At 57.3% G+C, this 236,044-nt stretch overlaps 37 protein-coding genes and 2 non-coding genes across 39 annotated transcripts; 17 read left to right on the top strand and 22 right to left on the bottom strand.

Annotated features, from left to right (window-relative positions):
- Positions 1–1,638: 1,638 nt before the first annotated feature.
- BESB_028850 (uncharacterized protein) lies at positions 1,639–2,109 on the top strand (the record flags this gene model as incomplete). Its single annotated transcript, XM_029361559.1, has 1 exon — positions 1,639–2,109. The coding sequence occupies one exon, from the start codon at positions 1,639–1,641 to the stop codon at positions 2,107–2,109; it is 471 nt and encodes a 156-aa protein (XP_029215459.1).
- A 2,375-nt stretch (positions 2,110–4,484) lies between these two features.
- On the top strand, positions 4,485–13,130 carry BESB_028840 (putative werner helicase interacting protein 1; the record flags this gene model as incomplete). The annotated part of the gene is made up of 13 exons (XM_029361558.1): positions 4,485–6,254; positions 6,660–6,731; positions 6,925–7,125; positions 7,583–7,666; positions 8,117–8,190; positions 8,707–8,817; positions 9,273–9,310; positions 9,636–9,672; positions 10,215–10,408; positions 10,819–10,899; positions 11,224–11,324; positions 11,623–11,773; positions 12,877–13,130. The coding sequence occupies 13 exons, from the start codon at positions 4,485–4,487 to the stop codon at positions 13,128–13,130; spliced, it is 3,168 nt and encodes a 1,055-aa protein (XP_029215458.1).
- A 1,739-nt stretch (positions 13,131–14,869) lies between these two features.
- On the bottom strand, positions 14,870–17,385 carry BESB_028830 (microneme protein MIC13; the record flags this gene model as incomplete). Its single annotated transcript, XM_029361557.1, has 4 exons — positions 14,870–15,567; positions 16,150–16,228; positions 16,606–17,075; positions 17,247–17,385. The coding sequence occupies 4 exons, from the start codon at positions 17,383–17,385 to the stop codon at positions 14,870–14,872; spliced, it is 1,386 nt and encodes a 461-aa protein (XP_029215457.1).
- A 2,638-nt stretch (positions 17,386–20,023) lies between these two features.
- On the bottom strand, positions 20,024–21,726 carry BESB_028820 (putative histamine-releasing factor; the record flags this gene model as incomplete). Its single annotated transcript, XM_029361556.1, has 3 exons — positions 20,024–20,378; positions 20,686–20,752; positions 21,633–21,726. The coding sequence occupies 3 exons, from the start codon at positions 21,724–21,726 to the stop codon at positions 20,024–20,026; spliced, it is 516 nt and encodes a 171-aa protein (XP_029215456.1).
- Positions 21,727–22,895: 1,169 nt separating this feature from the next.
- On the top strand, positions 22,896–24,353 carry BESB_028810 (putative seryl-tRNA synthetase, cytoplasmic; the record flags this gene model as incomplete). Its single annotated transcript, XM_029361555.1, has 1 exon — positions 22,896–24,353. The coding sequence occupies one exon, from the start codon at positions 22,896–22,898 to the stop codon at positions 24,351–24,353; it is 1,458 nt and encodes a 485-aa protein (XP_029215455.1).
- A 1,184-nt stretch (positions 24,354–25,537) lies between these two features.
- On the top strand, positions 25,538–25,610 carry BESB_029530. Its single transcript has one exon. It is a non-coding gene; the product is annotated as a tRNA-Val (tRNA).
- Positions 25,611–27,781: 2,171 nt separating this feature from the next.
- BESB_028800 (uncharacterized protein) lies at positions 27,782–28,834 on the top strand (the record flags this gene model as incomplete). The annotated part of the gene is made up of 1 exon (XM_029361554.1): positions 27,782–28,834. The coding sequence occupies one exon, from the start codon at positions 27,782–27,784 to the stop codon at positions 28,832–28,834; it is 1,053 nt and encodes a 350-aa protein (XP_029215454.1).
- A 1,798-nt stretch (positions 28,835–30,632) lies between these two features.
- On the bottom strand, positions 30,633–30,705 carry BESB_029510. The gene has a single exon. It is a non-coding gene; the product is annotated as a tRNA-Thr (tRNA).
- Positions 30,706–32,418: 1,713 nt separating this feature from the next.
- BESB_028790 (uncharacterized protein) lies at positions 32,419–42,586 on the top strand (the record flags this gene model as incomplete). The annotated part of the gene is made up of 13 exons (XM_029361553.1): positions 32,419–32,500; positions 33,221–34,022; positions 34,436–34,544; positions 34,725–34,976; positions 35,551–35,874; positions 36,201–36,687; positions 37,513–37,877; positions 38,528–38,635; positions 38,998–39,145; positions 39,425–39,636; positions 39,873–40,157; positions 40,807–40,934; positions 41,347–42,586. The coding sequence occupies 13 exons, from the start codon at positions 32,419–32,421 to the stop codon at positions 42,584–42,586; spliced, it is 4,542 nt and encodes a 1,513-aa protein (XP_029215453.1).
- A 2,056-nt stretch (positions 42,587–44,642) lies between these two features.
- BESB_028780 (AP2 domain transcription factor AP2XII-9) lies at positions 44,643–51,244 on the bottom strand (the record flags this gene model as incomplete). The annotated part of the gene is made up of 2 exons (XM_029361552.1): positions 44,643–49,563; positions 49,803–51,244. 2 exons carry the CDS (start codon positions 51,242–51,244, stop codon positions 44,643–44,645), a joined length of 6,363 nt encoding a protein of 2,120 aa, XP_029215452.1.
- A 3,279-nt stretch (positions 51,245–54,523) lies between these two features.
- BESB_028770 (MORN repeat-containing protein) lies at positions 54,524–56,375 on the top strand (the record flags this gene model as incomplete). Its single annotated transcript, XM_029361551.1, has 3 exons — positions 54,524–54,797; positions 55,459–55,592; positions 56,124–56,375. The coding sequence occupies 3 exons, from the start codon at positions 54,524–54,526 to the stop codon at positions 56,373–56,375; spliced, it is 660 nt and encodes a 219-aa protein (XP_029215451.1).
- Positions 56,376–57,564: 1,189 nt separating this feature from the next.
- On the bottom strand, positions 57,565–60,670 carry BESB_028760 (putative subunit of proteaseome activator complex; the record flags this gene model as incomplete). Its single annotated transcript, XM_029361550.1, has 7 exons — positions 57,565–57,624; positions 57,857–57,955; positions 58,174–58,228; positions 58,407–58,567; positions 58,996–59,111; positions 59,513–59,639; positions 60,485–60,670. 7 exons carry the CDS (start codon positions 60,668–60,670, stop codon positions 57,565–57,567), a joined length of 804 nt encoding a protein of 267 aa, XP_029215450.1.
- Positions 60,671–63,810: 3,140 nt separating this feature from the next.
- On the bottom strand, positions 63,811–78,860 carry BESB_028750 (uncharacterized protein; the record flags this gene model as incomplete). The annotated part of the gene is made up of 15 exons (XM_029361549.1): positions 63,811–65,100; positions 65,525–65,713; positions 65,949–67,276; positions 67,893–68,574; positions 68,839–69,260; positions 70,040–70,426; positions 71,203–71,230; positions 72,292–72,498; positions 73,749–73,956; positions 74,559–74,632; positions 74,956–75,108; positions 75,323–75,679; positions 76,153–76,961; positions 77,165–77,676; positions 78,556–78,860. The coding sequence occupies 15 exons, from the start codon at positions 78,858–78,860 to the stop codon at positions 63,811–63,813; spliced, it is 6,951 nt and encodes a 2,316-aa protein (XP_029215449.1).
- A 1,669-nt stretch (positions 78,861–80,529) lies between these two features.
- BESB_028740 (uncharacterized protein) lies at positions 80,530–81,561 on the top strand (the record flags this gene model as incomplete). The annotated part of the gene is made up of 1 exon (XM_029361548.1): positions 80,530–81,561. One exon carries the CDS (start codon positions 80,530–80,532, stop codon positions 81,559–81,561), a length of 1,032 nt encoding a protein of 343 aa, XP_029215448.1.
- A 4,774-nt stretch (positions 81,562–86,335) lies between these two features.
- Positions 86,336–86,821, bottom strand: BESB_028730 (putative translation initiation factor eIF-5A; the record flags this gene model as incomplete). The annotated part of the gene is made up of 1 exon (XM_029361547.1): positions 86,336–86,821. The coding sequence occupies one exon, from the start codon at positions 86,819–86,821 to the stop codon at positions 86,336–86,338; it is 486 nt and encodes a 161-aa protein (XP_029215447.1).
- Positions 86,822–89,348: 2,527 nt separating this feature from the next.
- Positions 89,349–92,666, bottom strand: BESB_028720 (uncharacterized protein; the record flags this gene model as incomplete). The annotated part of the gene is made up of 6 exons (XM_029361546.1): positions 89,349–89,468; positions 89,907–90,082; positions 90,446–90,746; positions 91,035–91,178; positions 91,436–91,720; positions 92,388–92,666. The coding sequence occupies 6 exons, from the start codon at positions 92,664–92,666 to the stop codon at positions 89,349–89,351; spliced, it is 1,305 nt and encodes a 434-aa protein (XP_029215446.1).
- Positions 92,667–93,227: 561 nt separating this feature from the next.
- BESB_028710 (uncharacterized protein) lies at positions 93,228–94,037 on the bottom strand (the record flags this gene model as incomplete). The annotated part of the gene is made up of 1 exon (XM_029361545.1): positions 93,228–94,037. The coding sequence occupies one exon, from the start codon at positions 94,035–94,037 to the stop codon at positions 93,228–93,230; it is 810 nt and encodes a 269-aa protein (XP_029215445.1).
- Positions 94,038–96,507: 2,470 nt separating this feature from the next.
- Positions 96,508–99,465, top strand: BESB_028700 (uncharacterized protein; the record flags this gene model as incomplete). The annotated part of the gene is made up of 3 exons (XM_029361544.1): positions 96,508–97,375; positions 97,903–98,121; positions 99,134–99,465. The coding sequence occupies 3 exons, from the start codon at positions 96,508–96,510 to the stop codon at positions 99,463–99,465; spliced, it is 1,419 nt and encodes a 472-aa protein (XP_029215444.1).
- Positions 99,466–102,603: 3,138 nt separating this feature from the next.
- On the top strand, positions 102,604–112,226 carry BESB_028690 (serine/threonine protein phosphatase; the record flags this gene model as incomplete). The annotated part of the gene is made up of 17 exons (XM_029361543.1): positions 102,604–102,847; positions 103,333–103,471; positions 104,049–104,223; positions 104,785–104,928; positions 105,248–105,370; positions 106,017–106,096; positions 106,450–106,960; positions 107,243–107,347; positions 107,654–107,952; positions 108,427–108,604; positions 109,051–109,174; positions 109,507–109,645; positions 110,109–110,317; positions 110,807–110,904; positions 111,243–111,350; positions 111,475–111,626; positions 111,959–112,226. 17 exons carry the CDS (start codon positions 102,604–102,606, stop codon positions 112,224–112,226), a joined length of 3,096 nt encoding a protein of 1,031 aa, XP_029215443.1.
- A 2,653-nt stretch (positions 112,227–114,879) lies between these two features.
- On the bottom strand, positions 114,880–117,359 carry BESB_028680 (uncharacterized protein; the record flags this gene model as incomplete). Its single annotated transcript, XM_029361542.1, has 3 exons — positions 114,880–115,753; positions 116,290–116,404; positions 117,074–117,359. 3 exons carry the CDS (start codon positions 117,357–117,359, stop codon positions 114,880–114,882), a joined length of 1,275 nt encoding a protein of 424 aa, XP_029215442.1.
- Positions 117,360–118,726: 1,367 nt separating this feature from the next.
- Positions 118,727–120,685, top strand: BESB_028670 (uncharacterized protein; the record flags this gene model as incomplete). Its single annotated transcript, XM_029361541.1, has 6 exons — positions 118,727–118,810; positions 119,159–119,197; positions 119,571–119,690; positions 119,795–119,863; positions 120,305–120,422; positions 120,624–120,685. The coding sequence occupies 6 exons, from the start codon at positions 118,727–118,729 to the stop codon at positions 120,683–120,685; spliced, it is 492 nt and encodes a 163-aa protein (XP_029215441.1).
- A 1,088-nt stretch (positions 120,686–121,773) lies between these two features.
- BESB_028660 (histone H2Bb) lies at positions 121,774–122,124 on the top strand (the record flags this gene model as incomplete). Its single annotated transcript, XM_029361540.1, has 1 exon — positions 121,774–122,124. The coding sequence occupies one exon, from the start codon at positions 121,774–121,776 to the stop codon at positions 122,122–122,124; it is 351 nt and encodes a 116-aa protein (XP_029215440.1).
- A 1,613-nt stretch (positions 122,125–123,737) lies between these two features.
- BESB_028650 (tRNA synthetases class I family protein) lies at positions 123,738–127,273 on the bottom strand (the record flags this gene model as incomplete). Its single annotated transcript, XM_029361539.1, has 8 exons — positions 123,738–124,067; positions 124,269–124,484; positions 124,838–124,919; positions 125,113–125,270; positions 125,935–126,135; positions 126,446–126,639; positions 127,038–127,059; positions 127,154–127,273. The coding sequence occupies 8 exons, from the start codon at positions 127,271–127,273 to the stop codon at positions 123,738–123,740; spliced, it is 1,323 nt and encodes a 440-aa protein (XP_029215439.1).
- Positions 127,274–128,745: 1,472 nt separating this feature from the next.
- Positions 128,746–130,050, top strand: BESB_028640 (uncharacterized protein; the record flags this gene model as incomplete). Its single annotated transcript, XM_029361538.1, has 2 exons — positions 128,746–129,215; positions 129,825–130,050. The coding sequence occupies 2 exons, from the start codon at positions 128,746–128,748 to the stop codon at positions 130,048–130,050; spliced, it is 696 nt and encodes a 231-aa protein (XP_029215438.1).
- A 1,836-nt stretch (positions 130,051–131,886) lies between these two features.
- On the bottom strand, positions 131,887–141,253 carry BESB_028630 (uncharacterized protein; the record flags this gene model as incomplete). The annotated part of the gene is made up of 9 exons (XM_029361537.1): positions 131,887–131,948; positions 132,423–132,974; positions 133,333–133,405; positions 133,906–133,958; positions 134,319–134,388; positions 134,903–136,843; positions 137,789–138,167; positions 138,672–138,730; positions 139,331–141,253. 9 exons carry the CDS (start codon positions 141,251–141,253, stop codon positions 131,887–131,889), a joined length of 5,112 nt encoding a protein of 1,703 aa, XP_029215437.1.
- Positions 141,254–143,965: 2,712 nt separating this feature from the next.
- BESB_028620 (uncharacterized protein) lies at positions 143,966–144,394 on the top strand (the record flags this gene model as incomplete). Its single annotated transcript, XM_029361536.1, has 1 exon — positions 143,966–144,394. The coding sequence occupies one exon, from the start codon at positions 143,966–143,968 to the stop codon at positions 144,392–144,394; it is 429 nt and encodes a 142-aa protein (XP_029215436.1).
- A 2,266-nt stretch (positions 144,395–146,660) lies between these two features.
- On the bottom strand, positions 146,661–147,209 carry BESB_028610 (uncharacterized protein; the record flags this gene model as incomplete). The annotated part of the gene is made up of 1 exon (XM_029361535.1): positions 146,661–147,209. The coding sequence occupies one exon, from the start codon at positions 147,207–147,209 to the stop codon at positions 146,661–146,663; it is 549 nt and encodes a 182-aa protein (XP_029215435.1).
- A 2,467-nt stretch (positions 147,210–149,676) lies between these two features.
- On the bottom strand, positions 149,677–152,701 carry BESB_028600 (uncharacterized protein; the record flags this gene model as incomplete). Its single annotated transcript, XM_029361534.1, has 4 exons — positions 149,677–150,263; positions 150,535–150,854; positions 151,348–152,330; positions 152,672–152,701. 4 exons carry the CDS (start codon positions 152,699–152,701, stop codon positions 149,677–149,679), a joined length of 1,920 nt encoding a protein of 639 aa, XP_029215434.1.
- A 4,279-nt stretch (positions 152,702–156,980) lies between these two features.
- On the top strand, positions 156,981–159,854 carry BESB_028590 (enoyl-acyl carrier reductase ENR; the record flags this gene model as incomplete). The annotated part of the gene is made up of 6 exons (XM_029361533.1): positions 156,981–157,329; positions 157,899–158,128; positions 158,289–158,411; positions 158,625–158,787; positions 159,153–159,367; positions 159,693–159,854. The coding sequence occupies 6 exons, from the start codon at positions 156,981–156,983 to the stop codon at positions 159,852–159,854; spliced, it is 1,242 nt and encodes a 413-aa protein (XP_029215433.1).
- Positions 159,855–162,673: 2,819 nt separating this feature from the next.
- BESB_028580 (leucine rich repeat-containing protein) lies at positions 162,674–163,642 on the top strand (the record flags this gene model as incomplete). The annotated part of the gene is made up of 1 exon (XM_029361532.1): positions 162,674–163,642. One exon carries the CDS (start codon positions 162,674–162,676, stop codon positions 163,640–163,642), a length of 969 nt encoding a protein of 322 aa, XP_029215432.1.
- Positions 163,643–166,418: 2,776 nt separating this feature from the next.
- Positions 166,419–168,866, top strand: BESB_028570 (ribosomal protein l7/l12 c-terminal domain-containing protein; the record flags this gene model as incomplete). Its single annotated transcript, XM_029361531.1, has 6 exons — positions 166,419–166,706; positions 167,156–167,252; positions 167,602–167,695; positions 168,072–168,187; positions 168,476–168,640; positions 168,793–168,866. The coding sequence occupies 6 exons, from the start codon at positions 166,419–166,421 to the stop codon at positions 168,864–168,866; spliced, it is 834 nt and encodes a 277-aa protein (XP_029215431.1).
- Positions 168,867–170,841: 1,975 nt separating this feature from the next.
- On the bottom strand, positions 170,842–174,980 carry BESB_028560 (uncharacterized protein; the record flags this gene model as incomplete). Its single annotated transcript, XM_029361530.1, has 6 exons — positions 170,842–171,041; positions 171,409–171,459; positions 172,329–172,577; positions 173,008–173,286; positions 173,618–173,860; positions 174,293–174,980. The coding sequence occupies 6 exons, from the start codon at positions 174,978–174,980 to the stop codon at positions 170,842–170,844; spliced, it is 1,710 nt and encodes a 569-aa protein (XP_029215430.1).
- Positions 174,981–182,042: 7,062 nt separating this feature from the next.
- Positions 182,043–184,733, bottom strand: BESB_028550 (uncharacterized protein; the record flags this gene model as incomplete). Its single annotated transcript, XM_029361529.1, has 4 exons — positions 182,043–182,422; positions 182,761–183,039; positions 183,371–183,613; positions 184,046–184,733. 4 exons carry the CDS (start codon positions 184,731–184,733, stop codon positions 182,043–182,045), a joined length of 1,590 nt encoding a protein of 529 aa, XP_029215429.1.
- Positions 184,734–190,089: 5,356 nt separating this feature from the next.
- On the bottom strand, positions 190,090–194,458 carry BESB_028540 (uncharacterized protein; the record flags this gene model as incomplete). The annotated part of the gene is made up of 6 exons (XM_029361528.1): positions 190,090–190,341; positions 190,862–190,905; positions 191,675–192,013; positions 192,351–192,632; positions 192,956–193,198; positions 193,633–194,458. The coding sequence occupies 6 exons, from the start codon at positions 194,456–194,458 to the stop codon at positions 190,090–190,092; spliced, it is 1,986 nt and encodes a 661-aa protein (XP_029215428.1).
- Positions 194,459–199,580: 5,122 nt separating this feature from the next.
- BESB_028530 (uncharacterized protein) lies at positions 199,581–204,134 on the bottom strand (the record flags this gene model as incomplete). The annotated part of the gene is made up of 6 exons (XM_029361527.1): positions 199,581–199,832; positions 200,354–200,397; positions 201,161–201,442; positions 201,834–202,112; positions 202,443–202,685; positions 203,120–204,134. 6 exons carry the CDS (start codon positions 204,132–204,134, stop codon positions 199,581–199,583), a joined length of 2,115 nt encoding a protein of 704 aa, XP_029215427.1.
- Positions 204,135–213,431: 9,297 nt separating this feature from the next.
- On the bottom strand, positions 213,432–215,901 carry BESB_028520 (putative phosphate carrier; the record flags this gene model as incomplete). The annotated part of the gene is made up of 5 exons (XM_029361526.1): positions 213,432–213,479; positions 213,969–214,089; positions 214,460–214,550; positions 214,886–215,045; positions 215,317–215,901. 5 exons carry the CDS (start codon positions 215,899–215,901, stop codon positions 213,432–213,434), a joined length of 1,005 nt encoding a protein of 334 aa, XP_029215426.1.
- Positions 215,902–219,492: 3,591 nt separating this feature from the next.
- On the bottom strand, positions 219,493–225,740 carry BESB_028510 (ICE family protease (caspase) p20 domain-containing protein; the record flags this gene model as incomplete). Its single annotated transcript, XM_029361525.1, has 9 exons — positions 219,493–220,099; positions 220,388–220,544; positions 220,921–221,040; positions 221,293–221,433; positions 221,749–221,838; positions 222,085–222,196; positions 222,481–222,640; positions 223,276–223,317; positions 223,738–225,740. 9 exons carry the CDS (start codon positions 225,738–225,740, stop codon positions 219,493–219,495), a joined length of 3,432 nt encoding a protein of 1,143 aa, XP_029215425.1.
- A 2,633-nt stretch (positions 225,741–228,373) lies between these two features.
- BESB_028500 (uncharacterized protein) lies at positions 228,374–230,508 on the bottom strand (the record flags this gene model as incomplete). Its single annotated transcript, XM_029361524.1, has 4 exons — positions 228,374–228,406; positions 228,529–228,656; positions 229,004–229,687; positions 230,016–230,508. The coding sequence occupies 4 exons, from the start codon at positions 230,506–230,508 to the stop codon at positions 228,374–228,376; spliced, it is 1,338 nt and encodes a 445-aa protein (XP_029215424.1).
- Positions 230,509–232,829: 2,321 nt separating this feature from the next.
- On the bottom strand, positions 232,830–234,915 carry BESB_028490 (uncharacterized protein; the record flags this gene model as incomplete). Its single annotated transcript, XM_029361523.1, has 3 exons — positions 232,830–233,065; positions 233,240–233,986; positions 234,300–234,915. 3 exons carry the CDS (start codon positions 234,913–234,915, stop codon positions 232,830–232,832), a joined length of 1,599 nt encoding a protein of 532 aa, XP_029215423.1.
- Between the last annotated feature and the right edge of the window lie 1,129 nt (positions 234,916–236,044).

Genomic DNA, 236,044 nt, shown 5'->3' with positions numbered 1-236,044 from the left:
AGAGAGGAGGTAAGAAGACCGGCTCGCGAGAAGACGAAAAAGTAAAAAGAAGGACCTGAGCCGGTTTGTAGGGACTGCCTAATGTGTGCGGGGAGCGTAGTGAAGGCGAGATGAGGAAAAGCGAGGGAGAAGAAGAAGCAGAAAAGGCGAAAGGGGGACGACGCAAAGTCCAGTCTCCTCCCCCTTGCCGCCTCGGGCAGGGCGCCGCGCGGAGGAGATACCGATGAACGGGTCTGACGGATGAAGACTCCGTTCAAAGGCGTTTCGTCCTCCGTGCGATGCGACGGGCGAGCAAAGAAAAGGAATGCAAGCAGGCGAAGCGAAGGTGGCTCACTTGTGCAGGAACCGGAATACGCGAGGTCACGTGTCAGCGCTCAGGTTAGGGAGGCCGAAACGGGGGAAAGAAGCGGCAAACACGGCCGCCTGTAGTTCCACCCAAGCGCGAAGGGAGCCACAGGCCGAGCGAATGCTTCCCGAAAATTAGAGAAGAACAAGGAGGGCGTACGCACGCGTCGCTGAGCAAAACCTCCGGGTGTCGTACACTCGACGCGACCTGGGCGTCGAGTGTGTTGCAACATGCGCTTAAGAAAGACTTGAGGCGCCAGGGCAACGCTTCTGTTCCCCTTCGTCTCTGTCGCGCCAGAGTCTGTTTCTTCCCCGAAAAGAAGCCGTGAGCGTCAGCAAGGCGACAGAAGAGAGGCGTAGCGGATTTTGATGAATCGTGTCGCAGCGCGAAGTTACTAAGCAGGTGGCTCGCGTGTCTGTCACATGCGGCAAGGCCAAAAACAGGGGGAGGCGCGTCCTTCCTCAAAGGAGGATATCTTCTTCTATACACGCGAATTCGTCTCCTTTTCTCTGGCATTTCAGACGACTGTGAAAAGAATCAAATCCTCAACAGCTGCGCAGGACGCGAGGCGGGCAAGGTACGTATAAAGAGCCTCGAGTCTCCGCCGCCGCGGGTGCTGGGGGTGTCCTTCATCGAGCCAGGCCGTCGATTCCTTTCTCTCTCTTTGAAATCTGTGTCGTGCCTCAGCTCTTCAAGGTCATATTTCTTTCTCAGACGCGCAGATGGACTCCACAGCGCCTGATAAGCTTTCTCTGCCGAAGAAGGTCGCCCGCGAATTGAGGAGAGTTTGCTGGTGGGGACAGCTTGCGGGCAGGCTCTAGGCAGGGCACCGCGTGCGCCGGCGCGCGTGATACTTTATTCGCATTCCTTCTCTTTTCGTTTGTATTCTCCGCTCGTTTCAGGTTTTCCTTTGCATTCGGTGTTCATGAAAGGAAGGGGACGTTGACACCTTTCAGCTTGCAATCTGGTCATATCGGCGGCTCGCTCTCCCGGCGTCGAGACGCGGAGACAGGAAGAGGGTGGGTATCTTCAGCCGCAGCAGCGGGCTAGAACGATCGGGAGTTTCTCCGGCCGCCGCGCGAGTTTTTAATTGTGGCCTTCTGGTTTCTCTTATGACTTGAAGGAATCTCTTCTAACGCGTAATCTCCTCTTGCGGCACGGACAGCTTTCTTCTCGTCAGTTCTTGTCTGTGTGGTGGCGCGGGTCGTCGCGTCTTCCTGTCTCTTTCGCTCGTATTTCTGCGTCCTTCTCTGCGCTTTTCGCTGTCGGTTTCCTCCGATATTCTCTCAATCATGGCGCACGCACTGAGTGTCCGCTCGTGTGTTTTTCTCTCGACAGCTCTCCTCCTCGTCGCGGGCCTGTCGCCTGAGGAGGACCGCGCGGTGTACATACACCCGGCGCTCCAGGGCGCGCGAGGGGAAGATTCTCCGCGGACACCCCAAGAAAACGAAATGGAAGGGAAGCAAGTGGGTGAAGCTTCGCAGGGCTGTGAGGAAGGCGCCTTTGAGCGTGACCCGAACGTGCTGCTGTCGGGCGACGAAGCTTCGTCGTCCTTCTTCGAGAGCATGGTCGCGAGCTTCCTCTCTCTCTTGTGCGACATGTTCCCGCGCGGGCGAGGCGACAGCGGACTCGAAGAGAAGATGTACGACGCCGCCGCTGCGAAGGAGGAGATCGCGTGCGAGCGCCGCGCCAACGGCCTCTTCGGGAAGGCCGCCAGGTCTGGCTTGAGGAATAAATCCGAAGATGGCAACAAGAAAAACTGACCGCAACACCCGCGCGCGCAGGGTGCAGAGGCGAAGAAAAAAGAGGAAATACAGACTCACCAACCGGAATGAGACCTGGAGTGACGCCTTCCCTTTTCTGTCCGCGCGCGTCCTCATTTTTGTCTCCATCCGTCGCTCTGTCGCCTCGTGCGCACGTGGACTTCAGCCTGCCTCTGCGCTCGACGCTGTGCGCGAAGCGTCCCTCGCGTCGGATTTGCGAAGTTTTCAGAGAGTCGCATATCCCTCGCGTTGCAGTGTACGTCTACCTGAGGTTGGGCGGCTGTTTGGCGTGGGCGGAATGTGCAGTAAAGCCCCGCTGCACGCTGGACACCTTCGTCGCCTTCTTTCTGTGGGTGTCTTCTGCCTGTGTGCATTTTGATTTCGATAGGAAACGATGTCGCCGCTTCCTTCGTTGGCGCGGGATTCGAGTCGTCTGCTCGAATGTGTGTACTGCGCTGTGTCGCCTTAGCGTCTCCGCCTGCCTCAAATTTTTTTTGCGATCCCAGATTGTTTTCAGTGGGAAGCGAGAATGAAACCGCGGCCGATTCTTTCCGGCCGTGCGTCTTTCTTCCGGTCGTAATGCAAAGCTTTTTAGTGGATTATCTCTATTTCTGTGGCTCCTCATTCGAGGCGGAAACGCGCCTTCTCGGACGTTCGCCTCTCACGATTCGCCGTCGCCGTGCAGTGTATGTACACCACGGGCGCGTGCTTGCAGTCTTCTGCACTTCAGTCTCGACTCAAGATACAGAGGCAGCCACTTCGCACTCTCCCTCCGCAAGCACAAGATTTTTTAAGTCGCTTCTTTCACGCACTTCGGAGGTCTTGCGTATAGGTGCGGTTCACGGCCGCAAGTATGACTATTCATTCATCTCTCTTTATACGGGTTGAACAGTGCTTAGAATGGTTTCTTCAACGCGGCGCAGAGCGCGTTTGGCGATGTGATTTTTCGCATGTTACGAAAAAATATTTCAAGAAGCATGCATGTTAACGCTTCATTTAGAGATCCTTCCGCCGGAAAAAAGGATGAATGTCCGCTCGCGAGTTCACTGACGCGAGCTATCCCCGTAGGCGTGTTAAGAGTACGCAATGGAAAGAAAACTTTCACTCGAGCAGCAGCGGATGCAGCGGACCTGCTGGTTGGATGCTTTTTAAAGACACGCACACAAGCTGGCGAGCCAATTCTGAAGACCTATGGCGCTCTTTTGCGGGTCTTCCTGTATACGTATATATATCAATATATACATGAATATTTATATATATGCGTATGTGTATCCATGACAATGTAAGTAGATATATATACATGTATATATTGATATATGTGCACGTCGGATTATTGTTATTTTGACTCATTAGAGAAGGGCACGGGGCACATACGCGAAATACGGGGATACACATCGAACGGGAACTTCACTACACACGCGTGAGAGTCTGTATCGCAGCTACGCTTGCTGGAACGACTATCCGCTTCTGCATGCACGCGTTTGGGTAGCCTGCAGCATCGCCCACCGGGAAACGTCGCTTTCAAGCTCTTCAGGGCTCTTCTCAGCATCAAGCAGGAGCGTATAAACATACCAATGTTTAAAATATATAAACATATGTATGTAAGAACACATGGTACATCGCTCGGAGTGTGCTGCATGTACGCGCAAAAAAATCCGGCCTTTGGCGGGGCTAGTCTTCGTATGCGGCGCGTCCACTCTTTTGTTCACGGCGTTTTAATCGGTCTCTGTTTTTTCATCCTCTGAGGCTTTGTGTGCATCTATGTAAAGGGAAACAACGGGTCTGAATCACGACTGTGTCGGACTTCGCTGACAGCGACTGTGACGCGGTTTTTTCTTCCGGGCATGCGTGCGTGCAGATTGGCTCACTGAAAACGGGTGAGGAAGTCGACAAGCGCCTGGACAAAAGACTCGTCACGCACATTCGGCCAGTTTTATGTCGCATTTCTTGCCTTTAGTTCAGTTTTGAACTCCTTCTCTGAACGCGCAGGCCGAGACACTCCCCTAAACCGCGGGTGTGCAAGCTCGCGGCGGCAGCGGCGAAAAGCCACCGCGAGGACACCCTCAAAAAAGAAGAATTCACGCGGAAACGAGGATCGGCGAATTTCCTTCTTTTCGCGCGCCCTGGCGCCACCTGTCTCACGCTTAAGCGCTTCAAACGCCTTTTCAGCCCGCGCTTTCTTTCCTCTCTCGGCTAGCGTCGCAATCGCGCACACGGAGCCTCGACGCGAGGTGTACATACATCTGAATTCGGATTTTCATCGGCGGACTGGCGAAGGCGCGCGGACAGAAGCGCCGCATGAAGAGAGCAGGAGCCTTCGCTAGGGAGGACGCACAGGCCAGGAGAAGAAGGCGGCAGTGAAAAAAGAAAAGAGAATGGAGGAAAGTTGCGCGGAGGCGATTGTGATTGACTCTGACGAAGAGGGGGGCGACACCGCTGGGGAGAATGGAAAGGCTTCAGCCTGTTTACTAGGCGATGCGGCGGAGGAGACCGGGAGAGGCGGCAGCGCGGCGGTAGGCGGAGATCTCCTAGAGTTCGAAGAGGAGGAAAGACAAAGCGCGAACGCGAAAGGAGAGTGCAACGGAGATTTCGGGCTGGACGACGCGGATTTCGCACTCGTGGCAGACGATGCACCGCTCAAGTGGATCTCCGAGGAGAATAAAGACTCCGAGGCCCCGCTGTCATCGGCTTCTCGTCGATTTTACGTCTGGAAAGAAGATGAAAGACGCTTCGAAGAGATCCTCCATCCTACAGAGGAGCATGTGACGCTCGCGCGCCGCCGCCTGCAGCTCTTGACCGCTTCATCCGCCTCGTCTGGCGCTGCTGTCTCGCCCTCGCATGCGCCGCTCCAGCCCCAGTCTTCCCCTTCTTCGTCTCCCCTTTCTGCGGCGGACTCGGCGCCGAGTTCCCCGTTCGTCGTCGCCGTTCCGAGCGTCGGTGCGCGCGTCCGTGGCGTGCCTTCCTGGCTGTGTGTTCCCCCCGACGTACGCACGCGAGAGGCGCTCAACTCGCTGTGGACGATAGTTGTGCGCGACGCGCAAAACTCGCAGTCGCCCTCCGAGAGACACGCCGATCGCCCTCCTCCCGCGTCGTCGTCGTCGTCGTCTTCGTCTGCTTCTGAAGCCGCCACGCCTCCACCCAGTGCCTCGTCTCCCGCACCGCCTCCTTCTGCCGCGTCGCCCGCCCAGGCCGACCTGCATGCGCTTTATCCTTCGTGGCTGTTTCTGACTCGAGACTTCTCGCCTGCGCCCGAGCAGATTGCCGCCCTCTGGCGCCGCGTCCGCGCCGACGTCGCCTCCTTCGTGGCGCAGAAGCGGGATGCGAAGACGCAGCGCGAGCGAGCGCAGAGAAAGGGTAGTCGCCCCAGCGCCGTGTGCGCCGCGCGAGACGAGGCGGAAGACGAGCTGCTGCCGGCTGTGCTTCTCGAAGAGACGCGCGAGCGAGAGAGGCGAAACGGCGACCTGCCGGACCGCTCAGCGTCGGCGTCCCCTCCCTCGGGCGCTCCCCCCTCGGCTCTGCTGCAGCGACCAGTCAAGAGGGAAGCGGCCAAGCAGACCTCGTCGTCCTTCGTCGCGGAGCTGCTCCGGAAAGCGCGGCCTTCGCATCCGCCGCACGCGTCTGCAAAGGCGCCTCCCACCTCCCACTCGGCTCCATCGATCGTGTCTTCTGCTTTCTCACCGGCTTCTTCTGAGCCGGGAAACCTGGTCGGCGCTCAGGGCGCGTCCAAGAAAGCGCCGCCGCCCGCACTCTCTCTCTCGAGAAAGGCCCTCGGCGTGCACACAGCCGACGTGTTGGGCGATCGGCTGACCCGCCGCGGGCGCGAGGGCGACGGCGAGCAGGACGGGGTGGACGCGGCTGGTCACCCGAGGAAGAAGCAGACGCCTGACGGTCCGGTGAAGACCTTATTCGGCGCGGCCGCGGGCGCGCGGCTCGTACCGGAGGCGAGGCGCGGCGCGCGGCTTCCTCTCGCCTCCGCGAAGCACGTCGCGCCGGTGAGGACTCCGAGCTTTCCTTCCGGCGGAAAGCCGGTGGAGCGCCGCCCAGACGCGAAAGAAGAGAGAGACGGAGAGCCACACGCGCCAGGCGGGGCTGCGAAGCGCAGCAGGCACGCGTACACCCCTCTCGCGGAGCGACTCAGACCCGAGGTGAGTCAAGAGACGAAGGCCTCTCTTCTCTTCATCGGGGCCTCTGTTCAACGAGAAAGAGCTCTCTGCAGGCCGTCCCCCGTGGGAGAGAGGCAGAAGCAGTTCCAGTCCCAGCGCTTCTGAGAGGGAGGGCGTCAGGAAGGTGAGGCTGCCGGGCTGCCGCTTGCACGCTGGGCACTTGCCTGCAAGCACTGCCTCCGCCGCGGAGAGGGGAGGGCGTGAGGCGTCTGCAGGCTTCTCCTCTTTCGGCGCTGGAGCAAACGTTTTTCAGAAAAAAGGATGAGAGCGCCAACGGGAAAGCCGCCAGGCAAGGCATATCCGCGCAGCAGAACCGCGTTCGCTCGCTGGAAACCCTGAAACACAGCAACGCCGCCTCGCTGCACTTCGGTTTTCTTTCTTCTTCAGACGCTCGATGAGTTCGTCGGACAGCACGGAAGCATTCAGGGCGGTCGCGGCACGATTCGCGAGCTAATTGAGGTACGTGCGCATGAGCGCGGAGAAGGAAAAGACTGGGAGATGAGGCAGACGAATTTTGTTTTCCCTCCTTCTATGGGAATATAGGCGTCGCCTCTTCTTCGCTGCGCACACCTCGCGACTGCGCAGTCTGCAGGCGAGAGCTCCTCTGCCGTCTCATCCCTCCCGGTCTGCCCGTCTTTTTTTTTTTTTTCAGGCGGGACATCTGCCGTCGCTGATCCTCTGGGGCCCGCCAGGCTGCGGGAAGACGACCGTGGCGCTCCTGGCGGGGCGGTGTGCCGGGCGGAAGGCGCGCGCGTCGGCTGCGTCCGGCTCTTCGTCCTCGTCGTCTTCTGTGCCTCCGCCCGTCTTCAAGAAGATGTCTGCGGTTACCTGCGGGGTGAACGACGTGCGGCAGGTGAGAGGCAAACGGCCAGCGAAGCAGGAAGAGTCTTCGCGCCGCGAACTCGCGGAAGCGAGAAGGCTCAGCGCGCGCCAGATGAGGAGAAGCGGAGGCATCGAGTGCAGTTCAAGCGACGATGCCGCGTGCAGCAAGCAGGCGATCGCAGGAACTGCGCGAGCTCACGCGCGTCTTCCAGGGGCAAAGAGGGAGAGGCGCTACAGCGGGGCTGGAAGCGACAGAGGAGAAGAGAGTGTCGGATGACGAGAAGCCTCGAACCCTCCTGTGTCGGCTAAGCACCCCGCCTTGGCGGATCAGGTCGGCGCCGGGATGGGATCGCCGTGCGTCTTTCCTCTACCTACTTTGAGCGCGTTTGCGAGCTCTGTGCGCGACGCGCCTCCACGACTCGGGGGGGGAGAGGTTTGGCTTCTCGTGTTTCGAGGCGTGTGGGCGTCGGTTTCCTTGTCTTCTTCAGGTCGTCCGTGAAGCCTTGACGACTCGAGCGACGACGGCGCAGAAGACGATTCTCTTTCTCGACGAGATTCACCGCTTCAACAAGGTGAGAGTCCGCGGAAGCGCAGCATTAGGGTTCCGACGAGTGAGAGCGGAGACGAGGAGCGTGAGAACACGAAAATTCGAAAAATAAACTAAAAAAACGGAGTGGAAGCCGCGGCGAAGGACTGGCATGAGAGGTTAGTTAGAGAAATCGAAAGCGGATAGCAAACGCGGAGGAGAGCGAAAGTGAACAAAAGGAGGAATAAACAGGTGACAGGGCAGAATCTTCGCAGAGAGAAAGAGATGTGTAGATGGCGAGTCTGCGCAGAGAGAGATCGCGGAGAGAGATAAGAAGGTATACAGAGAGAGAGAGAGAAGGAGAGGCGGTTGAGACAGAGATTGCATCGTCTGCACGTCCATGGATTCGCTTCGCAGATGAGAGGAGGGCAGGATATTGGATGTCTGGAGGTCTCAAGGGAGGTACGTTTGCTTCGCTCTGTCTCCTTCCGTGCAGGCCCAGCAGGACGCTCTCTTGCCTCACGTCGAGAGTGGAACGATCATTCTCATCGGCGCGACAACCGAAAATCCGTGAGACTCGAAACAGAAGTCGATTAAGTGGAGGTGTCAGGGCGTGTCGCAAACAAGTCTTTGCTGTGGCAACAAGGAAACAAAGAACGAGAGAGTTCGAAGCAAAGCTGGTTCGATTCACGCGGTTGATTCGGCGTCTCCGCGCCTTCTACTGTCGCGAGTTCGCTCGTCTGCATATATATTTGCGTCAGCAGAGGTACTCCGCAAGCGCCTTTGAGAGACCAACAGAGAGAAACGAGGAGAGCAGCGCATGTAAAGAGATATGGACATGAATATAAGTATTTTTGTGTAGATATGAATACAACTATATGGATATCGATACGAAACTAAAAATGATATCGAGACCTAGATGTGTATAGTGTAGCTTTATGCTAATCTATAGATATAGATGTGGATATTTAATGAATAGGTAGGTGTAGATAGATAGGCATATATACGGGTGTATATGTGATTCAAAAGCCTCCCGTAGAATGTTTGGATAGGAAGGAAGCAGTTCTCTTTTTCTTCTTTTTTCAGGTCGTTTGAAGTGAACCGCGCGCTTCTTTCTCGTTGCCGTGTGTGCAAGCTCGAGCCTCTCTCTGAGGAAGACCTAAAAATTATTCTGCAGCGTGCGGCGAAAGAGGAGAGGTAACCGCCGCTGTTTTCTCAAAATTCGTATGCAAGGGGGTCTGAGCCACTATTTGTGAACTCTGTTGGTGTGATCCGAAGCACGCAGTGAGCTAACTCGATACAAGGAACTTGAGAAGCATGCAGAGATCCAGATAAACGACAAGACTGTGAGTCCTTCCTGGATCTGCACTCGCACACGCCATGCAGCGACTCAGACTCGATACACCAGCAAGCTGCTTGAGAGTGACAGACTCAACTCGAGGGCGGTATAGCGAGGCAGAGCCGAAGAGATAGACAGCGCGATGACCATACGTGTGCATATTTGTCAGGGAAGTGCATTCGATTCAAAATTCCGTCCTCTTCTTCCGTGGGATCCCTCATACGCATGGGCCTCTGCGTGTGTCCTGTTGGGGCAATTTTTTGTCGATTAATATTCGGTTTTTCTCTGATTTCTTCGCTGTCTTCCCCTCCAGGGTCGTCATCACCGACGACGCGGTCGCCGTCCTCTGCAGTGAGTCGTTTTTATCAAAGAAAAATAGAAAAAAAAGGAAGACACTCAGCCGGGGCGTGGATGCGGGCGGACTCTGTCGGGGGAGAGACGAAAAGGAGAAAACAGAATCCACGACGAGCGGTGGCGGAGGAGCGTCTTTCGGCAGCGACCGCCACACCGGCAGCGAGGGCGGGCTTGGAAGGCGAAGAAAACTGAAAGGTGGCGGGAGCGCCGCAACACGAACAGAACGAAGCAGGCGAGGGCGACAGATTCCGCAATTCAATTCAAACTTCTCGCGTTGTGATGAGGTTCTGTGAGTTTTTTTCCTGCATTCGCTTCCCTGTAGGACTGGCGGACGGAGATGCGCGCCGTGCACTGAACATGTGAGAAGCGACAATCGCCACTCAGCTGTCGATTCTGCAAAGATGAGGTGCTTCAAGATGTTTGTGTATTCATGCTCTGCATGTATCTGGCCTTGGCGAGTGATGGCTGTTGATCCAGAATACACATGCAACCGTATATATATATATATATATATATATATATATATATGTATTCATATATATATATATATATGTTATCCATATATATGTATAAATATTTATGTTATTCGTGTGTATATGTAAATATGTATATATATATATATTTATTATATATTTGCAGTTTTGGTGGAGCGCTGCTGTGTCTGCGCATGCATACATGTGTTTCCTTGTGTGTTTGCGTGCACATTCTCTGTCGCTTTATTTATGCCTTTCAACTCGCGCGTTTGTCTCGGCACGCTCCTGGAGTTGAGAAATGTGTTCCTCCAGAGATCGACCGCAGTAGGCATCCACAGAGGTAGATACCTCGTTACCATCTGCAGAGCCCCAGTGCGCGTTCTTTTTCGCATTCTTTTCTTGAGTGGTTTTGACCCGATTTCTCTCAGGCTGGAGAACGCCGTCCATCACCAGAGAGCCGCGACCGACGCGCTGACGCCTCCGGTCGCGTCTCCCTCTACAGGCCGCGCGTCTCCTCTCTCTGCGCAGCTTCCTGATACCCCCGTTGAGCAGGCTGAAGAGGCGCCGAGCGAGGCGGCGCGCAAGCAGCTCCTGATAGACGTGACTTCTTTAGAGAGTGCCGGTAAGGCGGAAGGAGAAGCCGGCGCATGGGATGCTTGCGTGGAGACGTTTGCATGTTCGCGAAGGCAACATCTTTCTTCTTCTCTAGAGAATGGGATAGAAAGCGGGGCTAGAAGGCAGTTTGCGAATGAGGTAGAAGCAGGAAATGCGGAGGACATGCTAGAGAGCCAAAAAGAGATGCACAGCCGAGAAGAAGAAGGCGCCGGTTGCTGCCCTCGAGTGCCTTTCTCATCGTGGAGAGAAAGAACTTGGCAAAGGGATTTGTGGTACCCAACGCGAGTTGAGAGGAGGACTGAGAAAAAGAAGGCAGTAGCGTAGCGGCGTGTGCGAGTGCAGGCGACGCGTCAGAGCCCTCTCCGGATTTTAGACTGTTCGAATGCTTGAATTTTCTCTGTTCTGTGTCGGTTTCAGCGACCAAGTCGCATCTTCTTTACGACAAAAACCGAGACACGTACTACGACCTCATTTCGGCGCTCCACAAGAGCGTTCGCGGTACGCATCTGACCTCTGCACTTTCCTCAAAGGGATCGCTGATCGCAGACATCCAGTTTCTTTGAACTTCAGCGTTGGGGTCCGGTCGGTCTCTCTTTCTTTCGTGAGGAAAGGCGGCCGCGGAAAAAGAGTCGAAACTGCAGTTTATCTAAATGCGCGGATCTCGAAGTGCATCTCGGGTCGCTTTTTCGGGTTCGTGGCGCGCTCTGAAAGCGTCGTTTCTTTTAGAATCGATACTCGCGACTCAAACTGTATAACTTAACTCGAATAAACAAAGACATTATAATTCGTAGAATACTGAAGATGCCTCTTTTTTCCTCACAGGAAGCGATGAACACGCGGCTGTGTACTACCTGACGCGGATGCTGGAGGCCGGCGAAGATCCTCTCAAAATCGCGAGGCGCATCGTTCGCATGGCTTCAGAGGTACGCAGAAAAGGGCGGTTGTTGCCTGGACGTAGTCTAATCCTAGCAGGCTCCAGCGACCTCGCGCACGTGTGTGTGCGTCGCAGGTTCAACTTGCGTAGGCACCGCTGGCCAAATATATGATTATATGTAGGGTAATATACAGCTATATATGTACACGTATATATGTATATATGTTGTTTCAGCCGATCGTATGGATATGTATATATACATACTCATGGCTATGTCGGTGCGTTCTGCGGGGAATCTCGCGATCCGCGCGTGTTTGTATCCGCAGATTTTTCTCATTTTTCTGCAGGACATCGGCTTGGCGAATCCCTCTGCGCTGCCGCTCTGCGTCTCCGCGTACCAAGCCTCGCACTTCACGGGGATGCCTGAGTGCTCAACCGCGCTCGCCATGGCGGTCATTTACCTCTGCAAATGCCCGAAATCCAACGCTGTCGACGTCGGTAAGCGCACTCCAACTGCCAAATACCTCCCTGCAAGCTGCCAGCTGCATCATGAACATATATATATATATATATATATATATCTGGGGCGTGAGCATATTTGACAGTATGCGTATATTTACATGTGTGTCTATATGTGTATACTTATATGCTTGTATGTATATATATATATATATATATATATGTGTGTATGCATGTATGTATGTATGCGAATATATGGAAATGCATGTATGTGTGTATGTATGTGCATGTGTGTGTATACGTATGTATATCTGATTGTATCTGTATACATGCGTGTGTACGGAGGCATGAACTTATATGCCCCGACAAATATATATATATATATATATATATATATATATATATATATGCAAGTATGTATATATATATATATATATATGTAAATATATATATATATGTAAACATGTGTAGGTATATATATATATATATATATATGTTTATGTCACGGGCAATGTTGAAGTGTCTTCACGTGAATCGAAATAGAGCGATATGACGCGTGAGTGCAAGTGCCCCGACACGTATGTATGTATGTATATAGATATAGATAGATAGATAGATATAGATAGATAGATATAGATAAATATAGATAGATATAGATAGATATAGATAGATATAGATAGATATAGATAGATATAGATAGATATAGATAGATATAGATAGATATAGATAGATATAGATAGATATAGATAGATATAGATAGATATAGATAGATATAGATAGATATAGATAGATATAGATAGATATAGATAGATATAGATAGATATAGATAGATATAGATAGATATAGATAGATATAGATAGATATAGATAGATATAGATAGATATAGATAGATATAGATAGATAGATAGATAGATAGATAGATAGATAGATAGATAGATAGATAGATAGATAGATAGATAGATAGATAGATAGATAGATAGATAGATAGTAGGCCGCGAGGAGCCGGCCGCAGCTGCAGGTCGGCATCCCGAGAAGTGTTAGATGAGACGAGGGGCAGGACGGCACGTGTGCTGCAGCGGCTTTATCGATTTCTCGACGCGTGCGGTCTGTTCCGCGTTTTTTTTTTTTTTTGCTGTTCTCAGCGTACGCGAACGCGAAGAAAATCATCCACGAACACCCCGACGCGGCAGTGCCTTTGCACATCCGTAACGCGCCGACGAGTCTCATGCGACAACTCGGGTACGCGACGGGGTACGTCTTCACCAACCAGCCGCTCGCGACCCCGCCTCATCTGCAGCCGCCAGAGTTCAGGGCGCAGACGTACCTCCCAGACGTCCTCCTTGGCACGAAGATCGTCCCAGACATCACGCCGCCGAGACAAAACAAAGGCGCGTAGCCATGTATTTATACATATATTCGTGTATATAAATGTGTACTTTTACATATATACATTTTTTTCATTTGTCTAATGCAGGGGTCACTGCCACGGGAAGCTGCGTTCGCGGTGCTCTCGGCGCGGCCTTGCATGCTCTGCGCCTGTGACAAACAAGGTATCTAGCGGTCTTCGTGCGTAAGGATATAAATATACGGGATATATATATATATATATGTATACATATATATATACATATATTCATGTATACCACCAGGTATAGTGAACACGCACATTGAATGCATAGGTGTAATGCAGGGCTGCGATACCGCCGAAGTCCCGCACATGTCCGCTGAGACCTTTGTCTCGATGCGCGGATACAGCGGACGTGGTTTTGTCTGTGACTCAGTGGAGGGTGAAGCCGCCCACGGGCTTCTTAGCACTTTTTACTCTGAATACTCTGAAGGCCTGGGCACCCATGCCTTCTTCACTTTCAAGTCACTTCTGTTATCGGTCGCACGAATAGCGAATGTCTTCGGAGCGAGGAAAACGGATACATATATGAATATTTATGGGACAGAGCGGAAATGCAGGTAGAGCGCACAGGCTGCGGGTACGTACGCATGTTTAACTGACTGATGTTCAATCGAGAAAACTAGGACGCCGGAATATTGGCTGGCACACCGCCGGCCGCAAGATGCGTGAGAAAGTGGAGCAGGCAGGGAGACAGTTGGGCGTTTGCGCATACCCAGGAAACAATCCCCACAGCGTGCGCGCTGGCAGCCACGCTCTTCGCTTTATGAGTTGGAGCGAAATTGTCATGTTGCCGCGCTGGGCACGTCCTTGGGCGCCCGCCGCGCGGGAGCGCATCCGCCTTCGATTAGAGACCTACAAATGGAAGCGTTTGATCCGGAGGCGTTCGAGTTCGCAAGTTACGAGACACGAACTGCATGGCTCGTTTCTCGAGTCCGCAGTCGGGACTAGGTGGGGGGGGGAGCGGGCAGGAGGGGGAGAGAGAGAGCAGGGGGATATGGAAACTCTACGCAGGTGCACTGTCACGATTGAGAAACGCACACATGCGTGTGTCAATTGAGCGTCCTGCCGTGGCCGTAGGATGCTTGCCAAAAGTCTGGGTGAAATCTATACTACATTAAAGGGTTCCGGGTACGGCAGATGCACTGCGCGCTGCCTTGTGCGCAGTCTGGAGGACTATCCCGACTTCCTCCCTCCCCCCGCTGCGCAGAGGAGGGACCAAAACTCCGGCGCTGAAGAAAAATAGGATACTGTTCGCGGGTCTCGAAACAGTGCAAATTGCTTGGCAGAGTGCTGCATTGTTGGGGGTGTGTGCTCGCTAGTCTCGGATCGCAATCGCGGGACGAAGAATCTCTCTCTCTCCCGCATTCTTCTTTGTCCTTCGCTGTGTCGCGTCTCCAGAGCGATGGGCGGCACGTCTCGCGTTCTCTGTTCTCTGCTGGACGCATCTCGCCTTCTCGGGCGCCTGTCTTGGAACGGAAAGCGCCTCCGCGAGCGCGGAAGAGCTCCGTCGACGAAGCGCGAATGCCTCGGCCTCGCTGGGTCAGTACGAGGGAGCCGTGTGCGAACTGGGAGACGCCGCGCGTCGCTGCGGGGAGAGCGAGGCTGGCGGCAGCGGCCGGACTCAAAAAGGCAAGAAGAAGGAGAAGAGGAGGAGGCTTTGCGCCGCGGCGGCGGGGCTCCGTGGCGCGGCGGCTGGATCTCGCCCGGGGTGTGTGCGGGGTGTAAAATTAAGCTTCAGACAACCTCGCCTGTGTGGCGCCACTGCAGAAGTCCACTTTGCGGGTTTTGGCGACGATCTCCAGCGCCTCCCACCGCGCGTGAACGACCTTGGTGGGGTCGATGCCACCTTCGCAGGTCATCAGTTGGCCGCAGTCATCCACGCAGATGCTCAGCAAGTCGCTGTCCATGCTGTTTTCGTACATGCATCGCCATATGGGTGCCGCAGTATCCGCGTAGACGCCGTAGTCCTTTCGGGCGACGACGGCCTCGTCGACGCAGAACTCGTCGATCTTCTGCGTCTTGCACAGCCAGCGGAACTCCCTGGCGCACTTGAGGTTCAGGAGTCCCTGGAGAGACGCCACGCTCGCCACGTCGGCGTCTGTCTGCCCGAGCTCATCCTTGCGCGGAATGTGGAACTGCGGCTCCGGCAGCCGCTTGTCTTGCGGCGGCGCCTCGCCCCCACCTCGCACCGCCGCCGCTTTCCGCGCGTCTTCCTTCAGAACGTCCTCTTTTTCCTTCTCCTGCTCTTCCCGCTCCTCCCTCATCACCACGTCCGCGTCGCTGATGCTCACGCACCGCGGCGGGTTGTGCAGCGTCGCGACGCACACCAGCGACTTCTCGCACGGCAGCTCGCTGCCAATCAGCGAGGCCGCCTCCGGAATCAGCGCGTAGTCCACGTTCTCGTCCAGATTCGCGCGATCCGGGCCTAAAAAACGAAACAAAACACTCGCTGCCACCGTGCGCACAGCCAGACGTCTACTCCGGCCCCTACGGAGATACATACGGATACATACACATATACATATATATACATACGCGCATACACACATACATACATGCATACGTGCATATGTATATATATATATATATATATATGAGACGACGGCTTTGCTCCTCCGCAGGCACACGTCTCGGAATTTTGACGCCGCCCGCGCGTCGCAGGTGCGACGGCCTCCCCCACCCACGTTCTCCACGGCATGCAGAGTCGGACATGCACAGTCGTCGCGCGGACCGCGTGGACGCGCCTTCGTGACCGTGGAATCTCTGCATGTGCCCTTCTTGCGGCGACACACGAAGACGGGCACGTCAGTCCCCCCCCCCCCCCCCTGGCGCACCCCACGGGCAGGTCGGGGGGCGAGGGGAGGCTGTGATGCTGTGCAGAAGAAACGTGGCTCAGAGCGCGATGCAGCAGCGTGTGCATCGGCGTCTGAGTCTAGCGAGTACACGAGGTCGTCTGGAGCTTCATTCGACGCGCGACTCGTTCTCCGGAGCTCCGTGCGCGGCTTACCTGTGCGCCCGCCAGGGCATGAATGCGACCGGCCGCAGTTGTCCACGCACTCGCTGTGAAGGCGGTACTCCAGCTTGTTCTGTGGACAAAAGCGCATTTAGCCGGTAATTTATACAACCATCCAAGATATGTTTATCTATCGCATTTTCGGTCTAATGTCCCACAAACCCTAAACCCGCGAGATGCACCCCGCGAGATGCACTCGCGCGTACTCCCCTCCACTCTACCCCCCCCCCCTTCCGCCCTACCAGCTCTACTACTGCGAGAGGCGGACTCGCTACATACATACATACATAAAGAGCCAGGCGTGTAGTACTCGTCGACTGCTCGCGTGCGCCGAGAGGGTTGCCCTGCCTTTTCAGGGCTCGAGTGTTGATTCTGCAGGCCCTGTAGGCGCATGTGTAAGCTGAGGGGAGGGAGGATGTTTTCTGTGTTTGCGATGCGCGGGCGTCCTACCGTGTCGTAGCAGCTCCATCGTTTGTCGCTGTCGTTGGCGGAGAGGACGCCGCGGCGCGCGACCCATCCCCCGTGGATGTTGTCGCAGTAGTTGTTGAGGAGTTGCTGTTGGGGACTGCAAAACTCAGACGCCTTGTTGAGGACTTCCAGGCCCAGTTCGGGCACCGTCGTGTGCACCGACGCCGCCGCATTCACGCTGCCTCTGCAGTTGAAGAGGACGCCGCAGTTGTCGGTACACTGCACGTCGCTCCTATCGGTGCCCAGGCGCCTGTCGTCGTAGCATCGCCACTCGAATTCAGTCTGCTCGGCCGTGCCCTTCCCCTTTCTCGCAACCGCGACGTCCGTGGCGCAGTACATGCCCTTGCCCTCAGAGCACAGCTTCGCGAACTTCTCCATGCAGATGCCGTCCAGGTAGCGCTGCAGCTCAGAGGAGGTCGACGGCGTCGGCTTGCCCGGGTCCATCGGCTCGCCTGCGAAAACCCAATGGCGCAAAACAAACCCGAAGAAGTTAATCCGACGCGCGCACGCCTCAAGGCGATGATGCGCGGCGGCGGATCGCACGCCGAGGGGACGGCTCAACGCGCGACCAGGCTGCGAAAGCCTAGTTGGAGGACGGGCGAGAAAAGGTCAACGCTTCTCACCTTCTTCCGCGTGTAGAAGTCCCGCGACCGCGACGGGAGCGACGGCGTCGTTCAGGCTGACGACGGCCGCGACGGCCGCGCACGCAGTGGCTGCGGCAGCAGCTCGGCGAGCCAACCTCATTTCAGCGACGCGGACCATTCAGATTCCGCGGAAAACGCGGCGCTTTGCAGAGAGGGAGAGGAAGGAATGCGCGAGAGACCGCGAGCGGCAGAGTGTTTGGATGCCGCAGTGCTCGACGGAGTTTCGCGACGGAGTGACACCAGCCAGGCGGGCGGCGGCGGGTGGGCGGGCGGCGGCGGGTGGGCGGGCGGCGGCGGGTGGGCGGGCGGCGGCGGGTGAGCGGGCACCGGCGCTTCCTAAAAAGCTGGAACGTGGCAAGAGAGGGCGGAAGCGCGTCCACAGATTCCGGATACAGGAAGGGCACGCTTCGCCGGAGATAAAGAAGCGGTGCTGCAGCCCCCGTCTGAAGCGAGTCAGGGCGCGGAGGTATCGTCGTATGTAGTTGCGTCGATGCAAAAATGCGCGGTGCGACTGGTTGCGCCGCAGCTAGCCTTTCAGCGGCGTACCCCTGTACCGCCGGAGACTCCCGCCTTGTCGAGACTCTCACGCGGAGAATGGGCAGGCTTTCACAAGAAAAACAGGCTGCACGAAAAACATACCTCGTCCCCCCGCATCTAACCTTTTTCAGTGGTGAGGGCGCGTCCGCAGCGAGAGTTTCCAGTCGCCCTGGGGGCAGCGGGGAGTGGAAACGCGTCCTCACCCTGTCCAGGCGTCGAGCACCTTCCCGTCCCGCGGCGGCGGCGACCCGCCAGGCCAGCGAAGCGGCTGAACCGAATCGAAGTGCTGGAAGGGGGGGGGAAGGAGGGACAGAGCGGGGGTTTTCGGCTAGTGGGCGGTGGACGGCGGAGGGGGGTGGGGACTGGGGGCGTCCTTCCTCCGCTCCGATATTGAGAAACACGAATCCGGGCGAACCCTGGGTCAAAATACCAGTCGCTGTGACATCTTGAGAATTCTCGTCTCGCGAAAGAATGGTGAGGGGTCTCCACACGCAAAGTGCCGTTGTAAGTTACGCCGCGCCGCGCGGGATGCTGTTGCCGCGGGCGGGGGGCAGGAGCGTCCCGTACGAGTCGTCGCGTCTGCTGTGTGAGACTCGACGCCGAAGGCAGGAAGGCCGTGGACAGAAACGCCTGTGCGGAGTCTTCGCCTTTCCACGAGACTTCTTGCCGCTCTGTTTTTGCAGTGAAAAATGAAGTGTGTGCTAGAGCGAACGACATCCAGTTAGAATGCAGGCGATCGCTTCTTCGTCGTACGAGTCTCGACGCAGCCGTGTGCTCGCGGGAGAGACACGCATATATATATGTATATATATATATGTATATATATATGTATATATACAGCAAAAAGCCACCACCAAGCAGCTGTCGTCTTGGCGAGCCGCAAGAGTCTTCTCTGAAACTGTGAACAACGAATCCAGCCGCACCCGAGTGTCAAGCCTTCGCCAACTGAGGTCCTCGAAATTATCTCCAGAGGGCACGGAACACGGAACAGAGACCCTTCAGCTCGCACCGAAACGGGAAGCAGAAACGTGGTGTGAGGAGGGATGGCGGGAAACGTAGGCGTGCCAGTCCCTCCACGAGGACTGCGAGGAATCAGCCACCAGCCTCGCGAGAGTTCGCTCTATGTGATGACATTGCTGCATCCGGCCTGCCTGCCGCATTAACGAGCCCGTATCGGCTAGTCTCCTCCGGTAGAACGCGGAGACGCACGTCCCCCCTACTCCTGAACAGACCCTAAAGTATGTGCTGGACTGGCGTTCGACTAGATGTCTAACTGTCTTTCCCCTCGCTAAGGCAGTCGCAGGCGCCTTTATCATTCGTGTGCCTTTCTAGACGCCACGTGCGACTCCTTCCTCCCTGCTGTACGCGTGCTCCTACCACGATCTCGAGGTCTGTCCTAAGCCCTGTGTCAACTAGACGAGCTCCGCAGCCCTTGTCCCAGAGTTTCCACGTCACTGCCTCTGAAGTCCTTAGTTGTGCTGTGCTAGCCGTTAACCGTCCAGCGCGTCAGAACGAGAGGGAGTCGCCTCCACCCAGGCGGCAGGAGGTCAACCTCGTGAACTCAGAGGGGAGTCGAATGGAACGATCAGATATTCTTGGCGTTTCGCGTGAGTCTTAACAACGGAGGGACGGAGTGCAGAGAGACAGATATTAGCATCACTGCTCAAGGGAAATCTCCCTTTCAAAAAACGAACAGACGGTTCAGATTTCATCCCCTGTGTGTCCTCGCCCTCTTCCAGCTCTGTCGGCTACGCCGCCGCACTAACTTACAGTAACACGAAGCAGCCACGGCGACCACACACGCCGGAACAAGAAAACGCTCTGAGTGTCTGCTCCACGCCTTCGCTGCCCGCCCGGGGCCTCGCGCGACCTTCAGCGGCTCCGGGTCGTGCACTGCGCCCCGTCGGCTGGGGTCTGGTGGCCCGGTGCGCAACCCCGGCGGGGGCAGTTGCACCCGCGAAACCCAGGTCTCAGGCACCGAAGGAGAGCTCTCGACAATCACTCCTGCGCCGCCCACACGGTCAAAGACGCCACCCCCTCCTCCTCCTCGCTTTTGGTGGCGCGCACGCTCGGGGGCGAAGCGAGGCGATTCCCCACCTACACCCTCTCTCCCTGAGCGTGCTGCGAAGGCGCGCGCGTGTGTGGCGTGATTCTTCACTACGTTGTGTCTGCTAGAGTCATGGGGTGATGACCAGGGATTTTCTACCCGCGCGAGGCGCTTAGTACTTCTCCTCCTTGAGACCGTCGCGGATGTAGATGAGGCGGGGAGCCTCCTCGCCGTCCTTGTAGTAGGCGAAGACGACGCCTGCCTCGCAGTCCGCGCTCTCGCCGAGGAAGAACTGGAAGTCGTCGAACTGACCGAGGATCTTCTTCACGAGGGCCTGGCCGCCGCTCATGAACTTGTCGACGCGATCCGGCTGCTTCGCCTCGAGGTGCGCCTTCACGCGCTGCATGTAGCCCTTGATGTAGGTACCGAACTCCTTCTTCGAGAATGGAGTCTCCTGAAGACGGAAGGCGTCGACGACGTCGATGACGGTCTCAGTCGCGCTGTCCACGCCGCCACCGTCTTCCTCGCTGGAAAAACAACGCACAAGCGAGATCGGGAGAGTTAGACTGAGTTCACCAAGAACTCTTGCCCTCGCAGACGGAGCCGAATGAAGAGAACGAGACGGCCAGCGCACGCACGCGCGGGACGGCTGAGACTCGAAGGCGGCGGCGGGACCGTGGGAAAGGATCAACAGGCGACTCAAAGTGTCAGAACGACTCAACCAGCCGACCGTCAACGAGTGTTTCCCGTTAAACCGAATGCAATTCATCTTACGACCGAGTCGCTCGCGCACAGCATGTCAAAGTAGTCCGGATCGTTTGAAAAGGTTCTCACCTGTTGTCAGCGATACCGTAGTCCTCCGCACCCTTCACGACGCGCTTGGTCTTGACCTCGAAGGCAACTGAAACGACACGCAGACAACAGCCTCAGGTAGCTCTTCACATGCGCCAAAAATACCCATTAACTTTTCAACCCCCGGCAAAAAAAGTTCCCGACTGTAGACCAAACTGGGATGGCGCTCAAACAAAGTCGACCTGCTCTACGCGGGCAACAGGGGCTGAACCCAGCCGGCTGAGCGGCGTCGCCCCGATGAATAGGAACGACAGCGTCGCGCCGGCACCCTCTTCCGCTCCCATGGCAGGAGGCCCATGCCGCGCCAAAGCGTGTTCAGATGCATCTGCGAAAGCCGCGAAAGGTGAATCTAACATCAGAGGGACGCGCGCGCGCCGCGAAGCTCCGCCGAGACAGACACAGCAGAGCAAAGGGAAACCAAACTGCCGCCGACGCGCCCGCCCGCTCCAAGCGAGCCGCACAATGCTTCGTCGCAGAGAAAAGTGCAAACACCACGCAGAGGGAGGAGAAAACATGCGAGGAAAGGCGGAAGGCAGAGTCCATCGGGAGGCGACGAAGGCGAAGAAGAAGCACCGTCCACTGCACGCCTGGGGGGCAAGGCAGATTCTCCCTCTCTGCGGATCGGTCAGCCGACCGCCGTCTTTTCAACTGGTTTGAGAGCCCTTCACGGGCAGCTGCCGGCGGGGTCGCCCGGTGAGATCCGCGTGGAATGGCAGAAAATAGAAACCGAGTCTCTGCACCGCGAGCGTCGCCCGCCCCCACGACCCGGCACAAGGCGTGCGGCGGCCGCCGTTCCAGCCGATCACAGGGTAGATGGGGAGTTCAGAGACCGAGTTTTTGTTGATTGCCAAGGTCAGGGGTTTTCTGAGGATCAAGAATCGCCTCGTCAGTGCCGAAAAAGCACCCGTCTTTCCCCTTCTTTTGCTCACCATCCATCAGAGAGGCGTCCTCCATGGGAGCCTCCTGATTGTACGAGTCCGAGCAGAGCTCGTCGCCAGTGAAAACATCCTTGAAGACCTTCATGTTGACAAACGAAGAGGGCGGGAGAGCGAGAAGAGAGTTCGCAGACGTGCGTCGGAAACAAAAACACAACAGAGACAAAAGAGACTAAGACGCCGGGCGACGACAAGAGCCGCGGCAGGGCGCCACCGGAGCGCCACAACCCCCGCCGCGCGCATGCGGACAGAGAGAGAGCGAGCCCTGGGCACGTCCCTGGTCTTTTCTCTCTCTCCGCCTCTCCCTCTCCCTGTCCTCCGGCGCCCTCCACTCAACTCGCCGCCGGGTGCGGGGCGAGGGAGTAGAAACACGGGAGGGGGGGGGGGCGGCTCCCTCCGTATGCGAGTGCGGAGCAGTTAGTCGATCAGAAATGTGCACCGAGCGAAGTTGCCCTTTCGCAAAAAAACGCAAACGCGTGTGCCTCTGGCATCGCGCCGGGGGGTGGTGTCTTTGCTAGAGGCGCGCCTGCGCGCGGCCTGCCGAAACTCGGATCGCCGCGCGAGAGATGGCGTTGCAAAAACACACGATTGGCGAAGCCTGATTAGTGCACAAACCGCGGACCGGATCAGGAAATCGAGGCGAAGCGCTGCGCGAGCCTGCCCTCTCGACACCCGCTCTAGGTAGCCGGCAAATACACGGGAAAAAAAAACCCGGGTGAGGCGGCCGCTCTCGCAGAGACATGGTGCGTAGGGGTTAAGCGACACACGAGGTCACGCACGGCTGAGAGAGTGAGGATGCGCAGCCGAGTAGGCTTCGCCGCGAGGAAAGGGCCGCTGACGAGAGGTTTCTGAGAGCGCAATCGTCCTGAGAAGACAGACAAAACGCGATAGAGGCCTAGGCATTCCACAAATCCCACGTCGTCGCACAACCGCCAGCAGCGCTCTGCGTCGTCCGCGCTGCGCTCGAGGGAGACGGCAGCACGCGAAAGAACTGGGGCTGGGCAGACTCCCGCATACGCTTTCACGGTCGATACATCTAATTCGCTGTCTGCGGTTCGCGTCCTCTTGTTTCTTCTTCGTTTTCGAACTTTTCTTTTTCGCGCGACCTCCCGCACTCGAGTCGCCGGGTGCGGTCTGTTTTTCCGTTTTTGGTTCGTTTTTTTTTTTCATTTGTCCCGCCTCTGCGCGCGTGGAGTGCAGCTGCGTGCTGCTCCGGTGAATTTTTCCGCGTTCTCGAGTTCGAGTTTTTTAGGCAAAATGGCGATTGACATCAACCTGCTGCGCGCCGAGAAAGGCGGCGACCCCGAGGTGGTGCGCGACAGCGAAGTCCGCCGCGGCCGCTCTCCGGCAGTTGTCAACGAGACGATTGAAGTCGACAAGAAGTGGCGGGAGAACTTGTTTCAGCTGGAGCAGCTCAAGAAGGAGTTGAACGCGCTCAACAAGGAGATTGGCCAGCGCAAGAAGAAGGACGCGAAGGATCCGTGTGAGGAGTTGCTCGCGAAGACGGCGGAGCTGAAGCAGCGGCTGCCGACCGTCGAGGCCGCTGCGTCTGAGGCGGAGCAGAGGCGCGAGAGTCTGCTGCACCGCATCGGCAACATCGTGCACAAGTCCGTGCCGGTCTCGAACGACGAAGCGAACAACGCAGTCGTGCGGACCTGGGGCTCTTTCGACCGGAGCGTCAAGATCGACGGCACCCCAGGCCGCATGCACCACCACCAGATCCTGGCTCGCCTCGGAGGCGTGGACTTCAGGAAGGGCGTGGAGGCCGCTGGCCACCGCGGCTACTTTTTGAAGGGCGCAGGCATGCTCCTGAACGTCGCCCTGGCGCAGTACGGCCTCGCCTTTCTGCTGCGGAAGGGCTACACCCCCATTCAGCCGCCCTTCTTTATGCGGAAGGAGGTCATGGCGCGCGCCGCGGAGCTCAAGGACTTCGAGGAGACGCTGTACCGAATCCCGCACACGGGCAGCAGCAGCGGTGCGGCGGCCGCCGCGGCTGGCGACAAGAAGAACGGCGCGGAGAAGAAGGGCGCGGAGAATGCCGACCGGGACGACTTGTTCCTCATCGCCACGTCTGAGCAGCCGCTCTGCAGCTTGCACATGGGCGAGACCATCGAGGAGAAGGAGCTGCCGATTCGCTACGCGGGCTACAGCTCGTGCTTCCGCAAGGAGGCTGGCGCCCACGGCAAGGACTGCTGGGGAATCTTCCGCGTCCACCAGTTCGAGAAAATCGAGCAATTTTGCATCACCACGCCGGAGGAGTCGTGGAAGATGCACGAGGAGATGATTGGCGCCGCCGAGGAGTTCTATCAGTCGCTGGAGCTGCCCTACCGCGTCGTGTCGATCGTCACTGGCGCTCTGAACGACGCGGCCGCCAAGAAATACGACTTGGAGGCCTGGTTCCCAGGCTACGCGGACTACCGCGAACTCGTCTCCTGCTCCAACTGCACAGATTACCAGGCGCGCGCGCTGGACATCCGTCTCGCCCACAAGGCAGGCACCGCGAAGGGCGCCGACAAGAACGAGAAGAGCCACGTCCACATGCTCAACGCCACGCTGGTCGCCACGCAGCGCTGCCTGTGCTGCGTGTTGGAGAACTACCAGACGCCGACCGGCGTCAAGGTGCCGCGCGTCCTCGTCCCCTACATGGGCGGCGCCGAGTTCCTTCCCTTCGTCGACGAAGCGGGCGAAGACCTCAAGAAGGAGAGCTCGCAGTAGACGGCGCCGGGAGCCTGCGAGCAGGCGGAGCCGACGGAAAACAGAGGCCTCATGTAGATTAGGCTCTCTTCTGGAACAGGCAGCGAAGCGCGGACGAACGAAGCGCAGGAACATCAACAAAGGGAAACACGGAGGAAATCGCTGCCGGTGGGGGAGAGGAGGAGAGGCGGAAGCGACGTCGGTTGACACGGGGACTCAGGACGGCAAAATCCATCGACCAGCTTCGGGGGGCGTTGGCAGTACAGGGCAGAGCGAGCGGCTGCTCATCGCGCATCAGACGCAGATGCGCAATGCGTTGTCTTACCCGACGAGGGAGAGGGTCGTGAGAGGAGAGTGGAGAGAGTGCCTGGCTCTGCGTTTTTGTTCCATGTACTCGGAGGTGTGCCTGAGTCTCGCGTTTCCCCCAGTTCCTAACCACACTTTTTGAATTCTGCCGATATCACCTGCCTCAGCGGACTGCCGAGACGGCGTCACGAGTTCAAAAGGCCAGATCCCCGCCCGATCTCCTACTCGTGAGCCGGCTACGAGACAGCCCTGCACCACACCTCTTGCGCAACTGCAGCACGGCCGCGGGCACTCGCCCTTGCCACACTTACATTCCCCCCGCGTCGCTTGCTCCTCTCAATGTTCGGAATTGCGAGGCAGCGACGGGTGGCGGCGCATGCTCCACACGAAAGTACCAGCAAGTAGACATCCGTCCTTATCCCAGTGATAGTCCGGCGTAAGGCCTGTCCACGCTCGATGACGCGACAGGAACGCGACGGAAATATCGGGTGCTGCAGAAACCAGGCTGGTGCCGCGGTGTACTTGCTCGCGCGGAGGCAGTAAAAGCTGCAGAACGGCGCATCTGGCATGCATGGTAGCCCACCCGCGTAGTCACACGTGTCTGTTCGTAGTCAAACAGTCGAGAACGGTCAGCGGGCTCTCCGTAAGCAGCGTCTGTCACGCCGAACAAACTCAGCTGCATCCCTAATTCGACTTTACACATTGATGTAAGGAGTGCGCAGATAGCATAACCTCAAAAGCGGCGAATTCCAACTGGGCACTGCCGTTATTGAACACTTCGATACCGTTGAGATACCTTGCCGTGTGTCAAAACAACAGCTTTCCATCTGAAACAGGCCTTTTCTCTACTGCGGACGGAAACAAGTTGACTGTGTCGTCCCGCAGCACCAGCTGCCGAGGCGGGCATGGTCTAGTGGCTATGACGTCTGCCTAACACGCAGAAGATCCCGAGTTCGATCCTCGGTGCCCGTATTCTTTCCTTTCCCCCTTTATCGTTTTGAGCAGCTTTACAGTATTGTGGCGGTGGCAGATGCCCCTTTCTCTCTATTCTCTTCTAGACATGCCTGTGGTGCTCGGCCACGACGAATTCCTGTCTTCCTTGAAGCGGGCGAGGCATGCGAGGCTAGGAAGCGGCGCATGCCTTCCCTACCATGCACGGACTGTCGCGTTACCGCCAGTGAAAAAGAGCCTATCGAGAACTTAAACGCAGATCCGATCCACTTTTTCCACTGTAAAAACTCCAGAAGGGAGGGACAAACACTCTCGGACGGGCGCGTTCGGTGCTCGTGTGTCGCCGGCATTCGCGCAGCAGTCGTGTGTGCCGGTTCAATAGAAGATAGGCAGCAGCCGCAAAAAGTGGCTGTTTTCGCCACTCGAACACATCTTTCCAACAGACATAAGACATCGTCTGCTGGCATATGAGCTGCATGTTCGACTGGGGCGGGATGCGTCGAGAGCGCGCAACGGCGCCCAGCGGGAGTTTGTAGAGGTTTCGTGACAAAATACTACGAAGGGCGCACGCCAAGCATTGTTTACGTGTCGTACGAGTTTGCCAAAGTGAAACTGATGTGCCCTCAAGCGAAGAGACAGCTAGAGTCTCGTGCAAGGAGCGCCAAGGAGAAGCTTGTCGCTCCTAAAAAGCCAAGCTTGTGTGCAGCGGTAGAAATCCGCCGTCATATTATATATTGTCTTTTAGCCGATGAAGCATATGCCAAGACTAACAGCAAGTTCTAGTTGTCAAGCTCTTGAGTATTCCCGTACATCCGTTTTCTGAATTTTTGCGTCAACAGGTCGAGCTCCTCACGCGCTTGGCGGGAGGATTGCCTATATACCCGCGGGCGGAGTGAGAAATCGGCTCGCTGTGAGGGAACACGCACCGATGCGTTGTTCTGCATAGTGCACCCCGAAGCATAGGCGAACAGTCGGCAGACAAAGGGATATTCGCTCTCGTCAGCTGTGTTTTCGCCGGCGATCCATATGTGCGAAGTGAAGCAGCCGCGTCCATCGGCGTCGGTCCGCAAACTGCGTCAATGCGACTCAAGAATCCAGAATGAAAACGATTTGTATCTCACCTCTTTGGCTATGAGGAGTAGCGGCGCCTGCTTAACAAGAGTCTGGTGTGTTTGTGAAGTGACGTGAGCCTCTGCGCTCTCCAACGACGCTGAGCCAGGAGTCAGACGTCGTCCTCAGAGACACGTTAGGGGCTTTTGTTGGTCGCTTCAGCGCCTGCGCGAGTGTCTCAATGTAACAAGCGACAGCAAGCAGGGATGTAAGTCCACTTTGACCAGTAGCTCTGAGGCTTGACCTAAATAGGCCTGAACACTTTTCTGTAGTTCGGTACCTTCACGTATGCGGCGCATGCGTTCCCATGCAAAAACGGGCCAGCTTCGTCGCGCAGTCTGGTGTTCACAGCTTCCACGTTTACTCCGCTTTTTCGGCTTTTCCTGTCCTCCTCCGCACAGAAGAGCCCTGTCTTGCCGAAGATTGAAGCGAGATCCTTGCTTGTTTGGCGGACGCCGGTGAATCCCAAGGCTGCATTCGCCATTCCGTGCCTGTGTCTGTTAAGGTCGGCCGCAAGTCGCGCGATTTTCGAATTTCGGGCACAAGGCAGAGTTCTCGTCAACAATTTTTTTCTTCGAATTGGCTTTGACGCCATAAAACTCTTTACGCGGCGACGCCCGTGTGTTTGCTTCAGCGGTTTTCCTTGTATTCCTTTGGGGATGGCTGTCGAGCTCGTGTTTAAGGGCTTTGGAGGTTCCGTCGAGCACTAGCCACCCGGTGAATCGCGTTTTACACGATGGAAACTCGCTGATTTTCAGCAGCGATAAGGCGTTTCTTGCGTCCTCCGGGGCTCGGTGCACCGGATTCTCTCTCTGCGTGGTTGTGAAGGTGAGAAAATGTGAGCTTCCGCGAAGCGACACCGTGAGATTTTTCCAGAGGCCTATGCGCACTGGATTCGACGCGTTCTTCTCTGTTGTATCTTCAGGGTTCTGGGGACTGGAGACGCCTTCTTGTTTTCCCTCCTTGTGTGGCAGTTGTTTCGTGCGTGCGTAGTGAGTGGGTTTTTCTCATTTTTTACTGCTCTCCGTCCTGCGTCGCCGATCGTTTTTGTCGGTGGACGTGCCGTAGTATCGCCCGCCAGAATGGCCTCGCGGGCAGCCTTTGCGCCACGAAAGGCCGAGGCTGAAGGTGCTCCCGCGCCTCCTCCTCCTTCGTTGCAGCCACCCCGAGATCCTCCTTCCTCTTCGCCTCCGCTGTGCGCGAGTTTTTCTGGGGGTGGCTTCGCGTCGCCCGCTGAGAGCTCCTTCCCGTCTTCCACAACTTCGCTGTCGAGCGTCGCGCCGCTGACGCTTGCTGCCGCGCCGGCGCCGGCCTCGTTAGGGGCTTCTTCCTCCTCTTCTTCCGCTTCTTTCGGCCTCTCCACGCGCTCGACGTTTCGCCAGCTTCTGGCACAAGTTGAGCAGCAGCTCGCGTCGTTGACAGAGCTGAGTTGCAGTGTACGTACACGCGGTTTCGGGACCGCCTCTTGTGCGCTTTCCCTCGAAGACGCCCAGGAGACATTCGAGACTCTGCGCAGCGACACATTTTCCTCCCTAGACCGCGCAGACCGGCTCCTCCGCCAACTGAGAGTCGCGTCGGCCGCGGTCACGTCCTCGCCGTCTTCGTCGGCGTCGTCAGTCTGCTCGCCCGCCCAGCTGCGGCACTTTTCGGACCTGCTTCTGTCGCTGAAAACAGAATCTCACTCCGCGTGCGACGCGATTTCCGTGGCGCTCGAGCGAGCTGCACTGCTGCATGGGCCCTCAGAGTCGTGTGGGCTGGCCGCCGCAGGCGCGCGGGAGAAAAAAAGCAAAGAGGAGGAGGCGGATGAAGAGGGTGAAGCGTCTGCGGCGGTGTTTTACGCGCGGGAGGCCGGCAGCTTGCGTGAGAGCAACCGCATGATTTCCTCGATTCTCCAAGCGGGGTCCAACGCCCTCTACGCCCTGAAGAAACAGCGCGGCGTCGTCGGAAGAATGCGAGGGAAAGTGAGCGAATTGAGCGCTCGAGACGTCACTGCGATTTCAGGACTCCTTGGAAAAATAGAGTGGCAAGGAAAGAAGCAGCGAATAATCCTCGCGCTCGTCTTCGCCGCCTGTGTCTGCCTCTCCCTCATGTGGGTCATGAGAGGCCACGTCTCCGCCGTCGAACCCGGCGAGTGAGGCGACTGACTTGTCGCCCGCACGCGAAAGCGCCCATAGAAAACCGAATCTGCTCTTTTGCGGATGAGCAGGGAGGAAATGGAGGGCGGGTTGAGCGAGCGCGTTCGCCTTGCTCACCTCACCCTCCTCTTGTCTGTCTTTTTTTCTTGATGTGACCTCCGCTTTGTCGTGCTGAGTTCCCCGCCTCTCTTTTGAAAGGCCCCTTTGGGCGTCCTCTTGTTTTGAAGCAAGTCAAAAGTCAACGTCTTCGATGTCCACGTGTGGTGGTTTACGTGTTGAACGCGCGGTTCGCCCCCTAAAGAAGAGCTGGGAAGCGGAAACTCTGAGGGAGGCGCAGAGTTTTGCGTTGCCCTGCGGTGAGCAAAGACAATACACCGAGCAAGCTGAGTAAGTCCACAGTTGCTGGAAAACACGCAGAGGACGCGAGTGAAAAAAGTAAAGCACACGACTAGGCGTTGCGTCGTCCACGATTTGCAAAACGAGTTAACGCGCAGCAGAGCCCGAACAGCCAGAGGGAACGGAGTCATCTTCAGTGTATATATATAGTCTTTGTATCAAGACGCTTTGAGGGATCCAGTTTACGGTAGCTCGCTGGAACCGGCGGCGCAGCCCGTCAACAACGGCTTGCATCCGTAAGATGCCGAGACTGACTTACTCGCGGACAGCCGAAAAAGTTCTCTAGAAACCGCAACTCGGCAACTACTCTGCCCCACCGGCCGTGAACTGGTGCACACGATGCCTCTCGGCTCGAGCAACACCGTTAGGGATGCGTCTTCCAGTTCATACTGCTTTAGATGTCTCTTTCCACGAACGCGAAGTCTCGATCGCCCGATAGACGACTAGGTTTGCCCGGAAGCTTCAGTTAGTATCTGATTGGTATGGCGCTCGCATATATCGGGGCTGTGGCAGACATGCTGTCATGGGTTTGAGGTGTACATACACCTCGGGCGGAGCACTGGTTTAATAAGTTTGTCGCCCGAAAATGAAGAAAAGAGTGTTCGGGAGAATCGCCAGTTCAGTTCTTAATTTGGATCTTCATGCACTCCACAAGCCATGCACTGTACATCACGTTTCAACAGAAGTTACTATGCGGATGTATTGAGTCGCGGAAAGCACGCCACAGGATGTTCACCATTGACAGACCGTGTCCGTATATCATATCTGTAGGCGCGTATTCTGTGTCGGATGCAGACACGGAAGGACTACTCACTCCCTTTGGTTCCGCCAAGATGAAAGTCTTTTGAGTTGCTACAGGCTACTTAGGCGCATATCCTGTAGCCGCTGTGAGAGATTCTAGAAATCGAAAAAATGAAATGTCCAGCCTGTCCTTCGCTTGTCATAGACGCTCTTGCGCAAAGTCATATATCAGGCGGCCTCTGAAACTTAACAGCCGTCTTTCGAGGCCCGTGGAAATCCGCCGCTTTCACTCGCCGTTAACACGGCATGTGAAGACGAGCAGCGAGCATTCTATATTGTTGAGAGAGTCAACACAAATGTGCAGCCTCTATCCAGTTGCGCAGGAAACCCACTATGTCCAGGCATATATTAGAGAGACAGCCGAAATTTACATACATGGCGCTCGCTATATAAACATATATGTTTATGTGTGTATCTACTTGCATGAGCTGTTTCCGGTTGGTGTCCTGATGAGGTAAGAAGCTACTGGCAACACGGCTCGTCCGCCGCGACCGGATCTAGAAGAAAATCTCGTTGTCGAAAGAAAATCAGGGACGAGCATATACGAAGAGGCACTGACCAGGGGCTGAAAGCCGGGGTCAAAAGAGCAGCGTAAAATGAGAGCCGCCTGTGGGAATCGAACCCACGACCTTTTGATTACGAATCAAATGCACTACCAACTATGCTAAGGCGGCGAAAACTAGTCGCGATTCACTACTCATTGTGCCTTTGCGCAACAATGACTCCTACTCAAAAAATCAGTCGATACTTTTTCTTTTGTTTTCCTCTGCTCAGATATGAATAACCTGCTTTCGAGAATGTCGCGCAAGGGACAATTCTCTCTATTCTCCCAGCTCTCCTGCCCTGAACACCACGTTGTGGCGTGGACGGAGATGACCGGGCGACGCTCGGCCGACGACTTCCAAAAGAAGAAAACTACCACAGCAATTTAAATGCAGATTTAGTCGCGATTAGGTCTATGAATCATGGAGCAGCGGAACGCATTTCCGCCCGTTTTTTCGCCGGTCCTTCCGTGTCTTGATCGGCCGTAGCGCCCGTAGAAACAAGAGAGGAGAATCTCCTGGTTCCTTCATTCGCTGACTTGAGATTCGCCAGACGGAGGCATCCACTCGTGCTGGAGCCTGCAGGAAAGGAGATCACGGAAGAGTCGCCTTTCGCTGCCGCTTGAGAGGCAAGCTACACTGGTGTGCTAGACCAGTACTCTGCATATCGCACGTCTTGCGCGCGTATTTACGCGTGCGCATGTACGCTGTAGCTGCAGCGAAAAAGAAGATGGAGAGCAAACGCGCCTTCTGAGGTTCGCTTCTCATCTTTTCCCCTTTCCCTAACCAGCAATGTGTCTTCAGGCAGGACGGAGATGAAGCGGACAGGTCGCGGCTTCTACCTTTCCTCTTCGCGCCCGACACCCGAGCGTAGCGCTGCCAGTTGAGAATTACGAGCTTTTGCTTTCCTTCTTCGTCTAGGTTTTCTTTCTTCAATACACACTTCGCTTTTCTGCTGCCTCGGCAGCGGGACACTCTCTCTGCCTGGTCTATTCTACAGTCTTCCCCGTATACGAACCCTTCTGAAGCTCTCGTATCGCCGTCGCGTCTTCTCTCCTGCCGTTTCCTCTCCGCGTGCTTCTCTCCGGTGTATGTACAGTTTGTACCTGGCCCCGGGCGCACATTTTCTCTTCACTGCTAGCGACGGTCTCCGTCTTCTCGTTCCTTCTCCGACCACCAATCTCCTCTGTGCCTGCAGGCCGTGCGCTTTTCCTTCAGTCTATCGCCTCTCCTCGAGCTCGCTCTGCGGTTTAGTCGTTCTCGCAGTCTGCAGCCCGTCTCTGCTTCTTCTCTCTGCGATTTCCTTTCGTGAAGTCACGGCAAATCAATAGAGAAACCAACAGAACGACCAGGGGACGGGCAGGAACGTAATCTGGAAAGGTGGATGGCAGAGAGGAAGGGCTCTTCGCGATACTTCTCCATTTTCTACGCTCTTCTGTCTCCTCTCGTTCCGCGGCGCTGACCTGCGACGGAGGGCTAGGACCCCTTCCTCTCGAGAGTCCTCTCCCCGTTATTGCTCTGCGCGAGAGGCAACAGAAGCGGAAAGCGAGCTTTTCTGTTTTTTTTTTTTGTTCGCCTTCCTCCTCCGGCGCCTCGCTCCGGACTGTCCGTCGTGCGTCTCGCTCCGGACTGTCCGTCGTGCGTCTCGCTCCGGACTGTCCGTCGTCTGTCTCCTCTTTTACCCTGACTGCCTTTGTCTTCACTTCGCATCAGCCTCCCTCGTGGGCGCAGGCGTTCTCGGTTTATTCTCTTGGCGCCTCGCGCCTCACACCATGCGCAGGCAGCGTGGAGAACTGCAGCAAAGGACGTGAAAACTCGTCGCCCAACTCGACGGCCGCGCAGAGGATGGCTGGGGATACGCCGCGCCGGCGCCGCGGCTCGAGGGGGCCGGAGGCGGAGGAGGCTCCGACGCAGGCCGTCGAAATAAGTCAGTCAACTGTAAAAACGTGGTCAGCCGGCCTCCGGGTCTTGTAAATAGTCAGTTTAGTCCCGCCACGTTTAAAGTGGCTGAGATTAGATTGTTTTGTAATAGCTAACTGCCCAAAAGTACACTGTCTTCTTCCAAAATATCCATATTTTTACGTACTTAAGTTTCTTCTCTATTCTAGATTCGTGAATTCCGTTACCACAAAAATATTTAGATAAGCCTCTTTTATTCGCGGCTGAAGTCGAGTCGCAGCTCTGCTCGCGTGTCGAGCTGTCCTCTCCCTGTAAACGTACATTCGCAAATACAAATATGTCACCCCTTGCTTTTTTGCGCGTTCTGCATGTGAGTGTCAGTTTTTTTCTGCCAGCCACCGTATGCGTATCTTTCAGCCTCGGTGCATGCGTGGCGGTTGATGGCGTCTTGTTCCCTTCTCAAGTCGCAGGGTACCGTGGAAACTTCTCTGCGCGCGGCTCTCCTGTCGCGTATCTCGAACTCTTCACAGCGGACTGTCTGCGTGTCCCTGTGCATGTCTCTCCCCTGCGTCTGCGGCGATGGACGCGTGGATGTGGATATTCTTGAATCCAACGCCGGCGTCCTGCCTGGATTGCGCCTCTCTCCCTTGTTCGCGAATCGCAGTCTCTCCAGATCTTCTCTCCTCTCGCTTTTTCTTCCATTCTCGCCTCTCTATTTTCTCTTTTTTCCTTTTTTCCGTGCCTTCAGGCGACCTGCTGCGCCACCTGAACCCGACGACGGTCGGTCTCGTCCTCCGCAGTCTGCCGGCGGGTGCGCGCGAAGTAAAAGCCTCGAACGCCGCACCGTCCGCCTCGGAAGGCGGCGCGCGAGCGCCTGCCCTCGACGCGGCAAACGCCGCTGCGCCGCCGGAGAGTCTGAAATCCGACGCCCTGAGCGTGGCGGTGTACGTACACCGCATGGTCGCGCCGGGCGACGAGGGGGGTAGCGCGCAGGTGGCGGACGCAGTGCAGGAGTTGGACTTTGTGTTGAAAGACCTCGACGACGCGATCAAGAAAACCGTGATGCTCTCTCGCGGGCGGAGTTCTGCGAGGCGCAGAGAACCTCTGGGCCTCGAGGGAGGGAGCGACAACGGGCGAGGCGCGCGGGCGTCGTCGTCTGCGACCCCTTCTGAAGATCTTCCTGCGCTCGCATCGCTTCTTTTTCTCCTCGGCAAAGAGGGCGCGAAGGACGGTCGGTGCCGCAGAGAGCCCGATCCGAGCGAGGAAAGGACAAGAAACGAAAACGGCGATGAAGAGGCAGAGCGAATGCTGCTGCAGGTCCTTCGCGACTCAGACGAAGAGAGCGAAGCAGGCGAAGGGCGCGGACAGGAAGCCCTGGCCGGAGGCGCTGTGGGAGTTTTTCCGCCGAACGAGGCGGACATCGACGGCGCGCTTCTCATCGAGAAGGCGAAGGAGGAAATCGATGCCCTCCACGCAGAGACAACGCACCTTCAAACAGAGATTGACGCGCTCTACAACGGGGTTGAAGACGAGATTCGCGTCGCCTCGAGGTGCGTAGCGCGATGCATGCACATATGAGCTGTTTTTTGAACGAATCACGATTAATGAATCAAATCAGCAAAAGCCTTTTGATTTACACAACAGGAAACGGGAAGACACCTACGCAGAGCCTCTCAACCCTCGGCATCACGGCCTGTCGCCTACGCCCTCGAAACGTTTCGGGGTTGATTCCTTGCGTGCATCTTCTTCTTTTCCGTCGTATTGGTTTTTCACGTCCGCCGCCTGCGTGATGGCTTTTTCTTTCCGTCTTTTCGTATACCGCGGTGCCTCGTTCTGCCTCCTTCCGCCCTGTGTCCTCGACTCCCCTCTTTATCCTGGGGCTGAGGCTGTGTCTTGTTCTATCGCTCTATCGCAGTTTCCTTCGGAATTCCGGATTTTTTTCCCTTTCTGTGTTTTGCTTCAGGCTCCTCTTTGTCGAGCAGGTGCTGCGGGCGGCGCTGCAGTTCCTCAGCGCCTTCACGCTTCTTCAAAAAGAGTCGGATGCGGCGACGAGGGCGAGTCGCGTGCAAAAGGTAGGGCATTCACCGCGGAAGCATCTCTCTGCAGTCCCCTTCGCTCCTTCTCCTTCGCGGCTTTCGATGTACTTGCGTTGCAAAACGTCTCGTCTGGTGCCGCTGTGTACACGGTATTTGTTCGCATTTTTCCTTATCTTTTCCTCTTTTTTCGGATTTTGTCCTTCTCGCTGACTGCAGCTTCTGTCTCTTCTACACGCCGAGCACGCGCCACCTTCGGAGACCGCGACCGCCGAGCTCCCTTGGGGCGCGCTGGAGGAGAAGGGCGAGACAAGGGCATCTCAGGCTGCGAAATCGGCAAAAGGCAAAAAGTCGACTCTCGCCCTCGCGGATTTGCGGACGCTGGCGCCCCTGGTCTCCCGTGTGCAGAAAGAGGCTGTCCATCTGCGAACAGCCGCGCGCCATCAGCTTCTTGAGGCTCTCGAGACCCTGGTACGATAGGCGCAGGCTGTCAAGCGTACAACTCGTTGCGAGCAGAAAGACTCAAAAACGCGTCTCTGCTTTTTTTTGTTTCACTGACGGCGCGGGAGTCTATCGAGCCTCGCTTCAGTCTCTGAACTACTTAGTTTGGTCGTTGTTGCGTCTCTTGTTCTCGCGTTCTTCTCGTGTCTCGGCGTGATTCACGTGGCGTGCGGACGCGCAGTTGACGCAGGAAGCAAACAAGCACCCGTCCGCCTGGTCAGTTTTTCTCCCTAAAGAATGCTCAGGCGCGCGTCCTGAGCGTCGCACTCCCTTTAGCGGCTTCGCAATTTGCGCGTTCCCTTTCCGCCGACCTTTCTCTCTCTTCTGTCGTTCTCCCTGCCATTCGTGTCGATTTCTTTTGAGCCTCCCCTTCTGGCTTCACACGCGCACCTGTTGCGTTTGGAGTCGTTTTCCTCTCACTTGCCTTCCAGGGTTCTGCGTTCGCTAGTCTTCGTGCCGCCGCGTTGCAGTGTCGCGTCCTCCTTGGCTCTTCCGCGTTTTTTCGACTTTTCTTTGGTTTGCGTGCGTGTGGTGTTGTTGCCAGTCTTCGCTGGGTCTCGCGTCTGCGCTGGACGTGTTCTGTCTGCTCGGGCAGCTTTGGGAGCAGGTCGAGGCGCTGCTCCGCAACCTGGTATCGGGTGTATGTACAGCGTTTCCCATCAAGCCTCTGCAGGCGGAGGCGAGCAAAGTCCCGCCGCCGGCGCCGGCCTCGGGGTCGTTTGCCTACTCCTCTTCGCTGGACGCGAGCGGAAAAAGCATTCCGCCGTGTCTGTCGCGAAATCGCTTCGAGAAAAAGCTGACTGAGGAAGTCGAGGCTTTCTTCGCGCGCCTCGAGGACCGGCTGAAGCGCGCCTCGCTTGCAGATCAGGTGAGCAGCTGCGGAGGAATTTTGCAGAAGGACAAGAGGTGCCGCTGGGAGAGCAGGAGGCCCAAGATGAGTGAGGCCGTTACAAAGAAAAGGCTGTTTCGCCGGGAAGTTGGCGTTGAAAATATAGAGCCGATAGTCTCAACATAGACGCAGAGATGTGAGGCCACCCTCGCTTTGCCTCGAACGCAACGCAGCCGCGCCGCGGTGCCTGCGCCTCCACTTCCCCGAATGGGAAGGGCGGCGGCGCGGACGCGGCGGCTAAGCGAGAATCCGCAGAGATGTCATGCACGTGTCTGCGCAGGGGTTTGTTTCTCTGTTTCTTTCAGGTGTTGGCAGTCGGCGCCGACCCGGTGACGCATTGCCCGTACACCGCGGTCCTTGCGTCCAGCGGCTTCCGCTCGACGCTGAGTGAAGAGGCCTGGCGGGCGTCGTCACTGCATCTCTCCGGCTTTCTGCGTCAACTCGCGGGATTTGCGTCGCCCTCAACGGCACTTCTTTCGCTCTTTGAGCGCGAGACTGCCGCCCGCGATTACAGGAGGCGACGCGCGCGGAGGCGAGCTGAAGAAGGCGCGCGGAGCGCAGAGGAAGAATCAGAGGGGGGGCTTTCCGCGGAGGGAAGCGGCGCGCCAGGCCGGCGAGAGAGCGAAGAGGACCCAGCCGAGAGAGAGAAGGAGATAAATATCTTCACAGATGCTCTCGCGCCTCCGCAGCTCGCCGTCGTGGACGCCACACCGCTGGTCACCTTCCTCATCCGCTCTTTCCTCCGCCGCATCGACGACGTCGCGCGCGCCGGCGCCCTTGCTAAGGCGCCAAGTAAGTGGAGGCGACGTAGAGGGCCTCGAAAAGTGGAGAGAAGGGCAGACTCAGCGTCTGAAGGAGGAGGAGCCGGCGCAGCGCGTGCGAGGGGGTTCAAAGAAATTTGAAAGGATCTGCAGCCGCGCGCATGCGCCCGCGAAGACATGCGTGTGTTTCACGCATGCGTACGTACCATTTCGAAAGCTTTGCATTCGGATTTTGAAGCTGCGCCTGATACGGAAGACCCCAGTTGGGGCGTGCACTCATGCTTCCCGCAGACAGGCATTCGCATGCATGCCTGCATGTCTGGACTCATATTTTTGTATAGATGTGTTGGCAGATGTCTGTATCTGCGTTGGAATGGCTTTGCAAAGCCCTGAGCTTCTCCGGAGATACTGAGACACGAGGAAAACGAATAGAAGCAAGGACGAAGGCTATATTGTATCTGCGTTTGTAGACATGTGCGTGAGTGCATATACGCTGATCGTCGTCTGTTGTATGTGAGCTCTGTCGTGCGTCTCGTTGGAATTTGCAGCGCTGCGATCGTTGTATGGGCGCGTTCCCCTGCCGCGTCTGTGCATAATTCGCGTATTTTCGTGAACTGTCATGCAGAATTTCGTGGATATACAAAGATATATAGTGCGCATTGGATGTAGAGAGCTTCTGGCTGGCAGGGAGACCGAGTGAGTCATCTAGCTCAAGCGGCTTTTGCTCCGCGGCGCCATGGCTGCTGCGGTCAGAGGCGGTTCGCAGCGGCGGTGTCGTTTCTGCCTGAAATTTTTTTCTCGTCTGGCACTCAGTTTCGCTTCTGTTTGATCTTTGTTTTGGTCTTCTCTCGCGCAGGTGAGACGCAGCGCGGCGTTCTGTTGGCTGCCACGTCTCCTTTGCGTCAGGTGTACGTACACCTGTTCGCGGCGCGCCTGGACGCTCTGCTGGCGTCTCTTTTTTCGCCAAAGTGTCTCTCTCAGCTTCGCTTGTTCTTGTGGCGCTCCTCTCTCCCCCTCGCCTCGTCGCTGCTTTTGCTACCGCTCGCGTCTTTCGCCTCTGAGGCCGCGGAGACGCGCCGCGACGGGCTGCGCGACCTCCTTCGCGCCCTGGACCCGATCGCCCACCTACCGTCCTCGCACGACATCCACGCCTTCATGGCGACGGCCTTTCAAGAATTGGAACGCGCTCGATCAAGCACAGATGCGGAGTTGCTTGAACAGGTCAGATCATCGGGGGCGCGCGGCCTTCCAGCGCCTGCGTGCTTTTTGAGACTCACTCTGACACCGCCGCCAGCGAAAACCGGGGGGAAGCAGAGCGGGGGTCGCGCGAGAAAAGTCGAGGCATGGAGGCCTCGAGGCCTCAGACCCTGCGTGAGGGAGGGAGGGCCGAAGAGAAAAGAGAGAAGACGACGGCAACAGAGCGCGGAGGACGGGTGGGCGGTAGGCGAGGAGAGTCAAGCGCTTTTCTCTGCTGTGGCGAGTTTGATTGCGACGCCTACTCCTGGGGCTGTGATATTTAGATAGTCTTTAAAAATACAACCAGTTTTGCTGGAATTTTTTATCTCATCAACGAATGCAGCCAAAGGGTGTATGAAGAATTTCCATTTCCTGTATTACGAGTTAAGTCTTGTTAAAAACTTTAACTGCCTGTGCCCGTGTGTGGTTCGTTACAACGCTGCAAGAACTGGATGGGCGAGGGCGCGGCGCGGCTACGGAAAGAGGAGCGGGAAAAGGCGGCCACCGATGAGGCAGAGACACTCGAGAGAAGGCTGTTGCGCGAGAAGATGTCGAAAAGACAAGTGCGAAGCACAGTCGGCGATGGAAAATGAGTCGCAAGCGCGCGGCGTGTGTGGAGTGACGTTTCTGTGCAGGTCTTGGATGTGTTCGAGGATGCGTTAGACGCATTCATTCTTCTATGCGGCTGTCAACTGGGCGACGGCGTCGAGACTGTCGACTTCGTTGATCCTTCCGGCGACCGTGTGAGTCTTTCGCGTCTGTTCCATCCTTCTGCTTTCTTTTGTTTGACGGTTTAACCCTAAACGTGCAGCTGCTGCGTTCTGTGATTCGTTCTCTTTTTTCGTTAGAGCTCACTTTTTGTGGGTCGTCTTGCCGCGCGTTTTCTCCTCTCCGTTTGCCTGTCTCCTCGCCTGCGTGCTGTCACTCCCCTGATTTGTTCTCTCGCTTTTTTTTCATTTTTTTCTCCTCTGTCGTCTGATCTACGTCGTCGTTCTTGCGCGCGTGCTGCTGCGCTTGCGCCCGCGGCCACGTCGTCCTCCTCCACTTCCTTCTCTGCTTGCGCGACGCTCTTTTGCTTTTTTTCTCCTTTTTTGCATTTTTCCAGCTCCTTCGGCGGCTCCCGCCCGCGTCACCGGCGCGCGTGCGCCTGTCGAAGGTCTTTGCGCTCTTCGTCGGGATCGAGGACGCGCTGCGCAGTTGTTTTGAAAGAAATCCGCACCTCCTCCTGCTGCTGCTCCGCGTCCCCTTCGCAGGTCAGCGCGAGCCCCGGCGCTTTCGTGGGTTCTTGCCTCGCTGCGCGTCATTTCCTCGCAAGAAACCGACTGCATACGTCGTGCGTCGCGGGCTGTATGTATGCTCGCGCGGAGCTCTCTGCGCTCCAGGAGAGAAGGCTCGCGTGTGGATCTGGCGGGGTGAGAGAAGGGGGGAGCTGCCCAGATGCACGTGCATGTGTGCGAGAGTCGCTTAGACTCACGCGACTCCCGCGGGTTTTCAGCTGCGCGCCTGCAGTGAGGACTTTCTTCTTCCTTCAGGCTGCCTCTCGGCGGTGCCGCCCCGTCGCGAACAAGTTCTCTACATCGCGAGTCAGTTTCTGTGCCTCGCGCAAAGGGTGCCCGAGTCGGGCGAAGGCCCCTGCGAAGAAGCCGAAGAGGAGGACGACTGGCTCTTGTGCGGAGTCTTCGAAAATGAGAAGCAGCTGCCACTCGCGCGCTGGTCGACTTTCAGAGACGCAGTCGCCTTCAAGGTGCGGAGGCGCGAAGTCCACACGCCCCCCTCGAGACAGGTGTTTACTTCAAGGCAGCTGCGTCCATGCGTGCGTGCTTCTCGCTCCACGCGACGGCTATGCCGAGGACGGCGATGGCTGTGAAGCTTGCAGTCAGCTGATTCTTTCGGCACCTGAATGTGTGCTCGCTCGTTCGCGCGCGGTGGATGCTTCTTGCTGTCACTTCACGGAAGCGCGCACTTTCGTTTTGCCTTCAGCGCCGCCTCGTCGCGCCACTCTTTGCCAGCATCGAGTCCGCGGCCGCGGGCGTGTGTCTGAGTCGGCTGAGTGAAGAGATCTCGCTGGCGCTTGCTGGCGGGGTTGCCGAAGGCAGTCGCGGCGCGCCGGAGCGCGACCCGCGCGGCGCGGAAGACGTTGAGCACCTCGCGCCGCTCTGCGAACTCGACAGGCTCCTTCGGCACGCGCAGCAGCAGTTCCTCTCTCTCCTGCCGCCGCCCGCGCTCGTGACCCCTCTCTCGAATCTCTGTCTCTCCATCTTAGAAGTAAGCGCGCGAGGTTGCAGAGATACGCGCGCTGTAAACCCTGGCGTCGTTAGTAGATCACCTCCGTCGTGGAGGGGCGCGAAGTCTGCAGGCTCGCGGCGGCAGATATGCGTCTGCGACGCCCTCAACACGCATGCCACCGTATGAATGTGCATATAATTGTATGTATTTGTGAGTGTAAAGAGACGAGACCTGTCGCGCTAACTCCACACACATACATATCTATATTTATATTTAAATATATGTATGTATTTATATAGTCTGCCGGGTATGGAAAGCGAAGCTCTTTAGCACTTCAGTACGCGACAGCCTTCACGGCGGAGGCAGCTGCAAGTGATTGGCGCCGCTGATTGGCGCACGAGTCCTCCGCAGTGCGCAACTTCGAGGCGCGATGTTCGCTTGCCTGGTTTCCGCAGCCGCGAGAGAAAGGCATCTGCGCGCCAAGCCGCCGCTGCAGAGGCGGGAATACCCGGATAATTATATTTGCCTGCGCACCTCTTCTCGCTAGTGTGAGATCTGTCTCTCTGTCTGTGTCTCCGTCTGGCTTTGTGTCTGTCTGAAGAGTGGTTTCCCCGGACGCGCGGCTGCGTCTCCGCCTCGTTTTTAACCAGTCTCTCTCTCGTGCTTGCGCGTGTGTTGCTTTTTTCAGACGCTGCTGGGCCATGCCTGCGCGTGCGACGTCAGCGAGGAGTCCGATCGCGCCTTCGTCGCGGCGGTCGTGGCGCGCGGCGAAGTCCTCCTCTCCGCCTTCTGGGCGAGCTTCCACAAGCACGTGCGGTAAGTGCACGCTAAAAAATCAGAAGAAACGTAAGCGTTTCCTACGAAACCACCGAGCTGAGTCCAGCACTTCCACGCGATGCAGCTGCGACTCCAAGCGCTTGCATGCATGCGTAGATATGTGTGTGCATGCATGCGTGGATACGTATATCTGCGCGGAGGTCTCGCTCCGTAGATGTGTCTGCGTGGCGCTGCATAGGCGTCCAGTTGGCGTCGGTAGGTGTGCGGCCGCGCACGCGTAGAAGCAGAGAAAAGGCTGTGTAGAATCGTTGTCCGCACGTTCCAAAGCGTGAAGATGTAGATGCCAAAGGCGCTCGTCTCTCGACTCGCTCTGAGGTTGAGAACGATTCTGTTGGCATCTTGGATGTCTCCAATGCCTGGCGTGGTGTGCGGCATTCTTGCGTTGCGGCAGGTCCGGCTCGGAGATGCTTCGCAACGTGCGACGTCTGCTCTTCGCGGACACGCCATTTCTGCTTCACGAGCTGCTTGAGGTTCTGACACAGAGCGGCGGCCTCTCAGCGTCCCCTGCCTCCTCTCCACTCGTCTCGACTTCGCTGCCGCCGCTCCTCGTCGCCTGTCACTTGCTCTGGCGCCTCGCGGCGCATCGGCGCGCGCCGGCGCTTCGCCCGCACGTCCTCCTAGGCCTCCCCGGCGCGTCGGGGCTCCGCGACCTCGCGCGGCTCCTCGCCCTCGCCCTGCGCGCCTTCCGGCCGGCCGAGGGCCCTCTCAAAGGAGACGGCGAACGCGCCGAGCAGGCCGCGGCGCGAGCGGCCGAGGAGGCGCGCCGCGCGCTGCGGAAGCGCCTCGCGGCCGCAGTGGCGCAGCTGGAGGGGCGGCCGCCGGCGGAGGGGGAAGTCGACGCAGAGACGCCCAGGGCGCCTGCAGGGCGAGGCGGGCGGCTCAGGGAGCGCAGAAGGCGAGATGACGCGCGCAGAGAGGAGGAGCTGCGGATCCTCCTGCGCGTCGCGCGGCTGCTGCACGACGCGCTTCAAACGGCGCGCGGAGGCAGAGCGGAGGCGGCGACGCCGATCCGCCGCGAAGACGCTCTCCCCAGTTCTCCAAGCGCCAATCACGCCGCGGCCGCAGCGCCGCCGAGACCTGCCCCTCCCCTCGATGCCGCCGGCAGCCTCCCCTGCGACGCGCAGCCTCTGCAACCGCCTCCGCAACTGCCTCTGCAGCCGCCGCAGCATCGTTTGGCTGGCGAGGCCTCCTGCCCGGCGGAGCGAGAGGCCCAGAGGCCGCTGGGCGGGGCGGAGACCTGCGAAGCTGCGCGGCTGAGTCTGTCGGGCGCGCGTGCGGCTGCTTCGCCCTTCGCGGCCGCTGCGGCATCGCCAACGCCCCCCTTTCCGGCGCAGACTCTCCCTCCTCAGGCGGCGGTCGCCGACGGCGCGATGGGAGGCGCCGTGGCGCTTTTTTTGAATCCAGAAACGCGAGAGAACGGCTGCGCAGACGCGGCGGAAAGCTGCAGCAGGGTCGCGCTCGCTGCGGAGCTGTGCGGCGGCGCGCGTCACGCAGGCGGAGGAGGGTTTGAACCGCGTGGTGGGGCGTGGAGGGCGCGAGAGGCAGGAAGAGAAGCAGACGCGGATCAGAGCGGAAGCCTCGCAGCTCGTCCAACGCTGCCTCCACCTCCGCCTCTGCCCCCGATGATATGAAGCGCGTGGAGAGAGCGCGAGAGAGAAGGAAAGTCCTGCACAGTGGAGAGGACTCTCTTGACCGATCTCGCTCGATTCTGGGAGGGGTGGGAATCGAGTTCTGCACTGGTGCAGGCTGCAGGCGAGGTCTGCAGCGGACTGAGTGGGAAGTGTAGTGCCACCAAAAGCTCAGAGAGGCGCACCAGGCAGCTGCGTTTTGCTCGCATTCTCGCGCCGCGGGTTGGTGCGGGGGTCAGCGCGAGAGAAAGAGCTTCAGCTTGTCTACGAAGACGAGGTCTGTTTGTGCGAGGCTGTCGCCTCCGGCGAGATTTGTTTGGTCGCACGGGTTTCGAAAAACATCAGAGAGCCACGCGAATCCGTTAGGGCATGTAGATAGGAACAGGCCACACGAGAGAAGACTCGCTTCGCTGAGGCGCGTATTGTAAGCCGGCGTACGCGAGAGAGACGACGGCGTGGGGAAGCGGCGGCCTTGACGGGGCCCGTAGCGTACGCGGAGGGCGAGAAGAGCCCCCATGTCCCCAAAGTCCCCACGGTGTCTCACAACCTTGTGGCACAGCCGCCTCGGCGTTACATTCACTACAACTGGATGGCTAGGTTCATAAGAACTAGTTTTCTGGGGTCTGAAAGGACTTCTGCGTCGCGTTGGCGAGCGGTTTTCTTCTTTCCACGCAGCGCAGAGTTGCACCAGGGACGCCAGACTGCTCTCGCGGGAGCCACGCCCCTTGTAGTAGGCACAGACAGGAAGGCTGAAAAGGAAACACGCAGCGACGATCAGCGCAGACTCAAAAGTCAAGCAGCCCCGACGGCACCCGGCCCACATGTCCAATCTGTACCAGAGGAAACCAATACATGTACGTATATCTATTTATGCATGTATAAGTATGCACGCGTGTATGCGCATGCAAATGTACGCAAGTGTTCCCGATATCGCCGACTTCTAGACACCGCGCCGGTGAGCCGCAACGCCTCTGCCGTCCTGCGTAGTCAGGCGGACTGCAGACGATTTGCGCTGGCGCGGTTGAGACAGAATTCCTCTGATCCTCGCGGGTATGCTCTTCGAGGAGGGCGAGGCGACACGCGAGCCAGCAAGGCGGTCTCCTGGCTCTGCTGCCAGCGTCAGAATCTGAGGAGGAAGCTGAGAGGGGGCAGTGCTTTTAGCAGGGGCGTTTTTGAGAGCTCTGTAGCGGCGCCAAGTCTCACTGAGAAGCGAGGGTTCGCGAAACGTGGACACCGCGAGTGCGGCCTCGACTCCGGCGAAGGTCGACAGACGCCTCGCCAACCAGGGCACGCACTTCAGGCGAAACAGGCAGTCTTTGCGGAGGTTTCGTAGTGCAAGTCAGAGTGTTTTGAGAGCTCGTCATCCATTACTCGTGTGTAGCGGACGCACTTTGAGCGTTCATGGTGCACCCTGCCGTGAGTGTGTCCTCCAGGAAGGGCGTTTTGAAAAAACCGCCGTAAATATCTGCGAGATGCGCAATGCACGCTATGCGCGGTATCGCTGTATCGTTCAAAGTGCTCGGCGGCGTGGCCGGGTATGCCAGCTATATTTTTTCTGCGCGGCGGCGTCGCACCGAGTCAGCAGAAAAAAGAAGTCATCCCTGTGGAGGGGCGGGCGTGCGACGAGATGATTCCAGGACTTATGTTTGAGTTGAAGGCTGGGACATAAAAACTCACAAACAGGGCGTGTAAAAGTGCCGGCGACACTTTCGCGCGCTCCTTGAGGCGCATTCGATTACACATCTAGGGAACTGCCTCAGAGCCAGTAATTCAACCGAGCAGGTTAAACGCACCTTGCAGGCAAGCGTCGAAAGCTCGCCGAAGGACGACGCGAAACGTCGCCTTCGATTCCTCGCAGGAGCGAAGGACGCATCTGGGACGGCGAGTCAACGATGGACACGCAGGACGGCGGTGTGCCCTAGACAAAAAAAGCGGAAGCGGTTCAGATGCGCGACACAAGTGGCACATAACAGGCAAAAGACGCAACACTTCACACACACATTCGGGCCTGTACGCAGCGCCGGGTCCGGCAACCGCCCCACCCCCTCCCCCGAGGGGACTACGCAGAGGGGTGCGGAGACACAGCGACTGAGGTCTGTTCAGACACACTGAAGACGACGACGTTGCAGCTGTTTCGTTTCGAAGTCGAGGAGAGTTCGGGCGACTGCGGGACGAATGGGGCCCCCGAGGCGCTGGTTGACGAGAGGCGCGGCATCCCAAGTGCGGCCGGCGAGCCGCAGGGCAGCGAAAGAGCGGGAAGAAAGGCGGGAAGCGACTGACGAGCGCCCTCGCCCGGAGTCTCGAGGAAGGCGAGCGGCGGCGGCAGCGCGGAGGACGACAGGAAGTCGGAAGAGCGGCGGTGCGACGCAGGAAGAGGCGGCGCGAACGCGTGAGCCTCAGCAGAGTCCGCGCCTCCTCCAGGGGGCATCAGGGGGGACGGCAGCGACGGCAGAAAGCGCGGAGACATGAGGAGACTGTTCTCCGAGGGACCCGACGCCGACACGCGCGGGGCGAGCGCGGCGGACAGGGCCGGAACGGCGACAGAACGCGCGTCTCCTTCTTGCGGAGTCCCCTCCGGGCGACTCAGCGCAGCGGGGCGGAGGGGGAAGGCGCTCTGTGCGACGTCTGGAAACGCAGACTTCTCAAAGTTTTCTTCAAAGACCGAGAGTTCCGCCGTGGTCTCCTCGCGCAGCAGGAAGCGCGTGTCTCTGCGGGCGCTGTCGTCCAGGGCGCCTCGCGCCGAGGAGACCGAAGAGACAGTTCGCCCGCCGGCGTCGCCCAGAGAGATGAGACGACTCATGCAGCCCGCGTGCGAGGCGACGAAGGGTGTCGTCGCTTGGGCGGCCTTCGAGAGCAGCGAAGACGAGGAGGTCCGCAGCAGAGGAAATGCGCTGCCCGGCGGGTTAGCCACAGACGCGAAGAAGTCCCCAAAGGGACTATCGTCCGTGGACAGCCGGTAGGGCGCCGTCGACCGCGTGGCTGGTGGATGCACTCCGGAGAACGCGACGTGAGCCAGAGGCTCCTCCGACGAGGCTGTGAGAGTGTCATCCCTGCAGAGTGCCGAAGACCGGCGGCAAGTAGTTCTTCCCTCCTTGTGCCGAAACAGGAGAGAGGGTCGCATGTGCGGCGGGAACGCGCCCAGAGAGGACAGGAAAAGGGAGTCGGGGTGGCGATGTGGGGACACGCCCGACACCGACACCCGCGTGCGCGTGTGTCGCCGTGAGGCCCTGCGGCCGCGCTTTCGGCCTTCGCCCCGTCTCTCGTCTTCGCTGACTTCGCTGTAGAAGGGCAACCGCGACCCCGAGAAGACCTCCTCCTCGTCGAGCTTCTCAGAGAGGCGCCGGGGGAGAAAGACGCTGCCCTCTGTCGAGATGGTGCGTCGCATCTTGGAGGTGCGGAAGGACGACACCACGACGGGCGAGCCGAAGAGCTCCGGATGCGCCGGTCGCGCGCCTTCCTCGTGGACGCTCTCAGAGAGGACTGAGAACGACGGTCGCCTGCCCAACTCTGACGCGCCGCAGAGGGCCTGGATGGCGCGTTGCTTCGGAGTCGAGTCGGGGTAGCCCGCGGCCGCGGCAGAGGACAGGCAGAGGTGCTGGGCGAGGCTGTGGGGCCCCGCAGGGAGGGAACTCAGCGACGCGAGCGAAGCAGTCGAAAAGGCAGCGACGGACGGAGGCGGAAAGAAGCAGTCCTCTCGCCGCATCGTCGCGCAGAGCCGCGCGTCGGAGTCAGAAAAGTGGGACCAGCAGGCCTCGTGCGAGGGCGAAGAGGGCACGAGGAGGAGCGAGGAAGTCGAGGGCGGCGCGAAGCCTGAGCCCGCGCTTTTTCGGCGCATGCACGCCGCTTGATCGTTCTTTCTGCGCGGAAATGACAGGCAAGGCGAGAAATCCCGCGGCGCCGTGCAGGGGGCGACGAACGCCGAGAGGCCGCCGTAGGCTGAGTCCTCGGTCGTCGTCGTCTCGCATCGCGGCAGGCTGGGGAGTCGCAGAGAGCCGCTGGCTGTCGACAGCTGCGGAAGCGAGGATCGAAGTCTGGCGTTCTCAGAAACCTTGCACAGAGGCGTCTCGGCGCCCGCAAGCGCCTCGAGGTCTCCGATCTGCTGCCTGCCGCCTTCCGCCGCAGACCCCTCCAGCAGGGCACGCCGCCGAGGGTGCGCCGCATCCTCGAGCCAGGGAAACCCCGCCTTCTCCGGCGCGGTCTCGTCTCTATCCGTGGTCGAAGCCAGGCGCCCGCCGTCCTCCTCGGGCTGCAGCCTGGCGGCGGCGTCCACCTCGTCGCGCGCGGCGCTGGGAGTCAGCGGGGCTGCGCTAATGTCAAAGCACGTGGAGGACCTGGAGAGCGACGCGGGGAAGGCCGAGGAGTTCCTCCGCTTCACCACCGCGCTTCCCGGCTTCGCGCCGAAGGACGCCGGCGGCAGCTGCGTCGTGCATCCATCCGTCGTCGTGGTGGTCGCGGCTGCGCAAAACAGCTGCGACGCGCCCGCCGCGAACGGGGCCGTTTTGCAGCTGGCGAATGACGCCACCCCGGCGGCAAAAAAGGGTCCGCTCGCGAAAGGGCTGTCGCTGAGGGCGGACGCCGAGGTGGTCCGCGGCACGTCGTAGAGCGTCTTGTCGCTGCCCTTACTCGGATAGCCAAGCGCCTCAGGCGGCAGGCCCTCTCCCGCTGCGGGGGCGGTCGCTTTCCTGTCCGCCGCTGCCTGCTGATCGCTTGGCAGGCCGTTTTCTCGCAGGCCGTCGTAGAGCGCCGGAGGCGCGGCTTGGTCCGCCGCGAAGGCGTCGCCGCCCTCAGACAGCGTGCGGAAGGGCGACGACACGCACGAGGGCGACGCGGCGGCAGGCGTGCATGCAAGCGCGTTTGCAGCGCCCAGGCAGCCCTCCACAGACGCCCTTCGCGACGGTGTGGCGGGAAAGCGGAGATGCGGAGATGCGGTATGCGGGAAGGACGCCGCCAGAGACGGAGGCAAGGCATGCGTCTCGGCGGACGAGTGCAAGTCGCCGCCCTCGGCGTGGCGGGGCGTCCCCTGCGGCTCGTCGTCGCTCCCGGCGGCCTCGGGCTCCACGCTTGGCACGTTCGGCTCGGCGGGCGTCTGCTCAGTTTTCTTCGCGCGGAGGTCGCGCGGCTTCGCGGCCGAGTCGCTCCGCACCCGCAGCGCGCCAGGCGCCTTCGTCTTCTTTCGCTTGCGGCAGAGGGCCTTTCCAGCGACCGCCTCGGCCTCCTGCTCAAGCTGCTGCAGCTGCAGCAGCTCCTCCTGCGGGTTCGCCCAGAGGAGCCCCGCCGAAGCGGAAAAAGACGCGAAGGGAGGCTCGAGGAAGACTGGGCGCCTGGGGAGTGACGAGGCGGGCGCAGAGGGCGCCGCAGAGTGCGCCGCGAACTGCGGCGCGAGCGACGAGGGGCGCGGCGGAGCGAAGCAGACAGGCGCCGCGGCGACACACAGAGAAGCGGACGGCGCCGAGAACGAACGCGGCTGGACCTCGCGGTACCGAGGCGCAAGATTCTGACTGTCGGGCGACGAGTGGGAGATCGCCTGCGAGAAGCTGTGTTCAGGCGTCGAGAGGGCGCCGGGGTGCGCCGCAGCGACAGAGGGGGCATAGCAGGAAGCGAGCTCCTGAGAGACGGGCTGGTACGTCGGCTCGTTGGCCGGCAGAGACAGCGAGGGAGACGAAAAGGAGACGGCGTCGCCAAAGAGAGACGCCCTCCTCGTGGGCGACGCGGGCGTGATTGAGAGAGTGTACGGCGCCGCCAACGGGGCGACGCCGTGGGCGGAATACTGGGAGCACGAGCTCGTGGTCGGCGAGACGCAGGACGAGAGAGCATTCTTCGCAGAGCGCTTTCGCGAGCCGCTGCTTCTTCGGGTCTTCTCCTCTCCCTGCTTCCGCGCAGCTGGTGCTCGCTGCGCTGGCCGCCTCGGCTTCGCCCTGCCCTCGTCGCCGACGTCGGTGGGCGGGGCGAGCGCCGAGAAGGCTGCAGAGGCAGCGGCGGAGGACGCAGCTCCCGCGAGAGACCCGTGTGGAGCAGAAATGGAAGACGGATCAGAGAGAGAAGCGGCATACGAGTCAGGCAAGGGCGCCCGTGAAGGTCCAGTAGAGGCGTGAGAATACGGATTAGGCGTCCCCGCTGGGTCTCGCTCTTCTTTCTCCTTCGAGGTTTTCTTTCGCCTGTGCGACAGAAGTTGATCCTCGTCGTCCTCCGCTTGCTCGGGGGTCTGCGGGGCGGGGACGCCTTCGTAGGTCTTCTGCCGAGGTGTCAGCTCGCCGCACGCGAGCAAGTGCTGCTGCATCTGGCTGGCGTCTTGCGGCTGGTTTTCGTGCTTCACGCTCGCGTTCTCCTGCTGAAAATCTGAACCCCACTGCAGCGACGAGTCGGCCAGAGGCACCTTCCCGTGCCCGGCGCGGTCGACACGGCTCTCAGCGAGTTCCTCACAGGTCTGCGCCTGAAGGCCCGCGCCCTTGTCGCAGCCGCTGCCTCGAGGCTCTTCCGCCTCGCCTTCTCCGCAGGGCTCCTCTAGCCCCTCCTCGCCCTCGGGGTCGGCGACGCCCTGCTCAGTGCCGAGTCCGCCCTCTGCTGGCCTCACGCGTCGCTTGCCTTTGCCCTGTCGGCTCTCGCGATCGTCTTCGGCGCCGCCCCAGGTGGCGCAGCTCGCCTCCCGTTCCCCCTGTCTCTCGGCTCCATCCTCGCCGAGAGCGCATGCAGAGAAGGCGTGTTCGTCGAGCAGGGAGCAGCCGGCGGCCTCCTGCAGGTTCGTGGAGACGCTGGCAGACGCGCTCACCGAGGGCGGGCAGAGGAGGAGCTGCTGGACGAAGGGATCCGCAGACGCCTTGAGGGCTTCGATTGCTTCAGCTGCTTCATCCGTGTGCAGCGGCCACCCCAGAATGCGGTTTCGCTCCTCGAGAGCCAGGCGTCGCGCCTCCAGGAACCCATGACGACTGACGGGGAAGTGGCGCTGAATTTGGCGGCCCTGGTCGTTCTTCCAGTATGAAATCCTGCGAAACGCATGGACAGGAGGAGCAAACAGGCACCAGTGAAGCCACGCAGCGTCGCAGAGTCGCCCAAGGATGGAAGGCAGTCCTAAAAAGAGCCGAGACCAAAACACAGCGGCGGTGTGGCCGAGGCGGATCGGCAGAACCGATCCTGGTAGGCAGGGCAGCATGCGAGAGGAGCACGAATGGCTCGGTGTCGCTTAGGGACAGAGAAATCAGAAGCCGTGGAGATCGAGACTTACCACCGGATCTGGTTGTGGTCGAAAGTGAGGCCTTGGACTCTTGGCGTCTGGCGGGCAAAGTGTCTGTATAGCTTGCGCTGCTGCAGCGGCAGGCCTCTCACGGGGCGGGTCGACCCGCCGACCGCTGCGTTCGACGAGCTCTTTGGGGCCCGGGCGCCCGGCTGAGGCGACCGCCGCGGAGCCTTCGGGCTGCGCTTCCGCGATCGCGGGTTTTCAGAGCGTGGGCGGCTGCGCGCGACGTTGCGCTTCACCTGGCTCTTGGGAGACGGCGAGGACGCGTTCGCGTAGACGGGCGTCTCGGCGGTGCAGCCCCGCTGGCCAGGCGCCGGCGGGCGCGAAGAGGGCGAGAGGGGCGCGGGCGGCTGCGCGTTCGCCGTCGCGAACGCAGAGCTGAGGCACTCAGAAGGCTGCGCGGCATAGAATCCCTCGCCGGCGGGCGCTGACGCAGAGGGAAAGAAGGCTGAGTGGCTCTGCTGCGCAACGGCGGGATGTCCCGGGTACTCCGAGAAGGAGGTCGGGTGCCCGTATTCGTTGGAGTAGGATGGAGCGTAGTTGAAAGGCGCACTGCGGGGCGGGTAATTCCACTCGTAGTACAGACCCGCAGGCGCTTTCGATGGGACTCCACAACACGCGCTCGCTTGCTCGTTCGACGCGCAGGTCGTCGCCCCGCGGGGCGCGGTCTCCGTCGGCGACGGCAAGGCTGGGTTGGAGGCGCGCTGCATGCCTTCGCTCTCAGCTTGTTTGGGCATTGGGGCCTCTGGGAAGCCGCTGTGGGGCCGGCTGTAGCTCTCGTAGGCGTACTGGGCAGTCCCCTCGGTGCCGCTGTAGTGCGTCGTCACGAAGCCTTGCTGAGTCACCGCCTGTTGTCCGCAGCGACCCTTACCCTTGCCGCGGCCGAGCGAGTTGCCTCCCCATGGCGCTTGGTCGCCAGGGTACGTCGAGGCCGCCGCAGGTGCCCAGGGGAGACCGTCTCCTTCGGGGGCGAGGACTGGGGCCTGAGGGGGGGAAGCGTAGTGCGCGATGAAACTTTCCTCTCGCGACGCGAAAGACGCCGCCGCGAACTCCCGAGCGTCCCCCACGGATCGGCCCCGCACAAGCACCGCGCCGCCCTGGAAGCTTGCGACGTCTGAGGCGAAGGCGGGAGCGGCTTCAGCGGAGAAGGCCTGCCGAGACACGTGGCCGCCTTGGTACTCCGGGGGGGCTGGCGAGTATCGCGCGTTGTGCGGCGAGGGAGACAAACTGGAGGAGCAAGTCGAGTGAGACGCGGCAGTAGGCGGAGTGCAAGAAGTGGGATACATTGAGGCAGAGACTGTGGGTGTGCATCGCGAAGGCGCAGCAGAGGCGGGGGTCGGTCCCCGCCTCCAGGGGTCGCCCTCAAAGGCGCCGACCGCTTGGCCGCCCCGCGACTGAAGCGGAGGAGAAGACACCATGTGCTGCATCATTGCCGGCGAAGGCAGAAAGACACGAAGGCGTTGAGTCGCGGGGGAGAGCGAGGCTCGCCGTGCAGGATAAAGTAGTGTCTCTCTCAAAGACTTTTGCAAAAATGCAGAACCTGACCGTCGCGCGCGGTGGACGAGAAGGGACGTGTCTTGCCTCGCACCCGTGAGCAAGTCCTTCTTCCGCGCCTTTAGTGCTTCGCAACCATTTTCACCGAAACAGCTCGCAAATTCTTGAACGACCGACGCGCGATCTCGCGGGGCTTTAGACTGGCACCTGTGCCGACTGCTGCGTCCCAGACGCTTCAACAAAGAAGCGAATGTCTAGCCTTCTCCGCAGGGCCAGTATGGGGAACAAAAGACGAAAGAGAACAGCATATGCAGTGGGAGGAAAGCCCGCAGAGATTTCCTGGAAACGTGGAGAAAACATAAAGGCAGGCTTCGGGGCACTGGGGTGCACACGACAGTCTCCTTCATACAAGAGCAGCAGCACAGACGTGACAGGCACGACAACGAAGAGCCTCTGACTTTCTCAGAGACGCAAGCAAAGAAACACGGAAGACATATGTGTCCCAGAAACGTCTGTAAGACGAATCTGAGGAATGCCGTCGTTTGATGGAGCCTTAGAGGCCTCTCGGGACGACGACGCTTTGTCGTCAAGTCCGAACGTGCGAGACAACGGAGAACCCGCCAGGTCGATGTGGTGGCGCATCCGAGAACTCCGAGTGAAATTACCCCGTCTGTCCACGCAAGGAAGCAGACTGAACCACGGAGAGAAGAGCTGGACTCCGGGTCCCGCAGATTCGTCGACAATTGTGTCAAGACACCGCTCGTCCGCGACCTCCGCCCTCCGCGCGGGTCACTTGAGAGCAAGGCACGCCCCGGACAGAGTAGCCAGCCACAACAGCCCAGCTGCGATCCAAGACAGTCAACGCGCTCCACGCGACGTCAAATATCCAACAGACGAGCGGATTTGGCGGAACGAAGCTCTGCAAGCGTCACAAATCTGATGTCGCGCGTGGCTCTGCGTCGAATCGGTCGACGTCTTGTGACAGCGGGGGGAAGTTGCGCAAGACAGAGGGACGACGGCGGTCAACATCAGCGCCGGCTTGTCGCGGCGATGCACAGGACACAGTGCACGCGCTCGGAAACGGAAGCAAGAAGCGAATGGCCAGGTCGGCAGACAACAAAGGTCGAGCTTTCGACAACGAAAGACAAAGAAGAAGGCAGTTTCAAGCGTGCAAGACAAAAAAAACGCACAACAAACTACTGAGGGTCCCGCTGGCACGTCTGAACCGCCGTCAACCCCGCGAGAAGAAGCACCGTGGTTGGCTGGCCGCGCAACCTCATCCACGTTCGACGCTTGAGGGGTTGCAGCAGACCTCTGAGCATCCGTGCTCGCTGTTATAAAGACAGTCGCCTGTCTGATGCCGAGCGTAAATCTCGCCTTCCAGGGGACGAGGACGGGAAAAAATTCCCCCGTCAACGCCAGTTCTTTGCATCGACGCAGTCTCTTCTGCGAAACGACGCGAGCGGCCTCCGCCCGGCGTGCCGTGTCACATGTCTCTCTCTGCAGCGCAACCTGACGGTTGTGCCTCTCCTGTCATCCCCACGCGCCCGTACCCTCCTCCTCAGTTACTGCAGCACCCAAATGAGTCATTTGCAGCCAGACCGCCTCTCGCAGCCACTGGCGGTTCACGACCCAAAATACAAGTCGCTCATTTTGTGCCGAAGAAGACTTGTGTCTCCGCAAGACAGAAAACCGAAGCCGACAACAGATCACGCATCTGCGCCGAAAGCAGGGCCCAGTTCCTGCCTGCTTGAGCCAGAGCAAGTCTAGAGAGACAGCGAGTCCGCGCGAACAGAAGCCCTTCTAAGTGAAGCAATACTAACCTGGGCTCCGCTTTTCGATGGCCGCAGACCTTTCGGCCTATGGAACAAACACTTTTGCTGACATAGACAAACTAGGGAATGTGCACGTTAGCGTGATCGCTGCCGCAGGAAAGCCACGCGCTGTCTTTAGCTACGTCTGTCCTTTCAGAGTAGTCAAGATTAGTACAGTCTCAGTGCATCTGCTGTCCCTGCGCAGTTGGCAGGTCTAGTGTCAGACAAACGTCAACGTTGTCGGGGGTCGTTTCCAGCTGTCTGCCGTTCAAGTAGTCAATAGACCTGTCGATCCGCCAGGTACCTCTGAGCAGCATTTACTAAGTCAGATTCGTGAATCGCATGGTTCGTTGGCTGCATCTTTGCCTTTTGGCAGAGTGAGATCTTTCGTTTAGCTGGCGTTGCCGAGATGAGCGACCAAGTCACACCACTGGAAGGCGCCTGGGCGGCGTCCACAGAGCGGTGCTCTGTTTCATCAGCCTCTGTATGAATCTGGTTGAACGTGCTCGCGCGCTGTCTGTCTGGATTTAAACTGCCTGGATTGCTGTTTGCTGAGATACTGCGACTGAGCTAAGCGTGTGATTATAACGTGGGACGAAGCTCCCTGCTAAAGGTCGCCACCATACCACACGCGCTGGAATGGACAAGTATGACAACACGCTGTCTCAGTGGCGCGTTTTGGCACGGCTCTCTTTCGCACCTGGTACGTCGGTTTGTCTGTGTATAGAAACAGGCTGGTTTCTGTAATAGGCGGACGTCCTTTTGCGGGTGCGCCCCTGTATGTCCTGCCTAGTGGGTCAGGGAGTCCGACAGCCCGGAGTTTCCGTGGTTCACTTCTCTCAGCGTGAGTATGCCATACTCGGCGTGTAAGATCTTCCACGACTTGCTTACCAGCTATAGGCTATGTAAAGAGACGGCGCTTCTACCATTTGACATCGACTGATATTTCCCGTGATTCATGATCATGATCCAGCGGCACTGGCATCGCGACACGAACGGTTAACAACACTCAGGAAGAGGTGCGGGTGGTTTGGGGGTGTACGCAAGACATGCGGCTTAGCTTGAGCGGTTTGTGACAGTACAGATACAGCTGCCTATTCTCCCTTTTTGAAACTTTAGAGGTACCCGAGCATGCGGGCGAAACCGAGTCTTTCCCTCTGGCCTTGATAATATATTGAAGGAACAAGCAGGGAACGAATGGTTTGTACAGCATGGGGGTGCATTTGCGATGACAGCATGCCGCTTACGTATTGCGGCCCCACTCTGGTCTCCGACGAATATTGAAGTTACCGCACGAACAAAGAGAAATGTATTTCTCGCTTCAGCAACCCCCCGCAAAAAAGAGACGGTTCTTCTTTTCAGTAACACTAAACAGTGAGTCCGCGAAGAACCTGCATCAACATGGCAGAGGGGGACAGCGAAGACGGCTCTGCGGGCCCCTACTCTTTCACGCTTCCCGATGGCAACACTTTTCCGAGCGCAGGTACATACACGGGTCTTGCGACAGCTCGTTATCCGAATGGAGATTCCTACGAAGGGGACTATGTAAACGGGCAGAAGGAAGGACGAGGCGTTTACACGTATCGAAATGGGGACAAGTTTCAGGGCGAATACAAAGCCAACAAGAGGACAGGCCTTGGGCGAACTGATTACTCTGCGGGAGGCTTCTATCACGGTAGGCACTTTCTTCAATACCGTTAAACGCGTTGCCTGAGGCAAGACTTGCGATGGGGGCCGCACAAGTCACGGATGCCGAAGTTACTTGCACAAGTGAGCTTGCAGCTTTTCACTGGTGGTGAAACACGCTGGAACAAGCAGGCGCCAAAAGCAGCAGGGGGTTGCCAGAAAACGCTAGCGCGGTGGTCACGGTGGACACGTTCTCACATGAATCCTACTGAGAGAGGTGCTATGATAACAGGGTCCCGGGTTGTCGTCAGTTGAGCGGCACAGCCACCCTTGCAATGTCATGAAGAGCCGATACGCTAGATGCTCAGCGCCCGGCGGCCGGAAGTGCACCTTCTGGGGTCAACTGGAACGCGTTTTAGTGAGTGGTGTGAAGCCTAGCCTGGCATTGTGTGACGATTTGCTTCTTGCAAGCAATAACGTGGACGAAGGACAGGCGAGCACCTGGCGGAACCCAATAACTGACCAGGTGCTGCGCCGTTGGTGGCTGAGTCAAGGATGACTGAGGCGCGGCCGATGCTTGTGCAGCTCGTCGTAGTATGACGATTTGAAGGCAGTTATTTAGAGTACGATTGTAATGTGCACTGTCATCCACATCGTTTCGACAAAGTGCAGGTATAAAATGGTGAAGCTGGGACGGTTTGTACTGGCAGGGAACTACGAAAACGGTCGCAGATCTGGAGAAGGCACGCGACGTTATGCCAACGGAGACATTTACTACGGGCAGTGGAAAGACGGCAAGCAAGACGGCTATGGCACGTACATCTTCAACACGACAAAGTACAAAGTAAGTTCCAAGTCTCCGTCAAGCTACCGAGTTGTTTTTGCCCAGCCGCTTACCGACACCTTGACTGAGAAGAGGAGTGCAGTTCATGCGCGCCAACCTGCCAAACGACGAACCAACCTCCATCTCAAACACAGTACCACCGGAACCCCTGTTTCTGTGCCTGTCGCCATTCCTGACACCTGCGAGTTCTGTCTTTCTGCTTAAAAAGCAGCCTTCTATTCGTGCTGCGTGAAGCGCGTTCCGCCTTCAATGAGTCCTGATAGTGGCATTACAGACCATTTTCCAGTCTCTAGACCCCCTCTCTCTCACCAGATATATATATATATATATTCAGACACAGGTAGAAAACGCCCGTCAGCTCCGGTGCAGTTCATTTGCACCTCTAAATGCTTTCGTGCCCTTCAAGAAGGGCAAAGGCGATGTATCGGTATACGAGACGGTGTCTGCGGTATGCATTCCTTCGTCTGGAACTGTCTGTCCTCTATTTCGCACGCCTGTCTTCGTTTGCGCGTTGCGGCTTCGCATGGCTAGTTTGTGGGGCACTGGAAGGCAGGGAGGATGCTGGAAGGCTCCTGGAGATGGCGAAATAGCACGGCCTACGACGGCAAGTTTGAGCTGAACAAACCTTGTGGCGACGGGACGTGGTCGTTTGCGAACGGCACTCGCGTGCGCGGCACTTACGCGCAGCGCGTGTTGCCTGTCGACGACAGCCCAGATGACGAGCCACACCCTGCACAGAAAGTAGAACTGCACTGGACAACAGAGGGCATTTCGGCTACCTGAATGAAGACGATGTCGCATGCCCTGTGACCCCCGTTCGACCCCTGTGGGCCTCGTGTCATTAGACTCGTGCCTCCGAAGTATTTGGGAATGTGTGGCCTTGGAGGATTCCTTTTAAATTCATCGTGGCGTTGCTTTTCCGCCTACACACCTCTCTCGCTCGCTTTGGGGATGCCGTCGTACAACTGCTATTCTGCGGGTCAAACTCTGAGGTGGACGCTGTCTTCACCGTGACGAAGTTCCAGGCGCATGTTTCTACGTGGTGCCGTCGACTTTTTGACTGAAGAACTGCGTCTGGTCGTCCATCGAACGACCCGGGAGCAGACAAGCAGTTCAGAATGTCCCCGAAAGCAAGAGTCGCGCAGTGCAGGGGTGTTTCTCGGGTTCGAAGCTGCCGCGCTCCGCAACGAGTTCTGACACGACGCGGATTAATTACCCGGCTAGCCGGGTGCAGTCTGTCTCCAACACAGCAGCGGAGGTTTGAGAAGCTGTTCTATCGTGACATTTTTCGCGCGGGCGTCGCGGACTCGATGTTGTGGCGCTGCTTCCGCGATGTGCTATTTCCGCTTCTTGCCCGTAGTGGCACGCACAGCAAGAACCCCGCTTGCTCAACGGAAGTATCAGGCTACTCATATGGGCGATCGATAAACCAAACTGGAAAACTGCCCGTATCCCGCGTTGTGAACACGGGCAGATTCAGCAGCAACAGCCGTGGGTCTTCTCAAGCATGCCTGCCACTCTAGCGCGGGTCAGGTCACTCCTGCCCTAAACGCTGTTGACCTCTCGCCCGCAGTGCAGAAATAAGGATCGAGTGTTCACAAACGCCATCATAACCCGACAGAGAGATCAGCTACAGCGTTAGACGCGAGTGTCACCCGCCTACACGCAGCGCAGAGAACTGCCAAAAGTGCTAGAGTCAATCTGGATGTGCATTACGGGAAGTTTCTACGTTTTGCTCTCTGAAGTTTTATAATGACAGTCTACTCTCCACATTTGATAACGCCTCTAGGAACTACCCTATCGAAAAACGAGACAAGACAAGCGACGAGCCACTTGCAAAAGAGGATTTCACCCAGAATGCCAAGAAAAGGAGTTCCTAAGCAGAATCGCGAGCGCCGAGAGCGCAGCACAGGAAACTCCGGCGCAAAAAAACGGTCTTCACTGCCGTACAACCTGGATCCGCAGGTCCCACTCAGAAAGTCATTCGGCTGCGCGTATCCTCGTTCTTAGGCTTGACAACCTTCTCCCAGTTCTGCAAGGGAATCGCACACAGGCACACGGAGCTCGGCGAGCTGCTATCTTCCGCACAAAAACTTCTCGCGACCGCGCACGGCCATCAACTGCAGTTATGGCGACTCGGACTTCAAACGCGATTCCCTTGATAATGATACAAAACTTTCAGCTGCGAGTTCGTCTGGGATCCCCCTGTCACAGCGCCGCGCGTTGCCAACCGGCGCCCTCGTATACTCTCGGGAGGACCTTACCTTACACAACAGATCATACAGCATCGAGTAGTTGTTGCGCATATCGACTTTCGTGAACTTGATGTGGAGCCACTCCTTCTCGTCCAACTCGCGAATGGCCTACAGAAGAACACAAAATATCGCACACTGACGCGGCTGACGCGCGGTTGATGCGCTTTGTGCCGGCGCCTCTCCGCCGCAAAGATTAACGACCCTCCGCGTCTCCTCGTGAAACCTCGCACCGCTTCTCTGCGTCAGCGCTCTCTCTCCCCGTCCCTCTTCTGTCGCATTCTCCCCAGAGCGTCAGTCACCTCGCCAGACCGTCGCCTCGTTCTCACCTCCCAGTAGTCTCCCACGTTGGGGTACTTGAGCACCTTCGTAGACAGCTTTGCTCTGGAGACACAGACACCGAAACAACAGAAAACGGACTGCGCAAGTCCACGCCTTCCTCTCCCCTCTTCTCCCCTCTCTCCTACTTGCCGCAGGAGTCGCTACGCAGCTGAGTTCTCAAAAAACAGTGTTGCTTGCGACTGTGGACACACTCTCGACTGGAGGCAGACAACGCACACACCTCGCCATGTAGTACTTGAAGATCGCGTCATAGAGGTTGAAGGCCCAGTCCTCGACGCGCGCGAGCTCTTGAATCGCCTCCTCTTGGATGCCGACGCCGAAGTTGTTGCCGTCCTCGATGCGCGGCACGTTCAGCTGAATCCACAGCTTGACTTGGCCGAGCTGGACACACACCGCCATACGCGAGACCAGAGGCCACAGAGGGCATCTCTACCCGCTCGCACTCGCTCGCCGCAGGCTGCCCACAAGGCCACACGCTACCCCCGCGCCAGCAGCAAAAAGACGAACGCGGACCGTCGAGCCCCGCGGAAAGCGAGGGGCGGGTCGACCCTACGGCGAAGCCCGCGACCGACTCACTCAGCCAGCCCCGCAGTCCAGTGCGCGTGAGTCTACGCGTGCAAACGAGTCTACGTGACCTTGACTGCAGAAAAAGCTAGGCCCGCAAACCACGTCGCCCAGAAGCTAGCGGCAGCACGCCTCCCGAACCCGCAGACCGACCTTCGAACCCGGGATAAAGAGACACGCGCGACGGCCGACAGGGGCCCGCAAACACACGATAGAGCCTTGACTCTTCGCATCCCGTCACTCACGGTTTCAACGAGTTCTGCGGCGTCTTTCTTCAGCTGCTCCAACTCATCGCAAATCTGCTCGTGGCGTGGCATCAAATGCGTGTAGCACATGCGGCCGTCGTCGAGCTGCGGAGGAACTCACGCAAACCGAAAATACCTTGCCGACGCGCCGGCCAGGCGTTCCGACACAACGCTCACAAGGGCGAACAGGCGCAGAGCCAAGACCGCGCCGCGCGTAGAGCCACTCAGCACAGAGAGGAGGTCCCACAGGCAAAAACGAAAGAAAAGCTGTCACCCTGGGGACACTGCAGACAACGGAATCGAACACACAGCGGCCAGCAGGTCTCGCCCGCGACACCCCAGCCTCTCACGCAAACCCGACGCGACAAACTCTCGTCCAAAGCGTGCAACGATGAGACTCGCGCGAGCTCGAGGAACAGACGTCGTCGTCGGCCTGTGACCTCATTCCTTCTCGCCCATCCAGACTCGCGCGTGAGGGACAATAGCGACGCAACGACGGTGCAGAGAAAATGGAAACTTGCCTTTATGCGCTTGCCCGCCGGAAGGGTACCTTCGGCGTCTGCGGCGCCGTCTGTCACGCTCTGCTTGATAGGGAGCTCCAGATCTGCCGCTGGGAAGATAGAGCCCGGATCTGCGTTCACGTTCTGAAAAAAGAACAGTCGCACTACCCAGCCAAATGACACACGCTGCCACAAAGATGGACGCCAGCAGGCATTCTGGCGCCGCAGACGCGCAGCCGATACGCTGCCCCCCGCGCGCCCGGCGATCCCCGACGAGCGCAACGCGACTCAACGTGTGTTTCTGATGCCGTGAAAATCAACAAAAAAATGCCGGTTAAATACACCGGAGTGGGGAGTCCCGCCGCCGAGACGCACGCCGTTCAGAAATTACAGGCCGCCCGCGAAACAACCGCCACAACGACAACAGCGTGAATGAGTCACGCAGAGGACTCGCCGCTCTGAAGGGCACCGAAAAGCGCTATCCCCAGCAGCTAAATCGGGAGGTCGGTGCGATGCCAGCGCATCGCCAGGCAGAGCCCAAAGAGGAGACTCGCGAACGAGTGGCGCTTCAAAGAGGCAAGCTGATCTCGGTTTTCGTCTGTGTGTCACTGCAGCTGTTACAGAAAAACGACTTCTCTCTCACACGCATGAGAACGTGACCAGCCAGGCGAAATGGAGGGGGACTCGGTACACGCCGGCTCGAAAAAATGCCAGGTGCGGCGCGTAGACGCATAGAGACGCCGCCATTGAGAAGAGAACACCACGAGAACGTACAAAAAGGGTTCCCGGCCTGAAGCACGCCGGGCTCGTCCTGAAGAGGCTAGAGAGAAGAGCAAGCGAGAAGAGGCTCAAACGGAGACCTTAAAGAATGCTTTAGCGACATATAGGAGAGGACGGACGGCGGCTCCAGCCCCGGCGCGTGGCGGAAGTTGAGAGGCCTGTAGCACAGTGTCCACAGTCTCCCTCCAAGAAGCCCCCCCTCGTTTTACCGTGAGGTTGTTGAAATGGAGAATCTTTCGGGGGATGCGGTCCTTCAGCGAAATCACGGCCTGGCGCGTGAGGTCTTTCTTGAACTGTTCATACTCCTTTTTCACGTTCTGGTCCGACGGCTCGAGTTTGTCCATTTTTTCCAGACCCGCTGCTGCCAGAGAGTTCAAAACCGAGGTAGACGCCATCGTGGCGAGTCTTGAAGCAAGTGATCAACCGAACAAGAGTAGTTTAGCGACCCAAGAAACCAAGCGCGGCGCCAGTCAGCTGCCGCGGCTCAGACACACACGAACGATCCGACGCGCGCGACTCGGATCGGCAGTTTGGCTTCTCAAGAAACAGAAAAATACCAAGAAAGAGACAAACAGGCAGCCCTCTACGAAGAAGAGGCGGTAATGCGGGTCTGGGAGAGCGAACGCGTGCAAGATCGGCAAAGGAACAGATTCCAGGACTGTCGGGGAGATTCAAACAGAGAAGAAGGAAGAAATGAAGCGCGAAGAACGCGGTACGGTCTGAGAAAGGGGAATAATAGGAGACAGAATCAACTCGCCGACACGAAAAAAGAAAGTGTCAGGCGCACTGCTCGTTCAATTGTAAACGCGACTCCGTCGAAAAAAGGGCTGAATGATGAAGCCGGCGGAACGGAATCCCTGCCGACTTGGACGGGCGATTTCGTGGCAGCAACGAGATGAAAGAGGTCGCTTTTCCCTGGTTGCCGTTTTGAAGGCTATATCTTTTCGTAGCAGGCGGTATCTTGGGGGAAAGAGTCGATTTTGATCACCGCCACGCGCGCTGGGTCCCTCAAAACATGTTGATACAGCACATGCGCGGTCGACAAAAATGTAAGCGTTTTCCGTGCTCACCTCGGGTTTGCATGTTGACGCAGATGCCCGGCGCAGGCGTCGCTCTTTCTCGAGTGTTCGGCCACAGTGCTGTTTCGTTTCTTCTGGGAAGAAACGGTTTCGTTAGTGTGTTTCGTGCTGCTCATGAGACACACTTCTCGTGGAAACGATACACTGTCTTCTGTCGCGAGGCGCCCGCCGCGGCAACCCTAGACACACAGAGCCAGTGCAAAATGGTGCACCTCGTTCACGCACTGGTTTGCCATCAAAAACGAAGCTAAGGCGAGCTGGGGCCCCTGAAAGCGAATGCAGGTTCGGCGGCTTGTTAGGCGCAGCGGCTGGCACGAATAGGTGAAGTATCGTAAGTGGCTACCCTGTCTTCCCTGAAAGAGAGTCCCAGCTGCACGCGCTCGGTTCGCAGCGTTAGAACGTGAATTCCTTGGTCAAACTGCAGCATCGTCGCCTTTGGGCTGGGTTCCGGAGAGAAGCGAATTCTTCTCGGCACTCCGCACAGGCGAGGCACAGCAGTGCCCGCGGCCACATGCGAAACGCGTCATGGATTGCTTACATTTGAAGTCTACGCTGCACAAAAACACGGCGAATGGCCACGGATTTTGGGATGCAACATGTCGCGGGATTTTTGTCGGTTCCGCGGGAGAGAACTCGAGCTAAAGGGGACAGTCGGCGCGAGAGAACCTGATGGGATTCCTCGAGCACGCAAAACCGAAAGACCCGATGTTATACGCTGACTGTCTAGACACTGGAGTCAGGAAGGAAGCATCGACTGGCTCCGAGATACACACAGCGTTCAACTCAACTCGAGCCATACATACATATATACTACTATATATAGGTATATATATGTAGTAGTAACATATACATACGTGTTACAAATGCCACCCTCTGAACGGAAATAAGCTTCTGATGTGCTGTTGCTGCGCATGAGCATCTTCTCAGGCCCGCTTCTGTGTGCCTGGAGGCGGAGCGCCTAAGTGTTTTCTAGGTCTAATTACGGCTGCTCATACGTGAAGAACCGTGACCCGCTCTAACGCAGGCACTAGTTTACATAGCTCCGCTTCATAGTCATGCAGTCGGAAATCGGTCATGCGGGGTCTGAACTGCTTTGCAGAAGTGCGCGTGGTGTCTGAGGAGCCCAGTCCGCTAGAGAAGGCGGGGAGGCTGTCTTGTGCGCAACGGCAACAAAACACGGCGATCACAAAGGGCGCTCGTCGGCGGATGCCTGGCGCGGCGACCGGCCTACCGGTGTGAAGCCACCGAAATGTCATTGAATAACTGTTTTGTTCACGGAGCATGTTTTCGTGGCCATTTTGAACACGGCCGTTTTGACTAGCCAAGAAAAACTGATTTCTCGTCGAGCGCGTTCGGCATCCGTCTTTTCCTTCCAAAAGAGGGGAAGGCACAGCTATACACACGCGTCTTTTTGAGAGGCCCGCAGGTGCCAGACTCTTGCCTACGCGCGAGTTCGGAAAGTCTAAAGCAATCAGGATGATTTGCCTCTCGAGACTGTTTCCTCCAAAAAATTCGACTATCTCGCTCTATCTTCCGTTCTCCGAGTGGATACGGAGGAATCTCAGGCCCGTCGGGCGGCTGCGTCCTCACAGCGTCAGCGACCGGCCCCCTATCCTCGTCCGCCCGCTTGCCATAGAAGTTCAAAAATCGTGTCTGAGATTATGTCGGCAGCACCTTCTTTGCGCACACAAATTTTGCGTCCCGCGAAGCACGATCTACAGCCTTCAAGTCCTCTACTCGCGCGCGCCTCCCTTCCTCGGTCTTGTGCCTTTGGCGCACTGTGTAATTCTATGCGCCTTCTGCAGCAGAAACAGCGAACCAACACCTTTCGTCTTCGCGGCATCTTCTCTGTCTCGTCGCTCCCATGCACCGACCTTACCACGAGCCACGACAAAAAACATCGACCCTCGCGTCTCTGCCGCCGAAGCTCGCCTCGCGAAGGCCGGAAGTTCCCCACACTCTGCAAGTGAAAGCGTAAAAGGCCCGCTTATACACACGCAGGCAGCCTACTACGTTGGTCGGCACAAATAATGACTACTTTGTAGTACTACTACAGTTAGCACGCCCCCTTACGTCGGCTTCACGCGTCGCCGCACCGTTTGTACCCCTCGTTTCCTTCTTGTTCTTCGCGTCAAGAAAAGAAAACAAAGCATGCAGATTCCATCGCTCTCTCTACCTCGTGGACTCTTCATCTGCAACTCTCAGGGCGGGAAAGCGTCCCTCCGTTTCACTTCTCGGTAACCTCTTGTCGCACAGCCCCCCCCCCCCACCTCCCGCAACCACGGAACCCTCGCCGGCGACAGAGAGGTGGCGCCTTCGCCCTACGGGACGAGGCATCCTCGAAACACAGCCCTTTCTCGCACGTATCTGCGCGTCTCGCGTCTCCCCTTTCAAAAGTTGGCGATTTCCTAGCTCCTTCCGCAATCCGTAGGCTGATTGCGCTAGGGGCATCCAGCTCAGCCACGGTCATTCGAAGCTCCCTCCCTTCCTCCCCCCCCCTCTTCCTCCCCCGGGCCCCCGGAGGAACCCTGCCGCCCCAGCCTCGCACTGAGCATCCCGGAGCCGCTTCGTCGACCGGCGTTTCCGGGCTCGCGGCAGAGCAGCCGATTGACGGGCGTCACCGCTGGAATGATGCTTGGCTCGATCGACCTCCGTCCTTGTGCGGCACAGGCCGCCTCCGCGGAGAGGTCTCGCTCGGGCGACTCCGCGCGCCGCAGGCCTCCTCGCTTCATGGGTCTGCCCCGCCGGAACCCGCAGGCTCCAGCCTCGCGGCCCGAAGCCGCCCGCAGCGAGTGGGGGGACAGCTCGCGCCAGCGCGCCTTCCCCCCGCCGCTGGGCGCTGCCGCCTGTGCGGGACTGGCGCTCGCCGCGCCCGCACCCGTCGTGTCCTCATCCTCGCCTTCCCCACCGTCGTCAACCTCCGCCAAGGGGGCGCCGGCAGTGCCAGAGGTTGACGCGGCGGCGTCAAACTCTGGCACGCCCCCAGGGTGGAGGTCTGCACACGCGCTTCCGATAACCCCCACGGGCGTGCGGCTGCCGAACCTCTCGTGGCAAGCCGAAACGCCGCTGCCTCGCGTGCTCAGCGAGCCGGGCAGGCAGGCGTCGGCCGCCTTGCGCGGCGGCCCCCCCGCGCCTTCCGCGCAGAGCTGTGGCCCCATCCAGCGCGCAGTCGCGTCGTGCCAGCCGCCGCGCAGGACGGTGCTGCGACTCGGGTGGGCGGCCAGTGCCGCGCCTCCAGCCGCGCCGCACAGGGCGCTCGCAGTGAAGGACGCGCGGTGCGAGGCCGACACGCGAGGCGCTGCCCTGTCGAACGGCGGCGGCGCGCCCGCGCCGAAGAAACCCTCGCTGTTGGTCGCAGCCGGGAGGCACACTTCGCGCGCGCTGGATGGCAGATCCACAGACACTGTCGCCTTGAGGCTGCTGCACGGCGGCGCGTCCGCAAAATCTGATTCGTACGCAGCGGGGAGGTCGAAAGGAAAACTGGTCTCGGCCTGCGTGAGGCACGGGCTGTTCACCACACTCTGCACGTCCGGCTCCTCCTCCGCCCCATCCCCTGGCGCCGCCGCGCAGGGCGGCCGCGAGGAACAGATGCAGCTCACCCACCAAGGCAGCGGCAGCCGCTTGTGAAACTGCAGACAACACATGAAAATAATCAGCGGCAACGCTGTGCACACCACAGCGATCGCCAACACCCACACCGGCAAACCGCCCTCGACCTCCGACGTCTTCTTCATCTGACGCGTCTCCTGAACGCACACACCCCGCACGAAAAACACACACGCGTCACAGGTGAGGGCGAGGGGAGCGGAGGGGGGGGGGGGGGGAGGCAGCCACGCACAACATCAGAGTTTGATGGGGAGAGCGCCGATACCAACCGCAGAATCCCCTGGGCAAGATTCATACGAGTCTGGCGAGTCTCGAGCCGACCCAGTCGACAAGCGTGACGCATCTGCACGTGTGGGAGTGGCGGACAGAGGGGCGCTTTTCTGAGAGCCGCGGGGAAACAAAAACTTAACAACAGACAAGCAGAGACGAGGAGGAGACGCCATTCAGGCCTGCTTCTCTGCATCCATACAAATGCACGTCGCCGCACCGTGCGAGACGGTGCCGCGAGTGGCAAACAAGCGCTTCAGCTTCCGCCTTTGCAGACGAACCGCTGAGCTTGCTCACCCCTCGAGGTTGTTTCTTGACAACGACTGCATAGGGGACTTCGAGGAGGTTCCTGCATTGCTTGAGGATGCGCCCGAAAATCCGCTCGGCTCGCATAACCCGCCACTCTTCGCCGGGGGGCAGCGCAGACCGCATGGTCGCCAGGCCCTTGATCTTGTAGTGAATCAGAACCATGTCTTTCTGAATGAACTGCAGAGGCAATCACAAATCGAACGCAGCACGCCGCGCGTCGCCCACGCTGTCTCTGTCCCCGCGGAGCGCCAGAAGCTAGACGAGCGCAGCTCGCGCGCCTGCCTCCTTTTCCAAGAAGCCAACAGGAGGCCTAAAGCAGCTCCTGACGCGCCGACGCCCGCCACGCTGCGCGCAGCTCCTTGTTCGAATGTGCCAGCGTCGGTGTCAGGCGCGTCGCCGCCTAGACGCTCACCTTTTGCACGTTGGTGCGTTGGTTGTCATCGAGTTCGATGCCGAAAGTTTTGAGTTTGAGCGCCTGACGGTCTTCGGTGAGTTTGGCGGTGCCCAAGTCTTTGATCCGGGAGTCGTCCACGAGGGGGTCGATGCCCTTGAGCCCCCAGCCGCCGCTGCCTCCGCCTGTCGGCGCCTGCGCCATGAGGAGGAAGGACTTGCGGAGCTTCTCACTCACGTTCGAGGAGTAGTCGGAAATTGGCACGTAGACGAAGAAGTGGATATCGTAGTCGGTCGAGGGCGAGAGGCCGAACTGGCCGCTGAAGGGGTCAGTCACGTCGGTTCCCTCGAGCGTCGAGTAGATAACCAGCGAGCGGCGGAAAAACCAGATGCCGTGGGCGCCTTTGTCGCCGTTGATGTGCCGTTTCAGCGCCTGCATGGCTGTGACGACCGGGACTCCGGCCTCGGGGTTGCCTGTCGTCCAGTCGCGGCGTGCAAAGACGCCCTCGGGGCTCCGCGAGATGTTGGCTGCCTCGTCGCGCTCGGCGTCGTCCGTCAAGCCCTTGCCCAGGTTACGCATGTCCACGAGCTCACTGGCGGGTATGTCGACGTTCGTTTGATCGGGCAGCGAGACGAGGGGGCTCGCGGGGTTCTCCAGCGTCACGTGCCCGACGTCGAAGAACTGGATCTCCACCAGCAAGCTGTCGTTGGTCATGGCCTGCAGCAGCCGCTGATTCGCCTCGTACGAGTTGCCCTCGCCCAGCACGCCCGCCTGGAAAATCCCCGTCCCCAGCTTCACGGCGTAACCCGCCAGACGCGTGATGGGCAGCTGCTTCTTCGTCACCGGGCGAACCTCCCCCGACGACCAGCCCAGCGGCGAGTGCAGCGTGGAAGCGGCGGCAGAAGCTCCCCCCTCGGGGGCTGCCGGCGCGGCGCGGGCAGGCTGCTGCTGAGGCTTCGTCTCCGCCTCCGCCTCTGCGCCGCCTGCCGGGATCGGAACGCCGGCGGAGGCGGAGGCAGCCGCGGCCGCGACCGCGCCGCTCCTGTCGGCGAGGCGCAAGTCCTCGCCGAGTCGCTGAACGGCCTTCTCTAGCTCGTCCTCCAGGACACGCTGCAGCTGCTCGCGGAACTGCTCCAGCTCCTGCGCCGTCGAGTTCTCTGTGAAGAGCGCCGAGACTGGCGAAGTCCGGAATCCGTCCAGCAGCAGAAACATGTGACCGCACACCGGCTCATCCATGACTGGCTCCCGAATTGCCCCCGCAACCAGCGACAGCGCTCTGTGGTACGAGCGCATCATCGGCGTCGCCATCCGGTCCATCCAGTCCTCTAGCAGCATCTCCATCACGTAGCCTGACACCAGACACGCACCGCCAGCACACAGGCAGGACAAATGGCTGCAACCGCTGCGCGCCTCCGCGCCCTCGACGCAGAACGACGAAACAAAAAGAAGCGACCGCGACTAGCACACAAAGGCAGAGGACTCCAGACGCCGTTAGGGCGCAAAAGGGACGACAGAAGCTGTCAGGCGCTGAACAAGGAGCGAGGGAGAGACGAACGTAACAGAGCGAGAGAGCGGAGAAGAAGCGGCGGACAGAGGAACCATGTCGGAAAGGCCGCTGTGGCCGAATCCGCAACCCGCGACCTCTAACACACAGTCAACAACAAGTCTCACGGGCAGCAGAACAGGTGGCAGCCCCACGTAACTACAGCCATGTCAAAAAGCGTCTATACGTATTCTTCGATATGCCCGTATGCACATGGATCATGGAGACACGCGGACAGGCTCTTGTTGCGTGTCGCCGGGAAGAGAAGAGGGCACTCGTTCCGAGACAGACGGAGATCAAAGCGCGAACCCCGTAAAAGCTGCGCCCTCCTCATTTGCGTCATTCTGCTGCTCAGCCGTTCCTGTCCATCTCGTTAGAAGCGTTGCAGCTGCGCAAATGAGGTTGGCTCATGTCTGTCTCACCGCTCTGGAGTTCGTGGACGACGAAGTACGAGGCCCAGATGGAGGCCGCCTGGTTTATGAGTTCGGCGAGAGGCGCTCCCGCGCGTAGCGGCAGCCGGGTGATGCTGGCGAGTTGCAGAATTTCCTTCGTGCTCCACAGGGGCGAGTCGACAGGCTGGTGCTCCATCAGGCCCTTGACGAATTCTCGAAAGACGATCCGATCCCCTCCCACCAGACTGAGCAGCTCGTGCTGCAGAGGGTCGAGCTGCAGCCTGTCGCGCGTGCCGCTGCCCTTCGCCGCTTCCAAAGTTTGTCTCGCCTTCGCGCGCCGCCTCCCACTTCTGCCTGGCTGCGCCGCCGGCTCCCGCTCGCGCCCCCACGCGGCCGACCCGCGCGCTTCTTCTTCCTCCCGGCCTCCGTCTGCCTCAGCCTCCTCTTCGTCCTCCCCCGCGCCCGCGGGTGCGTCGGTCTTCTCCTCGTCCTGTGCCTTCTTCAGCTCCCGCACAGTCCGCCGCTGGCGTTTCTCAGGCGCGCGCCGGAATTCTTCTTCGTCTTCAGCCGCCTCTGGGTCCTGTTCCCTGTCGGCAGCCTGCAGCGAGGCACTTCGAGGGTCGGGCTCTCTTTTCGCCGCGCGCAGCGCAAGCTCAAGAACGCTGCGCGAGGCCTGAATCATCTCCACGATTCGCACGCCAGCCAGCGTCAGCTGCGCAGACAACACAAGAAAAAACCCGTCGTTTTCCAGTCTCTCACGCAAATCCTAGGATGCAACCTCTTTCCACGCGAAGGAAACGTGCCTTTCCCTCTCAACGACAAAAAACGAAAGAGGCTCCGCGCGAAAAGCAGCCCTTTCCCCCCCGCCCCCCCCCCTCCCCGAGCCGCAGCAGGCGACCGACCTCGCAGACACGAACGCTCAGTCGCTCGGGTGCCTCGCTCACGCCTGCCATCGAGTCGCTCTGCGCCCTCTCACCTGGATTCTGGCGACCCGGTTGAGGTCGCAGGGCTCCACGTTTTGCCAGAGGTATCGCGGGCCTTGCGCGGGGAGTTGCGCGTGGGCGTCGGCAATGAGTCTGTGGAGCAGGCGCGTCGCGTCGCTGAACCGCACGCGCTCGTCCCAGCTGCGGCCTAGCGCGACGCCGTCCGCATCCTCGGGGAACTGCGCAAGCAGCAGAACGAGGAGAAAAAACTGCCGCGCCACCTTGGGATGCGCCTTGATCGCCTCGCACATACTGTGGTACAACGGGTTATCCGTCCCCGGCCAGCTGCTCGCTGCCGGAGACGCGACCGACGCGCCCCCTGAGTCGCCCCCCGCGCCCGACGAGCGCGGCCCAGGCTCCGCGCCGGCGGCCGCGTCTTCCGGGCTCCGTGGAGAGGCTGGCGGCCCGATGCGGCCTGAAAAAGAGCCAGAAAACACACAGAAAAAGCCGCGAAATTGCGACACGACTCTCGCGCGTGCTCACGCCGCACGCGCTGAGGAAACGAGGCGACGCAGAAGAAATCAATCGAGAGAATGGACGACCACCTGCGGAGACACGAATGGAATCCCGATACTGGGCTGCGAAGACACGAACCCGAGAGAACGCGGAGGGGAGCACACTAACGTACCAGTATGATGAAGACGGACACAGTCAGTAGAACGCGAAAGCAGGCTGCATCATTTGCCGCAAAGAAATGAGGGCGCAGCCCCCTTGAAAAAGGGGGAACGCGCCCACGAAACACCGAGCATTCGAAGCCAGGAAGAACTCAAAGTCCCCTGAGGAACTGCCCTGGCGAGCTCTGAGGGCGCCTCACGCGTCTTGAGATTCACCGCCAGCAGACGTTCCCAGAACTGCCGCGCGACTCGCTAGACTGGAACGAAAGGAAATGCTGCGCGGTGCTGCATCCACACTCCGCTCGACTTTAGCCGCGGGGGACGCGCGACGAGGATGAAGAGAGGCCGCAGGGCCCCACTGGCGACCCCACCCCGGTCAGTCGCTGCTTGAAAGATATGTAAACCGGATCGGTACGTCCGATACGCTGTTCAAAGCGCAGCAAAAAACTTAGTTTAAATTAAATCGTTCCGCCCCCCGCCCTCACGCGGAACCCGAAGCTCCAACGGGTCGTCGCCACGTTCCACAAATTCAGGTGAGCCCCGCAAACGCGAGTGTTTTCCGCCGGATGCGAACTCTTACCGGGCTCTTGGGGGTCACTGGCGGGGGATTCTGCGACAGCGAAGAGAAATCTTGACCAGGGGAAGCGAAGAGGCAGGAAGATGGAGGCGTCTCTCGGGTCGGTCGACGCGGCTGAAGCGAAAAGCGCGATCGCTAGAACGAAGAGTAGACGTAGGAGTTGCGAGCAATTTCGAGGTCGGCGAGCGCGTGTCGCCAGCCGCAACTCGATGTCTGGAGGCCTCTCCATCCTCGAGGGACTCGCGTGGCTCAGGCCCAGGAAGAAAGAGGTGAGAATGACCCGGTGCGGGAGCCGAGGCGGAAGGCCAGCCCCGCCTTCAGGCTGCCGAAGCCTCTGCGTGCCTGCATCCAGACCGCGCTGCAGTTCGCAGGACGACTCCCGCGAAAAACCTACTAGACATGCACGTAACTGAGAAAGTCAAAGCACCCTGACCCGCGGCGGCTTCTGGCCTGAAAAATCGGCCGCGCCAGCAGCGAGCGTCGGCTTCGAGGCTGCTGCGGTCTTTGGTGTAGCTACACGACGAGACACAAGGACCGCGTTCGCGTTGGTCCAACGTCGGGCTGAACGGGAGCTGCAAAAAGGCACATCGACCCCGAGACGAGAAGACCCGCCCCGCAGCTGCGCATGAAAAAACGAGACTCCACAGGGACAGCGATGAGCAGGGGCCCCGAGGAACCGGGAGGTACCCGAAGAAGGCGGAGGGGGAGAGCCGAGCCGCGAAGGAGGAAGTCGCGGGCAGGAGACCTTCTTCATGGCGCTACAAACGGCGAAGCAAACAAAAAGCAGAAGAGACGGCGACCCTACAACTCAAAAGTGGAGGTAGACGCGCCACCCCTCACAGGCCGAATGCGGTCACCGCCGCCTCATGCTGCTGCTGCACCGGTGAGAGGAAACGAACCAGTAATCTTCCCTACAGCTCCAGTCGTCGCAGCAGGGGTTCGCGAGGAAGACCGTGCGCAACACACGACAAATAAAACTCACACCTGACGTCATCCGAGAAAAACGGCCCCAAAAACTGCCCCGTGAGAGAGCCTAACAGAGCGTCAGACGAACACGACAACGAAAAAACCAGGGAGGCGCGCACTTCGAGGAATCGGGTGAATGGCTACCGCAGTTGGCGGCCGTTTCGTTGGACAATGACGCCCATGCTTCTACTGCGGCTCACTTACACCGCGCGATACACTGGGTAGAGCCTGTAGACACGCCCTTGCTATTCACAAAAGCACAAGACATGCTGTGTGGCACAGAAGAAAAAAAAAGCTGGAAGAAAACTGCCACGCGACCGCGCGACCCTCCGAACTTGCCGTCTAGGCATGGAGGCGTGCGTGCTGGTCGTAGGAATGCAAAAAGCGGAAGCCGTGCCGCGAGGGGGGGGTGTTCTGCACCGGCCCCAGACAAATGCAGTCAAGAACAAGACTCGGGTGAGGAGGACGACAAGGCAAACACCCGCCTCGGAAACAAATGCCTCTTTAGTTCTGTCCTTCGCGTGACTGACCGTCCCAAACATCGCACAAACGCAGCCTCGGCGGACGTCGCGCGTGGCGCGGCGACCCCGATGGTGCTGGGAAGAAGAGTCGCGCCACGGAACAGCTGTGAACCCGATTTCCTCGCATTCGCACGAGACTCGACGGTCGCGGTTTGCGCGCGGCGGCAGGCGGGAAGGGTGGCAAACAAAAGCAGAGCCGCCCTGTCTGCGACGGAATCGGAGTGGGCGGAGTCGAAAATACTTTTTGGGAGACCGGTCGGCCGCACAAACCCACGATCTGGAGCTCTTACCGGTCTCTCACTGCTCCCTTGGACCGGAATATGAACCGTGCGGCGGCAATCGGGCACAGCACGTCCGCGGACGCGAGGGCGTCGAGCGAATTCAATTCCGACTCCCTTTACTGGACCGACGAACGGGAAGGTGCGAGAAAGGGTGGTGAAACGGTCTGAGAAAGGCGCAGGACAGCCGATGGACTCAAAGGTTTCTCGAGCCTGGGGCTCTGCTGTCGCCTTCCGAGCCGCTATCTCACCGCGTTGCTCCTTCCCTTTTCTCCCCCCTTCTCGGGATCCCTCCCGCGGACGTCGACAGACGCCGACTACGGGCAGCAGACGTCGCCCGCGCGTCGCAATCCCCACAGTCCGTCTGCGCGGACGATTCGAAACAGACTTGCTCGGCGCTGCGATGGGTTTCCCGTGACCCCTGCCGGCGCCCGACCGCCGCTGGTTCTGCTGAGCCTCCTCGCGTCGACAGACGCCGCATCGTTCTCACCGCAGAGGCTTTCGAAACCTTGCGCCTGGGAGACATGTGCGGCTCATCGGAGCGCGTAACGAGACACGCACGAGCCGAAGTACTCCGCGGATTCGAGAAGTCGCGGTGCCTGGTTGCGGCGCGCGCAGTCACGCCGCCTTGCTGCTGACTCAGTAGCGGAAGGGTGGCGTAGACAGGAGGACGTTTCTCAAACCAGGCAGCGTACAGCTGAAGAGAGGGCAAAGGCAAGGCGGGCTGGGGCGCACGCGGAGGATGCGAAAGCTTCCGCCGCTGGCTCATGGTGACTACGTACGAAAGGAATCAGAAGAGACGCCGTGGGGAGAGCGTGAGCTGCAGCAGGCAGAGTGCACACGAAATCGCTAGTGCCCTTGTGCGTTGTTCGAATCCGTTGTTTTCCACGCGGCTCGGGCCAGGCGTCATCTTAGGCAGAGCGGCGTGTCAGGGCATCCTACGGTATCAGTTCCCCGTATACCGATATCCAGGAAACCGACTGACGCTTGCGCACAGCTGTGGAGTAGGCGTGAAATCAAAGTTGCTGGCGGATGACGTCTACGTGCTCCGAGAGCTTGGCTCCCGCTGCACTTCCCGAGAGACGTATCCCGTCCTCTCCACAGTTAGCCTTCAGGTTCAAACTGGCCTTCGTCTGGCCGCTATGCAAAGTTGTACTTCCCGCTGGCAGCTCCGGCTACGGCCTCGTACGCAACTCTGTTGAGTTCGTGGGGATTCGTTGTCACCGCAAGCGCTTTCCTCCTTCAAAGCTGAGGAGAGGCAGCCTCACTTGGTTCATTTAGGGTTTTGCAGCGTTATGTGTGTCGCATTTTCCTTTGTGGCAGACACATGGCTGCGCACTGAGCTGGCGCGATGTGCCGGACGCTCGTGGCTCTGCGGAGAACAGCTGCTAAACCGGGCTCACAGCAACTTGCAGTCATCTGCAGCGCGATGCGCTCAACTTTGAGGCAGGCGTGACACACTGCAAACGTGGAAGGGAGAAAGCAGCTGCGGGTCAACCAGCTTTCCGCTAACTGTCGCGCGTCTGGGGATTCATTTTCAAAGAACGGTGACGGCGCGCGTTTGAGCGGGGCGCTGCGTAGCGTCAAGAGTCGACGCGCTGACTCGCGTTTTACGCCGTCGCACAGACTAGATGCTAACTTGAAAGTACGCGGTTGATTTTCGAAGGAAAAAGGTTTCTCTGCGAAGCATAGCTGATATAGCGCTGGACGAGTAAAAAAGCTATGAAGTCACACGACACAGCAGAGCACATTATTTTCGCGGAGGCGGGCAGCCTCGAAGCCTCCCCTCCAGCTCTTCTCTTCTGCGTCCATCCTTTCTTTGTGTGGGAAGGACGAGTGCGAACCGACTACCTGACACCAGTCACACGCAGCAATTTCCTCAATAAATCTGTTCAGCGAGCAGCCGGGGGCCCGATAACTCCGTGCGCAAGCAACCTCGGACCTCACTTCTTTCTTCGCGGATTCTTTCCATCCCCCGCCACCCACCGCACGACTCGCAATCTCGCGCTCGCCCTTCGGCTCAGCGTCCGCAGGAAGCGCCACAACACAGACGCCGGTGCGAACCGCGCGGCGTACCGCGTCAAGAAACGTGTCGGCTGCGCTGGTCGCAAGGCTCTCCGCTGCGCAAGGCACGCGCTTCGCCGCGGCCACTGGGCTGAAGAAAACCCGGAGCAGCAGCATTCGGGCGAGATCGCAAAAGACTAGCCGTTGTAACCCCGGAACGCGTAGGCATTCATGGAAAGAAAAGGCCGCCTTGTCGGCGGACACTCAGACACACAGTACAGCTCGACAGGGACAGAAACTGAGCAGAACACAACTATTTAGGGTCCCATTATCCCTCCCCCCAAACGCACGAAATAGCGACGAGGCCGCTTCTTCGCTCGCGACAGAGCAAGGTGCGTGCCTGAGGAGTTCAGGGATAAATCCTCTGTCTGGGTCGTCAAAGCCGTCTCCGCCGCCATACTTCACTTGGTGTTTGCCCTTTTGAGAGACCTGCGACCCGACGACGGACTCTCTCGCCACCTCTCGATATCACCGAATCGCTCCCCCACTCGGAAGACGTCTTTACACTTCGCTGGAGCCACGAAACTGCTGTTGACAGTTTCGGGTTCGCCAGAGCGACAGAACCAATTCAGCACGACTCCGCCCCCCCCCCCCCCCTCCCCCACCCGCGGGCGAACCAAAGAGAAAAACTAAGCCTGCCACGGCGGACAAGAGGAAGAGAATCGCTTCACTTGCGCAACTCGCGATGTTTACTGGCTCTTCTTGTCGCCGCTCTCGCTGCCGCTGCTCTCGCCGACGTTAGTGCTGCTCGAGTCACTCGATCCAGCCTGCAGAAACCGCCGCACACGAAAAAAAAAATTCCAGCCTCTTCTCCCTCCAAACCTGCGCACATTGCTATCCTGTAAACAACCGACGCGAGTGCTAGGCGCACGCCATCATCACACGCACATGCATGTACACCACATAGATCATATACTATATATATATGTATATACATATATGCATAAGATATATATGTACACACATGTATATATATATATATATATATGCACGCCTCGGTTTGCGACAAAATCTCGGGGCCCTATGGTCTGAACGTCTAGGAAGCTGGAAAGAGCGCGGCCGCCCCCGTGCGTTCGAGACCCTCGCACACCTGGTTGTACGCCTGCTGAGACACCTTCCAGGAGGCCTCCTGCAAGCTCTTCAGCGCCTCGCGGATCGGCTCAGGGTCCTCCTGGCCGAGGTTGGAGCGCAGCTTCGCAATTTTCTCCTGAAGGTCGGTTCTGTCCGCGTCGGTCATCTTTTCCTGAGAAGCCCAGACGAGCGCCAGAGCGTCGTAAGTACACCATAAACCCTAGGTCTCAGGCCCCGACTCACATGAACTCTCTCTGCGTAGCCTCGTCCTCTTGCGAGTCCGGGGCTGTCTCTGTCTCTTTTCAGGTTTTTTTCGATCGACGCGCGCAGTTTAGGGTTTATGAGCCGCTGCGCGTCTGTACGGCTGGCTGGTGTGTCGCGCTTACCTTGAGGTCGGTCATCTGCTTCTCAACGGAGTAGATGAGCGTCTCGGCCTCGTTCTTCGCCTGGACTGCGTCCTTCTTCTTCTCGTCCTGCTCCTTGTAGAGCTCGGCGTCCTTCACCATCTGCTCAATCTGCGCGTCAGACAGCCCGCCGCTGGACTGAATGGTGATCTCCTGGCGCTTGCCAGTGCTTTTGTCCACGGCGCTGATGTTCATGATGCCGTTCGCATCGACGTCGAAGGTGACTTCAATCTGCGGCACGCCGCGCGGAGCAGGCGGGATGCCCACGAGGTCGAACTGACCCAGCATCTTGTTCGCGGCCGCCATCTCGCGCTCGCCCTGATACACCTTGATGCCGACCTGCAGGCACCCCCACGCAACACAAGACAGATATATTCGCGCGAAGGTCACCTCGGAGGGGCGGGAGGGGAGGGGGGATGGCCGCGGCACAGCAAAGCGCGAGAGCGAAGAACTAGCTGCTTAGCTGCAGCCTGGAGGCCTACGAAACCAGGACCCTGGTCGGCGCCATGCTCATGAGGCTCTCAGCATCTAAGAGGTGGCTCGCGGCAACATATAACAGTTTTGCCTTTGCCCCAAGGCCGCAGACCCTACAGATATCGCGCGACACGCGCGACAAACGAGGTTGCCAACTCGATAAAAAAAGACGTCGCACCGCCCAAACGGCTGAACCTGTGGAATCCACTCAAGAGTGGCTGGCGAAGATTCGCGCGCGACCGCGACAGTTCCTGCTCGCGGAAGAAGGCGGCAAGGTGGTAGTCACGCGCCTCAGACGGCTTCTCTGCGATCGGCTGTTGCGTCTCGGAGGCGCTCACCTGAGTCTGGTTGTCGGCGGCGGTCGAGAAGACCTGGCTCTTCTTGGTGGGGATCGTGGTGTTTCTATTGATCAGGCGCGTGAAGACGCCGCCGAGGGTTTCGATACCAAGCGACAGGGGGCAGACGTCGAGGAGAAGCAGATCCTTGATCTCGCCCTTGAGGACGCCGGCCTGGATGGCGGCGCCCATGGCGACGGCCTCGTCGGGGTTGACGCCCTTGCTAGGTTCCTTGCCGAAGATCTGCTTGACAAGCTCCGTGACCTTGGGCATGCGCGTCATGCCTCCGACGAGGATGACGTCAGAGAGGTCAGTCTTGGAGATGCCCGCGTCCTTGATGCACTTCTCGCAAGGCTCCACCGACTGCTGCAGCAGACCTCCCACGAGCTCCTCGAGCTTCGCGCGCGTCAGCTTCACTTGCAGATGCTTGGGCCCGGTCTGGTCGGCGGTGATGAAGGGCAAGTTGACCTCCGTCTGCACCTTGCTAGACAACTCGATCTTGGCAGTCTCCGCCGCCTCGCGCAGACGCTGCAGCGCGAGCTTGTCGTTAGTCAAGTCGATGCCCTGCGCCTTCTTGAACTCCTCGATCAAGTGTTGCAGAATCTTCTGGTCGAAATCCTCGCCTCCCAACGACGTGTTGCCGTTCGTCGCCTTGACCTCAAACACACCGCCGAGGATCTCCAGAATCGAAATATCGAACGTGCCGCCGCCGAGATCGTAGACCGCAATCGTCTTGCCGTCGTCCTTGTCCATGCCGAACGCCAGCGCAGCGGCCGTCGGCTCGTTGATGATACGCAGAACCTCCAAACCCGCTGAAAAAGACAGACAGCTCCAGATCGCAAGAGTTGACTGCCAGCAGCCCGCGCGCATCCCGCTCCATTCCGACAAGCCGCACGCAAAAACTCAATAAAATCCGCACGCGACAACTCGCAGAGCTGCGCGAAACCAAGAGAAAAGCTGCGAGTGTGTGGAGGCGTGGATGTCACACTGCTTCTTCGCGAGGCTCTGTGCTCACCGATCTTTCCGGCGTCCTTCGTAGCCTGTCGCTGCGAGTCGTTGAAATACGCAGGGACGGTGATGACAGCCTGGCGGACAGGTCTGCCGATGTAGGCCTCCGCAGTTTCCTTCATCTTGGTGAGGATGAAGGCGCTGATTTGGCTGGGCGAGTAAGGCTTCCCCTGCGCCTCGACCCACGCGTCGCCGTTGCTCGCGCGGACGATCTTATAGGGCAGGATCTGCTTCTCCTTCTTGATTGCATCCTCCTCGTAGCGGCGCCCAATCAGACGCTTAGTCGCGAAGACAGTATTCTCCGGGTTCGTCACAGCCTGGCGTTTCGCCACGATACCCACCAGGCGCTGGCCGTCAGACGTGAAGGCCACGATCGACGGAGTCGTGCGCATGCCCTCGGAGTTCTCAATAACCTTCGGCTGCGAGCCTTCCATCACCGCCACGCACGAGTTGGTCGTTCCCAGATCGATACCAACCACATCTCCGCGCGCCTTGCCGTTCATGCGGGGAGCAGACGTGCTGAAAAAACACGCAACAGCGAAACAAAAACGATCCTTAACGCGCAGAGACCGGCACGGGCTGAACCACGCGCACGGAGTTTGAAATCCACGCGCAGAGAACTCACAGAACGGTGCGCCGAGACAGACAGACGCACGCAGGTCGCGCGGGTGAAAGTTATCCGGCATATTCCATTCCGGTGCGCATGCGTTAAGAGGGCAAGAAACGAAACAGGTTTTGAAGGCACTCGCTTGGAAAAACCATCGACCCGAGAAAGTTAGTGTCGCAGAAGCGGCCGCAGCGGGCCTCCGCGGACTTCGAAAGCCCTTAAGCATCGCAGTGATCGCGGTATGGATGGACACGTGCGGAAACGCTGGCGAGCACTGCATCCATGCATCCATCCACGCGATGACGTCCAGGAGGATTTACGCTCCCCGTATATATCTGGACGAACAGGCATGCCTGAGCATGCGGGATCCAGCACAGACGCGGCAAGAACTGCACACATGCGTGAAAACATGTGCCATCCGTTGTGTGAGCACGAACTCACAAAGAGGAGGAAGAGGCAAGCGAAGCAGAACAGGCCACGCCCAACCCACTGACAACCCTGTGTGGCGGTCGATCCAACATGTACACTGTACACGGTCCCTGTCTCAGCGGCTCGGTCGTCAACGTGGCGCATTCCCGTCGAAACCAGTGCGCCCCGCCATGAAAATAGAACGCTTTGCCTGAGAGAAAAAAAGTCGACGCGTGTTGGCGGTTCACCCTGCGGAAGCAGGCAAGGGGCAGAACGGTCTGTGGGGCCGTGAAGTGTGTTGCGGCACCCCCCGAAGTTCCCCCACTCCTGCGACCAGGTGGTGTCCGATGTTCCGCTTGCAGAGAAAGAAGTTTCGCATTTACCTGAGGTGACGGGAGAAAGACGACAGGACGCCGGCGGCCTGTGCATTCTTGAGTGCGTTTGAGCATGCAGTCGTGGCGAGCACTCTGTTGAGGTTCCGGGACAAGGGGGAAGCAGCGACAGTGGCGGTTTGGCAGAGAGAGTTAGAGAAGAATCGAGAAGAGCGGCGCAGAGCCGACTGAGTCAAGCTAGCAGACGATGCAGTACCGGCGGCAACGAGGGTCGACACCGAACGAGAGTTGGGGCCCGTGCAATAGCGGCTCGCTCGATAGGCGAGGGAAGCCCCGGCAGACGACATGGACGCCATTTTCACAACGGTGGTGGCAGACTGGAAAACACCAACAAGGGGTGAGAAATATCTCTGTGGTTCTCAAAAACCGAGGAACGCACTCTCTACCGGGGGTGTAGTTACACCGTAGGTCAAGTACAACGGTTTGCGCTTGAGCGGCACTGCGAGCAGGCTGAGATGAGACACACGAAGTGATGAAGCATTAAGTGGGATGGTTAATCACAGGCTCCTTGCTTGGGAAAGGAAAATAGCTCACATGCGGCAAATCCGCAACCGATGCCGCAAGTCCTTATCCCTGTAGTCAAAACCGAATTCCGAAAGAGACTGGACATCACGCGCGGACGTTCTCGACGAAAACCGTGCGGTCCTGCATGAAACGCCATCGGCCCCCGCACTCGTTTTCGGCAAGGGGGGCGGGCGCCTCACCCTGTACACGACCCGTCGGAAACACTCCACCCCACGGTTGCGATGTTCGCGACGGCGTATACCCCGCGGCACGCGTGTACCGGGAGCGCGCTCACGACTGTTTACGCCATCTTCCTTTGCCCTCTCGCACTGGTAAAGGGTGAACTCGAGAAAGCTGGCTGGAGGCATTTTCGTACACGGGACGGCGGGCGCGTCGTCACAAACTCCAAAAAAGCGGCACTGACACTTGCAAACGTGCGGTCGCGTGGGCAACTCGCTCAGAGCGAGGAGTCGGGCTGTGTGCACGCCGCGCGTTTCAGGAAGTATCGTTGCAACCTGACTGGCATCCGTGCGAGATTCCACAGTTTCCTGACAAGGGAGACCGTCTCTCTGTTGCCGCAACACACCTCTCACACTCTTCACACACGCAGCGTGAAACACTCGGATCTGCCTCGCATTGATTCAGTTCCTTTTAATAGAGGCGGACGACTCCTGCGACACTGTCTTCGTTCCATAGGGGAAAAGACCGCCCACAGCAGGAGCGAGCCACAGGCAGCAGACCACCGACAAGGATACGCTTGTAAGGAGTTAGAGGCGCGGAGGCCGAATACTCTTTTCGCGCCTCCCTGTCGTCGACGGCGGACGCTTTTTCCTCGTAGCCTGGGAACTGTTGAAAGCGGAAACACGCTCAATATGCGCATGACGAAGCAAATACGAATGCCCGCTGTGATTCTTTTCCAGAGCGCCGCGATGTGTCGCACTTGGTAACTAAGGCTTCGAAGTTTTTTCCCCGTTCCGAATAGACACGACTTCGCGCAAGACGGGAACTGTTGCGAGCCGGTAGATTGATGCTGTCAATCGGCGGGCGCTCCTCCACTTCTCTGAATATGTGTGTAGACAACGGTTTGCAGATGAGTAGATGCATGTCCGTGTACCCTGTCGATGTGTTTTTTATGAGGAGAACTGATCGACTGTAGGAGTCAGCCGCCAAGAAGCGGCGCACGGGATTCTCTGCTCTACGACCCAGCAGAGTTTCTGCGCCTGTTCGACGGCGCACTGTGGCGTCACGAAACGGCGTTCGAACTCGGGAGGTAAAGCAAGAAAGGTCCCGGTGATAATTACAGGAAGGCATCCACCTGGAAGAGCCGTTTCGCACTCCCGCGTGTCTTTTCTGCTCTACAGCGTCTCCATTGCCCGTTCCTGTTCTGGCTTCAGGCGCTGCCGGTTTGCCGGCCCCCCGGGGGTGGAGTAGTCACCCTCGAGAGAGAAGCCCGTCGCGGAAATGAAGTCGACGAAGAGGAGCCACTGCTACAAGTCTCACAAACACGAGGAGAAGCACAAAAAAAGCAAGCTCAAACGGCGGAAGCGGTCTCACTCGTCATCTTCGTCGTCTTCCGCTTCTCCCTCCCCCTCTCCCGTTCTCAGGCACAGGGGCAGAGTCAAGGTTTTGTCGTCTCCGGTCCGCAGAGCAGACGATCGCGAGGCGCTCAACGCGGCTCTGCTGGCCACAGCGTCGCCTCGCGCGCCTGTCGCGGCGCCTGATCTGCGGCGGAGTGGCCGCGCGGACGGGAGGCGTCAGCACGCCGAAGGCGTCCCAGAGCGGCGGCGAAGACGGAGCTCCTCGGACGGCGATCACCAGGTTGTCAGTTTCGTCTACAACCGCCCCACTGTAGGTCCCACGGGGGCGTACGAAGAGGAGGAACAAGGCTCCGCGACGTCAGGACACGTTTCGCTCGTCGCCAAGGTGGCCGCCGCCAGTCTGCAAAACAGCTCGCCCTCAAGCCAGGGAGCGGGTGACCGCGAGCGGAAGCGGAGCCGCCACCGCCTGGCGGACGATGACGACTGGGCGCAGCAGAGGCCGAAGAAAAAGTCTAACTTCAGCGGATTCAGCGACGCAGGCCCGTCTGTGGGGGGCGGCGGGCGGACAGGAGAGAAGAGGAGGAGCAATTTTTCATCGAAGGCTGGCGAAGAGGACGCGTCATCTGTCTCGGCATCGGCGTACGAAGTCAAGACCTACCACAAAGCGTTTGGCTTGGATGTAGGCGGGTACTCATTTGTAGGCGAGGAGGAAGTGCTACAAAGTCCTAGAGCGCAGCGCGGAGACAAGGGCGAAATGAAAGATGCGGTGAAAGCCGGCGCAGCGGCCTCGCTCCTTCACGGCCCTCTCGTTGAAGTGACAGGCACAAATCCACGAGGAGGCCGAATCAGCAAAAAGACACATCCCCACCTCTACTGGCAGTGCTGGAGTTGCGGAGCCGACAACTACAAGTCCCGGCACCAATGCTTCAAGTGCAACCGTCTGTTTGCTCTCTGAAAGCAATGAGCAGTGCGTCAGTGCGCGTAGCGCTGTCTCACATTATGGCCGTCTGGTGCAGAGAGCTCGGCAGCAGAGCCGATACGCGACGGTGATTGACAGGGTTGCCCGATCTACAGTGGTATGCAGTTCACTCTGGGAAGAGTGGAAGCATGGGAGTCAATGGAACGGTCTTGTGGGCCGTGCCGCGTAGGCGCCTTGTGGTGTGTTGAGGCCGCGGCGCTTCTACGGCTTTCATCGGGTTTGACGACGGGGCATTGGGTTGAGGAATCCGTTCAAGGTTTGTCCGGCGGGTCCCACGCGGCTTCATGTAGGAGTTTGTGCGGGTTTTCAGTGTGGCGAAGTGTTCACTCATATTGCCCCAGGGATGTGAACGACGAGTCATTTTTCCGTGTGAGTGCTGGTGGTGCACTCCCGTCCGTAAGGGATAGACAGCCGGTGTGCTAAGGTGTCCGTACACCCCGCAGCTCATTTTCAACATAACTAAATTGTGCCAGCATGTGGACACGACTGAAGGTAACCTTTTTAAGAGTTTTGTGGTGCGCAGTCACTTTTGTTGTGCAAGAACATGTCTAAATCCTCTTGCGATGGCTGAAGCACAGCCTCCAAACCGCCTTTGCTGAATAGAAGCGTAACGGTTTCATAAGGTAACTCCGTGCCAGTCGAGGCGTCAGTGCCTGCTCAGTCTACGGTCTTCCCGCAACGCGCGCGTGAACCTGACGGCGGACCGCCTCACGTTGCCCGCCTCGCGTGCGCAACGAGAATCTGTTTCGCAAGTTTTCTTCCACGCTGTTTGCATTCACGGGGCTGCGCCTTGCAGCCCCGTGTATGCAACACGTTTGAGACGAGTCACAAAGACGTCGCACGCAAAAACGCCGCTGGCAGCTACTATCTTTCCCATGCAAAAACGCTTCGAGTGTTAGAAACGAAATCGCACCCTGCAAACGCATTCGAGAATCTTTACTCTTCTGTTTCCCGCCATATATCGGCCAGCAATCGACAGACAACAGCTAGAGGCACCCGCTGGAAAAAACGGGGGAAGGGGCCCGTCCGCATGCGCAGAATGGCGTCCATCTGGCTCCGACGGAGCTCGCGTTCCAACTGTGCTTGTGCGCTTTCTGAAAGTTGGCTGGCTCTCTGTCCGCGAACGCGACCAAGCGCCGGCGCGTCCCTCGTCGCCCAAGGCGCGAAGCTCCAACACGAATCTCTGCCGACCGCAGTTGGCGACGCCAGACTCTCGCCGCACGGCCACGCCCCAGAGGCACAGAGAGAGAGAGAAACACGACGGAGCCAGTCAGAAGAAAGCTTATTTGCGCCGCCTGCACAAGGAAACCAAACAGACCGGAAAGTCAAGAAGAGGGGAGTTTGTGCATTAAAAGCATGTGCTTGTCTGCACATCGTCATACGCAAGTCAAGCCCCGACACGCAGTCGCTACAATCGCACTTTCGACGCGAAGTGAAGTGCCTCTGGTCTCTACGGCGCTGCTTAGCCTTGTTGTACACAGTCTCAACGCAGACACCCCAACCACGGAATTCAATTGAACTTGAACCAAGGAAGGCGCTGTGCATTTGGCTCGCGTTCAGATTGCAAACACCTGTGCACGCAGGGTGGACTGCAGCGCTTGGCGTGCAGGACCAGTTAGCACGGCGACCGGACGGTCATCACCAGAGACGTCCGTCAGTGTGAGGCGACAAGCGAGAATGGCGGTGCCTTTCACTTCTTGCACTTGCGGCAAGGCCGCTGAACCGCAGGCAACCCGACTGCAAATTGTATGCCTTCACACGTCTCTGCGTGTCCATGCACAGCCATTACGTTCGATTGCCTGGGATCCACGTACCTGAAACCGACGGCGCGAGAGGTCTTTTCGCTGCAGGGCGGATATGCCTCAGCTCTTGAAGGTACGGAGGGGGGACGGCGTCTTCAGAAGTGGGCGGTTTTCCCCTGAACTGGCTGGCTTCATCTCCCAGTGGGTTTGTCAATCCTTTCTTGCTTCTCAACGAGTTGTCGTCCTGCGTCCTCTGTGAGCGTACGCCGGAGGCGAAGCGACGGCCGCACGCGGAGACACCGCAGCGAGAGACCGGTTGGCCTCCTGCCTCGCTCAACCTGGAATCCGTAAAACGTGTGGATAGACCTTCGCCACGTGTACACGCAGTGGCGCCAGAGAAACGCGGAGTGGCACGGTCTGCGGGCATACACTCCGGAGATGGCCCTCTTGCACGTTGGAGATGCTGCCGAGAAGAGGCAACGACCCGAGACGAGGCAGAAGGGAAGGCATGGTATCCAAACCTCCTGGGCCTCGAGGGCTTGCAGGCCCTGCCGATGCTATGCGCGGCCTGAGGAGTCCAGCTCATGGGGTTTCTGAGGGACAGCTCCGTCATTTTTTGAGTCAACTGGGCAAGGCCCCGCTCGAATTAAAGGCCGCTGATCATCGCGCGCCAGACGGCCGCCTGCATCCAGTCCTCTCTGTGACGAATTACCACATGCAAGAGAGAGAGGAGGCTGACGGGAGACATCCAGCTGCAATGAACCAACGGGACAGCTGAGGTGACGACATAAGAATGGAAAGCAACGAAAACAGCGCCGTCTCTCCCAACTTCAGAGCTCCGCAGGGGGCCTGCGGCGAAGCACAGGAGGAGGAAAAAGCAGCGTAAGTGCCTGGAAGAACGAGCAGTGGAGAACGGCTTCTTTCGGTCGTTAGGCACCTTTCGGTCAAACCGCGGGGTCGTGCTGGAGGCAGTTGACATACAAAACGAAACCGATCCTCACGCGGCGTGCTTTCGCAGCCGCCGCCGAGGCGCGTTGGTGTTCATCGGAGTAGACATCTCCACGGGCACGTCATTCCTCGAGTACGCGGCGAGCGAACTGCGGACCGGAGCCGAGTCGGCACGCGAGCCCGCGTCGATGGTGCCCAGTCAGCCTCGCATGCCCACTCAACGAATAATCGTACCGTTTTATGCGGAGCGCACGGAACTGCAACAACAGATCCGCGGCACGGTCATGAAAACGATGCACATGACACAAAGTCACTCATCTGCACGGCTTCAAGCTATAGTGATCAGTGTGCTGGCGAGTCTGGTCGGCAGTCCGTGCGACAAAACTACCCACGAAAGACGGGTAGAGATCTACTGCGTGGAAAATATATGTCTCGGTGTACAATTGTACGAGAATACGAGAAGCAGCCGTATCCAGCGAGGAGAAAGAAAAAAAGAGGGAAACTAGTCGTCTGCTGGCTTGGTCACCGGACACTCGATTCTTTGATGTTGCTGTAATCGCATGCAGTGCGAACCGGTAAGAAGGCTTTTGCCCTCGACGTAGTCCGCTGTCGCGCCGGCTTCTTCTCTGTTGGAATCCATATCCTTGAGTGATTTTCCAGTCTCGTCAATGCAGGACTGTGCGAAGAGTTCGCTTTCGGGTCAAGATGGAGAATTAGGTAACGGATAGAGCCGCGAACGAATCCACAGCCGTTGCCAGTCATTCTGTGAGACTTCAACTGTTGATCTCAGAGGTCCGTGACCGTAGAAAAAGAAGGGGGTCTCTCACGTTCGACGGCAAAAAGAGTGTGCCCCTTGAACGCATGTTAGAATTCCCTTGTGTGCGTATCTACTATCCCCATTTTCCCCCCTGGAGGCCGCAGACGAGCTAACTTAGCGCGGGAAGTGTACGGGAGGTCTGCAGCTGGTATGGCCGCAGCTCGTCCTGCAGCACAGGCGAGAAGCATCCTTCAATGACGGTATAAGCGCCGCAAAGAGGCTTTCTGCAAAAGCTGCCAGTGTCTCCAGTTGTTCGTAGGCGACGGCCGCATGGCTACACTGCTTGAACCACTTCGAGTTATACCTATCTGCCCCCAAACGTGCAACAGTGGCGGGGGACGCAGTCGTTCAGTGCTCAACCATGTCCTTTGACACCGGCTACACTCTATACGTGGTCAACAGCTCCCGCAAGGAGACTTCTTCGGGTATCCTGCGAGCGACGCAGGCTCCTTCGTTGGCGCGCCCGCCGGTGCGCCTTTCGGCGGAACTTCGACTGCGTCCTTTTCTGCGGCTGGCGGCCGCGGTCCTGAGGCGTCCAGCGGCGACGCCGCACGTGAAGGGGAAGGTCAACAGACACTTGCAGACTGTATCACCTCTGTCAGCGCGTACAAAAAGATCAGTATACGACTGGCAACTTGCTTGTGGACTACGTACACGAACTGTGTGAAGGGCATGCCCTCTGGTCGAGATTGCGCCTTGCGTTCCGGCCAAGGATGAAGATACAATTATAATCCAAGTGGTTCTCAACTGAAGTGAACCCAGGCTTAAATACTCTACCTTGCATGAAACAGCAGGGAAAACATGGCTTCCAAATGACTAGGGATTCTCGAGTGGGCCCTGTGCACTTCGCGTCTCCGGATGTATTTTCCCAAATGGATAGATTTCGCGGGCCGTACACGACGGCTTAGTCACACAAAAGGCAGTTTCCAGAGAATACAATGGAGAGAGTTGATACGAGACGAGAGGATAGATCGAAAGTCTTGAAACTCATTTTGACACCCGACCAGTTCGCGTTGACCGCTTGAGCCGAAACAGTTGTTTCCAGACTTCATTAGCGTCGAGAGACCATTCCCTACAGGACGCGCAGATCTGGCAGTGTCTGTACGACACCTCGAAGCAGTTTCTCGCTTCGTGTCGCCACGGAAAACAGGCCCGCAGACAACCCCTTTACACCCGACTCCTGGAGTTTGGTTGAGAGACAAGCGTTACCACATGTAGACGACGGGATTGTTGCGAATACCGCTTACAGCTCCTTGGAGGCGATGATCTTCTCCTTGCCGCATGCTTGGAGAACTGTGACCAGAACCGACTTGCCGTCGGTGAACAGTGTCTTGACCTGCTGAGCGACATCATCCAAGTTGCCCTCAGAGTCCTTGGGGAGCATCAGGTCGTCCTTGGTCTCACCATTCTCCAGGAGGAGAGTGCAGAAACCGTCATCGGAGAGATCGATCAACTGAAACTCAGTTCTCTTCACGTTGGGCACTTCCATGTTATGAGAGGTCGGGCAAACATCCTCGTATTTCTTGCCGGTGAAGATGTCAATTCCGACAATGTGAGCCTTGGCGTGACCGTGCTTTCCGGTTTTGGAAGTCGAGTAGTCGACAACCTTGCAGGGGTTACCCTTCAGCATAACGAAGCCGTTCTTCTTGATCGCACCGGCCTGCATGGGATACGTGTGGGACGCACCGGCGTCCGCGGTCTCGAATGTCACATCCTCGGCGTCAGACATTTTTACACGGAAGGTTGAAATATCACAAAAAACACCGGAAATTCAGACGAGAAGCCGCCAACGACCAAGAAGAAAAAAAGAAAACACTCACACGACAAACACAGAAAACACAGCTTCCCAAAAAACATGTGGGGGGGGGGGGACACGATGTTGTGAAACTCGACGGGCTTGCAAGGAGGCAAGAGCATGCGCGCATGAAGACGAGGTCGGTCCCGGCGCGCGAGGCTAGCGGCCTATAAAAAGAACGCTCACGTCGCACAGATGCAGGCGTCTTTGAGGGTAGGCGACGGGGATCGGGGAAGGGGGGGTGAGGGGGGAGTGATGAGGTTTCCCTGTTTCCACCGCACCGTTGCAGCGCGAGAGAGACCGCCTACGGCTTGCGGAAGTTCGTCCACTGCTACGATGTGTTGTCTCTCTATTCCCGTTGAAGTCGCTTCCAGAGTTGCACTTTTATCGAGCGTCTCCGTCCCCGTATCCTTGTTGACGGGGGGGAAGGGGGGACGGGGGTGGACGCCAGCATTCCGTCGGGCGGCACGGCAACGTGACGTCTGTCATAAGCGATGTTTCCCACCGTTTACTTCGGTGACCTCGGTAGATGTTCGTCGTTCCATTGTCAGATGTAGTGCGTTCCAAGGAGAATCCTCAATCTGTAAGTACCTTGGAAGTGAGATGCTTTCGAGAGAACATACGTCGCGAGATGTTGCGCGGGTAGGGAGCGTTTGGTTCGTGTATCAGTTAGGTCCGGCAGAAAGTGTGGCCCCTGCACCATATGCTCTCGGGAAGATGTAAGTGGAGTACAGGCCCCGAAGTGTTGTATACCAGGATCCGCAGCGTCCCGACGACGTGACAGGAAGTAACCAACCAGAGGATGTGTGTATCGCTATCTGGATGAGTCGTGTTATCCGACTCCGTGCGTCAGCTAGCACACTTTCAGCCGCAGCGCATGCTCGGCTTGTTGGTGCGCCTGGCAGTAGCACGCGATCGTATGTTGTAGGCCCCAGTGTTTTTTCAGCGCTGTGCTTCCGTCAAGGAGAGGCAGAAGCGTGTCGGGAGACGCCCTGTGCTGGAGTACCGCTCGTGCGGCGGATCGGTATCGCGAACTGTGGTCAGATACGGCTGCGTCCTTCTCAGCACGTTAGTCAGCTGGCATATCTTCGGACAGAAGCGCTGTTCTTAAAGCTGTGTCTGGTCTGAGTTACCGCTGCTGGAACTTGGCGCGTATTCCGTAGAGACCCATGAAGCCAGTGTCTAGCCCTTGTCTACACGATGGAGGCACCCATGGAAAGCCAATGGGGACGAGCTAGGGAAGACTTTCATCCAGGCGCAGATTCACGGGAGGCACGTGAGGAGACTGGGTCCAAGAATTCTTGAACAGTTGGCGGATTGGCGAAAACCTAGTTAAAACCATGTGCGTGAGAATATGGTGTACGCGAGCGCAAGGGGTCTCGACGGTCGCTGGATATGCACGGGATCAACCCGTATCTTTTTCCGCGGAAAAGCGGGTGAATGTAGACAGCCAACCGCGCCCTACACAAAGGCACGTGTACGTAGAGGAGGAACTTCATCTAGACGCCATTTGAGCGTGTGAACCAAGCGGGGTCACGCAGCTCCTTAGCACTTTTCAAGTTTAGGCCATGATGAGATACAAAAGGGAGTCGCTTGTGCGTAAGGCATCCTGATGACGGATTTCTTCATTTTCGTAGCTACTGCGACTGAGCACCGGTAGGTTCCGTCGCCTTTGCCTGCGTTTGCAGTCGGCCTGCCCCTAGGTATGGGGAGCCAGACTTCTTCTCCATCTCCAGTAACCCTGCATAGAATATACGGGAATCAAGGCTCCCGTGCCCATTACAATGGAGCACGGCAGGCTCATTTTTCAGTCGCACACAAAAAACCAGCATGTTAGTGTATTCGCATTTGAGACTAATTTTGGAGTGCAAAGCGATTGAGGCACGCACGGCCTACCTCAGCCGACCGAGTTCAATGCAGGATCCACGATGGACACAAGAAAAAGATTGGACTTCCACATTTGAGACTACGGGTCTGTGGTATGATCCTGAACTGGGAACTCACCCGGAAAAATTGTTTCCATTGTCTCCCGGGGCGGCACCCACAGCGGTTTTGTAACAAGGGCTTTCACACATCGTCGATTGAATACGTCTTTTATGTACATAACTTTCACTCCTTTCTTCCACAGATTTCTTTTGTCCTGTATCTGAAGTCAAGGCAAAGTAGCCGACCAGAGAAAGCAGAGGAATGCATGCATGACACTAATGCTCTAGCAGCGCACATCTCTTATTCACTTTCCGCGAGCGCACAGGACCTGCAATCCACCTTGTGGGTTCCGGGAAACTTAGTGGTGAGTCGTGTTTGCATGCTTCCCTTGGCAAGTTTATGCCATGTCGCTGTCTTCATGATTTCTCATCCTTGAAGTCGGTGGAACGTGTCTACGGATATGCAGATGTCTCTGAATTGTCATTTCTGAGAAGGCAACCCTTGCAGTTTTAGGCAGTTCTCCTGAGGCGAGCACCTATGGTTGACTGACCTTGGGGCAGTAGAACTGGGTGGCAGCGCGGAGCTTGCCAATACATTTGGGATTGGGAGCATTGTATAAACCGAAGACGAGGCCGATCTCATTGAGAGCATATCCCTGGAGCTCGTGTACATCCAGATAGGAAACTGTGAAATCATACTTACACCATGCGAGGACGGAGGCCACAGCAGCACGTTTCCAAGGCAAGTGGGGCCAATGAAGGCTGGATTGTTATCAGGGTGGCTGGATCTAACTATCACGTTTGCTTCTTGCGTGCACGTTTGAAGCCGCACCGCTGGTTGTTTCTGTATCTGCTCGCTGACAAAACACTGCAATTCATGTGGCCTCACTGCGGACTCTGCCGACTTGTATGCATTGTGTGTATGCAGGTACGCATCAAGATACACATCGATATATATGTTCACCACGCCACGTGACTGCGGACGCGCGCACATGAGCAAGACAGGATTCAATGTCAGCATAGTTTTATGCTTTTGAAATACGAGATATGCAGCGACTGTTACGATATGCCAGATGAAAGCTCCCGGTGCTTACCGGTGGACAAGTCAGAACGAAGTCGACAAATGCTTTTCGTTTACACTCCTGAAGGTTTAATGCATTCTGGACTGTCCCTTCAGGACACCGTAGAACCGGTTGCGCGTAGTGGAATGAGAGACAGTGGATTGAAAGCTCAAAGTCTCCTTTGGTGTAATATGTATTGCCTGTTTCCCCTGCAAAAGGAGACAGAAGCCGGCAGGCGCTGTGAAGATCGGCTGTCTCCTCCCCTCCCCTCCTCTGCCTTTGCAAACTTGACGGTCTTTGGAATGCCGTAAACGTCCCTGGGGAGGTTGCCGCGGGTGGCAGCCAGGTAAAAATGATATAGTTGTCGTTCGTGACTTCTCCCCGAGTGCGTCACTGCGGCATCGTGTCATGCTCGAGCCTACCACAGCAGTTGCATTTTCTGGACAGTATACAGCACACTCGTTTCTTTGTACGTCATCTGATTTCGCTGCACAGGAAATTTGGCGTGTTGCAGTGCTTCACAAAACATTCCTGCGTATCCCTGCACACGCCTTCTGCCGCAACAGGCGTACCGGTGCGCCTGGAAAAGTTGGCCCAGTCTGGTTTGATAACTTCCTCCACCAAGGAGTGTGGCACCATGAGAGTGTAGTCAAGCGGTTCCGTCTCTCCTCGTGCTAGTAAGATGAAGGGGACCTGCTTAATCATATCGTAGCAAGATGGCCTTACTAGGCCCTCAACCACCTGCACACAGGTTTTGGCTGGATGACCAAGCAACCTGTCGAATAAAATAGGTGGATCGTTGCCGTGTTTGATATAGTCGTCGTAGGGAACCGTTTCGGGGGGACACGGAGCGAATGTTTTAATGACTTCTGTCTGTAGGCAGCAGTTCAAAGGTAGCAAGAGGCCTTTGCTCATATGCCAGAGTACCTGGTATTTCTAGAGCCATGCAGAAGTAAATCAGCCTTTACTTTACCGGCAGTTGCTGAGAGACGTAAAAAGTGATGCAGAGCCATCCTTTAGCCTGGCGGTGGCATCACGCGCGCCGAAGCCAATGAGCCAGACGGATGGAGTCAACTACACTTTTCTTGCGAGCCCCAAGAAAGACTAGCGCTCATCTGCAGCAGATATGCAGGGCAGCCGCACGTTCCGCACAAACCTTACTGCGACGCAGGTCACCAGAGGGTGGTTATCATCGTCGTAGAGGTCGTACTCAATCAGCTCCTTCGCTCCTGCTTTGCACCGCGGTGCTGCAAGGTAGTCACCGCGAAACTTGATTGTCTTCTTGCACTCACCACTACCATCTTTCTGCATGTTCCAAAGGCAGAAACAGCATTCTTCAAAACAATGTTTTTTCTGTGATGATGTAGACCCTGATGAAGCTATGCATCTACGGCTACGGTAATTCGTGGTCCTGCCTTGTCGCGGCTTTCGTTGCTCTGCTCGCGCATCGCTGTGCGTATGCTTCAAGATTTTCTGAGGGCACACCGATGTGACAACAAAGGCAGTGTTACAAGAAAAGGGCTCTCATCTATTCTGGTCACGCGTCTGGCGTATTCGCGTACTAGAAGACGCCCAGTGTAACCGCGAGGGCACTGCGGAATCCGATACACTTGAGTCGCGACGGCACACGTAGTATTGTTGAGTGGCTTGGCTCCGGGAGGACAGCCGATGTATCCAGGGTGCGTAGTGTTGTACAAACAGCGGGACATAGCTGGATCTAACACGTAAGGCAGATCACAGCTGGGTACGGCAGGAAGCCGTTCCACAGGCCTACATGGCCCGTAATGAGAGTCGAGTGGAGTGCGTGCGATCCGGTAACCGATTGGGCAGGCTGATATCGGTTCAACCTGAGGAAAATCACAATCCGAGGAAATGGAGAGAGTAAGAATGGCTCGGGTGAACACCATCGCAGGGAGGAGCCTGCACGCCTGAGTCCACACCCATCCCCCTGCGTTTTGCTAACCCCCGTGCAAGATTCAAGAACCACCACGGGCGTGCCCTCGCCCGTCCCACCCCCCCCAAGGCTTTTCCACCCGCTTTGACGCGAATATGTTCGAAGGCTCGGTTACACAACTTTAAATGAAACCTAAAACGTGCGAACCAGCCATGACGAAGCAGTGCTACGACAACGCCGAAGAAAAAACAATATCGTGACTCAAGGTAAAGACGAAGCTGTGTCAAAGCTCTTCTGACGCACACAGTGCATAACATGCGACTGATCCACCTCCACCTGGGCGGTGCCCATTTAGCAGGCTTGCGACGCCGTTATTACCGTCAGCCAGATAATAGCATTGCTTCAGTTCTGATTGACCTTGTCACGCGTTAGAGGAATCTGGACTGGTATTCGCTGCCTTGGACATGCCCACGTCTACTCATCCAGTGAGCTCGTACCTCACGATATGATTCACTTGTTACCTTTGAGCGACAAGATACACTAGTGCTAGGGGCCAAACTGACAGGATTATCGCTTGCACGAAAACCTTATCTCGGAGGTTTTCAGCATGAGGGCCTTACCTCGGAGACAGTGAAACAGTGCCCCATGTCGGGGTCGTAGGTCCCCCCGCCCAGGCAGGAAGCTTGAATGGGAACTTCTTCACCAAGCGAGTAGGCACACGTAGTCGTAGACACAGGTGCGTATCCTTTCCGGCAGCGAAGAAGCATATAAGGGTCAGTGCTGTTTATGCTAAGCCGGATTATGGCATCAGGCGGAAGTGATGATACTGCTTCGAGCAAATCTGTATTATTCATGTTCTCCCGCAGTTCGTCGAGGACAAGTTGAGCGGTCGCCTTCATCCCTGAACACAGGTAATCGAATCATTTATATACTGCCTTAAAAATTCGCCCACTCACGTCATTACTACCTCGAACGTCCAGATTTCCGCTTTTTGCCTGTGCTCAAGTTTGTGGTTCCACACAGCGCCGCAACGAGCAGCGGGAAAATCATAAAAGAAACGGCTGATAAGAACGATAGTGTAGTGTGTAGCAAAACTGTTAGTACCTTGAAGCAGTAAGACTGTGTGAAATCGACTTTGTAGGATAGACAGAGGAGGAAAGTGAGCCAGCGCCAGTGTAGCCCTGCGGCCAGGGGCGGATATGACGCGTGACAGACAGATTTTTTCCACCTACAGAAGAGTATCGAGCACGTCACACCTGCGTTGCCAGCCCACGGAAAGAAGATGTAAGCTTGAAGGCGAGGGGTAGGTGGAAGGAGATAACGACAAGAGTCGATCCTGACTGCACTGACCGCTGTCCCTCCTCCCTAGTAGATATCTGCTGCGGTGACCGCTAGTACAGATTACTGCCCACGAAGGAAGGGTTTTCGCGTGCTACACGTTTGCATGAGGTAGCGTGTTCTCATTTCTGCTTCTGTGTTGGGGAGGTCAGACCAGGAGAGTCGACGCCAAAACGCCTGACGAAGTCGTTGGCCTTCGTGATGAGTTCTGCTTTCGGGAAATAAAAATCCCATTTCGCTTCCTCGATCACTGCCTCGTGGTTCATTGTGCGAATGATAGAGTCGTTGACAATGCCACCGTGCGGGCCGTATTGTTCCGGCAAAACCTGTGCCTTGATTCCTGTGGCTGTTTTTCCAGTAGTATGGACATTCAGCACTTCCACGGGCGTGTTTGGCCGGTGCCATGGAGACGATAGAGACTGTCCCTCCTCTATTAAGCTGAGGGCTGTCTCCGCCACTCTTTCAGCTTTGGAGGACGCAGATGAATCCGCCTGCTCATCCTTTTCTTTCTGGACGGCAGGAAGAGATGCAGACCGGGATCGCACAAGCGATGGTTTTTTGTCCGGGACAGACTCCCCAATTGGAGGGCTGGAGACGTCCTGCGTTACCGGCTGGTTACTGACCTCGGGCTTCCGCCAGTTTGTCTGAATCACAGCTAGAACGTCGCGGTAGTCAGTTGCAGAGCCTTCAAACAACGCCACAGCGGGGGATGAAGCCAACTGGACACCGGTCTTTTGGAGAGGGGTCAGGGGCTGTGCGGCATACGGGATAAAACTCTGGAATTTCCCGGCTTCAAACGGCTTCACTGCGGGGTAGTATTCTGCTGATTCATCCAAAAGGAATTGTCCGGATGATGACAGGATGTTGATAGGAAGGAGGGCACTCGCGCACACATGAAAAACGAACAGGCGAGGACGTGCCAACCTTATCATCCTTCATGCATGACAACAGGGCAGGCCGTGTGTAAGCACCGATACAGGCATGTGTCTGCGTCTGGTTCGCGGGAGAGGCCCCCGATTAACAAGTAGAATAAGCAAAAAGCAGTACCGTTGAGACAGGGTTTCCAGAAGACGCTAGAGCAAACCAGTTTGCAGCAGCTCATTAGAACACAACAAACCTACAAAGCGCTCGAAAATTGACTCATCCGATGAGTATTGGCAGATGGCTTCCTGCTGTCTCCCACTCTCCCACGGGAGTTGAGGATGAAAGCTACGAGCTGACCATCCCAACGGCGCTAATATACGTTTGACACCGTACTACTTTACGAGCATCGAGCAGCCCTCTCACAAAAGTGTCTCGGGAAGACCTGAGGATCCAACATGGCCTCTGCTCAGTCAGTAGAAGTGAGAGTGAACGGGTGCTAACTCCTACGTCAAATAAATCCACGTGAGCTTCCGACTCCGCAATTCTCCTGTAATGCAGTTCGCGGCGACTCATCTTCAGGGGATGTGTGCACCTGCACATCTCTGCCGCCCGCATATATCCACGAAACACCAAATAGTACAAGCAGTTTAAGCTGCAGATCCCTTGAAAATGGTGGCGCTCCTTTCCCTATATCGCCTACTGGGCAGCGGAGACACCCGCGTACTTGTGGCGGTACCTCTGCTCCGTATTTCCGCACCTCCCGAACAGGAAAGCCGCTCGATTCTTCATGCCTGGGGTTAGCTGCCGCTCGATGAAGAAGCCTTCGGGTAACTGCACAGGTTCAAAAAGAACCATAAGATACAACGCATGCTGTACAGAAGCCCCGTGATTCCACGGCTGCGCACGTGGCCTGCGTTATACCAGACGCGCGCCCAGCTGGATTTACACAACGCTGACACCTTATTGTGTGTGGAGTTCACATAAGTGTCAGAGACGTTGCTTCTTCGAAATCCGGGTGGAGAGCTGCTTTCCCGTCGACCAGCCACCAAGAGTCACAGTCAATGCTGAGACGCGTATCTACGTCCACGAGAGACTTGAACGTATCAATGCTTGAAAAGACCAGCGGGACCTGGAGACAAATCGACAAGCCTTTTTTCCAGATAGACCGCCGTTGATCACGACGGGGGTCGCTTGCGCTGAGGCCACAACGAATCAGTAGAGAATGCAGCTCTCCACCCATAGTATGCAATTATCCTATGATTGTATGGTCTACAGCAAGCACCGACCGTGTGGTGCACTAAAATGTAAACGGCAGTCGTATTGTGGCGATTCAAAAGTAGATAAATCCGTGGCGAGTAATTTTCGTCGTGCATGAGAGTAATTTTGTCTTTGAATATGAATATCCAGGAGGCCCGACGTTTAGACTCTGAGCACCTTTACATCCCTTAGATCATACACAGGATCAAAGCGTCACTCGATACACCACATCGTCCAGCTCGCAACAGGGCTTCTGGATAGTGTGCTGACCACCCAGCCTCGCCTGTTCAGAAGCTTTCATGAGGCAGGGATCCCAGGAATATTAAGCTTGGCCGGCGGCTTCCTTGTAGGCCATTGGCAAACGGTGTTAGTTGGGCAAGAGCGCTACATTCGAACCGGTGACAGCGTGTGCTCCTCAACACACTCAGCAGACACCTTCGTGTCTAGCAAATGCATATTCGCGGGTCCAACCGATATCCCGGAAACGTGCACTCCCAGACGATCCTATGGAAAGATATTTCGCCTTTGAGCAGGATGAGTTTACACAGTGGAATGTGGGCGTGATATCCGCGTGCCCTCGCAAGTGGTACGGGTACCGGGGCACGGTTTCCGCCGCGCTACCCATGGACGGTTCGCCACAGCGGCTCACGCTGCAGGCCAGGAAGCTGCGGCAACCGATACGTCATGCGCATGTGGCCATCTACGCGCAGAATAAGCTGCCCTTCCAACAGCCCGTTTCCATAGGCTTTCTCATTTGCAAAGTTTTCTGGTTTTCCTTATCGGAGGGATGCGCTGACTCTGGCGAGAGCCGTGATGTCTAATAGAAGGCTGGTCTCAGCCAGAGCAACAGGGCATGCGTGGCGCTTGCAATGAATGCTTTCCGCTCCCGAATGAATTTCCGCTGCTGTAAAGCCGGGAGCATGTGCCACTCCAGTATTTTGTCGCACAAGAAAAGAAGTAAAGTGCAAACAGCTCGCTGTGTCTGCGAAGTAAACATTGGGTGGGCGACTGGCGTACTCCGGTCCTGTCGTGGCAACGCTAACAGATGGTGGACGTGTGCCTGCGCGATTGGCTATCTGAACTGAAAGACTCCGCAGGAACTGGGCCGAATTTTCTATCGGCCTCAGTGCTTTTCTTACCAGCCTTGTTCAAGGGTGAAGTTTGTCGCCTCGTGGGCGGCTGGAGAGAATGGCTTAACATGACCGTGAATGCGCGGGAGAGCTCACGTCACTTTTTCCTTCCTCTACATTTTCATGACTCTCTCTTGGCGCGGAGTTGAAAATGGAGCAAGATGAGGTCCAGTACTACTATGACTCGTCCGCGGACAAGTGGTGGTATTTCGATACTGAGCGGCAATCGTGGCTGCCGTGGCAGGACGAGCAAGAGGGGGAAGCGCACGAAACCGCAGCCCCGGCAGCCGCTCACGACGAGAGCCGCGCCCCCGCTGAAGAGGCACATGGTGCACACGCAGGGAAGGAACCATCTGGTGTCGCCGGCAGCGTGAAGCACGATGAGGAGGCTATCGAGCAGACGCGCGAAGCTGATGCCCCTTCCTACTCCGCTGCCGGAGGTGGACAGATGCGAGCACGGCCGCACGGCGTGACGTTTTCTTCCGTCGAAGATGAAGGCTCAGAGGCTGCGCGGAGCGACGAGAAGGGAAGAGACTATTATCAGCAGCAGGAATCCGATGGGGGGCTGCCTGATGTTTCTGCACTCCCCGCCGGGGAGGACATGGACAGCGGACAAAGATTAAGGGACTACGTCGCCAAGGCGGATGCCTCCGACCGTGTCCGCGACATGCTTGCGAGGCTCACGAGTACAACCTCGCTGGAGGAGGCAATAACAAACATAGCCAAGAGTGGAAGTGGCCCGCTACAGGGGAGCGGCGGGAGCGGAGAGCTGGCTTTCACAAGCCAGGGAAGCGAGGATGATAATGTGAAACGGGGGGCGGCAGGAGAAGGCGGAGAGGGAGGGCACGTTTCCGACGGAGGCGACGACGATTCTGAAGACGATGAGGACATCCCAGAGGTCAAACACGATTCCTTCGTTCGGCGCAGCACGAGAATGCTGACTTTCAAAGACAAAGGAGGCCTCGCTGGATGCTTAAAGGAAGCAGCGAAGCAACGCAAGTCACTTATTGAAGAGGCAGGTAGGGACAAGCAGGCTTTCGATGCTCCTGTGACCTCGCGTTGTTGTGGTGGCGTCCTCGGCAGGGAAGCGCTGCTACCCCCCTAGAAAAGAGCCGTCATGTGAGCAACGAGGTAGCAGCACGTGTCTGTCATACGTGTGTAACGACTTCCACACAGCCTCTCTACACGAAGCCGGACGCACGCCGTTGACTGCCTGCGTGGTTCCTACGCTGCGCACATATATATGCAGAATTTTGTGCAGCCGCGCGTGAACGCGGTTGCAAAAGTTTGGAGTAGCGGCGGTTGTAAGATGTGGTTCTCCGTGTCACTGCATGTAGTTGCGTGCGTGTGAAACGATTTGTTTGGATGGCGTGAGTGTCTCGGCGGTTGAGACACAGTGAACCAGGTCATCGATAGAACTCCCGTGCCCACGGGTCACCTGGCGCGACGGACACTTTTCCATTTCTCACATGAGGAATGGATTCTGCGTCAAGCGAGATTGTTCCATTACTCCCCTTCGGTGCCGTCGTGGTCATCTTATCTTCAGGTGGTTTTGTCCCGGGCACGGAAGAGCATCGGCAGGAAGAGTGGAAACGCAGAGCGCGGCAGCTTGCCTCTCAAACGCACGCCCGCGCGCAGCGGCGTTGGCTTGACGCCGCCCGTATGGCCTCCGGCTCTGCTCCTAAAGAAGAGAACGAGAAAATCACGAGTTTCTCGGCTCTTCTTGAACGCATTCGAAAGAAACCAGAGGATGACGGTGGCAGAGGTAAGCATGTGATTTTTGTTCCGGCGTGTGGGTTTCAGTAGGCCGATCAAAGCACAGCGACGAGTAACCGGTGAGGACAAGGGACGCATCAAACGAAAAGAGACTCGCGCCTCTGGATTCTGGCGATGGGCGCTGTGTCGCGGATGAAAAGATGCCTCCCCGAGCAGCGGTTCTGCGTACGCTCTCCCAGACCGTCCGCGCAGAAATCATCGGCGCTGAAACGAACCCCTATTGCCGTGGCTCGCTTCCGTTCTCTCAATGCTGCTTCAGGCAACTCTGTTGATGGCGTCCCCTTGCTGGAAGCCCCAGATGACGAGCTGCGTGAGGCTGATGTTCTTCGTTTCCCACGACTGTATTCTCGCCCGTAGCAGTGCAACTCGTAGCCGCGGGAGTTGAGGACGGCTGCGCCTCTCGAGCTCCTCTTGGCGACCACCCATTGCATGTGCAGGCGTGTCATTCACGTAGCAGTGGGAGAGAACCTGAGCATCGAAACCGGTAGAAGAGCGTCGGTGTCCATGTGCCGCACGAGGACGGACGCACTGATTGCTCGCCAATAATCAGGGACCGTCGGCCGACCTTCGTCGTGCCGAGCTGACGCCCTGTGCTTATCGCGTCTGCAGCCCACACAGAAAAAAGGCGAGCTGCATGCTCGGATACAGCAGGCGGTCCACGGCCGTAGCTGGCGAGCCATTATTTTCACCGCGCCTGCCGTCTCGTGCACCTTGTTGGCGGCGCCCTCCATAGCGTGGCCGCCGACGGCGGGTGTCTCACCTGACTGTACTTGCTTGTTTTATATACATTTTCGCCGTGCGATGAATCGGTTTTTTTTCTCGGCCTATCAGCGTGCTGCTGTCGGCACGGTTTTGGGGCGGTGTGCGACGTCATAGGCGGCGTCACCAGATGGCGCAGAGGCCACACGGAACTGCTGCCGCGCGTCAGAAGTGTGGGGGCGACCGACTGTGAAGCGATTATATGCTGCTTCAACACTCTGCCTACTGTGATGTTTTTCCAGCGTCGGCTCTGGCGCAGCTGGCCTCCTCTCCACATGTCTTGACGGTCCGCCCTCCGCCGCCGGGCGCTCTGGGCTCGGTAGACACTTCACTGCTAGCGTCGAACTTACTCATGAAGCCCGAGCTGGATCTGAGGGAACAGAGACGAAGGTCCAGTGGCTTTGCGGGTGGGCAACAAGGCTATGTGCGATTTGCGGACGCGACATTCCGCGACCCGAACTACCAGCTACAGATGCAAGAGCTCCTGTCACAGCAGGCGAAACGGAAGGACGCCGAGAATGACGACGGAGGCTCAGGGTCCCCGCACGCGTCCTCAGAAGATTCAAGAGAGTGACGAGGAGACAAGCTATAGCTCGTTCGGTCGTCGGACTGGTCGTCCTTGCTTTCTGAAGACGCGTTTTTGCATTTTTCCTTGTCAACGTGCAGCTGTCTCCGAACTGGGTGCGTTCCCTGTTTCCCGAGTCACGCTGAAACGGGCGTCGCCGACGAAAGATACAGGCAGTCTCTCCACACTAGTCTGAGGACGTGCTGACTGGCCCGTGTAACTCGTGTAGTTCTCCTGCTGTGTTAGCGAGCTTCACGGGATACGGTCTCGAGTTCTTTTTGAGAAGCATGCCTGCACCGAAACAATTTTCCTCATTAGGACACTGTAGCCTCTTATCCTCTAGGGCAGAACTCCACAACATTGGCGTTCGAGTGTTGGGGAGACATTTTCTTTCGTCCATGATGGCCGTCGCTCAGTCGCCAAGAGCCAGCGACAGAGGGCCTTGTGCGCGCAAAATGGACCTGCGTCGAATTCTTGCATTCATTATCATGTGGCAAGAATGGAAAATCTGGCTGTCGTCGCACTGTCGAAATGTGGCTGGCTTTCAAGACTAGTCAGCGTCGACGCTGACTGCTGCGGGTCCGGCGAGGGCTCGCCGCGAGGCATGTCGCAGCAGGCGCCACCGTCTCGCCGCAACCCACTGCTACATGTTTTCTGACCCGCTGCTAGGCTCCACGCTGTCACAGACTCGTGGTTGCCCGTAATTCGCCGTAACAGCTGCTACCCGACCTTCCAGAGACGCTGAGAAGCATGCGGCGTCTTGCCTTAATAGATTCCGCTTTGGTGTAGGCTCCTTTTTTAGAGATTTCCGCACGGGGTTTTCACAAAGGAAGCAGTACAGCTTTAGGGTTGTGTGGCGTTCCGTCCCTTGAGGCCGGCCGAGTGCTCCTCTTTCTGACATCTTCCTGCCACCCTCACCCCATCACATAAAATTGTCGCAGCGCGCCGGAAGCCTTTCTCCTGTCTATGGCGCTTTGATGGAGCTGGGCCTGTGAAGGCTGTTGGAGATACAGCGGGTCAGGGAATCAATGATAGTGTTCTCGATGAGAACTGTGTGCGAACCGGTTTCCAAGCAGCAGTTCTTGAAGACTGCCTAGTTGTGCCTGTGTATCCAAGATCTCGGTATGGCCCTGACAGCCTTTGGGCGTGCTACTACGAGGGGAGGCTTCGAATCGGCAACATACCGTCCTGAGCTGTGCTCCGCTGCTTCGTGTGGGCGATTCCCGCGGCTCACCTGCTGTCGCAGACAGACGCGTTGAGCTGGCGCTCCTCGGTCTCTATTACTAAGACGAAGGTTGAGCCCTGCTGTTTCGGACCGCTCCGACGCCTCCTCTACAGGGGAGCAAGGATGTCTGCGGATGGGAGGGGGGTAGGGGGGAAGTAGGGAGGGCAGAAAGGCCGCTGCCGTTCGACTTCAACAGAAGTTTTGAAGCACATCTTCCTGTAGCCAGCGATCCCCATACCTTCCATGCCATGCATTCCATGCAGACACCACCAACGGCCCGGTGGCGGGCCGTGGCTTTGGTTCGAAGTGTGCAACCTTCGCGTGCCAAGGCGCGAGGTAACGATTCTCACCGTCCAGGGATCCGAAGCCTTGATGCGGGGAATGCGTAAAGCTGCTGTTCTTGCTGGAGCAGTCAGGATTGTGGAAAGCGTCCCCTCGCCTTAGTCGGCTGCACGAAACTAGACGGAATTCCCTTCGCTGCGCATCTGCCAGGCGAGATCCTCTGACTGCCGGAGCGCGGGTGGTCTGCGGTTTCCCTTCTGAGCTTCCAGGGGAACCAGTTAGTCATGGGCACTCGCGTTGGCGGAATGTTATCGAGAAATGGTGGTGTGCCGTGCTAAGAAGATGGCATTTGCCCGTGCAGCACAGCCTGGTGCGCGGGTATACTGGCAGCGCGAGCACTGCCTCGAACGGCCCTCCAAGGCAACTACTAGGGCTTCTCATGCGAAGTACTCTAGGCTCGTAGGGCGCAGCAGATACACCCCGTATGATGACACACGGCAGCACTCAATATGTCGAAGCCGCGCCAGAGTTGCCTAATCTTCATTGATTGCTGCGATGTCTTCACGCCGGCGAGCAAAGAGGACTGACGGGCATTCGGCTGTGGCGAGGGCAATGTCGGGGCGAGCGGACACGAAAGGGCAACCCTGCTCGGCGCTGCGGCTCCGGGAGCAAGCAGAGAACGCCCTGAGTCTGTGTATACTGAGAGTGAGCTTCTAGTTTCACGCAAACCTGCACACGGGCAACTCTTTCAGTTCTTGCGAAGGCTGGCGGGTCATCGCTTTCACCGTGCATGAGGCGAGTTGAGTCTTTGCGGAGCCCTGCAGCACGCGGCAGCGCAGGGGGCGCGGGGTGGAGGTTTAACCACAGCCCCCTTTACATCGACGGCTCCCGGGCTACCGATTGATACAGGAAAAACAACCGATCCCTGCTCCAACCGTTGCTCTGTTTTCGTCTGCATATGTGTTCTGCCTCGGGATTTTTCTCTATGCCGTGTGTGGGAGGCAGGTGTTGCAGGATGTGCAGTACTGTCTCTCTTTTGCTGGAAATTTGGTAACTTACAGGGCAGCTAGCTTGAGGGGTAGCTGTTTCGCAGATCTCTTCACTGCGCGCTGCATGGTCTCCCGATTTTCTCTCTCATCTCCTGTTTCATTTTCTTGTCCAGCTGAGCTGGCGCCAAGCACTGCTTGGAAGTGGCGTAGTGTTTGCCCTGCAATGACTGGCAACGTATCCTTCTCTTCTCCAATCGTTTTCCGGCTTTCCCGAGTTTTTGAGCTATGTTGTATGTACCATCGGTTTCGATCCGCATTCATCTTGCTGCTGCAGCATGTTTTCTCTGACAAAAAAAGGGCTTCTGGGACGGACCTCTTCGCGTTCCTTTGGGCCCAAGTTTGACCTTTCCGGCTTTCGTGCCTTTGAAAGTCTGATTTTGGCTACGTGCATGGTATCTTCCAGTCTTTTTGCGTTGTCAGATTCACCGATCAAGTCCCGTTTCTTCCCGGCGCATGCCTAACGATGTCGTCGCGGTTTTTCTCAAGCGCCAGCCTCTGAAATACAGTCCGTTTCCTCTTGTTTGAGTTGCTGCGTCTTCTCCCGACCGTTGAGCCTGGTCACTGCCGTCGACGCTTGTCTGTGCCAGGGCAATGGGTTTCTCCGTCGGAGATGTGGTGGCCGTTTACGGCCGGAAAGCCCATATTCGGTATGCGGGGCCGCTGCCGCCCAGCCCCTTGAGCAAGAAGCAGAAAGCTGCCCGAAGGGGTTTCGGGGTCGAGTTCGTCGGTCGAAAACTGGGAGAAAACGACGGCTCCGTCGATGGCAAGCGGTATTTCCGCTGCAAGCCCGGCGCGGGCCTCTTCGTGTCCGAAAATCGAGCTACGCCTTACGACGGTAAGTCCTCCGGATTTTTAGGTGTGCTCTGCGCTCACCCCCCGCCTTCCTCACGTCGTTCCCGGGCACCGCTTCGGTCTCTTCCATCACTTTCCCCGGCGTGGTGCTTCGTCCTGCAAAGTGGGATGCGGCTCGCACACGCGGGGGGCAGTGTGCTGCAGCGACACCTACTGACTGAGTCGCTGCAGCCTTGCGCTCGGCCTAAGTTGAGGCTTTCTCTGCACACGCTTCGGTCCCCGAGAATGCGTTTCCAACGTCTGCGCGAATGGAGGGCGGGGAAGGTGGGAGATTAGAGCTTCCGCTCTCAAATCTCGCTACGGGGTGCGCCGCGCGGGCATTCGGGTGAAGTTTCTTACCAGCCGTCAATCTTCGTCCGTCGTTGTTTCGGTGCATCCGTTTCGTTAGGCCTCTACGCCTGACAGAGCGTTTCACATTTTTATCTGACCGCGGGGTGGGGGTGTGGTTCCGCGTGTTTTCTGCTTCAGCTAAAACGTGCAGCGCGACTCAACTGCAAGCGGCATGGCGGAGTTACCGCGCGCGTCAGGCCTTTCAGGACGCCGCTGCGTTCAACTTCTGGAACGAACTGGATGCCTTTGAAGAGAAGGATGCCCTCGTCAACAACAGGTGTGTCCGTTCTCTTCTCTTTCGTTGGGAGGTGAACTTCTCCATGCTTTCCCGTTTGCATGAAGTGCCGCCTCTTCACGCCTGTGGCTAACAGCTTCACCAGACTGCTTTCGCAAGCCCCGGCTAGGCAGGAGGGAAGCTTCTGGTTATGTGTGAGAGGCGACCACTGGTATATATCCAGTCGGCGCGAGCAGACAACGTCGTCGGGGCTTTGAAAGAACGGGGCAACAGGCGGACTGCCTCTCTCAGGGCTTCGGCGCAGCTGCCTAGGCGTTGAGAGCTCTGTGTGCCTCCTCGTCGATCGGCTGGCGGATTCGTTCTTTAGTGTGACGCGCTGCTACGGGCGCCGCCCCGCTGCACCGCATTCTGGGGTTCTGCTCTCTCAAAAAATAACTCCTACTTCCTCACCCCCCCTCCCCCGAAGGAACGTTTGCTGCGCGGAGCGTTGCGATCTGTCCGCAGGCTTCGCTCAAAAAGAATCGTGCGTGCTTCAAAACGAGCGGAATCCGGGGTGCAGAGTGTGTGTTGGGAGGTTGTGTGCTCACCGCGACGGCTTCTGGCGCTTGCGTCTGTGCAGAGATGTAGGCACGCCGACCCTGAACACCATCAAGAAACAGATTCACGAGCAGAGTATGGTGGAGATGGAGGAGGCGGCGACAGAGCGCCCGCGCTCGTCTCTCCTCGCAGTTCCGGGGGCCGATGCCGGCAAAACTCCGGCAGGGCCTCGGGGACGGCGGCGAAGCTCAATGCGGGTAAGCGTCGTCGCGGGGCGACTCCAGCTTCTGACAGTCGTGCGATCCATTCTCTGCTTCCAACCAGATGTTTGTCGTGCCCGCCGCCAGACACCCGTCGATGTCCATCCGAATGCGTTTTCTCGGTTTGACTCGCGTGCGGAGCGAGGCCAGAGTGCGCGCCTCCGCGCTAAGCCTCCCTCAGCTTAACGCCAGTTTTTTTTCCCTGGGGGCGACCAGGGTCCACAGACACCCCCGCGTCCTGATTTGCAGGCAGTCTTCATTCCGCGTTGGTCTGGCCTCTGTGTTCGGCCGTCGCTTCCGTGGACTGATGCGTGCGGGGGGGGCGGGGGGGGCTGCGGCGAGCACCGTGAACGACTGGAGATGGAGCGCAGGCGTCTTCTTCGCTGCGCTGGGAGGCCACAGAGCGGCACTGCGCGGGGCGTTTGAGTCTGTTCGGAGACGCGGTTCGCGGCGAACTCGCCTGTGTGTGCGTCGGCGAGCGAAGCGGCGCGCGAGTCCCGCGGCCGACGGCTGGCGAGAGCTTTGGGTGAGCGTGGCGTCTGGGTGTGCGACTTGCAGCGCAGCCTGGGCCGGAGCAGCGTGGATGCCTCGTCGATCTCTGCAGAGAACATCCCCGACGACTACACGGGCCCCCGGGTCAAGTGGCCTCTCACACGCGAGTTCTGCCTTGACCTCATAGACCACTACAGGGACCATCCAGACGTAAGCGCGTCGCTCCCGCTCAGAACAAGGAGAACGAAGGCACGCAGCTGCATTTTCTCCGCGGAACAGACGCAGATCCAGACGCCGCCGCGCAGAAACAGCCAGCGCATCGCCAGGCAGAGAAGAAGCACCAGAGGGAGGTGAAGGGAGGCGCAGCGCTGCAGGCGGCAGCGCTGTGGGCGGGCTCAGATCGCCCTGCTTGTTTTTCACACGATAGTGTAAACGCTAGAGAACCTTTTAAGCAGAAAAACTCCTATTCCTATATATTCTAATTTTTTTTGATTTTCAAAATATTGATTCGTGTCTGCGTCTCTCGCAGTATCCGCTCCCGCGGAAGTACGCCCTGGAGCTGATCATGGCGATTGAAGAGCACTACAAGGAGACGATGAAGGGCGCTGTTGTCGAGGTGGAGATCCCGAAAAAAAGCGGGTCGCGGCTTGTGGTAAGCACATGTCGATCTCCGCAGGCGACGATCAGAGACACTCCGCTGGCAGTCTGGGACTTGAAATGCATGAAGTCTGTCGCGTGGACGCTACCTCGGAAAGGCGGCGAACGACGCCTGCTTGAGGGAGGCTGGAGGACGGGTTGAGCGAATCGCGAGGCGCGTGACTTTGTAGTGACTCTCGCCATCGTTCTGCTTCTCGATGCATGGCGGCAATGCGCGGAACGCTCACCGTTAGTGTGGAGTTTCGAGATTTTTCTATGGCGACGTGCCATGCGCGGTGCTAGTCCTGTTGAAAGAGGGCATCGATGAAAGGGGCTTTTCCGCGCTGGAGGGGTCAGGATCAGCAGGTCGTATCGCGCAGTGAAATCCGTATGTGGCGGAGATACTGGCGGAGATGAAGCTGTGCGCGCCGCGCTGTTCGCGGCTCAAGCGAGGCCTTCGCTTCTTGTGTGAGACATCGCGTCGCGCGGACGTTTGTTGCGCTCTCTCCCTCTTCCTCTCCCTCTGTCTGGCGCATGCGTGGTCGACGCATGTACGTAATGTGAATGACACGAAATTCATCCAAAACAAAACTACGAGGCTTTCATAAATGTCATGATTAACGTCCCCTCGTTGCAGTGGATCTTTCTGCGTGTCTGTTCAGCTCGTTGGAGACACGCACGGCCAGTTGAACGACGTCCTTTGGATCTTTTACAAATTCGGGCCGCCCTCGCCAACCAACGTGTAAGGAACGGCGCATGCGCGGGACCCGAGGAGCCTGCACAGAAATCGCGGCCTGCCGGCCAGCAGGTTCTGTGCGGCACTGGAAGCGCAGCCGCGGTCTCCTCGGCGCACTGAGGATGGGCGGTCCACAACGAGCATTCTCCGGATGCATAGATGCCTGGGGGGGCGAAAACTGAGTGTGTGCGCCGGCTAGGAATATAGAGGCTTATATGTGGCAGCGCCTACGGCTAGATGTATGCGTGACGGGCGTGTGTGGGTATCGTATAGCGTTTCTGCGTCTAGGCGCACACGTTGTCCGCTTGCTGCTCTGCCTGCCCATGCATGTGTGGGTTTGTGTGTGTGTGTGTGTGCAGCTATTTGTTTAACGGCGACATTGCAGATCGTGGTCGGTATGCAGTTGAGATTTTCATGATGTTGTTTGCATTCAAGTTGTACTGTCCATCGAGTGTCATCATCAACCGCGGCAACCACGAGAGCGCGGACATGAACGAGGTCTACGGCTTTGCACAGGAAGTGCGGCAAAAGTACGGGGGCTTCATGTACCAGAAATTCCAAGACGTTTTCCATTTGCTGCCGCTCTGCGTGGTCATGGAGAAGCGCGTGTTCGTCGTGCATGGCGGCCTCTGCCGCAAAGACAACATCACGCTCCAACACATCGACCGCCTCAACCGCCAGCGGCCCTGCCCTGCGTGTCCCCACTCCTTCGAAGACACACTCATGTTCGATCTTCTCTGGTCTGACCCGCAACACGAAAGCGGTCGCGGATGGAGCACGCGAGGCGCAGACTGCATCGCCTTCGGGCCAGACGTCACCGACGCCTTCCTCACGAAAAACAACCTTGAAGTCTGCATCCGATCCCACCAGGTACCGCCTCGACTCCGCCTCTCGCCTCACTACTACCATTCCGTACATATTGACACTTTTTTTTTTGCATATGTCTATATTTTTTTGTGGTTGCATATCTTTTGTATATATTTTCTTCTATTTATTTGCGCGTTTGCGTGTGTGAGTTTATTTAAGTGTGTGACTGTCTATTTTGTGGCTTTTCAACGGCTGCTGAGGGCTCTCTGCGCTGGAGTTCAGACTGAAGGCGAGTGCGCGGCGCGTTCCCAACATTCAGGCCCGAGCGTCTTTTACTTTCTGCAGGTGCCGACAAACCTGCGGGGCTTCGAGCCCGTCCACGACGGGCGCTGCGTGACGCTTTTCTCCGCGTCGAACTACTGCGGCACCACTGGCAACTACGGCGGCGTGGTAAGGGCGCGCTTGCCTTCGTCCCCCCTTACGCGTCTGTTTTAGTCTCCGGGGTGGAGACTCCATTCTATCGAGAGCTCACTGTCGCCGCAGAGCGCCCGGGCGTCAGGAGGCTGTCATCCTCGCTCGGAGGGGGTTTAGGAGAGGGAGAGAGGGACCGCCGGCCGGTAGCGCCTTGGCTAGTCGCAGAACGGCTCTTCTTGATGCGTGCGCGCCTGCTGTCGCCTCTAGATTCCTCCCTTTTTTGAGACTCCTGTGAGCGGTGGACGTGTCTGGCGTGTGAGGACGTGCGTGGGCGTTTCGCAGATTATTTTCGAGGCGAACCTTTCGTTCGAGATCCAGGAGTACATGGCTCCATCGCTGGCTGAGATTCAGATGCTCCACAGCGAGACGTGTGCAGCGACGCAAAAGGTCTTCCTGCAGACGCGCATCAAAGACCTCGAAATGCAGGCCAAGCGTCAGCACCGACGGACTGCGGCGGCGCGCATGAATGAGCAGATCATTGAAAAAATTTGCAAAATGATTTGCGAGAAGAAAACCGATCTGTGGTGGTGTTTCTTCAACATGGGCGCCGAAAGTGGACGCGTCAGGCCCGCGCAGTGGAGGTAGGTCGCTCGCGGCAGACAAAGGCAGAGCGCAAACCGAGGAATAGAAAACAATGAGACACGCTCTGCAGGAGCGAGGCTCTGCGGCGATCTTTTTGGCGAATAAGGAGAGCCAAGTGCCTCGCAGCGGTGGAGTTAAAGACGCCAAAAGAGCAGAGAGGATGGGGCTTCAAGCGCGCGTAGGGAACACCTTCTGCACGGGGGCACATAAGTAAAAAACGCTCCTAGGGAACTCAAGGTAGCCCTCGTCTGCTGCATCATGACCTCAGAAGATGCTGTAGGACCTGCGAAGGCAGTTTGAAGTTCACACCTGCTCTCAGTGTGGTGGTGCTTGAGATGCGTTTCCTCGACCCCCTCCGCCCTCCCCCGCCGCGATCTGCGCCTGCGGAGCTGCATAGAGGTGCTTTCAAGGGATTTTCAGAGTCCAGGGTTTGTCGTCTGCCGTTGTGCGTGTATTCCTGGCTGCGTCTTCAGAGAGGCCTGCTCCAACGTGCTGGGGCAGAATTTTCCGTGGGTTTACCTGATGAAGCGCTTACACGTCGTCGACGACGACGGGTTCGTGTACTACAACCAATTTCTCAACCGCTATCGCGTCGAGTTCCGCCCGCCCAAGTGCAAACATCTCAACTGGCGCCGCGAGTGCATCGCCCGAGTCAGTCAAATCGCGAGCCCACACACCTCGCAACTGGGAGCGTCGCGCGATGTACTACGTGCCACGGGCTTGTCAAATCTGCGCATCTATACAGATTCCTATTTGTACATATATATACGTTTAGGTTTTAGGGTGTATGTTGGTCCGGGGTCTTGTAGCAGCGCACCTGTGGCCGCGCGGGCGTATTCGCGTGCATAAGCTTGCAAATTTTCCATCGAGTGTATTTTCCGTGGAGTTCTGGAGGAGCGAGTAGTCGACTGCAGGCAGTTCGCATTTGTAGACTTCGATTTCTGCCGAAGCGCATAGCAAGCGCCAGGCACGGAGCCTTTACACAAAGAGAAGGCGTGTGCGTGCTCGTGGGCGTGTTGATGGGTGTGTTGAGGCCCTGTCAGCGTCGCGGCGCGAGGAGAAGCTGACTTCTGTGTGTGCGGCCTATCTTCTCTCAGGTCTTCGAGTCGATCATGAGCGCAGATTTGAGTTTGAAGGAAACTCTGATGCTCTTTGACCGCAACTGCGACGGCACCGTGTCGTTCCGCGAGTTCAATGAACTCATCACAGAGTTGGACGTTGGTAGGGCTTTTTCTCTTCTCGCTTTTCGAGTGCCTCTCCTTCTGGGAATATGTGTGCGTGGGTCTGAGGTCTGTGCGCCTTCGATATCTTCCTGCTGCTTGCGTCGTCACAAGAAAACGACCTGTACTCTGTTACATCCAGATGTGTATCTGCAAACGTGTAGACGTGGATTTATATCCACGCGTGCATTCTGTAGAGCCACGCCTGGTTTGTCGCTTGTCTCTGCGTAGGGTGTTCCTCATGCGGCCGCGCATCCCTGTGGCATGTAAGCTTTGTATCGTTGGATGCGTTTTTGGTGGATTCTTGCCTCGCGTGTGCTTGTGTGCTTCCAGGCTTGAGTGAGCCGCAGGTTCGAATCCTGATGCGTCTGATCACCGCCAGCCCTGCATTCAATGCGGCGGCAGGCAGCATCGACGTCGCTGAGTTCCTCGGCCGCTTCCGCGTGGTGTACTCGCACGTGATCAACGATGAGTGAGGATTCTCTTTTTAGTATTTATCTACTCAGACCCAGCGCAAACCGTGCGAGAGCTGCAGCACAGCACCGGCCCCCTCGTCTGTCTACTAGGTCCCGCGAGGGGACTCTCTCACTGCTTATATTCGACTGTACATGTATATATATGTATAACTTTATCTATGTAGTTTTTTCCTTGTGCACAGTGCATAAGGGACCCTTATCCTCAGCCCCGCGTGTGCGTCGTTCGAGGTTGTGCCGTGTTATAGCGTGCCTAGTTTGCACCTTTGAGCGACGTGTCGAGGTTCGCCGCGTCAGCTGACGTCTCCGGGAGATGATGTCTTCTCTCATGTATACATTCGAAGTCCATTTCCCGCGTTTTTTTTCTCTTCCCAGTTTTCTGTGACCGTGGCGTGCTACGGAGGCCCTGTGGGGCGCCTTTCTCGTTGAGACTGGCGCTCTGCGCGGATTTTCTCTCTGCAGCAAGCACAGCGTGCCGTGGCTTCAGCGCGCACTCCACTGCATCGGGAAGGCGATCTTGGCGGACAAGGCCGAGGCTGCGAACCGCCACTACGAGCAGCAGAGACAAGACGGTAACCTGGGCCCGGAGGTCAACGCCCGCCGGCGCTCCTCCGCCGTACGCGCGGTGGCGCTCTTCCAAAAGTTCAAAGACTACAATGAGGGCGGCGACGGTGAGCGAAACAAAGGCAACAACACCTACAGCGTCGTATATACATATATACCTATAAGCATATGTCTATATGAAGAGGCATATTTTACATCTTTGTAAGCGCATATATACATATATATAAGGCATATATACATATATATACAGGTATATTGGCATACGTGTATGCATATGTATAGGCATATGCATGTATGCTTATGTGTGTAAATGTATTTTAGATGCGTGCCTGTGAATCGGACGCCACGGAAATGTGAGGCTCGCACCGACGTACGCCAGTAGTCGTGTTTCGTGAGTGAGACAGCCGATTGGACCTGGTTTGCCGCCGTTTGTTTGGCAAAAAGCTCTTCGCGTGGCGCGTGTCTATTCGGCGCGGACGCTGAACAGAACGAGTGGCGCGGTTTTCGTAGCGCGAGGCATTGTGGCGATGCGCGGTGCTCGGTCTCGATTTCATCGCTGTCGCGTCGGTGTATGTGTGTGTGGCCGTCGTCTGCAGGATATCTGTCCTACGCGGATTTCGTCACCGGCATCAAGCGCTTGCCCATTGACGAGGAAGAGCTCGGGTTCAGCCTCACCGATGAGCATCTCTACAAGGTGCGCGCTTCAAAGCCTCCACATGGGATCTTGCGGATTGAGAAGACGCGCGTCCGCGCCTGTTTGTTACGGTCCTCAAGCAGAAACACGCAGCTCGCCTAGCTGGTCTACACTAGCGCTCCGTTGCAGCAGACAGTCACGCGTTCTCTTTTCCTGTGCCTCAGCTGTATACGTAACTGTGCATGCATGCATATATACGCACATACATACATACATGTATATATATGTGTGTATATGTGTATATTTATGTAAGAATTTGTGTGTTGGAATAGGTGTAGATTCGTCTGTATTAGGAGACATCTATTCCAGCACACACACACTGCACTTTTTGTTCGCAGGTGGCGGAGGCAGTAGATACGACGGGCTCGAAGCGCATCAACTACCTCGAATTCCTTCAGGCCTTCCACGTTGTTGACAGCAACTCGAACAACAGCGCCGCGGAGGAGGTGAGATACGTTTGTCCTTCTGCGTCTGTCAACCTCCCCACCTCGGCGTCGCGTGGCGCGTTCGTTCTCGTCCTCTCGCTTCCTTCTCACTGCGCACTCCGTAATATTTTATCTTTCTCTGCAGCTGTGGGGACAAATTTGCACAGCAATTTTCCAACACAAGAGCAGCATCCGCCGCGCGCTGCACCAGTTCGACCCCGACATGACTGGCAAAGTGGACTCTGAGGACTTCCGCTCTGCGCTCGTGACGGTCAACACCGTGCTGTCGCGAACCGAGTAAGGCAGGAGTGAGGGCGGGAAAAAAACGGCACTTAGCTCGCCCCGCTCCGAAGCGCGCTGCCCAGCCGCCACCACGTAGACCGCATCTTGCGGGCGCTACACGCTCATGCCTCCTTACATGAGCAGCTACACAGGAAGCGGCGCGTCGCCTTTTAAGAAACACTTCAAATCGTTTGCTTCTTGCGATCCGCATAAACGGGTTAGTATCTGTATCAAGATGGGTGTGTCTCGTCGTTGAGTCACGGAACTGCCAAGAGGCAACGCCGCGCAATCCGGCTGTCGCCAGGTGTTTGCCTCACTGGTGGAATGCGCGTTTTGCTTTTTTTCAGAGCGCCGCTGACGGAAGATCAAATCGACCAGCTCGTGAACACGATGGATCTCGACGACGAAGGCATGGTTGAGTACGAGGAGTTCCTGGACTCCTTCACTCCTGTTGACACTTTTTTTCTGCAGAGTGTAAATCGCGACGAGCCGAGCAAGAACGGCCCGCAGAACAACGGAAAAGCCGTCGACGGGTCGGAGGCGCACGAGGGCGCCAACGATTCGTCGTCGTGCTCAAGGCGCTTCACGCTGACTAGTCAGCTCTCGGAGAAGTAAAACGGATCGAGAAAGAGGCAGAGAGAGCGGTCGCAACAACGAGGCGGTACGAGGAAGAACGCGACGAGGAGCTGGCGGAGACGGTTCGGTCGCAGCTGGAGAAGGCAGAGGCACGAGCGTGTGCGAGGCGCCAAGGCTGTGCGGCATTGGCGCGGTTGTGGTCTCCGAAAGTGGAGCACAGCGAGGAGGAAGGGAGAGAGCGCCGAAGCCGCAAAAGGGTGGGGGGGAGGCCAGTTGTGAGCGCAGAAATGGGGGGAAGGAGGAGGAGAGGGGCGCGGGAAGGGTTTTTTCCATGCGTCCGGCGCAATTGTGTGTGGCGTCTGCCGCTGCGCCTTGCGACGGTGCAGTGAGCAGAGAAAGCGCGTGGCGCTCTCAACTACAACCCAGAGGGCGAGGAAGCGGTGACATGTGCGGCCGCATGGATGCGGTGAGCAGGCGAGCCGCCTAGCGCAGCTCGCCGGGAGGTCACGCGTGTCGCAAAATATTAGGGCATTTGGGGCGAGGAGAGACGGGAGACGCGGAGGAGGCGACAGTTTCTGTGGAGGAAAAAAACGCGAAAGCGAGGTAGAGAAGTACCCTAAACTGCGGGGGGCAAGAAATCGTCATCAAGGCGTAGCTCAGCCTACTACAGAAGACCAGAGACGGAGTGCAGCTCTTGTGGCGTCATTGTCGAAACATCGTTCAGGCGAGATGGCGAAAAGAGCCGAAGCGCAGCTTCGGAGTTGAGCAGGAACGTCCTGCTCAGTGGTGTCGGGCCGCTATCTTCGAACCCTGGGGGTGCTTGCAGGCGGGCAGAGAGACAGGGTGGGCGTTTCAACGTGAAAAAGTTGTGTTGGATTGTGTGGAGGGAGGGATATTTCAAAGTCTTGCTCCGACACCAGGAAGGTGAAAGGTATGTGTCCGTTTTTTAACGTTCTTTGGCGAGATGTCTCATCGATCGCGGTATGTATTTCTCGACTTGGCTGTTGGGGGTGGACTAGAAAAGAACGAATCGCCAGAGCTTTCTCCACGGTGAGCGTGTGCGCATTTTCGCATCTGCTCCGCTCTCTCTTCGGGTACGAAGTAGCTCTGCAGCACCCTGTTCGGCGTTTTTTCTCATCACTCAACGCGTCCCCACATTCGTGTCGTTCATCCACAAAAACAAAGTTTTCCATTCGTGCTGTACCCCGCGGTACCAACTGAAAAACTTGGCTGTCATCCAGGTTCTCTTCGTTAACCTTGTCGCACATCAAACCGCACCCAGGCTACCTGCCAAACACTGACGGTTTGCCTTTCACTATTCGCTTTGGCCCTTTCGGCCTGTTTGCTTTTCGCCTCTCTCTGGTTGGTTTCCTACACACGCTTACAAAAATAAAGACTTCTCAAGTCACAGGTAAGATTCGACGCCGAGACGCGGAATGCGGGTTCACTACAGCTTAGCCTGTCGTACTGCCACGACTATACGAGTTTGGTGTGTAGAAGCTCAGTGCTAATTCAATATCAAATCGCAGTTCTTATTCAGCAGCAAGGAATAACGACAGCGTTACTTTGCCGTCTCCTCTGCTCGTCACCGGCAGCAAAGCGGTGCTACACTCTGTCCCTTCAACAAGCTGTCGGCGCCAACTGAGGAAACGATCGGCATCGCGCGAGAACTTGGTACCTGCCGGAGGTGAACACTGACGAGTTTGCCAGATACAACAAGCTCATGCCCTACTGTGTCGAGCTATTGAGCGTGCATGGCGGCTGAACCAGCGTCCAGCCAGTGTGGACCTAGAGAGGCAGCTCCATCGTAGAAACCGATTTCGATGCCAGAGGCGCGGGCTCTCCTGATCCGCGTTCGCGGGGGGAAATGCGCCGAAGGTGAGAAGCGCCGCACACCCGGTGTAGATGCATTCTCTGCCGCAGATATGCACTGCGGCGAAGCACGCCTATTAGGCGATCGGATCTGCGAACGACGTTGCCACTCAAATGGCATGCCTCCCTTCAGCACAGAAGAAGCGACGTAAACACGCTGGTGCCTTCCTCAGAGTTCACGTGTCCGCGACAAAGAAGCTCATGTCTGCCTCCCCGCCGGACGTAAACGCAGAAGAGGCGTGGTGCGCTGCTTCCGCGTAGGGGAGCGCGGGAGATCTCTTCATGCATGGATCTCTCGAGGCGCACAGCTTTCACCGTCGGCCGGCCTCTGGGTGCTGAGACAAGAGAACTCGCCATCTTTCATCTCTTCATGTTCAACGGGGTAGTGTGCCTGCATGCAGAGCGCCAAACGCGAGAGGTGCTCTTGGCGCGTCTCCTACGATTCTTTTGGGGTTAGGTCAGAGGGAAAAACTAGAAGAAAAGTTGTCGGTTCGGTGCATCTACTATTCTCTCCGCTGCAAAGCACTAAACGCTGGACCAGGTCGAGGAATTTCCTGTTCAGTTGCAGTGCAACTTTTGTTTGTGGTGCTCTATTCAGGTTATATACACACGTCGCTCAATCAAACACACAGGGAGGCCCGACACGCCTGCTGACTGGAGTTGAAGGTTACCCCCTGCTGTCAGCATCTCAGCGGAGAGAGTGCAAGCAGCTAACTCGTCAGAGAGTGACGGAAGTAACAACGGGGTGGTAGCTCCTGTTCTCCTACTGCCTCCTGCAGAGAAATCAATCGCGCTATTAAGGAAACGCTCCAAGTCAGAATCATTCACCTCTAGCCCTTTGGTTGTCTTGGGACGCGCTTACCCCCATCATCTTCAATGGCGTGTCTCCGTTCTCTAGCCTTTTGTCCAGCTGGAGCGCGGGTACTTCCGCGTGCCGCGAAGAGGAGTTTCCCCCCTTGCCTTCGCAAACGCTGAAGCTGGCTTTCTTGATCAGATCTGCCACAAGCTGCTTCGCGGCCAAAGTTACAGAATTCTGCTCGATTTGCGTTGAACCTTCAACAGCTGGCTCTGCCTCGCAAACGTGGTTCAGTGAGTGGCTCGAGACAGCTGCGCGGCTATCCTCATGTGGTTCCTCCTCCGGCCTGTCGGAATTGGTTTTCTCCTCCTGAACGGAGCCATGTAGCTTAGTCTCTCCCACTCCACCGTCCGGCAGTTTGATTTCTGCACCCTCGTGGGCCACTTTTTCTGCGCTGCGAGCATAGTCGGGAGCGTTCGACGTGTCGCCAGCTGTTCGGTTGGTTTCATGCTCCGGCTTCGCTGCGACGTCCTTTGACCTCTTTTGCTTTCTACCCTCGCTTCCCTTCTCGCCTTTTTCTTCCGCAGCTGTGGGAGGCTCCGGTGACTGAGCAGATATCTGAAGCGTTTCTGGAGGCTTAGGCGAACCAGCTTGAAGCGGATGCTTGCGACTCAGGAAGGGCATGCAGCACGCGAGCCCACTGAAGCGTTTTTTGCAGCCGGCAGACTGGAGAGGATGAGACCGCTCGATAGACTGACGCTTTCCTCTATTCGGGCTTTCTACACCATTACTCAGGTTGCCCTGGGATTCCACTGTCTGTTTCGGCTCCGTAGAGTGCTCATTGCACTGGGCGTTTTCTTCTGCATGGTGTCTCGTCGCTGAAGGTGAAGGCGACATCCTGACTACATGAACCACAGAAACGCCGAGACTGCTACGTTAGTAGAGAAATCCGGGACAGACCAGGCGAATCGATAAGCACGAGAACTGGGTCCGTAGGCTCTTTTCTGTCGTAGTCTCTTGGTTGAGCAGCGCATGCATGTAGGCAAACCGAGAGCATAGCGTTCTAGAAAATGCTAACCATCACACACAAACCAACCACCCGAATGCATGGAAAGTGCTCCCTCTCCTGAGTTCACTTGACCTGCTCTCCTCTCAGGCGTCTAACGGCACAGCAGTCCACAGCCCGTATTATCATAGGTTTCCGCCGGTGCTCTACACACGCTTGTCCTTTCTTGTGTGGCCGCAAGGAACCTCAACACGAAGAAACTGCCTACCGGAAGTTTGCGACGTCGATTAAAGTGTCTGAGCCACTCGCTTTCAGAAGGCGTGCGAGGTCGAGTGCGAATGTCGATTAAAAAAATTAACACAGTGCTTGATTTACAGAAGTGCGAGTGCTTCTGCATGTGCCTTCTTGGCCCACAGTGGTCGTCTAACCGTGCACCGTCGGCCTTGAGCCAAATTACCGCGGCGTGGAGCATCCCCTTGTCGGTCCAGAACACTAGTTGGTTGTCCGCAGATTCTTCGGTGAAAGAAGAGGCGTTTTCGCTCTCTAAAAATTTAGGACCTCAGCACTGCCGGGGGACTACATCGACCACCCCCATCGCCACTGAATGTATGTATTGTGAATCAGAGTTTTTCGCAGTACAATTGTCGACAGAGGACAACGAAGAAGGTGCCGTGGTTCTTTCTCAGCATACTGTGTTACCTGTTCACGGGGGCGGGAAGCATGGATATGTCGCGCACGAAATGAAGGCCGAAAAGAGCAAAGACAAGGCCTGTCTTGCGAGGAAATTGTGTTTTTTTTTTATCTTCGCTTCGAATATACAATGGTGTAGGTTGTTTTGCAACTCAACTACTCTTTGAAGAGTCCAGTAGAGGGCAGGGGAAAACTTGGTTACCATCGGTGTTCATCCACAGCGGGCAACGCCGCGCACGGGCTCCATTGCTCTGCGGATGGAAATCTACTCTTGTCTCGTCGAAAACAGTCCAGCGCTTTTTCTTGATACTCCTGTGTGGAACTGCTCCACGAGAGCTTCTGAGTGTAAGCTTGTTCTCTGACTTGTGGAACAGCACGTAGTCAAGACCTATCGTGGCGCTTGTTTAAGACACGTCTACGAAATTTAGACTGCAGTCAACTTCAAGGTTTCGTCTGCGTTTTTCGGAAACCCCGTCTCCCGTTGGGGGCCGCGTCATTAGAGACATCCGAGGATCGCCTCACCCTCGCTGTCTGGACAAGTATTTTTCGGCGGCATCGCGGAGACTTCTCCGTCCTTGCGCAACCTCGCATATCCTTCCTCTATAAACTCTCTGATCCGCCGCGCTTGCGCGCGGTTGCCACTAGAGGAGAAGGGCCCGAAGTCGCGCTTGAGAACGCATTCATGGCACGCATGATGGCGTCTGTTGTCGAGCCAGATCTCTCTGCCACAGACAGGGAGCTTGAAGAGCCCCGTCAGTCTCTGTTGGATGTGCTGCAGAAGTCCCTGAGGGGCAAGGTAAGCAAACATTCTTCGGCTCTTGTTAGCGGGGAGGAAAGGGGAATGATGGGCAAGCGCGAGCCTGCCGAAGCCGGGCAGCGAGGCCAGCGCTTCCTTCTGCCGTTTCTCGTGAAAGGCAGGAGTCTGCCTTGCCATGCGTAACTCTCAGGGTTTCGTGTCTCCTCGACGCCGGTGTGCTCCTGCCCGGCCTGACTCCCTTTTATTCTGTAAGGCCGCACGCAAGTCGAAGAGTTCCGTCTGCAGCTCTATGCAGCCTGTCGTCTCTGCGTCGGGCTGGTGCTGCAGTCGCTTCTCTCGCGCCTTCTTCTCCTCGTCACTCTTCCTCTCGAACAGTCGAGCCATCAAGATGTCCAAAGTGAGCATTCGTGCTGCAAGTTCAAAAGAGGCGTTTTCGCCTAGAGGTGTGCGGGGAGAGTGCTCGACGTAAAGCCTCGGGCTTCCTGGGCTTGAATGCTCTGCTTCACTTCGCGAGTCACGCGGCGGCGACGGCAGCGTTTTCTAGAAGCATGGATTGTTCACTGGGACATCGGATGCGAACTTGCATATCTCCCCTGGAGTATCCACGACAGTACATCATACCGGTCGGGCGCGTTTTCGTTTGCGCAGAACAGCGGCATCGAAGGCGGCTGGGCGACTTCCGGCTCACGCAGCAGGTCTGCTTGCTGCTGCTCCGTTCCCCCCCCCCCCCCCTGATTAGAGTATCCCGCTGAAACTGCGAGTGACGGCTCCGCAATGACAGCTTTTTCCGCATCACTGCTGGGTCGCGAGGCACCTGAGTGCTGCGAGGGAAGGTGGTACGTGTGCCGGCGTGCAGGCGCGCTTCACTCTACGCAGCCCACGGAGGACGGAGACGAACACTTGACAGGCCTCACGATTTTCGAGGAGGAATTTGCGATCCTATTGCTCGAGGCACGTTGAGATGAATTTCCATCAGACACTGCAGCGTCTTGTGAGCAATTCTCCATGGCGAGAATCACACCCACACACGTGGCTCACGGAACGGGATAAGCGCTTCTTCACTCTAAGTTGCTGCCGCGCGCGACTTCAGCAACTCGCTCGCGAGTCTGCTTTTTTCCGGCGGTTAGCAAACGTGGCGCTTCACGAAGTTGTGAAGAGCATGGCTGTAGGCAGACATGCATGTTTACCCTCCGCGTGTGCGTTCTTCGCATCCACGGGTATGAATGGAGTTTAACCACAGACGCGCGATCTCAGAGGTATCTTCTGAACAGAAATCCCTGGTATCTCGCATGTTCGCCGGCGCAGCGGGCAGGCGCAGACGGACGTGATGCGCGTTAGCAGCCCACGAGTTTCAAATGGATACAACAGAACTCACGTGAAACCAAGCGTCATTTCGTTGACGAATCTGGTGTGCTGCAATGTCTGCTTCTGCGAAGGGGGCAACAAGTTCCTTATTCGAAGCTATTGAGCGCCTTTCGTGCCTCCGCGACTCTGATACGAAGGTTAGATCTTGAGTGAGCCTTGCTCCAGCCGTGGGAGTGCAGAGCAACCAGTTCTCGCTTGCAATTCAATATTATTAAATGCGTCATTATTATCCAGTGCTACTACCCAAACGTATGTTGGAGGGCACTCGCATTTGCTTCGCATGCTATAACTAGAATGGCGCTTTACCTTGTGCACTTCACTCAGCAGACTGAACCTCTGTCTAGCGTTTCATGTTTTCCTGTTTCTTGACAATCGGGTCGAGAGCCGTGCCATGTTCAACTCTCGCGCGGCTCACCAGCAGCGAGCAAAGAATTGGGTTGTGTTTTCGACGTGGTGTGCCTTTTGTTTCTGCCATGAGGCAACAGGACCTTCCCCGCTTGCGTATTTTATACTTTACCGAACTCGTGAGTCACATCGTTGTCCTCAGACAGAAAGCTCTTCAATCCAAACATTCGAGGCGTATACTTACACTCTTTGTGCGAGGACTGCGTACATCTGATCCAGGGATACAAGCAATTCTTCGAGAACGCTAAAGCCCCAATCCTTAGACACGAGTCAACTCCGTGAGGGCACGTGGTCTTCCGGGAGAGCGAGCATTGCGTGCTGGTTTGCCTCCAATCCTACGAAGACTTAAACTCTATTCTTCTGTTCTTTTGCCATCAGTCAGAGATTTAGATCTATTACACCGGGTGTCTTCAAGTATTGTGAAACGTGGAATAGCGTTTGTCTCTTGAGTGCTTCATATCCGCCCTGGTTGTCACGGACTCGTGCGCGCAGCATGGCTATAGGCTTCTGCCGTACCTATTCACGACCCAGGTTTCAGCTGTCTCGGACTCGCACGCAGAAGAAAATTGTACGGACGACGCCGATATCACGGACGAAGTTATTCTCGAGCACGTAAGGCCGTCCTCGAGAAGCCTTTTTGACTCGTCGAGTCGACTCCCCAAAGGCCAAAGGATACTGCATTACGCTGTGCTCTCACGTGTGCATCCTTCGTGCAGGTGTTCAAAATCTATCGCGGACTGGTTCTTTTGTCTCTTCGCGTCTCGTCTGACAACTTCAAGATGCCGGTAAAAGATGCAGAGCTGTTTCACGGCGAGACCACATGCCCGTTTGACCTCTAAGCTATTTCAGGACGTCAGAGGAGAGTTTCCGGTTTGCCCCGTTTTGTAGGTTGCGTTCTTATTGTATTTCACATCTTGCTTCATAGTCAAATGATTCTTGAAACCCTGCAGGTATCGATTCAGCGATCAAAGTAGCCTTCTATCCTCAGATATGCTACTGCGCAAGAATCACATTGGCATACTAGACTCGCAAGCCCTCGCCGGTTCCCTGCCGTGCGAGCCTTGTTTTTTAAGACCCAGCAAACTCGTGTGGCGCCGCAGAATCATATCGTCAACGGAGTTGATGGCATACCACCGAAGTGACAGGCGCCTCGTAGCAGCATACAGCGGATAACACATACTACGCTGTTCATATCAGCCACATCCTTCGCGCTGCGTGATGCTCAGGAGGGGTTGGACGCATATTTTCAGGGAGAGGAACGCCGAAAGCTGCTGCCGCCGCTCGCCTCTCTGCGACTGCTGGACAGCTCAGCTGCTTCGAAAAGCCTCACTTGGACAGATGCAGGTATATCGTCTTACCTCCGAGTGACACCGCTGGCAGAGAAGCGAGAGCGTTCTGCGTCGTGTAGGAAAGTGCTGCAGAGAACTTGGGTTACCAGAAATGAGATGCGTCACCCCGTCTCCAATATTTCCCCCACTACGACTTTCGTCAACACGCGACGAACGGGGGGAGCTTGTTCTGCGCTGGCATCCGGTTTGTCTACAGAGTTTCAAAACTTCTTCACTGGACAGTTCGATCTCCGACTGGACTCTGAGCCTCTGCTATGAAGACTCCTGCTACCTGCTTCCACATCATCCACCCCACACACGCTGACTAAATGCTAAACTCTACTGGATCATGGGGTTGGTATCCCAACAGGGCGCTAACACTCGCGTCTGAGCTTTGCGGCATTCTGCCTTCTGAAAAAGGAAGTCATTAAATGCCCAGAGTCACCTAGAGCTGCCTGAAGTGGCTTCCGCATTCACTGGCTTTTGCCTCTAGCGACGTGAAAGCCGGTCCGGCGTGCGGATGGTGCTACCCCCTGCGCTACCCAACTCCGAACCTATACTGCCCTGTGACAGAGAAGAGGAAAACAAAAGGGGCTGGTTTCCTTTATGACGTACTTCCGCAGCGCACTGGGAACTCACGGTCGACGCTGGGCCTTGGAGATTCTGCACCTTGCTGCCCATGGACGTGCTCCACAATGAAAACAAAGCATAATGCACCCACAAATACCTCCGCAAACACACCTGAATCACTCTTGCTTTATTTATTGAAAACACTGCTGATTCGCCGTTTTTTTGGAGCCAGGAGCGAAAGCGGCAACGCGAATGTCCCCACCGGACAAACGGAGAACGCACAGATCCTGTCTGAAGGGGCGCCGCGGAGTACGCGCATGAGTTTTTGCGGGCACGCTTAGATATTTGTGCAGGCGACATGAACATTCGCGCGGTCATGCAGCCCCTCTATGATGTTTATCTGCGACTTTTCCTTGACAGCGAACTTTGGGTTGCGAGGAATGGAAAAGAAGAGACCAGTTACTGTAGAATGTTGCTTGCCCCTTGCGATGGAGGGGAGGTGAACGTGCAGGAGGAGGAACTAGCCACCTTAGACAAACCAACTCGCCAAGATGTGCCGCTGGCTGTCTTGAACAGAGCGACACGACCGAGTTTGACTTCGCCTCCCTCCCTCGTCCGCGACAGAGCGCGTGGTGGGAGCCAAAACACGGGGTGGTGATATGCGCGCAAGGGGTGGAAATACGCTTCACTAGAATCATTCTTCTAGTTTTTCGACCACCGAGAGCAATTATTCCCATAGGGCGCTCTTTTTTTCACCTTTTACTCCATTGACGTTCGTTTTCTAAACCGTTTTCAAAATGGTGGCAAAGAAGTCTGCGAAGGCGGCCAAGTCCAAGGACTCTGGCAAGAAGGGAAAGGGGAAGAAGAAGAGAGCGGAGTCCTACAGCACCTACATCTTCAAGGTGCTCAAGCAGGTGCACCCGGAGACCGGTATCAGCAAGAAGTCCATGATGATCATGACTTCTTTCATTTCCGATACGTTCGACAAGATCGCAACGGAAGCGGGCAAGCTGTGCAAGTACAACAAGAAGGACACTCTGTCGTCCCGGGAAATCCAGACGGCAGTCCGTCTTGTCCTCCCTGGTGAACTTGCCAAGCACGCCGTCTCTGAGGGCACCAAGGCTGTCACCAAGTACACCGGCAAATAAGTGAAAATTGCGTTAAACGCTTTTGCTTCTCGGGTTTGAGCGAGTCGGCAGTTTAAAGACAAGGCTCACTTTTCACGGCTTTTCATACATCGTCATGTATTACCAATTTTAGGCTTCACTAGAAGCCACCTTTTCTCGAGATGTCTCCAAAGAAGAATTGCAGGTTTTTAACGATGGCTGCGTATATGGCAGCAGTCTGCGGAGTTGCGGTCGGCCAGCGGGGGGCATTCTTTCGTCGTTTTTCCAATCCACTACACTGTTGGTAGCTACATGAGCGCAGTACCGCCAGAAGAGGGAAGGGATGCCGCATTGCTGAAGGGTACGTGGCTCTTACCAATGGGAGCAGCGGCGCAACATCAAGAGTAGAACACGTTGAGGACAGTAGAGCTCAGCATTTGCCCCTGCTGGGTTTTCACGTAGTTGCGTCCTTCCTGCTGAAACCTCTAACGAAGTTGCTCGGTGGCATCAGCTCGCTGGTTCACTTCGAAACAGAGTCAACCTTTCTAGTAACTGGCTAGAGTTCTGCACACTTATGGAGGGAAAGTGACACAGAGAATGGTGCCAGGGGTCAGGAGTGCGCTCGCGAGTGCTGGCTAGGAAGTCGGCATGGCGATCGGGAATCCCGTTTTTCCCGGCTTGAGAGAAATGATCCGTGACTGATCTCCACTAAGTATGAATGGACGAGGCCTACCAAGTCGCCCGTTAGTAGGCTGGACCTGTACTGCATGCTAACTAGTACAGGTGACTGCACAAGGTGATCCCATTTTCGTTCGGAGACTAACGCAGCCGATTCTTTTCATCTATACGAACCTGCAGGGAGCCGCGTCCGATTCTTTCGGGGGAACCACGTTGGTAGAACAAATCGATGTCTCTCGACCCATAGGTCCTGAAAAAGCAGAGAGCTGGCCACCCCTGGAGACACCGAGGTGCAGTCCTCTGGAAACTGTTGACTCGAGCCGGCGGTGCTACGTTACTGAACGGCTCGAAACTGGACCGCCGCCTCCTCGGCAACGGTTCCGCTCATGATGCTTTCCTAGTAACTGACTCCCGAAGCTTCCAAATAAGTCATACACAGGCATATGCCTTAACACAGACTCCAGACACAAGCCTGGGAGATTTGGTCGCCGCGCGCGCTCAGCCTCCACAGCGAGTAACAGTACTGCCGCCTCACCTTACAGTACATGACTTCGGCAACCGGGAGTCGCCGTGTGAAACTTCGACTGCTTTATACTCGCGGTATTCACTATCAATATTCGTGTCTCTGTCATTTTTCTTAAGCAAGACGAAGATTCAGAAATCTTCCAGTTTTTCGTGTGCAGAACCGTTTAAACAACGTGCGTGACTTAAAGGGTTCCTCGCCCTGTCGTTTGTAGAAGCACTGCCGCCTCCCGAACGATGGCACTTCCCGCGCATCAAGTTCATTGATAAAAACGGTTCACCACTTTCTCACGTCTTCGCCAGCTGTGAACCGTGATCGAGAGAGGAACTGGGACCGTTTGTGGAAACATGCTCGTCTACTACAATGTCGCACAAAACATCGAAGCGACCTACAGCCGCTCACCAGCAGCAGCGAGGTTTGAGGAGACAGACAAAATCCTCAGGAGGCATTTGCCTTATTTCGTAACCTTGTATGCTTTGATCTGCTGGAGCAACTGTTTCGCGTGCTCGTTTTCAGTAAAGTGCTTGCGGATGGGGTCGAGCCTGCGGTTCAGTTCGCGCGCAAGGCTCTCCTTGAGATCTCCGGGATGGAGATCGCCACTAATGTACGCATTTCTGAATTCCTCCACCGACTTGTACACAATATCGCCTCCGTTGGCTTCCGACCGCTTCACTGTGAACTCTCCGAAAGCAGCGAACACAAGCTTCTCGACGTAGGCCGCGCACGGGTTGCCCTCAATGACACCTGGCGGGCAGAATGCTTTCTTGATTTTCCTGTTAACTTCCTGAGAACCCCCACAAAGTGACGACGCACACAAAATCCAACTTCCCCTAGACCTACGGCATCCGCATCCCTTTACCTACGTCCAACGCGTGCTCCTGTGAAGATCCGCGTTGATTCGCTGACACGGCTGCCTCATCCAGCGCTGCAAACCAGAAATAAGTACCCCTCCCTCTGTTTTCTCTTCCACTTAGCAGCTTCTTACCACCTCCGTATCTTCCATGAAGATCGCCGAGTCTGGGTTGGACTTGCTCATTTTCTCCTGACCCTCCAGAAGCCCCGGCAACATCTGGTGCGACAGAATGATCGGCTTCAGCTTCCTCTTGATTTCATCGCAGTATTCGCGGGCCAACATGTTGACCTTTCGCTGATCCATGCCCAGCTGGCAAATGTCCGCTCCCAGGTAGAAGATGTCGGCGCACTGCAGACAGGGGAGACAAGACAGTTGACTTCGGCTTACATAACGAGAGATTTGGCGACTCAAAAGAGGCAAACGCGACGCGATCTACCCCGCTTCTCGCGCGAGCTACGATCCACGAAGCCCGGACAACAATGCGGCTCGCGACTTGTGCGAGGTCGTGCTCATACAGTATCCCACCCCCTACTTAGAAACCGGCAATTCCTGCCACACCCCACACCCTACACTTATGCAGCTGTGCGCTTGCAAAGGCTGAACGACAACTGAGGCACCAATAACAACATCAACCCCGACAGGACGGCGTCACTGATTTCCGCGGTAGAGACACACAGGCTGCGGCGAGCCGAAAAACGGACCTGCATGCAAGGATACAGGATCTGCGCGGCGGGCTGGTCGTCTCCCTCCTGACGACCCATGATCTGAGAGCAGCGCTTGATTCTGCATCACACACGCAGCACCCGTATCGCTCTTCTTTGCCGAGGCAGTATCGCCAGAACTGAACATCCAGTCTCCAGTTTGCGAAGGCGCCACACACCACTAGTTGCTTGCAGCATGCCTTTCGACTGCCCTGTAATGCCGGCGCTGCATCCTACACCCTGCGGCCTTTGCCTCTGCACAGCCGTCATCTCACCTGGTGATGGTGAAAGACCGCGCGATTTGCATGACCTGCATCCAGTACTGATCAGAGTTCCGGTTGATCTCTTCACTGGCCCACAGGAAGCGCACATTCTGCATGTCCATGCCTGCGGCCTTCCAGACCTCGATGAAGTATTCTCCGACTTTCTGGATCTGCAAACACAGCCCCGAGACAACGCGCGCCGAGGAATTTCTCCACGCCTCGAACTTGAGCGCACGTACGAACGCACACTCTCAGCAAACACCCCTGTGGGGACGCCACTGCACCTACGAAGCGTTCAGCTGTTTTCCACCCCCATCTGGGGGAATATGAAGTCCACGCCTTTCTCCCCAAAAGTGCCACTTCGCCTAAGGCCCTACCCCCTTGACAGTTGCCCGCCCGCCAAGTTGGCGGCGGCACTGAAGCGCCTCGCGCAGACGACGGTTTGCTGTATCTTGTAAACGTTTGATAAGTCCAGCGTGGATGGTCCCTCTCGTCTCGCTACACGTCTCTCGCCCTCGACAGCGAACTTCCGTGTTTAACGCGCGTTGCCATGCTCAAAAACAAGCAAGCGAGATTCAGGTTCTTTCTTCTAGCTCAACTGTGGAGGCCACTAAGGCTCTCCACTACCGCCGAAATTACCAAAATATTCGCGTGCCTCAGAGTCTGGCTTGAGTGGTTTCCTCTCGCCCTCCACGCGTTTGCCTTCAAACTCGCCAGCCGTGAAGCGATTTGTTCGCCATCTGTTTCCCCGACTTCTGCGCTGTCGCCCACGGACTCGCGCACGCGGCCCGTTCTGCGCGATTTCCAGCGACAACGGCGAAGTTCGTCACTCACTTTCTTGAGGTCACCGCCCATCTTGTTGTTGAGCATCGCGAACCAGTCCGCCACCCAGAAGACAAAGACGCAGCCCGCCCTGGTCAGTTTGTTGACGTTCGTGACCTTCAGCAGACCCTGCGCAACGTGCATGCGGCCGCTGGGCTCGAAGCCGTCGTAGCAGAGTGGGAACGGCTTCTTCTCCAAGAGCGCGCGGAGCTCCTGAAAAAATCGACGCTCAGAGAGCAGATGCAGAGACCGCGAAGAGACCGGCCCCACCTGGCCACGCCCGGATCCTCGTTCACTCGCAAACTCAGCGGAACCAACAGAAAACACCGTAATAAACGTTTGGCTGCGAGGGGTGAGCTTCCGCTTAGAGACCTCAGGCTGCCGATCCGTTTCACGACAACCTCAAAAACTGTGCGCCATGCATTAAAGGACTGATATATAGGTTGACGGGACACACGTCCAGGCGCTTCGCAGCTGCGTGAGAGGCGGCTCCAGGCACTGCACCTCGGTGACGCTCGGTTACCTCCGGCTGGATGCACTCCTGCGCAATGGAGAGGCAGAGCTCGTATTTCTCTTCAAGGGAGAGCGACGAAGGTTTCGGCGTCGACCATTTCTCGCCTCTCACGATCGACTCGTACAGAGGGGTGAACCCCCCGAGGCCTTTTTGCCGTCGTCTCTTGCTCCCTTCTGCCTCCCTGAAGCTGATGCGGGCGCGCCCTGTCACACACAAGGCAGACAAGGCGATGCAGGCATACTCCACGAAAAACGAAACCGAGACACACTTGGAACCGCCCAGAGATGGACACACACTGCGTCACACAAGCACACACACGCATGCAGTCGGGTTTATACTGACACAGAGCGGCGACAGTCAAATCACGCTTACGCGCATGCTTTGAGGGCTACTTAACTATACATATCTACCTGAATATAACCGTCTATTGAGGGAGGGCACCCGCGTGAGGCTGCGGGAAGCGACACTGACAGTGCGTGAGAAACAGTGCCACCCGTAACGGAAACAGACTCGGGTATGACTCAGGTGCAAGGACATTTTACACCATCTGTGCGCGTTATGTCTGTTCATGACCTCCATGGCGCTCACAGAAACGCCTCACCGTGGACGTTTTTGAGGGCACTCTGGGGATCGAAACGACTCGGAACCGCACGCAACGAAATCACCTTCCCTGCAGGACGCGGCCTCGCAGGAAGGCCGTTCATACAGGCCACTGACCTCGGAAGCGGGCGCGCCGGCGTTGCTGGTGGGCGCTGGCGAAGTCGAGAGGTTCGCGATTTGCGCAGAGAGCAGCGTCTCGTCCCAGACGGGGAGGCCTCCAGTGAACGGCGATGCCATTTTTATCTGGGTTTGTTCAAGCCTGATGACCGATTTTCGTTGAGTTCTCCGTCCTTCCACAGACGAAGCGCCAACAGGAAACGCTGAGCACGAGAAACACGACGAGAAAAACCCTCCACGGGGAAGCGAGGCAGAAAGACGAGCGGCTGAAGAGGCAGGGGCGGACAGCGTGCGCAGGCCCGACAAGCTCGAGAGTTGCGGAATGGAGTGTCTGTGGCGAGCCCAGGACAGTTGACCCGCGCCGGAAAAGTTGGTCTTCAAGGCGCAGACAAAAAGCTGGCGAAGAGAAAGTGACAGGAAAGGAGGCCGATAGCCGACAGGAGGTCTGGGGGACATTCCAGCCGATGTAACTACAGCGATGCTGCAACACGCGGAAGAAAATCAAGAAAAAACGACAACGCGACGGCGCGTACTCTCAGTTTACTGTCAGACTGTGCCAGGGGTGAGAGTGAAGAGCGAAGAATCCGCACCATTCAAAGAGATTCAGATAGATATGCGGAAACAGGAAAGTCAGAGCAACAGAGCCATTACCCTGCACGACACCTTCACGCGCATCGAAATGTCTCCCAGTTTGCCGCTTCGCCCCGCAGCAGATTCGTCGCGAGATTTCAGAGTCGTTGCAAGCGATACCAAACATCTCATCGCCGGCATCCAGATCCAGACCGAGCAGAAAGCATTGATTCTTTACGGATGAAGGAACATACGCAAAAGTGTCACCTCTGAACAGCCTTGAGGTTTTGCTGGTTGGTGCCTCTTGTCTCGTGCCGAGAAACCCTACAAACGTCCCGCGATTCGGTGCATGCGCCGCAAATCGCGGCTTCCTTGCGCGCCTGTTTCTCACCGAAACACGAATTCACATGCCTCGTTTCGTGCTTATTTTGACCGAAGGAAGCAGAGAAAACCGGCGTTTCAGGATCCTCACGCAGAGCGAAAGGAGGCGGCTGAACCCGCACCATTGCGGCGCGAGCCTCGGCATGCACTCGGCGCAGATCTGACGGCGCGCCCTCCACGTGCTAGATCGAAAGAATCGGTTGCCGCAGGGCCCTCAACCTCCTCGGCCGTCTCGAATCGTGGAGTTAAGGCAGCAGATCGACCAGGTCGTTCGTGAGCCCTTCGCTCACCGGGTGCCTTGCCGCACTGAAAACCTACAGGCCTCTTTTCGGCCGCGACAGCGCCCTCGTAACCCTTGAACATCTTACACAGCAGCGCCTCTTTTCTTTCCTCTCCCTCTGAGGCTGCTTTTCAGCGCCGCTCTTCGGGTACAGGCACTCCCTGCGTTCTAGCAACGTCTCCTCTGCCTCGTCGACTACGAGAAGGATTTCGCAGCGTTGCCACGGGCGTCTCGCGGAGCCTTCCGTCCTGTCCCCCCACTCTAAGGTTTTACGGTTGCTTTCTCGTCGCCTCAGTGGAACTTCTGTTCCTTCACGGCGGCTGCCTGGGACGCCGCTCGAGTTCTGTGTGAAGAAGACGCCATGCTGTCGCTCAGTCCAGCTCTTCCACTCGCCGGGCGGCGCGCCCTCAGGTCGAGGGCCGCGGCCGCCCCGCTGCTGCCTTCTGTAGCCTTCCGAAGTCGACTTGTGGCGTCCTCGTCTGCGGTGTCCTCCATTCTTGAACGCTCAGTCCCTGCTCCCCCCTCGTCTTCATCTTCTGCGCCTTCTGTTTCGAAAGACTGTGTGCCTGCGGCCGAGCGCGAGGGCACTCTAGACCTGCGCGCGACTCCCGCCGAAGCCCGTGAGAGTCCAGTCAGTTCACGGCTTCCGTGCCCTTCGCTGCGGCGGCCCTATCGGGACTTCTTGAGGGCCTGCGCAAAGACCTTCGGCGAGGACTTCGAGGCCAGGTTCTACGTGACACGGCAAATGACTCAGCTGCTCAGAGAGAATCCGTTCAACCTGCCAACAGATCGGCTGATTCGCGAACTCAAAGACGCGTCCGACTTCGTGAGGTATGCCGGAAGTCACCAAAGAGGCAACGCGGCTCTTTTCAAGGGGCATTCCCTGTCTACCGGCAAGGGCAACTATTCTATCTATCTAAATCTATCTATCTCTATATGTCTATCTCCCTATATGTCTGTCCATCTATTTATCTCTATCTGTATATATCTATGTACATCCATCTATGTCTCTGTCTATCTATCAACCAATCCATCTATCTACCTGCGTTCGTGGTTCCTGTATCCATCAGAGCGGAGTGTGGCAGCATACGTACCATCCACGGGCGCCGGCACTCGCGCATCCGTTTCAACCTTCGGCGGCCCTGCTACGTCAGCGCCTTGCCGGGGGACTCTACTTTCCTGCCCAGGGAGCGTTTTTTTTTGCGTCTGTGGGTATGTGTGGTCGTGTAGCTGTGATTTTGTCTGGCTGCCCGTGCCGGTAACTATATTATGTATGTATATGTCTATCTGTTATATCTATATCTATCTACTTCTACCTCTATCTACTTATATTTCTATGTACCTACCTAATCTTCGACTGGGTCTTGCTTGCCACCAGCTGGAACTGTGAGTCTCCGTTCACGAAAATCGCTGTCTTTCCTTGCTCTATGCGCTTGGCAGATTTCACATTATTCAGGCCCAGCTGAATCCGCAGACGGGAGCGTACCGCGCGACGCCGACAGACGACCACATTCGCAAGGGCGACGTCATCGAGTTGAATGGCTACGACGCAGAGCGCATGCAACGCCTGCCGTGGCTCTCGAAGAAGCCGGGAGACGCGCTCCCTTCTGAGGCTCCGCGACCTTCGCCGACGTCGAAACAGCAGACAACCGAAGCAAAATTTTGAACGGGACGCTGGCCGCGTTTTAGGTCTCTCTCTGGCCTTGCAGCCCTCCTTCCCTCTCCCAAGTAGACAAGCGCCTGCATACAGGCACATACGTGCACATATACATCTGTATGCGTATGTATATATACATGTATGTGAAGCGCAACTGGAGGCCTTTACTGCCTGGAAGTAACACAGATAAGCACAGGGGCAGCGACGTATCTGTGGCTACTGTTGTAGCACCATGGGGTGGCTCCCTACGACCGCGATGTTTCCCTGTTTCAGCGCAAAGTTGTGCGGCGAGCACACTGGAGCAGGAGACGGCGACGGCAACCGACAAAAGTTAGTTCGTTTTTGAAATTCGTGTGTCAGGTGTGGAGGAGAATGTCCTATTCAATAATCCGACCAAAACTCCATTTAAGTTCGTAGACAAAGGGATACTACAGAGGCGTCCCGGTCTCTCTGTCGGATATGTGTCAATACGCTTTTTTCAAAACAATACCACCACCACCATCTACGTATTGTCGGTTTTGCATTCAATTCGTCAGGAAGTCCTTTTTACAAGAACTAACTCTCTCTCTTCACTGCCAGTGCTGTTCACTACACCTCTGCGTCGGATACTAAGTATGCAGTGATGCAAACGGCTTAGACCTTCCTTCAGACGTGAGTTGAAGGACACTTGAAGATACCAGAGTTGCACGCGTTTCAGCTGTCATCCCCTCGCCACTTCTATCCCTTTATGGATGAACTCACTTCTGGCATGCGTACTATTCTGAGAAGCTGCTATTTGGTTGACACGACACATTAGGCTGAACCGGACAGTCTGCAGCCACGAACGGCGTCATCAGCACTGGCGAGAAGCGTGAGAATGTAGCGTCAGGAAAAAGGGAAGCGCGTGATCCGTCTCTGTGCAGATACTCCCCGCTGCTCCTTGGTGTTGTGCGCACGGCGAACGCTTGCGCGAGGCATAACCACTTTTGCGGCCGTTTTCATCAAAAGAATCTCTGTCCCGCTTGCCAACTTGCTAGCAACATTCAGATGCTGAGAGGTCTTTCTTCCGGGCTCGCGGGCGCTAGGCTTTCGCTTTCCCCATCACGGACCATCATCTGCAGCCCCGTATGCTGCATGTCGAAGTGCCTCAAGAGCCGCTTCCGTAGTGGAACCCTCCGGTTTGCGGGGGCCGCCTCGCCCCGGGGAACCACCACAGACACAGACATTGAGCGAGAAACTTTGAATGAGCCGTAACGTTTCCGACGAGAGAAGCAACAAGCTGCGCTGGGCATCTGCAGAAGACATACTACACAGAAGGCTACGAGCGGAGTTGTAAATTTCTAACACAACCCCCCGACAGGCTCCCGTTCTTGAATTCGAAAGAGCTCTTTAAGGTCCATACTAAAAGCGCGTGACTCTGTGCACTGTCAGGCAGCAGGACTTGCGTCAACAGCCTCTGAAAACGTGCGCAGCTCGCATCCAGAGAAAACAAACAGACGACTCACATGCTTCCACGAACATCGCTCGGTCGGAAAAACCTGAGAAGCGTGGCTCTTCACGCCATCCCAAGAACATGAGACACACTACATGTGAAGGCGTGTCTACAACAAGAGAAAACTACCTTTCTCATTTCTGTCCATCGTCAGCGCACCCCTTGTCTGGCTGTGTAGATACTGAGGTGTCCCGGTTCCAAGATCGGGGTGCGAAAGTACTCTTTTTCCGAAATGGTGTGGGAACACGTGGTGGACAGCAGGTGAGCTACACGAGAGCCACGACGCTCTGCAGCGGGAGAAGACAGCTCGTCTAACGCCCGGGGACTCTGAAACCGCTGATCGTTTGACCTCCTTTCCGTAGGTCTCTTCTAGTTCATGCGTTACCCGTGGGTCCAGCACCAAGCGCCGGAAGGAGATCCCGAGCAACGCCGGATGCTGAAGAGAAAAGCCCAGCCGAAAATGAGTCACAGAAGAGAAACTCCCACAATGCAGCGACAGGCAACGAAATAGTGAACACGATGTTCTCACGAGACGAACTTGCGCTGATTCCCTAGATAACTATGGCGCACCCGCCGACCGTCTTCGCGAACGCGACAACACAGTTCCACGACGAGGAAACTTTCGACTGAAGTGTCTAAGAGCTTTCTCGAAGTCTGGCTCAGAACAAAGACGAGAAACCCTGCTCTCCCCCTCCGCCTTCATATCCCATTACTCCCTCACCACCGAAACGTACAACGTATACGTGCATCGCTGCTCGGACTTGTTCCCCAAAAGAAATACAGCTGCATTTACAGGAACGAGAATAAGGCAGGAACTTCCGGGACTGAAGCTACGACCCACTGTGACTCGGAACGTGGGTACAACGGGCGCCGCCCTTTGCCGACTGGAGCTCCTGGATGAGTCACCTACCTGCCAGCTCGTCGACTAAGCGCTGAATCGGCACCTTCCGCAGCCCCGTCAAGACCTCCTCCCAAGGAAGCGAGCAGCGCTCTCCGCGGCACCCGCGTTGGCACCATCCGCCGTCAAGCTCGTCGGCTTTCTCGGTGTCTCTCGACTCTGCGTTCGCTGCAGACGGCTCCTTGCGAAGAGGAGGTTCCGCACCCCGCAGGCGCGCCTGGCTCCTGACGAGAACCGCGACAGCCGCGGCTGCGCGCCGAAGCTGAGCAGGCGACGCGTGCACAAGCCCTTCTCGCACGTCGTCTAGGACGAGCTGCAGAGACTCAGCTAGCCAGTCCCCCTCGTGACCCCCGCTGCCCGCGTGTGGCGCTGTGTAGTCGCGGCCTTCTGCGACAGGGGTGGGGAGTGGAGACCGCGCCTGTCCGGCGTGCACACAGCTACGAAGCGTGGCGAAGTGGGAAAACACCGAGACCGCTTCGAGGATAGCCAGAGAGGTGTCACTCTCCTCCTCAAGAAACACTTCAGGCGCCCCAAAGAGACGAGCACGGTGCTGAACACTTTGCCCTGAACGCAGCGACGTCGCAAATAGAGACAGTCCCAACGAAAATGTGAGATTGCACGAAGCGCGCAGAAAACAAACAGTGCGCCTACCAATAACTGCGCAGGGCTCCATCCATGTTGGTAAAAGACGCCGAAAATTTAGCGCTTCGGCGCGCGAAGCGACGTGAGACAGAACTGACTGCACACAGTCATCTGGTATTCTCAGCTTGTTGAAGGCTAATAGCAGGCAAAAAGACTTTTGCATTTCCGTGCCTCAATGGGACAGAGGCGCGCCGTCTGAAGCAGCGAGTGCGCTCCTCTGCCTCGAGCTTCCGAAGTGCCTCCGTAACTCCAGAATCTATCGTCCACCTTGTTGCCTGACCTATGAAGAGAAGGACGCGAGCGCTTTCGTCAAGGAGCTCTGCGACCCGAGAACTTTCATCCTCTCCGGTTTTCTGTAGCACAACCGTTGCCGAAGGACAGCGAAAAAAAGCGGCGACAGGGAGAAGCATGACGAATTTCACGCGAGCCGAAAGCAAGATGCATCGAGGCGTGGACATGGATACATGTCGAAAAGCACAGAAGACTGTGAGGGCGACAGGCCCGAAAAAACATGGATGCAGCAAACACTAGAGACGCCTGCAGGGTCGCGGCCGCACGTGAACCGCCAGAAGGAAAACAGCCACGAGGCAAATAACGCACGAAACGTAGCAAGGGTAGCAGTTGCGGCCAGACATTCGGAAAGTGAGACGTAAGCACTTAATGGTTCTTCGCTTTCCAGAAAACAGAGAGCAACGGGCAAGGGGTTCAGCGTTTCACAGCCATGCGACTGAAATCAGGCAAGCCACAAAGATACACACACCACAAGCTACATAAAAATACCAACAAAAATCTACACAATATAAACGAGGCTGCACGCGAGCTGCATTCTCGTGCGCGCAGCGGAAAGACTTACTTGGTCTTGCTGCTGTCCATAGTGCATGCCCTGGCCTTGCCTGTGTGCCCTGACTGCGAGGTCGCACCAACACGCACCACAGAGAACCTACAAATGCCGAAAAAACGAGTGCCTTTTTTGGTTCTCTTTCTTCTGGGTTCCAGTTTGAGGTGGCTGGCACAGAGCCAGACAAATCCGCCACTGAGATTCAGCAGTATGCCTGCCATGGCATGCACACAGAGCCCGACCCGGGTACTGATCCTTGAATAGAACTATTCGTGACCTAGGTATAGTCTCTAGGTGCTCAGTGCCTGCTCAGTAGGGATGATATCGTAGCGACTTTGCACCAATATATATTGGCGGTTCGGGAATAACGAGAAGCGCGTCGACACAGGACAAGCACGACGTGGACGCTGCCTAAACATAGCGCTTACGCTCTAACAGGGTCAGCAGGGTGCGAAGCCACGAGGCCTGGGTGGCGAGGCTCAGTCGCCGCAAGGCATCCTGCAAACACGCAAAAACCACAAGAACAACGCTCGCAGAGACCTCTCCACACAGCCACGGCACATGCCTCTCCGCTCTGCACGCGGTCACTTCTGCGACACAGCTCGCAGACAGGACCTTCCGTATACGTTCCTATCATATGCATACACCGCACATACGTAATACACACATCCGCGCGCCAGGGTATACATACATGTAGATATCTACACATGCTCATACTGGCGACAACACGCCTCTCAAGGTGATGGATGCGCCACCTCCGGACGAGATACCACACACAGAGGAATGTACATACAAATATATGCTTATGCGGGTGTGTAGAGAAGACAGGTGTTTGCACTATGCATGCCGCTGCGGCATGCAACTACACTTTCCACGGACACGCGGCGAAATATCTCCCTGCTCTGGCGCATGCGTACTGGCGCGATCCGACGGTGTAGACCTTGCGGGCTCTAAACTCCAAACGTTCCCGTTTGCTCTCCGCAGTCCGCAGCACTTTTTCTACCGCACTTACGCTCAGCTCCGCAGAGCCAGTATGCGAAGCGTCAGCCGCCGACTTGCCCGCGAGCACCTGACCCATGCGGCTCATGCATTGGAAAGCTTCCGTTTCGAATTCGAGCTCGACGTCGGCTCTGTACTGGCCTTCGGAATCTAGGACGTTGGGTGTTTTCTGCTCTGGGGGAGTGCACTCCCGCACGGCCGCGGCGGCGGTGTTGACCGAGTAGAGAATGCAGCCTAGACTGTTTTGCAGCAGAGCTTCCAAGGCTTCTTCGGCGAAGACGTTCTCAGGAGAAGGCGAAAATGAGCTTCGCGCATACGCGGGGGCTCCGCCCTGACCGTCGGAGTCCAGCGAGTCAATGGGAGCCAGCGCGAGAGACAGCCGCGCAGTGAGACGCCGCAGCAAAGCACTCGTCGCCGCTAGCTGGGCAGTCAGGCAGGCTCCGATTTCCCGGCTCCACGCGACAACGCGCGGCGCAGAAAGGCACGAAGAACGCGCGCGAGCCGGCAGACTCTCTGAGCCTGCAGACGTCTCTGGAGGGGCGAACGACGCAAGAGGCGTCGAACAGGGAGGCTGGCGACCCTTCAGGGCTGTAACGGCGCCGCGAACGTCGCCGACCACCTCGTCGCGGGGGGGACAGAGCTGGAAGGCTGCCGCGAACCGAAGCGCGGCGGTCTGAGAATGCAGCGCATGCACGAGGGACTGGAAGGAGAGCGGCCCGACTTGCTGGCGAGTGGAGCACGCGAACAGCGACAGCAGACGCGGAAGGACTAGCAGCGGATCCTCAACACCAACTGCGCTTTCCTCAGGCGCCCTTTCAGATGCAGTGGCTGCAGCACTGGAGGACGCGACCAAGGCTTCCTCTCCACTCGCGCGCCTTCCGGCCTGCGAGGTGTCTGTGCACGTGACGCCCTCCATCAGCCGGTAAAGCGTCCCGAGCTCTTCGCCAAGGACCCGCTGGAGCGAGAGAACAGTCGTCAGGGGAACGGAGATGCCTTCCGCCTCGACTGGAGAAGCTTGGGAAGAGGGAGAAGCCGAGGCATCCACACACAAATCCTGGAGGTACGCGTACTCATCCGCTTCGTCTTGCTTGAACAATTCAGCCGACGCAGCCTGACGGCCACACTCTCGCGCAGGCAGAGACAGCCGGCAGCTCGCTAAGCTCGCATGGGGTACCGTGGAAAAAGTTGAAGAAGACCAGCTGGCCTTAGACGCCTCGGACGGAAAACCACTATCGTCGGCGCGCGGCTCAGGCAACCCTCCCGCGGCGCCTCGCCCGCCTCCCCGCATCGCCGCCCCCAGGTTCTGAAGAGACAACAGAGCTGCCGAAGGACGGAGGACGAGAGACGCGCCAAGGGCGTCCACCAGGCAAGCAAACTCGCTGGGCGAGAAGCAGCTCTCCTCAGTGCGGGAAGCCGCCGCGCGCGCACCCTCCTTCTCGTGTCTGTCCTCTGAGAGCATTTTGAAGAACGAGAGACGCACCGGCGAAGACCTGGGAGCAGCGGCAAGCGAGTCTGCGACGACAGGCTCGTGCTGTGCATCACAGCTCTCGAGTCCACACTCGCGGACAGCAGCTACAAGGGGCATACAGGAAGGAGAAGGAGCCAGAGGCAGGGGCGACGAGGAGAGGCAAGACGAAACCGAGTACGGGAATTTCGCCTCAGCCCGGGGGAGGCCGTGCAGGCCTTCCAGCGGAGGAAAAAACCCGCTCAGGCGAGGGACGAGGGCAGCCCTGAGCAGCGCGAATAGGCGAACGATTGCAGCCTGAGACGACTCGACGCCCCACGAGCTTGAAGGAGAAGAAGACGCGAGACGACCGCTCCGTGCGTCTCGCACGAGCGAAGACACCATGCGCCGAACGAGCTGACGAGTGGCGGGCTTCGTGCCTACGCCCTGCCAATACAACGAAGCGTGGACTACGAGGCGCGCGCGACTCTCCGGGGGCAGCTGAAGCAGCTGAAAAGAAGAAGCAAATACATGCGTCAATGGCCATCATGGCGAGCATGCGAGGAAAAAGCTGGAAACCCTAAACCCTACACATCCTAATACTGCCTCGTGAAAAACTGCGTGCTTTAGACCTAGCGAAAGGCCAGATTCTGCTCTAGTCAGCGGCTCGCGTTTGCACCAAGTACTGGGACAGCGAGTTCCAGATCAGTGCTGGTCTACGGTGCGAAGGAGTCGCAGGTGCTTCTGAGTGCCCAGTCACGCCCCTCTGCCGAGAATTCATCAGATGCTTGACGCAGCAAGCGCGAGTCGACCACCGTAGATACCTCCTTCTGCACAGACTCGCTTCTCTAGAGTGCTGAACGCCACGAACAGCTCTAGAAGACACGCATCAGTATCCTGAAACCGCCACCCAGCCCTCCTCTCCGCCGGCTGGTGCGGCTCGGAGCGCTCGACAGTGCATCTGCAGCACGCGCGGGCGAACTGTCTTCTGCAGAAAGACTTTCTTCCTTCCTCGCCAACTTTGGTTGCACTTGAGGGCTCTTTAGAAGACGCCTTTCAGACCACAGGCCGAGACCGACACAGCGAAGGCCCCACATTTTCCGCACGAGGCAGGCACGGAGGACAGAGGTTGTGGCTGCGCGGCTCCGTCCCTTCCCAGCCTCCTAGGAGGAGCGCAGCCCGGGGCACATGCGCCCTACAGCGCCACGCGAGGCGGGCGAGGCAAGCGTGATGCGGCGCGTTTTGCGAAAAAAGGAAACGGACTAGTTTCCGCGCTGGACATTTCGCACTGCGTCGTATCGCTCTTTGATGCGTCGACCGGGACACCACTCGCGGCTGCGTTCCTGCGTCGGTTGCGTCCCCAGAGTTCACTTCCGAAGAAGGATGTGATGGGGACCCGCGCCAGACCCCGAAGGCGGAGCCGAACTGCGACGCGTGGACACACAGAGGCCTTACCTCAGTGGCGAAGCGCCCCTGTGCGGCGACTGTGTCAAACAGCTGACTGGAGAGAGCGCCGACGACTCCCGCCGCCGCGAACGGGCCATTCTCTTTCCGCGGGCTGTCGAACCGTTCCTGGTTAAAGAGCGAGGAGAGGAAGGGAAGACGAGCCCCTCCCGGGGACAAGTCTGCGACGCTTCGCGAGGCGGGTGAATTCAAGAGGCCAGCAGTGAAACACGAAACAAGGATGGCCTCGGCGCATGCGTCCAGGAGCCTGAAGAGCGCGCGAGCCGAGGAGTGGAAGTCCGCAGTAGCTGCAGAATGCAAATGCGGCTGAGAGAGGCTGTGAAGCTGCTCCATGGCCTGCATAACGACGACGTTCAGCGAGCTCGCCAATCTGCGAGGGCGAACCACACAGGCGCACCGGAGGTCAAGCGAAACGAACAGAATACAGACGCCTACGCTGCAACAAGCAGGTCACACTCCACGACTGGGCGGCCGGGAAGTAAAAGAGAGACGAGAGAGACAGACAAACAGGCAGAGAGGGTGTGGCGAGTGCGCTTCAAGCAGCGCCGCCCAAACGAGCAGCGCCCAATTGAGTGCGATAAGCAGGCGTCACCTCCGAAGCCAGAGGAAAAAGGCATACGCGACACCAACCGGAAGCAGAGAGGTGTCCGCGGAGAAAACAGTAATGGGCCCTCGATGAGACGACTTGAACCGAAGCGATGCACTCTTCATCAGAAAGAAGCAAACAGACCATTTCCCTCGATAGTTCAAGGTCGGTTACAGTTAGTCTCCGCCCCACCTCGCCCTGAAACATGGTCGTCAACGAAACTGAACAACTGATGTCTTTCAAAAACGAAACAAAACGACCAACTCCTCGCCTCCCACGCTGACTCACTTGGGACTTAACAGCGCGAAGGCCTCCGCCAGGCTTGCCAGCTCAGAAAGCGGGAGAAACTGAACGCACAGCAAAAACCACTCGGGGAACGCACCAGAGGCTGCAGAGCTACAGAATTGCCAGGGATAACCAACGAAACACCGACACGTTGCCGAGAGAAAAGACGGAATTCATAGAGGACAAGCTCCGGATGCCGCGTCCAGCAGACGACGGCGTTCGCCGTCTCGTGAACTAATCCATAAGCTTGCCTCTGGTCAATGAGGTTCACGTAAGGGTACGGCGTTCGAAGCCGAAGCACGCCACGAACGTTGCTGCATGCACCATGCTGGCCACGCGTATCCACAAACTGAAACGCACACTCTCCGACGGCGATAGAGCGGTGCTGCCTACTGAGAGAGCCGCGGCGCCGTGAGAATTGGGAGGCGCTTCGCACAGGTCTCGCTCTCTACAGAGAACCAAGGCGGGCGGATCAGCGGACTGCACAGAAGCAAAAGAAAGGGTATAGTCGCAACCTGGCACCAAGAAGGTCGTGGTGAACGTCACAAGCGAATTTCCATGTTTCCGCGGGAAGGCCGCCGGCCCTCCGCTTCCGGCGAAACTCAGCGCCGGAGACTGGTAGCCTCTGAAGCGCGCGCCCCGCGCACGTTGTGAGACCTTACCGGCAAGTGAGGAAGTAGGTCGCCGCTTAGACGTTTCCAGAGAGCCTGCTGAGTCAGCGCCAGGATGATGCCGTTTAGCTCTTCTGCGCGCTCTGTTAGTCTTTCCAGGGCCTCTGCCTTCCTGTGATCTTCATCCCCGTTACCCCTCCCGCCTTTTCCGTCGCCGAAGGGACGTACACGAGCTAGCCGCGACCCGGCGTTTTCACCAGTGGCTGCCTCCTCAGCGAGCGCCAAAGTTGTCCCCGAGCACTCCGGCGCCACATCGCCCAGGACGGAAGACGGCGAGGAATAGCATCCAGAAGAAGCCTCAGATGCGCGAGGCCCGTTGGCACTCTGCAGCTCGCGAGCCTTCGCTTGAAGGTGCTTTTCAGCACTGGAGAAGACTTCGCGACTCAGGAGCACCTGAACTGCGTCGAGTTCGCTGCGGACAGCGGCGAGGTGAGCTGCAAGGGCGCTGGTGGCGGCGAGCAGAGAGGGCCCGTCAAAGGAGAAGGCGATTCGCTGAAGCCGCGTCAGAAGCTGTCGCCAGTACATAAGAGGATAGCCCTGGCCGCCCAGACGGGGGTGAGCAAGCGCCACTTGCGCCGGGGCGCCGTCGGGTGGTGAATCGTGCCCCTGCCCCCCGGGGTGGAGCGCCGCCTCCGGATGCTGCAGCGCAAAGAGCAGTTCGTGACTGTTCAGTATGGCGACCGGCTTCCAGCGCCGACGCGACAGGAGGAACACAGAGAGTTGCTTGCGCTCCAGCCCGACGGGGACCTCAGACGTCCCCCCGACCCACTCGTCGAACACGCCTCCAGACTGCGCGCCTCCCCGTCCACCGCCGAGCCTGCCTGTCGCCGCTTGACCGAGCGATAGATCCGGCTTCCTCCACTCGTCTTCGTCGTCTTCGCGGCGCCACTGGTAGCGCCAGTCCTCCTTGCCGTGGGTGAAAAACCGCGAGGGAGGGGGCGGGCCCGGAAGATACGGGAACGCCACAGAGGAGCCGCGCGCGGCTCGGTCGCTCTCGCTGGAAAACTCAGTCAAGCGGTCAAAGTAGGTGACAGGCGGCGGAGGTATCTCTCTCAGTTTCAACGCGGACGCAGCGATCTGCGCGTCCACAGACGGGTCCTCGGCGGCGCGCAGCCCCCGAACAGCGTCGTCTCGGTTCGCGGCCGCACTCCCCGCACCTCTATGCCCGTCCGCGCTTCCTGCAGGAGGCGCGACCGCCCCCTCTCTCCCTTCACGACACACTGCGTCCTGCGCTCTTCTCTTTCTGCCGAGGCGTGGAGGCCCAACGGGCTGCACATGCGCCGCTCCTCCCGCGCCGAGCCTCCCCTCCTGCCGCGAAAGCTGCTTAGGGCTCGCCTCGCCGCGCGCCGCCGCCTCGCCGCAGCGAGCCGTCCCGTCTTCGAGCCCTCTCTCGCCCCCCTCGTCGCGGGCGGCAGCGAGCTCCGAGGTCGCCTGGCGAGAGAACTCCGGAAGGAAGACTTGCCGGTCAAACTCGAGCGCAGACGGCGTCAGAATGCGCGTCGTGACCACGTGCCAGCCGTCGCTTTGCTCCTTCCTTCGGGACTCTTCCCTCCACGCTGCAGAGTCGAAATCGGCGCGTTTGAAGCGCTCGACGTAGCCGTAGCTGGCACTCGAGAGGTCTTCCGCGTCGGCGACTCGCGGACGCGCGCGTCGCTTCGCGGAGACGGGAGGCCGTTGCCGGTCTTTCGACGGAGGCTGGAGATCAGTTCTCGCAGCACGGAAAGAGTTCGCGGTGGAGGAGAAGGGAGAGAAGACCGAGATGCACGGGAAGAAGAGAGGCGCGCCATCCTCAGCTGCGGAGCTTACGTCCAGTTGAGCCCGCCTGTTCACGACACCCTGAAGCGGACGACTCACGACGCCATACCGCGCCCAACCGGCCGAGAGCCGCGGGGGAAGGCGAGACGGAAGACTCATCGCAGGAACGAGGCATCCAGACGCGGAACGAACAATAAAAACAGAGCAGTGAACCCTCTCCGCAGCAGCCAACCCGAGCTTGCCGGACCCCGTGAGCGCCACGCACAGACGCAACTGGCGGGTCCTGCTCGGATCGTCTGGGGCGGCGTGGAGAAAGGCAACGAGCTACCGGAAGGTGGCAAGCATAGAACTTTGCCAATGACTTCTTGGGAAAACCGATCCCGTGAAAAAGGCCTCTTGCTCTGTGTCGCGGATACTACCTTCCGTTCGAGCAGTACGATGGCTCGGGCAGCGAAAGCGACACGAAAGACGTCAAAGGCTTCTCCTCAATAAGGACGAATGAGAGACGCGCACCAGAGGCCGGGAACTACTGAGAAAGATCTTTCGCATGTGGCATTAGACCGAACTGTCGTTATACTCGCCTCGTCTGGGGGCGTCCTCTAGAGAACACCCTGTAAATCACTGCAGCTCGCTGCGCCGCAGCGCCGGTAAAGCACAGCCCCCCGTAGACAGTTATTGACGGCAACCTTCCCAAAAAAGGTCCAGGGAAGCAGAAAATGCTCCCGGTGCGCCAGCTTGACCGGGCGCCCTCGCGGGTTCAGGGAGAGCTCCAGGGCATCTTTGCGGGTGATCGGCTCGTTAACCCCGAGCAGCGACCGCGATATTGACACCACAGACACCTTCTGTTCCTGAAGGGAAACACGGGTAAAAACACGTTCGCCCTTCGGAGAAAGAGGAAGCATTACTCAACAGAGGATAGAAAACCCGCCACAATGCAACGCTTGCTTACTGACGGCGATACTGCATGTAGGCAAAGATGCAGGAAATTGGGTCTGCATGCGAGACCTTCCAAAGGACAAGATCTGCTTGCCAGTGAAGCCTTCGACCAAATACGGGGCATACGCGTTCGTTACTTGACGTAAGTAGTGACGGCTCCAGATGCATTTTTTCCAGTCGACGCGGGAGTTCTTATTTGTGTTCCTTGCACAGCGTTGTCAAGGTCTTGGTAACGACGACGTTGCGCAGCGTGCACTCCAACGTATTTACTCCACGAGCACATGCCTTCCCTCCCTCATATGCACCATGAAGTATACAGGTACCATTCACTGCCACACACAGGCGAATGACAACAACACTGTTTCCACCAGCCAACTAGCCCCAGCATTTGATGCTTCCATGTGAGAGTGTCGCATAGAACAACTGCGGCAGGCCGGGGCTGAGTCCACTGAAGATCGTGTAACCTTCGGTGATCCACTGTGAGTGGCACGAACTGAAAGCAATTCGATGGTGCATCTTTCCAGGAATGGAAGGTTGTAGTACCATGGTCAGCTTGACAGGTTTGTCGGCGCACCGTTGTTGTGAGGCTCGCACCTAGGACAGTCATGACGTCACGCCAGGCGCACGAGTTTCTCGGAAATCAGCGATCGCCTGACGCCTCGTGCATTCGGACCATCACTTTGTTATTTGCATGAAATCAGAACATTGAAGAGAATATACCTGTCAGCGAGGATTCGCAAAGCGGGGAGGCCTCTACGCAGACTGCTAGCGCCCACAGACCGATACAAATGTGCACCGATTCCGCGTGGGGCTCTCGGCTGGTAACTCGACCGCTGTTGATATCAAATTCGAGAAACTGTGTTTTCGACCCCTTTTTTCTACGGCTGTGCACCGATAAATAGGGAAGCAACTGCAGCGTGGCTCACTAGGTTCCTTCGGTGCCGAAGCCTTGCTTTTGGCCGCGGAATCCTGCCTGGTTTCCGAGAGTTGCCAAGACCACCTCGCCACAAATTCATGCCGCAGGAATGGGCTGTCGGCGTTTAAGGTAGTGACGGCTGTTGCTTAAGGCAGAACGTGGAGGTCGCGGCAATTACGCCGTAGCAGTTTTGTCCGTGTGGGGTCGAGTACGGTCTCATTCCCAGGACACCCGCGCCACCATTTCACTGGTCAACCCCAAGAAAGCCTCTTGCCCGCACCCAAGGAAAATTGCCTAGTTCGCTCCGTGTTGATGCGTAAGTGGCGCGGAGACATCCCGACCGGGAGTTCCAGAGCGGCCTCGGGAGGCATAGGTACCGCGGTGGTGGGGTGCAGAGAAAGATCATTCCGTCACCTGAATGTGAAATACAAGCTGCTTCAAAAAGCAAACGAAACGGGTAAAAATCCTTTGACTGACTTTTGGCCCTGCCAGTCAGCGGAAGCTCAACAGCGCGGATTATTCTTGCCCTTTTTTGAAGAGGCGGTTCGGTATACTGCATTGCGAAAAATCACTTATTTTATTGCTTAAAATTTCAATTTTGGTCACTCCTTGTTTAGCAGTCCTATAAATATGGTTCAGAATTTAACTTGATTCCCATCACTTACAGTAAATCTCTTGCCTAGGCCCCGACCAACCCCCGCAGGGTAGACTCAACTGTGACTTTGCAAAGGCTGTAATTTCGCGGGCGAGAGCAAGAGCAAAAAATAGATAGGTGCCGTGCTTCTGTGCACCAGCAAGGGAACAAAAGGGGTACGGCGCAGCCGCCGTCCAGAACTGAGTCGGATCCCACCCACGCGTCGGCCAAAGCTGCGTCAGTTCCACGGAGTCACGACGTAGAGTGCATCCGTTTTTCTCCTGTCACTAAGTTTTACTTCAGGTTTTCTCGCTCTCTGTTGATCGAGTTTGACGTCCGAAGACATTCAGGTGAATTAACCGCCGACTGCGCTATCTTCTTCATAATGGCGAGCAGGAGCAACTGCGGCGCGGTCGTGCGTTTGGCGGCCCTGCTTCTGGCAGTGTGCGTGGTGGCCTTCTCTCCATCCGTCGCTGCAGCGGAAGAAACCCACAGCACCGTGACGTACAATCCGGTGGAGGCTTTCTTGAGCATGCTGCGTGACAGCCAGACAAGCGTCGCCCGCGAGACAACCGAGGCGCCCGCTTCCCGGGTCTTCCTTCCGATGCTTTTTCCCCCTCCCATTCCCCCGCAGCCACAAAACGTGTATCACAAGCACGTCCACCACCTGCCAAAGAAGCCGCCCACGCACGTCCCGCCCTTCCATCCGCCCTCCCACAGGCCTCATCCCCACCCGCACAAGCCGCATCACCCCCATCACCATCACGAATACCCCCCCTTCTTCCCCCCTCCCCCGCAGCCAAGGTACTACTAGACCCCGTCTGAACTGAAATCAGGTCATTCCCTTGCTCTGTGCACGTACTCTTTGTGATGCGTGTTCTTGAGCGTGCGGTCTGTTTTTTGCATGTGGCCAAAAGCCATTCTGCAACTCCTATGAAATGCATTCACATCCAATCCAACAGTGACGAGCTTTCGAGTCGCGCATTCTCACCCCGGTCTCACTGGACTTCGAGGCCGACCTTGCAGGTCCCTGTGGGAGACATCATAGAAGTACAGCTGAGCATCTGCGGCAGCTTACCGCCAGTCGACACCCTGCACTATGATCCGACATAGCATTTTTCGAAATCCCACTTCGTGATGCGAGCCGACTTATTCCACGCCACTTAAAACCGGGTAGAGCTAACTTGTCAGTCGCTGCGACACGCATGATCCAGAGCGGTCAAGGCACCAACCGACAACGTCAGAACTGGTAGTCAGTGCCGGCATGGCGGCACCAGGCCACCCTTGGGTGTCGTGGAGTTCGCCGCCGAGCCTATAGTGCACGCTACAGCATTTGTGTCATGCGAGACTTCGAGTCACAGGATAGATCACGCTGGAGCTTCTGCTGCCCGTAACTAACCCTGAGCCTTAGAGTCGCCTGGGATCCGACTTCACGGCTGGCCCTGTCTTGGGCGAATGCTCTACCTGCCACTCGTACAGCGCGCGTCACGTTAGCCATGCTGGCTCCCGATGAGTCGATATCCCGGGCGTAGCCGCAGCAGAAACAAAAGTCTTCCACTCGCACAATCGCTAGGCTTAAAAATTCGCACCAGATGAGGCTGAAGAAGCATCAGCTTTGAGTAGACACAGTGAGGCTCTTTATCGCGGCCACACTCTCCTCAGAGCGACAGTAGCACCTCTCCAGAAAGGGAAATAGCGAACTTGCACTAGGCCAGGGAATCAGTCACCTTTCACCGGAAGCGCATGCCGCCTACGAAGATAGATGAAGGAATACCCAGTTTAACCATCGAACGCCTGGACTCTGAGTTTGTTGAACAAGACCTTTAGAGATACCTCTTCACTCCCTCACGGCAGGTTTAGTACACAGGTAACTCGACGGGCAATTTCACTATTCCAAGACGCAAACTAACTCGATGCGCGTTTATTCAAGGCTTTTCTACCGGCTACAGACACGACTTCGTGGGAATGAGGGGCGACGAGATGCTGGAGCAGTGTGAATGCACAGCGCGCACGATTTTTACAGTGACGGTCTCGGCTTGTAGGCCTCCAAATAGTATGTCTCAACATGCTCACGCGCGTGCCTATTTTCGTACCTTCCGGGATTCGAACGATAAAGCCGTACACTTGGGGCACTGACGAGAAAGCGACAGGCTGGCTTTGCCTGTGTGGTCAGGGGCACGTGCGTGTTCCCACGTTGGAAAAGCCCCGCTTCCTGCGGTCACCTTGGCTGAATGCTTCCGTGCGAATATGGAGGAACGTCAGATATACAGTGCGGAAAGGGAGTCATTTGCTACGGAAAGCCCTGGATCCGGACGGCGGCAGGCGGCAGCCGCTCTACGAATACGGTGCAGGCGGAAGGACCGGAAATCTTCGTCACTCTAAACCCTTCGTGGAGTAGATATCCTACCGCCCGTTGTGCGAGGGGCGCCTTCCGCAGAGGAGCGAGACACAGAACTGGCCACGGGCCTTATCACAGGACTGTGGCCACTTTTACATCAAATTTTACAGCTGCCATCGGTGGAATGCGATGTGTGAGATGGGTTTCAGCATACTAGCGCTGACATACCCCTACACAACTATATAGATGAAGCCCAGTCCGTGGTGTGCCCACTAGCTGCACTTGGAGGGGTATTGTGTCCTGAAGATATGTGGAGAATCTTCAGCATGTGCTGTGATGCAAGTAGCGACTCACTGTAGGCGAAATCATAATGCTTATGGACCCTTGATCTTTTGGTGTCCCAGCTGCTGCACCGGGTAAGGTTTGCCAAAAGGAACCTGCGCCTACAGATGCGTGTGTGGCATACTTGCTCAATTGTACGTATCTACAACGTGACTATTACTGCAGTCAACGGCGCTGGCACGATAGTTATCCGGGGAAATAACACGGATCAGAGAGAAAAGAAAGATTTAGCTATTGAGGTGCGGTTTTTCACAAACACTCAAGACAGTTGATACCTGCTACACAGCAAGCACGAAACGATCACTTAGCACTCGCATTGCCTCGTTCACATAGTTCCCTCCTCACCGATGCGGAGCCTCTGTGACCCGTCACCATTCCAGTGCCAAAAGAGCAATGTCATTTACTCTTCCCGGGAAACAGAGTGAGAGTGAGAGTACGAGTGGGACACAGACCAGGACTCATCGCACGGCCTGCCACCGCATTCGTAGATGTGGTCGTGGAACTCGTAGCGGGGGCCGTACTTGGCAGCGGGAGAAGCTCCGGTGAAGGGGAAGAAGAAAGGGAAAACGCGCTGAGGAGTCGTTTCAGAGACGCTTCCATCGGCGTTGCCTTCAGCAGCACGGTTCTGGAATTGGCTCATGCTCATGCCCCAGAGAGCCTCAAACGGGTTCAAGAAAGATCTGGCACCTCTGTTGGCCTCGACGAAGAGGTTATGGACAGTGGTAGGATCGACGACAGAGCCAATTGCTCGCTCCATCATCTTCACGCCTTCATTCTGAGTGGCCGCGTTGATGAAGGTCTGTGCCATCCGTTCCATCATTTTGCTGGCATCGGCAGGACGAGTGAAGGCCTCCAAGAAGTTTGGGTACTCTGTGTTGGAGTCGGCGGCGGCAGCGACGGTTGCGCTCAGTGCCGCAAGAGCAAGGAGACCACAGATTCCGCGTGCCATGTTGAAAAGGAGGACACTTGGAGAAACCTGTTATCAAACTGCTACACACAACCGGCAAGTGGTGGTGCATAAGAAGAAAAACCTGGAAAAAACAAGAAGTGATGAGCCTAACATATACCTGTGGTCCGCGCAGAGACATCCGAACGCGCTACGGGCAGCTGAACCGAAAGGAAAAGAGCAGAGCGTCCTGTCTACGTTTATTCTTCAGTACTGTCACCTCTGGAGCAAGGCACCTATCTCACTTTTTGCCCGCTTCCAACAACCCCCCAAGCAAAGCCTTGCGGCGCATCTGCTGCTTACACACACCCGCCATTGTATCCTTTAGGCTAGTCGTGCCGTGTGAGGAGTTAGATAACGCAGGATTTTTGATTTGGGGCTGCAGAGATTAATGTATAGCCTGAGACTGTGACATCACTCGTGCGACACCAGCGTCGGAATGCAGATGACGCAACATGCGTTCATCGCTGAAAATGCCACCCCCAGGTTCTGATGCTAACAGAAACAGACACGAGCTTTTTCAATGAAATTAGACGTGCTGCTGCTGCTGATGAATCACTTCCCAGTGCCGTCAAAAGGTTTTTGACGCTGCAGAGATTCGGGCTTGAGGCAGGGTCTCAGGGTACGCTACACTTGTTACACGCGTATGAGTTCGTGGCAAACGTGAGCACCGTTTGCGTTAACATCACGTACACCAGCCGGCTCCTACACGGGACGGAGAACCGCAGGGACTGTCTCCACACCCTCCCACCCCCCTTTGAAAGAAAAAGATGATGCGCTCCTTTTTCTTAGGTACTCAGGCCATGCTTCCAGAAGAGCTCAAAAAAGTTTCTTCTGCGGCACCACGTGGCTGTATCCTGGCCATGATTTTCAACCAGAGCTCGTGATCATCGTCTGCCGGTACTTTCCAGCCTGCTCGCGCAGATGTGCCAAGGCTTTTTCAGGTTCTCTTTTCCGCGCACATATATGTTGTATGCTACGAAACTAGTTCAGTGCCTGCCTAAAATTCAGTAACCAGGGCAAATCTACCCCCCCCCACCCCCCCCTAGCTATGCTGAAGCACTCACATCCGCACCACATCTCTCATGAGTCGCTCGTAATCCCACTGTCCAGGACTCAATTTACATAGAGTGGCGTATCCGTCCAAGTCAGCGAATGTGCATCCACTGCGCCGGCCACATACGGCCGCATCGCATGACGACCTGCCTGCCTTTTCGTTTGAGTGTTTGAGAGGAGATATCCAGTTTGACTGTCGCAACAGAACTGTGCGCGGTCGCGGTTCGTCGTTGTCTCAAAACCCACTCTGCCGAACGGCATGAGCCTTCGCGAGGCATGACAGGAGCGCATTACTGTGCGATCTCTGCGGACGACGCTCAACGGCGAGTAGTGCCCTGCTTCGCACTGTTCCTCTCTGCAAAAAACCAATGGCATTCGGATTAACCATCTAAACGCAGAGGTGGACGTTTTATCTGGGTTTCCTACTGCCTAGAACATGCACACTCTGATGGTGCTGTCTACCGGCCAAGGGCCGAGACGCACGAATTTCTCCTTCAGGCTGCTCGACTGACAAGAGCGATTTAGCGAGTCCTCCTCCCATCCCAAGACAGTTGATAGTATCCCGTGGCGCCGCTCGATCACGGGCGCTATGCTATCGCCGCAATGGCCTCAATGGCCTCCCTGGCTGGTACACGCGTCTACTGACACGTAATAGTTACACGAATTGCACGCGCACGCAGATGAATCCCACGTGGCGCAGCGGTGCGCAACCCTGTACAGTACGTCACCAACCGTGACACGGAATAAGACGCCGTTCACCCAGCATGCCTTCAGCGTCGCCAGCCAGCTCCCACCTCACAATAGCCCCGCTGTAAGCAGCTCACGGTCATCACCTTCCCGTTGCGCGTTAGCTCCAAATGAGACCGCCGACTCTGAGGTGGCGGGCTTCGAGGTCGATGGTGGACTTGAAGCTCGAGAGGATAAGCACAAATCTCCAGGATCTGTGCTCCTGACAAGCCCCGAGGAGGCCACGGAAGACGCGCCGTGTCCTTCAAACACACACAGGCAGTTTGCAAAAACAAAGCTCCGCGACTCAGTACGGGCAGTCGGCGGGACGCGAGCGCGAATCGCGACGGCCAACAGAGACCTCCGCCCGACTGAGGAAACTACTGAACCAAATGGCAATAATCCGACAAATGCACGCTGAACCGCTAAGGAGGGCTGGGTGCTGCGTCACCGTGCAAACTGCACTCCCTCTGCGCCGTAGAGAACCAGAACTAACTGGACTAGCGGGATGAAGAACACATTCTACAAAGGAGACAGATGCAACCTTGTCAGCTGTCGTGGGTGAAGTCTTCTGCGCGGAGGCGGGTCACCCTATGCCGCGATTGGCGAGCAGTGCGCACGCTGCGTCCTGCTGCAAGGCACTTCAACGTCTACCACTTATCCAGGCAATATCTCGCGACTACGGGATCTACCAGCAGTGGATACGATGCGGCGCGTGAGCATCGGACCCCGCCACCCCAACTTGGAGTTCCTTTGTTAGGATTCTGTGAAGCCCCGTCTTCTTACGTCTGCTGCGCGACGCTGTCTCGCTGCCTCGCATGTCTCCGTCACGCGACCCTGTCGCAAGGCGCAAGATTCTTTGGACCTCTTCGCTCGATCGGCTCGCGCTGCCGGTGCTTCGTCGAACGGCGGCCAAGCCTATCGAGGAGCCGCTCCTTCCGCTCCTGCCGGCGCGTCCCAGGACCACTGCCGCTGCCCGAGCAGCCGCCAAGCGGCAACGAGGAGACCCCTGCCCCACAGCCGCGCCGACCAGCTGCTGGCGCTTGAGCTGCTGCTCCCGCACGCGAGCCGACGCACGATCCTGAAGCCGCGCGAGCGCCTTCTCTCGCGGCAGCGGATCTGGCATCTTGAAGGTAGCGAGGTTCACCGTGTTGGCCAATTGCCCCGACACGCCCGCGTACGAGTTCACCGGGCACGGCTCGAAGATTGACGACTGCAGAAAGGGCGTCGAGGGGCTGGCAGCCTGAGCGAGGGCGGGCGAGCTCAGGAGTTCACCTGACGACGACAGGAAACGCCAGAGCAGACAGCGAAACGCGCATGCAGCACCCGCCACTCGCCGCCGCCACACGGCAAAACTGTACTGCCCAATACCACATCCACCAAAGGAACCGCGAAAGCCTCCCCCCCCTCCCACACCCCCCCCCACCATCTTCCACACTGTCCGCCGACAGGGCGCCGCCACCCTCGAACCTGCGGAGGCAAGGCGAGGGTGAAGGCGCCGACAGTCTGCCGCATATACGGGCTCATGGCGCTTCTTTGGGCTTACCCCACGTCACAGTTGGAAGCTGCGGTTCCTCGTTCGTCCGCAGAGCCAAGTCCACGTTGCCATAGCCGCTGACGGGGCCTGGGAGAGCGACCGCGGTGTCGGAGGCCTTCTTGATGGTTGCCTCTTCTTGCTTTTCCCTCTCCTCTCGAGGGAAGGGGGTCTCCGCTGCGGAGGCCTCCAGAGCCTTCCGTTGCTCTTCGGTCGCCGCGAGGTGCTGCTTCTTCTCGACTTGGCGAGAATAGAGTGCATGCTGGCGTTGTCTCTCGGATGTACAATAGCGCGTATTCACGTTGTTGATCTCTCCACTTCGCCGATTCAGCCTGCAGACACGCGACAAGCTGCAAAGCACGGCGATGCTAGAGAAGCTTCTGAAAGCGATAGCGCTGGCTGTCTCACTGCAACGAAAAAACGGACTCGAGGGCACGGTAGAGCACAAGCCAACGTTTCACACCAGGGCAACAACAGAGCCTTCGCCACGGGCACTCCTTCGCTGAAAGATGTTTGAAACCAAGAGAACGGCTTTGCGCCGCTCATCGTTTAGAGACACTTTGCGCTTTCTTTCCAAGACGGCTTCACGGCCGCACCACTGCGACCTGACAGCGAGGCCTCCGCGGACCCGTGCGTCCGCGCACCGACAGCGAAGGGCCCCAGGAACTACTCCGGTGGCACCAGTCGCGGAAACACCGCGCAGAGGGTGTGAGGCTCCCTGTTTGCCCGACCAGTGCGCACGGCTGCAGCCAAGTCGCAGAGATGCGGTCACACCAATGCGATCTCGACAGCATCGCAGAGGACCGCGTTCCAGCGCTTGCTTACTCGTAAGGCTGTCGGTGTGCGTCGACGACGTCGCAGTTTTTGTAGTACAAATTGTTTCTGGAGGAGAAGAATCCGACCGCAAGCTGCCCCGCGTGTTCCCCGGTCACAGTCTTCTTCTGGATTTCTATCATGCGTGCGTTGTGCTCCTCCTGAGTCGAGTCTATCCACCGCTGGCTCTTCTCTTTCTCGATTTTCTCGAGCTTCACCAACTCTGAGAAGCTCTTGTTGTCCGTGCTGGTGTATCGACTGAGAAACGCATCCAATCGCAGCTCAGTTCGCACGCGGTGCAGCTTCCCAGCACCTTGAGGTACAATGATGTCGTCTCCTCGTCCCACGCGCGTCAGGGACCTTCTTCGCGCGTGCGACGACACTCCTGAGGACATCACTGGCGTGTCGTCGGCTGCGGGACCTCTGCGCAGGCGCAGCGGACTTCCAGCCTCAGACACGCTGGGCCCTGGACTGTCCTCATAGCGCCCATCACCTCTGCGTCTTCGCTTCCAGCGGATTTCCTCATTCTCTTTGACCTCGGGGTCGAGAAGGGCACTCCCCTGCCTCCCTCGCCTTCGCCTCGGGTCTGCTTCCGCATATGCCGGCGACGGCGAAGCGTCTCTCTCGGCTTCTCGTTCGTGGCCCGCGGCTCCAGCCTGGCTTGGCAGAGACTCCGCTGGACGAGCCCTCCTGTTTTCCGCATCACGACGTGGAGGCGACTCCGTCGTGTCTGCAGGTCGCGTCGCGCTCGCTGGCAATGCAGACTCGCTTGGAGCTGAACAGGAGACTCGTTCTTCGCTTGTCGGTTGCTCGCGTGCAGCTTCTCCGGCTGACGACGAAGAAGACAGCCCCGGAGTGCCCAGCGCAGTGTACTGTGGCGAAGGTCCACAGCACGTCCCGAAAGCGCCCTGTCGATTCACGACGCTAGCAGGCGTGAGCGCGCGAATTCGACGCAGCAGCTGTACCGCTGCATGCACATCCCTCCGTCGTTCAGCCTAAAAACACACATGACATGCAGCGAAAAGACATTTGAGGCTCCGCGTAAACAGCCTCCGCAAAAGAAAACCTGCAGCATACAGACACCAACACGCCTCTGACCAGACGCCCACTCAGTGCCAGAGGCTGCTTCGAGCCGCTGCGTCATGCCTTGCACGGTACCACACTGGCCAAATATGTGAAAGTCCGGGGTAATTACGATGTAGAATTATGCCGAAATCATCAGCATGAGTACCGAAAAAGCTGGGAAAGGCGCACGATCTCAAACCCCGCAAACCACGCCTATACGGTGTTCCGCTGTCTCCTCAATGAGATCCTGCGATGCAGCCGCAAAAGGTACCTCAAGAAGCGCATGTAGAAGCTTGAGCATGGGCAGATCAGGATAGTAATCCCGACTGATGATATGCGAAAGCGCCTGCGTGTACTTTTGCTGATCCAACGCGATGGCTTCAGACTCTGGCAATCGAAAAACTTTCTTCGCTCGTAGAAGAGACAGCTGCCCCGCGTGAAGCTTGAGACCCGCCAACACTGTAGATGATCGCGACGACGATGAGGATGGCGTTATCGTTCTCGCAATCTGGAGTTCGCCCCCCCCGGCGCCTCAGCCACCGACACTGTTCGCGCCCGGCGCTCGTCAGCTCGGCGCTGAAGAGCCGAAGAGGATGGAACCTTGGAAGCCGCATCACTTTCTCCCCCCGCAAAGACGACGGCGACGGCGAAGAAGGGCGTGGGCTGCCGGAGAAAGCCATCCCGACATTTGCGCACGTTCGAGCTTCAAAAAATCCTTCTACAGACGCGGGAGGGCTCGCCATAGTGGTGTGAAAGGGGTGACCAAAAACGCGACACCGGATCTCAAGCGCGGAACGCACACGCCAGCCACACTCCCATCCTTGGAAACCTCAATTTATGCTTGCGTAGAACAAAAGAGACAGACGATGCTGCAAAATAAGGGTCGGTGTCAAACGCTGCGGCCACGCTGTGCGAGCTGGCGAGCCGAATGCCGACACAACTGGTGTGTCACAGACACGGTGGGAATAGGCATATCTTTATCCATGCGTACAGCTTGCGCAGCGGACTCCTGGCGCACGATATTCAACTGACAACAGAGAAAGCCTGCGTGAGAAAAGAAGGACGAACAGACAATCTCCTCAGCTACTGCAGATCGAGATTATCGTCGGTATCATACTTGCAGTGATTTTTTTTCTGCGGCACCATGCAGCAGAAAGGTGTACGGGGCACGACCGTCGCTGCACCCAACTCAACAACACAGACAACGCTTCTTAAATCGAAAATCCCACCTTGGCATGCCAACTCTTGGTGTATGAGTAGAAAGACATCCGCGTTCTGCCAAAGTGACCGATTCAGTTAGAGACCGTGTCGCGTAGAACAAGAGAAGCATGCACACTCCATCACCTTGAATCCTGTTGTTCTGCGTCGCCGGCTTTCCCATCCAAAAACGACCACCGAGACGTATTGCTGACGAAAAGAAAAGGAACACCTGTGAATATTTACTGAGAGTGAGTGCCAAAAGCTCGCGCCGATTAACTCGGCGAACTGCATGCAGCGGACGAGAAGGCGTCGCAACTACCAGTTCAAACTCTCGTTTCACAGCTATGAGAGTTCTTCACCGCCTGATAAACCACGTCACCGGCACGTCGTCTATCGCTCAACTCAGTCGTTTGCTGCTCTCCAACAACGAGAACGATGGTGCAGGCAACCGCACGCTTTCGCTTTTCGAATACAGCACACCTGCAGATACTTTGCAGGGGCCACGCCGTCTGTTTATTTCTCCCTCCGTTTCCCAAGCTCGTGCATGATTAATTTGAGGAGCCCCTAGCGAAAAACTCTACCGGTTTGTTTCGTAGCCACGAAAAGGGAAGCCGCGTGGAATCGAATGACTCAGCCATTGTCGGTGTGAACTCATTAAACCGCAGGGAGGGGTTGGGATTCCAAAATCTGCATTTACAGCTGGGTCAGTGATAGCACGACTCGATGACTCTCAGGAGCGTCCGCGGACATTTAGAAAGAAACATTGTCGCGTTTTACAGAGCCGGCACCTTTTGCCCCATGCCGAAGGCTGCCAAGTCGCGTGTTGCTCGTCTTCTTACCTGGCGAGCAACTAGATCATTTATTCTCGCGCAAGCCTGTCTCCTATAGCTCTCGTCGCAGGCTGTGGGCACGTCGGTATTCTCGCAGGCCCCATTCGCAACCCTCACAGCTGCGCCTTGTTAGTGAGCAGTTCAGTTGATGGCTGGGCGTGTTAGAAAGAGGCAATGCCATAGATATAGTGCATTCACACAAATGAATATTTCTATCTCTGCGAAAACCAAAGGGTCTGCAGCGGCGGCACAGTGGGTAGGTTCCACGTAAACAGGACAGTCACCGAGCATTTTTACGGTTTGGATGTAAATTTCTCTGTTGCACACGCGGAGCTATATGGCGGCCACGGCTTTCGAGGTAGACGCGCTAAAATCGCTAAGCGCTCCAATGCATTTGACGCCGCCTCCTTAGAGGCGATGGCTTTCTCAGCTGCAGCGTTGACCTCCTACTGGTCGATGCTGAAAAGCACTTCGCGCCTACACAATCACAAGACATGGACAGAGGCATCATAAGCAACACTTCCTGTTGTCTTTCGTGGGCTCAAGCCAACGAGCGCACAAACTGCAGGGAGCACAGCGGCGTCGGTCTGGGGATGCGGTGGACGTCTCGTCAGTACCGATGGATTATGAGCCCTAACGAAGCAGGATACATGCGGACCGCTATCTGTCTCGCGACTTGGAGGCACGCGCGTGCCGTCACCCTTCGGTATCTTTTGACAGGGCTGCCACCCATAGGGAACTAGGTGGACAGGAAGACCACCCGGGTGGCTCTTTGCTGCAGCCTCCACATCCGTGCGACCGCCTGTAGAATGCGTCGCGGGCGAAGGAATGGGAGGTGTAATGCATTTAGAATCAGCTCGGGGTCCGCAGACTGCGTAGCATTCGCACACCGTCTGCCCTGCTATGCTACAGGGAACGATGGCTAGCATCTTGTCTGAGGGGAGCATGTACGACCCCACCCTGGAGAGCTCATGAGCAGTACAGCGATAGTAGTACTCCGGCCGCTGCCATCAATCGCGTTCTCTGCAGCGACGTCAGCCGGAGTTTCAGTTCCACTTGCAGGAACGAGCGCTGAATGCTCCTGGGCCACTGCACGGACCTGGACACGGTCTCTCAAAAGTGTCTGAAGGGTTTAAGGTTCTTTCCGGCCTTTGTGAATGGCGCTGTTTAGGGTCACGCGATGCGAGTCCAGCGTTCGCGCGCGCTAGAGGAACACGGAAACTCAAGACCGGCTATACACAGCTCACACACCCTGTTCTTTCAGCGACTGGGTTCTAAGTCTGAGTGCCGACAGCCATGCGTCCACCAATACGTAGTCACAAGATATATCCTCGAATTTTTTCGGAGAAGGGCCATCTGGTTCTCCGAGAGCACGCCTGCGGCTTCCTACAGCAATGCGTGGCGATACCACAAACTGCTGGAATTGACTTCAAGACCGCGAACACGGAGAGAGAGGCCTTGTGACTTCGGCGCTGAAAGTTTCCTGGTCACAATGAATGCCAGGGGAAATTTTGGCGGTTCGAATACCGGTAAAGGGAACAACATGGTGGAACCGAGAGACGCTGTACGACCTCATCACTTTCCGGTGTTGTGTGGGGCTTTGATCTTTTGTTAGGCTTCAAGGTAGGAAAGAAGTGCTACTCTAAGTGGGCATTGTTTGTGGTGTGGTGCGACCACTAGCAGGCAGTCCCTTCCCGTCGGCCTCGTAGTTGGCAGGTTTGTGAATAAGTGTTGGAACGCGAGCCCCCTCACCGGCTGAATGCCTCCATAGTTGTCGTGACGAAAAGACATGCACGCGCCGAAGAAATAACAGAACGCCAGGAAACGATCTCTCAGAAGCCGGAAGAAAATCCATGGGTAAGCGATATCTCCCCCGCGCGGATCGATGTACCATCTCTAACGACCTGCGAGTCTGGTGACCTCCCGTCACCTGCGTCATCATGGGCCTGGCGCGGCAGGCAGCGCTTGTCTCTCCACCGGCTGTCTCGGCTGAAGACAACCTTCAAAGCCAAGAACTGGAGATCCTTCGGGAACATGACTCCTCCGTGGCCGCCAGCCTATAGTGGATCTTTCTGCGCATGGTTTCTTGATCGCGGTACACATCGGCGCTCTCTGCACGGAGCAATGTCTTGCCTGTTCCGGGCAAAATCACCTTCAGCAGTTGCTGGTGGAGCCAATCGTTCTGTCTCGTCTTGGCAGACGTAGTCGGCTAACAGGTAGGATGCATGCGACCAAGGAACCACCCCACCAGTCCAGACACACTGGGTGCCCTTTGCGTTTCAGGCTTTCTCTCAACAAACATTATGCATGCATCAAAGAATGTGTAAGACCGGACTGATTTGCTGTCGATTTACGGGCGAGTTGTGCTCCCCATCTGCCTGTTAGGCGAGTTGCTCGTGCGCCAGGTGCCCAAAGGATTCCCTGTGGAGATCCAAGACTCCGCTGGGAGAAGACACGCACACACACACCTGCATGTTGGACGGGCGGGCTCAGCAGATTTGGAGTCTTATCTGCACCTCCGACTTTTTCTCTTGCCTTCGTCCGGCGAAAATGACTATTTTGGCGCCCCTCTTGATCAGCGCCGCCGTGGCGAGCAACTTGGGCCGTCTCGGACCCGTGGTGGCCTCTGCATTCACGATACCGAGTGGCTCGAGTCGCTCGACTCTGTCGATGTCTTCTATGGATTATCGGCCTTCGTGGACGCCTGCTCTCTCACCACGTGCTTCCAGGCTGCAAGATGAGCCTGCAGTGATGGCGCGCTCTGCATTTGCCGCTACGGCGGCCGACGCTGCAGACTCCTTGGGAACAACACAAGGAACGGCAGGCGTCGCAGGGGGTTTTCACACAGCCCACCTGGCGGTCCCGATCAATCTCGCTGGAAAGACGGCCTTCGTCGCGGGTGAGAAGGAGACTCCACTCCATGCGTCCCACCAAGACAGGAGATGAGGAGAGCGATTGAAGAGCCTAAATAGACCCAGATAGCGCCATAGCTCTCGATCAGCTCTCTGGCTTTCAGTAGGCTGTGGCAAACTTATGTCCCTAGGAGACATCCCGGCGAAGGCATGGGTGGGCGAGCACTGGAAAAGCGTCATGCGCTGAACCGCCCACCGCTCAGCCAGATGCCGTGTCTCGTATGCTGCAGCGCACTAGTGTATAGAAATGGTCCACGAGAACTGGGGCATCGCAGGCGGCTGGCTGCTTGGGTCTCGCCACCTGCGACTGTCGATGCAGAATGCCTTAACCATCTGCGCGCGTCCGAGCCCACCTGCAGAGGCCCCGACGCGAATGAGGGGCGCAGAGGATGGGGTTGTACTTTACGGGGCTGAACTCGCGGAGGCGTCGGCGGGTTTTCTCTGGAGGAGGGAGTTCGCAGCGTTCTCGCATATTCTATCCTGGGCCTGTTTGCCGCGAAAAATATCTCAGAAGTGCTGTGCGTGACATAGCCGTGTATGTGCGTTTTGCTTGTAGGCGTCGCGGATAGCCACGGGTATGGATGGTCCATCGCGAAGCAGCTCGCCAGCGCCGGAGCGCGTGTGGCCCTGGGAACGTGGCCTCCAGTTCTCGGGCTCTTCCAGAAGTCTCTTCAGACTGGAAGACTCGATGACGATAGGAGACTGCCCGATGGGTCGCTCCTCGAATTCGCAGGCATATATGCGCTCGACGCCGCCTTCGACCGCCCCGAGGATGTGCCTGCAGACGTGAGTCACACTTCTGGTTGTGCTGATGGACCTAATGAACCAAGCGTATGCAGTGCTGTTGCTACAGCTGGTCTAACAGTAAACTTTTCAATCGAGGTGGGAAGGGACACCCACGCTTTCGTGCACTAATGTGGCATCTGTGAAATCGGCAACTGCTCAGGTGAAGGAGAATAAACGGTACGCAGGCCTCGACGGATACACCATCGCCGAGGTGGCACAGAAAGTTAAAAACGACCTGGGCGAAATCGACATTCTCGTGCATTCTCTTGCCAATGGACCGGAGGTAAGTTGGATGTCCGTTTGCCCTTCGCCCGCGGAGCCAGGAGCAAGGTACCACTACCGTAAACGCTTTAACAACGCCCCGTTGCTTATCCCTAACGATCGAGTAGAATACACGCCGAGGCATTTTAGCAGAATCATGTGATCAGGGTTTGGACTGGGGTCCACTTTCCATCGGTCTGACGTGATTGGTGGCCCATCCTGTTTTTCGGCGCAGGTGACCAAGCCCCTTCTCGAAACCAGCCGGAAAGGCTACCTGGCGGCGTCGAGCAACAGCGCGTATTCCTTCGTTTCGCTTCTTCAGCATTTCGGCCCAATCATGAAACAGGGCGGCAGCGCGGTCACTCTCTCCTATTTGGCTGCTGAGCGCGTAATCCCAGGTGAGTCGAGCCCCAACCATCAAATCGTGCAGGCGTCATCCCTGGATTTTCGAGCAGACTGCCGGGACAACAGGCATCATTCCTCCACGATAGGCGTGCCGCTTTTCCATTCTGCCGAGCATCTGAGGGAATCTACCGGGGTAACAGAGTTGGGGTACGGTTCTGGTTTTGTGCCGTGTGAACCTCGTGCAGTGCTTCGATGCCTTCATCTACACGTGAAGCTCACTAAAGGAGCTCCTCTGTACTGACAGTGTTCGGCAGCTCTTGAAACGACAAAGACACGGCCACACACCCGTGGAAAATAGTGCCTCAGAAATTCGACCTCCTCAGTCCGTCCGTATCTGCGTACCCGTTGACCCCTACAGGCTATGGAGGCGGCATGAGCAGCGCCAAAGCAGCTCTGGAATCTGACACTCGCACGCTGGCGTGGGAGGCAGGCCAGAAGTACGGGGTGCGAGTCAATGCAATCAGCGCCGGTCCTCTGAAGAGCCGCGCTGCCAGTGCGATCGGCAAAGATGGCGAAAGGAGCTTTATTGACTATGCCATCGAGTACTCGTACAACAACGCCCCTCTGAGAAGAGTAAGGGTTTATATCCAACTTTGCTTGTGACAATATCGCGCGCTGCTCATCGCGTGTCAGTGTCTTTGTGCCCCCGACTTCGGCTGTGGCGTGCCGGAGTATCTCTGGCTGTAATCTGGTAATGGTGCAGTTTTTAGCATATTAAATGGATTCATCCCTGGCAGTACACTACGCGAACGTTCTGTGTCAGTTCTTTCAGCAGGACAGTGATCCTTTCACAGGTCGGGGCGCTGTGGCGCACCGACAGCTGAGACAGAGCCATTACGGTAATCAAACGAGCGTGTTGGTTGCTGGTATCCTACGTGTCTTGGGTCTCTGACTTCAGCACTTGTACAGTGACGACGTCGGCGGCGCTGCCTTATTCCTCCTATCTCCCATGGCGCAAGCAGTGAGCGGGGTGACTCTGTACGTGGACAATGGCTTGCACGCCATGGGGCAGGCCGTGGATTCCAGGTCGATGCCACCTCCGCGCACATCTCCTCAGTAATATCACGTTTCGCGCGGAGTACACACGTAGGGAAATGGACACTGCAGTGCCTGATTGATCCTTCAAGGCGACATTCGGAGCAAGTGTGCTAGAGAATCTGTCGAGTCCGACAGTGATGTGATGCCACGCGGCAATGGTCGTATGTTTCTGGCTGGGAATACTCAGGATGGGTGCCAGAATTCTTTTGCTCCGAACAGTTTTTACCGTGGCGTGGCGAGCCTTGGTGTTTGCAGAATGGATAGGGGAGAGCGACATTTTCTGTGAACCTTCCGAGCATGTTTCACGTTCTCATCTTTCGGCGGTTAGGGACATTCCGCAAATGCTCTCAGATATCTATCAAATGGACGAGGCGCCGGATGCCTATGGCTCCTGCACACCGATAGAGCTCTGGCTCTAGTCAAATCACACTCAGTGTCGGGAGTCGAACAGTTCAAAATTGAGCCCAAGCCCGCGAAAAAGAAGGGTGATTTTATCTATAGAACAGGTTTCGCATCAGAGAGCTGCTTAACCGTGCCGTACGTAGTATGTCCACTTTTGCAACAATATTCCACGTTGTACCCAGGCACTTGCACCCGTGGTCATTTCGTCTTTTTTAGGCTGAATGCCTAAGACAGAATTAGGTAGGTTTTTTTGTAAAGCGGGTTTCAGGCTACATGATAACCGTGTAGGGCGGAAATCAGAGTCCGTCTAGTCGCGTATTGACTTCCTGTCCTTGGGGTGTGCAGTTATGCTGTGCTAATACTAGAGAGCAGGAGGGCACGGCGCCTTCGTACAAAGGCCAACGTGGCCGCCATGCACTCCGAGATAAGCTACACATCTTCTTGGCCACAGCTTAACTTTCGAGGAAGCAGCGTGCGATGCTATGGTCCATGGAACAAGACAGCATGTCCCACTGGGTTGTAATCCGGTGTGGTCCGGAGGGCAAGTGATCGAACTAAAGGGCACGTCAAACGCCCGTATCACGTACAATCTGTGCGTCGCCCTGTACGTGCCCAGGTGGTAACTTGCAAAAAGTCCCTAGAGTTTACTGTGCGCGGTGCACACCGGCTCTTGGAGACGCACTGTAGCACGACTGATAATTTTCTGCGTGTGTCGTCTTCGGCCGCACCGTACAACTAAGCCACTACTCCGAAACACGCGATTTGCTATTCGTTTTTGTCGATCCTTGTGATATCCCTTAGTGCCGAGTACGGCATCCTCAACCACTAGATGCACCAGGTTCAAGCCTCTCAGCCACAGTCCAAGGGATAATCTTTAAGGGGCCTAATGCGCCACTGCCCACTATCAGGCGTGTAAGAGACCGTCCTCGGGTGGACACTGGAGGGCGGGGGGGGTGGGAAACTTCCATTTTTCAGTTTGTCGATGTGTCTGCTGACCGGAGTGTCATAATGTGCGCAGTCATTAGCCCGCACGCCGCGGCATAGCCGTTACAGGTAGCTTTCACAGGCGTTTATGAGTCGCCCATCTCAGTCCGAGCTGATCAGTGATGAGGAGTCATGCCTACCGATGCTTACCCGGTAGCGAGATCCCAGGGATCGCTGCCACGCATGATAAGATTTCAACAAAATATCGCAGCCCGAACAGTCTTCCTCCCCAGTCAGAGTGCTTTGCTCAGACACATAATGCATTGATCCTGCAGACTATGAAAACGGAATTTCCCTGGCAAACGTCCTCAGCTTGAGATCGGCGAGGTAACAATGGGGTGACGGTCTTCCGCCGCTAGATCGAACATGTGGGATTCCATGCTTGGAACAGAGAGAAAGTGAGAGGGAAAGCACGTCCCAGTTATGGTAAGGAAGTGCGAGCGTCGTTGACAGCTTCGTCGAAACTGCCACGCAAGTGTGAACACAGCACCCGTGGGACCACGAATTGAGCCCCACCAGAGCGCACATCGCGAGCGTCGCAGGAAGTGTTTTTTAAAAACGAGATGGACTTCGCCCGGTCGTTGGCCATTGTGGTGGCAGTGCCCATTTCCCAGTGCTTACGGAAGACAGTTGTTTTCAGACGACCTCTTCCTTTGTTTTACGGCTCAGCGAAGCCTGTGAAAGCATCTGATACAGTGCGTTTCACGCTGACTTCGAGCACGTGCTTCGCGCCGGTGGGGGCGGTCCGGTACGTGACTATGAATCCAATGTAGTTCTGTCGCCGAGGGAAGCTCAGCCCCCATTATCAAAAGAAAAGTGCAGCTCCAGAGCACTCCTACGGAAGGCCTGTTTGCCTCTCAGGTCGTTGCCTTCTCCCTCACTGCATGCCGTGGTACAGTAAATGACTTGGATACTTCAGCTTCATCTTCAATGGTCCCGTTCGAAAGGCAGCATTTCCACCTTGCAGTGCAACGCTCCACGGTGTCTGAAATGTCCCTTAACCGGTAGGCGGACAGCACTGAGGTCTGCCTACCTTTGTTGAGTGAGACGCCAATGATATACTAGTGTGCAAACGCGCAACGGTTTCTACACTACCGTGCCGCCCGACTGTTCAACTCGAGGCCTGAAACGAATGCAGGATTAGCATCTCGTTTTGGTGTCTTTCAGTCCAATGCGCATGCCATTTCAAACTTTGAGCTGTCTCTCACAATACTTCCAGCGTATAACTGCCATGTGTGATGTTGTTCCGAGACTTGATTGTCCTTGTTCCTGTGAGTATTTAGCATCCTTATTTTCACGAGGGCTTGAGCTCTTTCATGGCCTGCCAACTGCCAGTAGGCGACCTACTCAGAGTATAAACTACTGTTTCGCGTCGCCTACAATAACAAATTTGTAAAAGTCCCTCTTCTCTACTCCTCCCCCTCGCACTCAGGTGGAGGTCGAGTCTCGGTCGCCATGGCAAAAACTAGAAAAGGAAAGAAAAAGCACGATTCTGCGACAACGGATCATGCAGTGCTGACAGGAGACGTCCTGAATTCCAGTCTTTCGGACGTCGCAAGAACAGTGGACGGCAGTGGCTACGCCTTTGTTCGCTTGAACTGCGCTGGGAAAAGTATCACGAAGATTCCTGAAGAGATAGCAGCGTATGTTCATCTTCGCTACATTGATATATCCGATAACCATATCGAAGACATCGTCCCTCTCACCACGCTGCCGCACGTTCTCGCGCTCAACGCGGCCCGCAACAACATTACTGATGTGTCATACCTCGCGGACACGACCTGTCTGCCGTCATGTGTTGTCCTAAATTTATCATTCAATTCCATTTATGAGCTGCATTCGATAGGTCTACCACGTCTAGCAAAACTAACACTCGACGGTAACCCATTGGCCTCCCTGGAATCCGTTGACAAGTTACCCAAGTCTCTGACGCATCTGAGCCTTAAGGACACGCATCTGCGAACCATATCTCAATTTCCACCGCTGCCCAAACTCGTGTACCTTTCTGTTTCCAACTGTCCCATTGACTCTATCACGGACGTCAGCATGCTTGCTGCACTTGAAATCCTCGACATCAGTGGCATACGACTCGGCAATTTAGGCCTTCTCGAAACACTTGTAACGCTACCGATGCTCCGGGAGCTCACTATTCTTCCAGTTGACCATGAAATGCCCGACGACAATTTCCGACAAGAAATTTTGGTGGTACTTCGGAAGCTACAGCGGCTGAATGGGATTGATGTCACTGCCGAAGAAAAAAGGCGGGCCAAGGCCCTAAAGGTGCAAAGGAAGAAAGAGCGGCAAGAGGCGGTGAAGCATGAACGTCTCCAGGAGGAAACTAATGGCGAAGCTGCATACAACCCCGAAGACGGCAGTATTTCAGGCACAGCGCCGGTTCAAGACATTTTTGTCGAAGACGCGTGAGGGCCACTTGTTTTTGCGCAAATCATTTGGTTTTCTGTCGTGGACCGTTGAAGGACGGCCTCTGTTCGTGGGGCTAAGACCACCCCACCTGCTACGCCAGTGCGTGCAGGCTGAGGAAAAAAGGCGAATGATTTCCTGCTTCACTCGCTGGTGGACAATGCGCGAGCCCGTCCTTCGCAGGGTCCGCACATTTTCTTTTTCGAATGTCGAAGACATCCTCTTCGTAAAAGCTGTACCCTTCAAGAATGCCTGTTTTTTCTGCCAGCGTCGTCTGCCGTGCGTTATATATTCTTTCAACCACATGCTTCCGCTCAGGATTAGTTCCCCGTTTCAAGAACTAATACTTCTTTACTGCCGCGTGGCGCTGCAGCTCCGTTTCGTCGCGCCCCGCCACCTGTAAAAGCGGCCTCCGTCACCAGCAGTGACGTTGTGGCCACTTGCCGAATAGAGCAGCTGGCATGCACAGTAAAGTCACGTTGGCTCAGTTGTGATCTGATTGATATTGCCGCATGTTAACATATTACAGTTCTGGATGGAAGTCACTCTGAGTGAGTGAAACTGGGAAGCAGCGCTGCTGTGGTGAATTTGCGTGTCAGTGCTCCGCCGATGGGGGCGCCGTCTAAGCCAAAGGGTATATGGAGATGCAGAACGGCGCTATTTCTCGCCACTTTTCCCACCCGGCGTCAACTGTACGGCTAACCAAGCCTAGGCTCCAAAACCAGACACTGAGAGAATGGATGGGTTGCATACACAAGGTATGCCTCATAATCCGTACCTCGTAATCGTGTCATGTAGAGCCAAATCCCGATCTGGCAGACTGACGGCGACAGGAGTCCCCAGCATAATCCTGCTTAGACTCACAGCTGCAGAGTACTCGTTTGCCCAGCACGTGGTATCCGGCTTCCACATGCGTATACGCAACCAGACCTGAGGGTTGGTGAGAAAATCCAGAGTGCGCTGCGCGCGGATCACGTTCCTGCCTTCTACAAGACGTACCTGTAGCAGAAAGGAACGCCTACTCTACGACGCAAACGAAGTTGCTCGCGCGCAGCCGACTACGAGGGTTCGCTCCACATGCGACAACCACAGCTGGCCACGCTCTCATCTTTTCAGCGCGCAGACGTCTCTTGCTTCGGCCCTTGTAACGCAGGCGCACTTGTACTCTTGATGCCTTTGTGGGAGGCAGAATGTGTGAAAACGGGTATCCAGTGGAAACAAGTGGAGGTTTCTTGAGGCAACTAATCCCGTAGGAGGCCACTTCGCATCTCATAAAAAACGAAGAAGACTAGGAGGTTCTTCTGGTGAATGACTCGACCCGTTGCTGGAAGCAGATTATTTAAGACGCTACTGTCTCACCACAATCACACACGCATGGCGTGCATCGCCGTTCCCGCACATTCCTTGATTTTAGCCGCATTTTCAGGCAGACCACGCGGATATGTGCCACGAGCAGCAAATCTGCAGCGTACAGAACCGCATATTTCCGAATGAAGTGTTCATTCGCTTTCTAAGGAAGATAGTCTACTCGCGGGTCTCCAACATATTGACGTTTCGACGCCCTGTCACGAAGCGCTCGTGGCAGCAGACGTTGCATGCGCGACTTTCCTCGAGAAGTAGCGACGCAAACAACGAACCAGCGGTTACGACCATGCATGCGACTGAGCAGCCCTATCGTATACATACTTTCACACACAGAAGAAATCCTTGTATCTTGTAGAGCCTTAAAAATCTGAATGAAGAGAAGGCGATCATCTTGTACAACGCGCGGCTTCCCTGCATCGTCTTCTGTGGCGGTTCTCCGTGCCCCCTCACCGCTTCGGCCTCCAAAGTTTGATTGACAATCCCCAAACCAGAAAGTGTGTGTGTCGGTTGTGTGTGCTGCTCAGCACAGAGCATCGAATTTTCTGACGGATGCGCCGCAAAACTGCCAGACGATAACGTACTGCCAGCATTCCTCACGCAGCTCGGAACCGCATGCACATGGGCGTGAGGCAAGACGGCTCTGCCGAAACCGAGGCGCCCCCTACTCGTCCCCGGTAACACCGTCAAAGAGAGTCTTTCCAGAGCACCCCCTATCTCAAATAGAGTTGTCTGCTGTTTCTATTTCCGCTCGAGAGCTGCCTCGGTCTGGCTCTCCTCGCGGAGCCGACACGTACGCCGTCAAACGCTCGCTGCCGTTCTGGTACTTTCCGGAGTCAGGCTCTGGAGCTGCCGCCGTGGGTGATTTATTTAACAAAGGCGGCTGACATGACGGGAACGTTCGCGGTTCCGGCCGCCTCACGTCTCTTTGCCACTACCCGTTTATCGTTGAATGAAGGCAGGTAACTCCTGAGCGCCAACGGGCTGCGAGAGCCTCGGTCGTGGGCGTCCTGTAAACTGCAACCTCGTAGGCGGTGAGCCAATATCGATCTTCAGCTGTTGCAGGACACAGACACTGCAACGTATCTCCTCAACTTTGAATGCTATTGCGGACAAAGGGCGCCACGTTTCTGAGCCCGTTGGTCATTTGAGGCTCAACACCTGCTGGGCACGTGCTGGCATCGCCCATCGAGAGACGACCGCCGCCATTTGGGGAATTGTTTCCACCTCATCTGTAAGCTTTTCCCGGCACATCTTTCCCTTTTCCTCTGCGCCGCGTCAGCGCCGCGGTAGTATCTGACTCTGCCGTTACATTAGCCGCTCTCTCCTGGTTTTCCTCGCTCTCTCGAGCCGCCAACCCGCTTCCTTTCTCTTCGTCTTCGTCCTCATTCGCATCCGATACGTGGTGATGGCCAACATGGCGGCAAAAGCGGTCGCCGGCGTCTCGTTCCTCTCCTTGTCATGCCCGCGAACCCACCGGGCTTTGATCTGGGCTCGGCAGGGACTCGGCCGCGGCTTCGCGGTGAGCACCGCCTGCATAGGCCTCGTGCAATCCATTCCTACTAAATGGCACTACCTTGTGCCACCAGCGTCCTTTGCAACCGCTTCGGCAGCGTCCTTCGACATCTTCCAAAAATTGAAAGATCCCCCAGAGGCCGGCGAAGAAGACGATGCGGCAGCAAAGAAGAGGAAACCTTCGGACCGCGTAAGTGCCAAGGGGTGACGGCATTATATACGGGCGGCTTGCAAGCCGCCGAACGCTTGTGGGGACATGGGCTGAGGCCTCGATATCAATGTGACCTCTAGAGCACACTCGCAGCTTCGGTGAGCACAGAAGGTTTTTTTTCGGGCTGGAGCGGCGATATAGTAGTGGATTTGCCAACGGCAATCAGGAGAATTGCTTTCTTGCGTGACTGCTTACCTGCGAGCGGGCCTTCGCAAGCCGGACAGTTCGAAAGTCATACGTTCTGGCAAGCTCTTGCCAGCCTTGGGCGCAGGAGGACTGCAAATGCGAAACGCCGATGTTGCATGAAGGCGCGCTGCAAGGAAGACCGAACGAGTTCATCGGAATTATCCATAGATGCAGCAGGCTTACGCATCACGCCGGTTCCCTCAACGTACTCCCGGTGACGTGTGAGTACGTGCGTTCTCTAGGTGATCAGATTGGTTGATGAGGTCATGAACTTGACTTTGATTGAGGCAGCAGATCTGTGTGATCTATGCCAGGAAAAGCTGGCTGAGAGGTCCGGAGGTGAGTGGTAGCACTGGAGACGGACTCGGATGCAGGCTGTGCGACTCCTTGAAGCATCCATTGCCTTGTCAGTGCAGGGGTTCCGCTCATTCCGCCTGGTCAAACGGGGTTGAAGCTGGCGACGCAGTGTTGACCTAGGACTCAGCATGCAAGACTGATTGGAGAAGGGCAGTTGAGAGGAGCGATGATGATGCGTCCTCGGTTTCCAGGCGACGGCGAGTCGCGTGAGACAGCGGTCTTCTAAAGGAGCCAGGCGGGACTGTGCTCAGAGGTGACATCATCAGCAAGGTGATGCATACGAGACTCACACGCCCCTGCGTCCTCTTTTCCATGACGTGCTTGCTGTTAGGTCCCACTTTCAATGCGGCAGCGGTCGCAGGACGGACGCCTTTTCCTCATCCAGCGAGCATGTTCGCCGGCATGGTTATGCCTGGCATGATGGGGTGAGTTGCAACAGCAGCAGCACGCCTGCAACGCATTTCTTCATATTGCCTTGTGCGGTCTTTTGTGAGTGGAAAAAACGCACACGCGCAGATTTGGTCCGTGAAGGACACGAATTCCAGTTCCAGTGCTAACTACAGATTCCGTTTCGGTGGACAATAGCAGCACATTCCTGATGTATCTTCCCCGCGCACCAGGCTCGCCGTACTCGTGCGCGCAGCGGGTGCCTTCCGCACGCAGAAGATTGTCAGGTTGCTAGCGCAATGGCACATCGTGGCAACACGATCGAGTTCGGAGAGTCATTCACGCTGGCGTCAACTGCATTGAAAGTGCCTCCTAGTAAGCTACGGTGTGGAGTGCTGTGTGCATGCTCACCAGAAGCATGGCGGCTCCTGGGGGAATGATGCCACCGGCGGCTGGGGCCGTACCGACAGCTTGTGCGGCGGTCGGCAATGCTGCTCAAGCAGCGGCAACCGAGGTTCCTGCAGAGAACAGTAAGAGGACTTCGAAATAAGAGGGGGTTCGCAGGAGAACCGCACGTGGCATGGTGTGCTCATGTGTGTGGGCAGCGTGTCTCCTCCCGTCCGCATTTCAGCGGGGGGCGCACTCCTGGCATCGACAGTCCCTGGGCGATTCCTTCGAGTCATTGGGTCGTTCCGGGTCCTTTTTGTTCACGAGGCCATGGGGGGGCGCGGACTTGCTGTGCTATTCACAGTGGCCGCACGCGAGGTGCCAGACACACTCGTCCACTATCGCTATGATTGGGCTGTGCGATTGAGCAGAAACTGAGAAAAAGGAAGAAGCCAAAGCGGCGTTTTCGATCAAGCTTCTCGGGTTCGATGCGCCGAAGAAGGTCGCAGTGGTCAAGGAAGTTCGTGCTATCACCGCTCTTGGCTTGAAGGAGAGCAAAGATCTTGTCGAGCAGGCCCCAAAGATTATTAAGAAAGGTAGGTCTTCTTTCTCGGTATAATAACATCTTGTCCGCTTGAGAGAACATCCTGCACACGGCCAGCTGCACACTACCTCTGATGCAACCGAAGCGCCTAAAGGAAGGTGACTTTACCAACGTATTCGTGTGCTGCTCAACTCCTGTGCGCAGCTGTGCCAGCAGCGGAGGCAGAGGCGCTTAAGGTGAAACTGGAGGCTGCGGGTGCGCAAGTATTGCTGGAGTGACGAGCAGGAGTCTTACCGTGAAAGACGTGCGTCGGCAAAGAAGATGCCCACATCCCTGAATTCGGAATCCCGCCGCGCATCAAGGACAGAGTTCAGTGCTGTTGTTTAAGTCGTCAGGCGGCCTTAGCGCGCGTGCAACTGACTCCAAGCAGCAATCGGAGCGGTTGTTGTGGCGTGCAACGAGCAAATGCTTCTTCTGTGCAGTGGGGAGTTCAACCTCTGTTGTGATCTCTGAAGCATCATGGCGTCGCTCCATCACGAAATTTGACGTCAGACTGACGGGATAGCACGCACTTGCTGGAACGTCTACCCTCTACCACAACTCGCTGCGCAGCCACCTGGGAACATGATTCAGATTTCACGGAGAACTCTTCGACAAAAAGAAAGGAGCTTAGTCAAGCGGAGTCGCTGAATGCGGCTCGGCAGCTGCGGCAAGAGGACTATCTCACGTGCTAAAACTCAAACCTGCAGCAGGCGCCTCGGGTCGTAACCGCGCAACTATAGGTTTCTTCCTGTTCATCGCAGGAAGCCACACTGCTCCTTAGGAGGTCCTGTTCAGGCAGTTTGGGTGCTGTCTTCGAATGTGACAGGCAGGTCCAACGGGTAACTCATTCACATGGCTACGAGGTCGCCAGTTTCCAACAAATGCACTGGAACTCGTTAGCGACTGAAGAACCGCGTAGGAGACTTGTGAAGCTGTAAGCTTCAAAAGCCCAGAACGTGCATTTAGGATGTGATAGTGTTCTCACTGCCAGAAAAATGAACACCTCTCCCCTCTGGATGCCATCGCCACTTGCCCACTGCCGTCGCACTAGCAACTTCTGCATTATATTCTGTCGTTCCGAGCATCCAGGCGGGTACACATCGTGCTTGAGAAGAACGGGCAATGTTACGTCAACATATCTGGGGGCCCCGGTTAGGCTTACTCCAGAAGAAGCAGTCGATGCGCTGTGAAACGCTAAGAGTGCCATTACACGCTTCTCAAAAATGCATGCCGCTGAAACGCCCTGCAAAGCGACTCGGGAAACGAGCGGAGCTGATCAGCCCCTGTCGCACACTACACTTCAGCAACTTACCACCTCTCGCCTTCTGAACAGCAAGCATACAACGCATTGACGACGGGAATCCCACCATGCCCCCATTCCCTCCGACCAGACTGCAACTGATACTAGGGGAAACCCGTATCGCCGAGGTGGAATGATGTCCTCCAGGGCAGCAGGGCACGCGACCTGAGAACGGCCGCAATCGACCTGGCGTCCTCCTGTGGCGCTTCCAAAAGTTATCAGGTCACGCCCTCCTTAGCAGAACTAACACGCCACACCCGTCCTGGGTACCGAGCCATTCACGTTGCTGAAGCAAATAGTCGAGCATGGCTGATGGGCAAATCCCGCGAAGCATGTAGGTGCTTTGCAGCTGAATCTCTCCTGAACGGTGTCGGCCGTGCGCACATCACACTGCTTGGGGCCGATACCATTGGTAGCTGCAGGCGAGGCATTGCTGGTGTGGCTACCCAAGATCGCGTGTAATTGATTCCTGCTCATGGGTAATCGTCAGTGTTAGGTCGTCCCAGGCTGCAGCAACGGAAAGGGTGAACGAAATCCAAAGCCCTTTGGTCTTTCAAGTACCTACATGCATGGGGCTTGTCCTAGGAGGCAGCAATGGCAGACAAATACACTGGGCACTTCACAGCCAACCCGTCAATATGTTTGTGCCGGCAGACGCCTCTCACAGAAGCCAGCATACGCGGGAAGAGAGACCAATCGGCCAAGAATGTCGTCTACGATGGGACGACAGCTCTCCAAACGCCGCAACGGCGGGGCATCCTCCGACTTGATGAAGTACACAGCGTGTCTCAGATGGACGTCAGTCCCTGCTGTTACAGCCTCACGCCCGCCGCTTGTGGCGCTGAAGTATTGCTGCGGCACCATCCAGCTGACCCGAATTCATCCGAGCTCTGGATTCGAGCGACCGTGTTTCATCTGGGGCAATTTCGTTTCCCAAGCTTCCCTTCACCCTGGGCGGGACCGGAATGGGGCAGACGCCAATGCCACTTGTGCTCAGGTGGCTGTTCCTCGGGAGCCTGGGGCAGTGCCGGTGCTTGTGAAGTCACGACCGCGGAGGCCACCTCGCGGCCGACGTGTCCAGGTCCTGCTGTTGCGACGGATATGACAACGCCTGATTGAAGATAAAGCGGATGTCACATAATGCCAGAGCATGGCGAAGACACCTGCGGATCGTCCGACTCAGCAGCATGGCAGCCTGATGCCCCACCGAACTGCGTTCACTCCTCCTTCCAGCCCGGCGTCACCCGGTGCTATATCTGTTTCACGTGTGTTCTGCGGGCATATCACGTGCAACATAACAGCCACCCGTTGGATTCCGCGTCCTTGCGGGATGCTTACAGGTACCTCATTGCTAGAAGGGGTCATCGGCAGCGTACGGTTTGCTAGCCAGGGGGGGCGGACCATAGTGCGGAAGGTGTATCTGTACGCCGAGATCCTCTCGCGTCTTACGTGGTCCCGATGGCATCGAAGAAGCGTACCTTGTGACGCATCAGGTGAGGGCCCCCGCTTGAAGCGTATTCGCTTGTTTCCTAGAAAAAGCGAAAGACTGGTCGGAAAGCCCTGACTCTCACTCTAGCCTAGTATAGCCGTGGGCCTGCACATCGCCGTGGACCTTGGTGGCTGCTCAGCGGCAGTGACCAGGCACGAAAGAGAGAAGGATCCCCTGTTCACACCACTAACGGCGACTGCCAAGGAGGCCTGATTCCGCGGTGAGTCGCTTGCTGAACGTCCTAAGCGCCTTCCAGTTTCGCGTCCAACGGACACTCGACGGGCTGGCGGAGCCGGGAGGCGGCTCCAGAGTATCGTGCCTAGTACCTGAAACAGTTCGGCACACACCATTCTGCCACGGATAGAGGCCAACAGAGCAGCTGCCAGCCGCAACACCGAGTGACGCTGTGACGTTGCGGTCCAGCAGCGGATGACAGCTTGCCACAACGTCAGCGTGCCGAGCAGTCTCCAAAATCAACCAGCCAAACCTCTGGGACAGACAGGCCAGCCGCGCTGTATTCAGGCAGCGCTGACAAGAGCAGCCGCCGATGATCAATACCGTGTAGCTATCACATGTGCTGTTCCTGAGAAACCAAGCACGTCCTCTGCCCAGACGCCCGGCGTTGGCCAGCCAACAATAACATGTTCACGATGATCGCTTTCTTCTGTGTAGGCCGAGGCTACGGTCCAGGCAGGAGCCATCATCGCCGAGGGAGGGTGCTCAGGCGGTGCCGCCTCCCCACATAGTGTGATTCGCCGGAGCATCGGAGGGCCTGCCGGTTTGGATGAGTAACGGCTGAAGACTGATCTTAGCACATGACAGGTCGCGTAGTTCTCTCTATGCGGAAACAGGGCAGAGACGCTGGGTAGCCGGTCCTGGATCGGAAGCACGAAAAGGCGGCAGACTCACCTCCACAGTCGGCTTCTGCAATCGTTTGCAGGGGTGCCCGCGCTTCTGGCGGCAGTTCGAGTTCATTACCCCCCGCTACAGATAACCCCTCCACACCAGAAGGTGACGATGCAGTAGGACGAGGCCCCGCTGCTTGCTCGAGAACTCCGATAGCTCTGACGTTGGAGACCGAGATGTTGCATCGGCCTGCCAGAGATGCGCGGCGGCTTCCACATGTGGCGGCTTGGAAGGGCATTCCCCACTGAGACTCTGCCAATCCGTAAGAAGCAGATTCTCATCTTCCAACAGCCTCATAAGATGAGACGCAAGCGTGGCGGAAAGCGGAGGCGACACCGACGGCACTGAGCAGGGATAGACACAAAGACGATACCGAACTGTTTTCGATGCTCTTCTGAGCGGCGGCAACTCACGGCCCCTGTTTGGTCCTTCAGTTTTGAGCAGCAGCCACACAACTCCGCAACCCCCTGCATCCCCACTTGGAGAGCCCCACTATTCCGGCACCTCACCAGGTATCTACCTCGACCGCAGAAACACCCATTCAGGCAGGAAGGCTGATGCACTTTCACGCACATGTACCAGTGCGTTCTTCCACTCTACCAGGAACACGCGTTCTCCACCCTTGCCGTACGCCAGGGCGGAAGTATGACAGATTCTCCACATCACCAGCCACCATGCTAACCTGGGAAGGGAGACATCCCCGACTGCAACACTGCATCTGATGTTGGAGTCCCCGTCGCACTCAGGTCCGGCTTGACTAGGCCTTCCGCGGAACGGGCGGTGGGCTCTCTGGGAGCGGCCGAGCAGGGCTCGGATTCTGACTCGAGCTCCCTCGTGTGCGAGGGGCCTCTTGTCAATTCATCCGACGCGCGCCTGTGGGTGGGCTCGGCCCTCCCGGCGTCGAAGCTCCACGGTGTATACCTGCCGATCAGAGGGGTCTTAGAACTAGGCGCCGACGAACCTGCGGTGAGTGTATACACAAAACCGCTCGGCCTGCAACACGAGATGAGTACCTGCAAGTCCTTCCGCTGTCTTCTCTTTACTCTCGTGGGGCTTGCCCGTGCAACCAGTCGCAGCGTTCGCACAGGGGCGCTACCTTCGCAGGATGCGCGGATTTGCAGGCGGCTCTCGTGCGCATGCAGTATTGGTCCCTGCCGGGTTACCCTGTGGACTGGTGGTCTACTTCTCGCAGAACGGCTAAACATTCCCTGTCTTTGAAAAGCTCTCGCTGCACAGTGCCTTGCAAGTACGCCTCTGTGGCCCCTCCACACATTAACGGTCATCATGCTAACCTGGCACGGAAGAGCTCACCGCTGGTTTCACATCCCCTGGTCTCGCAGTCCCGGCCAAATGCAGAGGCGCCCTGACTAACCCTGTCACTGTGCCGCTAATGGCGCTCTGGTCGCCCAGCGCTGGCAATGGTTCCAGCAGATTCCCCTCCTCGTTGATCGCGGAACCACTGCCGACAGCAAGCAGTGCGAACTGAGGTGCGCTGTTTGCAGGTGGCGATGTTCGTACCGTAGACGGATCAGGGCCTGCATATAAAGCACACAAGTATCGTGAAACCGTCGTCCAGTCCCTCCTCCATCCAGCACGTGGGATGCAAACTCAGCGTTCTGTTCTAGGTGGAAGAATGAGACAGCAGCATCTACTCAGAGAGCCCTGAGCTAGTCAATATCACTTGACTGCCCGCGTGGGCCTCGCGGCATTTTTCCATAGTGTGTGTATCTCCTGGGCTCTCTAGCACAGCATGCGGTTCATCAAACTTCGGGTCCCCCCGGCTCAGAAACTGCGGGGCAGCTGCACGCATAGGAACAGCGGCCACAACCCAACAGGAGTACCAGCCATGCGGGAGCCATGCGGGGATGTAATCATCCATCGCTGGCTGAGTCCCTGTCGCGTGGGATGGCCTGGGAACGCCACAGTGGATACGCGGGGCCTGCTCGGCGAAGGCGCTACCCCCCTACCTGGGAGAGAGGGCTCACGCCACGCGGTTTCGGTACACACCTTTGTCCCATCCGTACAAGAGGATGCCTCATGCTCGATAGGCTCTGCAGTCCCGGTGATCACAGTGTTGCGGACGGATCCGGGTGCAGGACCGTGGGTCGAAAGTGATGTGGCTGGCAATGTGACACAGGGTTCAATCGGACTGGCTTGTGCGGAAGCATCCGTGTCACATTCGAGTCCCACGTGTTTCCTGAGTCTTGAGAATTGGCGACGCGTGTGCCACGGGATAACCATTTCCTGTGGGTCAATGGGTATCCCTAGTTTTTGAAAGCGGAGTAGCATGCCCTCAGCCCCTGTGTCAATGTTCCTGAGAGGCACGAACCGCTCGCTCGCCATCCGTGAGGTGACTATGAGCCCTCGCCTCTGTTGCCGCAGGTTCTGCAGGCATTGTGAGGTAGCATGCACCCATGCAGTTGCCTCGGCGTGTTCCCTCGTGGCCAGCACTATTATCGTGCCTTCAGCGCCTTCCTCTTGCAGAAGCCTCAGCCGCGCCTCCGCCTTCAGCTGCCGCGTTTTCGCCGCCGCCTTCCGCTTTTTCTGACGGGCGATGGCCGTGCCCATGCGGCGCAGCCCCGCTGCCTGGCCGCGACCATATGACGCGCTGTCAAAGGGCCAGCTCGTACTGGACCCTTCACCCGGATCGGCCATAGCGGGTATCGAGCTTCGTCCTGCCAGGTCACCGTCACCGGAATTTTCTGCTGGACGAGCATTTCCGCATGGTGCATCATCCCCAGGGCGAATACCCCCGCGTCCGGTATATACAGCTCTTAGTCGAGTAATCTCGGCTGCGAGTGAGGTTATGCCCGCTGCCCAAGTGTCACAGCACGCAAGCTTCTCGCTGCGTCTTTCGTTGTATCGAGCCCTCAACTCGTCCTCCGACAGCGGATTCTGAAGGCGCATGAAATCGACGCAAGAGCCCCCCAAGCACGGGACAACGTCGCATGCTAAGGGGTCATCTGAACTCGGAAACGTCTCCGTTCACCATAGCTCTCGCGCAAAGTAGCCGCGCTTGCGGACACTTGCGCCAATCGCAGTCGCCGCAACTTCCCACTTTCATCTCACCTCCACTCTCTACCGGTGTAGGCAGGAAGGATGGCCTTGACGGTCGCTAATAACAAAGGACTCCCGCCGTGAGCAGCACGCTCCACTTTTTAAGTCTCTCGCCGCCTCAGTGCTTACCTTCGGTGGTCGTTTATAATAAGAATCCTTATAAGCGTCAAATCTCCCCCACGCTCTCACGTGCTGGTAAAAGCAATGTCGTTCTTTCTTATAGACGAGGGAAAGCATATCTATTTTGTTTGACAGGGTTCTCAGTTGAGCGTCGGAGAAGTCGCAATCGTCCGTGGAACCGGATAGCCTGCGGCGGCGGGCTGCGCCAGCGCGTACGACCCGCAGTCTTCGAGACGAAGCCAGCATGGAGGGCCAGGGCGCCACGGCGTCATCTCCGACATTGGTAGGCGCAGTGTCTACAGCGCCATTCGCAGGCGTATACGTATGCACGCTAAACGGAAATGAAAGGACAACGGCAACTGCCTGCCAGCGGCTATCCAACTCTGACGGACGATGACGAGCTGTCGCCGCCATGACTGGTAGGATCCCCGCCCACATGATCCTGACCAAATGTGCCATGTGACGCGGAGAGGGCCGCGGAGAACCGTTCTTGCCGGTCCTGGAAGCACTGCGAGGGAAAGGCATGCTGAGCATTGACGTCTTCATCACTGCTGCTCTTCGTGGCGAAGCAGGTTGCTACTAGGTCACCCGCGCAGTACATCTCTTCTCCCCTTCTGCCACCCCCGCGCCTTCATCTTCTTCCACGACACCGCACCCCTTCCCCCGGCCCGTGTCGCCACTCGTCGCGGCCTGGGGTCGGTCCCGCCCACCATCCTTCTGTTATATTGCAGGTTTCATCAAATAAGGTGCCTCGTTAAAAGAAGTAATGTCAACTGCAACTGAATTGCTAGCGGCGTCCGCAGTGCGTCCACTTCGTAATTTCACCTGACGGGCCAGGCGAACGACATGGCCCACTGCCCTGTCGCGGCAGACCACACAGGTCAGAGACACACAAGGAGAAAACAAATGCCGCCATGGAGCTGAAGCGTGGAGACCAACATAACTCACAAGATGCCAAGAGACACGCTCAAGCCGACAAGGTTCTCTTCCACAGAACAGTGCACTTGTATAGTAGAAAGGGCACGCTATGCTGCAAGAAGCGGAACAGGAGGAAAGGGGTGGGCGGGTCTTTGGCGCGTAACCGTATCCTTGTAGTTATAACAGGGTATAATTATATATAGATGCATCTCACATACAGGGACTCACATTTTGACCCAGTCGTCTCGCGGTGGCCTTCCATCCGCCGGTAACCCGGCCCCCGCACGGATGCGCCGGTTTCGTGATTCGGCCGTTGCTCCACAGACACCGCAGTGAGAACTCTCGGCGGACGCGCACTTACCCACATCGTTCGTACCACTCGTAGTGGCCAGACGAACTTTACAGTGACCAACGTCGAAGTGAAGAAAAGAGTTCCCGGGTCTCCAGAGGGGAAGAAGGGAAATGCTCCTGCGATGCGTTGTTTAGTGTTTCGACGAGTACACGGAGCGGAGCGATTTTCCCGTAGGCAGCGTCGTACAGTGCCGGTTGCACCGCAGAGAGTCACGGCACTGGTTGCTGCTCTGTTCGGTGTGACTCTCACGGAATACCGCGATGCCGGCGAGCGTACATGGTCAGCTGCTAATACGAGACCATAAACCACCGTATTCCGCGCGCAACGTGGACACAGGTAACGCGGTAGAAGTCTGCACGAGACATATTTCGGCTACGAGTGTGCGGTGCTTTTACTGTGTCAACTCTAGCACCCGACTGATTAGTCTGCTCGATACTTTTCCCGACAAGAAGATCCGACGCCATGCCGTTTCCGTGTTAGGGCAGGAGTTAGCTGCCGCGAGCCGGCAAGATTGGTCGCCGCTTTCCATCCTATCGTTTTTGTGTGCCCTGTGGTTCCAATGTCAGTTCGCGGTTGCGAACGCAGTTGTTTCACAAACGAAGAGCTCTGCGAACGCCGCGTCTTTCGGTCGAGCATCCGCGGCTCTGTGCCGCGTTAGTACATACTTGCGGGACGGTCTTCGGTCGGGACGGCGATCATAACGGGTTCGAGCACGCCGCGAGTTGACCGGCAGATGGCACCTGAGCTTCACCTCGTCCACGTAACAGGAATTAGTGTGTGCAACCGAAAACGAGGGTATCGGCGTTTCTGAAACGCCACGCGACCACTTCCCTGCTACAAGGTGCGAAACAATACGATGGCAAAGCAGATGCACAGGCTACCACGCCAGGCGAACTCCTAGCGCATTGGTAGCGGCTCCCACGTCCTGTGGCTACAAACACTCCGGCACGCCACATCCCTGACACGCGTGTTCACCAGAGTTGACAACACGGTGGCGGGTCCGTCAGCGGCCCGCACCGCCTACGCCGGATACCGGCTGATACGGAAACACGCACCTTGTAACTGATGACAGGCTCGGAACTCTCGTATTCCTCAACAGCTTCAGTAGTACAATACGCTGCTCATTGTCATGCATAGACGGGACGAGCCGCGCGTTCCTCGTTCCGATGTACTACCACCTGCCCCTCAGAACCGGCGACGTTTGTTGCACTGGTGTTTCCAGCTTCCGCACAAGCACACGGACGCTGTTTGCACCGGAAGACATCTGACGGCGAGCGGGCAAGGCGCCGGCTTCGGCACTGCGTGTTCGGACGAGTTAGGTGTCTCAGCACAGATGTGTGCGGCTCCACAGTGGCAGCATGCCAACAAACGCAGCGGCGACCCTAAACTGCAGATTGCCGCACGTATCGTACGAGCAGTATTGCATACGGAGCTGAGCCGGCGGCTCAAACAGCAGGAGACCAACATCTGAAAACAGTTATCGCCACAGCACGAGAGGCCAGGACAATGCATACCGTCGTAGTACCTGTCGCCGTCTGCCCATGCAGTGGTGACGCATTTGCTCCCAGCCTCTGGGGCTCTGACCGGGCAGTCACACCCCGCAACTATGCAAAGCGTTACCGCTTCTCCCATAATTCGGCAGTGGAGTTTGGCGCATGTTTTCAGCCAAACAATGACAGCGCCCTGCGCTCGAGCGCGGTGACTCCGTTTGCGGCTCTGGCTCAGTAGTCCTCTCCTCCCACACGGTACGATATACAAATCAGTGGTATTTGCTGCGACGCTCGTGTTCATCCTCCGGCGTGGCAACGTGGTCCGCGTACCTGATGCCCGCATCTTCTGCTGAGCAGCAGGGTAACTGCGTCTCCTCTGGTTCTGTGCGTCGCCGCTGGCGGAAAGTACCGCTAAGCATTCGGACTGCGGCGACTGCGCGAACCTGATGGCACTCGCATCCCTGAAGGGCTATGGTCGTGCAGCAGGCTGTGAGAGAGGCGCTCCAGTTCAAAGGTGATCCACAAAACAGAGGCACGGACAACTGAGTTCGCCCCCATCTCCGTCTCACCGCTTTCATGCACTGTATGGCAGACGCGCCACAACATTGGAACAGTCGGCTGGCTTATCCATTGAGAACGGACACAGGCGGACGGGACACCGCGTGATGCGATGTGTCCACCTCAAATCTGCAGCTCAAACAAGCAACGGACTGTAAGCGACACGGTGACGAGGTACGCATAACGGCGAGAGCTCTCGCAGACCCAGGTACTGGATTTGACCCTCCTGTGTTGTTACGGATGCAACTGTTCTCCAGACTGCGTTTTCTTGCGTCTGCTCGCTGCTGCTCATACAGAGGCGCGCACGTTCCCAGTTGGAGGCAGAGCGCCTGCTCCGTCCGAGCGGCGTCTCCAGTCCACTGTCCACGCGCGCGCACACCTCTTCCCTCTTGACGCTACCACCACTCGCCCGCCGCCGTCATCTGGGCAACGCAGTAATCATATTCGGTCCGCAGAACCTCCAGGTTGGTACACATCAAACGTTCGAGCCCCACGCGATGGTATGCTACATACGAGGCTGTTGCGTTCCACATCAGCCACGAAGAGGCAGTCTACGAAGGGCTTACAGCGCCGTTATATGCTTGTGAAAAATGCATGCCGCTGAAACACCCTGCAGAGCGCCTCGCAGAACGAGCGGAGATGGTCAGCTTTGTCGCACCCTACACTTTAGCATCTTGCTGCTTCGGGATATCTTCCAACTAGCAACTATACAACGCATTGACCAAGAGAATCCCACATTGCGACCAAGCCTTCCGACCAGACTGCAACGGGCAACAGGGGAAACCCGTACCGGCGGAGGACAGGTGAAGTCCTCCAGAGTAGCAGAGCGCGCGACGCAAGCACGAACGCATTCGACCAGGCGCCCTCCCGTGGCGCCTCCCAAACACTGTAGTGCCACTTGCACGTCCACAGAGCTAATCCGCCACATCTCGCCTCGGTCGCGAGCCTTGCATGTTGCTACGCTACACACGCCAGCATGACTGACTGGCGGACCTCCGCGGAGCACACGGTTGCCCTGCGTTTGATCACTCGTGAACGGTGTCGGCTGTGCGTACCTCACACAGCGTGGAGCCGCTGCAGCCAGCTGCTGCTCGCGGGACAGTGCTACTTTGGCTAAGCAAAAACCTGGATGATCAATTCCTGCTAGCGGAAATACGTCGGCGTCACACGCCGGCGTCACATGCAGGCTACGTAAGGTGTGAACGAGATCCAGAGCGTCTGTTACTGACAGCACCTACATGCGTGGCCCTGCCCTAGACGACCGAAATAGCAAACAGATGCAGTGAGCATTTTGCAGCCATCCCTGCTATACGTTCATGCCGGCAGACACCGCCGACAAAAACTGGCATTCGACGGAAGCGAGACTACTTGGGAAAAGTGGTCAGGCAGGACAGGCAGGACGTGATGACCGCACGCCATGCGCCGCAACAATGGGGCATCCTGTGAAGCTGACACAGTGCACAGCGTTATTAGGATGGACACCAGGGGGCCGGTCTGTTACAGCCTCAGGCCCGTCTCGTGCGGTGCTGACGGGCTCCTGCGTTTGCGTCCAGCCGACCCTAAGGCATCGCAGCTCTGGCTGGGCGTCACCGTGTCTCTCGAGGGGCAATTCGTTTCCCGAGCCCCAGGTCACCGTGAGCGGGGCTAGGGTCTCGCGGATGCCGACGACTTTTGTACTCAGGTGGCTGTTCCGCATGAGGCTGGGGCACTGCCGATGCTTGAGGATCCACGACGGCAGAGGCCACCGCGCCTGCGGCGTGTCTGTATCCTGCTGTGGCGCGGAGATCACAACGCCAGCATACAGGCCAAGCGAACATCACATGACAAGCAGTGTCAGAGCGTGGAGAAGCCACTTACGGGATAGTCGACGCACTGCGGCATGGCAGCAGGCTCCCCCATCAATCCCCGCTCCTGCCTATGTCGCGCCCACGTCGCAATGTGTCCTATCAGTGTGGCGTGTGTTCTGCCGGGATATCGGGCGCGACAGAATACTGGAAGCTGTCGTCATCCGCCGAACCCAGGATGCTAACCCCGGTCACGCGGACGCTCTTTTGTTGCCCGTGGGTCTGTGACGAGAGTAAGAGCATCGTCGCCCCGCTGTTAGGCATGTGCACGGGCGTCTACGCCGTATTTGTGCGGGAAGCGTAACAGGTACCCCACTGCTAGCAACGGTCAATGGTAGCGTACCATTTGCTCGCCTGTGCGAGGGGGGGCATGGCAGGAAGTGTGGTTTGTCGCCGAGGTCCCCGTTTTCATTACGGATTACGGCAGCATCATGTAAGCGTACCTTGTGCAGCCTCGGTTCGGAGGCTCCGCTTGAAACGTATTTGCCTGTTTCCTAGAAAAAAAGACAGGCTTGACGGGAAGCCATGACGCTCACTGGGGAGTGGTGTAGGCTTCGCCGTGAACGAGGACGTGGATGGCTGCTGAAAAGCAGAGACTCCCGAAGAAGGAGAAAAGGATCTCCTGCTCATGCCAGTAGCCGCGAGTGCCGAGGAGGCCCGACCCGGCGTTGAGTCGGACGATGAACGTCCCAAGCGCGTCCGTGTTTTGCGGCGAACGGACACTCGCTTGTCAGCGCCAGAGCGCCGCTGTGCCTCCAGAGTATCGAGCTGATCTGAAAAGGCTCCGCACGCACCACTATCTCAGGGCTAGACCAACGGAGTACCTGCCAGCCGCGACACCGAGCCACGTTGGGACAGCGTGGGACAGCAGCAGATGGCAGCCTTCCTCAAAGTCCGCTTGCGAAGCCATCTCCAGAATCATCGCCAGACCACTTGGACACACAGCCCCGTCACACACTATTCGCACAACGTGACACGAGAATCCGCATATCAACGAGATGCTGTGTTCATGATGTCTGGTGCTTCCAGAGTACTGCCCACATGCTCTGCACAATGTGGTGGTGTCGGGCAGCCGCCGAACCTATTGGCGGAGAATTCTATCATCTCTTTTCTGAGTACTCTCAGATAGGGTGCGGGCCGGAGCCCGCCACAATCACCGAACTGTTAAGTCGTTGCTCCCTCCCCCCGCAAATTGAGTTGTTTGCTCCTCGTATGTCTTAATAGTTTGGTAGGGCAGGAGCTGGAGACTGATTGTGGCACACGACAATCTGGAGTTCGCTCTACGCGCAAACGGGGCAGAGACCGTGTGTACCCGGCTTAAACTGAGGAGTCAAGTAGGTACAGGCCGTACAAGGATTAGTTATGTCCATCTGTGCATCTAAGTTGAGACTGGCCTGGCTTGGACGACGGCAGACTCACATTCCCGCTTTGCTTCCGCAGTCGTCGACAGGCGCGCCCGCGCTTCTGGCGCCAGTTCGACTTCCTGGGTCACCGTAAGAGAGGGCCCTTCCCAATCGGGGGAAGATGACGGAGGACCCACTACCGCCTCTTGCTCGGGGGAACCAATTAAACCCGATACCGGAGCCCCAGATGCTGCGCCGGCCTGCCAGAGATGCGCGGCGGCTTCCACATGTGGCGGCTTGGAAGGGCATTCCCCACTGAGACTCTGCCAATCCGTAAGAAGCAGATTCTCATCTTCCAACAGCCTCATAAGATGTGACGCAAGCGTGGCGGAAAGCGGAGGCGACACCGACGGCACTGAGCAGGGATAGACACAAAGACGATACCGAACTGTTTTCGATGCTCTTCTGAGCGGCGGCAACTCACGGCCCCTGTTTGGTCCTTCAGTTTTGAGCAGCAGCCACACAACTCCGCAACCCCCTGCATCCCCACTTGGAGAGCCCCACTATTCCGGCACCTCACCAGGTATCTACCTCGAACACAGAAACACCCATTCAGGCAGGAAGGCTAATGAACTTTCACGCACATGTCCCAGTGCGTTCTTCCACTCTACCAGGAACACGCGTTCTCCACCCTTGCCGTACGCCAGGGCGGAAGTATGACAGATTCTCCACATCACCAGCCACCATGCTAACCTGGGAAGGGAGACATCCCCGACTGCAACACTGCATCTGATGTTGGAGTCCCCGTCGCACTCAGGTCCGGCTTGACTAGGCCTTCCGCGGAACGGGCGGTGGGCTCTCTGGGAGCGGCCGAGCAGGGCTCGGATTCTGACTCGAGCTCCCTCGTGTGCGAGGGGCCTCTTGTCAATTCATCCGACGCGCGCCTGTGGGTGGGCTCGGCCCTCCCGGCGTCGAAGCTCCACGGTGTATACCTGCCGATCAGAGGGGTCTTAGAACTAGGCGCCGACGAACCTGCGGTGAGTGTATACACAAAACCGCTCGGCCTGCAACACGAGATGAGTACCAGCAAGTCCTTCCGCTGTCTTCTCTTTACTCTCGTGGGGCTTGCCCGTGCAACCAGTCGCAGCGTTCGCACAGGGGCGCTACCTTCGCAGGATGCACGGATTTGCAGGCGGCTCTCGTGCGCATGCAGTATTGGTCCCTGCCGGGTTACCCTGTGGACTGGTGGTCTACTTCTCGCAGAACGGCTAAACATTCCCTGTCTTCGAAAAGCTCTCGCTGCACAGTGCCCTGCAAGTACGCCTCTGTGGCCCCTCCACACATTAACGGTCATCATGCTAACCTGGCACGGAAGAGCTCGCCGCTGGTTTCACATCCCCTGGTCTCGCAGTCCCGGCCAGATGCAGAGGCGCCCTGACTAACCCTGTCACTGTGCCGCTAATGGCGCTCTGGTCGCCCAGCGCTGGCAATGGCTCCAGCAGATTCCCCTCCTCGTTGATCGCAGAATCACTGCCGACAGCAAGCAGTGCGAACTGAGGTGCGCTGTTTGCGGGTGGCGATGTTCGTACCGTAGACGGATCAGGGCCTGCATATAAAGCACACAAGTATCGTGAAACCGTCGTCCAGTCCCTCCTCCATCCAGCACGTGGGATGCAAACTCAGCGTTCTGTTCTAGGTGGAAGAATGAGACAGCAGCATCTACTCAGAGAGCCCTGAGCTAGTCAATATCACTTGACTGCCCGCGTGGGCCTCGCGGCATTTTTCCATAGTGTGTGTATCTCCTGGGCTCTCTAGCACAGCATGCGGTTCATCAAACTTCGGGTCCCCCCGGCTCAGAAACTGCGGGGCAGCTGCACGCATAGGAACAGCGGCCACAACCCAACAGGAGTACCAGCCATGCGGGAGCCATGCGGGGATGTAATCATCCATCGCTGGCTGAGTCCCTGTCGCGTGCGATGGCCTGGGAACGCCACAGTGGATACGCGAGGCCTGCTCAGCGAAGGCGCTACCCCCCTACCTGGGAGAGAGGGCTCACGCCACGCGGTTTCGGTACACACCTTTGTCCCATCCGTACAAGAGGATGCCTCATGCTCGATAGGCTCTGCAGTCCCGGTGATCACAGTGTTGCGGACGGATCCGGGTGCAGGACCGTGGGTCGAAAGTGATGTGGCTGGCAATGTGACACAGGGTTCAATCGGACTGGCTTGTGCGGAAGCATCCGTGTCACATTCGAGTCCCACGTGTTTCCTGAGTCTTGAGAATTGGCGACGCGTGTGCCACGGGATAACCATTTCCTGTGGGTCAATGGGTATCCCTAGTTTTTGAAAGCGGAGTAGCATGCCCTCAGCCCCTGCGTCAATGTTCCTGAGAGGCACGATCCGCCCGCTCGCCATCCGTGAGGTGACTATGAGCCCTCGCCTCTGTTGCCGCAGGTTCTGCAGGCATTGTGAGGTAGCATGCACCCATGCAGTTGCCTCGGCGTGTTCCCTCGTGGCCTGCTCTATTATCGTGCCTTCAGCGCCTTCCTCTTGCAGAAGCCTCAGCCGCGCCTCCGCCTTCAGCTGCCGCGTTTTCGCCGCCGCCTTCCGCTTTTTCTGACGGGCGATGGCCGTGCCCATGCGGCGCAGCCCCGCTGCCTGGCCGCGACCATATGACGCGCTGTCAAAGGGCCAGCTCGTACTGGACCCTTCACCCGGATCGGCCATAGCGGGTATCGAGCTTCGTCCTGCCAGGTCACCGTCACCGGAATTTTCTGCTGGACGAGCATTTCCGCATGGTGCATCATCCCCAGGGCGAATACCCCCGCGTCCGGTATATACAGCTCTTAGTCGAGTAATCTCGGCTGCGAGTGAGGTTATGCCCGCTGCCCAAGTGTCACAGCACGCAAGCTTCTCGCTGCGTCTTTCGTTGTATCGAGCCCTCAACTCGTCCTCCGACAGCGGATTCTGAAGGCGCATGAAATCGACGCAAGAGCCCCCCAAGCACGGGACAACGTCGCATGCTAAGGGGTCATCTGAACTCGGAAACGTCTCCGTTCACCATAGCTCTCGCGCAAAGTAGCCGCGCTTGCGGACACTTGCGCCAATCGCAGTCGCCGCAACTTCCCACTTTCATCTCACCTCCACTCTCTACCGGTGTAGGCAGGAAGGATGGCCTTGACGGTCGCTAATAACAAAGGACTCCCGCCGTGAGCAGCACGCTCCACTTTTTAAGTCTCTCGCCGCCTCAGTGCTTACCTTCGGTGGTCGTTTATAATAAGAATCCTTATAAGCGTCAAATCTCCCCCACGCTCTCACGTGCTGGTAAAAGCAATGTCGTTCTTTCTTATAGACGAGGGAAAGCATATCTATTTTGTTTGACAGGGTTCTCAGTTGAGCGTCGGAGAAGTCGCAATCGTCCGTGGAACCGGATAGCCTGCGGCGGCGGGCTGCGCCAGCGCGTACGACCCGCAGTCTTCGAGACGAAGCCAGCATGGAGGGCCAGGGCGCCACGGCGTCATCTCCGACATTGGTAGGCGCAGTGTCTACAGCGCCATTCGCAGGCGTATACGTATGCACGCTAAACGGAAATGAAAGGACAACGGCAACTGCCTGCCAGCGGCTATCCAACTCTGACGGACGATGACGAGCTGTCGCCGCCATGACTGGTAGGATCCCCGCCCACATGATCCTGACCAAATGTGCCATGTGACGCGGAGAGGGCCGCGGAGAACCGTTCTTGCCGGTCCTGGAAGCACTGCGAGGGAAAGGCATGCTGAGCATTGACGTCTTCATCACTGCTGCTCTTCGTGGCGAAGCAGGTTGCTACTAGGTCACCCGCGCAGTACATCTCTTCTCCCCTTCTGCCACCCCCGCGCCTTCATCTTCTTCCACGACACCGCACCCCTTCCCCCGGCCCGTGTCGCCACTCGTCGCGGCCTGGGGTCGGTCCCGCCCACCATCCTTCTGTTATATTGCAGGTTTCATCAAATAAGGTGCCTCGTTAAAAGAAGTAATGTCAACTGCAACTGAATTGCTAGCGGCGTCCGCAGTGCGTCCACTTCGTAATTTCACCTGACGGGCCAGGCGAACGACATGGCCCACTGCCCTGTCGCGGCAGACCACACAGGTCAGAGACACACAAGGAGAAAACAAATGCCGCCATGGAGCTGAAGCGTGGAGACCAACATAACTCACAAGATGCCAAGAGACACGCTCAAGCCGACAAGGTTCTCTTCCACAGAACAGTGCACTTGTATAGTAGAAAGGGCACGCTATGCTGCAAGAAGCGGAACAGGAGGAAAGGGGTGGGCGGGTCTTTGGCGCGTAACCGTATCCTTGTAGTTATAACAGGGTATAATTATATATAGATGCATCTCACATACAGGGACTCACATTTTGACCCAGTCGTCTCGCGGTGGCCTTCCATCCGCCGGTAACCCGGCCCCCGCACGGATGCGCCGGTTTCGTGATTCGGCCGTTGCTCCACAGACGCCGCAGTGAGAACTCTCGGCGGACGCGCACTTACCCACATCGTTCGTACCATTCGTAGTGGCCAGACGAACTTTACAGTGACCAACGTCGAAGTGAAGAAACGAGTTTCCCGGTCTCCAGAGGGGAAGAAGGGAAATGCTCCTGCGATGCGTTGTTTAGTGTTTCGACGAGTACACGGAGCGGAGCGATTTTCCCATAGGCAGCGTCGTACAGTGCCGGTTGCACCGCAGAGAGTCACGGCACTGGTTGCTGCTCTGTCAGGTGTGACTCTCAAGGAATACCGCGATGCCGGCGAGCGTACATGGTCAGCTGCTAATACGAGACCATAAACCACCGTATTCCGCACGCAACGTGGACACAGGTAACGCGGTAGAAGTCTGCACGAGACATATTTCGGCTACGAGTGTGCGGTGCCTTTACTGTGTCAACTCTAGCACCCGACTGATTAGTCTGCTCGATACTTTTCCCGACAAGAAGATCCGACGCCATGCCGTTTCCGTGTTAGGGCAGGAGTTAGCTGCCGCGAGCCGGCAAGATTGGTCGCCGCTTTCCATCCTATCGTTTTTGTGTGCCCTGTGGTTCCAATGTCAGTTCGCGGTTGCGAACGCAGTTGTTTCACAAACGAAGAGCTCTGCGAACGCCGCGTCTTTCGGTCGAGCATCCGCGGCTCTGTGCCGCGTTAGTACATACTTGCGGGACGGTCTTCGGTCGGGACGGCGATCATAACGGGTTCGAGCACGCCGCGAGTTGACCGGCAGATGGCACCTGAGCTTCACCTCGTCCACGTAACAGGAATTAGTGTGTGCAACCGAAAACGAGGGTATCGGCGTTTCTGAAACGCCACGCGACCACTTCCCTGCTACAAGGTGCGAAACAATACGATGGCAAAGCGGATGCACAGGGTACCCCGCCAGGCGAACTCCTAGCGCATTGGTAGCGGCTCCCACGTCCTGTGGCTACAAACACTCCGGCACGCCACATCCCTGACACGCGTGTTCACCAGAGTTGACAACACGGTGGCGGGTCCGTCAGCGGCCCGCACCGCCTACGCCGGATACCGGCTGATACGGAAACACGCACCTTGTAACTGATGACAGGCTCGGAACTCTCGTATTCCTTAACAGCTTCAGTAGTACAATACGCTGCTCATTGTCATGCATAGACGGGACGAGCCGCGCGTTCCTCGTTCCGATGTACTACCACCTGCCCCTCAGAACCGGCGACGTTTGTTGCACTGGTGTTTCCAGCTTCCGCACAAGCACACGGACGCTGTTTGCACCGGAAGACATCTGACGGCGAACGGGCAAGGCGCCGGCTTCGGCACTGCGTGTTCGGACGAGTTAGGTGTCTCAGCACAGATGTGTGCGGCTCCACAGTGGCAGCATGCCTACAAACGCAACGGCGACCCTAAACTGCAGATTGCCGCATGTATCGTACGAGCAGTATTGCATACGGAGCTGAGCCGGCGGCTCAAACAGCAGGAGACCAACATCTGAAAACAGTTATCGCCACAGCACGAGAGGCCAGGACAATGCATACCGTCGTAGCACCTGTCGCCGTCTGCCCATGCAGTGGTGACGCATTTGCTCCCAGCCTCTGGGGCTCTGACCGGGCAGTCACACCCCGCAACTACGCAAAGCGTTACCGCTTCTCCCATAGTTCGGCAGTGGAGTTTGGCGCATGTTTTCAGCCAAACAATGACAGCGCCCTGCGCTCGAGCGCGGTGACTCCGTTTGCGGCTCTGGCTCAGTAGTCCTCTCCTCCCACACGGTACGATATACAAATCAGTGGTATTTGCTGCGACGCTCGTGTTCATCCTCCGGCGTGGCAACGTGGTCCGCGTACCTGATGCCCGCATCTTCTGCTGAGCAGCAGGGTAACTGCGTCTCCTCTGGTTCTGTGCGTCGCCGCTGGCGGAAAGTACCGCTAAGCATTCGGACTGCGGCGACTGCGCGAACCTGATGGCACTCGCATCCCTGAAGGGCTATGGTCGTGCAGCAGGCTTTGAGAGAGGCGCTCCAGTTCAAAGGTGATCCACAAAACAGAGACACGGACAACTGGTCTCGCCCCCCTCTCCGTCTCACCGCTTTCATGCACTGTATGGCAGACGCGCCACAACATTGGAACAGTCGGCTGGCTTATCCATTGAGAACGGACACAGGCGGACGGGACACCGCGTGATGCGATGTGTCCACCTCAAATCTGCAGCTCAAACAAGCAACGGACTGTAAGCGACACGGTGACGAGGTACGCATAACGGCGAGAGCTCTCGCAGACCCAGGTACTGGATTTGACCCTCCTGTGTTGTTACGGATGCAACTGTTCTCCAGACTGCGTTTTCTTGCGTCTGCTCGCTGCTGCTCATACAGAGGCGCGCACGTTCCCAGTTGGAGGCAGAGCGCCTGCTCCGTCCGAGCGGCGTCTCCAGTCCACTGTCCACGCGCGCGCACACCTCTTCCCTCTTGACGCTACCACCACTCGCCCGCCGCCGTCATCTGGGCAACGCAGTAATCATATTCGGTCCGCAGAGCCTCCAGGTTGGTACACATCAGACATTCGAGCCCCACGCGATGGTATGCTACTTACGAGGCTGTTGCATTCCACATCAGCCACGAAGAGGCAGTCTACGAAGGGCTTACAGCGCCGTTATACGCTTGTGAAAAATGCATGCCGCTGAAACACCCTGCAGAGCGCCTCGCAGAACGAGCGGAGATGGTCAGCTTTGTCGCACCCTACACTTTAGCATCTTGCTGCTTCGGGATATCTTCCAACTAGCAACTATACAACGCATTGACCAAGAGAATCCCACATTGCGACCAAGCCTTCCGACCAGACTGCAACGGGCAACAGGGGAAACCCGTACCGGCGGAGGACAGGTGAAGTCCTCCAGAGTAGCAGAGCGCGCGACGCAAGCACGAACTCATTCGACCAGGCGCCCTCCCGTGGCGCCTCCCAAACACTGTAGTGCCACTTGCACGTCCACAGAGCTAATCCGCCACATCTCGCCTCGGTCGCGAGCCTTGCATGTTGCTACGCTACACACGCCAGCATGACTGACTGGCAGACCTCCGCGGAGCACACGGTTGCCCTGCGTTTGATCACTCGTGAACGGTGTCGGCTGTGCGTACCTCACACAGCGTGGTGCCGCTGCAGCCAGCTGCTGCTCGCGGGACAGTGCTACTTTGGCTAAGCAAAAACCTGGATGATCAATTCCTGCTAGCGGAAATACGTCGGCGTCACACGCCGGCGTCACATGCAGGCTACGTAAGGTGTGAACGAGATCCAGAGCGTCTGTTACTGACAGCACCTACATGCGTGGCCCTGCCCTAGACGACCGAAATAGCAAACAGATGCAGTGAGCATTTTGCAGCCATCCTTGCTATACGTTCATGCCGGCGGACACCGCCGACAAAAACTGGCATTCGACGGAAGCGAGACTACTTGGGAAAAGTGGTCAGGCAGGACAGGCAGGACGTGATGACCGCACGCCATGCGCCGCAACAATGGGGCATCCTGTGAAGCTGACACAGTGCACAGCGTTATTAGGATGGACACCAGGGGGCCGGTCTGTTACAGCCTCAGGCCCGTCTCATGCGGTGCTGACGGGCTCCTGCGTTTGCGTCCAGCCGACCCTAAGGCATCGCAGCTCTGGCTGGGCGTCACCGTGTCTCTCGAGGGGCAATTCGTTTCCCGAGCCCCAGGTCACCGTGAGCGGGGCTAGGGTCTCGCGGATGCCGCCGACTTTTGTACCCAGGTGGCTGTTCTGCATGAGGCTGGGGCACTGCCGATGCTTGAGGATCCACGACGGCAGAGGCCACCGCGCCTGCGGCGTATCTGTATCCTGCTGTGGCGCGGAGATCACAACGCCAGCATACAGGCCAAGCGAACATCACATGACAAGCAGTGCCAGAGCGTGGAGAAGCCACTTACGGGGCGGTCGACGCACCGCGGCACGGCAGCAGGCTCCCCCATCAATCCCCGCTCCTGCCTATGTCGCGCCCCACGTCGCAATGTGTCCTATCAGTGTGGCGTGTGTTCTGCGGGGATATCGGGCGCGACAGAATACTGGAAGCTGTCGTCATCCGCCGAACCCAGGATGCTAACCCCGGTCACGCGGACGCTCTTTTGTTGCCCGTGGGTCTGTGACGAGAGCAGGAGCATCGTCGCCCCGCTGTTAGGCATGTGCACGGGCGTCTACGCCGTATTTGTGCGGGAAGCGTAACAGGTACCCCACTGCTAGCAACGGTCAATGGTAGCGTACCATTTGCTCGCCTGTGCGTGGGGGGGCATGGCAGGAAGTGTGGTTTGTCGCCGAAGTCCCCGTTTTCATTACGGATTACGGCAGCATCATGTAAGCGTACCTTGTGCAGCCTCGGTTCGGAGGCTCCGCTTGAAAGGTATTTGCCTGTTTCCTAGAAAAAAAAACAGGCTTGACGGGAAGCCATGACGCTCACTGGGGGGTGGTGTAGGATTCGCCGTGAGCGTGGACGTCGACGTGGATGGCTGCTGAAAAGCAGAGACTCCCGAAGAAGGAGAAAAGGATCTCCTGCTCATGCCAGTAGCCGCGAGTGCCGAGGAGGCCCGACCCGGCGTTGAGTCGGACGATGAACGTCCCAAGCGCGTCCGTGTTTTGCGGCGAACGGACACTCGCTTGTCAGCGCCAGAGCGCCGCTGTGCCTCCAGAGTATCGAGCTGATCTGAAAAGGCTCCGCACGCACCACTATCTCAGGGCTAGACCAACGGAGTACCTGCCAGCCGTGACACCGAGCCACGTTGGGACAGCGTGGGACAACAGCAGATGGCAGCCTACCTCAAAGTCAGCTTGCGAAGCCATCCCCAGAATCATCGCCAGACCACTTGGACACACAGCCCCGTCGCACATCATTCATACAACGTGACACGAGCATCCGCATATCAACGATATGCTGTGTCCATCACGCCTGGTGCTTCCGGAGTACTGACAACATGGTCTGCACAAGCTTGTGGGTCACCCGCCAAATCGGTTCACGGAGAAAGCCGTCGGCTCTTAGCGCAAGCCGGAGCCGGCCATAGTCACCAAACTGCTAAGGGGCAGCTTCCTCTCCAGACAATGTGACTGTCTGTTCATCGGAAGGCCTGCCGGGTTGGTCAGGTAGCGGCTGAAGAACGCCTGCGAGAGCCGACGGCAGACTCACCTTCCTGCTTTGCTTCCGCAGTCGTCGACAGGCGCGCCCGCACTTCTGGCGCCAGTTCGACTTCCTGGGTCACCGCAAGAGAGGGCCCTTCCCAATCGGGGGAAGATGACGGAGGACCCGCTACCGCCTCGTGCTCGGGGGAACCAATTAAACCCGATACCGGAGCCCCAGATGCTGCACCGACCTGCCAGAGATGCGCGGCGGCTTCCACATGTGGCGGCTTGGAAGGGCATTCCCCACTGAGACTCTGCCAATCCGTAAGAAGCAGATTCTCATCTTCCAACAGCCTCATAAGATGTGACGCAAGCGTGGCGGAAAGCGGAGGCGACACCGACGGCACTGAGCAGGGATAGACACAAAGACGATACCGAACTGTTTTGGCTGCTCTTCCGAGCGGCGGCAACTCACGGCCCCTGTTTGGTCCTTCAGTTTTGAGCAGCAGCCACACAACTCCGCAACTCCCTGCATCCCCACGCGGAGGGCCCCACTATTTTGACACCTCGGTACGTGCCTGCACCGAAGCGGATATACCCGTTTAGGCAATGAGGTAGATGCACCGCGCACATATATGTACCAGTACGTCTCTCGCACTCTAGTGGGAACGCACGTGCCCCCCTTACCGCAGGACATGGCGGACCTATGAATTGGTCTCCACGTCAAACCTCGTCCTACTAACCTGGCATCGAAGAGTTCTTTGTCTGTAGCATCGTCCCTGGTCTGGTCTCCGGCACACCCAGGACTGGCTTTGCTAGGTCTCCCGCGAGTGGGGTTGCTGACCCTCCGGTAGGGTCTGGCCAGGGCGCGTATTCTGTCTCGCGCTCCTTGGCGTACGAGAGGCCACCTGTCAGGTGACTTGGCTCGCTCCTCTGGTGGGGCACTGTCGAATCGGCTCCCAGGCCCCATGATACGTGGCTGCCCAGCAGAGGCGAATGCGCTCTAGACGCCGACGGGCCTGCAGCTGAACGTGTATAAAAGGCAGTAATACGTGCAACATGAGGTGCTCAGCAGCGCATCCATCCCCGGTGTTCTCTAGAGGCTTGAAGGACCCGACATTTCAAGCTGTCACAGCCTCCGCGTACCAGCGCTCCCTCACCGGGGAGCGGTTCGCAGACGGCTCGCACACAGATGCAGTGTTGCCACCATCGACAAATAAAATGTGGACTAGTGCTCCACCACCCACTTGCGCGCTAAAAATCCGTAGTCTTTGACGCGCACTTGCTTAAAGTGCCCAGCAACGACGACTCACTCCCACCTCCATACATCCACACTGAGCATCCTAACCTGGCATGAAAAAGCTCGCTGACTGCAGCGTCGCTTCCTGTCTTCGAGCGTCCGCCACCAGCACAGGCGTCCTGGCCATGACAGTCATTGCTGCACTCAGCGCGCTCTCATCACCCCAGGTTGCCAATGGCGCCAGCCGATTCTCCTCCTCGTTGCTCGGGGATCCACTGCGGGCCGCCGATGATCCGAACTGAGACGGGCGGTTCGCAAGTGGCGCTGTTCGTACTCTGCATGACTCAAAGCCTGCGTATGCCGGACACGAGCACCACGAAGGTGTTGTCGTGTCCCTCTCCCATCTATCTGCACGCTGCAGCCTCAGCGTTATTCGCGCAGCGGTAGAATGAAACAGCGGCGAGCTATTCAATGAGCCATCAGCAAGCTACTATCATACCACTGCCCAAATTTGCCACGCAGGCACCTGTTTGTAGTGCAAAATTGTCGTGGGCTTCCCAGCGTAGCACTCAGTAAAGCAGATCTTGAGTCGGTGCTCCTCGGAAAATGTGAGTTTTTCATCTTCATGCATGTGAACAGAGGTGACAACCCGGCACGAGTACCAGCCCTGTGATGGTGTGCGCATCCAGAACTGGTTGATTCCCTGTCGTAGGGAAAGTCCTGGACAAACCACGGTGGATGTACAAGGCTCGACCCAGCAAAGGCTCTAGCATGTGCCACCCTACCTCGCGAAGAGGGCTCGCGCCGTGCACGTTCGATGCACACCCCTGTCCCAGCCAGACACGAGGACGCATCATGCTCGAGGGTCTCTGCAGCCGTGCTCATCACATAGTTGCCGGGTGACTTCGGTGCAGGAGTGTGGGACGCAGGTGGTGTGGCTGGCTGCATGACGCTGGGCGCAGCTGGACTAGCGCCTGGGCAACCGACCGTATCAAAATCGGGCCTCAAGTGTTTGAGGGTCGCAAACTGGCGACGCGTGTGCCATGGGACAGTTGTTTCCTGGCGGCTAATGGGTATCCCTAATTTTTGAAAGCGGAGTATCACTCCCTCAGCCCCTGCGTCAGCGTCCCTGCGGGGAACTCTCTGGTCATGCCTCATTAGCGATTTGACAGTTCGCTTCTGTCGTCTCAGGAACAAGTAACGTCGTGACGCCGCGGCCAGCTCAGCAGCTGCCTCCGCGTGCTCCGACGTGGCTGCGGCTATTTTCGATTCCTCAGCGCCCCCGACTTGCTGCAGACGCCTCAACGTCGCCTCGGCAGTTGCCAAACACTTTTTTGCCACTGCCTTCCGCCGTTTCTGGCGCAATATGGCCAGTTCCAACTGTCGCAGGTGAGCTTCCTCTTTGGACTCATACAATGCGTTGTCATGTGGCCGCCTCGTACTGGGCCCTTCGTCTGCATCATCCGGAGCGGAAACCGAGCTTCTCCCTGCCGAGCCACCTTCACCGGGATTATCTGCTAGCCCAGCACTTCCCCGCCAGCAGAGGTCACCATGGAGCGACTGCAGGCGCTCTTTCAATTCCGCTTTCAGGCGAGCAATCTCTACGGCCATCGTGGCTATGCCCGCTGCCCATGCGTCACAGCACATCAGCTTCCCTCTGTATGCTCGCTCGTATCGAGCCCGCAGTTGCGCCTCCGGCAGCCAACTCTGAAGGCACATCAAACCGAAGCAGTTCCCCCAAGCATGTACAAATGTCGCGTACGCCGGCATTATGTGAGGCGCTTCGAAAGCGCTCCCTTCAAGGCAGCGCCCGCACGACGTAGCCGCGCGGGCGAACGATTCTGTCCGTTGCTGTCGCTAAAGCACTCGCCTAACATTTCAACTCCACTCTGTAGCAGAGTCGACGAGTTCGCCTTCCCACTTAGCAGCAAGAAAACCCCTTTGTGGGCAGCAGGCTCCACAGGGCTCTTGTCACCTCGGCGCTTACCTTGTTTCGCCGCCTACCATACTTAGCCTTATATCGATGAAATGTCCCCCACATTCTCACGTGCTCAACAAAACAGCGTCGTTCTCTATCATACACGTTGTGAAGCGCATTCACCCTGTTTGAGAGGGCTTTCGTGTAAGCGTCGGAGAATTCTATATCGCCTACGCCTTCCGAAAGCCTGCGGCGATGCGCTGCGCCGGCTCTTGAGACCTGCGATCCCCGAAACAAAGCCGGCAGGGAAGGCCAGGGCGCCGCGACACCATCGCCGACTTTTCTGGCTAGTGTGTCTACAGCGCTAGCCGCTGGCGAATACGTAATTATGCTAAACGGGAACGAATAAACAACAACTACTGCTTGCCAGCGACAACCCAGCTCCCATGGGCAATGACGAGCCCTGGATGCCATGACTGACAGGACCCCGGCCCATATGATTGCCCACCGACGTCCCATGTGATGGTGAGAGGGCCGTGGCGAACAGTGCTTGCCGGTCCTGCAGGGCACGCGGAGGACAGGAGTGCTGAAATTTGACGTCTAGATCGCCTGTGTCATCCTCAACGATGTGCCCTGCCGCTGGATCTCTAGCGCAGTACATGTTTTCTCCCCTTCGCCCCCCCTCCTCTTCTTTAGCGACACCGTCCCCCTACCCACGCCGCCTGTGGCCTGTCTAACGCTGAGTTCGGTCCCGTCCACGATCCTTGTGTTGTATCGCAGACATCAACACATTTTACACCTCCCTAAAAAGAGTAACACCGGCCGCCAGTGACTTGGTCATCACAGCGTCATCAATACGTCTGGGTTTCCATCTCACACAACCGATCCAGACGCACGTCACGGTTCACTGGCCGTCCCGAGGCAACGCGCATTTTCGGAGACACGCGTGGACGGAACAATGCCGTCGTGGAGCTGAAGCACAGGCCAGCATTACCTCACTGTGCGCCAAGGAACTCAAGTCCACAAGGCTCTCTGCGAAAGGGTGCACAAGTCTCTGGCGCGCTGACTTATTCTTGCCGAAGCCACTATATATACATAAATATATATATAAATCATCACATACAAAAAGCCGCAGTTTGACCCATTCGTCCCGCCACAGCCGGCCACCCGCTGGTAACCTGGTCCCGCTCCCGTTACATGGCGCAGCCGCTGCGTCGCAGACACCGCCGTGCAAAGTCCTGGTGGATGCGCCCGCTGATCCCCATGGTTCGCACCGATCCTACTGACCGCATGAACTTCACCGCAACCACCTCCGAAGTGAAATGAGGAGACCCCGGATCTCCGCGGTGAAAGAAGGTAAATGCTCCTCCGCTCCCTTGTTCAGTGCCCTTGAGGATACAGCCAGCGAACAGATGTTTTCTTTGGCAACATGGTACGGTGTCGCTTGCAGCACAGAGAGCGAAAGCGCTGGTCTCTAGTCTGTCAGATGTGCCTCGCGAGGAATGCCGCGATGCCGGCGAGTGCACGTGTTCAGCAGCTGATACGCAGCACTGAAACCATCATCCTCCGAGCACAGTTGCACAAAGAATCATGGGGTGGAAGTCTGCAAGGGACACGTTTCGGCTGGGAGTGTGTGGTGCCTTCCCTTTCCCAACTCTGGCACTTCACTGGCGTCTCTGCTCCACACTTTCCCCACACCCAGGTCCGACGCTGTGCAATTTCCATGCGGGGGCGGGCTCCATCTCTCGTGGCTCGACAACACGCGCCTCATCTTTTTGTGCCGTCGTCTGTTGGAACTGCGATGCCTATCTGCGGTCATCCGTGGTCGCGAATGGAGCTGTTTCGTAGAGCGTGAAGAGTGCGAGCGCCCCTCCCTTTTTGTCGAGAGTCCGCGGCTCTGTGGAAAACCCAGTACAGTTTTGGGACGGGTTTTAAAACGGCGAGCGTAGTGTCTTCGGGCACGCCTCCACATGACAGGCAGATCGCACCTCAGCTTCACCTCGTCCACGTAACAGGAATTAGCGTATGCAGCCGAAAACCAGGGCATCGGCGTTTCTGAAACGTCGCGCGACCACTTCCCTGCTACAAGGTGCGAAACAATACGATGGCAAAGAGGATGCACAGGCTGCCCCGCCAGGCGAACTCCTAGCGCATTGGTAGCGGCTCCCACGGCTTGTGGCTACAAACACTCCGGCACGCCACACCCCTGAACACGCGTGTTCACCAGGGTTGACAACAACACGGTGGCGGGCCCGTCAGCGGCCCGCACCGCCTACGCCGGATACCGGCTGATACGGAAACACGCACCCTGTAACTGATGACAGGCTCGGAACTCTCATATTCCTTAACAGCTTCAGTAGTACAATACGCTGCTCATTGTCATGCATAGACGGGACGAGCCGCGCGTTCCTCGTTCCGATGTACTACCACCTGCCCCTCAGAACCGGCGACGTTTGTTGCACTGGTGTTTCCAGCTTCCACACAGGCACACGGACGCTGTTTGCACCGGCAGACATCTGACGGCGAGCGGGCAAGGCGCCGGCTTCGGCACTGCGTGTTCGGACGAGTTAGGTGTCTCAGCACAGATGTGTGCGGCTCCACAGTGGCAGCATGCCTACAAACGCAGCGGCGACTAAGCTGCAGATTGCCGCACGTATCGTACGAGCAGTATTGCATACGGAGCTGAGCCGGCGGCTCAAACAGCAGGAGACCAACATCTGAAAACAGTTATCGCCACAGCACGAGAGGCCAGGACAATGCATACCGTCGTAGCACCTGTCGCCGTCTGCCCATGCAGTGGTGATGCATTTGCTCCCAGCCTCTGGGAGCTCTGACAGGGCAGTCACACCCCTCAACTATGCAAAGCGTTACCGCTTCTCCCATAATTCGGCAGTGGAGTTTGGCGCATGTTTTCAGCCAAACAATGACAGCGCCCCGCGCTCGAGCGCGGTGACTCCGTTTGCGGCTCTGGCTCAGTAGTCCTCTCCTCCCACACGGTACGATATACACATCAGTGGTATTTGCTGCTACGCTCGTGTTCATCCTCCGGCGTGGCAACGTGGTCCACGTACCTGATGCCCGCATCTTCTGCTGAGCAGCAGGGCAACTGCGTCTCCTCTGGTTCTGTGCGTCGCCGCTGGCGGAAAGTACCGCTAAGCATTCGGACTGCGGCGACTGCGCGAACCTGATGGCACTCGCATCCCTGAAGGGCTATGGTCGTGCAGCAGGCTGTGAGAGAGGCGCTCCAGTTCAAAGGTGATCCTCAAAACAGAGGCACGGACAACTGATCTCGCCCCCATCTCCATCGCACCGCTTTCATGCACTGTATGGCAGACGCGCCACAACATTGGAACAGTCGGCTGGCTTATCCATTGAGAACGGACACAGGCGGACGGGACACCGCGTGATGCGATGTGTCCACCTCAAATCTGCAGCTCAAACAAGCAACGGACTGTAAGCGACACGGTGACGAGGTACGCATAACGGCGAGAGCTCTCGCAGACCCAGGTACTGGATTTGACCCTCCTGTGTTGTTACGGATGCAACTGTTCTCCAGACTGCGTTTTCTTGCGTCTGCTCGCTGCTGCTCATACAGAGGCGGGCACGTTCACAGTTGGAGGCAGAGCGCCTGCTCCGTCCGAGCGGCGTCTCCAGTCCACTGTCCACGCGCGCGCACACCTCTTCCCTCTTGACGCTACCACCACTCGCCCGCCGCCGTCATCTGGGCAACGCAGTAATCATATTCGGTCCGCAGAACCTCCACGTTGGTACACATCAAACGTTCGAGCCCCACGCGATGGTATGCTACTTACGAGGCTGTTGCGTTCCACATCAGCCACGAAGAGGCAGTCTACGAAGGGCTTACAGCGCCGTTATACGCTTGTGAAAAATGCATGCCGCTGAAACACCCTGCAGAGCGCCTCGCAGAACGAGCGGAGATGGTCAGCTTTGTCGCACCCTACACTTTAGCATCTTGCTGCTTCGGGATATCTTCCAACTAGCAACCATACAACGCATTGACCAAGAGAATCCCACAATGCGACCAAGCCTTCCGACCAGACTGGAACGGGCAGCATGGGAAACCCGTACCGGCGGAGGATAGGTGAAGTCCTCCAGAGTAGCAGAGCGCGCGACGCAAGCACGAACGCATTCGACCAGGCGCCCTCCCGTGGCGCCTCCCAAACACTGTAGTGCCACTTGCACGTCCACAGAGCTAATCCGCCACATCTCGCCTCGGTCGCGAGCCTTGCATGTTGCTACGCTACACACACCAGCATGAGTGACTGACAGACCTCCGCGGAGCACACGGTTGGCCTGCGTTTGATCACTCGTGAACGGTGTCGGCTGTGCGCACCTCACACAGCGTGGAGCCGCTGCAGCCAGCTGCTGCTCGCGGGACAGTGCTACTTTGGCTAAGCAAAAACCTGGATGATGAATTCCTGCTAGCGGAAATACGTCGGCGTCACACGCCGGCGTCACATGCAGGCTATGTAAGGTGTGAACGAGATCCAGAGCGTCTGTTACTGACAGCACCTACATGCATGACCCTGCCCTAGACGACCGAAATAGCAAACAGATGCAGTGAGCATTTTGCAGCCATCCTTGCTATACGTTCATGCCGGCGGACACCGCCGACAAAAAGTGGCATTCGATGGAAGCGAGACTACTTGGGAAAAGTGGTCAGGCAGGACAGGCAGGACGTGATGACCGCACGCCATGCGCCGCAACAATGGGGCATCCTGTGAAGCTGACACAGTGCACAGCGTTATTAGGATGGACACCAGGGGGCCGGTCTGTTACAGCCTCAGGCCCGTCTCATGCGGTGCTGACGGGCTCCTGCGTTTGCGTCCAGCCGACCCTAAGGCATCGCAGCTCTGGCTGGGCGTCACCGTGTCTCTCGAGGGGCAATTCGTTTCCCGAGCCCCAGGTCACCGTGAGCGGGGCTAGGGTCTCGCGGATGCCGACGACTTCTGTACTCAGGTGGCTGTTCCGCATGAGGCTGGGGCACTGCCGATGCTTGAGGATCCACGACGGCAGAGGCCACCCCGCCTGCGGCGTATCTGTATCCTGCTGTGGCGCGGAGATCACAACGCCAGCATACAGGCCAAGCGAACATCACATGACAAGCAGTGCCAGAGCGTGGAGAAGCCACTTACGGGGCGGTCGACGCACCGCGGCACGGCAGCAGGCTCCCCCATCAATCCCCGCTCCTGCCTATGTCGCGCCCCACGTCGCAATGTGTCCTATCAGTGTGGCGTGTGTTCTGCGGGGATATCGGGCGCGACAGAATACTGGAAGCTGTCGTCATCCGCCGAACCCAGGATGCTAACCCCGGTCACGCGGACGCTCTTTTGTTGCCCGTGGGTCTGTGACAAGAAAAGGAGCATCGTCGCCCCGCTGGTTAGGCATGTGCACGGGCGTCTACGCCGTATTTGTGCGGGAAGCGTAACAGGTACCCCACTGCTAGCAACGGTCAATGGTAGCGTACCATTTGCTCGCCTGTGCGAGGGGGGGCATGGCAGGAAGTGTGGTTTGTCGCCGAAGTCCCCGTTTTCATTACGGATTACGGCAGCATCATGTAAGCGTACCTTGTGCAGCCTCGGTTCGGAGGCTCCGCTTGAAAGGTATTTGCCTGTTTCCTAGAAAAAAAGACAGGCTTGACGGGAAGCCATGACGCTCACTGGGGAGTGGTGTAGGCTTCGCCGTGAACGAGGACGTGGATGGCTGCTGGAAAGCAGAGACTCGCGAAGAAGGAGAAAAGGATCTCCTGCTCATGCCAGTAGCCGCGAGTGCCGAGGAGGCCCGACCCCGCGTTGAGTCGGACGATGAACGTCCCAAGCGCGTCCGTGTTTTGCGGCGAACGGACACTCGCTTGTCAGCGCCAGAGCGCCGCTGTGCCTCCAGAGTCTCGGGCCGATCTGAAAAGGCTCCGCACGCACCACTATCTCAGGGCTAGACCAACGGAGTACCTGCCAGCCGTGACACCGAGCCACGTTGGGACAGCGTGGGACAACAGCAGATGGCAGCCTACCTCAAAGTCAGCTTGCGAAGCCATCCCCAGAATCATCGCCAGACCACTTGGACACACAACCCCGTCGCACATCATTCATACAACGTGACACGAGCATCCGCATATCAACGATATGCTGTGTCCATCACGCCTGGTGCTTCCGGAGTACTGACAACATGGTCTGCACAAGCTTGTGGGTCACCCGCCAAATCGGTTCACGGAGAAAGCCGTCGGCTCTTAGCGCAAGCCGGAGCCGGCCATAGTCACCAAACTGCTAAGGGGCAGCTTCCTCTCCAGAAAATGTGACTGTCTGTTCATCGGAAGGCCTGCCGGGTTGGTCAGGTAGCGGCTGAAGAACGCCTGCGAGAGCCGACGGCAGACTCACCTTCCTGCTTTGCTTCCGCAGTCGTCGACAGGCGCGCCCGCGCTTCTGGCGCCAGTTCGACTTCCTGGCCCGCCGCAAGAGGGGCCCATTCCAGACCGGCAGATGAAGGTGGAGTAGGACAGACTCCCTCCTGTTTCTCGGGGGAACCCAATAACCTCAATGCTGGAGACCCAGATTGTGGGCCAGCCTGCCAGACATGCGCCACGGCTTCCCCCACATGTGGCGCCTCGGAAGGAAATTCCTCAGTCTGACTCTCGCAGACCGCGACAGGCAGAGTGTCATCTGGCAAGAATCCCGTAAGACATGATGCAAACGGCGAGGAAAGCGGCGGCCAGATCGGTGGAACTGTGTGGCAGCAGAAACAAGCAAGCTCGCGAACTGTATTCAGTGCCCTGGGAGGCTTCCCCTGCCAGGTCCTTCAGACTTGAGCAGCGACACAACTACTCAACCGTCTGCACCCCCACGCCGTCTGCGCCGTACCTTTTGCGCGACCTGACGCAGATCTACTTCAAATGCATATGCACAGGTTCAGGCAGTGCCCTAGATGGACTGTTGCACATTCACCGATCTTTCCTTCCTACTCTAGCAGGAACACACACGCTGCGCTACCGCGTGCCACGGCAGACGTGTGACGCGTTTCGTTGGTGCCCACTCTCCCGCGCATCATACTAACCTGGCATGGGAGAGCCCGCCGATTGCAGCACCGCTGCCGCTGTTGGAGGCGTCCTCGCACGCAGGTCCGGCTCGACTAGCCCTTCCGCGGAACGGCCAGTAGGCTCTACAGCAGCCGCACGCCATGGAACGGATTGAGGCTGGAGCTCCGTCGTGTGCGAGGAGCCTCGTGTCAAGCCATCCGCCTCGCACCCGCTTGGGGACATGGACGAACCGGCGTCGAGGCTCCACATTACGTCGTCGCTGAGCTGAGGCGAATGCGCAGTAGACGTGGCAGGGCCTACGGGGGAGCGGGCGTACAAAACACCCAGGCCTGCGACACGAGATGCATAGCAACGAATCTACCTGCTATCTTCTCTCGAGGTTTGGGGGCCCGCCAATCCAACCCGTCGCAGCCTCTGCGCGCCGGCTCTAACTCAGCTGGGTCGGATTCGCAGATGACTCGCACGCAGATGCGGAGCTAGCAAGCCTCGAAGTGTACCCTGTTGACTGCCGCTCCACCTCTCACATTCCGGCTAAACTTCTCTTTTCAATGATCAGCTCTCATGGAACAGTGCCCCGCCAATGGGCCTCTGTCGCCCCTCCGCACGTCCACGGTCACCACGCTAACCTGGAAAGGATGATCTCGCCGCTTGCATCATTCCTCCACATCCAGTAGTCCTTGCCATATGCCGAGGCGCCCTAGCTTTGCCTGTCACTGCTGGGCTCAGCGCGCTACCGTCACCCGGCGTCGACACTGTCTCCACCAGATTCTCCTCCTCGTTGCTCTGGGATCCACGGCGGGCCGTCGATGATCCGAACTGAGACGGGCGGTTCGCGAGTGGCGCTGTTCGTACTCTACATGGCTCAGAGCCTGCGTATGCCGGACATGAGAATCAAGAAGGCGTTGTCGTGTCCCTCTCCCATCTGTCTGCACGCTGCAGCCTCAGCGTCATTCGCGCAGCGGTAGAATGAAACAGCGGCGAGCTATTCAATGAGCCATCAGCAAGCTACTATCATACCACTGCCCAAATTTGCCACGCAGGCACCTGTTTGTAGTGTAAAATTATCGTGGGCTTCCCAGCGTAGCACTCAGTAAAGCAGATCTTGAGTCGGTGCTCCTCGGAAAATGTGAGTTTTTCATCTACATGCATGTGAACAGAGGTGACAACCCGGCACGAGTACCAGCCCCGTGATGGTGTGCGCATCCAGAACTGGTTGATTCCCTGTCGTAGGGAAAGTCCTGGACAAACCACGGTGGATGTACGAGGCTCGACCCAGCAAAGGCTCTCGCATGTGCCACCCTACCTCGCGAAGAGGGCTCGCGCCGTGCACGTTCGATGCACACCCCTGTCCCAGCCGGACACGAGGACGCATCATGCTCGAGGGTCTCTGCAGCCGTGCTCATCACATAGTTGCCGGGTGACTTCGGTGCAGGAGTGTGGGACGCAGGTGGTGTGGCTGGCTGCATGACGCTGGGCGCAGCTGGACTAGCGCCTGGGCAACCGACCGTATCAAAATCGGGCCTCAAGTGTTTGAGGGTCGCAAACTGGCGACGCGTGTGCCATGGGACAGTTGTTTCCTGGCGGCTAATGGGTATCCCTAATTTTTGAAAGCGGAGTATCACTCCCTCAGCCCCTGCGTCAGCGTCCCTGAGGGGAACTCTCTGGTCGTGCCCCATTAGCGATTTGACAGTTCGCTTCTGTCGTCTCAGTAACAGGTGGCGTCGTGACGCCGCATCCAGCTCGGCAGCTGCCTCCGCGTGCTCCGACGTGGCTGCGGCTATTTTCGATTCCTCAGCGCCCCCGACTTGCTGCAGACGCCTCAACGTCGCCTCGGCAGTTGCCAAACACTTTTTTGCCACTGCCTTCCGCCGTTTCTGGCGCAATATGGCCAGTTCCAACTGTCGCAGGTGAGCTTCCTCTTTGGACTCATACAATGCGTTGTCATGTGGCCGCCTCGTACTGGGCCCTTCGTCTGCATCATCCGGAGCGGAAACCGAGCTTCTCCCTGCCGAGCCACCTTCACCGGGATTATCTGCTAGCCCAGGATTTCCCTGCGAACCGTCATCACTGAGGAGCAGCCTGCGGCGCTCTCTCAATTCAGCTTTTAGGCGAGACGTCTCTACGTTCACTGAAGCTATGCCCGCTGCCCATGCGTCACAGCACGCCAGCTTCTGTCTGTAGTTTTGCTCGTATCGAGCCCTCAACTCCTCCTCCGACAGCGGATTCTGAAGGTGCATGAAACCAAAGCAGGCCCTCGAAGCACGAATAATAATGTCGCATAGTGCGGGATCATCCGACGTTCCTGGACACTCTTCCATTTTAAGGCAGCGTTTGCACTCCGTAGTGCGCATGCGAACGCCGGCGCCAATCGCAGTCACCACAGCATTCATCCCAACTCTACTCTGTACTGGTGTTGGCCGATTGGCCTCTCCAGTCGGCAACACGGAAGCCAGCGGCGAGCAGCACCATCCAGAAGGCTCTCGTCACATCAGCGCTTACCTTCGCTTGTCGGTAAAAGTAAACACCTTTATATCCATCAAATGATCCCCACCTTCTCAAATGATCACCAAAGGCATTCCGCTCTTTCTCGTACATGATACAAAGCGCCTGTATCCGGTTTGAAAGGGCTTGCATGTAAGCGTCGGAGAACCCTGTATCGTCCGTGGACGACAGCCTGCGGCCAAGGGCTGACTCGGCGCTTTGAACACGCAAGCCCTGAAATGAGGCCGTCGTAAGAGACCGCGGTCCCACTGCATCATCTCCGATAACTCGAGGTGAGCCGCCTCCAGCGCCATTTGCCGGGGGATACGCAAGTACGCTAATCGGGAACGAAAGAAAAACGACTATTGCTTGCCAGCGACTGCCCGACTCTGACGGGCAATGACGATCCGTCGACGCCATGACTGACAGAATCCCCGCCCGTGTGATTCCGATCAGGCGTTCCATATTACGCTGAGAGAGCCGCGGCAAACCGGGCGCGCCAGTCTTGCAGCATGCGAAAAGGATATGGATGCTGAGATTTGACGTGTAAATCACCCCTACTATCCTCGGCGGTGTAACTTGCTACTGGATTCTAGCGCAGTATATATCTCCTCCCCTCCATGCCTGTCCCCTCTCCTCTTCGTTCGCGACACCGCTCCGTTGCCCGCGTCTCCTGTCGCCGCTCGTCTCCGACTGAGGAAGGTCCCATCGACGACCCTTTCGTTACCTCACAGGCCTCACCTCCACATAAGGCAATCCGTTTAAAAACGTAATGCCGACAACCACTGAAATGTTCACGGACTCACGACTCCCCACTGAGTCCGTGTTTCCATCTCGCGCGACTGGTGACGCACACGTCGCGGCTCACTGCCCGTCTCGTGGGGAGGTTCATTTGCGGAGACACGTGGCAGGAAACAAATCGCGTCATGGAGCAAACGCAGTGAAGCCAAGGTAACCTCCCAGTGCGCCAAGGAACGCAAGTGCACACGGTAGGTACTCTGCGAAAGAAAATGCGCACGTATAATAGAAGGGGCAGGATGCAAGAACAGAGACAGCGACAAGGGGTGGACGGGTCATTGGCGCGTAACCGTATACTTGTAGTTGTAACAACATATAAATATACATGTATACATTGTCACATACAGGGACTCAAGGGGTTTACCCTGTCGTCCCGCCAGCCGCAGTGGCTGGCCACCCGCTGGTAACCCGGTCCGGCACGGAAGGGCTCCGGTGCCATGACGCTGCCACTGCCCCAGGGACACTGCTGTGAGAACTCGCGATGATACGCACCCGTACCCCTGTGGCCCGTGCCATTCGTACCGGCCACAGAACTTTACAGTGACCGTGCACGAAGTGAAATGAAGAGTTTCTGGATCTCCGCGGTGGAAGAAGGAAAATGCCCGTCAGCCGCCGTGTTTACTACCTCTTAGAGGACAGAGGGCGGAATGATGTTTTCTTTGGCAACAACGTACGGTGTCAATTGCAGCTCAGTGAGCGAAGGCACTGGTCGCCACTCTGTCGGATGTGTCTTCCCGGGCATACCGCAGTGTTGGCGAGCCTACGTGCACATCTGCTGATACGAGTCATAGAAATCATCGTATTTCGGGGTGCGCAGCTTGCAGACAGGTAACACGGCATAAATGTTGCACGAGGCATGTTTCGACTACGGGTTTTTGCGTGGCGCCTTCCCTGTGTCACCTCTGGCCCCTACTGACTGTCCTGCCTGTCCTGGTGCACTCGCAACAGCCATCATGCTCTGCAGCTACAAATACTCTGTCACACCTCAACTACAAACTCTGGTATTCAACAACCTTGACAACAGCACGGTGGCGGGTCGGTCAGCGGCCCGCAACGCCTATGCCGGATACCGGCTGATACGGAAACACGCACCCTGTAACTGATGACAGGCTCGGAACTCTCGTATTCCTCAACAGCTTCTGTAGTACAATACGCTGCTCATTGTCATGCATAGACGGGACGAGCCGCGCGTTCCTCGTTCCGATGTACTACCACCTGCCCCTCAGAACCGGCGACGTTTGTTGCACTGGTGTTTCCAGCTTCCGCACAAGCACACGGACGCTGTTTGCACCGGCAGACATCTGACGGCGAGCGGGCAAGGCGCCGGCTTCGGCACTGCGTGTTCGGACGAGTTAGGTGTCTCAGCACAGATGTGTGCGGCTCCACAGTGGCAGCATGCCTACAAACGCAGCGGCGACCCTAAACTGCAGATTGCCGCACGTATCGTACGAGCAGTATTGCATACGGAGCTGAGCCGGCGGCTCAAACAGCAGGAGACCAACATCTGAAAACAGTTATCGCCACAGCACGAGAGGCCAGGACAATGCATACCGTCGTAGCACCTGTCGCCGTCTGCCCATGCAGTGGTGATGCATTTGCTCCCAGCCTCTGGGAGCTCTGACAGGGCAGTCACACCCCTCAACTATGCAAAGCGTTACCGCTTCTCCCATAATTCGGCAGTGGAGTTTGGCGCATGTTTTCAGCCAAACAATGACAGCGCCCTGCGCTCGAGCGCGGTGACTCCGTTTGCGGCTCTGGCTCAGTAGTCCTCTCCTCCCACACGGTACGATATACACATCAGTGGTATTTGCTGCTACGCTCGTGTTCATCCTCCGGCGTGGCAACGTGGTCCGCGTACCTGATGCCCGCATCTTCTGCTGAGCAGCAGGGCAACTGCGTCTCCTCTGGTTCTGTGCGTCGCCGCTGGCGGAAAGTACCGCTAAGCATTCGGACTGCGGCGACTGCGCGATCCTGATGGCGCTCGCATCCCTGAAGGGCTATGGTCGTGCAGCAGGCTGTGAGAGAGGCGCTCCAGTTCAAAGGTGATCCTCAAAACAGAGGCACGGACAACTGATCTCGCCCCCATCTCCATCGCACCGCTTTCATGCACTGTATGGCAGACGCGCCACAACATTGGAACAGTCGGCTGGCTTATCCATTGAGAACGGACACAGGCGGACGGGACACCGCGTGATGCGATGTGTCCACCTCAAATCTGCAGCTCAAACAAGCAACGGACTGTAAGCGACACGGTGACGAGGTACGCATAACGGCGAGAGCTCTCGCAGACCCAGGTACTGGATTTGACCCTCCTGTGTTGTTACGGATGCAACTGTTCTCCAGACTGCGTTTTCTTGCGTCTGCTCGCTGCTGCTCATACAGAGGCGGGCACGTTCACAGTTGGAGGCAGAGCGCCTGCTCCGTCCGAGCGGCGTCTCCAGTCCACTGTCCACGCGCGCGCACACCTCTTCCCTCTTGACGCTACCACCACTCGCCCGCCGCCGTCATCTGGGCAACGCAGTAATCATATTCGGTCCGCAGAGCCTCCAGGTTGGTACACATCAAACGTTCGAGCCCCACGCGATGGTATGCTACATACGAGGCTGTTGCGTTCCACATCAGCCACGAAGAGGCAGTCTATGAAGGGCTTACAGCGCCGTTATACGCTTGTGAAAAATGCATGCCGCTGAAACACCCTGCAGAGCGCCTCGCAGAACGAGCGGAGATGGTCAGCTTTGTCGCACCCTACACTTTAGCATCTTGCTGCTTCGGGATATCTTCCAACTAGCAACCATACAACGCATTGACCAAGAGAATCCCACAATGCGACCAAGCCTTCCGACCAGACTGGAACGGGCAGCATGGGAAACCCATACCGGCGGAGGACAGGTGAAGTCCTCCAGAGTAGCAGAGCGCGCGACGCAAGCACGAACGCATTCGACCAGGCGCCCTCCCGTGGCGCCTCCCAAACACTGTAGTGCCACTTGCACGTCCACAGAGCTAATCCGCCACATCTCGCCTCGGTCGCGAGCCTTGCATGTTGCTACGCTACACACACCAGCATGAGTGACTGACAGACCTCCGCGGAGCACACGGTTGGCCTGCGTTTGATCACTCGTGAACGGTGTCGGCTGTGCGCACCTCACACAGCGTGGAGCCGCTGCAGCCAGCTGCTGCTCCCGGGACAGTGCTACTTTGGCTAAGCAAAAACCTGGATGATGAATTCCTGCTAGCGGAAATACGTCGGCGTCACACGCCGGCGTCACATGCAGGCTATGTAAGGTGTGAACGAGATCCAGAGCGTCTGTTACTGACAGCACCTACATGCATGACCCTGCCCTAGATGACAGAAATAGCAAACAGATGCGATGAGCGTTTTGCAGTCATCCTTGCTATACGTTCATGCCGGCAGACACCGCCGACAAAAACTGGCATTCGACGGAAGCGAGACTACTCTGGGAAGAGTGGTCGGGTGGGATATGATGACAGCACGCCATACGCCTTGACAGCGGGGCATCCTGTGAAGCTGACGGAATGCAAGACTAATCTCGAGTGTGCGTCAGGAGGCCTGTCCGCTACAGCCTCAGGCCTGCCTCCTGGAGCTTAAGGGCTCCTGAATTTGCGTCAAGCGGACCCGAAGGCGTCCCAGCTCTGGCTGGGACTCACCATGCCTCATTGAGGGGAACTTCATCTACCAAGCCTCGGTTCACCCTGAACGGGGAGAGGATCAGACAGATGCCGAAGATGCTTGTGCTCGCGTGGCCGTTCCTCATGAGTATTTTTCCCTCCCACCTTCAGCTATAGTTAAAATATATACGCCTGCTCGAAAAATTGAACGGAGAGTCATTGTTGAGGATTTTGCTAAAACCGTACCACAGTTTAGATCTGTTTTTTGGATTCCTCTTGATAACATACCTTCGTTATCTCCGGGAGGTAATGCCGATACTTGTGAAGTACGACGGCAGAGGCTACTGCGCCTGCGGCTTGTCCGTGTCCTGTCGTGGGGATCACAACGCCAGCGTGCAGGTCGAGCGAACAGCACGTAACAAACGGTGGCGGAGCATGAAGAAGACCCCCTAGGGACCGGCCGGTTCACAGCCGCACGGCAGCAGGCTCTCCCACGAATGCGTGTTCATGCCTCCGTCGAGCCCCGCATCGCACGCCACCATCTCTGTTTCGTGTGTGTTCTGCGGGGGTTTCGAGCGTGACGTAATACTGAAAGGCTGTTGTGACCCGTTGATCTTAAGAGACTAAGGGTAACGGCCACTCTTCTCGATTATCCATGGGGCTGTGAAGGGGGAGACAACAACACCAGGGCGACCACCCAGCTCGAGATGCAGCTAGCCCCTGATGCATCCCGTACATTTCTGGTAGCGGTTACCATCGTCAATCTTCAAGTAGCACATCCGGGTTTCTCCTTGTCGCGACACGAAGAGCAGTAGCGGAGTTGGACGCGACTAACAGACAGTTACGACGTTCTGTGGGCAGCCCGTCAGTCACGGGGCCGATACACACCACAATGTGGACGTGTTCCTTCTTGCCAGCACGAATGGTGGCCGGGACGGTATCACATCCTCACCACAGTGGAGCGGCAGGACGCTGCAGGTTACCTTGCGGGGAAGATGTGACAACGTTGGGGCACGCAACGCCTTGCAGACGGAACGCCAGGCATCAAGTGTGTAGGCCGGCCTATGAACTCGTCTGTCTGGTAGGTGCCGAGACATGTTTCCATTGCTGGGTGCGTGGCTCGAGGACACTATCACGAGACTAATCCCGTCCACACGTAACAACACTCGCGAGACCAGTCAAGCAAGGGCGCGTTGCCTTCTCGTGATGGCGAGACGACGAAACAAATGCTGCAGTACGGTATGAAGGGCAAAACTCTGCTGGGCAGTCGTGTCCCTCCGACACTGTGGCGCGCTGTCGTTGCCCTCACAGAAGCCACGCCTTTCCAATTTCGACAGCGTCCCGCTGTGCAGCCAGCGTTGCGCAGCTCGTTTCAGTAAATCCACGACCGTGGCCAAGTACACCTGAATGGAGTATTTTAAGATACAGATGGAGGCTCTCGTACTGCGATATCGCGCCGGGAATTAGCCCCGAATTGTGGGCCCTTAGCTGCTGTAAATGCGGGGAGCGAGGGCGCACTATAAGACAAATGTTGTTTACGGTTTTCTCAGCGGCACTGATTTGTCGTACCGGAACCGCAATTGCACCAGTTGTCGTGGATTCAGCGGGCCATAGCTATCCTGTTTCGCGTTCGCCCGTGGGACGTGGAGCATCCAGGCCGTGTCGAATGGTGGCAGAGGGGCACTCCGACGTCGATGACGCAGATGTGCGGGCACCGTTCTCGATACCGCGGCGGCGTTCTCCCGCAAGACCCCGTCATTCGCCTTGTCAGCCCGGCATTTGACTGGCCAGGAAGACGCCAAGGAGTGGGCATTTGCACTCCTGACATCGACAAAGTCAACCCCGCAATTCGCCTTTCCACGGCCACCAACCACACCAGAGCACAGTTCTGACACACTACCCGGACAATCAACTGCGGCTGCTGGGTGCACACACAGCAAACGCCAGAGCCTGTGCCGGCAGCCTATCCCTCCCTCTCGGCACATATAGGCCACGGCCTGCCGACCCGACAACATTGCAGCACCACAACATCGTCTACGCCGGCTCTGTTTGAGACTGTTATGTTCTGTACAGGTAGGGGTGTACCGCACACATGTCGCAAAACAACTGATGCCGGGCGGAGGCACATAATCAACGATGCTGCAGGCAATCTTGCGCAGGAAACGGTGACGCACGACCCGACACGGCTAACAGCACGACTAACGTGCACACCATGCTCGCCAAATTAGCGACTCCAGCTCTCCATTTTTCACAAACCACTGCTGTTTTGCAACGCATGTGCTCTCAACAGAAAGAACGACATGGCTCTGCTTCTGTTTCAGTCCCCCTCCGAGCGAACATGGCGGCTGGTGCTTCACCAACAGGCCGCGCGCTCTCGACAGGATGCCCCGGTGCCTGGCGGACAGAAGATTCAAGTTCACTGGCGCTGCGATATGCTGCTTCCGTGCTCCGCGATAACGCCCAACAAAACCTAAGGTGATTTCCCGCTCAAACTAGAGACTCAACGCGCTTGAGGAAAGTACATGGCCGATGTCGTAAGGTATGCATTAGATGTCGCATAGCCGTACCGCTCCATCAGCTGCCATAAACTTAACATGCCCGGCAGAGTGGTGCGTGTCCCCGGTCGGCCGCTACGGGACAAGGCGCTCGGCTGTTGTCACGCCAAAAATCACTGTGTTTCACAAATCACTGTGTTTCACGAGGCTCTCCCACGGATTGCTTAATACCCCACTCAGCTTTCAGCGGCCTCTGAGGTCTACAATCATCCATGCCAAATGTGTTGCTTGAGAACGAAAAGCGGAGACCACCAGTACACACAGCTACGGAGTCACAGCACTGAAACACGAACTCCGCTTCATGCCTTGAAAGCTCGTGAGCAACCGTCAACGTGGTGGTGGCAGCGTTCGGTTAGCACACGCGAGGTCACACGACGCGGCTCGCGTAGTAACATGCCGGATTACAGCAGCGTCTCCATCGTCTTCCTGCCAACAAACAGTTTCCGGGTTTGACCAATTGAATAGTGCTGATCTGCACCTCTGATTTACCGTTGGACGAGGAATTCTGTCGTGGGAAAGTGGGCTTACAGAAATATATCGAAGTGATACAGACACGCAACAGGAAGAACGATCTGTTCCATAACCCTCGAGAACACGTCCGAATCGAATGCTCCATGTCCGTTTCCGGGCAGGCAGAGATCCACTGACTGCTGCGGATCTCCTACTAACACCACCGGTAAGAATTGAGTTCTGTAGAACATGCGGAGTTCCAGGAGAAGCCGGATTTGCATAGACTCCACCTACCCTGGCGGGTCTCCCTACGTATAGAGACCGCCTTGTCGAATAATACGCGTACACACAGAGAAAATGAGAGTGGCACCGCGAAAAAGCATGTGACAGGTACACAAATGCAGACCTGGCGGCCCTGTGCTGCGATTTACACATCCTTGTCAGCGTCAACTTCTGCACAGGCCACGCAGCTGCGTGAGGGTATAACTGGCTACGACTGCTTCTAAACATTCCGTCTAGACGTTTACGTACACCATAAACTCATTCCAGGATTGACTCCAGACACGTGAGCGTACTGCACTACTCGTACCCGCCGGCAGCTTCTTGCGCTTGTGCACCGGAGGCAGCCGTGAGAGCGGAGGGTATGTGCCACAACGGCCACCGACGCGCCCGTCCCGCAGTCAACTCATCGGCTGCTACAGGGAAGAAGAGAATGTGTGGCGACAGTTCATCCTTGTGGAGCACAACATGGTCCAAACCATGTCGCACCGACAACGCAGCACCAACACAGCTTCGATTACGCCGTCACTTTGAAGCTGCGAGGTTTGTGCCGCCAGTGGTGTAGCGCAAATGTCTTCGCGAAACACCAGAAGCACGCCCGGAGGCAGATCAGTGGTTCACGTTTTTTTTTGCGCAGGATATGCAGCAGTTTCCACACAAGCAAGCGCCGCTGACAAGCAGAACTGCGATAACTGCCACGTACAAACAACTGGTAAACATATCTGCGTTGCCAAACACGAGGGCGGCCCGCTAGTATTGCCTCTCGCTGAGGTCTAACATCCGGTAGGGACGACTCTGCAAGAGCGCCCCCTTCGCTACAGGGGATCTCCGATGGTCCTACTTGTCCTGTGTCGGTTCCTTCTAGTTACGGGAATTCAGCAACGCTCTCGTGGACAAAGAACCACGCTCCGAGCACATGGCACCAGGCAGTGCACGGGTGGAGAAGCATCGCGCAAGCGGTGGCAAGCCCTGTCATACACGCCTCACTCGGATGACGCTTCGCATCTGTGACGTCGGATCAGGCAAACAGGCTGCGCCACGAAATGTCAATTTTTGCAGTAAGCGGAGAAAGGCACCACACAATCGGACCACACGCCGAAGCCACATCAAATGTGCGTGGTGGGGTAGCTACATGCTCCTGCTGGTCCCTCGGACTCTGTCATCCTGTAGCCGGCGACCTTAATACATTTAAAACAGGAAGTGGATGGGGAGGACTGTCTGAAAAAATATAGCGACACTTCCACACGCCACCTGAGAAGCTGAACCGTTTTAGTTTACAGGGCACAAGCCGCGCAGAGACCAGCAACGAAAGAAGAAGCTAACCAAAGATACACCCATCACACAGTGGAAAAGACGATAGTCCCGTGGCCAGCACCTGCCGCAACGCCTCTAGAGCTGCGAAAACCCCAGCACGCGAGACGTCTTTCATTTCTTAGCCGAGCCACCCCCAGTCGTTCCCATGCCCATAGCAGTCTGAATCCACACACCCCACACACACAAACACCAGGACATACCCTGCAGTCTCTCTCGTGAAACATCGCTGCAGGAAGCGTGATGCACGCACGGGCGCGGCTCTGCCACCACCTCTCACGGCCTGCCTCCGAACCCCATCTCTTCGACTTGGGTGAAAATGGGCTGCTCTAGGACTCATCCCGAGTTACGATGTATGTAAAAAACATACTCGTCAACGAAGGCGTCCGTCGCCCTAACCGGGACCCCGCGCCATGGGTATGCAGATGCACCGCTTGAGGCAGTCGAACAAGAAAGAGGGCATTGACAAGCAACACGACGAAAAACAGAGATGGAAAGACCTGTCATCAAAACAGTTCTCTGCAATGACCCTGTGACAGCGTCATATATATATATATATATATATGTATACGCGCAAAGTACAGGTTTGCACCCGGCCGCCAGGGTGGCCGCTAGTGGGAAGACACATCGGAGACTGTGTATCGCACGTACCTTGAAACTGTCGTAGATCCACCACTGCAGACCCGTGAGGGTTCCAATCATAAGAACGCGAGTGCCGAGACCCTTGGTGAACAGGTTCCAGTAGCCCATCTCGCTAATCATGGTTCCGAAGCTGCGCCAAGATGCCAGAAAACGACAAAGGTGGGAGCCGTCGCCTCGCTGGCTGGACCCCGACTGAACCACGCGCACCGAGTAGCCTGGTGGGGTGCTGAACGTGGCTCGCGATCTGCGAGTCTCCCAAAGGACCGGCGGCCTCATGCGACCTCAAAAGCCTACCCACCACCCGAGGAGCCGCGCCGGGAGCCGTCGCTTGTGCACATGTGCAGCGTCCGGGCTACGGACGTCTAGGGGGACTCTCTCTCTCTTGGCCTGGCTAGAAAAAGGTATGCTTTAACAATTTACTGGCTCTCGTAGTGTAAACTTCAGACCACATTTCACGCCCTACTCGCGCCGGTGTGCCCGTCCGCGCCCCGCCTCCTCACCTCTTTCCTTTGTTGCCGGCCTTGCTCATGACGGACACCAGAGTGTCAGCGGGGTGGGAGACGACTGCGCAGATGACGCCGGCAAGGTAACCTGCGGGAGCAGAGCGCAGCCCCGACACATACGACCGAGGAATCCGCACATTGCCCTAAACTCCGGGAAGTTGTCCTTGAAGATACCTCTCTGGAACAAACCCCCTCCTCGCGTACCCCTGGCAGACGGCACGCCAAACACGAGACACGACATACGCAGGCGGTCAGCCAACGACCTCAAAACGCTTGAGTATGCATGAAGAATCGGAGGGGGGGACACATGCAACAGTCGTGTGTCCGCCGTCTACGCCGCTGTAAGGCTGAGACTTCACGAAACACGACGTCGGCTTGCACGGCCTCTTCTGTAGAATGAAAGCCCTCTGGCTCAAGCGGTACCTGAGGCGAACGTGATTCCGAGCTGTGTCGTTTTGCTGTACGAGTCCTTGGGCTTGGTGAAGACGTTATCGTAGAAGAGCTGAACCACTTTCTCGAAGAAGTAGAACTTCGCCATCGTGTATGGAATTTGCCGACTCCATAGAGGCACGACGCTGCCGAACTGAAAGCAAAGCAAACAGAGGCAGCGTCACCCGTAAAACCCTCCAGTCCCACCGGGGTGAAAGCAACTTGTGCACGCCGAGAGCCCGAGCCTTCTTGCAACAAAAGAAAGAAGGCCGTTAAACTGAGTAACACTCTGACCGAACGGCCCTTCATGGGCGCCTCTTGAACCTCGTTCTCTCGCACGTCAAAAGCGTCTCGCGAAATTAGTATGTGGCACGCAACGGCAGCAGACGCGCGAGACGATCTGGACGACGAGGTCTGAAACTCACCGGGAATTTGGTTTCCTTCCGCATCTCACTCATCTTGGCGAGTGCCGGACCAAAAGACGTAGGCCAGGTGCCCGGCGGGCTCGTCTGCATTTTCACTTTGACCATCTCCATGGGGCAGAGCGCAATGTCAGCAAAGAATTCAGCAGAGGCGGAGGCGGCGAGCCAGACCGCACCCTTGTTCTTCGATGTGAAGTCCTCTCCCATCAGGTTTCCGTACGTATCCTTGAAAAACTCATACAAGCCGAACTTGAACAGGCCCTGCATGCTGTAGCCAAGCAGCGTCGGAGTCCAACCGAGGCGGAGACCCGCGGCACCTTCCTCCGCGACGACGGTGCGCAGACCAGGAATCAGACCCCTGTACTTCTCAGGGTAGACCTGCATCTTGCACTTCACCACATCGAGGGGTGTGACGGCCGTGTGTGTCAATCCGCAGGACAAAACACCTCCGAGCATACACTTGGCATAGTACGACATGGTGTGCGGCATCGGGTGAGGCTTCCGCGTAATCGGCTCCGACAGGCGCGCGTCCCACTGAGACTTTGCGGCCGCCAGAGGCGACGCCGACGCAACAGAGAGCGCCGACATTTTCAACGAGAAACGCGGCGAGAAAATCTTGCGACGCGACAAAGCGGACAGACTCACGGCAAGCAAAACGAGTGTAACGCGGCAGGAACCGAGGACACGCGTTGTTGAGGAGGGCTAGAACAAGGAGAGACTGCAGAATACACGGGTCCGTGAAAGGGTTCAGACACAGTGGGCAGACTCGTGTCGACGCTAAGAGGGTGGAGAAACGGGCAAGAACACAAGAAAAAGAGCAACTCTGAGTTCCAGGGAGAGGGAGGAAACGGTGTACCTCTCAAAAGAACCAGAGGAAGCGGTAGGGATAACAACAAAAACCAGGGCTACACACAGAGAGCGAAAGTTCGTCGCACCTCTCCTCTTACACTTGCTCGTTTGCAGACATCAAGTCCGAGAAAACCACAGGTTTGAGCGAGTTCGACCTTTCCATGCAAACGTTCCAAGCCCGGCTCGACAGGAGCCGCCCACATCTGCACCACCGCTACAGGAAACAAGAGACAACCGTGCGATGTGTGAGCGTCGAGACGTGCGCCAGCCCTCTGGATCCGATGGCGGGCGAGAGCGGGGCCGCCTTAAAGACGAGGAAAGAGCGACTCTTCCCCCGCTTCAACACTTGACCGAGCCACACGAAATGGATGTGTGAGAGACATTTTTGCAGCCACAGACAGCTAGGACCGGCTACTGTCAAAAAAAAGACGCATGTAAGGAATTGCGTGGCGGAAATGCAGAAGGCAACCCATGCAGCGCGTTCCTGAAACAGATTTCGCGACATATCGCTGCACACCGAACAGCCACAGCCACCACAACGCACGAGAGTCGCCCCTCGTGCAACCGCAGTCTCGAAGGCTCGCAGGGGTCAGGAGTAGGAACTTTCCTCGTTGTACGAAAGCAGAGCCTTATTAGATGGCAGGGGAAAGGCTCTCGCCGCAACAAACGAACATCTGCTGTAAGCACACGGAAACGTTCTCAGGTAGAGTTAGTGGCGGGCGATCGGGAGAGGGCCCAGTTCACCGTGGTCATAAGGGTTGAGACGCGAGATTCTTGAATTCCCGAACCCTTCACGGGGGAGGCCACAATACTTCTGATTGTTGGATACCAGCTCTTCATATGCACGCGAGTGTGTGCTATGTGAACACCACGAGGAGGTCAAACGCGGTTGTCTGTCATCGAAGACGGACGAGCATGTATATTTGTAGACCACACGCTACGTATGTGCGTGGACGCCACAGAGAAAATATGTTTCTGCAAAGCGAATGCAAATACCCTCGTATATGTGCGCATGCATGTCAAAAAGAGAAACAGTCATCGGACTCGTACGCCCGCCAACCACGACAACCGCGTCACTGCTTTGGAGGCCCTCATGAGCTATAGAAGCGCGTGGACGTTTCACGAATGGCTCTCATGGAAGTATTCGGATGGTACGGCTCCATATGCAGTTGTGTCGAGCATTCGTCAGCGTGAGCGTGTATGCCATATCTTTTTGTGCTTGTAGATCGAAAGCAAAGATGTCCTTGCGGACGCGTGGAGAAGCGAGCAGGTATTTCGTGTCCCGGATTAAACGGCCAGAGATGTTCTCCCAGTCTTGAAACGCCCGCGGTGGCTGCGCCACGAACTGCTGTACCTCCACAGGCGCTAGTGGAGTCGTCCTTGTCCCTAGTTTTCCTCTTTACCTCATGGGTACGGTAACTAGCGTGGATCTGCATAGGTATGTGTTGCGGCAAGACGCCAGCGCCTCCGCGGTTAGAGACTCCTTTGGGAGGTGCGATACGAAGATCCGCCTCCCTCAAGCGGGCGAGGGAGGCTTCGTCCAGGAATGGGGGACTCACATGTACCCTCATTCTCCATCGTCGCTCGTCTTGAAGTTTTTCCAGATGTTCGATGTGCAGCAGACTTCTTTGTAAACGTAGCATGCGTTCTGTCTCTTCTGCCTTCGCCCGTGTGATTTTCTCGTCGGCGTCCCTCTTTTTGTTCTCTGCCATTCGGGCCCTCAGAACCACAGCCAGGGCGGCGCGTTCGTCTTCTTCTCCCACACGCCGTGCCGCGTATTGATCTGCCACCAAACACCTCGCTTCTGGGTGCGCCTCTTCTGCCGGCCCGCCCTCCGGTTCGTTGTTTTTCACGTTTGCATCTGAAACAGCGCACTGCGCTGGCGCAGCGATGTGTCTGCGACCTGCACAGCCACTCCGGCCCTGGCCCTGTGTCGGGCCTGTGTCCCCCAGCGACGGCGGCTCGACCGCTTTGGGCTTAGAAAACCGAGGGGGGCCGGACGTGGCGCAGGCCGAGAACGGCGCAGCCGCGTCAACTGGCAAAGAAGGGGACTGCAGGAGTACGGGAACAGGTTCTTCGCATGAAATGTGTGATAACGTCGAGACCTCTGAACACCTTAAATACTCAGGCATGTGCCCGACTACGACAGCTGCTCCATGCTCCAGTGACGCTGAAGGGGGTAGAACAGCGGGTGTGTGCACGGGGAGACGCGCGACCAGTACTGGTCTATTTTTGGGGTCTAGAAATCCTGACGCCATGGGCAGGACTACAGACCTAGAATAGCCCGACGGACGGTGAGAGGCTGCTGAGCGAGAAGCCTGCAATTCCTGATCTGACCTCCCTTGTTCGCTGTTCCCTTGCTCGTCCCTTCTGCCTTGAAGCCTGGAAGCGCACTGATGCTTTTGGAGAGCCTTCCCTCTAAACCCTAATGCTCGAACCACAGAAGAAAGGCGAGTGCAAACCAAGCCGCCGGATACAGGCAATCCGCAAAGAAAAATATTCTCGTGTGGCAGGAGAGAAACACGGACAAGTTGGAGCGTCGGAGGCGGCCGTTTAGGACAGCCACAAAAAAACTCGACAAGGCGTATGTGTTCGCCCTCCTGGAAGCCTAGGCCAGAGTGAGGCAGGGAGGCATCTCAACCCACGAAACATGAAAACCAGAAAAACAGTGGCACGTACTTCGGAAAAAATCACATGCCGAATATCAACGCAAGACACAGCCGCAAAGGTCTGTACTCCGGTCCGCGGAAGACAAATAACTTGCAAAACCTAGAAAACCACACACGCTACTTTGCTCTTTCCCGACTGCCCATACGCTGTCGTTCCTCTTTCGCTAACATCTGACTCGCCATTGCATGCTTCTACCAGCAAGAGAGGGGCCATTCGGGTCTGTCTCTCTATAAAGGGCGCTGGGAAAGTGATGTGCAGATAGCTGCGCCTCCCTGCGCCTCTTTGGCCCTTTGTTTGTCCCTTGCTTCGCTGCTGCTATCTGTCTCGTCCTCGCCACACTTCGTCTCTTGCCCCCAGGATGCCCCCTTTCTCGCGTCACAGTCTGTCCTCAACCCCCGCCTAGCAGCAGGTGCCACCCTCCCCCTCGGCGCCTCGACACCTCTACTTTCGTTGAAAAACTCAACATCATCGGAACACAATTGATCTCTATCAACCACAAAGCATGTAGGGTTAGCCTTAGGTCTGGAGAGGCCTGCTCTCCTGCGGGGGCGCTGCAGAACTCCGCGGCGTGGCATGTTGCTCAAGTGATGACGAGAGAGTCCTCCAAACTCGTGGCGGACTGCCGCAGCGAGCACGGCCTGGCCTCCGGCGTGGATTTCTCTAAACCGTCTGCGGACTAGGACTACTCCAAGCCCCTGTGCTCACGACGGGAAAGCTATCGGGCAGCGTCCCCCTCCCTCCTCTGGCCGCTGCGCCAGGCTCCAGCGTGTATTCCAGTTCGGTGTCTTCCGCGTGAGGCGGGTCGCACGCAGTCGACATACTTGTTGCTGCGCGTCCCCCGCGGGCGCCTCCTCGGGTACTGTCCCCCGCGCCGCACGGCTCTTCGCGCTCTGGGCGTGCCGCGGCCCCGAAAGCCTTGTAAAAGCACGCCTCAGCGGTGTAAGGCAGGGCGCCGTCTGAGGTCACCTTAGAGCTGAAGCGCGTCGAATTTGTCTCTTTCTCGTCCTCCTTCGTCCAAACAGGATGAAAAAACGCGTAGAAACTCCCCGACAGTTCCTGTTTCTGCGACGGAGAGCCCTCGAACCGCGTGCTCGCCCAACTCTCCAGCGACGCGCCGGCGCGCAAGGCATCGGGAGCCACGGCGCAGAGCGACGGGCGCCCCCTGCCAGGTGCTGCGTCTGGAAACTGCGCAAAGAGCTCCGCCGCTCGCGCGCCGCCACCCGAATGAACCGTCAGCTCCGGCTTTTGGTCCAGCTTGAACAAACGGCTGCGGAAAAAAAAACACACACACGACCAGGCAGACGCGGATGAGGAGAGAGGGGGCACTCCACCCGACACACCGCCGCGAAAGGCGTACAGGTGTCTAAATCCGGGCATCCGAACACCCCTGCACGCATTTTTCCCCAAAGAGGCATGCAGGCTCAGTCCGCGAGGCAGCTTCGAGGGAGACAGCCATGCGCTTCGAGTCGTCGCTGCGATCAGGCGACGCAGTCAGGCCGGCCTCTGCTCCCCAGCTGCGACTCTCTCAACCTTGCCATCCTCGCGGCAGACGTACTTCCACTTCAGCTCTCTGATGTTTTGCCCAATCTGCTCCATGAGCTTGCTGTAGGTGACGCGCATCGGCGTCTTGGCCGTGCCGCTCTCAGAAAAGTTGAGCATCGTCTCCTTGAACAGCGAGGCGAGCGCGGAAACCACAGCCCACGTGAACACTCCTGAGCATCGCAGATCACAATCGAGAGCCACTGACGGCGCTAGAAGAAAAAACCGAGACACGCACACTTTCGCTCGCCCGCAAAGACACCGCTGAAAAAGACGCGGTCCGGCCGACGAGAGGAAGCTACCTCTGCGACATTCTGTCCCGATTACATGGATATCCACATATACGTCCATATATACGCAGATCCACGTGCATGCACGCGCCTCCATTCACATGAATCCAGGAATACATGAATCCGTTGCTCTGCAGGCGCCGAGGAAGCGACTGGTAAGGCCGTAAACCGGGAGGACCGACGCGAAGAGAAAACACACGAGGCGGGGGCCGGTCAGCGCTGAAAAGCAGCAGGACGGCGAGAAGAAAAACGAGCGTACCGTGGACGACTGGAAAACCCTCTTGAGTGCAGGCCCACGACTCGCCCGGCAGAGGCCCCGCGTGCATGCTATACAGGGCGAAGGAGGTGAAGCTGGCCTCGAGTGCGACGCTGCCCCAGGCTGAAGGAAAACACACTCGTCAGTGGAAAGAGAGGCGCACGAGACTCCGAATGAGACCCTAAACTTGAACCCGCGGAGGGGTTTGTGCGGTCCGCGCTGGCTGCAGATCGAGGCGTCTGCCATCCATCCGCAGTGTCGCATCCGGCGAGGAGACGCGTCTACGTGGCGACAGCGTTTTCCGACGTCTACAGAAGCTTGCAGCCGCAGGGCGGCAGGCATAAGGCCCACACGTGTGCGCGTCGTGTCGCTTACGCGCGGCCGCGATGCAGTAGGCGTTGAACAGTCCCCGTTTCTCGTCATCTTCGCCCTTCAGGGCGCCGGCTGCAACGCAGCTGAGAGACTGCACCTCCACACCAGGCATATAGCGTGGCTGCACAACCTGTTTTTCCATGTCTGCGTAAGAGACAGACAAGACAAGAAAATAGGATCCAGTCCAGACACGCAGCAGCCAATGGTGTGCAAGCAGCTACGCTGGCGGGGCCCTGTTCTCTCTCTTCGATTCCGATCCGGTCCACCCTCCACGGCCTGCGCCCGCCCCGTCGCTGCCTTCTGGTCTGCCTCCTCGCTGCCCCTGCATTCAACTGCGTTAAATCCCTGCTACCGGTCACGCAACGCCAAAGCCCAGACTCCGCCTTCCTGTCCTGCGACGTGCGCGAAGGCTCACGCGAGGCTGTTTGAGAGTGCGCCACGGGGCTGACAGCCACGTACCCGGGTGCATCCACACACTCGTGCGGTAGTTCGCGAGGTACATTTTATCTGTGGCGTCTGAGAAGGGCCAGATGCCCCGTTGCTTCACTCCTGAAGACACGCACGAGCCGAAACCAGGAACCGGGACGCACCTGCTGAAAACCGACCACGCACTCGCTTTCGCGACAAAGGCGATGACTCTTTTTCAGCCCTAGTTAGGCCTCGACGCGACGAAAAAAAAAAAAAACACGCACGAGAGCTTCGGTCAACCTCTAGGCTTTATGGTCAAAGGTGTGTTGTGCTCTGCTCTCTTTCTCTCTGGAGAGCTCCGGCTTCCCGTTCTCTGGCAGGACTTGCCTTTGATGAACGTGAAGGGCGACAGCGTTCCTGCGGGATCAAGAATGGTCTGGCCTCCGCAGCAGTCCAGGAATATCGTGAGCTGCGTCCTGTCGGGGATCGTCAGGAGGATCTGAGGGCGCAGACAGAACGGAACGCGAGTTTCCTCGCTGAAAAACGAAGGAGGGACGCTCCACACACGACGGAAGAAACGCGTGTCCCTCAGCGATGTGCGGAGAAAAAGTGAGCCGCGCTAGGATCTGGGGTCTGCGCACCTGAGTGTAGCGGCCGCCGAGAAGCGGCAGGCGAGAGCTCGAGCCCGCCCGGGCGCCAGCTGAGAGAGCGCGTAGACAGAAACGCGTAGAGACGCCCCCCACGCGTAGCTCTCTCTCTAAGAGGGTCCAAGGGAGGCCTCACCTCGCGAATTTCAAGTGCGCCGACAAGCGCGACGGGGTCGCCGTTTTCGACGTCGTGGGCGTTGAAGTCGCAGGGGACGAACGCCTCCTCGAAGCCTTCGCCCTCCCAGCCGCACATGTTATCCATTTGCACGCTGTGCCCCGAAAAGTAGAAGATGAGGCTGCGATAAGGCAGTGAAAAGTGAGCCGCAGCAGAGCGCGCGCGCGTGATGAGCCAAAAAAGTAGACCAACGTGCGAGAACAAGCGAGAAAAATAGAAAGAGTCAGACAGGCCTGTGGCTCGGGGCAGCCGAGCAACGTGTGGCGTCTGCACACCACGCACGCCGGTCAGGGGCGGGTCAGGCAACGCCAGGAGAGAAAGAGCACAAAAACGGCGACAAAAACGAGTCCAACCGCGGCGGAACTCCGCTACACGCGAGGCAGGCCTTGGATGAGGCACGCCACGGAATGCAGCCTGGGAGCAGCGGGACGGGCATGATCCAAATCTTTTTTATCACAGCCAAGCGAGTGCTTTCCTTTTTAAAGAAAAACAGACGCAAAAGGAAAACACACACTGCTTCCCAAAGCAGGTCTGCCTGCATACAGCCCCGGCCAGACGCAGCCACTGCGGCAACCAGGAGCGAGGGGCCCTCTCCTGGAGGGAGAAATGCGTCTCTTTTTACACAAGCAGCAACACAGCAGAGAAGGACAGCAAAGGAGAGCGGCAATGCCGAGGAGACAGTGAAGGCAGGAATCCAAGAGAAAACGCGAGACGAGGAGAGGCATGGCGTTTTCCCAGAGAATGTGGTCGCCTTACTAGTCGTCGGGACGCGCATCTTCCACAAGCCACCGGACTCCCCTGTGAGCAGAAAAAGCGCAAGAAAGTGGGGACGATTGTGTTTGATGCGACCAGTGTCAAGTTGTCTCCTCGTTCACCCAGAAATCCAACTGCACCGATCCCAGTTTGCCTTTGGTCCTGCGAAGGCGCCTCTCAAATGACCGGTGCGCCTCGCTGTCGGCTTCACTGCTTTCAATCGCGCTCACAGTCTCTTTGCGAACCACTCGTTCTGGTACGATGAACATAAACATATATATATCTAATGAATGGACATATAACTCTACATATACTGAGATATGTATATATATTTGCGCGCGTCTGCCTCTGGGGGGAGCCTTGGCGGATGGGCGGCGGTGCGGGAGGAATCAAGCGCGTCTGGGAAACAGACACGCCTGCGAGTCTCAAACCGCTGCCTTGCTCGCCGCTGTCACTGTTTCTCACCTGAGGATGTGGTGTCGCGTCGGCAACTCAGAGACGACAGGGTTTGGTTCTTCTGACTCGAGTGAGTCGACGTCGACGACCAGGTGAACGACGGATTTTTTCCCGTTTCTGTCGCGCTCCTGTTTCGTCCCGTAGGTAACGAGTTGCTGTGCGCCTGCAGCGGCGGCGTCGAGGAGCTCAGGGGCGATCCCGCCACCCGCAGGTTCCTCGTCTGCGTCCTTCGTGGACTCGCGGCCGTCGTCGCCTTGGGATTTTTCGCCTTTTTTCGCCAGCAGCGCACCGTGCTTCGAACCGACTTTGCCTTGAATGTGCGCAGGCGGGCCAAACGGGACGCCGTCGCTCCCTCGCCCGCGGTAGCAGGTGGAGGGCACCGTGTCTGTCAGCAGACAGATCTCCTTCGGGTCGATGCCCAGAAACTGGACACATGCGTGCGCGAACAAATGCGCGTCGTTGCCACCCCCGCGAATGTGGTATGGCTGACTCTTCTGGTAGCTGCAGCCCACGATGAGCGCCCGTCGTCGCGGCGCCCGATACGCGGCGGAGGGGCCGCCAGACGAAGAGATGGGCAACGCCGACATCGGAACTGGGTGTACGTACGCCTGGCCCGCGGCGCTCCCTGCGCCGGTCTGTTCAGGGAGTGCGGACGGCGGCGCAGCGGGCGACAGAAAGCTGAGTGTGTTCGCGCAAGGACTCGTGAATGAAGGTAGCCGCGGAATCGGGCCCGCAAACTCGGCAGGCAGGCGGCCGCTCTCGCCGAGAGCCGGATGAGACGGGGCAGACGACGGGATTTCATCCGACCCTGTCGGTACACCTGAGAGGACGTGGGACTGCGGCCCCTGGGCAGCGCCACCTCGCCGCATCTCAGGCGAGGCTTGGGCGTTTTGGCCGGGCCTTTCGGCGAGGCTTCGCGCGCCGCACACACTGCCTGTCTGATGTGTATGCGCAAAGTGCGCAAGCAGTTCTCTCTCCTGCCTCATCAGATCTCCGATGCGCCTCGCCTCAGCCGCCTTCGCCGCCTCGAGCGCTTGAAGCCTCTGAGTGATTTCCTGGTACTGCAGCCGGCTGCGTGTCTGCGGCGGAGGCGCTATCGGCGCGGAGCCCCCAGACAAACTCCGCCCTCCCGTCGCCGCGGCCTCCTCTGCACTGGCCGAATATCGCCCGGAGCCCACACCGGCGCCTGTCTGCGTGAGCGTCGTGGAGGGGGCTGACCGCATTCGCACGCCCGCAGAGGGAGGAAGGACGCCCGCGAGCGGCAGGCCTGGGTGGGCCCCCAGCGGGGCCACGAGACCCTCGACCGACGGCCCACAGCCCACAGAGGACGCAGGAGGAAGCGAGTAAATCAGACGCGATGCAGAGGCAGAGGAGGGAAGGCGGACGAACGGGGCCGTAGGCAAAGGCGAGAGCTCGCTTGCAGAGACGTGACGCGTTCCTAGTTCGACGGCGGGGGACAGCACGCGGCGCCTGACGCCCGGGGGAGAGTCCCCGCCCACGCACAGCGAGCGCAGCCCGCATTCTTCGTGGGAGGCGGCGGCGGCGCCCAGCGTGGCGCTGCTTGGCGAACGCCGCAGCGCGGGATTGTGTGGATGAAGGAGCGCGAACTGCGCCGCCTGCGGACCCGAAACTAACCCGCCTTGAAGGCGGTTTTCAATTAGATGGCCTCCAGACGCCACGGCCGCCGTTTGGGGCCTAGCGCCCGTCGCGTCCCCGGCTCCGAGCCTGCCGAGTTGGCTGGCGGGGCGGGCCGCCGCTGCATGCGACGATAGAGGCCTGGTGTCGTGGTCGGGCAGCAGGTACGACGGGAGCGAAGAGACCGGCAGGACGCCCGCTGCGCAGCGAGGATGACCCAAGTGGGGGGGAGCAGCGAGAGAAGACACTAAGCTGCTCGTCTGCGCAGGCTCCACGAAATGGAAGTGCGGCAAGGCAGCTGCGGGGGTTTGCATCGAGGGCGCGGCCGCGCCCGCGTCCGAAGAAGAGAACGAAGGAGGCGTGACGAAACTTGCCATGACCAGAAGGAGAGGAAATGCTGGCGGGCCGGTCAAAGAAAAAAGAAGACACCAGAAACGCGCAAGGCGCGTAGCCCCGAACCAGGCGCAACAGCCAGAAGAAAGCTTGATTTCAATTCCAGGGGCACTCGACTCCTGTGATTTGCACCTTGGACCCTAACCGCAAGGACGAACGGACGAGGGCAGGAAGAGAGGAAAAGCACCCAGCACACGCGAGGCGCTAGTGGAAATGAGAACGAAAAAGGTGTACAATAGGGCAAGATATGGCATGTGAGAACGAGCGCGGCTCAGATTTCGTTCGTGGGGCAAGACACTGCTCTGGTAGGAAGCGAAGACGGAGCGACCGACGAAATACTGTTTTCCTAACTTCTACCAGCCCGTCGAAAGAGGAAAAAATCGCGATATCCACTGCGCCTTGCCCGAATGCTGCTCCCTGAGCAGCAGTTGGTGCGAGGAAAGCGAAAACCAGAAAAGTGAAGACTCTCACACTCGGGGCTGACTAAGCGAAAAGAACGAAGCCCTGCATTTTTGCGCGAAGTATACAGTGAAGTTGTTAACCGGGCAAAACATGCGCGCAAGGAACCCGAAAGAGGCGAATCCGGTCTACGACACCACAGACGACGAGCGTTGAGAGGAGAGTCGTGGAGACAAAAGACAATTCAGAAGAACACACAACACGCGAGCTAGCGTGGAAGTGAAAAAACAAAGGGACTTCTTGAAGCAGGAAAGAGTGCGGTTGCTGGCATAGGAGAGGCAATAAGACACGCGCTTCTTCGACTTTTCGCGGAGTGCGCAGGTCGGGCGAGCTCGCGCTTTAGAAAGCGAAAAGATCCACGTCTTGCTGCGTCCAGGTCGTGTTGTCAACTCTGGGGGCAGACGCAGACAGAGCGGAGACTAGAACAAGAACGAGAACCCTAAACAGGAAGAAATTCGAGAACGCCACAAAAGATTTAGATGGAAGCTGGGTAAGCCTCCGTTCCCAGAGCGGAGGGGGGGCGGGGGCGGGGGTTGACTACCCGTGGCTGATCCACAGTGTTCTTTTCGCATGGAAGACACATGTGATGTAATGCCATGTCTTTAACTTTCGTTGCTCCTGTTGTTCTCAGTGACACTCAACAAAAATTCGAAGCACTGGCACCACTCATTGTGTGGCTGGCAGCAAAGAACAGACACACCCCAAGAGCGTCCTATCCAGCTGTACTCTTGCAAGACAACCGTATTAGGCCGACAGACAACTGGAGCTCGCGCCATCGGCATGAGACAGCTCAGTGAGGTTTTTCGGTTAGATGAGGTTCCAGCAAGCCAAACTGCAGGTGAAGAGAGCAGCTCACAGGGATTTCGCTTGTGTGCACATTACCCTTCTCATCTCGAAGGCGTAGCATGCCGCGGGCGTGACGTCGAGCGGATGCGGTTATCCTACTGTCGCTGTTCGTAGTATCCACGATACGTGTGTAACGATTCCTCGCCGCCTCCGTTCTTGTGCCCATGAAAACCGTAGAGAGCAACCCCTGAGGCTGGAACAACGTGCGGAAGCGGATGGCAACTCACATATGCTGCAGGACTTGTCTTTTCGAACAAGTCGGAATCGAACTTGCCGAAGGGGACGGAAACCTCCCTGAGGGTCAGGTCAAACCAACAAAAAAATCTGGAAAGCATCTAGGTGTAACTGATACACGTGACACAACCAGACTTCAGTCGACAGAAGGTAATTTGCAAAGGAAGTTCCAGAATGACCCAGCTACGTAGTATTCGCTGAGTAATGCGTAGGGAGGAGATTGGTTCCGTTTTTAGACCCTGGACAGACAACAGAGAGCCAGGGGAATCTACGCCAATTATGAATACTCCGTTTATGGACAGAAGATAGGGTTCGGTTCTTGAGTTCAGACTGTAGACCGTTAGCTGGTTCTGGCCTCTCTGAGTAAGTGCACTTATCAGCATTCGACGGTTTCGTTGACTCAGGCTTTCTATTATTCGTTACGTATGCGTGGCTCTAGCATGTGCCACGATGCTAGAGCTAGCGTGAACCAGCAGAGCTGTTCGCAGCTCATGCTCCAATGCGTCGACCGGCGGCCCGCTACCGCAACTCCGCGTTTTATTCATACCCCCTTCCGTTGCTCTGAAAGACCAGTTGCCGAGCCTTCCGGAAAAACCATGCTTCGCGCCCGTAGTAGCAGCTCAGACGTTTTCTAGAAAGCGAATTAGTGAGCTTGAGCCGTTCGAAGACAGTATCCCGGTCAAACCTGCAGACGGACGCCGGAAAGCAATGTTGTGTGGACGACAGCTTGGAGGTCGCACAACACCCCCCATCGGCCACCTGCCGCATACGCAGCAGTTCAGCCAACGCGTCAACTGTAATTCCCCGTTCCATCCTGAATTACCTCCATGTTAGAGTTCAAGGCGCCGCCCACGCCCAGCTGCTGACTGTCATTTCCAACTCACGATAGCGCGCCACTATCTCGCGGTTCCAATCCCTCACGAGGCGGTGTGGCCACGGAAAAAGTGAAAAATATCCAACAGGCACAATTCCAGAGGCATTACTGTGCAACGTATACGGGAGATAGGCCTAGGCCCAAAAGGGGTAGTGGATAGGCGGGACTGCTATTTGACGCCGGGTCCACCCCTGCTTATGGCAGCTAACCCCCCGAATTGTCTGTTTCCTTCCTGGCCTGCACGCAGCGGCGAACACGGCCTATTCCCCCTTCTTCAGGTCCGCAGATTTGCTGTCCAGCGAAGCATCTCTTGGCTCGAGTTGTATTTTGTCCTGCACCCTTGACGCCTCTTGAATTACCGGCTTCACTAGAAGGCTGGCCACAAAGGCTGCCGAAAAGTCTGCCGTTAAGAGGAGCCACAGAGCGAAGAAATCCCCACGTCCAATCATAACCATGACTACGAAGCATGGATTGAGCATTGGACCACCTGCAACACACGAGCACATGAGACGTCACCTTCAGCCGTTCAGCGAGGCACGAGCCACCCCATATGCACGATTCAAAAGATCTACAACCAACGCAGCAGATGAGTCTAAAATGCAAATACGTAGAGTCCACAATCAGGATTCGAAGACCTGAGCGCAACATTCTCTTCATCTAACGGTAACATTTCCCCATTCTGGCGCTCATCTGTTTTAGGAAGCTATACAAATATCGAAGGATACTTACGCGCTTCACCCCACTGTGCACACAGGAAAGTACTGGGACAGTGAGGCTGAAGAACACGTGCCCTGCTGGCTGCAACGTTCTGAGTGACCTGTTGACACAACACACCTGTGATTGTGCAGAAGGGCCTGCCGACCATGTACGCCAGGGTTCCGTCATTTAGACATATGTTGCCGAATCCCGTGACTTTGATTCGGCAGGAGCGCGTGATTTCTTGCACCGCAATATCTGCAGCCTGGACCATGTAGTGCAGACAGCTGAAAAAAAACTCCCCCAGGAACACGTCAACGAGCTTGCTGAACCAGAAAACTACTTCCGACTTGTCTTTTGAGCCGGGGCCACCGAGGCGATGCACAATGTCGACAAATCCTCCTCCCGTTTCGTGACCGCCTCCAAATGTGGTGACGAACAGCTCAGACCGCAGGAGTGCATCTTGCCGTTCTCTTGGCAAAACCCACGTACTTCCAGCCCACAGGGCGCCCACGAGAAGCTTGCGGAACACAACAGCGACGTCAGCCACAGACACAAGCGAGGCGCTCACCAGCCTCGCTACTTCCTCTTGGAAGGAGAGTGGGAGCGACGCTAAAACAGAAGAGAACATCGACGCCGACGGGTCGAAAGGGCCGCTTGTTGAAGGTGTAGTTGGCTGCCCGGCTGGCAACTGGATATCATTGTAGATCTGAAGCGTCACTGGCGGCCGATCTGCCAACTGACCAGGGAAAAATACTCGCAGGGCAACGCCCACGGTCGCCGCTGCGCCGAGCGTTGCGACGGCGGTTTTGATGCACTCAGCTGAAAGCAGAGAAGGACAACAGCGACACGCTCAAAATGTGAGAGAGGTAGGGGCATATTGTAGGACACTCAAGCACGACTCGAGACTACTGTCCGCACAAGTTCAATGTGCTTGATGTGCAGGCAGCCGGCGGTGTTTTGGGCAAATTCTATGGTGGCGGGAGTTAGAGCTCCTTGTGAAGTAGGGCTCACGGAGTCTTGATATCCTCCAGCCGACTCCTCTAGCTCCTTTTCTCACTCTCACCTGCGTTCGTCCCCTGTCGTCTGATGGGGGGTACAAAGGCAGGCGCTGGTCCGCCAAGTTTGCCAAGTGTCTGACATGCCTTACGGGGTGCGTGTCTGGCTAGGCGCCGCGCTGCACGCAACTTGAGGAGTGCAGAACACGGTTCCGTCATCGCTCCACAAGACAGCAGAGGCCCCCACAGCTTCAGCGCAGACCAAAAAGCTACGGCGCCAACGATGGATGGACTCCAGAAGGCAAAAGGTGGAACCTTGGAAAGCCATCCGCCAAGCCAGCCCGGCAAGAACGCCAAATAAAGGTAGAATGCGAAGCTTTCAACAGCCGTATGGAGCATGGAAGGACCCTTCATAACGCTCCAACGCCGTCCTTCACCTGCTATGGGGTCACGGAATTGTTCGCGTGATGAAGAGGATGAATCTTCCCGAATGCGCTCTTCGGTGCGCTGAACCTTCTTTCCATCTACTGCCAGCCCTTCATCCAGCCATTCACTATCTGTAACACGCTTCCTAACGCCATCCTGATCCCACTGCGTGAGCGGCTTCGGCGCCTGTTCTGCTGTTGCTTGGATGGTACCATCCATCTTGGAGTGCGCCAGCGCTCTGCAGTGTACGAAAGTAGCTGAGTGTTGAGATGCCGGGCAAATAATGCCTTTCAAACGCCGGGCGACCCTTTGAACAGCGACGAGTGGACCGCCTAAAAGCTTGCCCCTCTTTGCGTCGTACGGTGAGCACAGTCTGCAGACTGGCTCTAGGAAACATTTCCCTGACCACCACGTATCGAGCATCTGCCGGGCGCGAGGGGGGACCCTCGTCACCCTGTGCACCGTGCTGTAGGAAGTCGTGGATACAGGTTCTTCACGCCTGTTCAAAACGCCAAGAAAAAAGAGGCGCTGAATCACGCGGTGATTCGGGACAGTCAGTATGCCTTTTGGGCAGAATCAAAGTCCAACATTCTCGCGGAGTGTGTACTCGTCTCAATTCACATGCCCAGCAGCGTTTACAGCTAGTCGCGCTCGCAGAGTAATCTGGATGACGAGCGTGGAGAAAATAATGTAAATCCGTCAAATTTTTCCAGGTGTGCAAGACCCTCAGAGTGAAACTGGGCATGCCGTCCGCGGCAATCACCTATCTGACTTCAGTGAGTTACACACCACCACTCTCCCCGACCCTACGGAGACATCTTGCAGTGTCGTCTAGGTGACCTAGTTGGAACCCTCGTGCGCCGAAGAGCACCTGAATCAGCCACAGCAGACTTGACTCTACTAACTACAGAGCGTGTATCCCTGTTGTTTCTGCTGTAATGTGGAGGACCACTGAGTAGATTACGCTGGTAAAAAATTTAGGAACCGACTCGCGTTTGGTTGGAGGTAGTGGCGTATTTTCCCCACATCGTTTTGGCATGGAGTTTGCTCACAATTGCTGTTACGAAAGCAACTGAACAAGTACCGAGCTCGACGTAGCATCTGAAACAGGATCATTTATCAGCTTTTTCTGGGAGTATATACTACGAGTTGGACAGTCCATGGGGGTGGCGGCGCACTGCAATCAAAAAGCCTCCGCGGCGGCAGCAATATCTCCAGTGTGTGAGTTTGACGCGCTCTTGCCAGAGCCGGCGAGACTGACAGCACCAAATAGTGCAATACTGAGGTGTCACGCCACGAGCATAGTTTTTCTGGCCGTTGCGGTCTCCGCTTTGTCCCTTTTCCTAGCTCACCCTTCATCCTTTGAGGCATGCTGACCGCTTGACTACGGCCTAGGACCCGTTTCGATGGCTCCACCGAGGCTCCGCTCCGGTTCACGTGTGGAGGCTGGAGAGCACGAAGGAATCTTTCAGCTTCTGCCTAACGAGGAAGCTACTCCACCAGATGACGTTCACATTGTGAAGTTGCGCAGCTGTGTGAGAGCGCAGCCGACTTGGCGCGAAGGCGATAGTGAAGACGAAGAAGCGGAATGTAGTCGCCAGGTTACGCGCGCCATCACGACGCGGCGCGGACTTTGGGGTTTCTTTCGTGCCTGTTCTGTGCGTGAGTGTCACGCCTAGACTAGTTCCAGTACACAACCACGGGACATACGCGTGGAAGCCCATTTGCCTGGTGAATGCATATCTACGGTGAGCATGCGTGGATACGCAAGTGCCTCGCGACAAAACTGCGCACGCAGGCGCATGTGTGGTTGCCGCTACCAAAACCATGTTTACGAGTCTGCGCATACTCACATTTCGCGAGCTTGCCAAGCGCGTTTGTTCGTCCGTTCCCAGCTACTTCTGAGGCGTCACATACAGTGCATGGGCCGCACTTTCGGCGAGGAAGGAAAAAGGACAAGCTACCTGCAAGATCTCCCCCCCTCGAAAAAGAAAGCGAAACAAGCAACACGGCGACCACACGAAAACGTTACAAACACGCCTCAATGCACAAGAAACGAGAAACGCGTTCTCCTTCGTGAGAGCTTGAGACCCACGTGGATCTCGAACCCGCACACACAACCAGTTGGCTCAGCCCGAACAGAAACCTAGGCACTCTGCAACGACGCAGACGACCTCTGTCGGACTCGCCCACGTCTGCGCCGCCTTTCTAGCTAGGAAGCGAAAGCGCTTTGCACCCGCCAGCACGGGCATGCGTGCAGATAGGATGGACATCGTCTCGCGTGCTTAAGCTCTCCTACCTCAAAGCCCAGCCTGCGCACTCCCCCACTGGGCCGCGATACGCCAACGAATAGCGAAACAAACACAGCCCCACATGCATGCAGTAGCGCACAAGACTCCTGTAGGTCTCGCGGCCTGCGCAGTCGAGAAATGAGGCCGTGGTGTGAGGGTGGAATTCAGGAGTCGCGAGAAACCTGCGCACCGGATATGGCGAAGACCCGCTACCCGGCTCTCAATTGACGGTGGTGTCTGCCGCGGGATTTACTCAGTTTTTCTCTTTTCTGCGCTTCGGGGCCACGAGCGAAAGACAAAACTCCGCTTTGCAGGCGCGGAGCTCGCGGCCGTCTTCTTGCTCTCCACGCACACCGAAGGTGTTACAAACAGGGTGGCGATGTAGGCACCCAGGAGGTCTGCGGAAACGAGGAGGGCGAATCCAACGACGTCCAGCCGGTACGCCGTCACCAGGGCCGCGTATCCGGCATTGAGCATAGGCCCGCCTGAGAAGCAAGGAACGCGCAGGAGGAACTTGCAAAAAGCACTCACCTGACCCGCAGGCACAGAGAGGCCGGAAACGCACCACTCCACTGGCCTAGGGTATTTCTGCACGCTCTAACGCTAACGCAGACACAGAGATTGGCGACGACGGTCCCCTTAAGGCAGCCCCTTCTTACCCACGGACGCGCAGAAGGGAATCCCGAAGAAGTAGAAGAAGCAGCCAGCGTTGAGGGAGGCAAACGTGATGCCTCGGATTCGAATTTTGCTCTCCAGCGCGACCGCAAGCGAGGCTTGCACCGCAACAGCCATGTAGGCAAGGATGGCGAAAAAGACCTCGAGGAGAAAGACATCCAGCATCGCGCTGATCCAGAGGACAAGAGCCTCCTCTTCCTGCACGCCTGCTGCGGAGTTGGTCAGGCCGTGCACGAGTTTCGAGAAGAAATTGTCAACGGGCGGGGCTCCGTGGAAGACCCCCAGGGCCGCCTCGGTGCTTGTGTCCAGGACGTCGGCTCCAAAGTGCTCCTTGAAAAAGGCACTCTTGATAAGCTGCTGCTGAAACTCCTGGTGGCCGCCGCCCGGTTTGAGCACCATGGCGACGCCGGCTGTCCCTACACCGAGACCGAGTCGCCGCAGGAAGGAGAAAAGCCGACTTGCAAAGACGAGGGCGCTGCGAAGCATGTCCGCGGCCTGCAGTTGACGCGAAGCAGGCAGCAGCGAGAGGACAGACGCCAGAAGAGAAGACGAAGGGAGGTAAAACGGCGGCGCGACTTTCCCGGGCATCGCCGGCGGCAAGTCCTCGAAAACCTGAAGAGGCAGCGCGCCGAGGGAGGGAAGAAACGTGACGTGTGAGAAGAAGCAGCGAAGCACCACGCCGACAACAGAAGCTCCCAACAGCGAGGCCGCCGTCACTTTCCAGAAGCTGCCTGCAACAAAATCGCAGACACACACAACCTGTTGGAAGCCACGGACTGCTACTGCCCGAGAGGACTACTCACTTTGTCCCGTCGAATTAACATCCGTCTTTCTGGCCCCGCATTCCTCGACGAAGTCCATCCACCCTCCCCCCCCCCCCCCCCGCCGCTGTCCGTCCCCTCCGCATCGCCGCGCAGTCGTTCTCTCCCCTCACGATACGCCGAGCGCTGCGAGAGCGTCTCTGGGAGATTCCCGAGGCCCAGCCCTGCGCCCCGTCTGGATGGTGTCTCTGTTCCGCGTCTGCGTGTCGCTTGTCTGTCTCACCACAAGAGAGGGCGGCGAGCGCATCTTCTGCAGGCCCGCGCGCAGAGTTCTCTGCGCCTGCACCGTCACGGGTTTGCTCTGCGGGCTGTCGCCTGGAAGACGACGCGTCGCAGGCGGCTTCGCGCGGTCGCTCCTTCTGAGTGGCGCGCCAGGCCTTCGCCTCGCGGACGGCGACGAGGAAGCTGGCGGGGTCGGTGACGTTTCCTCGGGCGAAGAAGGCCGCCCAGCTCGCGAGGGTGATCCAGAGAGAGAGCGCACTGGTCGTGCCAGTCGCCCAGGTCTCCAGGCAGGGAAGCCGCCGCAGGCGCGCGTTCAGGAGCCCCGGAATGAAGGCCATGTAGGTGAAGCAGACGAGAGACTCGGCGAAGCTGCGCAGCGCAGATGGAGCGTGCCGCCGCAGCTCAGCCAGATGCAGCTTCTTCTGCTCCTGGTAGGCATTCTCATTCATCACGGGGTATCGGCTCTGCACGCCTGCGACGGGGCCCTCGGCGCCGGGGCCTCCGGCGCCCTTGCGCTTGCCGTCTCCCTCAGCTCCATTCGCCCGCTTCTTCCCGGAGTTCTGCGAAGAAGCCTCTGCACGCTCTCGTCCGCGCTCCCTGTCCTGCGACCGCGCCATCTGCATGCGCCCGTACGGAAAAACGAAGAGGAAGTGAGTCCACAGAGGACGCGGCGTGGGCGTCGAGACGCGGAGCACCGGGTCCGACGGCGGCGACACGCAGAGCGCCTCGAGGCGCGCACAGAGAACAGAGAAAAAAGTAAAAGATGAAGAGTCGGCGCAGAAAACAGGGGACGCAGGGGAACGGAGAGGCACTTGGAGGCTGAGGAAGGAATTGGGAACCCCGGCCGAGGGGGGTTGCTAGCAAGACGCGACGCAACTGCACGCGCGGAAGACGGGAACTGAAGCCCCGCGAAGAGGACTATTTGCTGGCGGAAGGAGAGACGGCGCCGCTGGAGGACTTGAGACGAAAACGCAGTGCCTTGGTAGAGTCAGGCCAGCTGCGTGGGCGACGCGAAGGAGCGAATCGAAAGCGAACGCGGAGAGGACTGCGCGCGTTCTGAAAGAAAGCAATCACACACTCGCTTTGTCCAGTTGAGGAAGCGCCAGAAGGAAGACAGAGAAGCCAATGGAGCCACAGGAGTGCGGAGAAATTCGCAGAGTCGATGTCCGCGTTCGAGACACGAGGGAACAAGTGAAGCAGCTCGCGAGCTGCTTCTCTGCGGAGCTTTGGGGGTCGCGACCGGCGTTGCCAAGACACACGCTCAAGAGGAGGTCAACTCGTTTTTTTTTCTCCTCGGACTCTCCTCGCACACACTTGCGCCCTCCGAGCATTCTCCGACCCTATCCAGAGAGCTCATTCCCAGATGCGAACGGAGAAAAACCAATTCGCGTGCGGAATTTGTCGCAGACACACACCGCGGTCGAATGACCCCAGGAAAGCGCTGCGAGAGACTCTTCGCGACTCTCACGCATGCAGCCAAAAATAATGTTTCCCTGCTCTCATACGGATTTTTCCCTGCGCTCTGCTTCCTCGAAAACGAAAAGGGATATGGTCGACTTGTCATGCTCTTCCGCAGTGATTAGTGCCTTTGTCGCTTTTCTTTTACTCTCTCCTGTTTTTTTTGCCTGTCCTCTCCAGCCTCCTGCCAACGGATCTCACGGTGTCGTCGCGTGCCCTCTGCGCGGCCTTCGAGTCTGGCTCTTCCGCTCCGTTTGTATTTCCGTAAACTCACACACTCGTCCTTCT

This window comes from Besnoitia besnoiti (assembly GCF_002563875.1).
Source record: "Besnoitia besnoiti strain Bb-Ger1 chromosome Unknown contig00015, whole genome shotgun sequence".
Lineage (NCBI taxonomy): Eukaryota > Apicomplexa > Conoidasida > Eucoccidiorida > Sarcocystidae > Besnoitia > Besnoitia besnoiti.
The sequence above is the reverse complement of the archived record's forward strand: the minus strand, read 5'-3'. Positions and strand labels throughout refer to the sequence as shown.